Source organism: Pezoporus wallicus, unplaced genomic scaffold (assembly GCF_028554395.1).
Source record: "Pezoporus wallicus isolate ANWC-B61680 ecotype Strahan unplaced genomic scaffold, APGP_CSIRO_Pwel_v1 contig_6566, whole genome shotgun sequence".
NCBI lineage: Eukaryota > Metazoa > Chordata > Aves > Psittaciformes > Psittacidae > Pezoporus > Pezoporus wallicus.
Window position 1 is genome coordinate 416,332 of NW_026638763.1, and position 288,358 is coordinate 704,689.

General features: G+C 45.1%; 5 protein-coding genes and 2 long non-coding RNA genes across 15 annotated transcripts; 3 read left to right on the plus strand and 4 right to left on the minus strand.

The window, feature by feature from the left end:
- The first annotated feature begins 8,989 nt into the window (after positions 1 to 8,989).
- On the plus strand, positions 8,990 to 12,945 carry LOC130600698 (uncharacterized). The gene is made up of 3 exons (XR_008972516.1): positions 8,990 to 9,197; positions 12,562 to 12,703; positions 12,825 to 12,945. It is a non-coding gene; the product is annotated as an uncharacterized LOC130600698 (long non-coding RNA).
- Positions 12,946 to 15,654: 2,709 nt separating this feature from the next.
- RAMP1 (receptor activity modifying protein 1) lies at positions 15,655 to 39,653 on the plus strand. The gene is made up of 3 exons (XM_057412227.1): positions 15,655 to 15,830; positions 29,070 to 29,208; positions 38,976 to 39,653. Exons 1-3 carry the CDS (start codon positions 15,671 to 15,673, stop codon positions 39,229 to 39,231), a joined length of 555 nt encoding a protein of 184 aa, XP_057268210.1. The 5' UTR covers positions 15,655 to 15,670; the 3' UTR covers positions 39,232 to 39,653.
- Positions 39,654 to 42,252: 2,599 nt separating this feature from the next.
- On the minus strand, positions 42,253 to 121,892 carry UBE2F (ubiquitin conjugating enzyme E2 F (putative)). 9 transcript variants are annotated; one of them, XM_057412220.1, is made up of 10 exons: positions 121,742 to 121,892; positions 119,054 to 119,187; positions 109,519 to 109,548; positions 106,315 to 106,380; positions 99,173 to 99,240; positions 90,935 to 91,005; positions 84,844 to 84,901; positions 71,755 to 71,787; positions 69,367 to 69,429; positions 42,253 to 42,732 (listed from the first exon to the last, which is right to left on the minus strand). In XM_057412220.1, exons 2-10 carry the CDS (start codon positions 119,169 to 119,171, stop codon positions 42,682 to 42,684), a joined length of 558 nt encoding a protein of 185 aa, XP_057268203.1. In that variant the 5' UTR covers positions 119,172 to 119,187; positions 121,742 to 121,892; the 3' UTR covers positions 42,253 to 42,681. The 9 variants fall into 9 exon arrangements, with proteins under 9 accessions (XP_057268203.1, XP_057268205.1, XP_057268204.1 ...); XM_057412221.1 differs by lacking the exon at positions 42,253 to 42,732 and adding an exon at positions 44,841 to 45,266; XM_057412216.1 differs by lacking the exon at positions 42,253 to 42,732 and adding an exon at positions 63,301 to 63,555.
- A 14,629-nt stretch (positions 121,893 to 136,521) lies between these two features.
- Positions 136,522 to 137,882, minus strand: LOC130600767 (interferon lambda-3-like). Its single transcript, XM_057412388.1, has 5 exons — positions 137,721 to 137,882; positions 137,375 to 137,452; positions 137,064 to 137,207; positions 136,900 to 136,980; positions 136,522 to 136,798 (listed from the first exon to the last, which is right to left on the minus strand). The coding sequence occupies exons 1-5, from the start codon at positions 137,880 to 137,882 to the stop codon at positions 136,703 to 136,705; spliced, it is 561 nt and encodes a 186-aa protein (XP_057268371.1). The 3' UTR covers positions 136,522 to 136,702.
- A 5,582-nt stretch (positions 137,883 to 143,464) lies between these two features.
- LOC130600739 (putative methyltransferase DDB_G0268948) lies at positions 143,465 to 147,474 on the minus strand. Its single transcript, XM_057412337.1, has 6 exons — positions 147,335 to 147,474; positions 146,905 to 147,065; positions 146,432 to 146,645; positions 145,791 to 145,891; positions 144,933 to 145,070; positions 143,465 to 143,796 (listed from the first exon to the last, which is right to left on the minus strand). Exons 1-6 carry the CDS (start codon positions 147,461 to 147,463, stop codon positions 143,706 to 143,708), a joined length of 834 nt encoding a protein of 277 aa, XP_057268320.1. The 5' UTR covers positions 147,464 to 147,474; the 3' UTR covers positions 143,465 to 143,705.
- Positions 147,475 to 151,128: 3,654 nt separating this feature from the next.
- On the plus strand, positions 151,129 to 164,827 carry MREG (melanoregulin). The gene is made up of 5 exons (XM_057412336.1): positions 151,129 to 151,239; positions 155,073 to 155,232; positions 162,234 to 162,324; positions 163,894 to 164,057; positions 164,177 to 164,827. Exons 1-5 carry the CDS (start codon positions 151,148 to 151,150, stop codon positions 164,309 to 164,311), a joined length of 642 nt encoding a protein of 213 aa, XP_057268319.1. The 5' UTR covers positions 151,129 to 151,147; the 3' UTR covers positions 164,312 to 164,827.
- Positions 164,828 to 213,249: 48,422 nt separating this feature from the next.
- Positions 213,250 to 219,926, minus strand: LOC130600758 (uncharacterized). The gene is made up of 3 exons (XR_008972524.1): positions 219,838 to 219,926; positions 214,763 to 214,882; positions 213,250 to 213,485 (listed from the first exon to the last, which is right to left on the minus strand). It is a non-coding gene; the product is annotated as an uncharacterized LOC130600758 (long non-coding RNA).
- Between the last annotated feature and the right edge of the window lie 68,432 nt (positions 219,927 to 288,358).

Consider the following 288,358-nt stretch of genomic DNA (forward strand, 5'->3'; position numbering starts at 1 on the left):
CAGCACCAGGCTGTCACCATTTCCAGCCAGCAGCACGGGTGGCTCTAAGAAGCCAGGAGGTCTCTGTGGATTATGTACAGGGACAGGAGCATCGATCCCATGCTTGGATCAGGCATTTACATGCCTCAGGGGCTCTGACAGTCCCATCTGGCCTGACGAATAGAAAGAATCATCTGGAAAGCGAAACACCTCCTTCCAAAGCTGCCTGTTCTCCTGGGACAGAATAGGACTGCCCCTGTGGAGCTGAAAGTGCTGCTCATGTGTGATGCGCTGCTGCTGTGGGGACAGAGCCTGCAGAAAGTAGAGCAGGACACACATTTGTGTCCTGGGTGAATTGCTTGTGGATGTATTTGCTTTTTCCCCTCAGAACGGCTCACAAGATGTTGATGCATTGCAGAGCTGTCTTGTGCTCTGATTTCTCCTCCTGATTTGAAAGTCTTATAGCAGTTAGAGGGGAAGTTGCTGTGCAGGACATGAGTTATAGACTTGGTTTTGTTCTTGCAGGGTCTGTGACACTGCTGTTGTGTGGGACGTTACCGTAGATGCTTGTGATCCCTCAGAGGACACCAATCCCCTCTGCTTTGTATCCTGGTGCAATCCATAACTAAATAGTTACTTAATAGAGCCACCTCAAGGTGAGTGCTTTTGGGTTTCTGTGCAATAGCGTGTGTGTGTATGTTGCGGCTTGACTGCTCTCTGACTGCTCCAGCACAGTGTCACTGGCACATGTGCCATAGTGACACATGATGGCTGAGAGGGCAATGAAAACATGGGCAGGCCAGAGAGTAAAATCAGTATCAAAATCTATCCTGAGCATCAGGCCAGGATTTATGTCGCAGCAAGGATTTCTGGCTCTGAATTCTGGGAGCTCATTCATCAGGAATACCAGGGAAGAAGGAAGATGAGGTTTATTCCCCCAAGGGAAGTAGGAGTGAGTGAGTACCTCAGTGGAAAGTTAGGACAGCACAAGGTGAAGTGCTTCTGATGGAGGTGGTGGGTTTCTGAAATGCCCCGAGCACTAGGGAGCCCTCACCTGGAACAGTCTATGTCAGTCACAGCCACACGTTCAGGAAAGGCCAATTTAAACTGAATTCACAGAAGTGCTGCTGAGGGATTGGCAGAATGTGCCTTTGAAGGAGAGGAACTGCAAAGAGCTCCCAGCTGTATAGCCCTTGGGGCACGTGCTGAGGCAGGATCTTGTTTTGCAATCCCATTTGTCACTGTTCTTGGATCTCAGGAGTAAATACCAGCACAGAGAACCAGCGTATTTAGCTCCAGGTGAGTACTGAAAGGACACCCAGTGGGTATAAGGGAGCACTTTGTGCTCTTCTTTCTCCTGTGTGGCTTAACTGCCATTCTCTATCATTTATTAGACTAGTAGGTGTTGGCCACGGTCATTTTCTGCAGCCAGTGACAAAGCTGTAACTGGAGAATGAGTTGGAGTCAGGCAGTCACTTGGGGCTGGGAGGAAAATGGGCCTGGGGTGACTTTGCTGCTGTCTGTGGGGCAGGGATCATTCTCCCAGCGGAGACACAGGGGCAGTGTTACTTTTACAACCTGAGTACAGGAGCTCAGGTGGGCTGGGCAGCACAGGCTGGGATATATGATGCAATGTGAGTGCAGAATGGCAGAGAAGTTGGATCTGAGACACCCAACACCTTTGGCATTTCACTTCAGCACACCCAGATGTGGTGTTACACCATGGTGCAGCCATGGGGCTGCAGCCAGGCTGCAGCAGAGGTGGGAGGTAAGTACTGGACACCTCTCAGCTCAGCGCTAAAGATCCTGCCTTACGAAAGCAGCCAGGATCCAGGCTGGGCAGGCAGGGCAGGGGCCCAAATCCCACTGCAGACGGATTTCCAGCAGCAACATCTCTTGTGGCTCTGAAGGGTTCAGGTTAGGTCTGGCTGGCGTGAGGGCTGGTTTCCAGCACCAGCAGCCGGAAATCTGTCTGGAGCAGGTTTGGGGATGTGTTCATTCCTGCCTTAATTCTTCACTCTGTTTCTCAAGATGCTTTACTGACTGACCGTGGCTGGGCAGGGAATGACCACGTACAACATTGCTGAGGCAATGGAAGTGGAAGTGACAGCTTTGTAGAACTGGAGTTTAGAATTCCATGAAGCAAGGAATTTCTTCAAGCTCCCAGGACTCGAGGAGAGGTGGAAGACTGATCAGTGAAATCCCTGGATAAGAGGAAGGGTACCAACTGGAATGCTCTGACGCTCCCGCAGCACCTCCCTGCTCCCACAGCTCTGGTTTCCTCTACCCTTCCCTTCCATTCCCTCAAGAAAGCTGCAGGCGCCGCTTTGCTCTCTTCCTCCGCTAGAGGGCGGCACCGCAGGGCAGCCCCCGGCACCCCCCGGCAGCCGCTGATTGGTCTGTCCAGGCAGTGCCGAGCGCCCCCAAGGGTACAACTGGCCCCGGGGCGCGGTACCGCTCGCAGCCGTCAGGGGGCGCGCTGGTAGCAGCAGATACCGTATGGTCCCGGGCGGAAAGGGGGAGGCCCCGTCGCGACCTGGGTGCTTTGTGGTGCAATTAATGCTTTTAAGGTCCCATGTGAGGCGAGTTCTGGTGGATTTGCCACATCCCGCAAGGAGACACGTTCTCTGACTGCACACAGAGCGTTTCCAGCCCCGCACAGGCCAGCACGGTTTGGGCTGTGCAGGCTGGACATCCCTGGACACCCGGGCATGACCTTGGCATCAGAACCCCCAGCCTGGATGAGTGAGCAACTGCCTGAGGTTCCTGGGGGTCTCCAAAGAGCAGGAGCAGAGACCAGGGGAGCTGCAGCTCGTTAGGGCCCGATGCTGGTGGGTGGCCAAAGGCACTCAGAACTGCCTCCCCCTGCCTTCTGCTGCTCGGTTTCTCCCCAGCTCCCTCTGGTCCCCCGCCCTGGCTGTGGCTGTGGGCTCACAGCTCCTGGTACAGGCCCTGGCTGCTTTCTGCTCCCCAGCTCTTTGTTGCAGCAGCTACCCCAAGGACGGAACCCTGCATCCTGGCCCTGGCTTTGGTGGAGCCCTAAAACTGGCTGAGTGACCCCAAGTTCACACTCCAAAACCATAGCACTTAATCTCTTTATGAGCCCTAAATCCGGTTTTTTGACCCCCCAAATCTCAGTATTTTAGTGGGTTTTTTTTGTTTGTTTGTTTTTCTGTTAGTGCTAAAGCTTACCAAGGAGTCTGGTGTCAAGCACCCGAAACTCAGTACTTGGTCCCTGTGAGCTCCAAAGCTGGCCAAGGGAGCATGGTTTTGAGCCCCCAAAGTGCAGGACTTGGTCTGTGTTTCTGAGCCGAGCCATCAGCCCAGTGAGTCACCTCATGTGAAGACTTCCATACATGGGACTTCGTTTCTAAGCTCTGAACCTGCTTTTGAGCAGCAAAACACAGGACCTGGGCTCTCTTTGAGCCCCACAACAGATCACATGAGCAAGGCTCCAGACTCCAACACGTGGGGCTTGGTCTCCATTTCTGAGCCCCAAATCTGGTTTCCTTGACCCCAGTTTTGAGCCTGCAAACCGCAGAACTCGGTCTCTGTGTCTGAACACAAAGTGGCCCCAGCAGCCGGTTGGTTTCCAGACTCCAACGCTCAGGACTTTATTGCTCAGCTCCGAGCCCAGTTCCAGGCCAGGCTCAGCACTCAGTCTCCCCTCTCAGTAATACAGGGTTAGCCAATGTACGAGGGGGTTGTACAAGGGGGTTAGAGGAATTCAATTGCTTAAACAAAAGTATTGTCTGTACCTATCATGCCTACTAAGCAGAACAAAGGCACTAATGATTGATAAGGAAAAGCAGACACCTGGTTCTATTGACAAGGAAAAGCAGAGGCCTAATTCTACTGATAAGCAGTTATTGATAAGGAAAAGCAGACACCTGAAGGGGGAGAAGCAGATGGTTTATGGCTGGGACACCGACCAAACCCTAAGGCCATATGTGAAAACTAAAAGGTGGAAAGTTCAAGAAAAGGAAGACTCATTTACTTCATCTTGACCAGATGAAGCCCATGACCAAAGGGGGTACTGCGCAGGCGCAAAGGACCTTCTAACTCATTATAATACGAAGCAGGGATAGGACATGAATATGTATAGGCGTATTGTGCAACCTTATGAATATATATAACTTTAGAGAATAAATGTAGAGGGAAACAACACTGAGGCACCCATGACTTTGAGGAATTATCCCCGTGCGTCTCAGCGCTGAATAAAAAGCATACCTACTTTACAACTTTTAATGAGTTGTGGAGTCAATCCGCGTATCACCAGGACCAGGCCACGTGTGCCGGAGCCCAGGTGCCCTCCCCGCAAGCAAGCCCCATGCTCTCAGTGTGAAATACGAACTCACTCCTCTAAACGAGATAACAAGGTTTTATTGAGGGACAAAGTCAATAAAACAAAAGCAACAACGCTGGGCGCATGACCGTAGCCAGAGGCGCAAGTGATTAGTATTTGTTACAGGTTTATATACTTTCACTGTTACATTAGTTACATACATATTCATAATTCCCACATATAGGCAGGGGATATTGTAACTAGCTTCAAGAATTTATTATCATAAGTCTCCTCCTTTTGGCATCTGCGCACTGCTCTGCAGTGATTGTGGGCAGGGGTCTTGAGGATGAAGTAAACAGTCTTCCTCTTGTGAGTAGGGTTCTTCAAGATGAAGTAAGCAGTCTTCCTCACAGTGTACTTTTCACCTTTGGCCCAGTTGGACCCCCCAGTAATCACACAACCAGCTATATCTGTCATTATTCTGATAACTAGCAAAGATTTAGAACTGTGTGCTCTTCCTGCAAAATTTATTGCAGGATGGGCAGACAAGGAGTCTCCCAAGCTAGCAGATGTTTGGGAGGCTCTGCCTCTAACTGATAAGTAGAAGGATGGTATGAAATAACTCATTCATGTTTAGTGGGGCCACTAAATCCTGTTATCTCACCACAGATTTACAACACAAACATTGTTCTTTAAAACTAAAGATACTTTAGAAGACTAGCGTGAAACAATTAATTCATGTTTAGTGGGGCCACTACATTCCACAGACTTAACAACATAAACATTGTTCTCTTTCTACAACCTAAGTTTAGCTAAAAAAGTACTTTATGTTTTCCCAGGCACTAGCTTACCTTATATCAAGCTTCACCCCCCCCTTTCTGTTACCTTTACAAATTCTTTTGCTATGTGACTCTGTTTTGATCAAGAGATCTGAACCTTTTTAACTTATTGTCTAGTCTTGTGTCTTTATCGAGTTTTGTTTCTGTTATTGTAAACTCGTACAGTTATACCCACGTAAACACACCTGTGATTTGTGAAAGCCAATACATTTATGTTTTTAGCACATCGGGAAGCCCCGGGCAGGCCCGGAGCCAGTTCCAGCCCTGCAGGGCTCGGCTCTCCCGGGGAGCGGGGCTCGGAGCCCCCGCCAGCCACGTCCTGGGAGCACGGGGCTCCCCGAACTCGGGCCCGGCTCTACTGAGCTGCAGCCCCCGCTGGAGCCCTAAAGGCCCCACTCACCGAGCCCGGCCGGGGACCGGGAAAGAACCGGTGACCTGTAGACGGCGAGGGTAAGAGCGCCAGATTCCGTCAGTCCGGGCTTTATTCCCCGGGACCCGGAGGCCCCAGCGCCCCTGACTGTACCAGAACCAGCTGCCCCCGCACCAGCACCCCGCCCTCCCCTTTTATAGATGAAACCCCGCCCTCCCCCCCCCCCCCCCCCCCCCCCCCCCGCCCCGTAATTTCACAAGTCGTGCTCCTGCGCCGGGGTTTTTTCGGGTCCGACTGCCAGGCTGCTCGCCCATCCCGCCCGCCCCAGGCCTCCCCGCAGCCACGTCACCTGCAGCCGCGGTCCCCGTTCCCGGCTCACTGCTTTTCCTTCCTCCATTCCCGGGCAGTACACGCGGAGCTGGACTGAAAGCTCTAGCCAAAGCCCCGGCAACGCCAGCTCCACACCGGTTTCCACCACGACCGCTCCTCTCTAACCCCGGCTGTGGCTCTCGGCAGCAGCTTCTCCCCGCGCCGCACGGCCACGCCACCTTCCACAGGCACCCATCCCCGCCCCTGGCGTCAGCCGGAGCCCCACGGGGCCGGTTCTGGGCAATGACCCTCTTACGGAGCTCCCCGAGCAGCAAAGCCGGGGGCAGTCCGGCACCGATGGACGCCCCTATGCTCCCGGCTCCCGGGTGGGCTTTGTGTGCCGGGAGCTGATGCCGCTGCAGGACGGCCCCGGCTGTGCGTGGACAGCCAGGAAACGCGTTCCGTGCTCCCAGGAAGAACCGGGCGGGGCTCCATCCCCTGGGGAGGACTCAGCGCGCTCCCGCCTCGCTTCTCTATCACATCACCCGTGTGTCCCCGGGCGCAGGTCACAGAAACCCCAGTGAACCTCAGAACCGCTCTGCAGCACCAGCTCCGCGGCCCCGCGTGTCCCGAGTCCCTCAGCCCCTCGGCGCGGTGCCCGGGGTCCCGCAGCAGGGTCCCGGAGAGCCGTGTGACGAACCAGCGTCCCTGGGCCGGGGCACAACCCATGGCGGCTCCTCAGGGATGGTGGGCACAAGGCGACGCTTTCCATGGCCAAACACAGCAGCGAGGAGCCTGTTCGGCTCAGGCTGATCCCGCAGTCCCGGCACCAGTACTTTACCTTGCTACCTAAACCTCCATCTCTGGTTTAGCTCACTGGACAGCACTCTCAGGTAGCTGACAAACCAGCTCCCTAAGTCCCAGTGTCCAGCCCCTGCTCCTAAGCCTAGTGTGTTAGGATGAAACCAGGAGCTGGGCATGTCCTACACATGGTGCCCTCCGGAACAGTGCCACCAACACGGACATCCTCACTTACCACCTAAAACTCCATCTGTGTGAAACCTCACTGGACAGCACGCTCTGGTGACTGAGAAACCAGCTTCCAAAGCATGAACGTCCAGACCCTGATCCTAAGTGTAAGGTGCCAGGACAGAAAGCTGATGCTGGGCATGTCCTACACATGGTACTCTCTGGAACAATCCCACCAACATGTCAATCCACCCTTGCTTGGATACCTAAAACTATATCTGCTTACCCCCCCTCTGTAGAGTGCTATCAGGTGTCCTGGAGAACAGCTCCCAAAGTGCAAATGTCTCCAGTCCCTGCTCCTACACCTAAGGTGTCAGAAGAATATCTTGGTGCTGGACATCACCTACATGGTGAGATTAGGAAGAGTGCTACCAACATGGGAATCCACCTTAGCTGGACTGGGATGGGCTGGGCTGGGCACTTTCTCCACTATCGGTTAAGATGAAGTTCTTCCAAATGTACTCTTCTTATGTCTCCTGCGAGATACTTTCTTAATTGCTTTTTGTTTTCAATATAAATTCTTTTCCTCAGAAAATTAAGACAAATCTTTTCTTTGCCACCTGTTCAGAGAAGATCCAGATTTGTTATTCATTCACATGACATACCATGGTCTGAATTTTAACACACTGAAAATTATTTCAACCATCAAGGCTGTGTGAAAAATGAAGAAGAGAATGAAGATTGGTTTGATGCTAAACAGAACTTGACAGTAGCAAATTCTTCAGTAATAGCCAAAGACACAAAAAAGCAACAAGAAGAACAAGACACAGTTGATTTAAGAGGTGAGGTTGTGAGCTTTAAGCTGCTGTACCTAATAATGGTGTGTGTTGGTTATTTGAGTATTCTGATCCTTCCACAAGCATAAGTAAACTTGGAAAAAAATGCTAGCTAGGTTTTCAGATTCTTTTTCATTGACTTGCCATGAATCCTTGTACAGATATTCAGCTCCCTTCATCCACAGTTTTGCTTGAAAACTTCACCTACAGTGGTTAAACTCAATTTAGTAAATTTCCAGCCAGTCACCTAGCTGGAAATCTTTCTTTTTTTTTCCCTATTCCTCCTCTTTCTGCTCCCTTCTCCGCACTGACTTCTGAAGAGGGAATGGTCTGTGTTTGGATGCTTGGGTCCCAGTGATGGGCATAGTTAGAAGTCCCAGTCTGTTGAAAGCAGAGAGCTTGTGGGGACTTGGAGTACACTGCCCATGCTTTAGCACTGGTACCCGTTAGTTTAGACCAGCGTTTTCTCCGGTTATACCTCTTCTGCCTCTTCAAACCTCAGAGAATACTCAGGAAAAGCAGATCTCACAAACGGAACTATTCTGCTTCTCAGGATGCTTGTTTTCTGTAAGAAGATACTCATACAGGTTTTTAACAGGTTTTTCATCTATGCTTTCTGAAATCTACTGAGATGTTAGCTTGAGCTGGAACAAAAATAGTAACACTTTGCTTTCTTACATTCATTGTTAGAAGCAAGGAGTGGAAATGAGTATTCTTTTGTTTGTGTTGATGACCTAAATTCCTCAGTGTCAGAGGTATGTCTGTTCTTATTTACACAGTGCAGTAATGTCTTGCCTCTTTCTGAATTCTTTCATATTATACACTTGCCACAGAATATTCTTCTGTTTTGTAGGCTGATCTAAGATCACATTTCCAGAAGTATCATATATGTGACATTCTTGTCTCTGCGGAATCTAATAACTGCAGGTATATTAATGGAAGTTTTACTTGTTTCAGATTATTTTTTTTTTCTGTCAAAGTAAGCAAATCATGGGAGAGAGGACGTAGTTGTTCATTCATTTCAGTAATTAACAGAGATATAGATAGGTCGACAAAAGCTTGTCATTCCAGACAGATTTTCACCTTATGAGAAGTTGAGCCTGAAATTTTCCGTTGAGTTTAATGGAGATACAGTTAATGCTCAAAAGCTGAGAACTGTCATGTGTTATTACTGAGAGTAGTTTAATGTGCTTTACTTAGTTTCTTTTTTCTTTTTTTTTTCTTGAATTTTATGCCTTAGATGCGCGCTTATTTCCTTTAAAGACATTAGTAAAGCCAAGTTAGAGGAAATGAACCAGAAAAAGATAAAAGGAAAAGAAATAACTGTTAGAATTGTAAATACTGTATCAGAGAGTAAATATATGGTTTCCCAAGCGCTTAAAAATAAGCTTTTGCTTGAAACCCAACCGGCTGAGAAAGGTCAGAGAAATGATCAAAGTAACACACTCACTTCAGCCTCCAATGCTGTGGAAGCCCCTGTCACTGCTTCTGTTTCTGAGAAAATAGCTTCTTCAAAAACCTCTTGCTCTACACATGTACCTTCAGAAACAAAGTGCCCTGATGGGAAACCATCTACTGAAGATCCTTATTTGCTTGAAGTTAAACAAAAAGTAAATAATTATTACTAAGGATCCTTCATATGGCAAATCAAGAACTTTAAAACTTCTTATCTTGTAACATGTTGCATTTAATGTATAGAGAATGATGTTAGGATAGGAAAACACATAATGAATTCCTGGCATGCTGCTGCAGAAGAGTGAGAGCACCAGTCATGTGCTTCTGCATCAAACTCTGATACTCCATGTAGTTTTTCTTAATCCTAACCCAGCTGGGAACCTAGTAATCTGCACTGAGTTTTCATCTTGCTTTTCTCCTCTTTTGAGTTTCCACTGGTAACTCTTTTTTTTGAAAGTGAACGTCCTGTAATGTGTCCTGGGTTCAGCAGTAGCAGTCATGTTTCTCTTTCTTGGTAGCTGGTGCAGTGCAGTGTTTTGACTTTCGGCCTGGGAACAGAACTGATAGCAATGTTTTGGTTTGGCCAAGGACTTTGTGAGCCTCATGCTCTGCCAGGGAGGAGGGGAAGCCAGGAGGAAGCAGAGACAGGACACCTGACCCAAACTGATCAAAGAGGTATTCCATACCACAGCACGTCATGCCCAGGAGGTAACTGGGAGTTAGCCGGAAGGGCTGGGAGACTGCAGGGTTGGAGGAGGTATCGGTCGGTGCTTGGTCGGGCTGAGGGGGGGCAAGTTATCAGTTGGCTGGTGCTGAGGTGTTGTATTCTCTTCCCTTGTTATTTCCTTTATCATTATTATTATTGGTGGTAGCAGTAGTGATTTATGTTATACCTTAGTTACTAAACTGTTTTTATCTCAACCCGTGGGAGTTGCATTCTTTTGATTCTCCTCTCCATCCCTCCGGGAGCAGGGGGAGGGCAAGAAAGGGGGGGGAGGTGAGCGAACGAATTACCTGACTGGGTTTAAACCATGACAGTTCTTTTTGGCGCCCAACGTGGGGCACGAAGGGTTGACATAACAACAGATTTGACTGGATTAATAGTCACTCGTCGCAATGCTGATTTATTGGCTCTCAGAGTTGTTCTTGTTGATCTCACAGCTTCAGAATGTTGTAACTTACTTAGAGCCGGTATTCGCTGTGTTAGTGTTTATCAAGTGTGGGGCTTGGGCTAAGGTTCTTGTCTCACTGTGCTTTATGGCAATGGCTTGTAATACGGGCGGGCTCCAGCAGCAGGGTGGGACGGACGTGGCCGTGGACTTGTACCTGGCCGTCCGGCTGCTCTTCACCGTCCTGGCCCTCGCCCTACTCTCCATCTTCGTGAGGCTGCGGGGAGCCGAGGGGGAGCGGTCCCGGGAGCCGGCGGCAGCCGAACCGGCCCGGGAGAGCGGCCCCCGGGACCAAGCGGCGGCGGGAGCGGGGCCGGAGGCCGCGAGGGGACGGCTGCCGGTGGAGGAGGCCGGGGCGGTCGAAGAGAGGAAGGAAGCGGCTGCCGAGCAGCGGGAGAAGGCGGCGGAGGAGCCGAGCCCCGCGGCCGAGCCGAGCCCCGCGACGGCCGAGAGCATCCCCCGGCAGCCGCCCGCCGAGCCCCAGGAGGATGCAGGAGACCACGCAGCATTTCCCAGCAAGGCAGAGGAGGAAGAGCTGGACTCAGAGAAGCTGGTGGTGGGAGAGCCGGCAAGCACAGCAGCTACACCAGCCCCAGTGACAAGTACAGCAGCATCGTGTGAGAGTTCTGAAGGTTTTGAATGGCCTTTGGGTATCCTTGGGACCTGCCTGCTGATTGTGATGGGGATCAGCATGTTGGCACACACACAGACTGTGTGCTACCCACCACCATTTTGTCTGATCTCAAAAGTTAAGCAGAGTCAGGTTTGGGTCTTGTCTGGGGTTAGACGACGATTCAGGGGGACCAAGAGGTTTTCCCCAAGGCTGGACAGTCATGAGTGGCAGGGCGTGTGTGACAGTATGGGCAAGTATCTAGTCCACTGGGCCCCTCCAGTGCTTTGGAAGCATCGGAGATGGAAGGCAGCTGTATGGAGTCCCCAGCAAGAAGCTGCAGAAACTGCTGAAGGGGACAGTGAATTATTTTGAGCCTGGTGGGCCCATGGCACTTCAGGCCATCAGAGCAGAGATGCAAAAGAGATGGACTCATGATCGAGGGGTGGACTTAGCAATGGACACTATTGCCCAGGTTATTCACAAGTGTGAACACTGCACACAGTCTCTCCTGCTCTGGAAGACTGTTACAAGAGATGGAGCCTGACATGGACCAGATGGACACAGCAGCTTTATAGGGACTGGTCCATGCACTAAGATAAGAGTGCACCGAGATAAGAGTGATGGTATATTGAAAATGTGGGATCTGAGCATGACGTGAATGGTATAGAATAAGGGGTGGATAATGTCCTGGGTTCAGCAGTAGCAGTCATGTTTCTCCTTCTTGGTAGCTGGTGCAGTGCTGTGTTTTGACTTTCGGCCTGGGAACAGAACTGATAGCGATGTTTTGGTTTGGCCAAGGACTTTGTGAGCCTCATGCTCTGCCAGGGAGGAGGGGAAGCCAGGAGGAAGCAGAGACAGGACACCTGACCCAAACTGATCAAAGAGGTATTCCATACCACAGCACGTCATGCCCAGGAGGTAACTGGGAGTTAGCCGGAAGGGCTGGGAGACTGCAGGGTTGGAGGAGGTATCGGTCGGTGCTTGGTCGGGCTGAGGGGGGGCAAGTTATCGGTTGGCTGGTGCTGAGGTGTTGTATTCTCTTCCCTTGTTATTTCCTTTATCATTATTATTATTGGTGGTAGCAGTAGTGATCTGTGTTATACCTTAGTTACTAAACTGTTCTTATCTCAACCCGTGGGAGTTGCATTCTTTTCGATTCTCCTCTCTGTCCCTCCGGGAGCAGGGGGAGGGCAAGAAAGGGGGGGGGAGGTGAGCGAACGAATTACCTGACTGGGTTTAAACCACGACATAATGTTATACAAGAAAGATTTTGGGATACTGGAGGGGCAACTATTGGGGGTTTTAATATAAATCTAAGAAACATCTCTGTTTTAGTATTTTATATTTGCCCAGCTTGGTCCTTGGAGGATAAGGCAGTTAGTAATTGGTGGTGCTGCTTTCATAAACTATACAGATATGCTACCTTTGGGGATTTAGCTTTTAAACTTGCTAGTCCCCTGGGAAATGTATATCTGATCTAATTCAAAGTAATGGAAACGTCAGTTACACATAAATGCATGTAGTAGTTTTATTTCTAATACATCATCTATCCAACCCAACCCATTCTATGATTTACAGATTGGATAATGTGACTGGTTGTATTAGAATAATTTATTGAGCTGAATCTATATCTGTAATTTTTTTTCTTTCTCCATAACAGGAATATTTATTAGTAGTAAAGAGATGTATTACTTGCAAAAATGAGTTAAATATTGTACTTAGTTAAGGCAATTCCAGGATACTGGAGAAAACTTCCTGTTTAAACCATTTCCTTATTCCAGTAAGTCATATGATGTCTTTGTTTTACCTGTTAATTTGAACTTGAGCAGTTTTACCAAATAATTAACAAACTTAGAGGACTTCATCCACAGGCTAGCAGGTGAGAGGATTTGGATTTCCTTTCCGCCCTGATTTCTGATGGATCAAATATCCATGGTAACTAAGTCCTAAACATATTGCCCAATGTGTTACGTGAACAGTTCTTTCTTTTATTCATCTAGAGGCACAATTTTGGCTGCTTTGCTGGAGGTGAGGAAAAACAACAATGGTATCCTAAGTGGCTTGTCCATTGTGGTATTCCATTGTGGCAAGGACCTCTGCCATTCTAAGGAAATCCAGTAAATAAGTGGGTATTCTAGCCTACAGAAATACATTGAAATACCTCCCCTCTCCCCCTGAATTTATGTACAATTCACTACACAAATTTAGTACAGCCTGAGTAGATTAGTAAGTAACTTACTATAAAGCTCTGAAAGAAGGATGTGAATGAATCCACGGAAGCAATAGCTTCTCAATATTGCTAACTCTTTAGCAGAACATCTGTAAACAATCTGGCTTGCTAGCTCTGTGCACTCTTTAAGTATATCGCTGGGTTTATTATGTCAACTATGGTATTGATTAACTTGGCGGAGACTAACATATTCTGTACAAAGCTGACATCTAATGGCCAGTCCTTGTGTAGCAGTTCATAAAGAGCACAGCACAAGCTCAATTTTGGTTTAAAACTTGAGGATTTCTCTGATGGATGAGTTCTGGAGTAGAAATCTTAACAGAATAAGTTTGTATTTCTTTTAGTTTTTTTTTTTTTTTTTTTATGCTAAAGGACACCTTATAGGATGACACAGCACAGGATGCTGCAGGAAGCTGCAGCAAGCTGAACATGCTAAAAACACAGCCCAGAATTCCAGGGGTATACTCCTGCAGAAGACATCCTGGAGTTGATGCTTGTTTCAGTCTCCTAATAAGCCTGGTATTCTGCTTACTTTAGGGCTGCTAGCAGTGCCACTATCAGGTTTCGTGCACTGTCCCAGATGTTCTTAACAATGCTCCAGCTTCACTTCTGCCTACAAACACAATCTGTACAATATTTATTCTTCCATGTTGTTTCCTCCCCAGACTGCACCAAATTCTTGATGCTTTGATTTTGGTCTCAAACCCGCTGTTTCAAGGATGTCAAGGAGTCAGTCTGGCTTTAATCAAAACTACCTCTTCCAAGATGAGTAGTATTAATGCTGATAGTTTTACATATCTAAGTATCTTTGCCACCCATTCAATGTAGCTTTTCAGACTGAATTCTCTAGTCAGATGCTTGCAGACATGTTACTGTAGTGCACAAGCAAACCACAACACAGACTTAACTTGAACAGAACTGCTGTACTTTGGATAGTAGAACTGTACTAAGAGTAGAGCGGTTCTGTCCAGCGAGACAAAACAGGAGCTTGGGCTAGAAAAGCTTCCATAGATGCATTAAATATACAAATAGATGCTTATAAGTCATTAACCTCAGTCCTTGTCAGAAAGACTGACTGTAGATTGTGTTAAATACACAGAGGCATAGGATAGGATTTTACATACATAGTGATGAAAAACATGAAGGAATCTCAGCCAAGATGCACATTTGTCTGAATTCCTTTTGAAAGGATTAGTGTGACACAAATTTATTACTTTGCCCTTTGATTGCCCTGTGAGCTTTTACAGATGCCTCTCTGAATCAACATAAATTTGACAAAAGAGAACTCTGTATTAATCCACTGACTTGTCCAGGGCTGCAGATATGGATGTACACTCATAAAATCTTACACTTGGAAATAGTTTTAGTTACTAAGGTTTTAATGGCCTCAAATGTGTTGTGCTTTCCCTGTCAAATGATTTGTTTCTTTTAAATGGTGTGTGGGCTTTATAGTCATAATTATTCCTATGATAGCATTTCATTCTCTATTGCTTTGCTAAAGAGATGCTGACCTATAACAACTTTTACTTTCCTCAAGAGGAAGCTGTGAGATAGCCAAGTCGTTAGTAAGTAATGGGGAAAAGAATTCTCAACTTTCCATAGTAAGAAGCATGTAATATGTTTAAGAAAAGATTCTTGAAAAAATTGTGCAGGTGTTCTGCTGTTTCCAGCTCTCACCCTTTCCCTCTCAGCAGCGCTGCTGTAGGCAATGCTTCCAGAGCCCCAGCCTTGTCTTCAGCCTCCAGTACTGTAAACTTGGTCCTGAAGCTGCAGGAGAGGCCTCAACTTCAGTTTCTTTCCTGTTCATATCAATCTGAAAGCAGCCATAAGCTTTGCTCTACATTAACACATGCTGCTGGTTGGGCTCTCCAGACACGATTCTGTTACTAGGCAGGTGTTATTAACAGTTTAGGGCAGAACTGGCTTTCCTGGCATGCAAGCTGTTTTGTTTCTGCTGGGAAGGCAGAAACATGGATGATGTGAAATACTCAAGTTAGCACCTTGTGCTGGTCATTCCTGTTTCCTTGTTCGTTTGAAAGGGAGAACTAACTTCAAATGTGAGAGAACAGATACAGGGAGCAACGACCTCCGTGCAGCTGGAGCCCTCACCCTCTGTCTGAATCATATCCTAAGTGAACACTCCATGTTATCAGCTGCAGGTGGAGCTGTATGAGCTCAGCCAGGATTTTCCGCTCAGTTAAAGCAAGCAAAAAACCTCCCAACAAACCACTAAACATTTCCTCCTAAGATTGCATTGCATCCTCTATGTTCATATTCAACACTGTGAAAAGAAGGAAGGGAGTATTTTTAGCGTGACGCTAGACAGAAATTCCTACGGTGGAAGTGCAAGGAGGGCTAAGAAAAAAGGGATTTCTGGGTGCTTTGTTTTGTTCCCTGTCCCGTGGCTCTGGACACTCACCTGCCCTTTCCACCGGGAGGAGATGGAGCTAACGCTGCCTTCCGCGGGCATGACGGTCTCAGGTGAAGCCTGCTGAAGCCACCTGCCTTCGGTCGTGGCTTCGACTAAACGAGAGAGCCGGGGGCTGTGCGCAAGGACCCCCGGCGGAGCACCTCACCGCACCGCGGAAGGCCCCGGCCGGAGACTGGGCCCGCCCCATGTCCCCACCACCACCGGGAGCGGAGAGAAGGGGAGCCACGACCGGCGCTGGGGGAGGATCCTGCCCGCCACCCTGCTCCCTGCCGGGGGCCGGGTGTGCGGGACAGAGCGCAGCGGCGATGGCCCTGCTGCCGCGGCGGTTTCTCTGCTTCGTGCTGGGTAAGTAGCTGCGCACCCCCGGGCTCCAAACTTACCGATGCCGGGCGGGACGCGGAAAGAGCGGCGGTACCGTGGGGTGGGGGCAGCGGGAGAAGCTCCCCTGGAAGCCGCGGTGCCTCTGCCCTGCGAGCGGAGACGGTGCGCAACACTGGCCGCCTCCTCGGAGGCTTTACCCCGACCCGATCCTGAAATGTGCCAAGTCGCCAGCGGGGAAAGCAGGTGGAAATGGAAAGGAGAAATCATCTGAGAGCTCCAGGGCATAACAAAACATCTCGCTTGGCCTCTAAATATGTCAGATGAAGATGCTGTCAAATACAGCCTGTTTTGTGTAGGATTTCCCGTTTGGTGGGTGAGATTTTACTGAGGCGTGCTTGCGCGGGGAGACATCCTCTGGCATTTGTTTCAAAAGTGGAAATTAATTACCAGGAGACTGCTTTAGGAGTCTCTGTCTACCTATTTCTGAGCCGCAGGGAGAGGGCACAGCTACGAGTGCTTGTTCAAGCAAGCTGAGGTCGGGCATTCTGGGTTTTGCAGGTCATTGACTTTAAACCGGGTTGGAAATCCTGGCATTGCCTGGTTATTTTCTCAGGGTGCAGAGTGCCTGGGTTTCAGTGATGCTCCCAGCATTTCATATGCAACAGGTTGTGCAGTGTTTGTAACTGATGTATCCGCAGCAGAAAGCTTGGAAGGATCACATATTGGTGCTCTATGGAAGAAGTGTGTTTGTTTAAGGTTACGTAAAGGGGAACTGAGACCCTCGTCCTAACGCTGATCTTCCATGAAATCAAAGTGCTCTGTGAGGAAGCCTGGATTTCTCCTTCTTTCACTTCCTTCTTCGGTTTTCTCCTCCAAAGCCTGGTGAATAATGCATTGAGCTATGCTGCATGTAAAGGTCTTATCTGTATCACAGTTATCTATTTACTACTCTCTAGTTTGTGGTTATTCCCAGGAATGAGAAGTCTGTGCCGTCCATGCTTGGTTGCAGGGAAAGGCTTCGGGCTTCCTGGCTGAGGAGGGAGCATTCCCACACACAAACCTGTGGCTGATTTTGCTGACAGCGAGGACTATTAGTCTCCTAGTTAGTTAGTTAGTTAGTTAGTTAGTTAGTTTCCTGCTTAGTTAGGATTTCTGTCAGCTCTGTATTGCTAATTCCTTCCCCCTTTTGCTGCCCCTTCCTTCCCTTGGTTTGGGCACTGTAACTTTGGGAAGTGAAGAGAGCAGGAGCTGGTGATAACTCCAGGCTGCTCTATTCCATCCCCATTAGCAGGATGTCTGCCTCTGTGTGAGCCACTGAAGTGGTGTTGGGTGGTGGATGGATTGCTAAAGAAAAAAACAGAACAACAGAAATCCCCCGTTTGAGCCTTTCTGCTTTACACACAGAGAGGGCTGTGGAAAGGCAGTGAGCAGGGAGGGAGGATGAGGTTTACAGCCCTGTGCTGGTGTTTTTACTGCCAGCTCGTGCTTGCCACTGCCTTGGGACATGCTCTTGGACGGCTTCCCTGGTCACTGAAGAACCTTCCCAGGTGGCTGAGAACTTTATGAACGGCTGTCCACCTGCCACCATAACCTCCTGGCTGTACCAAAGCTGGGGTCCAGATGCTGGCAGGATCAGCTGAGGTTTCCTCCCATGCAAGAAAAGCCTTTCTTGTAAAGCTCAAGCTTAAAGTAACTTTGCAACTGGCTGCGGTGTCCCTAAAAAGCAGGGATGGTCAGGGTATCCACTGCCCTGGTCTTATTCAGCAGGCTGGAGATCCAGCTGTATTCCAAGGTAACCACTTCCATTAGAGGTAAAAGAAAGCTTTTTCTGGGTTTTGGCTGCTCAGAAAGAGGGAATGAGCCATGCTCTTGCTCATTGTTACTGGGAACAGTGATGATCAGCACTACACTGCTCTGAAGCCTTGTTTTGGTGTGTAAGGGGTTACCCGAGGGCTGGGTTTCACAAGGAGACTCATTATTGCTGGTGATGATGGATGGGGTGGGATTATGGTTCAGGAGCCAGGTCAGAGTTGTGCAGGGGGTACTTAACAGGCAAACTGTTATTTCTGCTGAAAGCCACATAGGTATATAGAGAGGTAAGCCCCTTCAGTGGCACTTCTGCTGTACTGCTGGCTGGAGGTGGTGCAGGGAAATGCCAGTGGCATCACCCAGTGTCCCTTTGTGCATCCCCAGGGATACTGGCTGGTGTGACAAGGGCTGGGCAACACTTCCTGCTTTCAGGGCTGTGGTGCAACTCACAACTATGCTAGCAGGTGGCTGGATATCCCACGGGGACAGACGTTCCCCATTTGCTGTTGCTTCCTGTGCCCGTTTCTGGTTGCACACAGTGCTGTGCTTTGCTGCTGTGGTGGCTTGTGGGTTCCAGATAGGTGTGCTGCTGAAAGAGCTAAGAGAGAATTGCAAATAAGGCCAGTAAAACATTAATAAATCAATTCATATCACATTGAGTTGCAGCTGGCTACAGTCAACACAAGAGGGACATGGAGCTGTTGGAGCAAGTCCGGAGGAGGCCATGGAGATGCTGTGAGGTCTGGAGCAGCTCTGCTCTGGAGACAACCTGAGAGAGAGAGGGGTCACAGCCCTCACTGGCACAGACCCTGCACTGAGTAAGGATGGATAACACCATGGGGCAGCACCGGGTTTGAGGGAGAGGAGTTTATGGGGGAGATGTGGCATGTTTCAACGTGGTCAGGTAGCTAAATACCTTTTTCCCTTCTAAAATGCAACCATGACTAGGGTTTGCTGGGCAAATTCGTGCTGTGGATAGGTGAGTACCAGGGAAGTCCAAGTCCAGGGCGCCGTTATGGTGCTATGGATGCTGCTTCTGAAGCCATACTGTTTATGTCCAAATCCACTAATGAACCTGCTTAATGGTTTCGTACCTTTTCTGTGAGCTCTACAGCTTGAGCTTTTGAGGATGCAAAACCATAGCCTGACCCCTTGGGAAAGCATCCCAGTGGCACGTGAAACAGACAGCAGCCTGGGTTGAAACCTCTTGGCTGCGCTGGGTTTCAGGTAGAGGCAGGATGTGATCCCTCCAGGCTTCCCCATATACTTCAGGTATCTTCTGTTAGGAAAACAGCAGTGGTCTGTGTGTGTGACTTGCAGACAAGTGCCATCTCTGCACCTTATTCAGCTGGAAGGAGAGAAAACTGCATTGAGAAACCTCAGTTAAAAGGGAAATGAATTATCCCCAGGTTGCTCACATGGTTCAGCAGCAGATTTTAGCGTGGAAAGCGTATATGGACAGTATTCTGTTAAGCTGTTGCTATTTGCAGCCTATGAGAACTACACCAACAAGACAGTTTGGTTTTCTCCACAGTTAATTTTTATATATATTTATTTATTAAGTTCCTCTTTATAGGCAATCTGTTGGAATGAATAACGTTTGCCTGGGAACTGCTTTTTCTTTTTATTTCTAAGGTAGTTCAGTAAAATGGTTCATAGTGCCATGGACCAGAATAATTCATGTTTAACAGACACAAACCCGCTGAAACCTGAACCAACAGGATCGAAAGCGCGTTGTCTCCAAACCAATGCCAGGCGCTTTTAACTTTGGTGTTAGTTTCCCTGTTCTTATTATAGCCTCAATCAACTGAAATAGCTGAGGGAAGAAAATAGTTGTGGGGGTGGGAAAAGAGAGTGTTTGCCTTCAGAACATTCTTGAGTCTTGAGTGTGGTGCTTGTTTCTCCCTGGCTTTATCCAGTGAGACCAGCCCCGCTTTGAGACTGAGCTGACATCTGGCCCCTCTTGGCATGCTGTGCTTTGTGATGCTTTAAAAATAATCCTAAAGCATAAGTCCAGTGCTGGGTTAAGGTGTTGGGATGATGATGCTGGAAACCTCTGTCTCCCTGGGTTGGCATCCACTCAGCCCCTGATGTTTGCAAAAGATGGATGCCCAGAATTAAATAGGGATCCCCGGTTCAGCTCTTGGGGGTCAGCAAGTGGGTATTTGATGGTGCTAACGGTCAGACCTGGTTTGAGTTAGGAGTGGGTTAATGAAGGCATATAGTTTTTAAAATGAGCCCGCTGTTCATTAAGGATATAATTACCTTTATAACTAATTGCTCATGACAGATTTTTTCCCTCTCCTGATTTGCAGTCAGATGGCAGTTGGTTTTCAGCATGCCTGGGTTTTGATTTCCTTCCTCCTTCCTCCCTTTTCAGCTGGTTTTGAATTTATTTTACTTAACACATGATTTTTCTTTTTTTTTTTTTTTTGGGGGGGGGAAGAAGAGTATTTGTCATTTTGCCTCACACAAAATCAAATCTAGGAACACATTAAGATTGAGTTCTATTCCTGGAAGTATCCTTGGCTGATGGGTAACAAGGACATACTGTAACGTCTGCTAACACATGTGGGGAGACTGAGGTGGAGAGGGAAACTGAAGCAGCGTCCTCACTCTTTGAACAGCCTATTTCAGTGTATTTAGTAGTTACAATTATTTAACAGCAATACTATAGGGCAAAAAGTGAACTCTTTGTGACTCAGCTAAGCAGGACTATCCTGCACTGGGCTATGAGATGCAAAGTAGCAGCGTCTATTTTGCGTATTCTGCATCTTACAGGAGCTGTTATGTGAAAACCTCTATCAGAATGATCTTAAATTACCCTTTGTTTGGGCTGTTGCATTGTAGGTGCTCCATAAACTGAACTTGGGAAGAGGACTAACATAGTGCAGCAGTATCTCTGCTGCCCAAGTATCTCCTAAGAGTGGCAGGGATACAGCCTGGGGAAATAGTTTTCTGTGGGGCTTGTTGAGGGAGTTGCTGTATCTTGCAGTAATTTAGTGCTTTGGAAGCCTTACACCATCCCAAAACATTTTCATGTTTCTTAAGACTTCAGGAAACTAATCACCCTGATGTTCAGGAGAACTAGAGTTGTCTTTTCCCTAAAGAACCTAAATACTTTTAATCTGATTTATTATCTTCTTGTAGAAAAGGGGGACTTCATCCCTGTTCCTGGAAAGGTTATTCCCCTTCATTTTATTAGACAAGGCAAAATAGAGATAGATTTTTATTTTTTTTTCTCCAGCCAGGACTAATGAGATATTTTGCATACAACTGAACATTATATACCCAAAAGGATATTTGAGGTTTCAGTTTTGGCATCCTGTTGTTCCTGTGAAGGAATCGATATATCCATCGAGCTGATACTTTGCTGTCATTCTGTTTTTTGTTAGGATGGGGGTGTTTGAGTTTTCACTATCATTTTATAGTTACCTCAAGCATTACAAGAGGGCACAAAATAAGCTGCATAAAAATAAATGCCAGTGAATTTTTTGTTGAAGCTGAGGTAGGAGCCAGCTGCCCAAATGCAATGCCTGTTTGGGGCTTTTTTCTGTCTCTTAAGCAAACGCCTCATTAACCTGATAAGGCAGGACACTTCCAACGAGTGGATTTGATGGTACATTTGTTGACTGGTGGTAGGGATTTCTGCTCAGGCTGTGGTGGGAGCAGGGGCCACCCATGGGACAGCAGGGCAGGAGCTGGGCAGCACACTACCAGAGGAAAGCAGGTGACATCCCATGCGGGCAGGCTACCACTCTGGATGCAGGGACCCTATCACTGGCAGCAGGACCCCTCAATGCCCATGAAGAAGCCCTCTCCAAAAGGCTCTTGTCTCCAAAAACCTCTCTCCAAAAGGCTCTTTCTCCAAAAGGCTCTCTCCAAAGGTCCCTTGTCCCACGGAAAAGCAGATGCCTTGGTGTGATGGGCAGGGAAATCTCTGTTATTCTGTGGTCCCTTTGGCAGGCAGTGGGAGCTAGGATGTGGTGAGGAGGTGCTGGGAAGAGAGATGAGGGCACAGGACTCCAGAGCTGTGGGCTGACTGGCTTCATTAGCCCACTGCTCACAAAGCGGCCCTAATTAGGGACCAAGCCATGGAGCTGACTGCTGGGTGCAGTGGAGTGTGCAGCAGCCCTGCTCCTTGTGGGGCTGCAGAGCTGAGACTGAGGGGCAGGGTCCAGGGAGTGGGGACTGGAGCTTGCCTCTCACCACGGAATCACAGACTGGACTGGGCTGGAAGGGACCTTAAAGCTCATCCAGTTCCAACCCCTTGCCATGGGCGGGGACACCTTTCACTAGGGCAGGTTGCTCCAACCCCCATAGGTAGGGATGTAGACAACAGTAGTGCTTTGGTGCTGTGTACCCTGTTTGCAGGTACATTGAAGAGACTGGGAAGTTCAGGGTGCTGGTGTAAGATGCTGCAATTGCTGGGAAGGTGTTTGTGTCCTGCTGCTGGTGTGCAGCTGAGCTGGTGCTGATGCTTATTTGTGATCCACTTGTTTCCGTTTGACCTTCTCCTCTTACTGCCTTTTATCGTAAGCGAGTCTTCATGACCAGTAGTGTTTATCCCCAGAAGTGTTTCTGGAGCATCATCACGCTGCCTCCGTATGGTCCATGTCCTTCCAGAAATAGGATTTCTGGGGATGCTCCTCCGGAAGCAGCAGTGAGACAGTGCTGGCAGGTCCGCAGTGTATCCGTCAGACCCACGTTGTGCTTCATTCCCAAAGATCATAGGATCACAGAACTGTTTGTGTTGGAAGGAGCCTTAAAGCTCATCCAGTTCCAACCCCTTGCCATGGGCAGGGACACCTTCCACTAGAGCAGGTTGTTCAAGCCCCTGTGTCTAACCTGGCCTTGAACACTGCCAGGGATGAGGCAGCCACAGCTTCTCTGGCCATTTTGGGGAACATCTGCTGCCTGAACGTTTCACATGGCCAGGTCCCTAATGGGGCCATCCCAAGCCTGGCCAATTCTCTCTCTACCAATTCTACATTCACGTATCTGGCGTCTCCCAAACCAGCAAGGTTTTACACTGACCCTCACTATTGCTTATGCTGTGGCATGGCATTTACACTGTGACACCGCCCTCCATGGTGCTTATATGGCACAGAGGTCTCATTTTGCTGGGGTTTAATGGAATTGGCCAGCAAATATTTATGTGGGGTCTGGGGAGGCTGTTTCTTGAGTTAGCTTGGATGGAGGAGATGCAACACACAGACCTGGGGGGAGCCATGGTGATGCTCTGCCCTGGACAGCAGCTCCTGCAGCTCGCTCCCCAAAGCAGCATGGGCAGACACAACCACTTACGTGTTTCTTAGGGGAATGTGTGGTTTCCTGTGGTTGAGCTTTTCTAGCCCTGTCTCTTGTCATTTAGCAGTCCTTAAATCCTTTGAAAGCTTTTGTGGCTTCACAGCACTGAAGCTGTCTGACAGGTAAATCACGGGGTGAGCCCTCCATCTGCAGACCTTGCTGGGGCTGCGTTTGCAACTGTGTCTGTGCCATGGGATGGGTTGGGATGGGATGATCCTGCGCTGGTGGGGGGGCTCACACAGGCTGCTTGAGCAGGGGGTGGGTCTTTGTCTCCCCCACAATTGCCTGCAGGGTTTGGACACCTCCATCCCTCTCATCATTCCCCAAGCTGCTGGATCTGAGCAGCCTGGAATGGGTGCCAGTGTCTCCAGCCTGACCCAGCAAGGCAGGGAGGATAGGCTTTAAAAATACATTCCCCATGCAAAACCAGGACAGAAATAGCCCTGCCAGGGCTCGGAGGTTTCATTTGACTGCACGGGTGTATCCCAGGCTGTCAGCAAGAAGAGGGGTTCACAGGCAGCTCCCTCCTTTCCCATAGAGAAATAAACAGTGTCGAGCCAGCCACCGTGGTTCCCCAAACCCGACATCTGCATTTTGCTGTCCCTCATCTCCAGCTGGAGGGGGTCACATATTTGCTAAGCTCCAGCTTCATTTTTGACTGGTGAACCAAGCTGTGAAGCCAAAAGCAGCCCCATTGGAGGTATATATTTAAGCAGAGGGTGTTGGACCCTTCCTGGGGGCTTATGGGGCTGCAGATGCTGGAAGGGGCAGTTGTGCCTTTCTTCCTGCTTCTCCCCAACTGGTGTGAGTGACTTCCCGTCCCTCTCCGGTTTCTCTGCATGAGGTTTCTTGTACAAGACCTGTTTCCTGCTGGTTTGATTTGTAAGCACTCTGTCTGGAGCTGTACCCCACGGGCTTCTTCAGGCTGATGGAGAAGGTGCTCCTCAGATGGGTGTGCTGTAGAGGAGGTTGGTGCCCAGTGCCAGGCTCATACCTCTTTTGGGGCTCTAATTACCACCATGCCAGCTAGACGCTACGTACAGAGTGGCTGCCCAAACCTGCTCTGTCTGGGAAGCACAAAGTCAGGCTTAGGAGAAGGTGTGGACAGGTAGGGGCAGTGCTCAGGGAGGTCCCTGGGTCAGTGATGCTCTCGTGTCAGTGGTCTGCAGGCACCAGCCAGAACCCAGCTCAAGCCATTCACGTGTGAGCATTGCTTGGAGCAGTGGGTTTATTTTTAGACCTTCAAGCACTTGCTCCATCCCCCACAAAACCATCTGCTGGTCAACCCCCCCCCCAACCCCCCCCCCCCCCCCCCCCCCGAGTTTTCCATTTTCTGACCACAAACTGGGATGTTTTTCATACTCATCTTCTGCCTTCATGCCCTTTCCCCATTCTCCCACAAGCGTTTTGGGCTGGGTCTGATCCTTCCCTTGGCTTCGTGCTTCAGTCCGGGCAGAGCACTGGGGTGCTGGGAGGGGACTTGTTCTGACACAACCCACGGATGCTCCCAAGGGTGCTCAAGCCCCTTTGTGGGGTATCAGATGCTCACCTGTCTTAAGATGAAAACTGGAGCTTAATTACTTTGTGTTACTAATTAGCAGTGGACATGATGGCTCTCCTGGTTGAAACTCCGCTTGAGAAACGTGCTTGATGAGGACCGTCTCAGCTGATCTCTTTGTAAATGTGGGTCCTAACAGGAAGAGAAGGGTTGAAAAGCAAATTTAGGTGTCCTGAGACTAAAGAACACGTGCTTCGCATGTACAGAGCGGCTTTCCAAGGGCCGTGCCTACAAAATCTCCCCCACCTCAAACCTGCTCTCCCAGAGTTTGGGGTTAGCCACAGGCTACTGTCTCCTTCCCAGCATTGTTCCCTGTTGAGTACCTGGTTTGCCAGCACACAGCACATCTGTCTGTCTGGGCTTTACCTGGTTTAATCTCACAGGTTTAATCCAGTGCAGGATTTCATCCCAGTGGATGGGGATGTAGCAAAGGCAGGGCTTGAAGCACACACAGCAGATGAGCACCAGATTTCCAGCTCTTGTTGGATTTTATTTTGCAACTGGGTCCAAACCACGAAACAACTGCATGGAAAAGTTCATCTCAGGTTTGCTGAGAGAGCTAATAATTTCACAGGGGGACACAGCATTTGGGAGAGGCCCAGGAGAAGATATTGAGATGTTCGTTCTTTGAGCCCAGGGCTTTGCTGGTACTTGGGTTTAGCTACGTGTGGCTTGTTCATTGCCAGCCCTGCTGTGACTGACACTTTGCAATTATCTCTGATCTTTTGAGATTTAATGAGACCTCTGAGGTTTTACATTAATATACCTGAAGAGGTCCAACAAGAGAGGTTCTGCAACGGTGGAGGGAAGAGAAGGAAGAGGTGGTGTCCCCCAGGTTGTTTTCTGGAGCTGTGAGCCCAGAGCTCTTGGCCCAAACTCCAGCTATAACATGTGGAATGGAAAAAAGTCCAGTTATTTTCCTTAGGTTTTTGTAACAACTCAGGACCAACACTGGTGTTTTGCTGAAATACATGAGCGATGTGGGGGTTTTTCAGCTACCTAAACTCTGGTAGGTGTTTGCTGGGACATTCCAGGACATCAGTCCCAGGGCAGTCAAGAGAATCTGGGATGCCTGGAAAAGCCTTCTCTCCAATCACTTCCTCACCACTGCTCTCCAGATGTTCCCTGTGAGGAGGCAACTTAAGGTTCCTTGAGGTTATGTCTTTTGGCAGGCAATCAGTGCTCCTCTTGGCAGTGAAGGGCATCCATCACTGTAGGTTGTTGAGCAAGATGAACGCCATGTCAGATGGTTCCTCCTTGCAGCGGAAGACATCTTTGCACGTAGAAGGCAGTGCGCACACATGTTGCAAGGATGGATTGTGGTGGTGTCACTTGTATGATGCACACGCTGAGAAGACATGGGAAGATGGACAGGACCCCCTGCTCTGTATCTAGGTGGCACCTAAACGCCAAACAGGGCTTTGGGGATACTGCATGGCTCCACTGGAATGTTCCCAGAGAACCACTGCATTCCTGCAGCTCCCGATGCCATTTTTCCAAAGGAAGTGCTGAGGGCACATGAAAAGGTTGCTCTGGGAGGCAGCTCAGCCCTGGTATAGTCAGGTTTTGGAGCTCAGTTATTCAGCAGCTCCTTACGGCCTTCACAAATGAATGCTGCTAAGTACAGGGACGTGACTGCTCCAGACCTCAGTTATTTACAGCTCACTGCAGCTGACTTACACCATCTCCGTCAGCAGGGCTGAGGGGGGAAGGAAAACCTTCTGGAATGAGACCCAGGAGATAGATACAAAGATCTCCCCCTGCTTTCCCCCACCCCTGTTACTACAAACCCGGAGCCCATCCCAGCCTGCTGTGTTGATGAATGTGGGTTTGGGGAAAGTCCAGGAGCCAGCATGGAATATCTGTGTGTTTAGTGGGGACTGTGTGAAGATGTGGCAGGAGTTTCTCCTCTCTTTGACCTTAAAATGTGCATTTAAATCTAAAACCAGTTCTCCCTGGCCAGCTGAAAACAAGAACTGTACTCACTGTGCCCACCTTGGTCCTCGCAGTGTTTAAAGCTCTGTGGAGCCTTGCTCTTGGATGCTCTTTCCTTCTAATGTATAAAACAAAAGAGTCCTTCACAGTATTAAAAGTCTAATGTCCTTGTGAAATGTCTTGGTCACTGGCTGATGGATCTGGTTTCTTCAGAGAAGAGGGTTTGCAGACAGACCCCATGTGTAGGTATGGGAAAGACATCTTCCAGGAGCACGCTCTCTCCACTGCTCCATGGGGTTACCAAGCCAAGCCTTGGCTGTCACCATCTGAAGAAGGCAAGTCCTCATATGGGGAAACCAGAGCTCCTGGAGAACATTTCCCATGGGGGAAAGAGACAGTGATGGGCCTTGGAAGGACCTTCAGAGCTGAGACAAGAGTCAGGAACAAGTTGCATGCTTGGGGATGACAAAGCTCATGTGCTGGTTCTCTCCTGGCTGCTTACACCTGCACATCCAACCCAGCAGGGTCTTTTGAGTTTGCTGGAATGACAAGTGCTTAATGCTCGTTGGGGTTTTCTTTTCACTTGGGTTGGGTTGGGTTTTGGGTTGTTTTTTTTTCCTGTTCTTGTTATGCTGGCTACCAGATACATGTGGCTTTACAGGCATCACAGCCAGTTTGTGGTTCTCAGTTACTTCATCCCCATGATTTATTTAGTGTTTCTCCTCTCTCCAACCAAGATGGAGCTGCCTGTTAAGGTGTTTTCCTCCGGGTCTGTTCTGCAGGAGCAGCTGTGTGGTCATCAGGAAATGTTTGGCATCTCCAAGGATAGTTGTTTTTGTGGTATACAAGTGATGACTTGTCTCTAGGCCCACCTGTGCTAATTGGGAGTGGAAGGAGAGAAACCAGGTGAAGGGGCTCATCTAGCTGGTTTGTGATCTGTTTTCCTTCACACACACACCCCCCCCCCCCCTTCCCTCATGCAGCTTTCTCCTGCTCCCCACTGAAAACATTTGCTGGAGGCAGTTTCTCTGCAAGCTGTTTAGCTGTGTGATGGGCATAATGTTTGAAGGGCACTTATCCTTCCAGTGCATGGTCTTCACTAAGGGGTGACCCCTTGGTGTGGCACCTGAACCTCCCTTAGATGCTGGTGTTCCCTCAGCCGTGTCACTTGATTCATCCAGATTTGAAGGGATGGGAAGAGGAGAAGAGCTTCCCAGCCATCAATTGTCCTTGAGCCTGCCTGGACTGAGGTTTGCAGCCCATCTCTCAAGTAAAATGATTGCATATTGTACCTTCCTCTTCCTCCTGCTCCTCTTCCTCCCTTAGTGCTTTGCTTCAGCATCCCAAACCTTCCCATTTCAGAGCAGGGCTTGTCTGTGGTTGGACTTGATAATCTTAAAGGTGTTTTCCAGTCTAGCTGATTCTCTGATTCTCTGGCTGAGGTCGTATTATGCAGGTGCTGTAGGGTGAGCCCCTGGATGGCATCAGTTGGGGAGAGCTTTCAATTACAATAATTTCATGTTTATTATTGCAACATTGAGGGTTTAATGCTCCTCACCTACATTTCCTTGGCTTGGTAACTCACGTTGTCTTATTTTGAGCTGGGCTGAAGTGGCTGCCATGGTGGGAGGCAGCATGGGAGTCCTGTAGCCATCCAGAAACCTCACCCAAGGGTCTGGGGACCCCTTGGCATCCAAATCCTGGAGGGGGTACGGAGTTCCTGCCCATTCCCATGGGATGCTGGTCCCTAAGCACTCCTAGAATATATATGTGGGCTGCAGAGGGCCTGCTCAAGGAGGTCATCCCTGGGGCAGGATGATGTCCTATGGCTTTCATATGCAGACTTCTAAATAAATAGCTAAATTCTGTTTTGGTGAAAAATAAGATAAAAATAAAGCCCCATTATTTTGCACAAAGTTATTTATGTGTAGCAAAATATAGAGCTGGTATGCAATGCCTGCCTACAATGTACTCCAGGAGCTGCAAAGGCACTAGCTGGCACTTTGGGACCAGGATATTATCTATAGCCAGGCTCAGTAAATCATTTCTCCTAAGGTTTATTTTCTTCAAGCCTGCGCCTGCTTCCCTTTGTAGCATTACTGCCCTTCTCCCTTTCTACTCACTAGCAGCATTGCACTAGTTGTGCACAAACTTGTAAAGAAGTACATCCACCAGAGATGGATGTTTGTTTCCAAGTGTGGCATCATGCAGCTCATTTTTCAGGGGTCCTTTGCTCAGCAGCAGCAGCAGGGATCTGACTGGGAGCTGTGGGGTTATTCCCTAACATCCTCTTACTCTTTTTGTAAGCGAAAACCCTGGAAATTTAAAGTCTCAATATGTATGTCATGGGATCAGCAGAGAATAAATCTGCATCCTTACTTATTTATGACTTACATGACATATTTTCAATAACTGATTTATGTAGTGTCAAGCAATTGGGAGGGTAACGGCAGATGATATTGCATGGTCATAGTGATGTGGAAAGGGAAATAACCCCCCCCAGAAGGAGGTTTTGAGGGAGCTGTTTGATGAGGGGTGTGAGGTGATGTTCAGCTTTGCTTTGGCAGACGCCCTCAGTGTGCAAAGCTGTGTGGGGACTGCACGGTGGGAGGCAGGGGCTAACCCATCTTGCTCCTCGTCTTGTCTTCCAGCCCATCACTTCATCGCAGTGACAGCGTGCCAGGAGGCAGACTACAGCTGGATGATCCAGCACTACTGCCTGAAGCAGTTCCAGCTCAGCATGGAGGGCATTGGGCAACGGCTCTGGTGTGACTGGGATGAGACCATGGGGTAAGTAATGTCCCTCCTGTCCTGCCTACACCCGTCTTTGATTTTGGGGTGTAAGGTGGTCAGCGGTGGGTTTTAATTTTCAAATCCCTGCTCACTGCAGGGGGATTACAACTGGATGAGCTTTGAAGGTCCCTTCCAACCCAAACCAGTCTGTGATTCTCTGATTCCATCCTGTTTGCTTGTGGAGGGACCACAAGGTGGGCTTGGAGGGGAGAGCAGTGGACGTTCTACTTGGACTTCAGTGGGGCTTTTGGCACCGTCTGCCCTAAGATTCCCATGGACAAGCTGATGAAGTGTGGGCTGGATGAGCAGACAGCGAGGTGGGTTGGAAAATGGCTGAACAGAGCAGGCCCAGAGGGAGGTGGTTGTTGGACAAAGTAATTGAAGGCCAGCAACCAGTGGTGTGTGTACCCAGGGGTCAATGCTACTCTGGGGAGTGGGTAACGCACCATTGAGTCATGCTGCTAGCCAGAGGGGTCTCAACAGGCTGGAGAAATGGGAACCTCACAAAGTTTAACACGGGGAAGTGCAAAGTCCTGCACCTGGGGAGGATCAGCCTCAGGCACCAGGACATGCTGGGGGGCTGTCCAGCTGGGAAGCAGTTCAGCAGAAAAGGCCTTGGAGGTCCTGGTGGGTGCCAGGTTGAACATGAGCCAAATGCGTGTCCTCGTAGCACAGAAGGTGGACGGTGTCCGGGGCTGCTTGAGGAGTGTTCCAAGCAGACCAAGGGAAGCGATCTTTCCCCTTGGCTCAGCCCTGGTGAGGCCACCCCTGTAGTGCTGGGTCCAGTCCTAGGCTCACCAGTGCAAGAGAGATGCGGACAGACTGGATAGAGTCCAGTAATGGACCACGAGGATGATGAAGGGTCTGGAGCATCTCTCCTGTGAGGAAAGGCTGAGGAAGCTGGGACTGTTCAGCTCCAGGGGATCTTATTAAGGTGCAAACTGAAGCACAGGAGATGCCCTCTGAACATCAGGAAATGTTTTTTCACTGTGAGGGTGACTGAGCACTGGCACATGTTGCCCAGTGAGGTTGAGGAGTCTCCGTCCTTGGAGATGTTTAAAAACCATCTGGACATGGTCATGAGCAACCAACTGTACGTGGCCTTGCTTGATCAGGGGCATTTGGAGAAGACAAGGAGGATCTCCAGATGTCCTGTCCAACCTCAGCCATTCTGTGATTAAATGGGCTTTCAAGGAGCCCACCCTAGCAGTGTCTGGAAATCAGGATGGTGGTCTCGCTCAGTACAGTTATATACATGTGAAGAAACTGCACACCCCAGTGATGGAGCTTCAACAGAAGACTGAAGATGCCTGCTCTATTCTGGGTATCAATGTGTTAATAAGGCAGTAGATTAGGATCCCTGTCATGGCTCCATTACATCTCCTGGTGACTCACTGCTCGATGGACATATTTTCTATGAGGTTTTCCTTTCTTTTTATTCAGTACTCAGGTTCCCCAGACAATCCCTAACGGCTTAACTCAGCTTGAAAACCCCACAACCCACTGAAATGCCTTCAGACCTCTCAGTGAGAAAATCCCAGCCCATCCCACTGGATCTGCTGGTTTGCCTGCTGCTTCCAGAAGTTGTGTGTTGATTTTTCTTAGGAACTACAAGGAGTAGCTGGCACAGCGTGTGGCCTGGCAGCCTTCTGCTGAGCCTCCTGTTTATGATCAGTGTCAGAGAATTAGCAGTGATTTATGATGTAGGAGAAGCAGAGGTGCGGTCTGCTTTTCTGGTGGAGCACTTGGTGGCAACCTTGGGGAGATAAGAGGGTGATAATGAAACCCTGCTTAGTGTAGCAGCATCAGGGAGAGCAAGGATGTTGCATATGTGGAACATGGTGCTCTGGGATGGCTTTTTTTGGTATGTCTCTGGTTTGGTTCTGGCTCTTTCCTATTTCTAATCAGCAGAGCAGAGTTTTTCAGTACCGCCATGGCAAAAATCATTCTCCTGGTGAGATGGTTTTGATTGCAGTTGCAGAGACCAGCCAGGGGTGTCCATGTGTTGGGGTGAGGGCCTGAGAAGCCTGCTCTCCACTCTCAGCTTGCTTTCCATGTCGTGCAGCACAGTTGTGCTGCAGCCTTTCTCTGAGAAGGCAAAGCGGCTTGAGACACAAGTGGGGATCAAGGTCAGTTTGAAGCGGCGAGTGGATGTTGCTGCATGCCATGACTGTTTTGCACAAAAATCAGAGTTTTTGTAAGGTTTTGGTTGATTTCTTGCTTCATGGCCCTTTTTTCTATGCCAAATTAAAATATATATATGTGTGTATATGAAAACATACACCTATAGATAGCTAGGTTTTAAAAAAGGACAGTTTGGGTTTTCCTTCCCCTTCATTGGTGACAAAATGGAGGGGAAGAAAAGAGATTGGAAAGACTGTAGGAGGTTTCCTGGTTCTGAGAAATCTCATTTGGTCCTCAGAAATGTCCCGGGCCCTGGGGGCTCCATGGGATCTGTCCCATGTCTCTCTTGACATCTTTGCAGGCAGCATCCAGATGTGGTCCAGATGCAGTGAATGGCAGGAGAAGGGGATAACCACCTCACTGGGGATGAACTCCCACCCATGGAGACATCCCATCAGAGCTGTCCCTGTGCAGGGGCTGAGTGTGTCCCACGGATAGGACTTTGCTTTTGATTCTGGTTTGGTCCTATCTGCAAGACTGGTGAGATGCAATCCATCTCCTCCTTCAGCAAAGCCATTTCACAGGAAGCAGAGGTGTATTAAAGAGCTTGTTCTTCATCTCCCATGTCCTGGTTTGTTGGTTGTTTTTTTTTCCTAAATAATTTCCACTAAACTTGTTATCCTTGAGACACTTGGAGGAAATGCTGATAAACTTGCAGTGTGTAATTTGATTGTGTGAGTCCATTTGCTCACAGCAAAGCAAGGCTCAGGGTTAGTTAAGCAATGACATTTCTCTGATCTTCCTGTGCCCTCAGGTCACTGGGAAAATCAGGTAGAAATAGCTTAGCTACTGCTGCAAATAAGCTGCTCTGGAAGGACAGCAATTTTAGGTGGCCACCATGCTCAAGATCCTTCCTGAGTGTGCTTGGGACTCACCATCCCCTTTTAATCCTTCTGCAGAGGAACTTTGGACAAAGGTCTGTAGGGACAGGACAAGGGGAATGGCTCTAACCTGACAGAGGGGAGATTGAGATGAGCTCTTAGGCAGAAGTTCTTCCTTGTGAGGGTGCTGAGGCACTGGCACAGGGTGCCCAGAGAAGCTGTGGCTGCCCCATACCTGGCAGTGTTCAAGGCCAGGTTGGACACAGGGGCTTGGAGCAACCTGCTCTAGTGGAAGGTGTCCCTGCCCGTGGCAGGGGGTGGAACTGGATGAGCTTTAAGGTCCCTTCCAACCCAAACCATTCTGGGATTCTGTGATTTTAGGAGAAAAAGCACTGTTAGGAAATGTCCCAGCAGGAGTGGGTAGGGGGTGGCATAGGCTGGCTTGTCAACCCTCCAGCTTTAGGGGGAAAGATTGGGCTTCTTCTAGGCACAAAACAAAGAAATGGTACAGTCCTAGAGCCTGTTTCCTCTCCATATCTTCCCCTGACAAAGGAATTTTGATGCTTGAAACCTGTCTGAAACAAGAAAGAGATATGTTTGAAGGTTTTGCCTCTGCTAGGCCCCATACCATCAGCAGTATCTGGTTTTGGGCTGTGATTTCTCGTACACAGCATTTAGCAGGGAAATGCCTGTTAGTCCCATCATTTACTGCTCAATTGAGAATAACACGATGGGAACATCTGAATAAATGAGTTGTCTCAGCAGAGTTTGTAATTGTGGTTTATTGGTCCTATTTATAGGCTGCAGATTATCCTTCTCTCATCTTGCCCTCAGAGGTATTAACTGAGCTCTTTCATTGCTGGAACTGCTGCTTTCAGGTGTAACAGAGGGGCCTGTCTGGACCAGGAGTGTTTGATGAGGTTGGGCTTGGACCATGTAGACAAGCACCAACTCCAAGGTTGGTCCATCATCAATGAGCTCTGCTGGCTTTCTTAGCTGTGCTTATTTGGGGAAAGTTGATGTTTTTTCATGTGCAAGTCTTACCATATAGCAGGGAAACTTGTGTGAGCTGTTGCACACTTCAGGAATGAGATGCTGTGAACACTGTCTCCTGGGAAGAGGGAAGGATTGCTGAGAGGTGTTTTCCCTTGGGTTCTCCAGTTTCTTTCCTTCTCTTCCTCCCCAAAGGACGAGTGATCTTCAGATGCTCCTGTGTGCTGGTGTCTGCTGGGTTGCTCACTGATCGAGTTGAGCTGGTCTCTCCAGCCCCTTTGTGGTGTTGTCCCATGGATCCCTGGCCCAAGGATGATTTAGACTGAGCATCCTGGAGTTTTGTTTTCCAGGGCTACCCTTTTATTCAAAAGCTAGGTGACTGTTTAGCTGGAGGTGTGCTGTGGGCTCCTCTGTTTTGTGGTGTTGGCCGAGTTGCTTTGATGAGGAGCTCAGCTGTGCATGACTGATTATCCTGAAGATCAACTTGCCTATTTTGATTGCAGATCCAGATTCATCAGTATGGCAGTTGAGCTTTGAGGTTAGCTGTGGTCTCTCTCAGAACAGCTACTTTGGGGCTATTCAGCCTGGAGAAGAGAAGGCTGCATGGAGACCTCATAGCAGCCTTCAAGAATCTTAAGGGAGCCTACAAGGATGCTGGAGAGGGACTCTTCATCAGGGACTGTAGTGATAGGACAAAGGGTGATGGGTTAAAACTTAAACAGGGGAAGTCCAGCTTAGATGTAAGGAAATTCTGTACTATGAGGGTGGTGAGGCACTGGAATGGGTTGCCCAAGGAAGTGGTAAATCTTCCATCCCTGGCAGTGTTCAAGGCCTCGGGTGACATGGTCTAGTGTGAGGCGTCCCTGCCTGTGGCAGGGGATTGGAACTGAATGATTTTAAGTACCTTTCCAACACTAACCAGTCTATGGTTCTATGATTCTATGTGGCATTGAGACTGCAGGAGGGACTGGGCTGCCGGCTACTCACCCATGACCAGCAGGAGCTGATGACTTCTCAGTAGCTTTCCTGCAGTTTTTGTCCTGCTGCAAAAAAGGTTTTGTTTTCCTGAAAAATAGTTTTTGCCTTGCTGGCAGGCTGTGGCCAGAGGTTTTGCATGAAAGTAAGTGGGATGGGAAGATGCTCATTGCGCTGAGTGGTGCCGCAGCTGCAGGAGTCACTCCAGCCGAGCCAGGCGCCTTCATTCCAAATATATCCGCCCTGTGGCATGCCGAAAGATTTCAGGGGAATGCCTTCCCCTCATCCTGTGGGGAAGGAGCTGCCCAGTGTGAGCGTGCAGGCTGACAGCTGCAGCCAGCACCAGAAATGAGGGATGATGCTGCCAGGTCCTGGTACCCTGTCCCACTCCTACCCCTGGCTAGGGGCTGCTCTTACAGCTGTCACTACACTCGTTGTTCTTTACCCATTATCTATAGAAAACAGATTGACCCATTTTCTTATTATCTCATTATCTACTTATTTATCTTCAGGTTGCTATGTCCCTGATGGATATCCCTTTAGCATGTCTGCAAGCTTGCCCTGAAGCCTTGCAGAGGAAGAAATCAATTTCTTAATTTACAACACAAAAGGAAAGACTCGTGTTGTTTTGGGGTTTGTAAGGCTGCTTTTTTTCCTTCTGAAGCAAAGGGGTTTGGGGAGGATAGGAAAAATCTTGATACCTGTGGCAAAAGGGGAGAGCTGGTGATCCTGTGAACACCAACCAGTCTCTCCAGTGTAACACTGTTCACACCTAGGCACTGGCAAGGAATAAATGGCAGATCAAATTCCAGTCTGGGTTGCAGTGGTACAAAACCAGAGGCACTGCTTAGGATTTACAGCAGGGTAAGCATTCGGACCCCATCAAACTGTAAATCAGGCCTCGATTGCTTCCCACCAGCAGCCCAGACCAGTCTGCCTGTGGGCGTTCATCCCCACGTGGTCCCCGCACTGCCTGGCCTCCTGCTGCAGCATCCTTTCAATCCAAACCGTTTCCATGGCAACAAGGAAAACAGTTTTAATTGCAGTTCATGTTGGGTAGGAGAAACAATATTTAGAGCTAAGCAAAGCTGTGCCCCTCAGGGAGGGCTGCCTGTCTCCCTGCCCACTGACTGTGGATGGGTTGGGATAAGCTGCCCTGTTCCCAGTGCTTCCTACATCAGCAAACTAATCCCAATTTTTATTTTTGTTTCATTAATTAAAGCTGGTCTTTTCAGGCATTTTAATTTCAGATGTTGCTATTTAAGGCAAAGCCAGGGAGAGGAGAGGTGGAAGGTGATGTGGATGCAGACTGCTGCTCCTTTCCCTCTCTCCCCGTCTGGTGGTCTCTGGGGACATGCTGACCATCACTGAGGACACCCTGTACACTCAGCACTCCTCCAGCCATGGGTATCCTTCCATCTCAAAGCTCAGGCGAGACCCCGAGAGCTGCTGCTCCTTTGGGAGCTGTCGCTGGGCTGCAGGCAGTTTTTGGCACTGGGAAAGATCCTGAAGCAGCCCCAGCCTGGTTGGGAAAAGGGAGCATGACTTAGGGATGCTTCTCGAAGTTATCCTCCAGGTTGGGGGAAGCTGGATCAACCCAAGCGCTCTGCCCAGGATTTTTTCTGTACATTCCTTGCAAGTGGCAAGGGTTTCAAATACCTTCTCGTGGAGGCAGAGGCGCCCAATGGAAAGACATCCTGTAGTTCCAAATACCATCTTAACTAATTCCTCTGATGCCAGCCAAGTTTTGCAGCTTGGTTTTGGCTGTTATGAATAGCACATGGCACGTAAGCTTTGGCCTTCACCTCTTATACACAGACCCTGGCAAGCGGCATTAAAATCACATGCTTCCTTTTGCTCCCAGGCAGGTTGGGAATCTGGGGGCAATCATCCTTAGATGTTGCATTCTTAGATCCTCTGGCTGCTCCGCAGAGCTGTGGGGACATGCCATGGTGCAGGTCCATGGCCCGGTGGCTTCTCTATGGACTCTTTTATCCTGACTGAACTAGGCCATGGACATGCCATGGTGCAGGCTCCATCATGGAGCTTCTTGGAAGCCGAGCCAGGGATCTGCTCTGGGGTTAACCCCCAGCTTTCAGCCATAAGGCTGGTTTTGGAGGACAGCCAGCCCCTGGTCTGTGGGGCGAGGGAGGAAAGGATACAGGATGCACGTGTTTCTCTGCCCACCACTTCTGATTTGGGGTTGGTGGAATTCAGATCTCTTAGGTCCTCCCCCAAAAACGATCTAAGTGTTTTGCCAGGCATTGCAATGCCCAGATGACACTGACTTGGCTTTCTGTCCTCACCATCCTCTCCAGGGTGGTCCCAGCTGCACCCTGCTGGCAGTGCTTTTCTCCTCCTTGCAAGGGTATAATCTCTGGAGGGTTTGTTTTGGAAGGTCTGTGCCTTTTCTCAGCTGAAGATGGTGTTTTGGGAGATGGAGGCTTGCAAATGAGCTGTAGGGTTGTCTGAAAGCTAAAAGCTTGACTCTACCCTCCCTCCAAAGAGAGTTTTAAGTCTCTGCCTGAGGATTACATCTCTTTCTGGACCCCAGAAATAGAGTGATCATCCTTGCAGCTCCCAGAGTTTGGCTCAGCTTTGGTTGGCTGAGTGTGGTGATGGGACCTCACTCTCCTGGTCTGGGCTAGGGATGGCAAGGGGAAGCCATTCTGAGTAGGGAAACAACCCCTTGAAATGTTCCACCATTGGAACAGGCTGAATTTCCAGTGGGACCACGCTAGTGTGGTGCTAACATCATAATGTGGCTCTGCTTATGGGGAGAGGGAGAGAACCAGATGCCGCTTTGGAGACACACCGGGAGGAATGTTCCCTGTGGCTGTGGCAGGGAAGAGCATGCTCAGCCCCCGGCATCAACACTGCTGCTCTCCAGTGGGATCTTGATCCCTTCTGACAAGGCATTGCAAGCAGCAGCCTGGGCCTGACCAGTCTGGTATATCCATATCTCAGCAAATGGGATATATCTCCATATCCGTTTGGTACCCCTCTGAGGTAGCTGGTAATGTACCTGTAGGGAGAAGGTTCTCCATGCTATGTGTCTGGGTGCTCTGCATGCGAGGACAGAAGGTGGTCCAAGTCTTGCAGGACCATTTCCTGAACACCACGAGATGCAGCTGGCAAGGGATGGCCTGAGTGGTGGATGGCAGCCCATGTTGATGGATGGGAAAGGGTCTATGAGATAAAGTGGAAGAAATCAAAACACCCAGCTACGTTGCAGAGTTTGGCTTTGCTTTTAGTTGGCTGTTCATAAAACTACTATGGTCTTTGTGTGAGCAAAGGGCAGAAAATCTAAGAGTCACATACTGGTTTGGGTTGGAAGGGACCTTAAAGCTCATCCAGTTCCATCTCCCTGCCTATGAATGGTGGAAGCAGGTATTTATCTACACAGAAGCATGGGTTGAGCTGGGGAAGGGCTAAGCCAGCTGCTGTACAGCCCTTCAGTTTTAAAAATAGCTTCTCTGTTATCGCTCCCCCTCTGGTTCCTGACGATGCTTCGGCTCTCGAGATCTCCTAAGGATGCTGATGGATGGGAAATGGTAATCTGGCATATTGGGATGCTGAGCAGAAGCTGCTTTTAGTAGCTCCAGGTGCCCTATTAATTAAATGAGGGGGCTTCCTCCAGCACTGCAGTGTGCCAATGAGTACAGCAAAGACAACTGCTGCCAGCCCAAAAACCCTGCTGACGAGATGCAGAATCCGCAGCAAGTAGCTGGGAAGCTGCTTAGAAAGTATTTGTTCCCCCAGGTGGGTTTTTAATTGGCTGGCTGGGGTTTGGTTTGCTCTGCTTCTGCAGCATCAGGCCTAATTCGCATGGGGAAAGAAACAGTTCTATATACATTTTTATCCATAGCCTCAAAAAAAATGAATGTGCTGCCCGGTGAGAGGTGGGATGGGTTGTGGTCCTGTGGACCTGCAGAATAAGGCAGGGCAAAGAGATGAGCTTCAGAAGTGTATGCTCTTGGTTCAGATGCAACCCCCCTGTTTTTAGGCAATTCAGAGAGAATTTTAAGTAGATTTGATGTACTCCCTGTTGTCCCCTTTTGGCTGAACCGTCGCCCTGAAAGCAGAGCAGCTTGCCTGGCTGCTGGCAGCTCAGGATGGGTTTTCTGAAGGGCTTCCCCTAAAGGTGCCAGATGGTTATGTGGGTACAAGTGGTATTTTCTGATAGCACTAGTCTGGCCATGAAATTCTGCAAAAACGCACAAAACCAAACCAAACCAAGCAAAAAAAAAAAAATAAAAAAATCCAAACCCTTTCTTCTAGTTATTTCTGTAAATATTAATTCTGTTTTCATTTACTTATAGAATCATAGAATGGTTTGGGTTGGAAGAGTCCTTAAAGCTTGTCTAGTTCCAGCCCCCTGCCATGGGCAGGGACACCTAGACCATGTTGCCCAAGGCTCTGCCCAATCTGGCCTTGAATGCTGCCAGGGATGGAGCATTTACTGCTTCTCTGGACATCCTGTGCCAGCACCTCACCACCCTCACAGTATAGAACTTCTTCCTTATGTCTAACCTGAACTTCCCCTGTTTAAGTTTAAACCCATCACCCCTTCTCCTATCGCTACAGTCCCTAATGAAGTGCCCCTCTCCAGCATCCCTGTAGCCCCCTTTCAGATACTGGAAGGCTGCTGGGAGGTCTCCAGGCAGCCTTCTCCTCAAGTAACAAAAACATCCATAACAGAAACTATTTAACATTTTATACGCTATGGGGGAGTGCTGTTGTCAGGGTGCTAGTCCCTGGTGCACCGCAGTGCCCTTGTCTGTGTTGCAGCACCTATGGGGAGCTGACGAACTGCACGGCGCTCATCGCAGAGAGGCTCGACTGCTACTGGCCCAACCGGCTGGTGGACGAGTTCTTCGTCGCCGTGCACAAACAGTACTTCAGGAACTGCTCCCCCTCCGGCCGGGCGCTGCACGACCCCCCCAACAGCATCCTCTGCCCCTTCATCCTGCTGCCCATCCTCATCACCTTGCTGATGACCGCACTGGTGGTATGGAGGAGCAAACGCAGTGAGGGCATTGTGTAGGGACACCCTGCCACTGGGACAGGGGAGGGACCACCTCTGGACTGTCTGGTTTTTGGAAGACCTTGGCAGAGGAGCATCAGTGGGGGGTACAAAGCCCTGGAGGCAGATTCAGCAGTGCCACAGCTCCTCCTTTGCACCACAAGTGTGCCACCTGCCTGGCATGAGGAGGTAATGACAAGGCCAATGGGTCTGGGTGCAATGAGACCACCACGGATTCCTCTTTGTCCTCGTTTTCTGTACCAGGAAAGGCATCTTTTCCCCCAGCATGAGGCCGGTGTCTGCACAGGCTGGGTTTTGCCTTGGAGATGGGGAGCTATGGTTGAAGGGTGGCAGTGGGAGGTGGTGGAGGTGGCCTTGGCAGCGCTAATGAGCAACGGGAATAAGGTGCTTTTCCTACCCAAATAAACACATGAATAAACCAGGTGCCTACCTGTGGTGTGAAGGCTCAGCGCTCACTCCCTCTGAGAGGACCTCCCCTCACTGCCCTAAAGCAGCCTCGGTGATCCTGGAGGCTCCCCCCTCACCTTCCCCTTCAGTAATATTGACCTCCACCTCATAGGCAGTCTTTGGGGTGGCTTTCCAGATTTCTTGTCACCCTTTTAGGTACTGGAAGCTACTCTAAGGTCGCTCCGGAGCCTTCTCCAGGAAGAGGCTTTCTGGAAGATAACCTGCCTACAATAAAAATAAATGAGAAAAAAAAGCCCCACCAAGCCCAAAACTAAAAACCAAAACCCAAATAAGAAAATAAAAAGCAGTAAATTGTTTCAAAGACTGCCTTGAAGTTACAGCAGCTGATTCCTGCACAAGCACTGTTGGCTCAGGAGCCTCCATCCACCAACTGGCCATGAGCAAAGGTGACACTTTGGGGACATACAGGATAGTTTTGCCTTCTACCATTGCAGGAGATCCGTAGGGGGCACAGGATGGAGACTAGATGGAAACATACCCCTGGCAGTGCTCAGCTTAGTGCTTTGGTGAGAGGCAGAAATCAAGGGTGGCTGGAAAGAGTATAAATTAGTTGCATCTATACAGATGTAATATATATATATATATATATATAAATACATACAAAAACAGAAACCCCCCAAACAGCTTCTTGTGTTCAGAAAAGAATAATTCAGTTTATTTTCCCAGGCCATGAGCTGATGGGCTCTTCTAGGATGAGGGTGAGGTGTAACATTTTTGCCCATGTATTCTGGATGGGAAGAAAACGCTGCTCAGCCACCTTCTACAGTAGGTAGTAATATGCAAACTTCAATATTCTGCTCACCTGCTCCCAGTAAGCAAGAAAATGGTGCTGGGATTATACAGCAGGGCTGTACTGGGAGGGGGGGTACTGGCTTTGGTAGCAGCACCTCTGGCTCTGTGCTCACACAAGCTACTGTAACCCAAACCTGCTGCATTCCCTGACACAGCTCCTCCTGGCTCGAAGTAGCAGCACCCTGTGTTTGCTCTGCCATGGCTTCAAGGCATGAGTGACATGGATGACAGCCAAGAAACAGGGACTTTCACCATTTTGTTGAAGGATGGGAGGTGACAACAGTACCAGGGTGCCACTACAGCAAGGAACACTCACCTTTGCTACAGCAAACTGGTTCAGCGTTTTCAGCTTGAAAAGAATAAAAAACACCTGACTTGGCAAGCAAAATCCATACCTATTTTCCAATCTTTCTATTTTTGTGAGTGTTTTATCCCTTGCCTTCCCTGACATTACTATTCTGGCAGCAAAGATCTCTCACACAGTTGCCTGCTTAAAATAATATCCTGATCCATGTTTCATTTTAGCCACAGTGGCAACATAACCCAAAGATGAAGCTCACGATAAGGCTCTCCTCCTGCATGCCAATCCCTGCATTTAATTTATCTGCTTTCCTAGACCTCCAGTAACAGCTACAGGAGCCTGTGAAGCTGTAAGAGAAAAGGCACAGGGAGAACTTAAACCTTTAAGCAAGGCGGCACCGTGCTTAAAATCTGCAGCCCAGCTCTGCCATGTTAATGATGGATATAAATTTTGATTTCCTTCAGTGTCTGCAGAGGGACAGTAGGAAGGAATAAAGTGTAATAATGGGATAACAAACCATCAACACCCGAGCACTACACACATACACTTGCTCTGTATGAAACTGCACCAACATTTATTTCTATGGTTTTTCTATTTATAAAAGCTTGACTTGGTTCCATTGCACCTCCTCTGTGTAACCCCACAAGTGGATCCCCAGGGGAGCAGTGTGGAGCTCTGGCCCACACCAGGCAGCAACTCTTCACAGCGTTTACTCTGAAGTGATTCCTGAGGTACATGCTACTCTCTTGTGGAGGATCTCTGCTCGCACACATACTGTGTTTGATATACAGCTACTTACAGAGAAGGCGATTATAGCATCATATCCCTTCTAATCACCAAGAAAGCCAGGTGTGCAGGAATGTTTCAGAGGTGCAGTGCGTTCTTGTTCTCAGCTGCATTATTAGTCATTCCCTTTCAGTGCAGAATGTTGAAGAACACAATTTGGTATTCTCTAGATCATGGTGCTTGAATTTACCTTCATCAGATCAGTGTCTGATGCTCCCTCACCACATCCAGATTGGAAAGTCAAAGGCAGATTTCTTACCAAAAAAAAATAAAAATCCCCCTTTTGTTATATTTTCACAGAAATATATAATATATATTTTATATATGTACATAGTTTTACTAATACTACACATTTACTTAAGTTAGGGATTAGCCTGTATTTCTTGTAACTACTTCACACAATGAACAGGAACAAAAGAAAAATACTGTAGCCCATGCAGGAGCTGAAAATAACAGTGTGAGAATTTCAAAAGTGTAACAAAAACATCCTTAACATTAAATATCATCAAGAATTTCAATACCAGAAGTAGAATTTCATTTAGCACTAGCATTCTAGCAAGCTCTAAGCTTTAGTGAATGACTGGTAGAGAAAGCTTTTTTGTTTCTTTTTTGTTTCTTTGTTTCTTTTTTGTTTCTTTGTTGTTTCTGCTCATCAAAGGCAAACAGGATTGTGATTTGGTTCACAAGAGACCATTTTATTGCCAACCTGAAGTGTTCTAAAAGCACGCCACCTCATCTGTTTGGTTGGGTTTTTATCTTCCCCCCTCCAAACTAGGCAAGAGTTAAAAAAAAGTGTAATTACAATTTCAATAGTGATTTCTTTTAACTTCTCAAGCATATCTCATCAACAGGATATACAGTACAGTTCAGAAGAGTAAACATTTTTAAAAGTAACCAAACAACTTTTTCACCCAACATACACAATTTCTTGCTGTATTTATGTTGAACTCTCCTTTTAACATGGGTAAGTTATTAAGTTAGTTTTCTTCTTCAGTACAACATGAACACAGGACTAGTACAATCCAGGCTGATTTTGTTGTCATTGTTGAAGGTAAGGATAACTCCAGTGTGGAAGCCATGGTCCTGCCATTCATCTCCCTTCATCATCTCGCATAGCGCTTAATGTAATCTTCAACTTTATTCCGAAAGTCCTCCTAGAGGGAAGCAGAGTCAGAATTACCCCAAGCACATTGGAGAGGGACTCACATAGGGCTGCAGTAGTGGTGGATGCCCACATCAGCAAGCAATAGGGTCAAGTGTCCATCAATGTTTCCAATGTTGTGTATAAGAACTCGGGCAATTGCTCGAGTCCTTGGCAAGCAGATGTCTGGGGATTCCTTTGGGGATTGAACTGCACAAAGTTTGCCATCACCAGCTGTGTCTGGCAGGTCATCTGTGCTGGGAGGCCAGGTCCCAGCTAGTGGCACAGCAAAGATCTGGCTGTGATTTTAGAGAAGGAAGGGAAGCTTTCCTTACCAGATGAAAGAGACAGCTCTGTCGCAAGCAGTTATTCTGGCCTCCCTAGGTAACTACACAGCATCACAGCCAGCACATAACCAGCACAAAATTGATCACTGTCATTTATTACAGCCTGTACAGCATTAAAAACTCACCAAATCACTTGTTTTTGAAAGTGGTTCAGAGGGAACACTCTTACACCTGCAGCCCTCCACACAAAACCTATAAGAGTATCATAAAACCTCTGTATCCATAGAAAAGCACACATTTCTGGCAGTTTATTCAGCATGGAGATACCGAGCAGAGAAATTCTGACATACTTTCCTCATTTGATCCTTGTCCAAGTCAGGATGTCAGAGAGATGCTACATTCCTATAATGTTTGCCTCATGTGCTTACAGCCTGTTACTAAATGTGTCCAACACAAACACACTGAGTGGTCTGTGCTCCAGATACATGTTGGGGGTACACAGCAAAGTGCCTTTTGCTTGATATCCAGCTCCCAGTTTTGTGTGCTGCTAGAATATAAAGCAAGAAAACCTGGGAAATTTATGTACTTACGTTTGTTCAAAAATAAAACCCCCAAACCACAAAAACCCCAAGACGCACAAAGGATGAAGAGGTTCTGAATACAGTGTCCTGGTGTACTGGAGCTGCCTGGAGAGCAGGGGCCACAGAAGCACTGAAACTCTATGCCCACCAAGCCAAGGCTCTGCTTTTACCTTGTTGCCATGACCTGAGGGATCAGCAACGGACAATCCTGCTTTAAATGACATAACTTGACATCTTCAGGCTTGCCAATACATAAAATGATGCCCTTGGAACACACATGGACTGTTCTGGTACAGCCCACTCAGCAAAGAGCTAAATAGCATGAAATTTACAGAAAGAACAGCAGTTTGTGAGTTTAATGCCCTGTAAATTATGACTGTTGGCTGTCCAAGGAGTTGGAGGTCTTGTTTACTTCTTTGTTAACAGTAGATAAAGGTGAGCACTGCAATATTCACCGTGACTTAGTACTAATGCTAAGAAGTCCTGAAAAGCATGAAGTTTATTTTAGAGCTGTAGGAAAAGCTGTCTTCCCTTACAGGGGCATGCACCAAGAGCTGGGGTTGTTCAGCCTGGAGAAGAGAAGGCTCCAGTGAGACCTTGGAGCAGCTTCCAGTGCCTAAAGGGCCTGACAAGAAACCTGGAGAGGGGCTTCGACAAGGGCATGTAGGGACAGGACAAGGGGGGAATGGCTTTAAACTGACAGAGGGGGGATTGAGATTAGACATTAGGAAGAAACTCTTCACTATGAGGGTGGTGAGGTGCTGGCAGAGGGTGCCCAGAGAAGTTGTGGATGCCCAGAGTTCCAACCCCCTGCCACAGGCAGGGACACCTTCCACTAGAGCAGGTTGCTCCAAGCTGCGTCCAACCTGGCCTTGAACACTGCCAGGAATGGAGCATCACTACTCTCACAATGAAGTTTTCAGCTCTGGTACATTTTGGACTATCTTGATACAAACTCATATTAATTACTCAGAATAATTACTCATAATGGCAAACAATGCTGGAAAGCTCTATTTTACTGCATATGGTGGATGTGCTCAGTATTATAGACTGATGGCTCGTAGCAGCAACATGCACACAACATCAGAGCATGTCATTCACAACACTGTAACTGATAAGTGAAGCCTTTTGAACTCATCCTGTTACTGGGATATAAAACTAAATAAAAGGTTACTAGCTACAAGAACACAAAAACCACATTAGCAATACCATCGATCTTTTCGGCTAAGAAAAACCACTGGATATGCAACAGGGCCAACTACATCTTTGCTGTATTAACATCCAAGAGCAGCGCAGTACAGACAGCTCAGGGCACACTCCTCTTTTTCACATGTATCTTTACGAGATTTTCAAATGGAAGATGTGCTCTCAGCAGTGTTTTAACAGAAGCAGGACCTCAGCAAAGCAGGAAGGCTCCAGAAATCCATGCTGTCACTTGGGCTGACTCGCCAGATGAAGGGGCTGACAGCATTGGCAAGAATGTATTAACATGATACTCGCTGTATGTGAACCTAGTGCTGAACAGGAGGTTTTCATCCCATAGCTGTAATACTCCATCTTCACATGACATATGGCTTAACAGTTCCTCATTACCAGGGGGCACTTTTCTATGTGCACATCTGTTTATGTGCAGTACTGAATAATCAGAAGCATAAAAATTAATCAGAGCAGCACATATCCTGCATTATGAAGAGGCACATACAAAATTCTGCTAGGAATGCTAAGGCAAAGAACAAAGCATTGCATTTTACCCTCTCTTAACTTCCTTTCAAGGACACCTCCTAAGTGTAGGACTACTAGAAAGATGGGCTAGAGGCCGGTTGTGCAAAACACCCACTTTTGTTAAAAATAACGAGTCTACCCACTTGAATGGAGCTTCTTGATCCTTTCTGCTGGAGACTCCAAAGAACTGTACCCAACCCCAGATCTGCATTAGTGCCCTGTGCCTCAACCACCCTTTGATGCCAAAACAGACACTGATGAGAGGGGGAAGAGTCGCAAGGTTTGCTGCTGGAAATATGCCCCAGTAAAGCAGTTCATCTTAATGACCATGTATGCTCTTGCCAGAATGCTTGTCTAGCTGCTGGTGGTGGTTGCTTTGCCACATCTCTCTGGACCTGGATCACGTCTCACTGCTAGTTTGGCCAGAGGCACAGCTGCTGCCTCTATGCTGAAGTTGTTTCCCATATCAAGGTCACCAGGTCATGATGAAGAGGGAGAGGGTTGGCTGTAACATTCTACTACACAAGTACTGATGCTGTAAGACATGAAACGTCATCAGAAACAGTCATTAAGCTCTGCTAGGCCATCTGGAGGAGCATTTCTAAAGGGAAATCTGATTTCTAACTCCTATCATTTGCCCTTCATCAATACTATATTCTTCACAAGTTTCAAGATATGAAATATGGAGTCAGAGGAGGACAAAACTGCTCTTGTGCTCTTGGGAAATGTGCTGAGTGGTGAGGAGGAATGAGGCTTGGGTTTCCGTGTAGGAGCAGTACCTGCAGCCTTGCCTGGTTTAGGGTGGAGAGGTCTGGGGCTAAGCCAGGAAACAGAGCTCCTCTGTGCAAGAGAGACTCAGGGACTCTCTTGAAATCAGGCACTGGCTTCATGGTCAGCATGAAGCTGAAGCTCAGGCAGTGCCAATATTCCCTTAGCACAATGGCCATCCCATCATACAGCACAGTGACAAGAGTGGACAGTGCAAGTATCAGATTGTACACTTCAACAGATGCCTTCCCCATACGTTCTAAAGGAAAAAAAGATGATCAGCTGAGAATAAGAAACTAATAAAAATGTGAATAAACCAAACACTGTAACTCTAAGCACACTCCAAAAAAAGCAGAGCAGGTACTCCCCAAGCACCAGCTGGATGCAAGAGGTACAGATCAGCCCAGACACAGCTCCATGGAACCAAGGGCATCACTGCTGCATCCCACAGGTATTCTATAGGTCCCAGGTACTGGGCTGCAGCGTGTTTCCCCTGCAGATCCCTGTCCTATCCCAGATAAGCAAGACCCCGGTGGGAGCCCAGCTCTGAATATGCTCAGCTCTCAAACTCATGTATGAGAAGAAACCATCTAAAATGGGAGAGTTTACACAATTCTGGAGCAGAGCCAAAGCTGCTTTGCTCTGAGCTGTGGGGAGGTGAGGGAAAAATGAGGGGTACATGAGTAGCCCTGTGGGAAGTACTTGCTGCATGAGTACTGCTGGCCAAATCGCTGCTTCATTCCATGAAAAACAGATGGCCACAAACAACTGAAGGGAAATTCAAAGTTTATCAGTGGGTGAAGAGTACGGAATAGAAGCTATGACACATTTCACAAATCATTAGCTGAAAAATGGGTTACAGCACAGATTGCAAAGCTAAAGCAGTATATCCATGGAATTCCTCCTTTGTATTTAAACAAGGAAGTTCTGTTTATACAAAAATGTTTAACAAGTAACCTTTAAGCAGATAAACCTATACATGTCTATTTTGGCAAGAACTCCGGTCAAAGACATCAATTCCAAACAGCTTACTGGTTTCATGATTTTCATTTTTACTGCATGTTCTTACCAGATAGCACACGTGCAATGATTTGCATTAAGAAAATATTAAAAAGCAAATCCTTATTTAATTAGCTTTAGATAAAAAAACAAAACAAAACAAACAAAAACCAAACCTGACTGTTGTAATATTAAAACAATTCACTGAAGTCCCAACTGGCTGTCTTAAAAACACGCAACACTGCAATGAGATTAAAAAAATGCAGGAAAGTTGTTACTACAAGATATTTTAAAACAAGCTCAGTATCTGGCCAGAGTAGAAATTTATCACAAGTTATTTATCTCTGAGGAGCACTTGGGAAAGGATTTATAGACAATTATGGAAACAACAGGAAAACTGCCACCCCAAAAGCACAGAAGAGAATTAGGGCCTACAGTTTCTAAAAGCATATTGAAGCATGCGCTCAAGAACTAGGCACCTTTTAAAACACTGGGGTTTGACCTGATTTGGCACCTCTCAGAGGAGACTGTGAGAAACAATTCCTGGTCCACCTTCACACCATTTAGATTTACAATGCTGTAAAATTAAAATAGAGACAAAAAAAAAAAAAATCACAAAACCACTTAACTGCACCTTCCCTTCCTTCTTTAGTGTTATAACAATAAAAAAGCACTATTTTCAGTGAACACTACTTTAATCCAAGTTATCAGCAAAGTTAAATTCCAAACAATTTCTACCAGGCCCTTTTCTTTAAAGTGTTTAATAAAGGGGTCTTCTGAGCACCAGGAACATGACAGGAACAACGCCAGGTTGGACAGGGCTTGGAGCAACCTGTTCTAGTGGAAGGTGTCCCTGCCCACGGCAGGGGGTAGGAACTGGATGAGCAGTAAGGCGCCTTCCACCCCAAACCAGTTTGTGATTCTATGCCATTACTCAGCTCCAGCCAGACCTTTGGGAGGATATAATTACCAGGTAGATTTACCCATTAGCCCTATGAGTTATATTTAAAGCGACCTTTTATTTCTTTTCCATCTTGTGGAAAATAATAAGCATTCATGCCCATCAATCCCCCCCACATCCACTCCCATTTAAAAAGGAGCTGAATGAAACCTTTGAGTAACATGAAAATCTCAAGTGCGAGGTGTTTTTCATGTTATCATTTCCCTGCCATTGATTAATTTAGCTCAGCCTCTACACCACCTGAACCCTTTTCCAAGCTCTGTAATTACAGTTTAAATTCTAAGAAGAGCGAGCGGGGGTGAAGAACCTATACACAGGTATCTCCCACAGACTCCTGTGCTTGGCATCAATTTTCACAGCCTCTCTTCCCTACTTCACCTTTTAAACACCACTTCCAGACATCAAGCGACTCTGATTTTGCAAAATGATGACTAAATGCTTTAGGTAGCTAAGTCCTAACACCAAACCCCCAAAATGCCACTGCTGTTTTTACTGTGACTATCTGTGGGGAAGAAGAGAAAAATTAAGTTTTTCACATCTTTAAACTAGATGTGTTGGGGGAGGAGGGGCATCATTCCATCCCAACACACTCAGTCAGTTGCCAGCACCTATAATAAATGCTTGGAGCAATGTAGAGATATCCCAGGCACTCCAGCCAATGAGCCGGCTTCATTTGGAGCTCAGCTCAGATGCCTCTATACAAATGCCTGTAGCATAGGGAACAAATGAGAGATGTGTGCACGTCTACGGGGGTATGATATAATAAGCATCACAGAAACATGGTGGGATGGCTCCTATGACTGGAGTGTTGGAATGGAAGGTTACAGGCTATTTAGAAAAGACAGGCCTGGCAGGCGGGGAAGGGAAGTTGCCCTTTATGTTAGGGATAGGCTGGAGAGTATGGAACTCTGTCTGGGGACAGGTGAGCAGTCAACAGAGAGTTTGTGGGTCAGGGTTAAAGGGAGAACAGTGATGGGAGACATTACTGTGGGGATCTGTTACAGACCGCCTGATCAAGGAGAACCTGCAGATGAAGTGCTCTATAGACAGACAGGAAAAGCCTCACGCTCACAGGCCCTTGTCCTCACAGGAAACTTCAACCACCCAGACATTTGTTGGAAGGACGGTACAGCCCGGCACAAGCAATCCAGGAGGTTCCTCCATTGTGTGGAAGACAACTTCCTTCTGCAAGTAATAGAGGAGCCGACAAGGAGAGGTGCCGTGCTTGAGCTCGTGCTCACCAACAGGGAAGGGCTCGTTGGACATGTGACGCTCCAGGGCAGCCTTGGATGCAGCGATCATGAGATGGTCAAATTTGAGATCCTCAGGACAGTGAGAAGAGCGTGCAGCAAGCTCACTGCCCTGGACTTCAGGAGAGCAGACTTTGGTCTCTTCAGGAGCCTGCTTAGTAAGGTCCCATGGGATATAGCCCTAGAGGGCAGGGGGGCCCAAGACTTCCGACTGATGTTCAAGGATCACCTGCTACAAGCTCAGGAGTGTTGCATCCCAACTAGAAGGAGGTGCAGCAGGAGGGCCAGGAGACCTCCTTGGATGGATAAGGAGCTTCTGAGGAAAATTCAAATGAAAAAAGAGGCTTATAATAAGTGGAAGCAAGGACAGGTGGCCTGGGAAGAGTACAGGGATGTTGTACGGAAAGCTAGGGACCAGGTTAGGAAAGCTAAGGCCCGGTTAGAATTAAACTTGGCTAAGGGTATTAAGGATAACAGGAAGGGATTCTACAGGTACATAGCAAATAAAAGACAAGGGACAATGTGGGCCGCCTCAGGAAGCTCTCGGGAGAACTGGCTACACAGGATTTGGAGAAGGCTGAGGTTCTGAATGACTTCTTTGCCTCCGTCTTCACTGGCAAAGGCTCTGACCAAACCACCCAGGTCTTGGAAGGCAGATACAGGGACTGTGAGAATGAAGACCTTGAGCCCACTGTAGGAGAGGATCTGGTTCGAGACCATCTTAAAAACCTGAACATGCACAAGTCCATGGGACCTGATGAAATCCATCTGTGGTCCTGAAGGAGCTGGCAAAGAAAGTTGCTAAGCCACTGGCCATCATATCTAAAAAATCATGGCAGTCAGGTGAAGTTCCCGACGACTGGAAAAAAGGAAATATAACCCTCATTTTCAAGAAGGGGAAAATGGATGACCCAGGGAACTACAGACCAGTCAGTCTCACCTCTGTGCCTGGCAAAACCTTGGAGCAGATTCTCCTGGAAGGCATGCTAAGGCACATGAAGAACAACAAGGTGCTTGGTGACAGCCAGCATGGCTTTACTAAGGGGAAATCCTGCCTGACCAATTTGGTGGCCTTCTCAGATGGGGCTACAGAACTGATGGACAGGGGTAGAGCAGTTGACGTCATCTACCTGGACTTGTGCAAAGCGTTAAGACACTGTCCCACACGACATCCTCGTCTCTAAATTGGAGAGACATCAATTTGATGGATGGACCACTCGGTGGATAAAGAACTGGCTGGATGGCCGCACACACAGAGTTGTGGTCAACGGCTCAATGTCCAGCTGGAGACCAGTAACGAGTGCTGTCCCTCAGGGATCGGTGTTGGGACCGGTCTTGTTTAACATCTTCGTCACTGACATGGACAGTGGGATTGAGCGCGCCCTCAGCAAGTTTGTTGATGACACCAAGCTGTGTGGTTTGGTTGATACACTGGAGGGAAGGAATGCCATCCAGAGGGACCTTGACACACTTGTGAGGTGGGCTGATGCCAGCCTCAGGAAGTTTAACCATGCCAAGTGCAAGGTCCTACACCTGGGTCGGAGCAATCCCAGGCACAGCTACAGGTTGGGCAGAGAAGAGATTCAGAGCAGCCCTGCGGAGAAGGACCTGGGGGTTTTGGTTGATGAGAAAATGAACATGAGCCAGCAGTGTGCGCTTGCAGGCCAGAAAGTCAACTGTATCCTGGGCTGCATCAAAAGGAGCATGACCAGCAGGTCAAAGGAGGTGATCCTGCCCCTTTGCTCTCGTGAGACCTCACCTGGAGTACTGTGTACAGTTCTGGTGTCCTCAGCATAAAAAGAACATGGAACTGTGGCAACAAGTCCAGAGAAGGGCCACGAGGATGATCAGGGGACTGGAGCACCTCCTGTATGAAGACAGGCTGAGAAAAGTTGGGGCTGTTCAGCCTGGAGAAGAGAAGGCTGTGTGGAGACCTCCTAGCAGCCTTCCATTATCTGAAGGGGGCCTACAGGGATGCTGGGGAGGGACTCTTCATTAGGGACTGTAGTGATAGGACAAGGGGTAACGTGTTAAAACTTAAACAGGGGAAGTTTAGATTGGATATAAGGAGGAAATTCTTCCCTGTTAGGGTGGTGAGGCACTGGAATAGGTTGCCCAGGAAGGTTGTGAATGCTCCATCCCTGGCAGTGCTCAAGACCAGGCTGGACGAGGCCTTGGGTGATATGGTTTAGTGTGAGGTGTCTCTGCCCATGGCAGTAGGGTTGTAACTAGATTATCTTAAGGTCCTTTCCAACCCTAACTATTCTATGATTCTAAGTTTTGGGACTTTTTTTGATAAGTATCTGTCCATATAGGTAAGTTACAGAATAGACCTGCCTGCCAGGACACTGCCCTGGGGAGAAGTCGAAGATGTGTTGCCGAGAAAGATCAGCATGCTGAACACGATCCATCTGAGATTCTCAGACCCTAAGTAGGAACCATTTCCCTCATGCTTCTTTAAACCCTCTGTTGTTTGCCAGTGAAGCAAAGATAAAGGAAAAAAGCACCCTCTGAAGTTACCGGAAGAGGAAAGGGCTGTGGATTAGCATGTGAAAGCTGCTGGGGCAGCCAGGGCTAACTACATCTAAATCCTGTTTGTGCAAAGGTGAGGGAACTGAGCCAGCTGAACAGGGCAAAGCAGCTTCCCCAAGAAAATCCTTCCTTGGATCAAACGTGATGCGGGTCCTGGCCCTCTTGCCATATCTGCCCTTTGGCTTATGGAGCAGCTTGGCTGGAGTCAGTTGGTGGAGACTTTCACAAGCCCTCTGGTCATATGGCCACAGTGCTTATGGACTTGGGATTTGCCCTGTGACCCATTTGCTTATTACCATTAATGATTTCACCGAGGCTGCTGAAAACAAAGAAGACTTCCTGGGAGTTGAACTTGGCAGCATGGAGCCTGCTTGCTTATTCAGTGCCTGATGTTGGGTACTTGTTTCCCCCCAGTGCTACTGGGGTCAGCCCAAGGCTGATGCCAGGCACACTGGCCATCCTGTCAATACAGTTGTTGGAAAGGGTTATAGAGAGAACCCTTCAAGAAAATTACCTGAATTATCCCAATTACACTGATGTTAACCTCCTCTGTGCTGCAAACTCACTTCCACCCACGAGGATGTCACTCATTTCCAAGAGAGGATATTGTCCTTGGGATCTGAGCTCTTAATGGATAAATTATAAGCACAGTGGAAATGGGAGCTGCCTGGGTCTGGTGAGAGGGTTTTTGCAAGTCATACTCTACTCCAGTCAAATGATATCCAAACAAACCAGGCTGGGCAGGTGAGGCACATGGGGAACTTCACTTAGAGATCAGACTTTTTGTTTGCATTCAGTAACCCTCCTGTACGGTTCTGTTTTAAAGCCATGCATTTATTTAAAGAATGCAAAACAAAAGCTTTCATTTTAAGCCACTTAACTGCCTAAAGCATGTAGAACAAAAGCTTTAAAACATCTGCATTTCTTCCACATTTCTGTCATTACCTCAGCAAGTCAAACCACTTCAAAAGCTTAATCAACTTTGCTGAACCCAAAAGAGGTTCCATCCATAATCCAAGTGTTATGAAAGATAGTTAATGGCATCAAAAAGTAATGTTTTTCCTATTTACCTCTGTTACCACAATTAGCAGCTGTACTGTTGGCTCTTTTGCACATGCCATTTAGTGTACTTTATGCCCCCTGGGAAAAGGCTTCAAAGGCTGTAACGCTGACGCAGAACATAAAACAGGGAGGCAATGCAAGAAAAACCTTAGTGACATTGTCTAAATGCAGTAATGTTGCAGAAAAACAAGTACGCATTATAGTGTGGCTGCAAGAACTTCAGTGACAGCAACAAACACCAATCAGGGTGGTTGGGTGTGCCGAGGAAGTGAAGGATTTACTGCAACAAATACAGAGATAAATAAATGCAATGACTCCCAGGGAAAATTGTTTTGAAAAGCTGGTTTTGGAGTGGGATGGTACCGCTGTTCTTAACTAGACACTTAAGCGGTAATCAAAGAGTAATAAAAACCCCACAGCAAAAATTACACAGCTTCAAAAACAAAAACCATGTCAAGTTTGAAAGCCTTTTGGGGTTAAATACTTTTCCAGTGTTGTAAAAGCTTGAAAAGCTAATGTTAGCCTTGAACACAGCAGATCAAGTTCTGCCCTTGAGAAACTTCTTCTGCCGCTTATCGACTCCTACACCACAAATGTGGTGTCCACAGGCACTTGTACTGGCTGGAACTGTATGGTGTGTGCATTTAACTATCACAGAACCACAGACTGATTTGGGTTGGAAGTGACCTTAAAGCTCATCCAGTCCTAAAACCCTGCCACAGGCAGGGACACCTTCCACTGGACCAGGCTGTTCAAATTAGAAGAATTCTTCAATGTTACGTAACCCCCTGCAGATGACATCAGGAAATGATCCTCAAGTCAGTATCCAGGAATCTACATGAGTTTCCTCTTTCACTTGAATAAAGTTAAAAAAACCCTTGAATTTTCATCACGTCACAGTTTTGTACTGCTAGAAATAAACAGCAGTGTTCTTGAAAATGTTCAGAACCAGCTACTTCCTATTAGGAAGAGTGTTCTTAGGATTGTCAAGGCTGGTGCAAAGCTATCAACTGAAACAAGGGAATGAGGTTAAGTGAAAAACCTTATGTTAGACAATAGGCAAAGCAGATCCCAGTCCAAGAGAAGCTCAAACATGAATAAATAAAATGGCACAGCAAGGATAAGACTATGCTTATTTAAGCAAAACATTGACTCAAACAATTGCAAATAATGTAAAGAATGAGGGCCTAACAAAACCAGCTTGAAGCCAACATAATGAGAGCAAGATCTGGGCATGCCTCTCCCTGTCCTGACAAGTACTAAACAGCCTTTCTGTTGCCTACCCTTCCTTGAGCTAAGAGCCAACTGCATGAACCAAGTTGTTGACCAAATCAAATGAACAATTTGAAAATGAAAATATATTAATTTGCACGCTAAATTCTTGGACCTAGATCACAAGTCAAAAGCCCAAGATGTTCCTGGAGGCCCAGATCCATCCTGGTAACTCTGCGACTCTGTAAGAACAGTGGGAGAAAGCACACACACACAGAATCAGTCAAAGAAATGGAAATAAGCTGTCCCGGATGGAGATCTCTGCTGTGTGTTTGCAGTACAAAAAGTAGCAGTGAAAAGAAAGGTGAGGCTGGCACTCTGGTCTGGAATGCTGCAAGTCCTAGAGAGACCATTGTAATGATCCTGCAAAGCAACTACTCATACTTTTAGTAAGATGTATCAGTGACACAAGAACTGGAACAACCAGCTGAGATCTGTGCTAAAACAGACACCAAGAAGAACGGCTTTAAGTTGAAAGAAGGGAAATTTAGATTAGATATAAGGAAGAAGTTCTTCCCTGTGAGGGTGCTGAGGTGCTGGCACAGGGTGCCCAGAGAAGCTGTGGCTGCCCCATCCCTGGCAGTGTTCAAGGCCAGGCTGGACACAGAGGCTTGGAGCAACCTGGTCTAGTGGAAGGTGTTCCTGCCCATGGCAGGGGGTTGGAGCTTTAAGGTCCCTTCAAAACAAAACCATTCTGTGATTCTATGAAGAAACACAAATAGTTAAGGAGAGAGAAAGGTAGTAAAACAGTCAAATTACAGCTTACCAATGTCTTTATGCATTTCTTTTGCAAACGGTAATTAGATCATTCTGTATAAAGAACTGTCTAGAGAGCTGTCCTTGAAATCTGACATACCTCAACTGGAGATGACGCATCAGAAAACCCAGCAAAGACCAAGGGACTCCTGAAGTACTGTAGCAATCATCACATTTGACAAAACACGTCTTGTGCTAATGAGTTTTAAAAACAACATCCTGGATCCCATGGCAAACTCCTGGGAATGACCTCACAAACTTCATATCACAGTAATTCTGAGATCAGGTGGAAGAGTGGAAGTAGAGAAAGAGAAATGCAGTTTAAAGACAAACTGAACACAACTACAATGTTAAGAAGTAATCCAATAAGGTGTTCAGACATGAAAAGGAGAGCAGAATGTATACTAGCAGAGTAGCTAGGAAGACACACTATATGACTTTACAAAGGGTTTTACAAAGCTACTCTTCCTGTAAACCTTAAGATTTAAGAATTGAAGATGAACGAGCAGTAACTTCAAAGGCTTGACCTCAATTACTTTATAAATAGTCTTAATGGCACAGTATCTTTCTGTTGTTTGCATAAGAGCAGCGGTACTGAAAAAAATAAAAATAAGTTGCGCAACCCCCCTCTAAAAACTGAAGTATACAGCAGTATCGTAGAATCACAGACTGGTTTGGGTTGGGAGGGTCCTTACAGTTCATCCAGTCCAAACTCCCTGCCACAGACAGGGACACCTTCCACTAGACCAGGCTGCTCCAAGCCCCGTCCAACCTGGCCTTCTCTCTCCCAGAAAGAACTACCTATTCAGCCTGGAGAAGAGAAGGCTCTAGGGAGACCTTAGAGCAGCTTCCAGTGCCTAAAGGGGCTACAAGAAACCTGGAGAATGGCTTTGGACAAAAGTATGTAGGGACAGGACAAGGCTTTAACCTGCCAGAGGGGAGACTGAGATGAGCTCTTAGGCAGAAGTTCTTCCCAGTGAGGGTGCTGAGGCGCTGGCACAGGGTGCCCAGAGAAGCTGTGGCTGCCCCATCCCTGGTAGTGTTCAAGGCCAGGTTGGACAGAGGGGCTTGGAGCAACCTGCTCTAGTGGAAGGTGTCCCTGCCTGTGGCAGGGCGCTGGAACTCGATGAGCTTTAAGGTCATTTCCAACCCAAACCAGTCTGGGATTCTATCATTCCCTCACCCTCCTGCAGCCCTCTTGGGTTGCCCAGATCACCTTGCTACCAGCTGAAGGAAATGCAAAGCTCATGGTCTACTCTGAGTGGTCAGTGCCCACACAGTCCCAACAGCATCCCTTCAGAGTGAGCCCTGGCTGAGCTTGCATGGCAGACTTTCTGGGGGGCTCACTCACAGACTACCCTTTCCTTGTTGCTGCTCACAGTTCTGGTGACAGTTATAGGAACTGGATGCAAAGGAACTTTGCTGCTTTGTCGAATTTGACAGAAATTGATGTGGATGTCAAAAGTTACGGGGATTAAGAAGGAAGCTGGGATGTGGGAAGGGATCAGTGATCAGTGGCACGAAGTCCTAGTGGAGTACTCAAGGAGTTGATATTGGGGCTAATACTGTTTAACTTTTCCATTAATGACCTGAATGCAGGGCAGGGCAGAGTTTGCTGATGATGTAAAACTGGGGTTTTAGTCCCAGTGGCTACACACCACATAGGTGTGCTGCCATTCAGAAGGACCTTGACAAGCTGGCGAACCAGACAGAGAACCTCACAAAGTTCAACAAAGGCAAATGCAAAGTCTTGCCCATTAATAACTCCATAAACCAGCACATGCTGGGGAATGGCAAGCAGCTTTGCAGAGAAGGACCCTGTGGCTTGGCTGGTCACCAAGCTGACCAAGAAGACCACTAGCATCCTTGGGCTGTACTATGAAGAGAACTAGCAGCAGATCAAGCGAGGTGATCCTTTCACCCCACTCAGGTCTGATGATTTACATCTGGAGTGCTGTGCCCAGTGCCAGGCTTCCCAGGTTTAGACAGACAGGGACTTTCTGAGTGAGCCTGGCAAAGGGCCACGAAGATGGTTAATGAATGAGAGGATCCGTCGTAGGGAAGACTAAAGATTGACTGGGACTGTTCAGTCTGGAGAAGAGAAGGCTTAGGGGGACCATAATGTGTACAAATAACTGATGGGAGGCTGCGAAGAGGACAGAGCAAGACTCTTCTCAGTGGTGAAAGGCAATGGGAACAAACTGAAATAATGTCTTTTAAAGAGTTTTTTTACTGTTAAGGGTAGTGGGACATGGGAACAGGTTGCCCAGTGAGGTTGTGAAGTCTCTGTCCTTGGAGATGCTCAAAAGCTGACGGCACACAGTGCTGGGCAACCTGCTCCATATGACTCCACCCTGAGCACAGAGGCTGGAGTAGACAATTTCCAGAGTTCCCTGCCAGCCTCAGAGACTCTGTGATTCTGTGAAATACCTTCTGAAAATGCCTTGAGGATGAAGTGCTGGAAAACCTGTGGTTATGGAACGAACAGCCCTCCTCATGTGATTCAGAACACCTTACTTGGTTACACTGGGCATAAACAAGAAGGAACAAATAAATGTTTCTATCAAGATCCTTCATTTGCAGTTACATTAAAAACACAAGCTTATTTTCACGTAACCTGCTGGCTGTCTAGCAAAGCTTTCCAGTGTCTCCTTACTCAATTTAATCAGTATTCATAATTCTGTATTTCTTCAAATTACTCTGCTGCTGGTACAAGATTATTAGACTGGCAGACCAAAACCAATATCCAACTTTTATCAGAGTAATAAAAGGGACAGAAAGCAGAAATCCTTCAAAAATGAGTGGCAGAGGTTGACACATCTGTTCACACCACAGTGACACACCAAACATAGGAACATTTTGTTAAAAGTATAATTTTTAGTCTTGAAAAAGCCTGAAAGTGTCAGGCTTGTCAATGCAGTTAATTCCTTTACTCTCAGCTGCACAGATACTCTTTTGTTCTACACCTAATTATTATTCTCTCATATTTCAGTATGTTCAAGACCAGACTGTTTAGCTTATAATATATGGATGGATTACTCTCCTTTCCCTACTCAATTACAGTTCTACAGTCCAGGAAACTTTAATCAAAAAATTACTTTAAATCTCAAGTGCCCTGCAACTCTGCATCTCTCCCCACCTATAATAATTTACATTATGTTCCACTGATTGCTTGTAATGATCAAGGCAAAAACTTTCCCTTCCTTTTCACCTATTTCAGTAGCTATCTGTACTGTCTTGTGTAGGAAATAATCCTCCTGATTGCAGCCTTCATTTTTATTTTTAAGAAGATGGTCACAGACTTCAGTCACACACCTGAATTTCCTTTCAGCCAAGGAATTATAGCTGGGACTGCCTGTAGAATGCAGTAATTATATCATGGATGATATAATCATATCACCCTCACTCATTGTAAGGGTGAGTGAATGGTGTGAAGGCCAAGCCATTAAGATCAACTCTCCTCTCAGCAGAACAAGAAGAATGGTTTCAAAACCCAGGTAAGGCTGCTTTGTGTCTTCTAAGCAGTGCCCAAGAGGGGCTCCTCAAGGATGAATGGCTATCTGAACCAAGTCAGACACGAGAGCTACTGTTAGGAGCTCAGTCTTAAGACTCACTGATTTCCTTGCCAAACATTCTCTATTCTTTTTATCACAAACATGGTCTTGATTCTAAGGTTGAAGTTTCTCATGCATCTAATGAAGATATAAGAGAGAAACCCCCTAAGACAAGAGTCTCAGCTGTCACTCCAGTCAGTGCAGTGCAGTGCTGTGCTGACTGAAACCACAGTTCAATCTCAGTTCTGAGAAGCAGAAAAAAAGGATTTATTTTGCAGGCAGATAAAAAAAGTGGAATGTCAGGCTTAGATCATAAAACTGGTTGCTTCTTTCTTTGTGCATTTTAGGTTTTGTGCATAACTGGAACCTTTGGCACCTACAAGTAAGAAGGGCAGCACAGTACAGAAAGGAGTCTGTCTTTACTCCTTCAAAACTGAACTTGTCAGAGCAGAGATAAAATAGGTGAGAAAGGTTGTCTGTGTAGCAACATAACAGCCAGACTGAGAAACATTCAAGTAAAAATTAAGGAAAGGATAAGAAACAGAATGCAATTTAAATACCAGAGAATTAATCCAGGAGTAAGAGGATCCAGAGGAATGGCCACACCCCCACTGCTTTATGGTCCTGCCCGGGGTGAATTGTTTCCCTCTCTTATCACTACATTTCCACCAGCAAAGTAGCAAAACTCCTGATAAGCTCTCCATCAGTGTGCTTTGTTTTCTCTCATGAAATGACTTCAGTAAGACCTAGGCATTAGATATCAAATTTAACTGAGTTAATTGACTCAAACTGACTTAGAGTAAGCTGGGAATACCTGAGTATTTATCGCCTTTGCTACCTCGGCAGAGAGAGGAGGTAACTGTGTCTTCTTACCATAACTTCTTCTCTTCTGCTTCAGGGCTCTTGTAATTTGTGTAACTTTAAGTCCTACCTACAAGAAACTACGCTCAAAATTGCACTGCTGGAAGATCAAACTAAGTTTGCAGACATCAGACCCTATTCTATACACACAAAAATAAGTATAAAACATATCTACAAATTCTACTGTAAACCAGTGTTAACCAGCTTCATGATTATGAAAGTAGAAAACCCCATTTTTCTTTAAATTCGCTTCTTCAGTTTATTATTAAAGATATCAAAATGAAATCTCTTACAATTATTACTAATTATTATGAGGTAAATCAAGACAAGGTCAAAAGCTTGGCTTGAATGTAGCCAATGGAGAAAAAAACAGACTGGTAGTGTTGAAACATTAATTTTCATTCCTGATGAAGCAAATAAGAGTCTTAAGCCAGAGGATCATATTTGTCTGTTACTCTTTCAGGGTTATCTACCTACTTAAGCTTTGCAGACAGACATCTGTGGATTTTCAGATGATATGAAATAAACTGAATATTTAAAAGATGCCCAAACCTGGTTTACTGCTTCTTCCTCCTATTAAATATAATTCCTATTTACTTTTCAAGAGGGATTCCAGCTCATGGGTTCATGTGTTCAATGCTACTAAAGAATCAAAAGCAGCTGTTGTTTTCTACAACAAGCACTGTAAGTACTTTGGAAACTATAAAGGACTTATTTTTAGATGAGTGATATGCTAATACCCCAGCAGTGTCAGACTGCAGTAATGCAAGGAACCCAGCTACCCACAGTGGCAGCAATTGTGAGGTATCTTGTCCTTACAGATTTCACTGCACCCCATCAGGTCCTTTTGACCAGCAGCACCATCACAAGTTGCTTCTGTTGTTGCAATTGCCCAATCTATTGGGTTTAAGTATCTGTAAGCACAAAATTAGAGTAGAAAACTACTCTGTCACAATAAATTAAAAAGCAAAAGGGATGAAGGCAGAACTTCAAGCAAGCAGCAGAGCTGTCAGTCATGAATTTGATGGTATTGACAAGAATGCAGCAGAAAACAGGCTGCTAATGTGACATGCTGCAACTCCTAACTCTCTGCACAATTAGCAAAACACCAGGCTACCCCCATCACAATAGAGTTGGATATTCTATTACATCCTTCCACCAACAGCAAAGCTACATTTTGGTTTTGTCTCCATTCATTTATGCAAGATTATATTAGGGGATGTTAACCCAGCATGTCCCCAACAGCTTGCGATCCCTCTCCATACTGTGATCAGCCTTTGTTCTTGTGTACAGGAGAAAGGAACGAATGGCAGCTAATCTGTATTCATTACGCCCCTGGGTCTTGCAGGAGTAGTTAATACATTTTCATGGCCCATGCTGACACGGAAGGACAGTTAGCTAATGCTGGTTTGTGGAACAGCTGCTATGCAAAACTAAAGACACAGCCCGAAAAACTGTTTGGTCTCAATCCTTATTTAATTGAAGGAGAAACTTGCACATTTAGATGCGCAGTATGGCTTACTTGTGTTTTCCAAGCTACCATGAAGTGTTAAATGCCAATTTGAGTCTTCTGCTCTGCCAATAATTGATAAAGATGCTTCCCCAATAGCTGTCAAATAATCCTACGATCATCTACATTCTCCACTTGGTTGGCTTGACAGATGAAAGCAGGGGCTTATTATTAAAACATTTTCAGCTTTCAGTTTGTTATGCCATTATGTTATTGGCCAGGACTTAGGGAACAAACTCTGAAAATGACAATGTGCCCATTTTTTTAACCCTTGATAATAATTTAGTAAAACTTCAAAGCACCTAACAGTTGAATGTTTCCAGCGTGGGAGTACAGGACAGAGGCTGGCATCCAACTAAGTGAAAGACAAGACAGTCACATCTTCAAAGATGGACTCTAATGTATTCTGACCTGCATTAGGTAAGTTTGTAAAGCTAGGAGGAGGGAAGGATCACAAAACCACAATGACCTTTTAAATACCCCACAAGTAGGGAAAAGCCTGTGCAGCACTAAAAGAGGCAATAGTTGTGGACTCTGAACTCACAGAGCCCTCCTCTTGCACACATGCATGCTGTAGTGATTATTTCCAGGTTGGACACAGGGTCATGGCAAATGCTTTCCTCTAAACATCCAGCCAGATGTTTTCACAACACCTAGTCGGCTTCATCTGGACCATGTGTGCATGAAACACTTAGTGAAAAAGCAGTGACTGCAACACAGAACAGAAGAGCTGAGAAACACAACCACCTCTTTAGCCAAGCTGCAAACTCAAAAATTTCCACCATCAAAAGCATTTCTATGAACAGAACTGACAAGGTTATCACAACAACGTATAAGAGACAATTTAGTCAGAAGGCTCTTCAGTAAAATCCGGTGAAAGGAACTGAAGAGCCACCCACGCCAAACAGAAAGGAGAGCCGTGATGTCTAGCTACATCTACTGCTTCCCCATGACAACTCTCCCTGTTGCTGTGGTAGGGGAAGAGTACTGCCAGCTCTGGGGAAGCTGACTCAAAGGAGCATCTCTTCTCCTCCCTCAGACATGAAGCCTCAGGGCCACCTTCCAAAACTGGCAAAGCAAAGGTTCTCCCCCTGTACTGTGCAATGTGACAATGAAAGGCACTTTTAGGTGCTCCTCACTTCTCTCCACCATGTGCCCTGAAGTTAAACAGGCACGGTGCAGCTGAGAAACTGATCCTAAACACTTAGGAGCATCTAGCACAAGTGATCCCTGCATGGTTGCTCCTCTAGCACCAGCTTAAACACCTTAACATTAATATTTTTTAAACACCACCTGAAATAAGCTTCAAGTAAACGTCTTCATATTTCTGTTCTAAGGTAACTTTTCCAGCTGCTTTGAGCTATCACTCAACTTGAGGAATCTTGAGTGTAAAAAATGAAAACAGTGATGATCAGAATTCTTCAAATATCATTAGCACTGTTGACACACGAAATTTCACAGGGATACATTTGGGAAGCCGGAAGAGTCTAACAAAGTTTATGGCTCTAATGGGGAACTGCTGGCAAGGGTAGAAAGTCTGACAAAGAGAACTGGGCTAAACATAATGCATTAATGAACTAAATGAGCATTATTTTAATTAAAAAATTCCTTGAGGAAGGCATTAGAAAAAACATTCTGTCATTTTGCAAATGCACTTTTGGAGTGCATTGTCCAGATCCAATCCAATAAAGAAACAAGCATTTGGATAGAATTTTATATACCCATATAAACTTGGGTAATACAGTGCTGGTATCTGAGTTTTGATCAACCAGTATGCTTTTGATTATTTTGCAAAATCAAGCCATTTCAGCTGTTTTCAGTTTCTTCAAGGAACACTACCCATCAAAGGAATACAGTTATTTAACATAATTCAAAATTATCTGAAAATAAAATGCTTCTTTAGAGCTATTTCTAGTGCTTTTTATCACAAATAATATTTCCTCTGAAATGCAGAGCGAGAAGATGCATGTGAACCATGGAATTTAATTTCTTATATTTTATATACTACAAATGTTTTATACTAAAATGTACTACCCAAACAAACTGTTTTGTACCCAAATTCATCAACAGTCACTATAGACCAGTGGATAATCTTTGTAATTCTCAGACAAACTTACTTCAAGATATTTAACTGCTAACAATTAAATCTAACAAGAAGAAAACCCAGTGAAGAACATCCACAGGAAAGCTTTTGCTTCCAGCCACACAAACCCAATTAATTCAAAGCTGGAAGAAATGTTCTTGCAGGTTATTCATTCTCCATTTATGAAGAGGTGAACCAACCCAAATGCTTTGATCAAGACAAGTTAATGCAATAAACGATGTACTCCCCACAACAGTCACGATACCTCTGCTCTTGGGCTCCGCAGCCTAAATCTCAAAGGATTAAGCCACTCTGCCCTTGAGTTTTACATAAAGCCAAAGAATTAAAAAAAAAAAAAAAAAGAGTCTAAGCAGTTTGGAGGTGAAGAAAAAGATGCTTCATTCCTTTCCAGCACAGATGTTGGCTGGTGTCTTATGTGAAGGCCAGTAGTTCGTATTAATCAGTTGGTTCAATAAGCAAAGGTGTTGATCTGCATTGAAGATGCCACTGCCAGCTGCTCTTTCTGTTTCTGTGAAATTTGGGATGGTTCTGGAGAAATGGCAAGGTGAAAGACCTGATCTCTTCTGAACAGGAAGAATCACTGCAGAACCTAAGTCCTCAAATGTATAATCAAATGCCTTTGATATAAAAATGGCAACCAAAAAAAAAGAGCAGGTATGACAGAGGAACAAAGAAGTTACTGTAAGATCAGTTAAACAAATTACTTTAAACCAGAAGAGCTGAGGAAGAAATACAGATAATGAATACTTTTTCCAAAACTTTTAAATTTTAATTTCATTTTGTGTTACTGCTTACCTGTAACATGCTAGCATTGGTATCATGCTTTTTATTCAGATGCCTCAAATAACAATTGAGACTAGTCTTCTGATATATGGAATTACATTAATAGAAGAAAACTAGCTTCAAAGGGATCACTGACAATAGACCAAGAAGAACCCAAATCTGAACACACTATTTAGTTTCAAATGCATTTCTTCAGCTACACAGAAAAATGGATTTTCAAGGCACTTAAATCTTAATGTGATTACGCCCTTACTATGTATGAGCACAGAAGTAAAAACCCAGGAGGATAAAAGCACAGCTGGCCATGACATTATTTTGGAACAGTCTTTTAGAAGGATTGAATTTGAAATGATACACAGGCAGTGAGCTCTGGGACTTTGTAACTCTCTGAAGGCATTATCAGTTAGACTCTAAACTTCAGCAGAGATGAAAGGTCCCAAATCTGCAAGCTTCTGAATTTAGCACCCCACAGGGTAGCCTGGAAAGAAAGCACACATTCCCAGTCTGTGTGGCAGATTGATTTAAAGCATCTGATAAAACCTGAGGTGAGACACAAGAACAGTAACCCCTTTCCACTTTGAGAATGTGCTTCGGAAGTCAGACTTTGTAGTTCCTGTTTCTTAAAAAACCCAAACAATCAGAAGCGAAAACCCCAGTGAGGATGAAATCACTCTTGGTGAAAAAGAAGTTTTACACTTCCAAGTTTTTGGTGATTCTTGGTGGCTCCAGAACTAAGGAAGCTATACTGGGCAAGGACAGCTGTTGATGCAGAGAGACAATCTCATGGGGGGGAGAATTCAACTTTCTGTATTTCCATACAGATGTCTAAAGATCTTCTATAGACATGCCTGTATTTGTTTCTTACTTATGATGGTTACTTACAGGCTATTACTGACAACTTTCCTCCAATGATTTACCTGTTTTCAGAAGATACCTTAATGTCCCCTTCAGAATCTGGCCCACGCACTGGCATTTTATCAGTTGCTGCTGGCTTGACCAGTTGCCCAAGAAAGGGTTTGAGAAATTAAGATTATTCTATAAAAATTCTGAATAGTTTGTTATTTCAGGATTGAAAAAAACCTACATACACTTATGAAAGGTTATAAAAGCTCTTCTGTGAAATACGTAGTCAGCAACTGTTCTCAATTATCAATGGATTTCTAAAGGAATTAAATTAGTGCTTTCACTTGTAAAGGCAGCAGTCCTAAAGTAATTCAAGGAAAATGTTCATCCTAGAAGACTCATTAGAACAACCTCCAAAGACTGCAAGCAATTGAGAAGAGAGACTTTTCTTTAAGCTTAGTTTCCTAAGGAACTAAGGCTATATAGCGCACTTAAAATCCCAAGGGGAAGATGCGGCTTCAGACCCCGTAACACCATGAACATTATAAATCCACCTCCACAGAAACAAACCTGAATTAAAAATTTTATCACCAAGAGAAGCCTTTAATAAATTAAAATAGCAAAAGCCAACCAATGATGTATTTTCTCAAGTAAAAAGAGGGCAAAAAAGGAAAAGAGATTCATCAGCTGTCACAACAGCATGGAAGTGACACAAGCAGAAGTTTGTCCAAACAACCTCTCTTTCCCAACAGCTTCTGGCTTTGTATATTGCCGGTGTTGGCACTGTGTGATTTATCGGAGGGTGCAGTTCATGAAAATATAGCATTATCCCAGGTGAAATGAGGCTGGCAATGCTGTTCTCAGTGTCTTTTGGAGGAATTTTGCTCATGTGCTAGCATTACTCTGGTAAGGAATCAGAATGACATGATTTGAGCAGGACTAGAAACCACAACTATAACGATGATCTATTAAAAACTAGAGACCATAAAAATAACAGCCATAAGCACATAATGAATTGTCTAGAATAATGTTTAACTGCAGTATGTCATACATAAATTCCAACTCTCCTGAATTTTCCCCTTAAAATTCTTACAAATGTATGATCCCCCCTTCCTCAGAATAAAACCACAATGTCTACAAACATCATAACAGTGTATAAAGCTACATGAAGTCAATGGACTAGAAATATCATCAGTGACAACCAGAGATGCTAAAATTCAGCTAGAGTTAAAACCCATGCTGCTTCCTAAAACCTGGACCAGAACCAAACCGACACACAAACCTATGGAAAATAATTCATCATTAAGGTATCAAAATAACAGCTACAAGCTTTACTACTGATCTAGCCATGGAAAAGCTAGGGAAACAATTATAAGTCCCTTCGCTGATGGCAGCAGACAATAGCTAGGGGACAAAAGGCAAAACCAAGACTCCGTTTTACACAGGGCTGTGATGCTGCACGTTCTTTAAAACCAAACAGACAATTGGGAAATATAACAATGCAGGCATAAATCAGGAGTATGGGCACCTGGAGTGCCTGTTGGAAGCAACATGCTGGATCCTTGGTAAACACACAGTTATTCCGATGAGATTTCTCAGTTTTGGCACTTCAGAGCCACGAAAGAAGACATGCCATATTTTCACAAGGGGAAAAACATTCCTCTCAGCATGCCATCAATCCTCCTCTTTTACAGTGACACAAAGGAAGTGTTTCCATGCACTGAATACTGACAGACAAGTTTCCCTGAGAAGATGAAAAGACTGTGCAAGAGAATACACACCAGGTGAATACTGAGGTAGTCTCTTTGCCTAGCACTTGTGAAAATGGATGTCGATGACTCTGCCCAAATCTGTTGTACAAATGGTCAGCAACAAAAAGATACTGATACCTTGCAACGTGAAAGAGCTGTATAGCTACAAACGCTGCCTTAACAACATGTATTTTAAAGCTGCCTTAACATATGTATTAAAAAATAATTCATGTAGAAGGGAGTTGATTGTCACTGGCTGAAGGAAGCTGAAAGGGAAGAAGTTCACTAACTGACAGAAGCAGGCCCCAAGGGTTGGAAGCTGAAGCTGCACTAACTTAGATCTCAGATAAGAAATGAGAAACAGTTTTTTTAAAGCAATTAACTGAACAACTTGAGCTCTTAATTGTGTCTTACTTTAACATCTTAGAACAGGGCTGCTTTCCCAAAAGCTACAACTATGTGCTCAGGGATAAACCATAGATTTAATGCAAAAACAAAGAAGTGCGTTATGCAGGAAAAGATCATAAATGTCCCTTCTAGCCTGATCCATAACACATTCATAGCACATACGTTTTTCAAGAGCCAGTGAGGGGGATTTGATACCTGTGTGACTTCTCCCAGCATGTGCAAGGCAGCAGTCATTTCTGATGACTTAACACCAGCCTGTGGGACTGCACAAACTCCTGCTTTGCATTTTCAATAATCAGAGGCAGACTTCAGATGAGCTGTTTAACCTCTCAGGCTGCCACACTTAAGCCTGGAATGTCAGCAAAGGGATCCCAGGATTTCAAATCTGAACTAACATCAGTGAAATCCTGAGTCATCTTCTCCAGACCCATAGAAGACAGCTCAAGGTACATCTATTTCAGCTGTTACAAGCCATATACTCCCATGCTGTCAAATGACCAAAGGCGTTCTCTTACAGTATCTGTCAGTTTGTGTACAAAACTATCTATATATAGACACATTTACACATCTGTTTGTATAAAGGTTGTGCATACAGGCATATATATTACATATACACTATTTGTATTATGCATGTAAAAATGTCTCAGGGAAAAATCAGCATTCCCATATTCACTGTATTTCAAGTATTTTCCTAAGACAGGACCAAAGCAGTTTGGCTTCACGACAATATGCCTATACACTACAGGATATCTATGCCCGAGAGAGACAAAAACAAACTGCAACTGTGCCCTTTGAAGGCGACTGTAAAAGCAGCCAGTTCTCTCCCTTGCATCATTTATTCTCTCCAGACAGACATCATTAGTTTTGTCTTGATGTCGCTGTAAGATAGGCTATGGAAATCCGGCACTACCTGGTCTGTCACTATCCACTGAATACCTAAATTCAGATACAGTCTAAAAACAGATAACATAGCTGAATATGAATTTTACAGGTGCCTGTGAGATTACTTAAGAGTTTACTAAATAAAAAATGTATGTTCCAAAGCTATTTTTAATCTAGAAGACTGTCAAAAAACCTACTCAATTTCACTTCTTCACTAATCCCAAAGTCCCATGCTATTAGTATAGCAGTAGGTATTTTGAGTGCTCACTTCTCCATTTTTGAGAGAGGTGTGTTTATAAAAAGCAGGTAACATCCTTCCAGCAGATTTCCACAACTTCCCATTTCTGAATGAGGCTGACACATGCCAGATAGCGAGTTCTCAGCATTTCATCACTCCCTGAGAAGAGAACATCACTGTCTGGCTGCTCTGAGGTCTATCGATTTCCTCAATGCACTGGTAAGGCTTGTCTGTCACATCAACACATTTGACACAGAACTGTACTAGTACATGGGAGCATCTCTCCTTACCAAAATCTTCCCCAGACACTAGACAAAGTGCTTTCCTTCCAGCAGTTAGAAGAAATCAAGTGCCAAATTTGACACTCAGCAATAGGGGTGTAGGTGTGTCACTCCCCAATTCCCCTGGCAGGGTATTAGGGAATAAATCAGTTTAACAATGCCAACAAAGTTATTCAGCCTGATACCTTCACTACACTGGTTTTATTTCTTGGGCTGTATTCCCTTTGTGACTATTTTCAGTGTTTCATGCCTAGTCAGGCCTCCTGACACTCTTTGCCAAAATGATGTAATAAAACCATAAAACCCCTCCTCTTCCAGAGGAAGAGTTTTCCCAACTTGGGCCTATGGTCTCATCCCAGCTCTGCAAAACACAGATAAGTACCAGAATAGCTACAAGAACTCATTAAACAAAGCACAGTTGAAAAGATGAACTTTCAATCCCAATAATTCCTCTTGAAAAAAATGAGACAAATTAGGTGCACTGCCTGACTCACAATGAACTCTTCAAATCAACAGTTACCTGAAAGCTTTCTTCAATCTTTAAGGCTAACTTCAACAAATGTATCAAAAGGGTTTAATTAAACAAAACATCTTGAATATACCAAGTGTAATTTTTATGTGCTTGGGGTATGTATGTATATAACGTGACATGACATAGCTTCAGAGATCCATAGAGGGGAGATGTCAGTACATCTCACAGATGTTTATCAGACCACTAACCATGTTTTGTTTTTCCATAACACACACAGAACAAAGAAGATCAGTGAAAAGAAAATAAAGTTCTCATCTGTTGAAAGAGCCCAGACTTCTCCTAGGTTAATAAAAACATGCAAAAGCTGTGAAGAAAAAAAAATATATTTGAAAGAGACAGAGAAGGATGAGATCCTTTTACAGACCTTAAAAGGTAAAGGCTACTCACTAACTGCACCAAACCAATTCACTATCATTTGCTGTACAGAACACGTACAACTTTGTGGAAAATCTCAGAAACAAGGTGGAAAAGATCATGTTTTGGGGATATGACTACATTATGGTCAACTAGTCCAGCATATGGTGACTAACACTACTGCACTGAATTTACTTTCCCAGAGAAAGCACATTTTGTTTGACTAACTGGTGGCTGATACAGTGAGTCACTCGACTGCCTGAAGTACCAGCTCCTATACTTTAAAAGGACTGACTGGGAACCATGTATGTGTATTGGATTAGGAACAACATGCTTTAAATAAACCACTGACTCACCTTGTCACGCAAGTGATGCTCTGCAGCCTCAATATTCAAAGGATCGTCAAAATTCAGAAGATCCTGGCAAAGGAACAGAGAACATTATAGGGTTCCCACTCGCTGCATCATACAAGGAATCCAAAGCCCTAATGAACAAGATAATGAATGAAAGTAAGACCAGTGAGTAGAGCACCATATTTTCTCACTACCTTGATTGGTAGCGCTATTAAAGGTAAATGCAAATAAGTGATGATTGCAAACCAAAGTTAATGAAAGGACAACAGTAGCAGGGCATTTGACCCCATCTGGTGGCACACAGTCCTGTGACACTTCTTTGGCAGTGATGCACGTCTGCTTGAAAACTGAGACAGTTTTAAACTGAATTTTGAAGGAACATTCAAAGTTTCAGGAGGCAGAATTCCTGTTGACTTTAGTTCAAGGTAAAGTAAACCATTAAAAAAATCCCTGCAAACAGCGTGGTGATAAAGCAGGAAGAGTTTCATAGAATCATGGAACACTTTGAGTTCAAAGGCACCTTAAAGCTCACCCAGTTCCAACCCCCTGCCAAAGTCAGGGACACCTTCCACTAGAGCAGGGTGCTCCAAGCTCCGTCCAACCTGGCCTTGAACACAACCTGTGCCAGTGTCTCATCACCCTCATAAGTGAACACCTTTTTTCTTAATGCCATTTGCATAGCAAAGCAATTTCATCCACACTGAGAAGAAGCTACATAACCTGGAGTCTGACCAACAGGAAAGATTTTACGCCATGGGAAAAACAGGGCCCAGGGGAAATGGACTGCAAACAGCCAAAGAGCTAAGGACATGTCGGGGCAGGGAGCAGAAACAGTCAAGATAAATCTCAGGTCTACCCATTTAATCTCTGTATTTTTGGAATGAGTATAGGGTTAGTAATAGTGGAGACCAAGATGCTGATAGCAATCATAGAATGGTTTGGGTTGGAAGGGACCTTAAAGATCATCTAGTATGTTACAAATAACACCGAATCACAACCCTCTATTCTGCCTGCAGCCCAGATAATTTTCCCCAGTTGAAGGTTAGTGACAACAGTGAAATGCCGTTGTTTCACACATGTGAAAAGTGCGTGCCATTCTCTGACTTATTTTCAAGTAGCAAATTTCCCATTTCACTCAAAGCTGGACACCAATCCACTTCATTTTCACTGGCTTTCTTCAGGAAAAACCCAAAAGAATCTGCAAGGCCAGTACGATCCAGTGCCAGCTTTTCAAAGCCTACTATTTTAGCAGAAGCTGGGTGTGAAGGAAATCCAAGAGGCAAGCTCGGTAGCACAGCTCTCACCTGTCATGAAAAATCCCCATGGCCTGGGATGCGTGACTATCAAACCCTGTAACTATTTGCCCAATGGATTATTCTTACATGCAGTTTTGCCTCCGCAGACATATCACTGTACCTCCAGTGAATTTTGCTTTCTTCCAGCTAATCAGCATGCAGTGAGAGACTAACTGTGAAATGCAATTACTCTTTGTTGAAAACGCAAAAGCTCTCCAAACCTCTAAATGAATTTCCTAAAGAAGTTGCTGAAACAAATCAAGCCTTTGGATTCCACGAAAGCTGAGCAGACTGTAGCCAGCCACTGGCTTGGGCTGTGCTAGAGGCCTTAGAAACGCATCATGATCCTGAGAGCATGCTGGAAGCACAGCCACTTCTCTGCACCCCTCCTCCTGCAGGGAGTAGTGGAAGGAATTCCCTTCTATGAAACCAGGCTGTGGTTAGTGAAGCCCGCAGTGATGCTCCTCATCCAAAGCTTTTCACAGCTTCCTCTGTATGGCGTGGAGCAGCAACCAAGTTAGTGCTCTTCTTTGCTTCTTCCTGACCTTCCTACCCAACTGCAATGGCTGTGGAAGGTGACCGTAATCCTGAACTCCCTAAAATGCAGCTTCTGTACAGTAAAGACTTAGCAAATTCTGCAAGTGGGTCCTGAGGCCTTTAACAAAGAATATAAGTGTTCAGAATAGGAATGAGACTGCAGGGCAGTCATTAATTCCTAAATATAATTAAAAAAAAAACCCATAACACCAACACAGTTCCTTCTCAGAGCAATATGATTTTCTATTTCCTGAAAAGCAGTGGAGGAATTTCAAACCATAGAAGATCCCATGATACCAAAATATCCCATAATAGATTTGTAACCAAAAGTAAAAATGATGTACCAAAAAACCTAGCATTTCAACTGATCTGTAGGAGTCCTGCAGTTACACAAACAAAAGCACAAACTGATTTCATACTTGCACAACACCCACTGAAGCCAAAGGAAATAACAACCTTCAGTTTCAGAAGGAACAGACAGGGTTCATATTGGGTGATGCTGAAACCAAACCAGACAGGGAAAAGGAAAGTGGATATGAAAAAATAGTCATTTACTTACAGTAAATAACGAGTTTAACCCCCAGACAACATCCTGCAAAGGAAAAGCACAGTCAGTTAGGCATGCATGTCAGGTATTTTGATCACATACACATACTTTATTTTTCTAATAACCCATGAAATTACTGGAAATCAAATGTAGATTAAGGGTAATGCTTTACTAATTTAAGTCAAAATACTGGAAAAGCTTTCACATTTCATGGATGCTCCATATTTAGAAGCGCCCATAAAACATACTCACATAAAAGTTCAGTTCTTTCTGTATGTATTGGAGCCTTATACTTGTTGCTTCTCTGCTCAAGGAGAAGAATAATACCTTAGTATATGGCACCAACTGAAAACAGCAAAGGGTGGGCATAAAACTTAATTCAGCAATCCATTCTTAAAATTCAGAAATTGAGATGGTGTTAGACAAGTATTTGAAACTGCGTCAAAATATCAGAGAAAAGAGATTCAGGCATAGTGTGAGTATGGAGAAATGTTGTTCTTACATAAGCATATGTCTCAAATCATTTTACTGCCTTCAAGCATTTATTTAAACACAGCTGAATAAAGAGGGTTTGCAATTCCCCAAAAAAAGGAAGCTTCAGGGTAATCTGCCTCCAAATTGTGTCAAACACAGCTTATTTAGAGGTTCTACTACCACTGGCCTCATGGTCCACATCCTCCATTTACAACCTTCAAAGGCTAAGAAAATGCACAAGATCCAAATATTACAGAAAGAGATCTAAAAGGATCATTCTGAGGATAAGTTTTTCTACCTGGAGAAAAGATTATTTTCTTTAATAGCAACATAACCAAGCTAATCTACTCCAACATCCCACTGAAGTCTGGGTTTTGTCTGGAGCTCCCACCTACCAGACAAATAAGATCAGCACCTCACCTCCTGCCCGTAAGGTCTGCTGGCACTCGATTGCCTGATCATGAAATTTACACTGACCAATTTCCACTAGTGGGACAAACACTGCATGCAATTGATTCATGGCTAAAATGTACCTTTTACAATGAAAATAAAGACTCAAAGTAAAAACCTTCCTCGCCACAGCAAAGGATTTCAATAAACAAGCATATTTCAGCTCATTTCCCATTCAGGGCTCCCTACTTAAGAGTGGTGGACCACAGAAATCCGTATGATTTAAGGCCACTATCCAATTACATCCTAATGAAAAAGACATGATATAGAATCATAGAATGGTTTGGGTTGGAAGGGACCTTAAAGCTCTTCCAGTTCCAACCCCCTGCCATGGGCAGGGACATCTTCCACTAGACCAAGTAGCTCAAAGCCCCATCTGACCTGGCATGGTTGGGATATTTCAAGTAGGAGATGAAAGCAAAAGTTTAAGTTCTGTGCTTGTTCAACTAAAACTACGGTCACAGAAACTGACAGAGGTCAGCAAAACTTGGCATTAAGGAAACCTGTATTAAGCAATTCTGGGGATAAATTATTTGTACAGTAGAGCTGTGCCAGGGGAAAAAAAAAGCCACAATCAGTGATTAAAGGAGAATTTCAGTGGCGTGGAAAGCCTAAAGAGTAGGAACAGGCATGAAGGTCTCAGCTTTCACTTCACTCTCCGGTATTCAGGTTTGTGAGGATGCATAACACAGCACAGGCTGCTATGGAGTCACTGCTCCCAGGGTCTGCTCCGGTTCCCCATGGATACTGCCCCTGGCATGGATGCAGCCTGAGGACTGACTGATGCAGGGTGTGTAACCAGGGATGGCTGAGATTACCTCTGTCTCCAGCCAGCCACTCTGCTCCAGTGGATGCTCTGCCCCTTCCACTGCTGCTTTCAAAGGCTGTATTGTCCTCCAGGGAAGCAGAGGGAATGTCTTGGGGGTGTTAAGAATTTCTTGTGCCTAATTTTAACCCACTGAGTATTTCTCACAACCTTTGATAACGGGGCACTAAAGCATGATAATTTGCTTTCTTCCACTTGAATAAACTCTTCAGGAATCAATTAACTTTTTAAGGATCACCTTTCATTTACACCACATGACAGCACACTCTAACTGGAGAGTATGATACAGAATTACAATACTGAGCATTAAAAAACATCCTGAAGAGATACAAGGAGCTCACGCTTGCACGCTAGGGTCTGTCCATTTGTAAGTCCTGCCTGAATACCAAAACAGGGCTGCAAACTGTTCACAACTCTTCAACCACTTATCAGCAGAGCTAAAAAGAAACAAACAGAAAAGCAACCCAGCCACACTGATTCTGAAGCCCTGAAGAGCTCAGCTTTTCTTTACACTGAACAGTCCTGAAGCTCCAGTCTTCCAGAGTCACAATAGTTGGGGATTGTCAATCCAGACAAAACAGCTTCTGCTCCAATACAGGCAGTGCTGAGCCATACACAAGTGTTACAACACAAACTAAAAATGTAGGTTATTTTCCCATTCCTTAAATACCCGCTTTTGAAGTTTACCTAAATCCTTTCAAAACTGGTATTTGCTGAACCCTGGTTTTACAACTTTGGGACACTTGATTCACTGAGGCTGGCTTTGGGTGCACCACGACATCCCCAAAAACCACCCAAAACCAACACCACAAAAAAACTCCAACGGAAACCTCTGTAAAGCTGTGAGTTTTCAGCGCTGTACATTTCCAGTCATTCAAGACACTAAAAAGCATAAAAGAACTATCATTATTGAATAACGTATGCGTGAGATTCTTAATACTGTTTCTGATGTTTCCACCTATTCAGGTTTTATGATTTGTTGGATTCATTTTATACTCTTGCATGGCTCTATAAAAAATTATGCTAAATTACTACCAGAGGGCAATACTTTTTGCAATGAGTTTGAGGCTAGCCTGGACTTAAATCTAGGATATTAAGAAAGGGAAGTGGGATGGAACAGATGAACAAGAGTGAAGCAAGTATTTCATATCTGAAAAACTTGACACCGGTGCATTGCAAAAACAATCACTTTGAGTTACTGACTTCAGCAGAGCTGCTTGCTGTATGCAGATAAGCCTTGCGTCAATGCTTGCTTTGCATTTCCTTGGCAAACTAAAAGGATTTGCAGGCCACCAAAGACCCTTGTTAGATATAACAGTTCAAAAACTTCTGTGTTCTTTTAATGGAATAAAGCATCATCCTTAGCAACATTTACTGAACTTCTGGCTTAAACACTCTGAAAACAGGAAGTTAACCCTAAGTAGAAGTTTAAAGGTTATCTGCACACACAGGAGCAGGGCATATGTTGCCTTCAAATGTTACTGATACACACCTTTATGCTGCTCCACTTCAATGAGAGAATGTACTTCAAAAGGAGAACCAGACATAGTGATCTGTCTGTTCCTAGGCCAAATACTTGATGAGGCTGCTTCCTTTACTATGCTTTGTTTTGCCTACTTTCTTCTACATGCTTAACATCAAACTTCTAGAGCACAAGTACTGAGGAGTAACCTCGGAGCAAAACTGAGGAACTCCTGTGTGGTTTATAACAAAGCAGCACAGCATGGTCTGCTCAGGATGGACCCTGCAGAAAAGGCTGTGGAATTCCCCAAACTGCCACATCTGGTTTCTGCTCCAGTTGTGCCCAGGCAGGTCTTGGTCTCCTGGAGGCTTCGCATCAGCACAGACATCACCCACAGGATTGGATACCTTTGTGAGTGAACTGCGGGTCTTGGGTATGCAAGTGTGTTTCATTCACATCTACTATGTTAATTCAGAGGATTCAACTACGATAACTGAGCTAATGAGACAATGTTCCCAAGCAGAACAGTACCTGGTTAAAACCATAGTGGGCAAGTGGAAGAGGGTATAAAGAAGGAAACACACCCTGGTCCATGGCACAGCCACCATTTGGAGCTCAAGCACGGGGAATTCAACACAAGCAAGTCAGATCACCAACAGGCTGTTATAAATAACCCTTTATAATCGCCTTGTTTCATTCTTGAGTAGTTATGTGTTGCACTGGAGTGAAAAGCTGCATTAAACCCCTGCCCACAGATTTATTTATGGCCAAATGAGGAAAAAAAAAACCCCACCCAAAACTGCCACCGAGGCAATATTTACAGTTCAGTCAAAATCCCAATTACAGCTTCTGAAGTGGCCTCTCCTGAGGTTGGGGTATCTCGAAGCACTGCAGTTGTCAGAGTCCCTAATTCAGACAGTCACCAAATCTCTGCAAGTGGCAGTTCTCACAACCACTTCTCAAAAGCCATGCCATTGAAACCATGACGCAGACAAGTGGTGAGCTGTGCTTGGCAATGTTTGTAAATTAAAATTTCTCTTTAGCAGGCAAAGTATATTTAATACATTAATTTAGACACCGAACAAGTCAGACAAAAAGCAACTAATGAAACTCCAATCAAAGAAACTTCTTTATAGACCCAAGGAGAATTTCTGATCTAATAGACTGATTAAAGCTCACTGCTAAACCATTTTCATATATAATTTAACGCATTCAGATCAATGAAAAGAGCAGCAGTCACTTATACAAGCAGATGGTTGAAGCAAGTGGTGATTTTTGTTGGTTTTAATTTGGGGGCTTGTGGTTGATTTTTTTTTGGGGGGGTGGGGGGGTGGTTTGTTTGTTTGTTTTTTTTACACACTGAAGCAGTAGCTGCAATGAAACAAGTGCCAAACTTTTCCAAACTGTGATGTACAAAGGGCTTGAAATTACACACAAAAACTCAGCATGCTGAAAGTGCATGGCTGTCTCCCTGGGCAGCTCTCTGCTGCCCCAGCTCAAGATGGTTTTCCATTTCCATTCACCTTCTTCTGCTGTCTTCTACAAACAAGCCCAGCTTCTTTCTGTATTCACTGCAGCCCAGAAAATTAAGCACCCTTCATCCCACCCAGCCCCACCTTCCCCTGGCTCTGCTGGGCTTCTCTTTCTGTCTCCTCCACAGCCCTCCATCACCATCTCAAACTTCCCTCTTTGACTATGTATGCTTGCAGCCCACAAGGCTAATCCTGCCTTGGGCTGCATGCAAAGGAGCATGGCCAGCAGGTCAATGGAGGCGATTCTGCCTCTCTGCTCTGGTGAGACCTCCCCTGCCATCCTGCATCCAGCTCTGGAGTCCTCAGTACAGGAAAAACATGGACCTGTTGGAGAGGGTCCCGAGAAGGGCCACAGAAATGTTCAGAGGGCTGGAGCATCTCTGCTATGGAGACAGGCTTAAGAGTTGGGGTTGGTCAGCCTGGAGAAGAGAATACTCCAGGGAGACCTTGTTGCAGCCTTTCAGTTCTTAAAAGGGCCTATAAGAAAGATGGGGAGAGACTTTTCATCAGGGCCTGATGCAACAGGATGAGGGATGATGGTTTTAAACTAAAAGAGGGGAGATTCAGACTGGATGCGAGATAAAAATTCTTTACAATGAGGATGGTAAAACACTGGCACAGGTTGCCAAGAGAGGTGGTGGATTCCCCATCCCTGGAGACATTCAAGGCCAGGCTGGATGTGGTTCTGGGCAACCTGACCTAGTTGAAGATGTCCCTGCTCATTGTAGGGGGTTGCACTAGATGAGCTGTGGAAGACACTTTGAATCCAAATCATTCTATGACTAACTGCCTGCCTGTAACCACTACAGTGTAACTGACCACACAAAACTTATCGCTGGCCCAAGGGGTTAAAAACCCCACTATGTTTACATGCCTGAAACAGTAGGCAGTTTTGAGCTTACAAAAAACCTGCTTCCCTCCTAAACAGGCTTCTACCAGTTAAAATGCTCTTTCACATTTCCTCTCCCGTTCCTCTCCAATCTTGCATGTAACACTGCTCCAGTATCCTGCAAAATTCCTGTAGCAGGTAAAACACCATTTCCATCTGGAGTAAGATGATGAAGAGATCAGCTTTTTTGAATCAACTACAAAGGCCATCTCAATTCTCATGTGCCTGCAATTCCTGCTCATGCTTTCCACCCAAACACAACAGTAGCTTACTTAAAGGCATTTGGGCAATTTAAACGGCATGAACTGCTCCAGTTAGCAAACACAAAAAAGGAGGAAGGCTGGAAAACGTTTTCTTCCATGCTCAAATATACTAGCGGGAAGAAACCAGGAACAATTCCAGTCTGTTCCTCTCCCAGAGATCAAGACAGTTGTGAATTGCCAAGTATGCAGGAGCAGTTGTCTAAAATCCGTTACTTTTGTCACTGACTCCTTGACATTTGTCCCCAAGGTTACTTCAGAGCAAGGAGATAATCGTTTACAAATTGTTCCCTGGGCAATTCTGTGACAGCTTCTTAATGAACTATACTCCAGCACTGGTAACACTAAAGCATCGCCCCCTGGAGACCAGTCTACTGAACTGATTAAAACTGGCACAAACTGCGCATTCAAGAAATCAACAATTTGGGGAAAAGAAGCAGGGTTTAATTAGCCACCACACTGTTCTGCTGAGTCACTCTTTAAAATCATGTTAGTAATAACAGCTACTGTATTTAAAACAAAGATTTGTTAGAAGCTATTCAAAAGAAAAAAAAAAGGTGTTTGTAAACCTTTTATGAAGCAGAGGTCATGACAATACATTGGTTTAAGTACCTTCATCAGCCTGGGCATTTATCAGTTTTGTAAGAAGAGATTTATTCCCTACTCCATAAAGCTAATTTATAAAATCAAAATACAACACAATATATCCTTGCAGAAAATTTTCCTGAAGCTTATTTTAACAAAACCAGAATACTGTCACATCCACATGGAAGACTGCATTCGGTGGCTTACATACTGCATCTGAAGGTGGTTTTGTCTGCTGCTTATTCAATTTATAGAGGTGGAGAAGAACAGCAAAGGAATTAAGGCAGTGACAGTGGCCATTTTTAAGCACTTTAGAGAGCAAAGGCATCAAAGAAATATATGTCTTTTGCACTGCACTTTTTAGATGACTTCCTTTACAGAAGGAGGCTTGAACCATCAAAATGTACCTTGTAGTAAAGCTGTGCCTCTTGCAACACCTAAAATACCTATTTAAATTGTGATTGAGGACATTCAGAAACCCAGCTGACTGCAACAACTACATCTCCCTCACCACTTGTTTGGGGCTCAACTCACCTAGTGCCTGGTGCTGATCAGAGCCACAATGGGTGGCCCAGCCCTCATGGGTGAGAACTTCCCCAAGGCCAGGCTCTGGTTGGGTTCAGAGTGTCAATGCTATTTTGAAGCAGGATCTCTGCCTATCCCCACAGTCCATGGGATCAGAACAGTTGTGCTGTGTGAGAACTAAACTGCTGGATAATATCAGGCCAGCTGTCCTGCTGCAAATGCATATCATGTGGGGTCCAGCACCAGACAGGGACATAGAGATGTGGACCAACAAAGAGAACACCACCCTCCAAACCGTACCAAAAAGAAGGCTTTGAACCCCTGGGAACTCCTAATACACCCTTAAGTACTACTTACATTCTGGCAAAAGACATAGAGTCCATCTCCCCCTTGAGATCACACACACCATTTCTCAGGGGCTCAGTTTCACACTTAGTGATCATGACAAAGAAGATCCCAGGATATGGCTGTAAAATTCATGTAAGATCAAGAAACTCCCTGCTAGCTATGCTTTGCTTCCCAGTAACATCTCCTGTGTTGTATTAACTGGCATTTGTGCTCTTTGCCACGGCCATGAAGCCTTCAGCTTTGCACTTTCAATGACTTTCTCATTCTCATTTTACTAGTATGGGAGACAAACATAATCCATTCAGCAAGGCAGCTTTTACAAGCTCATGCTTTGACATTTCTACATACAATAAAAGACCCATTCCAAAATGGAATTTAAATAAATCAATAGCAGAACAATGTTACCATAATGCTGGATGAGGAAAAAAAGTATCAGCAGTAGAATTAATGAGAATGACTCAGAATATACAGATTTACTTTTCCCCTTCATCCTCAAGACAGTGACAGTTATTGTTTGAAATACTCCTCTGCACTAATTACATATAGTTTTGACAACAGACATCAAGCATTCATTAAGATGATGGATGAAAATTTTGTGCTTATACTGAAGCTTTTAAAGCTACTCAGGTTTATGCTTAAACACTGAGATAAAGGTAACTGCAAAAATTAAGTCTGGACCCTCTGATTTATTTCTCCAAGAGACTACAGTTTGACACTTGCATGATTACAAAGAAAGTAATTTAACTCCCTGAAGACAACAGCAAACAGGGCATATTTTCTCAAATAGTATTAAATACTAACTAAATATAAGCCTCTTATGGGTAAAATCCAAATAGCAATAGTTTATTGTAAATGAGAATTATTTTTAGATTAGATAATCTAATAGCACAGGTATTTCTTAACCTAGTATCTGAAGCTATGGGAAAGGAATTCCTAACAAAAAATTGTTTTCCTATAGGTGGATATAAATAGCTTTCTGCATAGCCGTAAGTTTAAGACTATCTTGATTTTTGCCATTCCTGCCCCTGCCTCTCCTGACAGCAGTAACACAAAAATGATAAAAGCCAGCCCTTTAAAATAGCTCAGTGAAGAACTGAAATACATATACACCTTAGCAGTAAACACGAAAATCCTACAGAAAATAGATCTCTAAGCAACCGAGACCAACTGCAGCTCTATCAGAACAGGGTTACAAAAAAAAAAAAAGACCAAATACTCCTTGTGAACATTTATCATACCTTTTTATATTACTGGTTTTAACATTGCTATGCTCAGCCCTCCAGAGCCAGCCAGCAGGGCTGCACAAATGTGCTTTTTTTTTTGATTGTTTTTATGGTTCAGAAATCAGTCACTGACTGATTTCCAGTTGTAGTTTGTTAGACGCAATTGCAGAAGAGACAGTTTGACTTTTAGAACCAATTAGGCAATCACAATACACAGACTCTCTTCTGCCTTTATTTTTTAAGATCAATCGCCGAAGAGAATTTTATAGCAAAGTGCAAACAAGCATTTGAGAGGAAGCTGATGAATACTAAGGAGGCCTCTCTTACCCAGTCAGATGATACTCATGCCAAATAAGGTACAAGGACATGCATGCTGAGGACTAACAGGAGCTACTGAAGTACTTTTGAGTTTGCAATTGGAATTATTGAGGGGGAAGAAGCAGAGAATCAGAGCAACAGCAACAGAGCTATTTCACACTAGGTACTTAAAAGCTGGTATCTCCAGTGATAAAAATCTGATAACAGAATGGAATTAAATCCATCTGTTTGCTTTCTGCCTGGAGAACTTCAATTTTGACCATCAAAGCTAAAAGTAGTAGAAAAGCAAGTTCAGACAGCCTAAGCAGTGGCCACAGATAACTTCAACAGTCTTCAGCTTTATGCATACTGTTTTAGAAGGGAAAGAAATATGCAATAAAATGATGCAGAACGTTAAGACGGAGATCGAAAGGTAAATAAGCTCCTGTTGCTAACTCATAGCTAACTATGAGTAAAAGATTACACAAAGTTCAGTTAGAAAGCATTGCACCGGTTTTTACATAACCTGTGGAACAAAGTGCTACCAGAAAATACCTAAGCATTTAGGATCCTGGAGTATTTCTACAGAGAAAATGTTCACAATCACATAAATTAAAGAATTCTATATAGATTGTTTAAAAACATTAACCTACCAATAATCTGTTTCAGGATTAAAGCCCAACTTTCTTCATAACCTGATGAAATTCTATCTAACAGGAATTCAGAGAGAACACATTCTTTACTGCCTTCTCTAGTACACAGGCTGCTTTTCACAGTGGCCCATAGAAATGTGTTCAGCAGCAGGAAGAAGTGGAAAAAAAAGGTAACATCCAACACTTAGTAACTTAAAGAGAATGCAATCATGGATGAGATGACACTGAGTCCAACAAAATGCTAGAAAGCAAAACTGAATTAGCTTTTTTTCCCTACCCCTTAAGAATTCTCTATACTGTTAAAAAAAAATTTAACAGATAATTTTTACAGAGTATTTACAAGATTTTAATTTTTATTTCAGAAAGTTAAAAGGCATAATTTAAAAGCCTCTTCAATTTTCTACCCATTTGATATTAAATAAAGTGGCAAAAAGGTCACAGCAGTTTATTTTCCAGGTAAGATCTCTGCTGCGTAGAATATGGATACAGAAGATGAGACAATACAGAACTTCTCAAACATTAGCTTTTTAAAAGGTGAAACACCTAGCATGAATGCATGCAATAGCATAGAGCAGAGCTGGTTTGTGCACAATGGCTTTAAGCTTTTGTGTTATCTATTTGAATGATTTTATTAAAGCACTCAGAATAGCTGCCATAAGTAATGCCTGCCAATTTGTCACAGACTACAAGGACACCCCCAATTTCAAATTAAGCATTTCAGCAGTGGTTTAGAGTGTTTTACTGGGCAATTTTGGGTACTATTCCTTCAGAAAACCAGGTTGCCTTCATATTATTTATGAGTTGAATATGAAATACTGACTTTCAAGTCCATCACTGGCTAAGACCGGATACTATCCATAGTGCTTCGGTGCAAATTCACACTGTAATCCACTTGTGGAGATAAGCAGGTTCTCCAAAGCATGGTGTTCAATAAGTGATGGAAACAAAGGTTTCAGGGAGGCTGGAGTACTGGGTGCAAGCAGCGTGTTAAGAGAGAAAAGTAACCTGAATCACATCTCAAGGCTTTTGTTTGCCACCTACTACAGTTATTAATGCACACTGACAAGAAACTTGACTGCATGACCATACTGTTGATAAGCCAGCACAATTCCATATTTTCCATCTCAGCAGCACACGTAGCCTGGAATCTTGGAGACTAATCAAGCTTCAAAACAACAGGAATGTATGCATGAAGCTGGTGGCAACCAGCCAAAGATCTGGAACAGCACCTGATGGACTGGCCATCAGGAGCCCTGTCTCTGACTGAGACTCACCTTTCCCATATTTAAAAGTCCTTTCAAAGAGCACACCTGGAATGGATGAAGAACGTCTTCAACAAAAAACAGACCACCTCAGATGCCAGTTACCATCTAATTACAATTTGTATCCCCAGAAAAAACACTATTTGCAGAATAGTGCTTGCAGCTCACCAACATCCCCAATGGCTATTTGTGCTCTTTTGGGTTTAAGCTTCTTTTGTACTAGAGACACAGTGTTAATTACGGCTTTCCTACACAGGCACAATTTGGAAGTTAGGAGCAACGTGTTGTACTTACTTTTTTTGATGACGCTTCAAGTCACATGAAGTGACAACTTGACAAGCGGGAGAACACTTACTGAAACAGTACATTTCTTTAAAATGGAGACTCTCAAGACAAAAAAGAAATTAAAACTTTGCAATTTGGGGTGTTTTTTCTTAAAGCTATAAAATCTGAGCTTGCAGTTGTGGTGCTTCAATGCCCATGGGTAAAGAAAAAATCCAAGGGGGATGTTGGATTCCATTTGTTTTCTTTATAAAGGTATTATCTCCTCTTCTCTTTTGAATGTTTTATTTCAATACCCACAGACTAAGTTCCCAGGTTCTTTTGTTTGGGGTTGTGGAAGTTTTCCCCTCTGATTTTTTGAAGGTCAAAGTGGTAGCTCAGATTCCAGGATGTTTCATGTACAAAATTAATCATGCGCAATTAGCAAACTGATGAAAGAATAAAATGGAAGTGAAGATTAATCACATCTTCCATCATCAGTGAGGACAGGAAGTTAAGTACACGTAACATCAACAGCTATTCCCACCCACAGTCTAAAGGTGCAGCAGTACTTTAATCTCTATCAGAAAGATACAGTGAACAAAGCTAGGAAGGCAGAAAAAAATACATGTACACTCTTGTCCAGCTGCAGTATTGGTGCACTGAATTTCTAATACCAAAGCTTAAAACCTGTAGTGCAAAAAACTTTCTCTGGGAATGAAATACAAGGACAGGAACAGAACTAGTCAACTGAACCACCCAGTCAGCGTCTCGATTAAACCTAATATGAAAGCAGAAACATAAGGGGCAAAACAAAACCATATTAGGTAATAAAATAAAAACAGGTTTAAGAAAATCCACAAACCAACACACACACACAGAGCCCACATCACCTTCCAGAAAGTCTTATGCTCATGAAGAGGTTTTACACATGAAGAAAGTCACAGACCTCATTCATAGTGCCGAAAAGGAAATCAAGTATTAGATAAAACTAATTTTCAATTTGCCTTTTGAAAAGAAACAAACACCTGATGTGTACCCTTCAACCACCTAATGCAGTTAATGTTCTTTAAGAGCTAATTCTGGCAAGCTTCCTGGCAAAAGCAAAGGGGAGATTATTGCTGCTCAGTGCTCTGCAACACTCTTCTGGCAGGAAGGTCATGTAACAGTAAATGGACAACTGACTGCATCCTGTAGCAAGACAAGAGCAGTCACTGCACTGAAGCACATGTCCTTTGTGACCATCTCCTGAAGCATATTTCATATAAGAACCATGACTGAATTTGTTGACTCTGCCCAGCTGTGGTGGGACCAATCTCTGAAGTCATTCTGCAGCCATACTGGCACAACTACCAGCAGGCCACATTTCACTTGTATTTTAGTGACTTGGGTAAAATGACATTGCAGGCAAGGTCAAAGGGTAGTTAGTTCCCTACTGGAGTGACTAAACTAGCCAAGAGTGTCCTGCTTTATGCAATACCTAAGTGCAGATGTGCTGTTCCCCGCTTTGAACACTAAGGATGAAACAGAATTCCAGACAGTGCAGTAACTACGCTCCTGATTCTGTTCCACATGGCATTTCTCCCAAATGCAATTTTCACTTTTCCAACTCCCAGAACCTAAGGGGAGAGGGGAAAGGGAGGAATCATCAAATCATTTAGGTTGGAAAAGACCTATAAGAGATTTTTCAGGAATATCTATACAGTGGGAATTACAAAGCTTATGGATTACTGTTAGCCCTGCTCATGTCATGCTCTCGCATCTGTCACCTGGGTAAAAAAAAGCAGACCATCCTTACTGAGCATGGTTTCTCAGAGTCACCTGCAAACCCTGTTATCAGCCAAAGCAGTATGTGTGCAGCTATGCTAAAACTAGCAAACATTTCTGTAATCAGTTATCACTGTACTTGTTTCAGTATTGCCACCAACACTTGCTGAAAGACAAACCCCTCAGTTGTTTCTAGAGTAAAGCGCATTATCTGTCTCTTTCCAAGTCCATGAAGTATTTTATAAGATATATCTAGTTTGATGTATGCATCTAAAAGGAAACGGTACCTTTAATGTTCTAGTTGGAGCCCAGCCAGTGCCATCAATTGAATGTTCTCTCAATAAACTGGAAAAAAAAAAGACACATGTATTATACAGTGCAACTTCTACATAAACAACCATTGTCAGAAATCTTTTCAGAAAGCATTAAAAACTTAAGGAGAAGCTGCAACACAAAAATTACCTCTTCTGCTATATCTAGATACTGGGATTTTAAAGTACAAGAACTGTTACGTCTTAGAATTACATTCCACATAGTGCTACTACAGTGTAGAAATTCTACATGACCTGCATCGTATTCTACATACTTAGTCCAGTGAAGCTGTTGACCTATTTACAAGTTGAAATCATTGAGGTGTATTTAGTAGGTTAGTCATTACTGGACCTTTCAGGTCAAACATCAGCAGTTATGGGAAGTAAGAATATTGGAGATCAGAACACAACTGAGAAACAAACTGAAGTCTTGCTCACGTTTATGAAAGCAAAAGTAATAATCTGAATGTCTGAATGAGAAAGTCTGGAAAACTCTTGGAAGCATCTTTTCCTAAGCATGTCTTCCTCTGTTCCTAAGTTATCTAAGCCAGAAAACTCATACAGCAAAGTAGGAAAGCACAAAAAAATCGTCACCAGCAGCAGCTTCTACTATTGAAGTAATAGGTTTAAAGTGCAATAGTCTTAAACTATTAGGCTTTACCAACTTGCAGGATAACATGTATTAAGTCATTTTTAAATTACAGTAAATGACGGGACCATACAGCCTCTGTCTAGTTATTTATTGGATATGCCTAGTTTTTAATCCAAGGAAATAAGCATTAATCCTTTTACAATGTAGAGAGGCTAGGAACAGGAAGATCATATTGAACAAGACCATTCCACCTTAACTGTGCTGCTCATCTTATTTCTGTGCCTTGGAATAGATGAAATATGCCACTACCACTAGTGAAGCTCATAGCTAATTTCAAGAACGTGAAAAATAACATCTTGCGGCTGCGGTATTTCTACATATTACAAAAGTAAAAGCAAAAATGCTGCTGAACCCTGACCTGGCAAGAGATAGGATTTTCAGGTTTTGAGCAAGCAGAGACTTCTTAGCTTGCTTTCTGTCTGCTCCTCATCAAATTGTGCTCCAGTACTCCCCTTTGCCTCGTCATATACCTCACTGTGAACTTAAAAGTGAGGAGCAAGTTAACACACACAATAAAAAGACGAAAATCTCCACTGATGGAGCTCAAAGTGCCTGAGCACAATAGCTAAGCCTCATTAACACCCCCACCCCCCAAAGCCTCAGAGCTCTCTTGGCACATCTCCAGCAGCCAGGACTTGAGACACTCACACTTCTCAGAGCTCTGGCAGAAAAGCAACAAAGATATGCAAACCTAATACTTCTCATGTGCCGATGCATTTTTAGAGCAGCATCCTCCTTCTCCCTAAAGATTGAGAATGATCATTAAGCCTCTATTTAAAACCTTTCCCCAGCACAGGGTGTCTAGAGAAATTGCATCTTGTGCTCTCCATGGGGATCACCTAGATATAACTGCCAAACAGTTCTGAGGTCTGTCTGAACGGTGACCTGCTCTCAAGAGCATCATACACACAGCAGAATGAAGGCTAGATGAACAGAAACATACAAACCACATTACGTACTAGTTTGGTAGATGAACAAGCATCTGCACATAGCTTCTGCTGAAAGATCTATGATCGGTGAGTCCTACTGCCAGAGAGGACCTGGGCTACTTGGAAGTTCTCAAATGGCACAACCAGCAGAGTTTCTCACCCACTCAGTGCTTCAAAAGGCTGCCTTTGACAGCCTGCATTATACAGCACAAAAGTCACTTGTTCCACCAAAGTTTCAAGACATCTGATGGACAGAAAAGCCTTTTTACTTGACCATTCTAAAATAGCCAGGGCTTTGCTGTCTCCTACAACAGGAGCGCTCTAAAGCTCACCTAGTACTATTTAGCTTGAATAAACATTCCAAAGCTTCCCTTGTGATGCTTGAGAATTAATTTGCAAAAGTAAAGACAGGGATAAACCAACTGTGCAACTTCTGCAGCATTTCAAACTACTAAAGCTGGTGAGCAAGTGTATGCAATGGAGCTGGTAAAAGGTCCGGAGCACAGGTGTGATGACAAACAGCTGAGGGAACTGGGGGTGCTTAGTCTGGAGAAGAGAAGGCTCAGGAGGACCTTACTGCTCTCTACAGCTACCTGAAAGGAGGCTGTAGTGAGGTGGGGGTTGGTCTCTTCTCCCAGGTAACAAGCAATAAGACAAGATGTAATGGCCTCAAGCTGCACCAGGGGAGGTTCAAACTAGATATTAGGAACAATTCCTTCACCAAGAGGGTGTTCAGACATTCGAACAGGCTGCCCAGGGCAGTGCTGGTGTCACTGTCCCTGGAAGTGTTCACAAACCGTGTAGAGGTGGCTCTCGGTGTCATGGGTTAGTGGTGGCCATAGCAGTGCTGGGGTAAAGGTTGTACTTGACTACCTTAAAGGTCTTTTCCAACCTGGTTGATTCTACAATTCTATGACTTGAAGCAGAAGTAGCAGGGCTGGGGGTGAGCACTGTGGCATGAGCAGGAGATTGTCAAGGTGGGGACCTTCACCAGGAACAGGGAAGAGCAGTACAACCCTATTTCCATTCGCTTTGTCTTCAGCAGCAGAACTTGAGAAAAGTTGAGTGTGTCCTCAGCCACTGGGGACCTAGAACTCATAACTGCCCTGTAACATCAGCTGTTTGTATCTAAGGAGATCTCCCAGACAGATTTCAAATCTTTATATCTGAGTTCCAATGGGAAGACTGCAAAAATCACTACGTTTGAGGCTATAGTAACCAAACCAGCCGCTGATGTGACCAGCCAGCTGCTCAGCTTGAATTTCCACAAATAACTTCTCATTTTGTGAACAATTCCTATGTTGAGAGGTGGGCTGATGCCAACCTCATTAAGTTCAACCAAGCCAAGTGCAAGGGTCAGGGCAAGCCTGGGCACAGATATAGGTTGGGCAGAGATTGAGAGCAGTCCTGCAGAAGAGGACTTGGGGTGTCGGTCGATGAGCCGGCTTCAGTGTGTGCTTGCAGCCCAGAAACCAACTGTGTCCTAGGCTGCATCAAAACAAGCATGACCAGTAGGCCAAAGGAGGTGATCCTTCCCCTCTACTCTGCTCTTGTGAGATCTCACTTGGAGTACTGTGTGCAGTTCAGCTGTTCTCAATGTAAAAAGGACATGGAGCTGTTGGAGCAAGTCCAGAGGAGGCCATGATGATGATAAGGGGATGTAGCACCACCTGTATGAAGACAGGCCAAGAAAGCTGGGGCTGTTCAGCCTGGAGAAGCTGCGCAGAGATCTCATAGCAGCCTTCCAGTATCTAAAGGGGGGGACTCTTCATTAGGGAGAGGGACACTTTATTAGGGACTGTAGTGATAGAACAAGGGGTAACGGGGTTCAAACTTAAACAGGGGAAGTTTAGATTAGATATAAGGAAGAAGTTCTTTACTGTGAGGGTGGTGAGGCACTGGAACAGGCTGCCCAAGGAAGTTGTGAATGCTCCATCCCTGGCAGTGTTCAGGTCCAGGCTGGATACAGTCTTGGGTGACATGGTTTAGTGTGTAGTGTCCCTGCCCGTGGCTGGGGAGTTGGAACTAGATGATGTTAAGGTCCTATCCAACCCTAACTATTCTATGATTCTATGAAACTAGATGACTCTAGTTTCTAGATGAAACTAGATGAATCAGTCTTCAAACATTTCTCCAATCAGCAGCCTTTAATATTACCTCATGAAGCAACCAAACTTTAGCTAGCAATATTTACTGCTGAAAAAGACACATCTGACAACACTGACCACCTCATCATGGCGCAGAAAAGCAGTGAGATTTGAGTGATTAAACTGTTTCTAAAAGCTTATGCAGTCAATGAGAAAAAAAAAAAAACAAAACACACCATCTCAGGCAGAAATCACATCAACAGAAGTTAAAAAATAAAACATTGACATGCACTACACACTGTCAAAAGAGCAGTCAACTGGCCTAATTTTTCTAGGTATCCCAATGTTTTTCATTCACATGTGGGTATTGCCTCCACTGCATAAGTATGGTCCAGTGTGACCACAATGCGTAAAGCACAGAGAAACAACACTTTTTCTTCCCCAAACTATTACACTGGATCACAAGCGTAATAATTCGGTATGTTTTAATTCAGGGATGACTACTGAATCACATACCATGGTGTGAGGTAAGTTCAGTAAAGAGACAGCTAGGAAAAATACCAATGAGGATTTTTTTTCTGCTTTTAAAAATAACTGAAGCTATTTTAACGTAAAGACTTGTGTATAAGTTGATTGCAGGTACTATATATAGAGAGCATGCTCCATTACAACAGGCATAAAGCAATCAAAGTTATTTTAGTTTTCCCAACTAAATGGTAAGACATTTCAGAGGTTTGAGATGCTAAAGTATTTGACAATCAAATAAAGCTGACATTTCAGTGCAAATGCTGAAGAATTACTTCAGCAAAACTATGATGTTCCAACACTACATTTCATCTTTACTAATTAAAACTGTTTAAAGACAAGAAACAGTGACATATGCTCAAGAATGTGAGGCTTTATTTAATCCCAGAAGACGCTACCCTGTAGTCAGAGGTTAAACTGTTAGCTGTCATTTGGTGTACAGTATTTCTTGTTCTGATTCCAAACAGCTCACTTACTCATTCTTTTACTTGTGCTATTAGACTCAGATCACCTAAGCTTTCTCCACTGACTAAGCCACAAGGACTTAGGTGGAATTTAAACTGTAAATCAGTCTCCCTACTGTCAAATGACAAGGCACTGAAACACACTACAGAATTGCTAAAAGTAGCAATACATATTTGCCAAAACAGCTTCTGTATCATCAGCTTCAAATAATTGTGTACAAGCAGATTTTTATGTAGTTTCAGAGGATTTAGTATGTTTTTCCACTGCTTTTAAATCCTTCAGTCTGCAGGAAAGACACCAGCCCTCACTGCCTGTAATCCTGCCACAGTCCGGCACTAGTGAGCACCATAAACATACTACAGCCTCCTCAGGCTGGTTTCTATCACTCTGTTGAGAGGAGCTTCTTAGAAGCATGGAGCAGACCACTATGGCTAAAAGCACTAGTATCAGCCTTCTACCTCTTATCAGCTGATGAGCCCGACCTGTCTATGAAGTGTAACAGATTGCCCAGTGATAATTCCATATTCACCAGGACCTTCAGGACTTTGAACGCAGCACTAAAATAATTTTTAATTCTAGGGGAAAAATTTAGCTTTTTATTAGGCACTAATTTACTACATATGATGGCAACTGTTTTGGATTTTCAGAACAGCTTTCAGTCTCACTTATATCCATTGCTTCCGTTTCATCTATTTTCATGTCCCATTAACTTGAGAGATGACAGTCATGCTTCTCACTCCTGTTTCTGCTTGGTTTCTGGCCAATTTCACCTGCAAGTACTCAGGATGAAACACTGAAATTACAACATTTCAGAAACTGATTTTAAAGAGGAAACATTTATGATTTATGAGACATTTACTGAAACATTACAATTTATGTTGCTGGGATAAGCAGCCAGCAACATAAGCCTCTCCCTTCAGTGAAGCATTTGGGCTTCCTACCTTGACATACACTGTCCCAACTCTGTGTGGTTCTAACTGATGCATGTGTCTTACAGTGTTAAATGGTAAGTATAGAATAATTACTGTCAAAGTTTAAGGGACCTTCTTCCTTCCTTTTTGAAATATAAATTGTTTTCAAGCACGTAACACATTCAGGCATTAAACAAGTAAAGCCTTAAGCCCTCTCAGGGCATAAGAACTATTCATTTACTGAGGAAGGAAACACATTTCAGTTTTATTTAGATTGGAGTTTACATTTTCACCCCAAGTAGAACAGAATAGTAAGTCTGAACCTGAAAAGCCAGGTTCTTCATGGTCTCTCATGACAGTACTTTCAGTAGATATCAAAGTTCTTAAGGGTCAGATTTGCAGGATCTGTTGAAAAACATACCGGCATGAAAATTACAAACACACACTTTCTCACACAGACAAACCTCCAAGGTTAAAAATACAGAATGCTTTTACTACCTTAAGCAGATTTCTCCTGTCTCTGTAATGTTCGGATGCCAGATTCTTGTCAAGCATTTTACCTTCGGAGGCTGACAGGAAAGAACACAAATTACAATGTTATCCCTCCAAATACAACTGCATCGCTGTCACAAATCATAGAACTGAAGGAGGCAAACATTTGATATTCACAGCCTAGGTCTGCATGTTAGAAGACACTGATAACAACCTATGAGAGTTGCACCAGCTTTCTCCGCCCTTTCAGCCACTCTTCACAAAAGCTGGGCTGGTATTAGGCTTTTTCCTCAGAGAAACATAACTTTAAAGAAAGGCAAGAAAATTCACTCTCTTCACCTGGGTCCTTCAGGGGAAGGAAAACATTCCAGGTCATTCAGTTTCTTAACACTGAATGTTAAGTGTTAAGAACTTAACATCCTAAGGCTTATCCAAATTAGGGGTCTATTAACCAGCAGAGGATGCAATGGTAGTAACAGCTGCTTTTAAATGCAGACCTTCCTGTTGGCAACTGAATATAAAGTATTACAAGAAGCATCAAGAAGGTGCATCATATCTGAACTTAAGACACTAACAGAAAAAGCCATCAAAATTCTTTTCAGACAAGATCACCAGATTTCTGAATTCCATATGATATCTGAAATACAGATTCTTAAAACACAGTCTCATTTGCTCTAGTTTTGTGAAGTAAATAGCAGGTCATAAAAACTCCAGGAGCTTAGCAACAGCATGTTGTTCCATCCCTGCTCTCCAAAGTACAATTTGCAGCTTTCGATCAAGCAGGTGATTTCTTATAGTGAATGTACTGGAATACATCAGCACAGGCCAATATCTTTCAGCACTTCAATTAAATTGCATATTACAGATGGAGCTATTTTCCTCCACTGATTCCCAGGAAATCTTCAGTTGAGACAAAATAGCTTCCCAAGCTGTATTTGCATGCCAGAATGATGCGTTTTGTCGTATCACTTTGTTCTCAACTTCCCCCAATCACTTTTTTAGTAAGGTGTTGTGTTTTTTTTAACTAAGACCCCTTGGCAAAAAAAAAAAAAAAGTAATATGCATGGCACTGAGCTACCAACAGCATCTCTTTTAGTCTGGCACTAAAAGAAGAAACACACATCACCACAACAAATTTACAACATACAATGCAGACGTCAATTTTCTCCACTCTTATTTCATGTTTGTGCAGCAACTCAAGGGACACTTGGGACTACCCCAATATTGGATTATGGCACTACTGAAAATGCAGAAAATAGTCTCAAACATTTTACAAATGATTTTTTGTAAATCAAATCAAGATGACTTCAAAACACATGTTCTTAGAAGTTTTCTAACAGCACAGCTTTTCATTAGCTACACCTTCACACTGTTTTGAAGGATAATGTCTGGTTCTCAAGGAAGGGGAAGAAGCAGTATTTATTCCATGCCAGCAGATCAAGATAAAGTGCAAATTTCTGCTGCATGCACCTTCAAACAGTGAACATATCACTGAGCAGGGAAAAAGTAAGCTTTATACAAACTAAGGACATGGATCCCTTGGAGCAAGACCAGAAGAGGCCACAGAGATGTTGAAAGGGCTGGAGCAGCTCTGCTCTGGAGACAGAACTGAAAGAGCTGGAATTGATCAGCCTGGAGAAGAGAAGGCTCCAGGGAGACCTTAAAGCAGCTCCTAGTGCCTAAAGGGGCTACATGAAAGCTGGAGAGGGGACCTGGACAAGGGCCTTTAGGGACAAGACAAAGGGGAATGGCTTTAACCTGCCAGAAGGGAGATTGAGATGAGCTCTTAGGCAGAAGCTCTTCCCTGTGAGGGTGCTGAGGTGCTGGCACAGGGTGCCCAGAGAAGCTGTGGCTGCCCCATCCCTGGCTGTGTTCAAGACCAGGTTGGACAGGGCTTGGAGCAACCTGCTCTAGTGGAAGGTGTCCCTGCCTGTGGCAGGGATGTTGGAACTGGATGAGCTTTAAGGTCCCTGCAAACCATTTTATGAGTCTATGTTTCTACAACTCTATGATAAATCTCAAAATCCCCAAATTCTAAGTGAATTAACTGGTCTCATTTTTCGTATCATGGAAACAAAAGAATTTCCTTATCCTTTCAAAGTGTTTTCATTCTAAAAATCAGGAAAAAAACCTAGCTCTGACAGTAAAGCAGTTTTCTCTTTCTCTCTCCTTTTCCTGTTACTCAAACAGGACAACTGCAGCACTATCATGAAATTTCTCTTCAGACAAAACTTCCTCTTCAAGTTTGTTTCAAGTTATCTTTGAGTCTTCTTTAGACCAAATTCACACAGGATTTCCTTGAGCTGATGTTTCACTTGAATATGTCCAGCCTGCTCCAGGTCATACACATAACGCTTTGCACAACAAAGCTTACAAAACCCATTTCGCCTCTCAAACTCTTTCTTTACCTCAGATACTGAAAGCTGCACAGGTATACCCAGGCTTCACTGCGGGTCACAACACAAGAATGGATTCATTTTTTCTCCCTTTCTAAGCAGCCACTTACCTTTTAGTATCTCTCATTAGTTTTGAGAAGTGAAAATCTTTCACATCCATTCCCAGTCCACTTCAACATATTAGTGAATATAAATGGTACAAGAAAGCATTACAAGCATTTGAGAACTAGACATATACCAACTTGAGTTTTGGTGGAAGTTTTGCAGAACAAGCTTCAGAAGCATCCTACAACTATGACTCCATTTTTTTTTTTACTGTTTCTAAAAAATGTAACAGCCCAAAAGAGGCATTAACAGGAATGCACATTTCAGGGAGCAAGCTACAAGCTAACCAAAGCATTTTTTGCCACTCTCCCCTACCAGTTCCGTGAAGAGCTGCTCAAGATCAGCTGAAACTGAATGCCAAACACAGCTAAGCGTGTAGGAGAGAGACCATGTAGTAGAGAGACACAAGTCAAGGGAAATGAGGCCATATTCCTGGATTAGCCAGCTGAAATAGAGGAAGAAGAGCTGGCTTACAGTAGCAGTGGGTCTTGACACAAGAACTGCCCCTGTCGTGCACTCCAGGTCCCTTAGCTTCCTTGCACTGCCTCAAAAGTTCCAGGCAGAGCCATGATGGAGTTCAAGCCCAATTCCCTTTCCATCAGTTCCAAAGAAAAGACTTAAAGGTATGGTCACCAAAGAGCTTGATGGAGGCCCCTTAATTGTAACATCTGATCGTTCAGGAATCAAATCCCTTTGGATTGCTTGTTGTTTCCACAACTATCATGCCAGGAAAAGGGTCAAGACAGCAGCTCTGCTGTCAAAACTCCTGGCTATTGACCACTGCCTAAAGCACCTCAGGCATAAAAATATTAGTAAACTGGAGAGTCTCTGTCTACTCTTACAAAATGGTATGTCAAAGCCATAGAAGCTGCAAACAAGGCCTGACTTGCTGTGGCAGGCAGTTTAGTTTTATGTGAACATTAAACCAGATTTGTACCATTCATCAGGTTCCTTAAAGCACCAAGTCCCTAGTCTTGTAGCATCCGTTATTTCATCAGCTGTAACTCAAGGCAGAAAAGGAGTTTGTTTCTGAAAAATCAATCCCTTGGTCACTGGATTTATTTCATTATTATTATTTAACATTTGCTCCCATCTCCCACTGACCTCTATTTCCAGGCAGCTGCTCAACCAAAAAAGCAGTGCTTTGGAACAGATGCTGTGGATGCAGAGGTCACACAACAATACTCAGTGCTAAAGGCATTTGCTGCGTACAACATTAAATGTTTTGCTTGCTGTTTCACAGCTTCCTATCTTTATGGACAGCAACATTCCCAGCAGGCTTTGTAAGCACAAACACTTACAAACTTCTGTTTGATTTACAGAAAAGCTCACGGATGTGCAGCCTAACAAGTATAATACTTTAAATGCCAACTGACAGGTTTACCAACAGATTTTAACACTTCCAATGGCATGGTGGGTTTGAGAACACACTACAGAATTAGCTAACCCTGCTCTAGTTTTCTTCTCATGATCCCTCTGCAACATCTGTATCAATACCAGCTGCTTTCTGTTCTGACACAATATCCTACCACCAAAGAAAACAGTCCAGAGGCTATCTGGTAAATAATATATTACATTGTTAAAGAAGTCCTTCCTTCACTGTTACACCTGTTAATGATACAAAGAACAGCACATTTAGAAAGTATGCAATGTATTAAGGGCCATTTCATGCATGTATGGATATGCAAGCAGAGACCAGTCGGGAATCAATGATGAATCAGTGGGGTGATGAATTACTGCTAGCATTGTAGCACAAATCTACCTGAACCATCTTTGTGCCTCCAACACCTGATTAAAAGCAGGATCTCTTTCCAGTTCTCAAGCTCAGATGCTTCTAAAACAATCCACCTCTCCAACAGTCTAAATAGGCTCACTTAATTATGGATATAGTGGAAGAACCCTTATTACATCTTATTGCTTTATAGATAATCATAAACATTTCTAATTTTCAGTATAGCAGCTCAATGTACAGAAGTCTGATTAAGCCCTAACCAGCTGAACACACTCTGTTCACAGGCAAGAAGCAGCACTTCACAGCAGTGCTTGCTCCAAAGCATCTCTCCTACATTTTATGCTCTTGAATCTTTGCTCTAAGAAAGTTTATTGCCCAGGTACCAAACACTGGTGTACATCCTAGTCAGTCATACCTAAAGCCCAAGGATACATTACTTCTCTGTATTCACAGACCCACTACTTTCCAAACAAGCCTCCCATATTTTTATTCCCTGGACAGAATAATGCATCACGGCTGCAGTCCACAATACGAAGTCTTCCTCTTTTGTTATATATTCTTATACTTTTCCACTACGTCACCGTTCTATTAACATCCACTTCTTTCCCAAGTACAGAAGCAGAATGCTTGCTTACGAGGAAAGAAGGGCAAAGAGAATCCTCCTCCAGAGGAGCACCAAGCATGAGATTTTGGTAGCAGAATGCTACAGGAATTAAAGGATGCTTTATATAAACTATACTTTAAATTATGCAGATGTTTTTTACTGCAGGCTAAAAAGACTACCTAGAAAACAGATGCAGGCTCTGAAGCAGGGCTATGACAACTTGCTAGTCTTGTCTGGTCTTTTTTACTCCCAATATAAACACACTCAGCACTACTGCAAAGAGCTGGATGCAGATGTGCAATATCCCAGCCTTGCTTATGGGCTGGTCTGAAGAGCTCTATTAAGAACACTGCCATCACTTTTCTTCTGCCTGGTAGAAAACAAACTACAGCCTCAGCACAATTATCTCAATATTTGTTAACATACACATTTTCGTTTATAACCTAACCATAATCCAATTTTCAACCTAAATTACACACAGGCAAGCTTTTTATTTTTGCATTAAAAAATATAATTACCATTTGCTGCAGAACTTCTGAGCAGAGAACTGTAACAGCCAGAAGGTTTTTTAATTATAGTAATTGAGAATCAAAAAAATCCAGATCCAAATTAACATTCAGCTCTGCTGTTAACACATCACACTTTCCTGCAGCAGGGTTGTTTAGGTAAACATCTTCAACATAAAAGTTTAGGAAATTATAACGAGTCTATATTGTGTATATTCCCCTGTGCCCAACATTGCCACAGTGATTAAACTGCTATTACTGAGGATGACAGCAAAGAACATGAAAGGGTTTCTCCCTTTATACTGATGGCCATGTTTCTCAGGTATGTGATGGAACAATTTAGTCAAGTTAGAACAAGGATGTAGTTAATCAGCCTTAAACAACCACCTTTGTATTTATAGTGTGACAAGTGTGGGTGGCCTGTATTGTAGTGTGAAATACTTTGGTGATGTTAAGGGGAACTTAAAAAACGCACAACCCAAACCATACAATGTAAACACTAACACAGCTACCTGTACTGAGAGAAGTATATAAATAATGACAGCCAGTATCCTAAACACTTTAAAACCAAAACAAAGCCAAAACAGCTTGAGCAGATAATCCTTGACCAATATTACTATGAAAGGAGAGTAAAATTCAAAGCTGTTTCAGAAATGCTGCTGCTCTTTGCATACATGAGCTTTTTATAAGCTATAGTGCACGCTCCATAGAATTTCAGACTGGCTTGGGTTGGAAGTGACCTTAAAGCTCATCCAGTTTCAACCCCCTGCCGTGCAGGGACGCCCTCCCCTAGACCAGGTTGCTCCAAGCCCTGGCCAACCTGGCCATGAACACTGCCAGGGATGGGGCAGCCACAGCTTCTCTGGGCACCCTGTGCCAGTGCCTCACCACCCTCACAGGGAAGAACTTCTGCCTAAGAGCTCATCTCAGTCTCCTGTCAGGTTAAAGTCATTCCCCCTTGTCCCATCCCTAAACGTCCTTGTCAAAAGTATGTATTCATAGACTATAAAGGAACATTAGGAAACTTATGAAGTCATCTTCTGTAACAAAAATCTAAGTCCTCTGCTTCTAGAAACATAACCTTTCTACTCTGCTAGCAGTCTTAATGAGCCATTCTCCAAGTTCAGTCTGGGAATACAAGCAACTAAATTCCAGATCACTGCACCTCCTTCTCATTTGTATATAAACAATGCTAAAACTGCCACTACTACTTATACATAATGCTGAATTTCAGTGTGGTACATGTGAAAACAAGCCAAAGGTCTCCATTGTCCTCCCCTATACATTCTTCAGCCTCTTTGAAAGAAGAGCTCAGAACTATCAACAGCAAAAGAAAGCAAAAGCATGGGAAAAAGTTATAAAAAAAAAACACCACCACAACAATAACAACAACAACAAAAAAAAAAAAAATCAAGAAAAATTATCAAAATTTCTCAAATTGAAGAAAATGAGGCTTCCTTCTTCCTGCAATTCATATACCTAACTGCAAATACTGAAACCAATGAATCAAGTTTCTTTCAGTATCAAACTATCAGGACAACCAAATGTGGGCCTCAATTGCTTTCCATTTTTGGAGTCAACCTTGTTCTTTTTACAGCAAAACTGGGAAAATAACATCTGAAGTTATTTTTACCATAATTGCATCTTCCCCCCCTTGCAAGGTAAAGTACAATAGTGAAATGCCAACACTTCTCATGCCTGAAAAGGCCAAGCTGTCTGGAGCTTTCTATTTACCTACAAAAGACACCACAATCATATGTAGGTCTTCTGAAAAGCTGTTCATTTAATAACCATTGACACTGTTACTTTGCAAAGATATTTAACTAGACAGCCTGGGAGACAACCAGTAGAACTGGCAGAGCTTTAGGAGGCCACTTCTCACCACATCTGTGCTTTCCAAGGCCTCCGCTGCATGCTCTCAGGAGCGATTAAGCACCCAAATCCAGTACCAGAATATAAACCACCATTCTGAAGGCCACAAAGAGGTCTCTGTTCACTTATTGCATCCTTTTCTCTTAGATATGCCAATTTTTGTGAGAAGAATCATTAAGATCTCAAGAACAATTAACAAGAGAGAACACATGAAAGTGGCACCTCAGCCACAAGGGAGACTCTCAGGTCCTGTTTCATCTGTGCTCCCAAGCAGTTTCTGCCAAGAGTTACCAGTAATTATTCTTTAAGGCATATAATATCGAGGCAATAAAAGCCTCAAGGCTGCTTGGCTGCAAACACTGGACTGCAAAAGAATAGCCAGAAAAAACACTACCCCCACTCCCTGGACTCACAACACTGCATCTGGAATCACTGTGTCCTATTTTGAACTCCCCAGCAGCAGATATATGGACAAACTGGAGTGAGCCCAGCAAACAGCTGCCAAGATCAGATAAGATCAGAGCACACATAGCACAAGGAGTTGAGGGTCCTGGATTTGTTCAGCCTGGAGAAGAGAAGGCTGAAGGTGGGGACCCTACTGCTGTCTACAGCTCTACTAGGAGATGGAACTGGGCTCTTCTTAGAGATACACAGTAATTGGTTAAGAGGCCACAGACAAGCTGAGAAAACATAAATTATTACACAAAAAAAAAAATCACAACAAAAGTAGTTCAACATTGAAACAGAGGCTCAGAGAGGCAGTGAAGCCTCCATCCTAAGAGATTTTGAAATGCCAACTTTCCCATGCCTTAAGCGACCAAATCCAACTTTTAGACTACCCCAGCTTTAAGCAGGAATTCAGATGACCCCCAGAAAACTCTAGCCAACCAAGATTTTTCTACAGCCCATGATATTTTAGTAGCAGATAGAAGATGCTTGCTTAGTGGCAACACCAAGTTCCCTCTGAAGTCCTATTATCTGGAAAGGAAATCTAAACTGACAACTATTAGCTTAATGACAAATACTTACCACCATATTGTAGGCATCAGGAACTTCAGTTTCAAACTGAAACTTTCCACCTTGGTAATAGCCCTCATCTAAAGGGGAAAAAAACCAAGGATAATAGTTAAGCAAGAGAAAATAACAGACACCATATAACACAAAAGATCTGTCATTACAAAGATTAAAATCAAACACTTAACCTAGTTATACCTAACACTAGCTGCCACCCAGCCCCAAAAGAGTGTGAACATGGTCTCTTCCTCCACTCTCAACACCTGTACAGCAGGAACTTTAAGTCAGAAGAGTTAAGAGTCTCAGAATGACACTGGAAAGTCCACCTTCCTCATCAGAATACCAGGCAATAGTGAGACAGAGGAACCTTTGATGGAGGTTCTTGCGTCTGCATGAACATAATTCGGCCACACATCAGCCACGTAGCACGCAGTACCACACCACCGACCCTTGAAATAGGCTGGATACATATTCCACTTGCTAATGCTAAATCCTCCTAGTACGTCTTGTGCAGATAGGTACCCAGCCCACAGTGGGGGTATGGGACATCTAAGGAATGCTTAGGCTCAAACCACCTTGCGTACTCTAGCTCTCTGTATCACACAGTGTAGCCACGGTGAAGGCCTGAAGGTAAGGAAGGCTGTTTATCACTGTATGACAGTATACTTTTTAACTTTCCTTTGTAAAGTTGCTTTATGTGAAGTGGTCCATAGTTTACAGAAAGTTTTATTATCTTGCTTGTTCCAAACCACTAAAAGAAAATAGCTCCTCTAATACAGGTCATCAGAATCCTCATTCAGGATGTTTGTTGTCTTCTGGACTTGCTGCATTACCAATCCCTACACAGATCTAGCATGACCTTCTATTTCCTATTACCAACTACTGCCCCATATCACTTGCTCAAGTTTCAGTCAATGCTACAATCTCACCACTGTCAGCATAAGCCTGTAGCTTCCACACTGCAACTGCCATAATCACAAGAGAGCAGCCAGCTCCTGTCCTCCTCCTCTTTACAACCTCTTACCAGCTTGCTTACTGAAAACAAGAGGGAATCACCCTGTCAAATAACACAAACCCTCAGTTATAGGGGGAAGTGAGCCTGTAAAAGCTGATGTTGCCAAAAGATGAGGCTCAAATGCACACTACACCACTCCAAAGGATCTGTGCCTGCAGAACAGCAAAAAAGCTGCTGGGACAATATCGCAATCCAGCTTCTCCCAGGAGCCTGTATAGACTGCGAGAGGTTCAGCACATGAACAGCATCAGAAAGTTTGGGCTTCAACACTAGCACAGGCACAGTGTGGAAACAGCGTGGCTGGTATTTCCCACCCCACCTAGTGATGTTTCCAGTTGCCTCCACACTCAGCTATGCAAGATTTAGCCACTGCAAATCTCAGTTTAATAACCTGGCCAGAACACAGGCTTTTCAAACACGTTCTCTGTTGCCACTCCAATCCAGCTTTGAAGTGCGTTTCATTTATTAAGCAGACTTTTCATGCCCCCTTTGCTTAACCAGAAAGTAAATGCACATGCACTGATTTTTACGGAAAGGAAAAAAAAAAAAAGGCATTTATCTTTTGTCTTATCTTTGTAAAGAAGCCATTTCTAATGAATGAGATGTAAAAGGTGAGTTATACAAATACCCCTTTGATGAAACTGCTCCCTGTCAAATGGGCACAATACTTGAAGCAGGACACTCACTGTTCCAGAAAGGAATGATAAGAAAAATGGTCCATTATTTCCCAGGAGTTCAAACAGCTGAGACACTACCACATTACCTCCTGGGTCACAGCTAACTGCACTTTATGCACCATCTAGCACACTGGAATAGCTTTCCAACAAAGTGTCAGGAATCCTCACTATTTCCAAGTATGATGTCATCCTGTGTAAAAAACACAGTTGGAATCATCTCCAGTCAGGACTCTGTGACAGGACTAAAACAAGCCACACCATAGAGGAATTAAGTGCTTATTACAGTGCAAGCCATGTACCCCAAAGCCTTCCATGGGCTCACAAGCCCTTCTCCAGCAATCACATGAAATACCCACGTATGTTTGCATAGGGAGAAGCCTGCTGCAGGTATAGAAAGGTAAAGGAGAAATGCCAGCACTTAAGGTTGCTCAGGAAATCAGGCAGCGAGAAATCACTTTCTTTGGCTTATTTTCACTGCTTCCTTTTTGTGGACTTAAAGTGTGCAGACTTTGTGGATTTTGTGGACTTAAAAGCGTGTGGCAACAACTCATATTCTACCCCTGCTCACGTGAAATAGGTGCCTGTTGATGGATGCGCCCTATGTAAAAGAAAGGCCTCAGATTTAACGAATCCTCACTGTAATACAATTGTCCTAAAGAAACATTTGAGAATGGTTCCCAGGGAGAAGAGAATGCCAAAAGACCGTAACATTCCTGCCAGTCAAGCAGCAAGACTAGAGCCACGTTCCACCTCTCTGCACGCCAAAAGCATGACGCCCACAGCCTTGGCAGCATGCAGGAACATTAAGGTAGGTCCTTGACTTCAAGCACAGACAAATATCACTCTGGCATTGCTCAAGAGATGCATGGGTTGAGGAAAAAAGCTGAATAATTGGTCTTCATTTTCTCTGCTCTTCCCCATCATGCAGACCTAGCTCAGGATAGCTCCACTTCTACCCAGCTATGGAAGAAATTCCCAGTGTCCATGTGCAGGATGATATCAGAAAAGGCAAGTTCAGCTGGAGGGTACAAGACCAGCTGAGCCTCTCTCAATGTGTAAAACCATAACCACAAAAAGAGTGCAGTTTCCTGCAGGATTATGGAGATGAAATGGCATGCAGAGGGTTAAATTATCAGCAGAAAAGCAGCAGCAGGACCAGGTGGTGAAACAACACCCCTTTTCCTTAACAAAACCATGTTTTATATTAGCTCAAGCACTTTGTAACCACATATTAACACCTCCATAGGCTGTAAGAGATACCTCATGTATTAACTCAGTTTCGTCTTGTTCATCTTCCTGTGTTATATGTAAGGCTGAGAAATCTCTGGAAGACTTGGAGCACTTCATACATTGTGCCTCGCACTGCAGGTCATTTCCACATATTTTCGGGATGAAGTCTCCCTCAAAGTCAACTCAATACTAAATGCTGTCTTGCATTACAACTCATTTTATATTTCAGGTTTCCCTTGGCATCAGTCTATACTAGCACTAACAAAGAAATACACTGAGTATGCTACTGGTTCTGTTACAAAATAAGCAAGGATGTATTTGCCAAAGTAGAAGCGTAAAGCATCTCTCCTCCCTCCTTTACAATTCTGCCTGTATGTTTGTAAGGTTTTCACTAAAGCAACAATAAAGCATGCTACTCATTACCCATCTCCCAAAGGTATATTAAACATTCATATCTCTGGAGAACCTCAGTACCCAGCCAGAAATCTTGCAATGCATTAACAAGATAAGCCTTCAGAATCAAGTCATCTTACAGCATCTCAAGGAAGTCAACAGGCTCTTCCACGTGGTAGTTTCCTTCCCTGTGTCCCACAGCATCCATACAGACTAGGATAAAGACCCTCAAGTTTTTAGGCATGGAACAGGGGTGGGAAGAACTCAAATTCTGGCAGAGTTAATGATGAGGAAAGTACTACAATTCAAACATAAAACTGTCAAATAAAATAGCTTTAGCACATAACTTAAGAAGTCGGCCAGTGATGAGACTTTTGCAAAAATGTGAGCTCCAGTTTTCCTCCTACCACTTAAATTTATGTCTTCAAGCTGCATTAACAGCCAGCATCTCTCCCACTTCAGTTTGAAGTTTCATTATCAACAACTTGACTATAATCTGTTTGTATTCATAAGGTGTTTTGATGGCTAAAACTGCTGTGAAAATACTAAATCAAATTATTTTATCACTTTAAAAGAAAATGCAAGATAATTAGGACAGGCCGCAAAGGATATGCTTTTGATAGTAACTCCTTGAATTTGCAGTGTTGAAATGCTCAGCCATGCTCACTGAGATTTGTCATTTCACAGCACACAAAACAGAGAACAGGCTCTTCATTAATTCCCTGAAGAACTGGGCTCTAAAATAACCACACTAAAACCAGACTATTCCAACTGTCTGGAAACTGCAGTAATACTGTATTAGTTACACATATTCCTATAGTTTTCTTCATGTGTAAGCTACCTAAAACTCACCTTCTTCATTTTTTTTTTTCCAGGTCATTACCATGTTTTAGTCTCAGATTCCAATTTTGTGCTCCAAATATCAGTGCAGCAGGCAGGACTCTGCCTGCATTATAAGCACCTCCTTATTTTCCTAGGTTTTGATCCAAGTGGTACTGGTGCAAAAACAAGAACAGAGGCAAGTGCCTGTCTAAAGCATTTTTTTAAAAGAGCAATTGTTTCAGATGACAAAAGAAGCAGCTTCAGACAGCAGAGAAAGGCAGCAGTATCTGCCTCACTAACACAGTTTGTCTACTGTAGCAGTAAAATCTAAGTCTTACCCATTTTCTAAGATAAATCCACTCAGGGTGCACTGCAGAAAGCTATAACATAAAGGAATTCCAATTTCTTTAATTACACAAAATCAGCAGTCGCCCTTGGCAAGATTTTCTGCAAACACAGTTAATTTAAAAACTCACTGTCACCAGGATAATTTTGTGACATTAAATACTTACTAAGAAAGGTTATTATGAGAAGTGCAGACCAAGGGAGCTGAAGTAATTTTGCTTTGGTGATAAAGTTTATTTTCTTACTCAAATTAGTCTTTTTGTGAGAATTTAAAGAAGCTGCTTTCTCTGTCCTTTCAAGCCCAGACTGCATTAAACAAAGCATCGAGCATAGGCTTTGTCAATAACATAAGGTTAGAACACTGACCACAAATGGCATTTCTAGTGTTAAAAAACATGTTCAGTCAGTACCTTCATGGAACCCTGACAGCCAGCTTCTTCCAGAACTGGCTTGGTGTAAGATTCCTTATAAAAATGTGGTTACAGAATTCAAGCTCTCATATTAATCAGAATATATGAGAATTTAAACATTAGATATGAAAAGAATTAACACTGTTCTACCAAATTTATCATATAAGGATGCAACTTCTGTAACTACAGATAAGCAAACTGAGAACCTTAAGGGAGCCAGCAAGAGCCTCCTTCCTGAGCAGACTACCAGCCCTGGCTTATACACATGTACTGCATAGGTCCTAAACGGGAACTGCAAGGCAGCATTAGGTATTCCCTGGCACCCGCAGCTGTGCTGAGCACAGCTCTTGATCCGTGAGCTGCAGAGGTATTTGCAAAGTGCTCCATGAAGAGGCAGATGTATGAGCAGGATTTCTAGAAGGAACTCAGTTTCTCAATGCAAGACAGATTTATAAGCAAGAGGAAAGCAGAATCTTCCTCTGGGCTGTCAAGATTCATGCAAAATTGTTTAGACGCTACAAAAATAGTTGGCTCAAGCAAAGATTTTTGGGCCATTTGAGACAGAAAAAAATCTGTGATGACCACCCACCTGCCTCTGCTATCCCAAAGAAAACTAAGATTTAGCATACTCTACAGAAAAACGTCAATAAGGAAGGCAATCAGAAAGCTGCAAAGATTTTCTTGGTATGTGTTCCATTTTGCCTTTGGAGAGCTGTGCTAAGCTGTATCTGATCCCCAGATTCTGTACCTGAATTATGCACAGCTGAAAATAGATGTTTACTTGGGTCAGACTGCAACTGCAGAGACTTCAGCTGTGCAGCTATATTTAGAGCAACAAAATGTTAATTAAGATCATATCATTCCCAAGATCATTTCAGCAAGGAAGCTAGCACAAAACCCATGCTCTGCATTCAACTACTGTCTTCTGACTGCAACATCTTCCTGCACAGCAGTTAACAGAACATAAATACCTATGTATTTAGATATTATAGAATTAGTATGAAGAAGCTATCATTGCTTCACATCCCTAACTCACACAGTGATGATCTTGTAAAGTCGACTCCTCTGCAAAACATAATAAAGCAGCATCACATAAACTGGGACAAGACTAACACCAAGCAAGCATGAACACATCTCCTACACAGAATGAGATGTTAAAAGTCGTGTAACAACACCTGCATTTATTCTTTATTTACAGTGACTAGGGCAGTCTTACTCATTTTCCCATCACAAAAAGGAGTCGCATGAATGGACATGATAACAAAGACCACCCACGATCTCCACTGCTGAGGAAGTCCTAGTGGATTTTGGATAACAAGCAGCAATAGTGACATCTAGTGCTCATTTGACTTCAAGATACTGGATTATGAGAAACATATTACCCTTTGAAGGGTAAATCTTGTTTCTATAGGTAAAACACCAGGATGACTGCCATACTGTATTGGAATTCTGTTGAAAATGTGCCTCTACAAGAATCAGTTGGCAGAGACATATTGATCCCGACACATCTAACTCAATTCAGTGTACTGTACGTGTCCATGTTCTTATTTAAGTATTTGCAGAGTCCCAAAGGCAAAACACAGTAAAAATAAGTGAAAACGAAGTTTAAATGATCTTCCATGAAATTCATCCATAAAACACAAGCACAACTTTCTATCCTAAAATGGACAGCTATGTGAGCCATTTCAGAAGCTTATGTGGAAATAGTAAATTCTGAAAACATTTTTACTGAACAGCATGCCTGAAGCTTCACAGTGTGCTTAAGTTGCATTAATAATAAAAGATATTTCCACATATTTCAGTATTCAAAGACTAAGAGGCTCCTACTTGTTAAGCATCATCAGACATGCATAGATGTGAAGTTTTCCAGCAGCGCTATATCTGTCATCTATCTCTTTACCTCTTCAGAGTCAAGCAACCAGTAAGAAAAGAATAAATTTGTAACAGGGTTGTAGTACGGCAATTTATCTAGATGTGGTGCAAATAAAGCAAGGTGGTCTGAAATCAACCAAGAGGAAAAAAAAAAACAATTCAAAGTGAACAAACAAGACCTGATTATTTCCTAAACCTGCTCAGTTTTGATGGCCTTTTTATTGGCATCTACTACCCAAAATCCAGCCCAGTTTCTCCACTGCCTCTATATAACCACTGTATTACAGCCAGTCTTTGACTAGAAAGTTTACTGGATTCTTGAGCAAACTCTTGGAATAATGTTTCCTTAACACGAGCACACTCAAAACCAAAAGTAACGTTTAAAAAAATTACCTGGGGTTACAGTTAGCTGAAAGTAATGAAGCTTGTTTGGGTCAGGAAAATTCACTTTACATGTACCTGTGAAGCAAAAGTATAATTTACATCAGAAAATTGGTTTTCCACTGTTGGGAAAGCAAGTATATCATCTTTCATATTCTCCAAATTCACTCCCTGATTAATCCCTACCTTCCAGTCAAGTGATTTCCTCTTACACTTTGTCTCTAAGCACCTCCTCCCTATACTGTTACAGGTCACCTGCAGTAATGGAACTTCACTTTGAGCTGAGGAAGAAACTTGTTTCTTTTCAGTAATCCATGGTGTCTCAAATAGCTTAAAATGCCAAAAGTTTTGGTTTTCTGCATAGATCATAGCTGCATGTTAAGATGACAATATACAGAATACGAGCACCTCTTTCTTACAAGTTCTTTAATGTTAATGTGTGTATCTTAACATTTGATCACACGCTGCAGCCTGCAAGAGGTCATGCCTCCACAGCCTGATTCTCACAAAGGATTATTTATACCTGTAGGGTATGAGATACAACCTTTACTGAAAGCCTCATCCAAAAGCCAGCTCAGCTGTCAAACTGAACAAGTTTCTTCTGTATAACCAATTACATTCATTAACATATAGAGCACCATTACAAACCAAACACATTTTATTCTCAGACTAGATGTATTTAAAGAGAACAGTGACAATGAATAACAAGTGTGGAAAAAAAAAACCAGCAACCTGATAAAACTAGTCAGTGTTTTCAGTTCAACAGATGCAAGTTCACAGCATAAAAGCTCTTTGTTAGCATTTCACGACAGAAACCAAGTTGCCTTCCCATGCACAAAACTGGCTTTTCTTCACCATGGCAGAGGCAAGCTGTCAATCTGGCACTAGGTGTAAATATCCATGGATACACTATTATTCATATTATGCAGCCGTTAGCTTCTTAACATATCAGGCTGGCTGTTCTTTTTCTGTAATCAAGGAGCCAAATAGTATCAGAGATAAAGACCCTATCTGCCTGAAAAAATAACCAGAACTATACACAAACCGTAGTAATGCATTCACATTGTAGTAACTACAAACCCTGATATGTGTTTCTCAGGTGTTTGTTATCCTAAAGAGAGTCTACAGAAAAAAAAAAGTTTATTATTCTGTGAAATCTCTGTAATTGCCTTCAAGAAAGAAGAACATAGAGTTAAAATAACGCCTCTTCCTGACATCCCTTCTTACCGCTTCTATTGTGTATTTTTTGCCTTTGTAACTCCTCCCATCAGGCAGTCTGTACACTGAAAAGCCTGATTTTTAAGATCTGAATATTGACCTGGATTTGGAATCATTAGCAAGTAGAAGATGCTCATCAGAAACAGTATTGAGAATTTTTCTCTCAACACCCAGAGAGAAAAACACATGGTCAAAGCTCCCCCTAACTGGGGAAAGACTCTAAACATTACAAGCTACCTGCAAGCATAATTGCAGAGAATGTTCACTGGTTTTCTTGCAAGATAAACACATGGACAAGATGGTGTGAATGCACAGCACAGTAATAGCCTGCACATACATTCTCAGTCTGTTGCAAGCAGTTCCTGCCTCTTTCCCTGCAGCTAAAACCGTCTTAGTTACTCTGAAACAGGAACGTGCACCACAGGAAGTTCTGTAAAGCAAGCAATGAGCTCTGAATGTAACTGAACCTGCTTAAGCAAAAATTTGTTGTGCTCGCCTGTATTCTAAGAACTCACGGCAGAATGATGCTGTTCTGGTCAACACTTGAAAAGAAAGAGCTCAGCAGCAACTCAGCTTCACTGTCAACACCCAGCCTTAGAAACAAACACAGAGCAGTAGGAACTTTACTCCTCTTTATAAAAGGGCTTTGTGTTTTGCTCCCATTACAGAACTAGGCTTTCTAAAGCAAAGGAACAGAAAGCACTTGATTTTTAATTACCCGTCCTCAGCTCTAGAAGCAACAAGCCATTTACCTTGTGCTCTTAAATGACTACTTTAAACTGGCTACTAATATTTTCATCTTTTAGCAGCATAACATCCATTACAAGTAACATGCAGGGCTAAAATCACATAATTTTGCCTTTTATTTTTTCTAAAGGAATAAGGATCACTTTTTAAAAAAAACAAAACAAAACTACTTTTCATGAGTATTTTCACTACTAACCCACACATGAGGTTACAGATCGCATGGGAAAAAGCACTAGGTTGATTTCATGTGTTTCCTGAGAAACTGGTTATTTTCTGAACCAGATCTCCTGTTTTGAAAAAGACAGAATGGAGGAAGAACAGGAGTGAGGTTATAAATGCACTCTTCAGTTCCAGGTACCTTTTGGGTGGTTTACAAGAGGGAAGCTCCCACTCCACCAGCAATCAAATTCTGGAGCCAAATACTCAATACTGCTTCCAAAGTACACTAATTTTACTCACTACAATCCCTTAAAAGGGAGCAACACAGAAAATGAGTGGCAGTTTTGCATAGCTTTCCTTCCATTTGATACAAGGTTAACCAATGTACAGGGGGGTTGTACAAGGGGGTTTGAGGAATTCGCTTGCTTAAACAAAAGTATTTTCTGTACCTATCATGCCTACTAAGCAGAACAAAGACACTAACTATTGATAAGGAAAAGCAGACACCTGGTTCTATTGACAAGGAAAAGCAGAGGCCTGATTCTATTGATAAGCAGCTATTGATAAGGAAAAGCAGACACCTGAAGGGGGAGAAGCAGATGGTTTATGGCTGGGACACCGACCAAACCCTAAGGCCATATGTGAAAACTAAAAGGTGGAAAATTCAAGAAAAGGAAGACTCATTTACTTCATCTTGAAGACTCCTACCCACAGGAGGAAGACTCATTTACTTCATCTTGACCAGATGAAGCCCATGACCAGAGGGGGTACTGCGCAGGCACAAAGGACCTTCTAAGTCATTATAATACGAAGCGGGGATAGGACATGAATATGTATAGGCGTATTGTGCAACCTTATGAATATATATAACTTTAGAGAATAAATGTAGAGGGAAACAACACTGAGGCATGCATGACTTTGAGGAATTATCCCCATGCGTCTCAGCGCTGAATAAAAAGCATACCCACTTTACAACTTTAACGAGTTGTGGAGTCAATCCGCGCATCCCATTAGCATTCATACTTCAGTCAAAACATTCAGCTCTATAGTCCTTTTCCCCTTAAAAAGCATGCCATTAAATGTTATACTTACAAGGTAGATTAGCTTCAAGTTCTGCAACCTCTGTTGAAAGAGGAAAAAATCAACTGTTATTTATGCAAGCAAAACTCCATTCCTGAAGTCCAAATAGTCAAATCTCATTTAAACCACTCTGTAAATCAAATTTTACTTAAAAATATAATTAAGCTGGAATGGAAGTTTGCCTTGAAATTTCTCTTTTAAGCACCACAATTCATTACTAAAAACTCTCATCTGCCCTACAGTCAAATGTATCCTACTGTGATTAGGAGTTTCAGCTCTGCCAAGACTGAAGTGCCAGGCCTTCTAATACCCAGAGCACTGGCATTTCAAAAGGTGGCATTATCCAAACCCCCAAAATTGTATATATATGGCACTAAAATCTGGAAGGCCAGAATTCCACAGCCTGCAAAACACAAAAGCAGAAAAACCTCAAGAATCAAGGTGCCAGTCCAATGACGAAAACAAGCACAGGAGGTTCACAGCCTGCGAGCATCAGCACCATCTGCAGTATCCAACTGTTAAAGCTCTTCCATCATCAGCTAGATTGCCTCAGGTCATGCACTGCTTTTGTAGGGAAGCCTCCAAGCATGATAGCACATACTGCACACCTGAAAACAGCTACTGAAACCCTAATTCAAGGGCACTGTCAGATGTGGTCCTGTGTGCAGAAATCAGCATCAAGAGCACCAAAAACAGAGCAAGACAAACCTTCACTTCAAGCACCTGGAAGGGTAAAATGCACTGGTCAGTGCATCCACTGTACTCCCCTCAAACGTCTGCACTGTCAAACTCAGGAGTGTTATGATTTTTCTTTTTTGCTCCAGTGTCTGTTGGATATTTCATCTGGGAGCACAGTTTGTTATAGATACGCAGTCCAATTAAATTTTATTATATTTCCCATGCATAAAACTTAGAAGGTATTCATAAAAGAAAAAGTAACCAGAGTCAGCTGCACAGCTCCTAGGAAGGGAGGCACATTCACTTTCTCTACCATGCTATCTTCTCTGGAAGACTCACTGCTTTCTCCCTGTATGTGTATTTTACTGAAGTCTTACTTTAAATTACTTTTATTTCACAGAAATATAAATGAGATGCATCAAGACAGCCCTTCTGCCTTTACTTCTGAAGTTCCAGGAAACTTAAATTTAAATAATATATATTTTTTGCATTTCCTGTAGGGTTTTTTCCACCATCACCACTTGATTCCTAACTTTGCTTTCTGGTCTGCATAGACACAGCCCATTTATTTGGGCTACCAACAATGTTTAAGAGTTCAACGCCAACTCTGAAAAACACAAATCTAAAGAAAACTGTAATTCAGTTTAAGATATAGGGAGCTATTTCTTGGCGCAGAACCCAAACTCATCACAACTAAGAACTCCCTAATTCCCCAGAACCTTCCTTGCATCCATGCTTATCAAACCTGGCTGGGCTCTGCAATGAGCATGATGCGTATTTGACTCCCACCTCCCACTTGCTTGGGACAGCCCTGTAGTCCTACATCTGCAGCCTACTATACTGAGAGAAAACCCCACCAAACTGGAAGCACTGTTTCACACACACCTAAGAAGTTCACAATTGCACTCTAAAATCCCCCCCAACACTGGTGACATGCTTCTGCTGAGTTTTGAAAGAGAACTGCCTTTTAAAGATACCAAAAATTTAATTTCAGCTATAATCAAGGGGGGTGGGATTCATAACCAAAAAGTAAAACTAAAGACATGGCATTAACCAACTACTGGAGGCTGCAGCTATACAAATGCACTGTAGGAGTATTCCCCCACTCCTTTCCCTTTAAACTCATCAGCCTTTCATAGTGGGAGCCACTATTAATCCTCAGTAGATGGCAGAGTTTAGGAGCTGGCTCTTATTTAAGGAGTTGGCCATTTTCCTTACTGGTTTCTGTTCTTCTGTTGTTTGGCTTTAATAAATCCTGCCCACCCTTTGTTTCAATCCTGGGAAAAGGGCAGCAGGGCAAAGAGGGACACCAATGGACAGCACATGGTCAAACCCAGCAATGAAAGGGCTGAGCTGGGGCCTCACTTCTGCCTCCTGCAAGGGTCAGAGAGTTAACTGATCCCCATAGATCATTTGAAGTGTGAAGATTTCCTGCAGTGCATTCACATGTCTGTGTTTCCCTTTGTTTCATCATGAGTGGGTTTTCCTGCAAAAACATGAAAATGATGGTGCTCACCCACACCCATGAGGATGGAACAGTGTGCTTGCTCTTTGACGGTGTGCAGACACGGGGAGGGTGGGAGGCTATCATAACTAATACACACCAAAGCTTTGTGAACAAAGGCAAGTTCCCCAAAATTAAGGTTTCTAATCAACTCCACAACAAAACACAAATTAAAAACAAAACAACCTGATAAAAATCTAACAAAAAAAAAAAGCCAGCAGTCAAAGACCTTCAATAATCTAAACTTTTAAAATAACATCAAGTAAGGAAACATGTTACTACTAAGTGTGCCACATAAACATTGATTAACAATGACTAGACACATTTAATGGACCAAAGCTATAATGTTCAAGTTTTCCAAATTCTGTGACTCTTTGGTAGTGACAGTCTTGATACTGAAATTATTTTTGTAATTTGCTTTGCCACTGGCATAGGGTAATAGGGTGCCCAGAGAAACTGTGGCTGCCCCATCCCTTGCAGTGTTCAAGGCCAGGCTGGACAGGGCTTGGAGCAACCTGTTGGCTCCAGTTGGAACTGAGGGAGCCTTTAGATCCCTTCTAACCCAAACCATTCTATCATTCTACGATTTTTGACTAGATCATTCAAGCTCCATTAAGATTCTGATGTTTTAAGTTATGTATTTTCTACATAAAGCAATACCACTAACAAGAATATTCTCTGTAAAAAATTGCCCCTTGTGCTGTCTGCCAATTTACTGGCAGGGTTTAACAGGTTTTTAAATAAGCAAAATGTAGAAACAGCAACCAGAGCTCCAACACACTGAACTTCTGACAGCCCCAAAAGCCTCAGTAAATTAAAGAACAAACTTCACCTCAATTTGACATCCTCTTTCAAAAAACTAACTACAGCTGAACAGTAAAGAAAATCCAATCTGTGTTTCATGTTTTATGGCTAATCAGTACCTGTGCCTCAATTCACAGCCAGGCACCACACCGTTCCTTAAGATGACAAGACAAACCAGTAGATTTAACCCACGTCTCAGGAAATATTGCGCAAGAGCACTCCAGAACTTCCATGGGAAAATGGCACTCATCACCACCCACTTAGTGGGCATCTCACTTCCTCTCACAATCAAGAGGGCTATCGCCAGGAAGCAGAAAACCCAGCAGTACTGCACAGCCCTGCACCTCCTCTGATGAGCCATCCTGGGTAGGTCTGAAAGCCCTGAAGTGTAGACACATGTCAGAGCTTTTGCAGGATAAAAACTAAGATAGGTACAGGCATCTCAAAACCAGACCAGCCCCTGACCAGCCAGTCTGGTGTTCCTCAGACCTTGTGTGATCTGGTGGAGGAGCACACTCAAGTGGCATGTGTATCTGTAGTCCTGCTCTTGACCCAGTATGCACTTGCTTGAACAGCTCCAAATTCTATTTTAAACCATTAAAAAAGGGTTTAATTTAAACAGACTTTTGGAAGAGCTGAATGCAAACTGATTATGTCTCAGAAGCAGTTCAGGAACTTTATAAACCAGGGGAGAGCTAAACTTAATACAAGCAATCAAGGCTATTTATAAATGATTTCACAATAACTACTCATGACAATTCTCAGGATAGAAACAGGAACACACGCTCCTGACATGGGTACAGGCATATGGTTTATGAGACCCACATGGATGTTATATTCAGTACCATGCAGACTGTATTCATGTTATTCTGCTCCTTCCTCTTCCCCACCCCATCTCAACAAGTCATTGCCACATTGTTTACTAGCACTGCCACAAAGAGTCAGGCTGTATGCTTCCCACTGGGTTTTGTTTTGAAGTACACAAAGTGAAAGCATTATTTCCTCAACTGGAATGAACGTTCTTATCCACAGCAAATACTTACTTCTCTCTGGTTTTGTCCAAAAAGCCCCTTCTTCTGTTTAGTCCTTCTTTAATGCACATTGTTAATACTGCTTAGAGATGAAGAGAAATACCTTAACACTCTGACAAAAGTATTAATTCCAGCAGTATAATGCTGTCTGCCTCCTAATCTTATCCATCCACCTATATAACTTTCACTATTTAGCTCCTCAACTGTACAGAACAGTATTAGAAGCCAACTAAGCCAAACAATGCTGCCAGTTTAGAGTAAGAGATGTGTATTTTCCTTCCACTTCCAAATGTTTGCTTGAAACAAGACACTATCAAATCCCATGCTTCAGTTTCTATACAAAATGCATTATCCTGACATCAAAAAAAAAACAGAAAAAGCCACTGTGGTTGGAAATCTCTTAACTCTGCAATACTTCATGTATGCTGAAAATCAGAGGCATCAGAAGTGAAGCAATGCACTGAATCTGGCCTCCCTTTGTCAGTCATGTTCTAGGAAAAGTCTCCAGTAGTAAATTTTCAAATGAGCTTCAACTCAAAGCTGTTTCAGAAATGCTGCTGCTGTCTGCATGCATGAACTTTTTATAAGATACAGAGCATGACCCATAGAATCACAGACTGGTGCGGGTTAGAAAGGACCTTAAGATCACTTAGTTCCAACCCCCAGCCATGGGCAGTGAGACCTTCCACTAGACCAGGTTGCTCCAAGCCCCACCCAACCTGGCCCTGAACACTGCCAGGGATGGAGCAGCCACAGCTTCTCCGAGCACCCTGTGCCAGCGCCTCACCACAGGGAAGAGCTTCTTCCTTATATCTAACCTGCACTTCCCATTTTAGTATTAACCCATTACCCCTTGTCTTGTTGCTGCAGTCCCTGATGAAGGTTTCTTTTTTAACTTTCAAAAGTATTTTCTCCCCTCTCAGTTTTCCTCACCTGTTATTGTGAGGAGGGATATTCCGGTACTTGAAGGACTGAAGAAAGCAAATATATGGATTCTTCTGATTTTTACTTACAGTGCACGTACACCTCACTTTTATAATCCGTTTCCCACTTCTGTTCTTTCAGGCTTATAAAAATGCACACTTGAAACATTTACAGTTACCTGGATCTAGTTGTGAAAGCCACAAATGTTGAAGACAACTGAGGAATAAACCATGCTAATTCATTTTTATTTCAAGCTGTTCACAATCAAACCAGTAATATAAAAGTGATTAGGTGCACTTAAAAAAATAGGAACACACACTCCTGTAAATAAATTCAAAGGACAACTTTTGTGATCAATAATCATATACATTGCTGCTACTAGCATCCTGGAATATTCTCTACCTTTAATTCAATTTAGCAGTCAAATTCATTATACAGTATTAGTCTTTAATATGATTTGGACTTGTCCTCAGCCCTTTTCAAACATTCAGAAAGGATGTGCCTGTCAAGTTCAGCACTGCATGGCTTACAGCATCTTGCAGCCCCTCTTTCTAATGTAATGAATTTCCCTCTTAGAGATGAATTTAACATCAAAAATAAACTCTGTACCACAGAACAAATTGAAAGCTGCTAAAACAAGTGTACCGTTTTCTCTATTTTAACTTGTATACTGGGCCTACAGAATTAGGATCTTACTCTCCAATTGAGCTTATACTGAAAATCTAGTGAAAATACAGATGCAAGAGTATGTCACAACTTTTAACAAACTTACGCTTTATTAGAGCCTCTTTCATGGCCAGAGAGGCAGCAGACGCCCTTCAAGAACCATTTCCCCTCCTCCTCACATCAGTAATTACTTTCTGCCTTCTCCAGTTGTTTGCATTTTCTCCATGTGATTTATGGTGAAACACGTTAGTCACTGCTTGGCGTCTCTCTCCTGGCCAGAAAGCCTCTCTCTAAGGGCTGCCAGCTGGAATTACTAATCCTCACCCCCCACACACCTTCAGACACTCATGCTCTCAGTGACTTCAAAGCAGTGATGTTTTCCTGCAACTTCTCAGGGTTTCAGGTCAGAACCACCGCCATGCTCCTCACTCTAGATACACCTTCTAACCTCCCACATGTGCTCCATCAGCTGCTGAGCTATTCAGCAGGGGACAGGCTGCTACAAAATCCTGCTTAGCAGCCATGACTTTGATGCTCCAGAGGAAGAACAGCTGGAAAAGAATATCCGGCTGTCTCAGAATTACTTCCCTACATAAAATTTTAGTGGCAGAGATTCCTCCTTTGATAATACATCCATGAAATAACCCAGCAAAACAATGCCCTGAGCCATGACTGATATTTAAATATGTAACAATACTGGATATTTAAGTAAACAAAGAAACAGCTTAGAAAAAACAACAAAGGGCACCAGTGTTTTTAAAGTAGCTCTTTTACAAAGTTGGGTAAAAAAAAAAAAGGTCTAACTTGCACCCATCACTAAACCCAAGGACAGGGCATGACAACACGCTGCTAATAGCTCATGTCCTCCCAGTTTTACTAAAAGCATTTAAAATATTTTTGTGAATTTTCTTCTCACCCATATAGTGCAAATAGCTGACATCATTCCTGAATTATCACTTATATTTCCTACTTTAAGGCAATATCAGTTAACATACATATGTAGTTGGTCTGTGACAAATTTTTACAAGCCTGTAAGCACTGTCTACACTTATCAGTGGCTGGGGTCATGGTCGCCTATCCCGTAATCCAAATAGCATTGATCTCTTTTACTGGTCACTGTACACAATACATTTGAGGACTGCAGGGTTATCAGTGTAATAACACATCCTTCAGAAAGATCCTTCCTGAACTGGACTCTCTTATCAACACAAACAAGGCCGTCTTTAATTTACCTCCAGATAAAAACCAGACACTGTCTGTATCTGGACGATACCTCTATTAAAACTAGATGTCTGCCTGCAGAATTTATTAGACTATCACCAATTTACCATGGATCAGTAACAGGAGAGCATCTCTCCAGCACATCACCACCACTGGGGCAGGCAAGCAGCTACCTCACCTTGGTTCATACACTATAGCCATCTCTCAGGGCTAGGTCAGATTTACAGGATTGCTTAGCACAGTTGATAGGGCAAACAAGTAAAGAACATGCTGGGCCTTTTCTCATCTCCTCCTCCTCTTGTAGATCAGATTGATGTTTTAATTCACAGCTGCCAGCAGACTGATGTGATTGAGCCTTTCACCCACTCTGCAACTCTCACCTGTTTGATATCTCCCACCTAAACAAGCATCAGTGACAACTTCTCTTACAGGCTCCCACCAGCTTTGTTTCAAATCTAATACAACAACCTGAAGTTGAGTGTACACCAGTGTATTACAGTTCTATATAATCAAGCAGTAAAAGACCCTGGAGTTGGTGCAGATGCCATAGTGTCATTTCTATATGCAGGCAGCTCTTCACCCCCTATCAAACTCATTCCTGCAGATCCATATGCGACTTAAAAACACTATCAACATCAGAATTCCCACCTTCACTCAGGCTCTTAATCTTGTAGATGCTGCTGCAGCTGAGCTATCTTAAAGAGAAGAAGCAAGTTCTAGAAACTTTTGTAACTGAATGGTCTACATTTAGTTTGAAGAGTAGCTTAAAAGAGAATATCCCCAACAAATCTTCCACACTAGCTGCTAGATTTTCCTCCCACTTTCAGTGTAGTTATACAGAAGTGACCTACTGCTACTGTCAGTTCACATTTCAGTCCAGAAACCATTCTAACCAGACTGACAGCTCCTCCTACAACTTTCTTCGGAGAGCCACATGATACAACTTTCACACACAAGCACATCATGATCTAGTACTCACACTTGTCAGAAGGATGCCAGCAGTGACCTGCTTTTAACACTTGTCAGTCTGGGACTCAACTCATTCAATACTCAGTCTGCATTGGTTTGCTAATGGCAGCCATAGCAAATACAATGTCAATACTAATTTTCTATAGCTACATTCCTTTCCCTGCAGACTTAGGTAAAGTTTTAGTCATATAACTGAAAAATGATTGCTGTAAGGGTACAGTAAAGTTTCTTATGACAACTCGCCCTGTTAAAGGCATTGTAGTATAAGTGTATTTATATTATACTGCTACTTTCCTCTCAAGACTACATATGCAGGTTACTGAAAATATCAGACATATATATTTAGTAATCTGGCTTTGTAGCTTAGCCTGGTTAAAAAGCTTATTCCTCCCACCTGATACCTTTTCCCTCACAACTGGAGTTAAAGAAGGATTTCCAAACTGCAAGCCTAAAGCAAACTCATCATGAGAATTATAACATCAGGGTTTAAAGTGTTTTAAAACTCTGTCCTTAAACAGTGCAAAGGAACAAAATTATGAATATCATTTTCCTGCAGTCTACTTGAGACTTCCCAGGGCACTAAGGCAGCAGCAGTTGCACTGAAACCTTGTTCCAGCATACAGTTACATAGCAGAATCGACCCTAATTCAAACAGCCATATGCAATATTAGAATTAGGCAATATTATTCATGCAAATATACCAGTGTCCATCTCAAGCCATTCTGAAATAAAATCAGGAAATATGAGCTCCCTTTGACTGGCATGAATCCTCATAGTAACAGCTTACACATAAACACTAGCATATTTGCTATTGATCATTTTCAGCAGAAACATCAACCTAAACAACATATTGACACTAGATCAGGCTTCATAGCTCAAGCTTTAAAACTCAGCTATTACCAAAGGGAGTATATACGAGTGTAAGCCCATAGTAACTGCAAAGCGTCAGCACCTATGGATTTGTAAACACAAGCTTATCTATGCTACAGAAAAAATGAAGAGAGCTGTCCACAATTTTACTGTAAAATAGTTTAATAACCGTCTCACAAACTACCTCATTCACCCAGAACTGCCACAAAGTAAAAGCCTGTGGTTTTCCCCCCACCAGTAGCAAGCCAGCAACAGCCTACAGAAGCCTTCTTAAAACAGACCATATGACACTACAAAAATGAGTGTATTACACTACTTCATAAGCAACCTCCAGTGACCCCAGGCCCATGAAAAATCTTCTTGCATTCATTTTTTAAGTTTTTTGAAGTTTACTGCCTCTGATCTGTATCATTAAAGACCACAGGAATGTTGATGTTACTTTTAGGAGTTTCTTTTCTGTCACACACAGCTATGGTTTGCTCAAAAAAATAACTTTCTAGCAAGTAAAATCTGATATTCTCCTATATACTCAGTGACACTTTCGTGACAATTTTTTATTGTAATGTTTTAATTGATGACACAGTTCCCAATGAGTGCAGTAAGGAGGAAGCTTTATATGTTTTACAACAGTCAAAGAAAATAAGTGTCCTAGAGGAAAAGAGCTGTTGGAGATGTGATTTATGACAATATAATAACCTACAGTATAAATCCTGAGGTAACTCACACGCAATTTTAAAAATACTTCTGGAAATCACAGAATCAACTAGGTTGGAAAAGACCTTTAAGATCAAGTCCAGCCATTAATGTAATTTAGTATTGCTCGCTGGTGCACACCTGCAAACTGTAAATCCCCCAGTATTTAAATACGAGTTCCTTTCACCTTTAACAAGTAATTTATCCCGAACAGACACCCTCCGAGTTGAATCAGAAGCTGGATTGGATGCACGGGGTCCTCTGACACCATCATCCCGCTTCAACTTGCTTGCCAGAGTTAGCATTACTGCTGTCTTCAATCTAGAACACAAACACCAGAACAAAGTCAATGACAAAACTAAAGCATGAGGAAGAAAAGGGGAGAATACAAAACCAGGTTACAGTTTGCTCCTTATTCAACAGCTATTGTCATATGCTTCACAAACAAAGAATATGATATATACAGTTAACATGACTGCAATTAATGACAAAGCCTAAAGTACTTGAAGAATGAAAGCTTGTTTCAGATGTGAACACAGAGGGTTATAGTACACTAGGCCAAAAGGAAGTTCAGCTTTGCTGGAGAAAGGTCAGACTTTCATCATCGTTTACAATCTAGTTTCACTGCACCATCTCCCAAATTACACCACTGCTTGACACTGGTCCTTCGAAAACTGCTGTGAAAATGCCTCTGCCACACAACCTGCTGCAACCATTCTCAGCCACACTTCACAGGACAATATTCAGAGCTATTTTTTGGCAGACATTCGAGAAAGGGGAGGGGAGGGTTTAATGGAACAACTCTTTAACCCTAGGAAGTGAGCTTTGAGTTAGCTACCAGGACACAAGAAAGGAAATTTTTATACTTCAAAGAGTGCAATTAGCTATGCAGCTGCACAACAGTAACTCTTCACAGGGCAAAGGAACAGTAGAGAAAGTTACATACAGAGATCTAGTAACTGAAATGAAGATATTTTTGCTGTGCCAGTCCTCCACTGGAGAAGATAACTGCACTAATAAATTACAATAAAAGGCAGACTGCATGCCAAAACCATAAAACCAAAACATTCAGTCTGTCATGGCTTAAAACACGTTGACACTACTCCTAGTTGAGGGCAACTCATTCTTAACAGTTCAGCCAAAACCAACATAATGCTGACCAGGTCCCTAGTCTTTAGGCACCACCACCACGAAAATGGTAGGAGAAATACTTATCCTTTAGTCACATGAATTAATTCAACAAAATAAAGGAAGAAAAAAACCATGTAGAAAGCCAGCATATAGTCTTTATGTGAACTGGTCTGCACAGAGGACGAGACAGGTATGTAGCAGTTACCAAGAAACGGATGCTCAGGTAACATCAGCTCTCACAGTATAAAATGGAGAATCAGCCAAGATAATTGTAAGGCAAATAATGAAGTCCAGTAAACCACTGAGATGAAGACAAGCACACTGTGAAATGGCAAGACATGACACAAATTTATCTTTGCCAGCTTCAGTTCTGTATGTCTTGATATGTCTTTCATTCTCGCAAGCAAGAATGAAAGCAAGCCCTGAAGTGAAGTTTAACAGGTCCATTGCAACAGCATTTACTTCACTTGTCGATTTGTTTTCTCTTGCCCTAGAAAAAACAGGAGATAAATCCTCTAGGCTGCCAATCTACTCGCTGCATCTGTACAGGACAGCCCTACTGCTTTCCCAAGGTTGTGAGAGAGCTACCAGGTTTATACCAAACATCAAGCCAACACCAAAACACTCATGAAGGGGTACAAACAAGAAATGAAACAACCACCATGACACTTGGATGTTGAGAAGAATGTAGTAAGTGATACAAGGTTTATACAAAGGAAAACATATTTCACAATAGTACCCAAGTATGAACTTCTAGTAAGATTTGCAACAAGGACAAGTTCTCTTAAGTTGAGAGGTATGTGCGGTTAGCTTCAAGAAAAGAAATACCTAGTAGGTTTTTTCCTCCCACTACACTAGAGAAAAAAAGAATAAGCAGACAAAAGTTTTTTTGCTTTTTTTTCTCTTCTTTCTTTCTCTTTTCTAAGAGAAAGACAATAGCAAGTTAAAAAAAATATATCTATATATAAAAAAGGAGGGAAAAGTATGAGAGTCTGCAAATAGTGACATAGGGTCGTAAAAGACAAAAAAAAAAAACCTCAAATAAAACCAAAACCACCACAAAACAGAAAAAAAAAAACCCTGTAAAATGAAGGTAAGATCGGCCACCACCACCCCGAAAAAAAATCCCACCTTTTTAAGTGCCAAATCCAAATGAAATCAAATTCAATGGTAACTAAGTTCCTAAAAACATTTACAGATGTGTTTTCTCACTGCTTATCCTAGAAACTAGGAAACCAGCGAGAAGTGTGACCAGTGTGGGAAAGAGATAATTCGCCCCAGCTATACCCCAAATTTTATCGATAGAGCACAGCAAGGAAGCGCTCAAAACCTGCCAACCGCAAAGGGAGAATAAGGCTTTACACCAGTGCACGACACCGGGGAGACCGGTGATAAAGGGGTACTGTGCTTATTTAAATAAGGAAGGGCAAGAGAGCCCCGGGATTTCTCTAGCTCCCTCGGGAGCGAAGAAAGCGGCGGCCTGCCCTGTCCCGCACCGCCAGTGCCCGTTCCCTGCGCCGCCACGGGGGACAGGGGGACTGCTGCAGTGAAGACACGCCCCAGCTGGGCCAGGGAACAGGTCCCGGGGCTCCGCGGCCTGGCAGGTCGGGGCCACCCCGAGAGATGTGGAGGCACTGGGTGGGGAAGGGAAGTAGCCAGGCCTGAGGCGAGGGCAAACAGACCGGGCCTGAGCTAAGGGAGACAGCCCCTGACCCAGGCAGAAAGGAGGGCGGCGCGCTCTTACCTGAGCGCGGCGTCAGGGCCCGGCTCCCGCGGTCAACACCATCCCCGGGGCTGGCCCGGGGCAGCGGGCGACGGCGGCGCAGCTCCTCCCTCCGCTCCTCCCTCAGCGGCGGCACCGGAAGTGGGCAGCGCCGCAGACGCGACCGCCGCGAGGCGCGCACCCTTCAACTGTCTCTTCATCGCGAGACTTGAGATGGCGTCGGGGGCGCGCCTGCCGGGATCTCGCGAGAGTTGGTGGAGGAGGGATGTGGGGGGTGTTCGCGGCAGGTGAGGCGGCGCCGTTTTGGGTCAGCGGGGCGTGAGGGAAACCAGCCGCTGACATCGGCCCCAGCGACAGCCCGGCATTCCCCCAGCACCAGTGTCACCTCCTACCGTCCCGTTGTGGGTCTGTGGAAACGTGATTTGGTTCAAGTAGAACATAAATCACACCGAGCCACCAGGGGGAAGTGATAGGGAAAAAAAGACCAGCCGCTGTCAGGGTGATTTCCTCAGGGGAGAATACACACTACGCTGGCTGTAGCCTTTGCATTACTGCTTGCTTAAATTAGTTCAGTTACTCTACATCCCAGCAGCAGCTTAGTGGAAGCAATAGTCAGATTAAATCAGTGTAAAAAAACCTGATCATAAGAGTGCATTCAACGATCAAGAGTAAATTATTTGACATCATAACTAATGTGACCAGTTGAAAATTCAAAAACACCCACAATTAAGTTAGATCAGCCCTTTGATCTGTAAAACTTAAATATGTGCATAAACTTCCCAAATTCTTTGTTTGGTAGCTTTCCATAAATAAGGGGACCAAAATAAAAGCTATTAGAGCAGCATTAGACGGTTTGATGAAGCAAAGCTAGAGACCAGACACAAGGAAAGTTTGGCAAACAGCTATTGAAATACTCTCTGTGTCCTAAACATTCACTGGAATGATACACTTCACAATCACCAAAAATAAAATTGGAATCTAGCTTAGTCCAATCTAGTTAAACCAGTGCAGAACCATCACTCAGAGGCCTTAAATTGTTCTAACCCTTTCACAAGCTTAATGGGAAAGAGGAGCACCCAGCTGAATTGGCCGTAAAGTATTTCCCTGTTCCACAGTTCAGCAACAGCCTCTCCACTGCATATTGCTCATGCTTTGGTTTTCAGCTGGGAAAAAAATGTAACTGGGAGATGAAGAAATAAAGTAAGTGTTTAGAAAAACCTGCTCTCAGGAGTGCCGATGATGGCTGGAAAGAGTGAACGTGGCATCCCTCCTTTTACTGTCTTCTGTGGCTATGCCACACGGACACACCAGCTGGGTGTCTAAAAATCACCAACTTCAAGGGGGAAATCTCAAAAATTATCCAAAACACTGAACCCAAGGGAGGGAGGTATGATTACAGGCTAATCCAAGTGCATGTTGATTCAAAATGAGTCCATCGGCTGGCTGTAGAGATGCAGGAGACAGACAGGACCCTGACAGGGCACCTCACACAGAGGCCGCACCTGTTCAGACCTCACTGCCTGCCTCCTCCCCAGCTGTGCCATGGCAGAGGGTCCCTTCTCCTTTGCCGGGCTGTTGGAGACTGTGTTTGTGAGGAACTCAAGATGCTAAGTGTCTTAGAAAAGCCTCTGTGTGATTCTGTTTCCAGATTCCCATACAGCTCAGAGCCAAGAAGATGTCCTGAAGATAAGCTGTACCTTGGAGAGCAATAAGCCAAAGCCATTTCACACTCTGCAGCGGACTATGAACCCTACGACACAATTTCGTGAGCCCATCGTAAAGCCTGCTGGGACATTCTGAAGCAGACAAAGGTTTCAAAGTCAGCCTCAGCACTCGGATTTCCCAGCTTGTTTGCTGGCATCATTCTGGGAATACAAGCTTGAATATTCAAGATACTGATGAACATTCCACTTTTGCTGATACTTTTTCTCTCCCAAAGGTCACTTGCCCATTAGGAATGTCAAGAATTCAATAAGCAAGGCAGACTCACTACAGCATTATTATTAGTTAGGCTCAAAATGCCCTATCTTAACAGCTAAGCTGCTCTTCAGAAAACTCAAGAAATCTGCTTCTATTTTGTCTTCAAGTATCACCAGCTGGCCTTCCTTTTTCTGCAGCACAGCAGCTCAGTTAATATCTGGCCACTGTGACCTGTGCTGGGATTAGTAAAACATTTTTATGAGACAATTTATAAAGGTGCTGTCAACAAACTGCTGCCTCTTCTAAAGACTAATTAAAGCCGAGCCAATACAGTCCAGTACAGGCTGTAACAGTGTTCAGTCTCCTTGCACCCTCAGCCAGTTCCTCTTATTAGTGATGGGAAAAATTCAGCACCCGATGTTTGGTGACCTGCGACTACTTGACAATTTCAGTTTATGACAGCATGAAGAAAAGTCTTTGCAAATCAGATTCATCTGAACCCATGCCCCAGTTACTCTTTTTCCTCAGACAGCGTTGTTGCAAGTCTAGACAGAGAGACAGTGCTGTTTACTGGAAGCAACAGTCTCCTATTTTTACTGTGTTCCCTTTCTACCCACATAACATCTAGTCTGGGAAAAACTAAGTGAATGTGTTGTATATACACAAAATATGTATCATAAGGGATACATGGGGAGTGCACACGCTTCCCACTCCCACAGTTTCTCAACTCATATTTATTCATTCTTTCATGTTGTGTTTGACAAGAGGTTTTTCTCATTCTCTCACCTCCTTTTCTCACTTAGGCTCAAAGAGCATAGTATAAGCTACTCCTGAAGCTGAACTCTGAGTCACCCCAGGGAGTGAAGAGACCAGAATCTTGAGCAATACTGTTTGCTTACAGAGAACCTTGGTTTTCAGAAGTACCAGCTGATCTGGGGATAATTCAGACTTTTCCAGTGAAAACTTTCCTGGTGGATACCCGAGTCAGGCATGTTTAAGGCCTCAAACCAAGATATTTCCAAAGGTGCTGCTGAAGAGGCAAGAGTCTCAAAGATTCAGCACTTGAGGAAGTAACCACTGGCAAGAGTAGTTCCTAACGTAATTTTGTAATCTCATCTCAATTGATGCACATGTGATAGAATATTTCATTTTTTGATCATTGTGTCTGTGACCTGGAAAGTCTTTCATGTTTCCCACAGCAAGAATGCAAGCAGTTACAGACATCACCTCCTCCTGCAAACAAATGCAAGGTTTCTTCTGTGTTGGATTTCAGGCAATTACCGAACCATTTCTCATTACCCCACTGTCACTGTTGCTAAAGCTAGAGAGAAGATGAAACAAACATCTTTCATTTATACTGTACCACCATTTAAAGAATATGCATGTCTTCTTCTGTCCTTATTGGTCTTTCTCTCAAGCTTTTATTTAACATGTCTGCTGGGGAATTAAGCAAAGGAAGTCTGCTTTTTTGTTAAAGTATGAGCTCCTGCTTTTATAAGCAATTGTGAAAGTTCTCATATTGTCAGGAGCAAAGAGAAACAGCCATTATCCAAACTCCCTCATGGGTTCTCTAAACACAACTTTTCTATGCCCTTACTTTAAAAATGCTAACTCTATATTCAGACACATCCCATCCATTGAAAAATAAAGTAGAAGTCTCTGCTGCTCGTGTTTTGGTCCCTGAGTCTGCAATCTCAGAAGAGATGCTAGTTCTCAAGTGCTCAGCAAGACAGGACAACTGGGATCACACATTTTGCCTAGAGAAAATAGAAAAATACAGACTTTAATGGAGAAAGCCACATGGCTTCAGGCCTTAAGACAGGGTCAGATTTAGGCTAGTTTTCTTACAAGCTGCCCAAGGAAGCTGTGAATGGTCCATCTCTGGCAGTGTTCAGGGCCAGGTTGGACAGTGCTTGGCAGCAGCCTACTCTAGGGGAAGGTGTCACTGCCTGTGGCAGGGAGCTGGAACTGAATGAACTTTAAGGTCCCTTCCAACCCAAACCAGTCTGGGATTTTATGATATATCTGGTTTGAAGGACTCTATAGATGAGGGGTCTGGTTTTGACTACAAAGATAAAAGTAACACAGTATTGCACAACTTGTGTTCTAACAGTGAAAGAAGCCAGTGAACAAGGAGGACGCATCTCTCATGTGGCAGATAATCTGCTTACTAATAGTCTTTGCTTTCCACCACCTTGCTCGCTTGTTCGGGTTTAACCTGTGTTGGCTTTCCCCCCTCCCTCTCTTAAACAAAAGCATTCTGCTTTTAGACTGAAATCATTAGAGTTGTGACTGACCTGCCACAGCAGACCTGAAAATGGCTTTGGAGTATCAGAAGGAAGAGGATGCTGTGTGACAGTAATTATGACAATGGCATGTGCAGTATTAGAGCTGTTAGTTCATATGCATGTAGCCAAGAAAAAGTGAGTATCACTGATGTGAGGCACATGAGATTGTTGCAACATGTAACACTTTTCCTCCTGAACACTTCAACTCACATCTGCTGCAAGCCATTTGGAAGAAGAGCAGGTCACTGTAATTTCATTGTGGTTGTGATGGCAACATCAGAGCGTTTTTCTACACACTGCTTTATTAAAGTCATATTGAAAAGGGATCTCAAGAGTTCCTGCAGTAACAGCTGGCTTTCTGTTAGTCGATAACTTCATCACTGTGGACAGTTTGTAAGCAGAGCACTGAAGGAGAAACATTCCAAGAGGAGGGCAAACAGCCTCATGGGCTGCAGCTCATGATTACTACCAAGCGGCTTAGATTTGATATATGCTTTATAACAAGCAGTCACACAACCCTCCGATTAAAATCAGTGTACGTGTTCAACTGCTGACACCGCTCAGGGACTGCATTGACCTAAAATTTAGCTGCTGCTTCCCTGGGCAGTGCTAAAACCAGAGAACAAAACACCAGAGCAGGGTTCAAAATCAGATTAGAAAGCCATTTTTTTTTTTCCCTGCAGGTCTAGATAAAAAAATAAAGCAAGAGCCCCACAATGATTTTGGTCTTCTTAAGGTTTGGGTTTCTTGCTTAGACCAGTCCTAATCTTAAGTTCTTTTTCTTGGACAGAGTAATCTTCTCCTTCCATCTCCTGAAGCATGGTCTGCCTGTGTGACTTCATGTCCATGGTGGTCACAGTCCCCAGTGACAACCTGGAGTTTGGAGTTGGGGTTAAACTATGGAGGAGCCAGGACAGGACCATGAGAGGGTGTTGATTTTTGCAAGGCATCCCTGCTCCTAACAGTGCCAGAGCCTGGGCGCCTGCTCCTCTGTGAAGCAGACCTTACAGTTTTTAGTCCATCCCTTAATATGTTCTCTGATAAACATTCTACTGGCTCATATCCATGTGCCGACATGGCATGACACATAGCCTACAGCTATCATTCAGTTAGGATGGTCCAAACAGGTGACTGATGCTGCAGTGTTGAGATGACAGTAACCAAGGCCAGACTCTTTTCAGTGGTGCCCAGTGATAGGATGAGGAGCAATGGCCATAAACTAAAACACAAGAAGTTTCACCTCAACACAAATAAGAACTTCTTGACATCAAGGGTGGCAGAGCACTGGAACAGGCTGCCCAGGGGTGTTGTGGAGTCTCCACTCTGGACACATTCAAACCCCAACACAGTACAACAGACAGGGATCTGGGAAGCCCCCAGCTCATCAGCTTTTAGGGAGAGAAGCAGCCTTTAGAAATGTAAGGAGCAGCGGACAGAACAGGGGCTGAGAGCTCCTCTGGTCTGATGCAAAGAAATATGACCAGCAGGTTGAAGGAGGTGATCCTGGCTCTCTGCTCTGCTCTCATGACACCCCACTTGGGGTATTGTATGCAGTTCTGGTGTCCTCAGTTTAAGAAGGACATGGAGCTGTTGGACCAAGTCCAGAGGAGGCCACGATGATGATCAGGGGCTGGAGCACCTCCTGTATGAAGACAGGCTGAGAGAGTTGGGGCTCTCCAGCCCGGATAAGAGAAGGCTGCGTAGAGACCTCAGAGCAGCTGCCAGTATCTGAAGGGGGCCTCTTAGGGAGAGGGACTCTTCATTAGGGACTGTAGTGAGAGGACAAGGGGTAATGGGCCAAACTTTATCAGGGGAAGTTCAGTCTAGATGTAAGGAAGTTCTTTGCTGTGAGGGTGGTGAGGCACTGGCAGAGGGTGCCCAAAGAAGTAGTAAATGCTCCATCCCTGGCAGGGTTCAAGGCCAGGTTGGACAGAGTCTTGGGTGGCATGGTCTAGGATGAAGTGTCCCTTCCTATGGCAGGGGGGTTGGAACTGGGTGATCTTAAGGTTCTTTCTAAGCAAAACCATTACTGCAAACCATTCTATGACTGGGGAGCTGTTTTGCTAAGTAAAATGATTCTTTGTGGAAATAGCACTTGAAGCAGCCTCAATAAAGCACAGTTATGGTACCCAACCCAGACACATCCTACCAGGCAAGAGACCATGGGAGTGACTTGGAGAAATACTTATGAAGCATACCTGAACTTTTCTCCTTCACCCTTTTTCATTCCAGCATTTAGGGATGAGACTTTTACCGTGGGCCTGTGAAGGCCAGTGCCTTCCCTCAGGGCTTTCCCACAAACCAGCTGGAATTCCTTACTACTTTGACAAATTGGTCATACTTTAGCAGATGCAAGGGGCTGTTTGATAAAACCTGATCCTTTAGATGCCTGCACCAAAGTTATTTCAGTTACTGCATTTCTCCCAGTATACCTTCTCCCATTTCTGCCAGGTTTGGCACAAATTGCAGCCTTCTGTTTTGTAAATCTCCATTTTTTCCCCCTCTCAAAGGCTATTACATTGATCTATCAAGTCTATCAGTATGGGGCCAAAACTTATCTGAAGCAGTTGGAGACAGTTGTTTGTGCACACAGAATTGTTGTCTTGGGGCAGTAAGTCTTCCTTTCTGAGGAGAACATAGAAATAAGATTTCTTTAATCAAAAAGAAAATTAAGAATACCCTGGGACAGAAAAGCCACCCCAGCCTCAACTGCAAGCACATCTGTGGGAGCATCAGTGCAGAGGGAGAGACAGGGGACGTGGGTTGCAGGGCAAAGTTCTCCAGAAGGAATGGTTCAACTGCAGCTACAGAGGTGACAGCTAAACTGAGACATCTGATGTGCAGGGGAAGCACATCATTGCTGACTGAGGCAGCAGTACGGACTCCAGGGAGCCTTCAGCAGTATCTTTTGGCTTGTCCCTGTAGTCCAGAGTGCTGTTTTTTTGCATGAAAATGAGTAACCCATCAGCTACTCCTACACATGCAGCTCAAATCACCTGTGGTTCAAAATGAAGTTTATTCCTCAAATAAACTTTTTTGTCAAAGCAAACTAAAAGCAGTCAGATCTCACTGAACACTCCCCAGGTGGTAACATGGGAACATAACAAAATTTTTCCCTGTATGATTACTGATAGACAGGAATTATTATTTTGAATCACGGACAGTACCAGATGGGAGCAGAAATTACAACATCAAAAGTATCTGGTGCATTAGAAAACAGTACATTCCCATAACACCAGCAGCAACTTGTTTTCCTGTTCTTCAGAGTGCCAGGCATCCCCAAAACACGTTCCCACTGAGAGGTGAGAGCACACTGATTCCTTACACATGATCAACCCGGATTCTGGTCAGAGGGTTTGAAGCAGGAATGTATAACATGATCCATCAATAAAGCTCAGCTGTTGGCTTACTTGATTTGTCTGCAGAAACATCACCTCCAACATGTAAGACAGCACTCCCTGCATAGCTGCAGAGGCTCTGCCACTCAGGACCAGCCTTAAGAACGTTCAGCTGAAAAACTTCCAAACTCCACTGCTTTCTCTGTAATTCGGTAGATGATTTTCCCTGCTTATTTGATAGCATGAAAGTGTGTATATATGGGAAATAAGAACAAGTCTTCCAAAAGAAAGCTCCATTGCATAAACAGCTCTTGGAAAAAGAAACCAAAACAGATCTCAGCAGCACAGCTTAGCCACATCCCTCACCACAGCACCAGCATAATTTAGGTGATGTTGAAAGTGGCACAAAAGCCTCAACAGAAAAAACTAGCTTGTTATTGCCTTACCTTAGGCAGACATGTGCCAAATCCCAAGGGACCTTACCCTGTTTGCATCCTGCAGGATTCCAGGATTTTAAATCCCAAAGGGTTTTCCCTTTGGAAAAAAACACAACTCTTCCCTATTCAAAACCAAGTTGGGCTAGTATTAATTTGCATATACAAGCAAACATCCTAGTAAGTGCAAGGCTGCTACAAGCCAGGGCTGCCTAGCAGAAAGCTTCCCTCATCTACCCAGGGGGAAGCTGAAGCACTGCTGGCTCAGACAGCACCCTCCAGGAGAAGCTGATGGGATCATCCTGAGCTACAAAAAGCTGGCAGGGGTGTTAGGCTAATGCTGGCCAGTTGTGGCACTTGCAGCTCCATCACCCATGGCTGGCAAAGGAACACAGTCACCCCACCCTTAACTTGCAGTGAACTTCCTTTGCATGGGACATACCCAGAGCTACTCTGCCCCAGTGTGGCCATCACGCTTACATCACACAACGCCCACGGCAGGGAGTGAGAACTGGATGAGCTTTGAGGTCTCTTCCACCCCAAACCATTCGGGTTCATCTCTGGTTGTGGGTGTCACACCATGTCAGGTGGGAGCTGGCTGAGCAGAGTGAGACCCTTCTTCTGCTTCATTTCAGGATGCTGGAGATGATGGGAGTTTCTTCTCGGGAGATCCCAGTGGAGTTCTGGGTGAGGCACGTCTGTGTGCTGGGGTGCAAGGCACAATGAGAGGAAACCCTTCTGAGCTGTGCTGGAAGGAAGGAAGGAAGGCAGGCAAAAGTGGGTTGTCTCCTAATAGCCCACTTGGTGCCACTCTTATTCCTTGGGAAGATTAATTCTGGGGGCTTAAGATTTGGAGGTGTGGAAAGCAGATAAGGGCTTATGCCAGCTCTTGGGTTCCTGTCCAGCTTGGTCCTCCAGTCTCCCCAGGGCTGCACGGGAAGGGTCCTGTTTCAGACTGGTGGTTGGGCTGCACCCCATCTCTGCAGACGAGAATCACAGTAACAGCTGAGAAACTTTCTGCATTTCTTACACACTTGGGAATAAAACCAGCTGAGAACAAGTTGCTGCGGCTCCTCTTTTGTAAGAGAGGCTGCAGAGCACCTGCTGGCATGGGTTACATTGGTTACATTGCTTTCCTAGGCCTTGCGTGGCCTCTTGTTCCATGGGACAGATGGGCTTTAGGTAGAAAAGGCTGTTTGCGCTTCCCCTGCCTGGGCTAAGCTGGGAGCTGTGTGCTGCCCCTTAAGGCCGAGCTGGAAAGGGGCTGTTCTCACCCACTGTGTGACCATCGCTGGTGCTTTGCTGGCTGGTGTGGATGTAGCAGCAGCTTCTCTGCCCCAGGATTGCCCAGCACTGCTGCTTCAGCCCTCAGGAGGTTTCTTCCCCACAGCACACTCAGGAACCTTTTTGGGCTTGTTGCCACAGGGCCAACAGCCCACTGTTGTTCAAAGGGAAGATCAGAGGCTGTGTTTTGTGGTGGGGCAGATAGAGGCAACAGGGTTCTACGCTGGGCACAGCATGGCACAGGTTTCCTCCTGTTTGCCTTTTGGGTATTTTCAGTCCAGTCACAGCCTCTGCTGGGATCTTCCCTTTCCTGTAATTCCTGCACTTGGCAGGAATGCTGCCCTGATGCCATGGGGAGGGTTGTGGCCTCTCTTGGTTACACCTTGGTGCGTGGGTAAGAAAGGCAGAACCGATACCTCTGCTCCCTGCCTCAGAGAGCGCTCCCGGAGGAGGCTTGTGGGGCTGGAGGTTTTTCAGTGGGGTTCTGGGGCTCTCAGGTATGCTCCTGCCATGGCTGCAGAGTCTGAGCCTCCTTGCCCTGGCTAAGGGTGCCTGACCCTCGGTATATCACCACTGGGGTCACTGGATGCTGGCTCAGCTTGCCCAGGGTGGGGAGCAAAGGCTTTGACCCTGCTTGGTGCCTCCCCGGAGGGATAGTGGGTCCCAGGAGGACAGCCGGGGGAAGAAAGCCCATCACTGGTGCGAGGCTGGTCCCTGTGTGCTTGGGCGAGCAGCAGAATGAAACCTCCCTTGCTGGGTGAGGATGGGGCTGGTGGCTTGTCTTCTCCTCAGGATGCACTAGAGGTCTCTTCCTGCCCAGGACACGGCTGTGGGGATGCGTGTAGGGAGCCCCAGCTCTGTCCTGGTGGGGTGAATTCCCACAGCCCAGGGACACCCCATGTGCCTCCAGTGCCAGCACAAAGGCTCTGGGGACAAAGTGTTGTTTGGGGTTTTTATCTTTAAATTGAACAGTTTTTTCTCTCTATCCAATGTCCTCACTGAGTAACTCTGGAGCTACCAGCCCTTCCCTCCCCAGCACTGCGCGTTGCTCAGCACAGCCCCAGGGTGATGCAGGAGGTGACTGGCAGTGATGTAACACCAGGGATTGCATCACCAGCGTGGGACACACAGCGTGGCACAAGCCAGCCCCACGGCACCAAGAGGCGGTGAAGGGTTCTGGGGTGCACAGTAGGGCCAGCAGCACTTTGGTGGCACTGACCCACTGGGCTGGTGGGTACAGTTCTGGAGATGGTGCCAAGTGGAGGCCACCCGATGTCCCTCCCCTGCCTCAGCACGTGGCCATGGGCTCCTGCACGTCTCCCAGGGGGGTTGTTTTTTAAGCTGGCTTTTGGGGACAGCGTTTTTGGTTCTTTCCCTCATCTTTCCCAAGCCTGGCGACTTTGGCAGGAGCCAGTTCATCCCAGACAAGCTCCAAAAGGGCTCAGGAAGGAGCCATCTGGGTTCCCCCTGCACCTGCTCCCGCAGCGTGACTTGTGGCCAAGGCTTTTCCATGCTGGCAACACGCAGCAGCCGATGAGTCACGGGCAGTTGCCTCCCCTGCCTGCGGCCGTGCCCGTTTTCACTTTCCTTCTTGCACCCAGAACTTCCCATGTACCGGAATTTCTTGTCTGAGGCATTCCAGTGGCTCTGCCGGGCTGTGTGCATTGAGGAGGGAGCTCCATCGATACCACTTTCCCAGCACAGCACTGCCTGCAGGTGCGGCTGGGAACCACCAGGGCTGGAGCGATGTCTGCGGCGGGTCCCCAGCACCCTGCAGACCCCACAGCGCACAGCCCGTGCTGGCTTTGGGGTCCCTGTGCAGTCATGGCAGGAGCTGACACAAGCACCTCTGCGGGAGCCGTGCCCAATACAGCCAGGCTTTGCTGGCGGGGCTGGGACTGGGATGTGCTGAAGCGTGGCACTGCTGTGTGAGGTGTTTGCCGGGGTGCCAATGCCCAGCATAGTGAGACCGCATCCCACCAGTGACAATCCCTCGCTGCTGCTCAGCTACAGCTCGGGGCAAGTGGAACACGGGCATCCAAGCAAGGTGCCCAGGAGACCTCGATGAGGCACTGGCACAGGGTGCCCAGAGAAGCTGTGCCTGCCCATCCCTAGCAGTGTTCAAGGCCAGGTTGGATGGGGATTAGCTGTAAGGTCCCTTCCAACCCAAACTGGTCTGTGATGATACGATTCTATGATCTTCAGCCTTTCATTGCAGCCAGCCTGAGTGCTGGTGCTGCGCTTGTGGCCGCAGTTTCACTGCTCAGCTTTCGCTTTTCCTTCGTTCCTCTGGATCTCCTTGTGCCTGCATGTAGACATGAGGTTTTGTTTACTTCTCCAACCAGAAATGTGCCCGAGAACTAAAAGCCACAGTGGTGGGAAAGAGAAGCCAAACTCGGTCCCACAGGGATGTGATGCTGCTCTGGGACTTGACGGGTGACCCGAGCGTCCCCAGCCCTGGCCTTGGCAGGGGCCTGTGGCAGTGGTTCGTGGTGAGTCTGTGTGCATGCCAGGGCCATCTTCTAGCCCTGCTCTGGGTCCTGAGGGTGCAGATGAGGCCATCCCAGCACAGCAGGCACTGAACATCATCTTGGTGCTGGACATCACTCTCTGGGTGCTGTGGACCTTGCTCCAGCCCCACTGGTGGCTGCTGGAGATGCCAGAACACCCCGGCCTGGCCCATACCTTGATCTGGAGGAAGAAACGCCCCACAGGAACTGCCCTATGACCTGGCTGGCCTCCACCGTATGAGACCCTGAGCCACCATCACTCTCCTGCTGCTCCACTGAGACTGAAGAGTTCCAGGCAGGGCCTGGACCTGCTTCCTCCCCTTTCTGCCTGGGGCCATGTTTATTTTTATATCCATTGGGATTTTCTACTGAGGTGCCACCTATTAACAGCCCATAGAAGCTGTGGCTGCACCATCCCTGGCAGTGTTCAAGGCCAGGTTGGACACAGGGGCTTGGGGCAACCTGGTCTTGTGGAATGTGTCCCTGCCCCTGCAAAGGTTGAAACTGGGTGAGCTTTAAGGTTCCTTCCAGCCCAAACCAGTCTGGGATTCCATCCCAGCTGAGCTGTACCTCACCTCGGTGACGGAGGTGATGATAATTTTGCTGTTTGGGCTTTTATTTCATAGTTGTATTGATTGTGAACTCATTGCAGTGAATAAAGCTTATTCCTATAAACCTGTGCATTTCTGGTGGGAGGCAGAGGTTGAAGACAGTGCCATGGTCTTGCACACTGGAGGGCACTGAACCCTGGCTGGGGCTCAGGCTTTTAATTACTGCTATACCAGAAGAGGCTGGTGTGGGAGCCTGGTCCAGCAGCAATGTGTCTGTGACATGCTGTGGAAGGAAACCCTGATGGGAACGTCATGAAGCTCAGCAAGGAGAATTCAAAGTCCAGGCTGTGCTGGCGACTGCCCACATTGAAAGCAGCTCGACAGGAAACGCCCTGGAGGTCCTGGTGGGTGCCAGGTTGAACATGAGCCAAATGCGTGTCCTCGTAGCACAGAAGGTGGACGGTGTCCGGGGTTGCTTGAGGAGTGTTCCAAGCAGACCAAGGGAAGCGATCTTTCCCCTCGGCTTAGCCCTGGTGAGGCCACCCCTGGAGTGCTGGGTCCAGTCCTAGGCTCACCAGTGCAAGAGAGACGCGGACAGACTGGATAGAGTCCAGTAATGGACCACGAGGATGATGAAGGGTCTGGAGCATCTCTCCTGTGAAGAAAGGCTGAGGGAGCTGGGACTGTTCAGCCTGGGAAGAAAAGGTTCCGGGGCTCTTGGTGTTGCCTACTGACGGGAGAGCAGACAGTGGGCACAACCTGAGACACGTGGAAGTCCATGTGGACATGAGAAAACACTGTTTCTGTGAGGGTGGTGAGACACTGGCACAGGTTACCCAGAGAAGCTGTGGAGTCTCCAACAAAACCAGACACAGCCCTGGGCAGCCTGTGCTGGCTGACCCTGCTTGAGGAACGGTTGAACTGGACAATGTCCAGAAGTCCCAGCCCACCTCCATGCCTCAGTACAGCACCTCTGTGCTGGTGTGCCCACCATAGCTGTACCTTCCCGTGGCCTTGTGTAAGGACTTTGCGCATTTGCTTGGACTCCTTGAGGTTGGCAGTTTGTTTCCAAATAGGAGCGTTAAAAATTGGGTCCTTCTGGAGCAGTGACCTCTACGGCCACCACGTGAAGCCCTGCAAAGTGTGCTTGTGCCTCTTGCTGCCTCACTGCAGGTTTGCTTTTTGGATACGGGCGTTGCGCTAATTTTGAATCTTTAACGCTTGATGAATGCATGAAATGAAAGCCCAGCAGTGACGGCTTCACATCGCAGGACGGTACCTCGAGGAAGGATGGACTTTGCTGAGTGGAGGCATCATTCCAGATCTCAGCAGAGAGATGTCCACACGTGAAAGCTGCATTTCCAGACTAAGCAGGGAGGAAGCCCCATCCAGCTCCAGCGCTGGCGGCGCTGGCAGCACCACTCATTTCCAGCAGCCTCCCTGCAGAGCTCTACATCCCACCTGGAAAACACTGTGGAAGTACTTCTGCTTTCACCTGTTTTCCTGCATTTTGTCATGAACCTGGTCTGTCTGCATAACCCAGAGGTGCCCGCAGGCTGCATTGTGCAGTGCCCGCTCTGGCTGTTGCTTCCATCCCCTCCCTGCCACAGCTGTTGTGCTGTGCTTCCCACGGGGAAACTGAGGCACGAAGTGCTGCTGCTGCTCAGGAGGCAGTGGGACCCTCCGAGCCCGCTGTGCCCATTGGGCTGTGAGCCTGGGGACTCCCATAGCTCCCAGCGCGTGCCAGGCTGGGTCACGGCCGCCTGCGCCTCTGCACCACTCGACGTGGCAGCAGCGTCCCCCCGTTCAGCTCCATGGAGGGTGCGCTGGAGGCAGCCGTTAGAAAGCCGTTTTTCCAAATGGATGAAGTTACAGTGAAGAATATTCAAAAGATACAATGGCTGAGTGGCCCTGGGGTGGTCAAACCAGGAGCTTGCCCAGCCCATGCTAGGACGTGAGCATTGCATTAGGCTGCATGTTCCTCCAGGCCTCATGTGCTCTTTCGCACCACCCAACACGGGTGGCCAGAGGGCTCCTGTCCCCGGGGCCACCCACAGCATTCATCTGTCCCCAGAGGCAACCCCAAGGGGCATTTGGGGTGTCCCCAGGCAGCTGGAGGTGAACATGAGTGCCAAAGGTTTGTGATTTACTTGCAAATGCTCAAAGTTCACCCAATATCCTTCCTCCTCCCCCATACCTCACTTTTCCAAAGGAATGAAGTTACTGTGAAGCGTATTCAAAAGATATGATGGCAGCTCATCTGTTTATAAAATTTGTTTTATTCTGCATATTAAATAGTATGTAAGAAATAACTTATGCAGGCAAATATATATAATGTACTCTGTAATAAATAGCAGATAAAAATAGATTTCTTTAAAAAACAGTGTTTTGAAAACCAGCAAAACAAAGATATCCAATAAATACATTTACCTCCTCCCAAGTCATTTATAATAAACCCCAATAATTTAACAGACTATGAAAAAGAATTGCTCCCTGAGCTCATCACATAAATAAGAAAAATGCTTAAATAGGAAATTACAGTCCAGTGATGCAGTAAAGATCGTTCTTCCCAGTCCTCCAGACATCCTTTGGGGCTGGTGAGCACCATTCCATGCCACGCCGTGCTGTACCATGCTGTGCCATGCCACCGGCAGGGACTAAGTGCATTGCTCCCGGAGGGCTGCACACCGCAGGTCGTTCAGCACTTGGAAGAGGTGAAGGATGGCTGAGGCCTCCAGGCAGCCGGGAGTCTCCTGTGGTGGTGAGAAGGGTCAGGTTTGCACCATAGAGAGGTGCAGCAGCCCCATGCAGCGTGCAGCTGGTTAACACCCCGGAGCCCCCTGCCCTGACTTACCGTTTCCTTGGCCATCTCCAGCCTCTGCAGCCAGTGCCGCAGTTTCCCAGAGGGATGATAAGAAGGAGCCTCCATGGCCACCTACGATAGAGCAGCTGAGTAAGGACCAGAGGTGACCTGGGTGCATGGGGTGCACGGGCTTGGGGACTTGGAGGGACACTCACACAGCCTCGCAGGTCCTCCCGAGCCTGGGTGAGGAAGGCCAGGGGCTGCTGGCGCAGCTCCGTGAGCCTGGGCACAGCAGGGAGCCCCAGCACGGCGATGGCCAGGTCCAGCTCAGCTTCAACCAGCATCACTCGGTCGGGCACCTGTGGGCAGCAGTGTCCTGGTTAGGCACCCGCACTGCCAGGGATGGCAATGTGCTGGAGGATTGGGTCTCAAAGACTGCCCATGGTGCAGATGGATGGAGGTGGGATGGGGAGGTCCTGGCTGGAGGGGGCTGTACCCCCTTCTTACAGCATTGCCACGCTCTTACCGACAACTCCAGCGTGCTCCACTTGCGATGGAAGAGCCTGGTGTTGCATTTGTGGCCCGACAGCAGCATGATGTCCTCCTGCAGGCACAAACCAAGGGGGACATTGAAAAAATGTCATCTGCACCGCTGGCGACGTTGTGCAAATCTGGTCAGCCTTGAGGGGGTTGAAACCAGGTTGAAGTTTGAGTCAGCAAGCTTCTTGTCCCCAGGACTCCCTTGGGAAACATCCTCCTTGTGCCCAGACTGCTGCAGAAAGCATCCACCTTGTCACTGAGGGTCTCGAATTTGGCATCCCCTCTGCCTTGCCCTCTCCAGCTCACAGCCCCCTGTTGCTAGCCCTACTCACAAAGTGCTCCTTCATCTTCTGCACAGCCTTCAGCTCATGGGGCACGAGGAACTGGTACTTGGAGAGGCTGCAGCTCCTCTTGAGGGCATCCTGGGGGATGGCAGCCCCGAGGCTGGTCCCTACCACCAGCGCCAGCAGGAGGATGAAGCTGAGGCACAGCATCGTGCTGACGAGAGCCTGACAGTGAGCAGGTGATGATGGATGGGGCGAGGAGCTTGTGGAGCCAGAAGGCACAGAGGACACAGCGCAGCGCTCCGGGCTGGATCCCTGTTGGTACTGCTGCAGGCAGTGAACTCAGATGCTGGCAGTCGGGCTGGGGGCTGGTGCTGGGGAGCTGCTTCACCTCCCTTCTCTGCTTCATCTCCACGGCTTTTTATGCTGCCCCGACGGCGCATTCAGGTGGCAGGAAAATCCACAGCCTGTCGGCGCTGGAAACTGGAAAGTGAAAGCGGCGGCCGAGGGAATCCCGCCTCCCACTGCCGCCTCGACAGGGCAGCGCGGCAGCGCCCGGAGGGCAGGGGGATGCTAGGGCTGCCTCCAGCGCACCCTCCATGGAGCTGAACGGGGGGACGCTGCTGCCACGTCGAGTGGTGCAGAGGCGCAGGCGGCCGTGACCCAGCCTGGCACGCGCTGGGAGCTATGGGAGTCCCCAGGCTCACAGCCCAATGGGCACAGCGGGCTCGGAGGGTCCCACTGCCTCCTGAGCAGCAGCAGCACTTCGTGCCTCAGTTTCCCCGTGGGAAGCACAGCACAACAGCTGTGGCAGGGAGGGGATGGAAGCAACAGCCAGAGCGGGCACTGCACAATGCAGCCTGCGGGCACCTCTGGGTTATGCAGACAGACCAGGTTCATGACAAAATGCAGGAAAACAGGTGAAAGCAGAAGTACTTCCACAGTGTTTTCCAGGTGGGATGTAGAGCTCTGCAGGGAGGCTGCTGGAAATGAGTGGTGCTGCCAGCGCCGCCAGCGCTGGAGCTGGATGGGGCTTCCTCCCTGCTTAGTCTGGAAATGCAGCTTTCACGTGTGGACATCTCTCTGCTGAGATCTGGAATGATGCCTCCACTCAGCAAAGTCCATCCTTCCTCGAGGTACCGTCCTGCGATGTGAAGCCGTCACTGCTGGGCTTTCATTTCATGCATTCATCAAGCGTTAAAGATTCAAAATTAGCGCAACGCCCGTATCCAAACAGCAAACCTGCAGTGAGGCAGCAAGAGGCACAAGCACACTTTGCAGGGCTTCACGTGGTGGCCGTAGAGGTCACTGCTCCAGAAGGACCCAATTTTTAACGCTCCTATTTGGAAACAAACTGCCAACCTCAAGGAGTCCAAGCAAATGCGCAAAGTCCTTACACAAGGCCACGGGAAGGTACAGCTATGGTGGGCACACCAGCACAGAGGTGCTGTACTGAGGCATGGAGGTGGGCTGGGACTTCTGGACATTGTCCAGTTCAACCGTTCCTCAAGTAGGGTCAGCCAGCACAGGCTGCCCAGGGCTGTGTCTGGTTTTGTTGGAGACTCCACAGCTTCTCTGGGTAACCTGTGCCAGTGTCTCACCACCCTCACAGAAACAGTGTTTTCTCATGTCCACATGGACTTCCACGTGTCTCAGGTTGTGCCCACTGTCTGCTCTCCCGTCAGTAGGCAACACCAAGAGCCCCGGAACCTTTTCTTCCCAGGCTGAACAGTCCCAGCTCCCTCAGCCTTTCTTCACAGGAGAGATGCTCCAGACCCTTCATCATCCTCGTGGTCCATTACTGGACTCTATCCAGTCTGTCCGCGTCTCTCTTGCACTGGTGAGCCTAGGACTGGACCCAGCACTCCAGGGGTGGCCTCACCAGGGCTAAGCCGAGGGGAAAGATCGCTTCCCTTGGTCTGCTTGGAACACTCCTCAAGCAACCCCGGACACCGTCCACCTTCTGTGCTACGAGGACACGCATTTGGCTCATGTTCAACCTGGCACCCACCAGGACCTCCAGGGCGTTTCCTGTCGAGCTGCTTTCAATGTGGGCAGTCGCCAGCACAGCCTGGACTTTGAATTCTCCTTGCTGAGCTTCATGACGTTCCCATCAGGGTTTCCTTCCACAGCATGTCACAGACACATTGCTGCTGGACCAGGCTCCCACACCAGCCTCTTCTGGTATAGCAGTAATTAAAAGCCTGAGCCCCAGCCAGGGTTCAGTGCCCTCCAGTGTGCAAGACCATGGCACTGTCTTCAACCTCTGCCTCCCACCAGAAATGCACAGGTTTATAGGAATAAGCTTTATTCACTGCAATGAGTTCACAATCAATACAACTATGAAATAAAAGCCCAAACAGCAAAATTATCATCACCTCCGTCACCGAGGTGAGGTACAGCTCAGCTGGGATGGAATCCCAGACTGGTCTGGGCTGGAAGGAACCTTAAAGCTCACCCAGTTTCAACCTTTGCAGGGGCAGGGACACATTCCACAAGACCAGGTTGCCCCAAGCCCCTGTGTCCAACCTGGCCTTGAACACTGCCAGGGATGGTGCAGCCACAGCTTCTATGGGCTGTTAATAGGTGGCACCTCAGTAGAAAATCCCAATGGATATAAAAATAAACATGGCCCCAGGCAGAAAGGGGAGGAAGCAGGTCCAGGCCCTGCCTGGAACTCTTCAGTCTCAGTGGAGCAGCAGGAGAGTGATGGTGGCTCAGGGTCTCATACGGTGGAGGCCAGCCAGGTCATAGGGCAGTTCCTGTGGGGCGTTTCTTCCTCCAGATCAAGGTATGGGCCAGGCCGGGGTGTTCTGGCATCTCCAGCAGCCACCAGTGGGGCTGGAGCAAGGTCCACAGCACCCAGAGAGTGATGTCCAGCACCAAGATGATGTTCAGTGCCTGCTGTGCTGGGATGGCCTCATCTGCACCCTCAGGACCCAGAGCAGGGCTAGAAGATGGCCCTGGCATGCACAAGACTCACCACGAACCACTGCCACAGGCCCCTGCCAAGGCCAGGGCTGGGGACGCTCGGGTCACCCGTCAAGTCCCAGAGCAGCATCACATCCCTGTGGGACCGAGTTTGGCTTCTCTTTCCCACCACTGTGGCTTTTAGTTCTCGGGCACATTTCTGGTTGGAGAAGTAAACAAAACCTCATGTCTACATGCAGGCACAAGGAGATCCAGAGGAACGAAGGAAAAGCGAAAGCTGAGCAGTGAAACTGCGGCCACAAGCGCAGCACCAGCACTCAGGCTGGCTGCAATGAAAGGCTGAAGATCATAGAATCGTATCATCACAGACCAGTTTGGGTTGGAAGGGACCTTACAGCTAATCCCCATCCAACCTGGCCTTGAACACTGCTAGGGATGGGCAGGCACAGCTTCTCTGGGCACCCTGTGCCAGTGCCTCATCGAGGTCTCCTGGGCACCTTGCTTGGATGCCCGTGTTCCACTTGCCCCGAGCTGTAGCTGAGCAGCAGCGAGGGATTGTCACTGGTGGGATGCGGTCTCACTATGCTGGGCATTGGCACCCCGGCAAACACCTCACACAGCAGTGCCACGCTTCAGCACATCCCAGTCCCAGCCCCGCCAGCAAAGCCTGGCTGTATTGGGCACGGCTCCCGCAGAGGTGCTTGTGTCAGCTCCTGCCATGACTGCACAGGGACCCCAAAGCCAGCACGGGCTGTGCGCTGTGGGGTCTGCAGGGTGCTGGGGACCCGCCGCAGACATCGCTCCAGCCCTGGTGGTTCCCAGCCGCACCTGCAGGCAGTGCTGTGCTGGGAAAGTGGTATCGATGGAGCTCCCTCCTCAATGCACACAGCCCGGCAGAGCCACTGGAATGCCTCAGACAAGAAATTCCGGTACATGGGAAGTTCTGGGTGCAAGAAGGAAAGTGAAAACGGGCACGGCCGCAGGCAGGGGAGGCAACTGCCCGTGACTCATCGGCTGCTGCGTGTTGCCAGCATGGAAAAGCCTTGGCCACAAGTCACGCTGCGGGAGCAGGTGCAGGGGGAACCCAGATGGCTCCTTCCTGAGCCCTTTTGGAGCTTGTCTGGGATGAACTGGCTCCTGCCAAAGTCGCCAGGCTTGGGAAAGATGAGGGAAAGAACCAAAAACGCTGTCCCCAAAAGCCAGCTTAAAAAACAACCCCCCTGGGAGACGTGCAGGAGCCCATGGCCACGTGCTGAGGCAGGGGAGGGACATCGGGTGGCCTCCACTTGGCACCATCTCCAGAACTGTACCCACCAGCCCAGTGGGTCAGTGCCACCAAAGTGCTGCTGGCCCTACTGTGCACCCCAGAACCCTTCACCGCCTCTTGGTGCCGTGGGGCTGGCTTGTGCCACGCTGTGTGTCCCACGCTGGTGATGCAATCCCTGGTGTTACATCACTGCCAGTCACCTCCTGCATCACCCTGGGGCTGTGCTGAGCAACGCGCAGTGCTGGGGAGGGAAGGGCTGGTAGCTCCAGAGTTACTCAGTGAGGACATTGGATAGAGAGAAAAAACTGTTCAATTTAAAGATAAAAACCCCAAACAACACTTTGTCCCCAGAGCCTTTGTGCTGGCACTGGAGGCACATGGGGTGTCCCTGGGCTGTGGGAATTCACCCCACCAGGACAGAGCTGGGGCTCCCTACACGCATCCCCACAGCCGTGTCCTGGGCAGGAAGAGACCTCTAGTGCATCCTGAGGAGAAGACAAGCCACCAGCCCCATCCTCACCCAGCAAGGGAGGTTTCATTCTGCTGCTCGCCCAAGCACACAGGGACCAGCCTCGCACCAGTGATGGGCTTTCTTCCCCCGGCTGTCCTCCTGGGACCCACTATCCCTCCGGGGAGGCACCAAGCAGGGTCAAAGCCTTTGCTCCCCACCCTGGGCAAGCTGAGCCAGCATCCAGTGACCCCAGTGGTGATATACCGAGGGTCAGGCACCCTTAGCCAGGGCAAGGAGGCTCAGACTCTGCAGCCATGGCAGGAGCATACCTGAGAGCCCCAGAACCCCACTGAAAAACCTCCAGCCCCACAAGCCTCCTCCGGGAGCGCTCTCTGAGGCAGGGAGCAGAGGTATCGGTTCTGCCTTTCTTACCCACGCACCAAGGTGTAACCAAGAGAGGCCACAACCCTCCCCATGGCATCAGGGCAGCATTCCTGCCAAGTGCAGGAATTACAGGAAAGGGAAGATCCCAGCAGAGGCTGTGACTGGACTGAAAATACCCAAAAGGCAAACAGGAGGAAACCTGTGCCATGCTGTGCCCAGCGTAGAACCCTGTTGCCTCTATCTGCCCCACCACAAAACACAGCCTCTGATCTTCCCTTTGAACAACAGTGGGCTGTTGGCCCTGTGGCAACAAGCCCAAAAAGGTTCCTGAGTGTGCTGTGGGGAAGAAACCTCCTGAGGGCTGAAGCAGCAGTGCTGGGCAATCCTGGGGCAGAGAAGCTGCTGCTACATCCACACCAGCCAGCAAAGCACCAGCGATGGTCACACAGTGGGTGAGAACAGCCCCTTTCCAGCTCGGCCTTAAGGGGCAGCACACAGCTCCCAGCTTAGCCCAGGCAGGGGAAGCGCAAACAGCCTTTTCTACCTAAAGCCCATCTGTCCCATGGAACAAGAGGCCACGCAAGGCCTAGGAAAGCAATGTAACCAATGTAACCCATGCCAGCAGGTGCTCTGCAGCCTCTCTTACAAAAGAGGAGCCGCAGCAACTTGTTCTCAGCTGGTTTTATTCCCAAGTGTGTAAGAAATGCAGAAAGTTTCTCAGCTGTTACTGTGATTCTCGTCTGCAGAGATGGGGTGCAGCCCAACCACCAGTCTGAAACAGGACCCTTCCCGTGCAGCCCTGGGGAGACTGGAGGACCAAGCTGGACAGGAACCCAAGAGCTGGCATAAGCCCTTATCTGCTTTCCACACCTCCAAATCTTAAGCCCCCAGAATTAATCTTCCCAAGGAATAAGAGTGGCACCAAGTGGGCTATTAGGAGACAACCCACTTTTGCCTGCCTTCCTTCCTTCCTTCCAGCACAGCTCAGAAGGGTTTCCTCTCATTGTGCCTTGCACCCCAGCACACAGACGTGCCTCACCCAGAACTCCACTGGGATCTCCCGAGAAGAAACTCCCATCATCTCCAGCATCCTGAAATGAAGCAGAAGAAGGGTCTCACTCTGCTCAGCCAGCTCCCACCTGACATGGTGTGACACCCACAACCAGAGATGAACCCGAATGGTTTGGGGTGGAAGAGACCTCAAAGCTCATCCAGTTCCAAGCCCCTGCCATGAGCGGCAACACCTTCCACTAGAGCAGGTTGCTCCATGCCCTGTCCAACCTGGCCTTGAACACTGCTAGGGATGGGGCAGCCACAGCTCCTCTGCGCACCCTGTGCCAGCACCTCAGCACCCTCACAGGGAAGAGCTTCTGCCTAAGAGCTCATCTCAGTCTCCCCTTTGCCAGGTTAAAGCCATTCCTGTTGTCATGTCCCTACAGACCCTTGTCCAAAGCCCCTCTCCAGGTTTCTTGCAGCCCCTTTGGGCACTGGAGCTGCTCTGAGGTCTCCCCTTAAGGAGCCTTCTCTTGTCCAGGCTGAACCAGCCCAGCTCTCTCAGCCTGGCTCCAGAGCAGAGCTGCTCGCCCTTGCAGCATCTCTGTGGCCTCCTCTGGACTTGCTCCAACAGCTCCATGTCCCTTTTGTTTTGACCAGGACTCTTTGACTATGACCATCCTTATTCACCAAATTGTCCATCCATCACATACATGGCTCCCCAGTTTAGAGGCAAGGTTTTCATGTGGGACAGTGTCAAATGCCTTGCATGGCGGTCTTAACGGCAGATGCTTCCAACACATACACAGAATTTGTCTTGGTCAATGAGTAAGTCAGCAGGCACACTTGCCCCTTCCCAGCTTTGCAGCAGGCCCTTGTTGTGGGCCAAAATAGGCTGGTCAAGATGCAAGTGTCAGTGTTTTCTCCTGTCCTCTGCTAGTCAAGAGGATAGCAAAGAAACCCAAGACATCTCTGAGATGAGACTTAACATGGATACATCAGTGCAAGCCCACTGTACAGCTACATGGACTTCAAAAGCTTTAAGTCAACTGACTCAAACTGATGTCAGTAGTTCTGTGGTGAGCTGAGGATCTGCTGTTTAACCTCTGACGTGTATCCCTCCACAAGGGGGGAAGGAGGGAGCACATCACTGCCCAGCTCACTTCCAGCTTTGAAGGGGTCTCCACAACCTCACCCTCCATGCCCTGCTTGTTTTCCTAAGCAGATTTCTCACCTCTTTTCTGTCTCTTGGAGGAGGGATTTTGCAGCTTCAGGGTCATTCTTCATAAAGGCTTGATATGGAGAAGATGACTCTAAGTAACCCACCGCACCAGCGACAGTCATGGGAATTTTATCAAAGATATCGGTAATTCTAGGAGACATGAGGAAGAAAGCAGCATTGGCAAGTTAAATTTTAAAGGCAGTGAAACAAGGACAACAGATTGACAAGGTGGTGAATACCTGATACCATGAAATACCAACAGATGGAAACAACATCCAATTGTGGCATTTGGTAGGTAAGAAGCTCCAACTGATGCACTACTAGGGAAGCAGAGATGGTTCTAAGGACCATCTAACATAGTCTGTGACTTGATCAGCCCTTTCAATACAGGCCTATTCCCCTCCAGGAGCCAGGACACCAACACGCCTGCACCACCACTGCCAATATGTCCTTTATGCCTGCAGAGTCAGCCCCTGCCCCAGGCCTTGGTGGGGAGGCAGGCACTGGCTCCCTGCAGTTCTTGGCAAGTTCTTTCACTCACTCCACTGTTTCCCCTTCATCATTAAGTGATCAGCCCAGACCCTCAAATTATCATAACTTACCACAAAAAAAATCCCTAACCCAGTTCTGCCTTGAGCAGGAAGGGCTTTTGCACCCCTCAGACCTCACATGCTGGCCCAGCATAGACCCACATCCAATTCAGCAGAAGTGGAAGTGCAGCCCATGCTGGCCACAGTACAAAGACATGTGCTGGAAGCTGGCAGCTGCCTGCTCTGGCAAACCCAACTCTGTCTGGACTGGTGGCAGAGAGAGGAGCGGAGATGACACCTCTGTCCACTGCTGGTGCTGCACCGAGGGGGTTCTGCTCACCTCTTCTTGTCTGGGAACGGCAAGGCCTCGAAGATCTCTTTGTAGTCTTCCAAGACAAGTTTTATTCTGTGATGCGAGTATTTCAGAAGCAGGTCCCAGCACTGTAAAGGCAGTGTATTAAAAAGCAAACAGAGCCCTCCTGAAAGCTCTGTTTCATTTGGCCCTAGATCTGATGCATTCATAAATGTACTTTTTTATTAAACACTCTTGGCGTTGAAACACACCAAAATCTTTCTTAGCATCAAGAACTTCAGAATACTCTTTTATTATAGAGATAAGGGTCCTGTCCTGCTCCCTGCACTGCTGTTACTCATAGTGGAAAGTCTCCTTTTATCAAGTTATTAAAACACTCTCTGTCAAGAAACATCACTAAAAAAAACCTCTTTCTTTACTTCCCATTCTTTTCACTGTAAACAGAGCAAAAGAAGTCTCTTTGACAATACCAGCCCCCCCACATCTGCTCTGCAGCCCTTCTCTCCACATCAGTCTGCCTTATTAATCCTAATGCCCTCTTTTTCTCATCCATCCATCTTGCCATATCCCCCAAGCCCACTACTTTCCTCTCTGCCTCTAAGTACTACACACTTTCCCCTGCTCAGACCAGGAGGGGAAGCCCTGAGGTTTAGGTTTCATCACCTCACCTCCCTAAAGACCTGGGTCAGTTTTTCAGAGCACTTTCCATAGCGCAGACTCATGTCCATGGTGTAGGTGCTGATGGCCACGCAACCCCCCGGCCTGACCACACGCTCTGCTTCCCTCATAAACTTCTCAGTATCAAACCAATGTGCAGCAGTGAATGAAGTCAGGAGGTCCACTGAGGCATCCTTGAATGGCAGCTCCTCTGCAGGGCACACACTGGAAGGGGAATGGAAAAGGGCAGTGTGTAATATGGGAATTAGAGAGTAGCATATTAAGTCAGTACGTATTTCTTGGAGTTGATGATGACCACTTGGGATGTAAGACCATGGCTACTCAAAGTCTAGGATAATGCCCGCTCACACCAAGAATTCCATCAAATAGGATTTTCTTTGGTGCCAGCTGGCTGTTATAACAGTGACACTCAGAAAACTCCACCTCCACATGAGGACCTGAATTTTGCTGCCCCGACACTCACAGGTAGGAGACATTGGGCATGGAGGGGCCCTCCCTGGCCTCCTGGATCTGTGCTTCGCTGATGTCCATTCCCACCACTTTCTTGAAGTGCTCTGCAAGGAAGCGGGTGCCTTGTCCAGACCCACAGCCAACATCCACCACCAGTTCAGCAGGGTTTATCCTCTGCAGAGAGGAGCGGATGCATCTCAGCAAGCTATCACCCTATTTTGTATTTTCACTCCATTTCTTCCCCCAGCATCCACACAGGAAGAGCCTTGGAACGGTACAACCCGTGGAAAAAGCTCTTCTATGCCCACATCTTGCATTAAGCCCTACTGATCTATCCTTCCCAGTGTCACCAACCAAGGTGACACTCTCATCAAGGCAAATGCCACCACCCCACCAAATGCCACCACCCTGTTTTCCCTTCAGCCTGGCCATACCCCACGCACCTTCTCCCGCAGGTAGCTGAGAATGGTTCGCTGCAGCTCTTTGCCTGGTGCAAACCTGTATTTCTGGTAGATGGCTGCGTGCCCCCTGGTCTCGAACATCTGGGTGGCCATGCTGGGGTGACCTGGCATGTGGGAGGAGGCAGCCAGTCGGGTTTGTCACCACAGAATCCAACTCCTCAGCATGTGACCCTGAGGGCTGGACTCTCCATTTGCTGGCAGGGGCCCAGGGAGGATTTTGCCCATGAGGCTCCAGGCAGAGTGTGAGCATGCTCTCCAGGCATCCCTCCCACAAGTATGAGCTAATCTCAAAGCAAACTAGTGGCGTCTGACAAGGAAAAGCCTTCTAGGTTTTTAAACCCTTCCTCTCCTTACTCCTTTGCTTTCCCCATCCGCTTGGGTGCCTTCTGAAATAAATCACCACTCCAGCTGGACTGTCTGTGAAATTTGGGGGGACTGAGCAGAGCATCAGAAAAAAACTGACTGCAGAAAAGTTTGTTTCTAAAGGAAATCCGTGTTTTAGCGTTAGCAACACGATCACAGCAACTCCACCCTGCGTCTCCTGAACCATCCAGCGTTCCTTTTGTCCCTTGCTGCCCCAGAAGTGTCCAAAGTCACTTTTAAATACAGACTCACCCCCACAGGCAGGTGAGCCTGGCCTCACTGCAGGACCCCTCAGGCCTCCCATCACATCAGCCCCACATACACAGCACCATCTGCCCAGCATTCAGATCTGCTTTCACAGGTACAGCACACAGATCCCTTGCTCACCCATCAATTTACCCTCCTCCAAGTCCTATAAACCATACTGGGCAGGCTCCCACAAGTCCCTGATGGGCTTGATGATCTTAAAGGTCTTTCCCAACCTAGCTGATTCTATAGCACGCTGCTCTTCACACATCACACTGTACCAGAAGGCTCTTGGCCATATGACTACACCTCGGTAGCGTGAGGACAGAGCACAGGAGCCTGTCCAAAGGCCTCCCTGCAGCTTGACCAGCAACTGCTCCTCTCACATGCTTGCAACAAGCAAGGCAGAAGGATGCAACGACAGCGAGTGACACAACTATCAAACATCAGGCAGTAAAGGGTTAGGGCATGTCGTGGTGCAAGAAGGGACCCTGAACTGCCCCTGGCAGGCTACAGCAGCCCTGCCAAAACCCTTTTCGGAGGGGAGCCCTCGAGGTGCCTTCCGTGTGCTCACTGCAGCCTTGTCCCACCAGCAACCCCCTTTCTCCCAACTCCCACGCAGCTTCAACCCTCCTCTTACCGCTCCCAGCCTCGGCAGCTCCCAGCGCGCCCCGCTGCCGTGCTCCGCTCTGGGCAAGGCGGAGGCCCGGCACCACCCGCCCGCTGGAGCAAGGACCGGAAGACAAGGCTCGGCGCCTCCGCCCTGCCGGGATCCGGCCCCGCTGCAGCGTTTGCGCGGTTCTTGAGCCTGTGATGAGCTACGGACCGCGAGTGGGGGTGCGGGGCGGCGCTGCGCACCCCGGGGAGCGGTGCGAGGGGCAGCAGGTGATGCAAGGCAGCAGGAGAACAGGATTGACGTGCTGCGGGCACCCCAGAGCTGTACTCACAGGGGTGCTGGTGTCCACCAGAGAGCAAAGGCGCAAGCAGAGCCTTATATGACACCTGCACTGACTATAGAACACACAGCGTTGGAATTTCAGGACTAGGCAAAGCCCCTCCCCTGGTTTGGGGCAGGATTTTACCCGCTTGCCTGCTATAGTAATGCTCATTCCATACAGCATGAAGCCAGCATGGCCCTGGCTCGCTTGAAGCACGTTCCCTTCAGTGTGTATTCTGCACAGGACTGTGAATCTGTGCTCAGTAACACAAACTTTAAGCCCTTCCTAATGTAAAGAGAAATCAATGAAACTCCCCCGGGGACTGCAGATGGAGGCTGCCTTGAAGCAGTTTGCAGCATGGGTTGTGTCCTGAGTGTTTCATCTGGGTCATCTGCTTTTAATTGTACCTGGGGTGTCTGTATGTATGTGTGTGTGTATCTGCACCAAGGGAAAACACAACACAAGCACCACAAGCCTCCCCCCCCCGCCATGTTTTCATTATCTGCAATGTCCTACAGCATCTGGCAAGAGTTCAGCTTCTCTGGGGTATAGATATTCCCACTTTTGCCTGTGCTTTGCAGAGGGCAGGGCTGCACACAGGAAGGGATGATGTCCTGGGCTTCAGTCACCTGCCCTCTTTCTAACTCCGAGGTCTCCATAGCACAGGCTGCTCTCATGAGCAATGTACAGATGAGTCTCAACCTATGATCCTGCCAGGGGTGGGGCAGCTGCAGCTTCTCTGGGCAGCCTTGTCAAAACCTCCTACCTTGTTTTGGGAAGAGCTGCTCTGTTGTATCCAGAACAGAGCTGTGGCTCTCGGAGCAAGCCTGGCTCTGTAATTGTGTTTATGCCATCGCCAGCAGTTAATTTTCTGGCAGAAAAACCTTCCCTCATTTCACCTGCAGAACGCTTAACCAGCTTCTTTTCCTGCAGCTACAAAACACGTGTTGCAAAACTCACGAACTCCTGTAATTAATTACCCCCATTTCTCAAATGGAAAACAAATCCTAATTTCTGTATTTTAAACCCAGACACCACAACCCTGGGCCCTTCTGTTTTCTACCTGGGAAGCTTTAAAACTGAGTTTTCTCTTTTCCCTAAAGATGTGCCATTCATCCTCCTTCCCTGCAATGAAGTCAATGTCCCACTCACCTCCAGGTTTCACAGCTCCTACATCTCTTCCCATAGGATCCGGTGTCCCAGCTGACTGCTACACCCTTTTCAAGGCAGTTGGCACGTTGGCTGGTTGGTCTCATGCCTGAGCACACAAAATGTTGGAGAACAAATAAATTCTGCCTCCTCCCTTAGCTCACCCTTCTGTAAATCCTTCCCCAGAGCATGTGGGGGAGTTGGAAGCCCTGGCTGAGAGCAAAGCCCCAGCATTGGGATCTTCAAGAAACAATAAGAAACAAGTCCTTCTCCCATAATTTCACCTTTTAATTAAGAAAGATGGGAAGACTGACTGTGTGGTGATGAATGAAATGGAAGTTAGAATTCACCTGAGAATTCCTGGCAGAGCATGTGAGATCTTCCATGCTCCTGTATGCTTCTGGCCTTGAACACTGCCAGGGATGGGGCAGCCACAGCTCCTCTGGGCACCCTGTGCCAGCACCTCAGCACCCTCACAGGGAAGAGCTTCTGCCTAAGAGCTCATCTCAGTCTCCCCTGTTCTGGCAGGTTAAAGCCATTCCCCTTTTCCTGTCCCTACAGGCCCTTGTCCAAAGCCCCTCTCCAGGTTTCCTGCAGCCGCTTTAGGCACTGGAGCTGCTCTGAGGTCTCCCCTTAAGGAGCCTTCTCTTGTTCAGGCTGAACCAGCCCAGCTCTCTCAGCCTGGCTCCAGAGCAGAGCTGCTCCAGCCCTCGCAGCATCTCCGTGGCCTCCTCTGGACTCGCTCGAGCCACACAGTGGTGGCCAGTGATGGCCCGTTACAGCCACAAGGGACATAAGGGCCAAGAGGCCATGAACGCAATGCAGCGCCGCACCGAGAGTCCGGCAGGATGCGGGATGGTGCAGAGAATGTCTGGCCCTAAGTCGACCCTCTCCGAGCAGCCGGGGGAACGGGGAAGGGCACGGGGGCGGAGCGGCGGCCGGGGGCGGGACCGGGATGGGGGACGGAGGGACCGTAGGAGGGAGGGACCGTGGGAGGGACCGGCCCGGGGAGGGCCTGGCCTGGCCCGGCCCGGCCCGGCCCGGCCCGGCCCGGCCCGGCCCGGTCCGGCCCTGCCCGCCGCGCTCTTCGGCGACGCCGATGGGGCTGCGGGCCTGGCTGTACTCGTTGTGCGGCTGCTGCGGCTGCTGCGGCGGGGAGGCGGCGGCGGCAGAGAAAGAGCCCTTGCTGAGGTGAGACCCCGTCGGTCCCCTGCCCCTGCGAGAGATGGGGCTGAGCCCCCTCTTCCTCTCCCGCCGATGCTCCCACCGGGGATGGGTCCGGTCCCCTGGTCCGCAACCGTGCGTGAGCCCCTCTGCTCCCCCACTCTCAGCAGCTCTTTCCCGCAGGCTGGCTGCCCCGGCGCGCCACGCCGAGCCCCGTCTTCCCCCTAAGACCGTCTCAGTGATTTTACAGCCGCTGCTTTCCCTGGGGGGTTGGCCATCCCCTGTCAGAGCCGGTCAAGGTTCCCAAGGGATTTTCTGCCGTTGGTACCAAACTGCTTTCAGTTCTCTTTCCACCCGGGTTGGCTTCCCGTAGGGGCCGGGTTCTTTCTGACACCTCATGGGACAATGCATGCCAGGCTGTTGGACAGGGCTTGGAGCAGCCTGCTCTAGTGGACGGTGTCCCTGCCTGTGGCAGGGGGTTGGAACTGAATGAGCTTTAAGGTCCCTTCCAACCCAAACCGTTCCACGATTCTGTGCTAAATTTTAGCAAGTGAACCAAGGGCAGCATCTCTGATGTTTCCTGTGTGCTCCTCGCCATAGGAACTGTTCAGCTTTTGTCTTTCTATGGTGGGGTTTCAATAGAGGAGGCTGAGGCACTGAACAAAAAAGGGGTCCCCATCATTACGCTGTGGGTCAGGTCCCACTGTTGGGCAGAACTCTATTCCCAGGCAGGGGATGCTGAAAAGCAGATAACATACTGCTGGAGCCAGCTTTATATGAAAGCAACATGCATGTTGCTTCCTGGAGAACAGCTTTTTCCCTCCTGCTGTCGGTCACATCTGTCTTGTGCACAGAGCTGTGAGGTTGCTGGGGAAGGGGGTTTTGTTTAAAGATGAAGCCCCAAGTCATGGAAAAGAGCTGTGAGCTGTGCAAGCGCATAAAGGAGGGTTTGCATGTTGCAAAACATCTGTGTGTGGGGATTGCGGCACCTCTCCTTCCTTTCCAGCTGCCAGCTGGGGTCCTGGCTGCTGCTGAAGCCCATAGTGGGATCCCCAGCCCTGGGATGGGGCAGGGACTGTGCCCTCCCTGTGTCATCAGTGGGACAGGGGCATTTCAGGAAGGAAGGTGGGATGCTTCTGCTGTGGCCTACATAGGTGTCAGGTAATAGCAGAGCTGGCACCAGTGTTTGAAATGTCCTGATTTTGTGCTGTTAGAGCAGTTCCCTAAATAATAACCAGATAATCCCGAGCATGGGGCTTTCAGTGCAGGAAATTGGCAATTAACCTAAGGGGAGCAGAGCAGGCATGCAGGGAGGCTCCATCCTGTGCATCACTGGCCAGGGTGCCTGTCCCTCCCCAGGCACCTTTCTTTAGTAACATGCCTTCTGCTGGGGATCCACTTAATGCTGCTGGCTCTACGCAGGAAAGCCTGTATAAATGCTGGGCGTTCCAAAGGCACCTGCTCTTGCACACTGTGCTGGCATAATTAATCTAACAGCCTAATCACTGGCTTGTCCTTCTTCAGGAGGCTTTGGGCTTTTATTTCAAGGCAGGGATCTTGCCAAAGCACAGCTGCTGTATTGTCGGTTTTATTGCAGCATTGTTTAAAAGGAAGGACTTGCTTGAGATTTCAGATATTTTAGCTGAGTTTCAGATTTTGGGGAGGTGGTGTTGCTACCAAAAAGTTGACTTTATGACTTTTCACCTTATTTTCCCCAAGTGGACTGGTTGCTGCCTTATAAGTCCAATGTGTCAAAGAATAAAGCAGTGAGGAGGAGGTAATCTGTGTATAATGATGTGCATATTTACCTGGGCATATACAACCCATGAGGCCAGTGAAAGCAGCCAGCACTCTGTGTGGAGATGGGGATGGACCATAGCGTGGGGCTGGGAAAGGAAACCCTGGACAAAGCCAGTGAGCTGGGCTGTTGCAGGGAAGCATCTAGGCTGCCTGTCTGCCTCTTGATACACAAAAGTGGAATCTGGCTCAGGTGGTGTCCTTGGGATGCAAATAAAATGAGAATTTGGACTCCAAAATGAGTTTAATCTGGACTGAATGTCCCTTGGAGCAGAAATGCGTTGATGAAGCATTAGTGCTCTCCATTTTCTGGAGAAAACCCAGAGTGTGAAATGGGCTGGGTCCCCTCTGGTCCCACAGTAACCGCCAAGCAGGCTGCTGTTTGTGTGCTCCTATTTTTGCTCCTATTTCTTCATTTTAAATGTTTCCTGGGAGTCCAGCACACTCAGGGTGTTCCCTGTTGGCAGGGCTCCTTGTGCTTGTGTGGATTTGCTGACTCCTGGGCACTGCTTGCCTTCCTTACAGGCTGCTGGATGCTTTGGAAATAGAGGCACATTGGGAAGTCCTTACAAACTGTGAGGGAGTGGCTCATAAAAGCTAAGGCTTGTTGGTGTTACTGTTTGAAGTAATGGGATGCTGTGGGTACCAATAAGTCACTGAGTGGGAAAAAGCCTGTTGAAGGCAGGATGGGACTGGACACATGCTGAGAGCACATCTGGCTCCTGAGAGATGCCTTCCACGCTGGGATCCTGTCTGCTCCACCTTTGGAAAATGGTTTGAGAAAACCCATGCTGGCTCCAGCGTAGGAAGGGTTGAGTTATGCCATCCACACCTTCTAAGTTACGTTTGTTTGCTTGTCTTTAACGAGAGATTATAAGAGATTATCTTTTCCCTTATTACCTGTTGCTCAGGTTTTTGGTTTGTTAAAAGTCTAATTAAGCTTCCTGCAGGAATGCTGATGTGAAGGGCTTTTTCTATTTTATCTACGTGCTGAAGCTCATCTTAGCATCTTTTTTTTTGGCTTGGCATCATGGTTAAGCACCCGCAGTGTTATCTGATGTTTTGCTGGATAGCTTCCTTGTGAAAAGAATGAGATTTGGATAGCAAATGGAATAAACAGTGGAAATAAACAGAAGTGAGCAGGGATTGCCACAGGATGGCTGGTGAGACTATTGGGTAAGGCTGAAAATACTTTTCCATTTGTGGTGTTCTGCTCAAGTGTTTGGACATCTTGATTAGAAAAATTATGGAAATCCTCTGCTAAAAGATGTCCCAGCAGAATTCATAGAACTACAGAATGGTTTGGGTTGGAAGGGATCTTAAAGATCATCCAGTTCCAACTGCCAAATTAAATAATCCTGTAAAGAAAAATGCATACCCCAGTAGCAACATAAATCCATAAAATCAACAGAACTGCCACCAGTGCAGAGAAGACTTCACTTGGTGGGGACAGCCTTCCCAGAAGATGATGGTCTGCTTTGCTGACCACATAAGGCTAGAATTCACATGCAGGCTGTGGACATTTCCATCCCCAGATAGAGACGGGGCTACATGTCCTTTCTGCATGTTGGCACAGGTCCCCGCACAGCTCAGTGCATCTCTGTACCTCTCAGGTAGGAGCTGCTGGTGTGGTGAGCACCTGTAGGGATTGCCTGCTTGATTTGGTAGGGTTTGGGCTGCTGGGGAGAAAACAGACCTCTAGGGTCACACAGAAACATGGTGGTGGATGTGGGATCTCTGGAGAGCATCCACTCCAATCCCTGCTCGAGCAGGGTCAGCTGGAGCAGGTTGCCCAGGACCGTGTCGGGTTTAAGTGTCTCCAAGGACTCCACAACCTCTCTGGGCAACCTCAGTGTTCACCCACCATTCTTATGAGTAAACAGAATTTCCTGTATTTCAATATGTGTCCTATCATGGGGCAGCACTAAGAAGGGTCTATCTCTGTCTCCTTCGCTCTCTCCCATCAGGTACTTGCACACAGGCAAGTACGCGATGGTACTTGGGGAGGTAAAAGGATGATGATGAAGTACCTAACGCTGCCTCGTCTCTCCCCTTCTCTGCAGTAACAACAACCCCTACGCCTCCTTTGGAGCCACACTGGCACGGGATGAGGAACAGAACCTGTGGAGCACCCCACATGACGTGACCCACACAGAGGCAGATGATGACCGGGTTCTGTACAACATGATTGTGGTCAGGAACCAGCTGGACAAGGACTCGGAGGTGAGGTGGTGCCATTCCTGCACTAAGTTTCACCAAGCACCCGTTAAGCTGCTATAAACACCCCAAAGTCCCCCACTCTGGCTCACATAGACGTCAGGTCCTCCCATCTGCTCCATCACCCTCCAGATTTTACCCTATATCTGGTGTGGATGCATCTGTGGATGTCATCCCTGGGATGCTCCCTGAGCTGGGATGCACGGTGCCCTGCAAGCACCTCTACGCCACCACCACCAAATGTGTACTGGTAGCAGTGGGATCCCCAGCTCAATTGCCTAGCTTCACAGGCTGCTTGTTTGTGTCCAGTATTCCCCTGGTTTGGCCTTTCCCTGGTCAGACTGGTGTTAGCCCCGCCCGCAGTGGCGTTCACCCGGCAATGGCAGCGCCTGGAGCTGAGCTGCCGCTCCACTGACATGTCAAGTTAAATACTTTCCTGATGGGTTGTACAGCAATTATTGAGAAGCAGAGAACTGGCACAGCTCTTGGTGCAGAAGGGAAAAATTATCACTGTTACATAAAGGCTGCTTTGCAGCCCTGATTTCCTTCACTAAAGCACTTGGGTGCAAAGCAGATTTCAGTGGCCTGATTAGGAGCAGGCTGTAGCAAATAGTGACACATTCTCCCCTCTCTGATTGCTTCTAAGACCTCAAAATGCTTGCAGCAAAGCCTGGAGGCTTCCCATTTAATTTCAACATGATTCCATTTCATCCAAGAGACTGCAAGACTGTAACTCTTCCTCCTGTTATAGTCCCCTCAAAACCAAAAGCTAGCTCAGCTTTCACAAGAAGCCTTAAACTCCAGAGGTAAAGCTGAGATCAAAATTACAGTATTTATAACTGAAAATGAGATAATGCAATCCTTGTATACAGCTGACCAGAATCCCCATTTAATGTGTTTGTTTCAGGGGCTTTTGGTGGGGTTTGAATAAATATTAATATTAGAATAGATGATTTTGTTATGTTTTAATGGCTTCATGTAACCTTTACAGTTATAACTGAAGATATGCTCTTCCCTCCCCACTGCTGTTTTCTCTACCTTGTGATTGCTTGTCTTCAAGAAGACAGGGAGTGTCATCCACCCCAAATTAGCTGAAGGAAACAAGGACATCTCTGTTTTAGGGGGCTATGCCAATCCTTGGTTGTTGCAGAGCTGGGTGTACTTAGGCAGTACTGAAGCTCCTGATTCCAGCCCTTTCAAGCGCCTTTTAGCTTGGTTTAGGGCTCATGATGGGGCAGGCCTCCTACAAGCTATTATTACTTATAAAACAGTATCACAAATGGATGGGCTGCTAAAAGGATGGCTCCCTGGGCAGATGAAAGCTGTGTGTCAGCCCTGCAGAGGACAGCATCAGTTGTGGGTGAGCAGGAGGGCTCTCCTGCTCCTGCCTATCCTTACACCAGTGCGCCTGCTTGTCCTAACCCCTTGTCCTAGCCTGCCTGTCCTAACACCAAGGCTTTCTCCTGCATTCAGTGTATCAGTAAGGTTCTTAGTGGGTCTGAGCAGTCACCATTCCTGCCAGTGAAAAAGGGAAGTACAAAGAGCATGCGGCTTCCTCTCCACAAGAGATATAAGATCACATACCCTGGGGTCTTTATGCAATGCAGTTAATAAAAAAGCCTGAGGAGTACAACATCAGGCTGACTTTGAAGAAAGCCAGTGCTTGATGTGCTTTATTTAAATGATGGCATGGTGCCCTTTACAGCTAGTCATTGCCTCTCTCTTTTACAGCTAAGGAAACTGAGGCATAATGTATAAGCCCAGCAAGCTGTTGCAGTTTCCAGCTGCAACTGCTTCTGTGTGGCAGGACAGGGAGGGACTTGGCCAGCAAAGCGAACATTCCTGTGTTCGGCCTCAAGTGCCAAAATCTCTCCTTACTACTGGCAAGCATTTTAAAAGTAGGCCAGATTGCATTGCCCTCCCCTCCTAATGAGACTTCAGCCCTGAGAGAGAGGAAAAAAAGTCTAATTGCAAAGGAGCACTGGGCTGCAAAAGCCATAATCTGCTTTGGGAGCTGCTCTGCTCCCAAAGTCCCTAGGGAGAGCGTGTGGGTGCTGCTGGACAGGAGATGGAGGAGCGAGTTTTGTGTGTGCAGTGCACCAACATTACAAAACCATAGGTCCTCTTTTGGTTAAAAGGGGACTTAAAGGAGAACTATTGCCTCTATTGCTGCTCCTTCACTTAAAGAACTTCTGGTGTGCTGTGCACTTAGTCTATGCTTTGCCATTCCCCACCTTTTTCTTAGCTATTTTCTAGCACAGGACTTGGGAAGGGTCCCAGGATGGATCTCTTCTGGCCTGGTCATCATTGTGCTGTGGACTGCGGTAAATGAATAAACCAAACTGCATTCAAAGGGCCAGGTGCTCCAACACCGAATGCACCGTGTTATCATTTGTGGTGGGGCTGTCAGCAGCTTGCAGTGTTGGTGTCCTCCTTCGGGATCATTTCCTTGCTCCCACCGTGGGGCTGGACGCACATGTGATCCATGCGGAACTGTTTCTTCTCCCTGGCTCTTCCTGATGGCCCCACTGTGAGAAATCTGGCAGCTCCAGCCCAAACTCAGTGTACCCTTAGCTTGTATAAGGATGGCAGGGCTGCTTCTCACTGAACTAGGGCAGGAAGCTCTGCAAAGCAAGCACCGTGACGTCCCGGGTGCATCCTGTTTCACACACGCAATTGGTCTTCCTGCTCAGTGTTGTGTGCTGGGAGTGTAGGCTCATGGGGCCACTGACCATGGTGGAGCTTGCTGGAGCGGTTGCCAAACCCATTGTGCAGTAGGTAGATGAGGCAAGATTCACTGGAGCCTCCTAAAGTCAGAAAGACTGAGCGACTTGCAGCTTCACATTTCTCTCTGCTTGAGGCTGATGAGTGTCACATCCTTGGATGCACTTTTGGAAGCAAAGTGTGGGCAAGGAAGAGTATGTGCAGAGAAAACCAGAAAAGCCATAGCTGAAGGGCAGGCTGAAGGGGGCTGATAAAGCTGATGCAGCCTTTGGAGATCAAAGCTGTTGTCAAAGCTTTTGAAGGCTGGGGTCAATGTTTCAGATACGGAAATACGCTCCTGTTCTGCAGCATTGTTGAACCTGGTGTGATGTAAAGCAAAACCCCATACCTGGAGGTGAACTGGGGACTTTCTAGGAAAACCGGATGTTCCTTAAGATACTGCATATATATAGGTGAAGTCACTGTTCTAACATGTGCCCTGCTAGTGTGGAGGAAAGCATTTTGTGGGGAACTGGACTACTGTGGCTCTGACAGTTCTCCAGTTTTAACAGCAAGAGCTGCCCTGGGCTCATTGCTTGGCTTATGTATGTGATGTGGACCTCCCAGAAGTCCAGTTTGTGGTGGTTTTGTTGCTTCAGTGTCTTCTGATGGGTTGCATGGCATCACCCAGCTGTGGGCAGAGCGCCTGAGCTGTTGCACTAGCACTGGTTTCAGAGAAGGAGCCAGGTTTTGGGCAGCTGCACCACAGGGCTGTGAACAGAAACTAAAGGTAGGGTTTTGCATTATGACTAGGGAAACATTGTTCTTATGGCTTGTAAATGCAGTGTTTATTTCTTCTTTCGGCTTATTCCTTTGGGGCAGGTGGCATCATAAACCCCGGTAGCAAATTCCTCTGCCTGCATTTCTGTGAGGGACCTGGCTAGCAGAGTTATGCATGATCCTCCTGGGAACCCATTAATGAGCTGACACAGACCCTTTTTCTGCTTTCTCCTGCTCTCCTACTGGCTTCTTTGTTTTTAAACAGATTGCAGAGAAGGTCAGTATTGCAACGTGCTGTTGCTGGGGCATGCTGGGTTTGAGTGCTGATGGGTTTGTAGAGGGTTGGGGATGCCAGCTGGGGAGCCCAGAACTGACCCTCTTAACCTGTATGCCTTTCTTAAACTGAACCCAGTTTAAGCTTTTTCAAAGCTGCAAAGTCAGTTGATGGTTCAGTGTATGAGCGTGGATCTAGAGTTTGTATTTGCTCAACTACTTCCGGCGCAGCCACACAGGAGCATCCCTGGATGCCATGTGGTACCTTCCTGCACTGATATTTCAGTTCTTCCCTGACAACTCTGTTTTGACCTCATTTCCAAAGTAACTCTTGAACAGAATGGTGACACCAATTACTTTCAAAGAAATAAAGGAAATGTTTCTGACAGAAGGTTGCTTTGGCAACATGAAGAAAGCTCCATACTAACTAGAAACTTTCATATGATCAGGGATGAAAAGTTGGACAGTGCTTGCCTGTTTCCTTGGCACACTTTTTTCCAGAGCTCTGAGTTGTGCACCAACCTGGCTTGTATTTCGTGCCCAGCATTTTCTCACCTCCGTTTGGCATTTGCAGTTTTAGTGTATCACACTACAGTCAGTTTTCCAGGTAAATATCTGGAGGGCTGAGCACTCAGAGAAGACAGCTGGTGGAGTTCCCCTGCTGCTCCTGGGATGTTCTTGACCCATGCACAAAGGATTTTCTCACCCAGGGCCAGTAACTGCAACCTGCTCTGGTTTCCTGCGGTTAATCCATATTTTGGGCAAAAGGGCATTTATTTCTTCAAGGATTGATTTTGAATGCAATGCTGGGATGTCCCAGACCCATAGAAACACCAAGGATGTGGGCGCACAGAATGCGGTGCACAGATGCAGCCGAAGTCTCTGATGTTGCCCATTCCTACACCCAGGCAGGACGAGCATTGCTCTTCCTCTGCTTTGTTGTTAAAGGGAGATGCTTGGTAGAATAATTTTGGGTGTGGAAAGATTTCCTCATTAAAGTAACACAGCAAACAGCCTCCTGCCCACAGTGTTTAGGATGCCTCTGCCACAAGAAATTGCCTGGGAAAACTCAGGATTGCTGAGGCTGATGGAGAACAGGGCATGAGTCCCTCTGAGAGCTCAGCCCATTGCTGCTCAGCCTCATCCTCATGATCTCTGCTGTTAATCCAGAGAAAATCAGGAGCAGCTTCCCTGCATGCTAAGCACTGCTTGCCGTGGAGCTTAACCCTGAAAGCTGCTGCCAAGTGCCAGCAAACTACGTTTCAGGGAGAGGAGCATCTTCCTCCCCCCGTCCCCCCACCCTGCCCCGGCTCGCTAAATCATCTGCATGAAGCACACTTGGAACCACAATGGCCATCTGGATTGACTATCTGTGTTAAAGCTTGTTTATCTCTGCAGGAAGGCAGAGACATGCCGCTTATATCCCCACAGCATGCCCAGATTGGTTTGCTCTCCTTTCTGCTTATACCATGGGATCACAAGCAGGCTGAGATGTTTCCAAGTGATCCCTGCCAGCAAGGACCATCGTGCAGCCCTTTTAATCTCTTTTTAAACCTTTCAAGTCTGCAATAAACTTCCCACAAAGCTTGAATGCAATTCAGCCCCCCTTCTCCTTTTCACTGAGGGGATCTGGGTTCCTGGGTGCCACAAGAGAGGAGGGTCTGGTCCCTGCCTGCTTTCTCTTGCAAAACTAGCTGCAAAAAACTCCAGGGCTAGGAACTGCAACCTACTGTGGCTTCCTGTGGTTAATTCAGATTTGTGCAAATGGGTAATTTTAATTCAAGGATTGATTTTGAGTGCAGTGCTGGGATGTCCCTGCCTGCTTTCTCTCTGCTCTATGGGAAGATGAGCAGCGCAGAGTGAGCAGAGCTGTTTCCCCTGCTCTCCTGACCTGAATTCACCAGTGACTTAACCCCAACGGCTGCTTCTTCCAAAGTCTGATCTCCAGCTCAATATCAGATCAGTTCTTTAGGGCACCAGGTATCGGAAAACCGGTGGGATTTCTAGAATACATCCAGCCTTTCTGCGTGTTGTTTAACCCCTTTGAAACCAGCATGACACGTAGGAAAATCCCAGGCAGACAGCACAGATTAATGCCTGTTTATTCTACAAGAGTCCATCTCTGTAATCTGTTGCTGAGAAATGAGATTAATTAAGGTTATTAGTGCAAGGGAATTAGCTGAGCGAGGTTATGACCTGCTGTTGGGATGCTTCTGTGAATGCATCCTTTGCAGTGTGGGCATTGATTAAACTCAGCTAGTAAAGTACTCCTGGTTTTCCTGCAGAATATATGGATTTTCACAGGAATGCATACTTATAGAATGGAATCATAGAATCATAGAATAGTTTGGGTTGGAAGGGACCTTCAGATGTGTTTAATTGTGCTGGTATAGCTTCAGTAAATAACCTTAAACTCTTCCCTTTTAGACAGTGACCCATTATGCAGATATATCATAGAATCATAGAACGGTTTGGGTTGGAAGGGACCTTAAAGATCACCCAGTTCCAACTCCTGCCACAGGCAGGAGCACCTCACACTAGACCAGGTTGGTCCAAGCCCAGTCCAGCCTGGCCTTGAACACTGCCAGGGAATTTAAAGCTTGAGGTCAAGTGCAAGGATTTAAGCTGTAGAGCTAGATGAGGCATTAGCTGTAGCAACTGGCAGCTACTAATAGTTATTATGTCAAATGACTCCAGCTCAGTCCTCAACCATCCACATGCATCCCACTTCTCTGGTATTTAAAAAAGGATACCCCAGCCTTTAAAAAAAAAAAAAGTCTATTTTTTTCTTGTTTTCTCATACTTTTGAAACCCTGCCTACTCCAGTTAAATGCCAAACAGAGGGCTGAGCAGTTTGGAAAAGCCAATGTTTGACCATGCTGAGAGCAGTAACTTTTAGTTTCCCATGGGCTATCATCAGCCATGGGAACTGCATGGCTATCATCATGCCAACTGAACTGCAAGGCTATGGAAATAAGGTGTTGCAATATATTAATGTGTGGTTGTGGTTTCTCAAGCTGTAAGGGCTGAATAAGGTACTTTCACAAGCTCAGGTTTTGATACTAGCTGGAGTGTCAAGGTTTGGGGTAAAGGGCTTTGGCCCACAGACCTTTGTCAACCTTCATACCAATCCCTCTGTGCCAACATCGACAGTTCTGCTCTGGATCTGTTTCTAAAAGCTGGAATTCCTAGAAAATCAGCAGAAACCTCCCCACATGCAAATGATGATCTCTTATCCCTTTGCTTTGCAGGAATGGCAAAAGCTCAACTATGATATTTATACCTTACGGCAGACCCGAAAAGAAGTGAGAAGCAGGTGGAAACACATTTTGGAGGATTTGGGTAAGCTAGGGGACAAAATGATGTGATTTCTGTGGTACCAGTGATGGTTCAGAATGGGAATAGCTCTACAGAATTAGGCTGGTAGAGGAGAACCATAGGCAAACAGAATGAGGTTGCTGAGCAATGCCATCAGGTAGCCCACATAGCAGCTGAGAGCCTGTGGAGATTCTCCAGAGCTCAGGCATGGCTGGGAGGAGATGGGGCTACCGTGGCACATCAAAACGCCTGTAAATCATGATCAGTGGTGGAGCCTTTCAAGCCTGTAATAGCATGCAGAGTCATCTGTTTCAAGCTTCCTTGTGGAAACTTAGCAGGGACACCTGCGAGTTCACATGGGTTTTTCTAAACAAGATCAACAGGGAGAAATGAATATTGCTTTCAGATTTGAACACAGATAAGTCTTATTTTTCTTCCTTAGCCCATGCCTTTAGCTGATGAGAGCTAAACCACCCACTTTGTTTACTCCTATTTGAAATATTCTTTCACCAAATGAAATGACTCAACAGTGGCCTTCCTACTTTTGGAATGTTTCCTAGCCTGCAAATAGTGAACTGCACCCACCAGTCCTGTGTTCTGAGCTGCTGCTCCTCTGGAGAATTCAGTGTGTGACCTGGTTTCTCACATACATACATAGCATGTGACACTCAGGCCGAGGAGATGTCCCATACTGACACATCAGTGTGGGGACTTGCATCATGCTCTGAGGGAGGTTGGCAGCTAATGAGAGAAGGATGTGGGAATTGAGCACACTTGTTGGGCTGTTCAAGGGCATTATCACTGGGAGACAGAGATGGGTATCTCAGCTGCTCCTGCCCTACCTGCTGTTCTGGGTGGGAGGAACACGATGAATTCACGTAGCCGGTACAGAGCAAACACGGGAAGGATCAGTTGACACCCTTGCATTTGTTACTGCATGTTGATGTGGCTCTCCGACATCTCCCTCACGTCTGCAATGGCTCAGGAGCTGTTTTGCAAAGGGTGGGGAAGCTCAAGGCTGGGGATCATTTGGCCTGAGCATAGCTAAGTGCAACCAGATGTGAAATCTGCTGTCTTTTGTTATCTAGAGCTGTGCTTTAATCCAAAGACCACCACTCTTTCCTCATAGGTATTTTCAGGTGAGACACACCACCACCAGCTCCCTGGAGCTGAACAAAGAGTTAATGGTAGCCATTACACTGAAAGATCCCTGCATTTATTTTCCTCCTTTCCTTCCTTGGATACCCTTCCTATAAGGGATGCTGACTGCTAAAGGAAAAATTACCCAGTCATTCTTTACTGCCAAAGGTTTTTTATCACTGTTACCTTCCAACAACACCAGCCCTGAAAGCTCTGGCAGCATCAGAAATCAACACCCTGGCTGTGGAAAGCTAGCAACAAACTTGCTCTGAACGCTTATACCTGCCTCAAATGCAGACACAGCCTGCCTGAGGGAAATGCTAGTTTGTTTTAGCAAACAGGGAATGCAGCAGCCCAAGGTGGAGGGCAGGAATGAACCTCGCAAGAGCCTGGAGGGCTCAGGGATGACCCTGCTTGCCTGTTTGACTCATTTCTGTAACATCCCTTTCCCAGGTTTCCAGAAGGAAGCAGACTCCCTCTTGTCAGTGACCAAGCTCAGCATCATCAGTGACTCTCAGAACATGGGCAAAGCCCGGGACATCTTGTTAAAGCTCTCTGAAGAGACAAACATCTTTCCAACTAGCTGGGAGCTTTCTGAACGCTACCTCTTTGTGGTGGTGAGTAGCTCCTAGCATGCCTTCCTCCCCACTGCCCCATTCCTGCAGGTGAGCTCAAATGAAGGGAAGCAGGTAGGTGAACTGTGTGTAGTGACTGTGAACCTCTGTTGCTTTGTTAGGACCGGCTCATAGCCCTGGATGCTGCAGATGAGTTCTTCAAGATGGCCAGCATGGTGTACCCGAAGAGACACAGTGGGGAAAGAGTGGATGATAACCAGAAGGCCCCGCAGTGCACCTCTGTTGTGATGCCCTGAGGAACCTGCCATGCTGGCACAAGATGGGTAGTAGGTTTCTTCCCTTCTGGGACCAGGCTCCTCTGATGAGGGGTTAGCACAAGTAGTGCTGCTCCTTGTTTTCCTGCAGAGAAGCAAGTGGGCCGGCCAGAGCAGAGCGAGGAGGTCAGTGAGCTGTGCCCCACCAGGAGGGTACAGGAAGGTGGATGCTGGTCCCAAGGTCCTCCTAAGCAGAAGGGAGCAAGAACTGCTGTAGTGTAGCCCTGACAGAAGACCGCTAGCCAAGTAGCATATGCAATAGGCACAGGGAGAACCTGCTGTGCCAGGTGTTGCTACCAGTAGCTGCAGAAGTTGAGATGCCTGTAGTTGCAAACCCTGCAAGGAGATCCGCGTTTTCACCATCCATTGGTACCTGCCACTGTCCCCTCCTTTGACCCTGCTAGCCAGGATGATGAGAGAGGGAGGAAAAATACTGCAGTCTGCAGCTCCATGATGTTTCTCTGTGCACTGCTCCTCTTCCTCATACCCAGTCCATGGCAGCCACACCAAGGGATTCAGCAAAGAGGAGCAACACTCTCCGGGAGAAGAGTTAATGCCCTGGCAATGCCTCGGAGCAGTGTTACAGTTGGGTACTCTACCCCAAGCCATTAGTGGTTTGGAGGTGTTTGTGTTGGGGCTGCTCAGCCTGACAGCTTAAAAGAAGGTAGATTTTAGGAAGGTGCCAAGGTCAGAGCTGCTGAGAATTTGGCTCCTGTGTTGTCCTCAGATTGGCTGCCCAACATCTTAATTCACTTCTGAAAGTTTTGGTCTTAATTACATTAAAAAAAACCACTATAAAGCTGCATGTCCTTTCAGAATATATGGTCCCTGCTGTTAATGAGGATTTTTAATGAATATCGTTTATATCTTGGGTTTTGTCTGATAATGAGCAATAATTTTAAAACACTGGATTTGATCCTTTAAAAAAAAGTGGAAGTTCTACACTGATTAACACACGTGCTGCTAATTGGCCAGTTGGAAATGCTGGTTACACAGGACCTCCCAAAATAGCAAACCAGAGCTTTTATTTGTTTATACCTACAGTGTTTGGAATATATATAAATATATTTATGAATTGCTTCTGTTCGTCTGTCTTGATGGGAAACATTTTTGTCAACTCAGGACATCAGTGAAAACGGAGCTTAATAAACAAGACACATTACAAAACTAATGTTTCTTACTCTCTGCAACCCTATTCAGGCAGCAACATTTGTATTGACTGAGGACAGCAGTTGGGGTATTTGTAGAGCATACGCCTCAGCGACATGTTCTCTGCACACTTTCAATTGCCTGTTGGCTTGCAAGAGTAGGGTTGTTTGCCAGCCTAAGACCAAAAGTCTCTGTAGGAGATGAGGGGGATTGAATTTAATTTCAGTGGGATTTAGGTGCTCTGCTCCCGGTGATTTTCTTCTTTTTCTCAGTAGTTCATCTGCACTTTGGAAAACCTCCCGTGTTTTTACAGAGAATAAACTTCATTGCATGACAGCTCAACTGCTGGAGAACAGACCCAGCAGTCTGAGGAGCACAGTGCCATAGTACGTGACACCACCCAAAAGTCAGCCCTTGGGATGCTATCGCTTTATAGTACCGCTATTACATGTTTTATGTAAGCACGTGGTGCGTAAAAAGACCTGATGGTCTCATGGGTGAGGACATTGTTAGATATGGTGCTGCTTTATTTGGTGGTGGTCAATGTTAAACAGCGCCTTTGCAGAACCATCCCTTGGTGTCACTTGTGGCTGTGAAACCAGTTCTGATATCAACAAAATGCATTTTGTTGTGGTAACTTAATAGGACAGCAACTGCCTAAAAAGGGCAATAATTAGGAGCTCTGGATGAGTTTAGGTACTGAAGAAAGGCCCTGTGCAGGGGGATAATGGAGTTTCAGAGCACAGCCGCAGGGAGGAGAAGGAATCCACAGCAGCATGGAATCAGAGCAGAGCTGCTCACTTCTGTGCAGCAGGGAGGAGTCACCAGGCTCAGGAGCTTGTGCATCGCATTGTGCATTGATCCCATCATGAGCAGAAAAAAGTGTCAGTCCCAGCACTCAGATAAAACCGATCATGGGGTAAGCAGCAAATATTGCAAAACAGCCTTTGGTGAAGTATAAGGATGCAAAAATGCTAAAAAATATCTGCAATTTGAAAATTTACAGAAGCCATCAGAAATGGTTTTCATAGGGGTCCAAGCTCAAGTTTGTCATTCTGTCATCTCAGTAGGAAACCCCCTGTCTTTCATGCACTTGAGGTAGAAGTCCAATAAGCTGTATTTCAGTCAGCAAAATGCAGAGTAATTTGCCTTTTATAATGTGCATAGAACTTACCAGGGAGGCACACATCTTAAACTTAGCTCAGATTTGGGCCTCCTCATGCACCAGGAGAAGGAAATGCAGCTCAGTTTGTCTCCAAGTGAGCCTTTGGCTGTGTGTCAGGGACCAGCAGTAGAGGGCCCTTCACCCGGAGCCCAGAGATGGAACACACTCACATAAGGTTCAGATGCTGCCCAGTTGCCTATTGGTACTGATCTGCCAGAGATGTTTAAATGCCGTGTTTAGGCTCTCCAGAGGAAAAGTTACCTGTGTCTGTACAGCAGATATAGTGGGACTCTCCTGTTTAATGGCAAGAATAGAGATGGGGACATCTTCCAATCAAACTCATACCAAATTCTGGTAAGTTAAAATCACTGGCACTGGCAAGCACTTGTATTTGGGGTTTTAAACTGAGAACATGATATTAAACTGAGACATTCAGATGGTAAGACCACAGTTAAGCATGATACCCTGGAGCTGCTGTGACACAGACTGTCAGAGGCATCTGGGTAGACAGAGGCTTCCTAGTGATGCTGCCTCACTGCTGTGGTCCTGGATGGGGAGAATTCATCCTCCAACAAGAGCAATTACCTTCTTCACTAGAAGCAAACTTTGGTTTTGCTCATTTGATGCACCATCCAGCCCTCCAGCTGCTGCTTAGATGGGCTTGAGTCTCCCCTGTGACCTGTATCATGCTTGGACATTTGTACTGATGTCTTTGACATCCTACATGTCTCAGGTGCCGCTAGATATCTGCATGCCACAAAGATGATCAGAGGACTGAAGCATCTCTACTATGAAGACAGGCTGAGACAGTTGGGGTTGTTCACCTGGAGAAGAGAAAGCGCAGGGAAATCCTAGAGCAGCTCCCAGTGCCTAAAGGGACTACAAGGAACCTGGAGAGGGGCTTTGGACAAGGGCCTGTAGGGACAGGACAAGGGGGATGGCTTTAACCTGCCAGAACAGGGGAGGTTGAGATGAGCTCTTAGGCAGAAGCTCTTCCCTGTGAGGGTGCTGAGGCGCTGGCACAGGGTGCCCAGAGAAGCTGTGGCTGCCCCATCCCTGGCAGTGTTCAAGGCCAGGTTGGACACAGGGGCTTGGAGCAACCTGCTCTAGTGGAAGGTGTCCCTGCCCGTGGCAGGGGCTTGGAACTGGATGAGCTTTGAGATCCTTTACAACCCAAACCAGTCTGTGGTTCTATGATTCTATGTGGGGAGCCAAATCCTGCCTGCGCCCAGCGAAGCCAGCCAGGGAAGCGGTGGCTGCAGGAGAGCCCCGCGGACACTAGATGTCACTGTTCCATCAGCCATGCTGCAACATGCTGGGGGAAACCATCCTGTTTACAGTGCAGGGGAAACTTCTCAACTCTTTCTTGCATGCACCCCGTCTCTGAAGCCTGCAAGCCCTGTCTGCCTGGTAAAGCTGGCGGGTAGATGGTTGTAATTGCCCGGTGCTTTCCGTGGCAAGACCATCTCTCCTCTGCGAAGGTTCTAGGGCTGGGGCCAGGGCCTCTGCTCCTGCTTGGAAGTGCCTCTCTCCATGGGGCTGGCTGTTGCAGGAATTAGCATGTTTGCTAAGGACGTCAATTTTTCTAACTAGAGGGTAACTTTGGTACCCCTTCCTTTGCCAGGAAAGGTAAAATCCCAACAATTCTTGACCATGAGCAATGTGAGAAGGGTTAAAGTGCAGCTGGCTTTAGCTGGCTTTCAGGTGATTTTTTTTATTCTCAACTTTGTATTTAACTAATATTTCAACTGGAAAGCAAGAACAAGGAAAAAAAAAAAGAACATTTTTCTTTCATCCATAAGACATAGACATGTGCCACTTGGGTTTCCTTGTTCTAAGCCACAGTAGAAGCAGACACAGCTAGCACAGTTCGTACTGATAACCACGGACAGCAGGGTAGCTTCTCCAAAATGAGAAATGTGAACTTATGCCAACTGATGGTCTAAGCCTTGTCTTCCGTCAGCACCCATTTGGATGTTCCAGACATTGCCTGTATCGATCAGGCTGTTGAGCAAACGTGGAAAAACACTTGTGCCTCATTGTTGGCTTGACAGTGGCCGAGCGAGGAATTTTAGTGTTTTGGGTCATGGGGAGAAACGCTATCAAGTTCCCTTCTTCTAAATTGAAGCTGGGAATTAGGTATAGTTCCAACATGTCATCTGTAATAGAGACCTGCCAGAAACAAAGGTCAGTTTACAGACCATCTTGATTGTGCATGTGCACACGTGGTTTCTTCTTTGTATTCCAACTTTTCTTTGACATACATCATGAATTTGGCAGGATAAGAAATGTAAGAATCGTGGTGGAAATTCAGCTGTGAGCTGTCAGGCAGAAGGTGGCAGTGTAGGTGTTTGGGAAAAGCAAAGAAGATGGGAGGCAGTGCCTGAAAGGAGTCGAGCTTTCCATTTTACTTGCTATGGATGTAAATCACAGCGTAAGGTGTGATAAATAATGAGAATGGACATGGGAAAGAAAACTGTCATCTTTTAAATTTCAGATACAGGAAAAATTACCATTTCAAACCACTCAGTTTCAATCATTTCTAATGTTAGAAATTCCAGCACTTACATCCTGGAGGGAAAGCTTGTACTTTTCTAATCTAATGAGGATCAGTAATGTTGAGTGACTTACTACAAAATAGCTTTCTAAAAGTATTTGTTTGAAGAAAAACAACATTTTTTTAATTATTATTTTTATTTGCATGGGGAGTCCTTGTTAGGTAAGTTATGGATTATCAGAAACATTTATTTGTCTTACAAATTGCAGACGTCGCAGACACATCCACTGGGGAGCTGCCCTTGCACACGGGAGGCCATGGAGAAATCTGCCCACTGACCGCTCCTAAAATGCCCTAAGGAAAGACTTGTACAGCCAAAATCTTGTCTGTTTTTAATATCAGTTGGTTTAATGAAACATACCACCTCTCCCTATAAGCCTTATGCTTACCCTTTAAGGAGAACAGTAATTTTTCCAAGTAATAAATTCTAATAAATTCAGGTAATAAATTCAGGTGACTGTTTTGTCTTAACTTGGATTAGGAAATGAAGACACCATGCAGGCTGTGGAACATGATAGGACCCAGCACCATTAAAATAAACAGCTTTAGTCAGTCAAGCTAGTCAACAGCTGAAGAGGTAGAGCCATATCAAAGCAAAGACAAGAGGGCAGCAATGGAGGCCAATAGGCCCAGCCACTGGCCACAAAGTGGAAAGAGGGTTTGGCAGGTGGGGAGGGTTGTGTGCAACGGGTACAGTGCTGGTGCCAAAAGATGTTGTGATGGTGTGGCAGAGTGCGTCATCTGGGTAGCACCAGCAGGATGAAATGTGTTTGTGTATGCCTGAATAACCATCATTAAAACCCCAGTCTGATGATAGCTCACCAGCAGATCAGAAAGAAGAGAGATTTATGAAACCACGTGTTACCGAAAGTTTATCCTTCCAAGAGTGGCAACTTTATATCTGTTAAGCTGCTGGGTTCTTTCCGTTGGCTTGAACTGGGTTTGAGTCAGACTTTGGAGACACAAACACTAGGGCAAGTCCAGACACCAGTGAAGTCAAAAACAAAACTTGTGCCAGCTGCCCATCTATTCCTCTTCTGCATCAAAGTCTCAGAAATAGCAAGTATGGTTTCTGAAAAGATTTCCATAAGTGATGAGAGAATCTACCTAAACTTGCCTGAAGGAAGAAAACAAAGTGTAAACCATTTCTCATGGCCAAGGGTATATTCAGGTCAAACCTCAGGAGGTCTCAGCCAACCCCCATTATTTCTTGCTCGAAATAATCTCTTCCATTTTGAAAATTTTGTGAGCAATTTGCTTTGAAAACATTATTTGCATACAAAATATTTCACCCATCGAAAGAAGTGATGGTTGGTACAACGGAAATACATTAAACTTTTTTCTTTTTTTAATTAAAAAGAAGTGAAATAGAAGATTTGTGACACTCATCTGGAGAGCAGGTTTGGAGTGAATTAATCCCTCTATGAAATACTCCTTCAATACCTCTAATCATTCTTGGGGATAGGAAATTGGCCTAGAATTTGGAACCTCCATTTCTATTCCTACACCTGCCCCATCTGTGTCTGCCCTTCAGGTCACCCAAGTGCAGGATGGGCAGGTTACACCTACTAGTGCTGGCGGCAAAATGGCCTTCCTGTGCTGGAGGTGCTGTCAAGGTCTTGATATTTCTGCATCTGTCTTCAAGCAAAACTTTGTATCTCTAAAACATTCACCAGGCTATTATCCAAAAGACTCTGCTATAATAATTTCAAGATGTTTTGCTTCAATTTTTACTTTTTTTTTTTTTTTTTTTAAATGCTCTCCAACTTTTTAGTAGATAAAGCATTGTTCCTCTCCAGAAAATAAAAGTTTAAATTCATATCACAGCAGTGCCTTTTAAATCAGTGCTAAAACAGTTTTGGTTTATTTCTTAATCCAGGGGAATACCTATTCCCACAAATAGTTTCAATTCTGATAAATCAGCGTTTCCAGACAGAAAATCAGTTAATTCAGTTTTGTTTTAAATCCTAACCCTGCCTAATACTTAACTCTTTGTTGTGAACTGTTTTGGGATCTACTAACAGTTTGTGTTACGTGGCAGTCAGTAGCATTAAGATCTTTTTTTAAGAGAAAATCACATTTCAAAACAAAAGAGAAAAGAATCTTTTAATCATTTTGGCTATGTTTAAGTGAGATCACCAAGAGAGACTATAGCTCTGCAAAGGACATGTGCAGGCATGCACAGGAATTTGGCTTGCCTGAGGTTTATCTGTCCCAATTAAAGGCAGACGCAGCCTTTTTGCTTCCATGAATGTTTATGAACTGGCAGATCTGCTGAACAGGGAGACAGTTAACATACAGCAACTGGTCCTGAACTAATCAGACACACATTTTTACAGTGTTGTTTGGCTTCAATTTGCTCAATTGCATGAAGATTTTCAGTTTTCCTGCCTACCTCCTTGGACAAGATGCAGCACAGAAATTCCCCAAGTTTGAGTAATCACGTACTTTGTGTCACTTCTCCAATGTCTGTGACAAAAGAGGAGAATTACAGGATGCACAAACTATCCAAGTGCTTCTACTCTAATTCTGCTTTGCAGAAGAGAAAGAGCTTCCCAGAAGCACATGCAAACATACTGGGAATGGTGAATGGTTTGGAAAACCCAACAGGTACTTAAATCTGCTTAAGTATCCAAGGAGGCACCCTAGACCTGAACACCACCATTCCCATGCTGAGGTGCTTAGTGGTGTCCTGCTGATGAGCACATCAGATGCCTGGTGAAGCTGTAGTCAGCTGTCCATCAGGGCCAAGTCCCCTGCAGCCCTGATGTCTCCCACAGGATCAGTTGAGCCTGGAGATACTTCAGAGGCCAAACATGGTCACAAATGCAGCATCCTCTCACTATTACTTGCTCCTTGTCCAGCAGGAAACCTCAGTGTCAAAAGACTCTCTGGGCAGTTGGAAGCCAACACAAACCCTGCTAGATGATGGACAAACAGGATGTTTAAAGGTAAGCTCAGTGCAGTTTTTGCTCCTATACTCGTAAATACCACTTACAAATGCTAATTTCTCTTTCAATTATGTATATGTGTTATCAAGCTCTCAAGAAGTTAACAGCACCGCACATGCTTCACACATCTGCAGAGCATCTGCAGGATCAGAGCAGAAGTTTCTTTCCTCTCCAGCCTTTATTTTTCTTTAAACAGTGACAATTTACACTCCTACTTCCAAACGCTGGGGCTTGTTTTTCAATCCATCACCCCTTCTTCAGAGTCTTTCCTTAGGTTTTATTATTTTTATTTCATGTCAGGTTTGCTGGTACTTGTTTTCTCCCTTTGAGCCTTACCTTTCACACCTCTCTATTTCCTAGTTTTTATTAATGTAAACCTGCATGTTTCAGAGTTAATGAGGTGGTAGGGGGCTGGCTGGGATCAGGACAGCCTGACGTCAGTGGTTACCAGGCTTTTCCTATATTTAGAGCAAGATGTAGCCATGAAAATATGTGAACTGACAGTTGGCAAACCTACAGCTATACTGTGAAATATGTGGTAGAGACGTAACCATCAGCCTGGGACTGAGCCTCCCACCCACCACACTAAGCAGAAAGGTTTGTTAGGCGTAACAAAACTCTTTCTGTCTTGTAATGATTCATGCCAAAACGGCTGTTGACTTCAGTGGAGAGAGCTAGAGGCTTAAATCTGGGAGGGTGGGTAGTCACCATTCAGCTTCTAGGTAAAAACAAATACCCTTTTCAATGCTGAAGAAAGATCATCTGGAAGAGGAGAGTGGTCCACACCACCCAGCTTTTCATTCCTATGTTTGGAGCAACTTTTGGAGGTGCTATTTGATATTATTTCTATTTCTTTTAGATTAAAGACTAGTTGCACGTGGTGTTGAGTGTTTTACCGCCCTCATTGTAACAAATTTCTTCCTCGCATCCAGCCTGAATCTCCCCTCTTTTAGTTTAAACCCATCACCCCTTGTCCTATTGCAACAGACCTGCTAAAAAGTCTCTCCCCATTTAATCTTACAGTCTTGCATGTAAAGGGCGTTTTACATGCAGGGAACAGCAAATTGTGGGTAATAAAGAAGTCAGCATGGATGTCTGTGACAAAGTTGTAAACACACCTGATTGGAGCAGGTTCTCTTCTTGGTTTAAGTGCACCAAATACTACTTTTCACTTGAATTCCTTTCTCAAGTCCCTCTCTGGTTCAGCAGGATGTCAGCCTGCATCCCCCAGGCCAGTAGAGCATCATCACTCACAGCAGGCAGCACCCTTGAGATGTTTCTGTATCTTCAAAGGTCAACAACAGCAACAAGATGTGAGGATACCCAATCCTTTGTGTCACAGAGTTCCCAAGATGCCATTCCCAAGACTCTTTCCTATCCTGCAGTGAAGATGGTTGTGGCTCAGGACACAGCCCTCTCTCGATGGCTTTGGCAAGCTTTCCTGGTTGAGGTCAGCTCTCCAAGCAGTGCACACGTGGATGGTCCATGCCTTGGAGTACACTCACATAAATCACCGCAGCTCTGCCCACTCCAGGTGTCTCCGGACCTGGCCCCAGACACTCTGTTTGTACAATTTCTTCTTCCCTTTGAATGATTTGTGTCTTTTGAAGATGCAGAACTGATTTCATCCTGAGCCAGGGCAGTGGCTCCCCCTGAGAGCTGGCAACCTGTTGCCTGGGTTCATACATGATAAATGACAGTGAGGAGGAGTGAAGGGCATTTGCTCTGACTCTCAGATATAAGTCTTCAGTAAACAAGGGGATGGAAGCAAACACACGCTTTCCTAGCTATTAACTTTTCAGTTTGAATTTACAGCCTTTGTTACAGTGATTTTCCACCCCAGGAAAAGACAGATGCGATGTTTTCACGGACTTTTTGCTTGCTTTGCACTGTACAGCTCAGTACCTTGCTTGGTCAGAGCACTACAGTGAGTACAACCAGTTTCTGACATTTCAGTGGAGGTTTTTATTAGTTTTAGTCTTCTCTAGGTCCACATGCCTATCCACATATCCTGCTCTAGGAGGATTCTTTGCCAGACAGAGGTGAGGAATGAATTTAGGCTACGCGGTTTGATGGGAGAGATGAAAAAATTCCCAAGGACCCCACATTTGCCCACCCTGGAGCGCAGCAGTCTCTCCATAAAAGACTTTGGGAAGAGGAGTAGAGGGAAAGTAAAGACTTTGGGAAGAGGCAGCTGTCTCCTTCTACCCTTACAGGCGCTAGCCCCTCCTGAGCTGATAATCATTGTCTATGAAAGACCCTACAAGTGATTAAATTCAGGGTACCTGTTCCTCTTTGTATTTCTCCTGTGTACTCCTTTGACGCATATTTTAATTCTCCCTCTTCCCCAGCCTCATTTCAACTGATGGTGCTGGAAGGTATTTAAAGTTACAGCCATACTCCCATGGGTCACCATGAAAGAAATTAAAGGGGAAAAAAAAGGAAAAGAAGCCCAGAAAGAAAGCCTGAATCTGTCTGCTGCACAGCAATGCTTATATTTCAATTACAGAGATCGAGGGGCCAGACTCAACAGAGTCTGAGACAGGGAAAGGAAGAATTATGTTGGAAACCCAGACACTGAAGCCATAAAAGAGTGACTGCCTGTAAATGGCTAATCCAGTTAACAAAGCAGGCAGGTGGCAAACATGCTTTTGATCCGAATTGAGCAGATTTACACTCCCTGAGGGGCTGACCTGCAGCTGGGTTGTTCCTGCAGGGCAGGAATGACCCACAGGCCCATGTGTGATGGCATTAAAAAAGCAACACAACCCCAAAAATAACTTCTCAGCCCTCCTTCTTCCATCTCACACAGCGCTGGTTCAGAGCAGGCAGCTCCCCAGCTCCACAACACCATTTCCTTGCTCCTTCCATCCTAGAGATGCTGGCAGCAGGGGATTTCTGTCCTACCTGATGATAGCTGGTGCTCTCCTCCTGCAAATGGCATTTATGGCAGGCCTGATTCTGCTGCTGCTAGACTTTGCACACACACACTGCCAGGGAAGACAAAGGCACCCCTTGGCTGAGCTGGCACAAATCCAGGCATGGGGGGATAAAGGAGCATTATCCCATTTGTAGGATGTTATGAGCAGGGATTTGCACGACGGAGGTGACATGGTGCAGCTGCCTTCCCAGGGGAGTCTGAGATAAACAGACTCACCGGCTCCTTGAGGCCACTTCTCCAATTACCCAATCTTTTCCTCTGGGCTGCATGTCTCATAAATCCCTTGGCTGGTTGGGCCCTGAGCAGCGATGGGGGCTGTGAACGTGCAGCCAAGCGATGCGCCCTGTTCCCGGGCTAACAAGGGACTGTTTGAAAGGAACTCCGGGAGGAATGAAGGCCAGCCAGGAACCTCTGGGAGGATGCTGCAAGCCAGACTTTGAAGGCATAGTTTGTTTAGGGACATCAGGTTTCAGCTGGATCCACTGATACTGGATATGCCAATAAGAAATTCCAATTACCAGGCAAAATTGAGTAAGAGGCTTTGAGGCTGCAGGTACCTTTAGCTGAGCAGTACATAAACATCCTGCTCTCCTTGGCAGGAAGGGATGGAGAAATCACTCTGCCTTGTGTGCTCTGTCTGAACTAAATTGGAGCTCTCAGACTTGAGTACCTCTTCCTTCAACATGCACCCAGCAATAACCAGGGGGAGCAGAAAACTCACAAGAGGTAGTGTGTTGAAAAGGGCTTTGCTGTGTCCCCCATCAGCCCCTGAATGCACAGATCCTCCTCAGAAACAGCACAAGCCTCATCCACATGCAGAAGCTTGGCTTGAAAAGGAATAACCAAGATCTGATGCATCTTTCTTTAGAAATACCATGCAAATAGATAGGCTGAGTTTTGAGAAAGGGTTAGTAGCTTTTGTTGCGTTTCCAAAGGGCTACAAGGAGATACCAGGGGAAGGACAGCTTCCTAATCCTTGGGCACTGCTGAGGTTTCTGGAGTTTGGGACCCAGCATACCTCTGTAGAACATGTGAGACCAGAACAGAGATGTGCTAGATTGCCCTGTGACCCTAGAGAGATGTCAGTCAAGGCTTACTGAAGTCACCAGGAGAGCTGTAAACATACAATGTTTATAAATAAATGAACTAGGAAGAAATCGTGCTTGACATCACTGACAACCAGGGAATGGGATATGGCCTTCTGAATTCCCAAACTGTGGCTTGCATCCAATCCTATTAAAAACAAGGTTTCCCTAGGAGTTGAATTCTTTCTGCTCCTGCCTGCCTTCGGCCAAGATTTTCCAATAGGACATGGGACCACTTTGGACTTTGTCCAGAAACCACCCCAAGTGGGGGATGCTTTATTTCCTCTGCTTTGCTGCTCTCAAGGTGGGCTGCATCAGAAGTCCCAATCCTGGAAGCTGTATCAAACAGCTTAGTGCTTTTAGGAGATGCAACAGATGCAGTCAGACTTTTATCTTCCAGGGCCTCCAAGTTGCTGGATCTGTATTTTATTTCAGTGATCTGTCAATTGCTAGCAGTTACATAGAGCAAGAAAACGGAACCATTTGGATATCTTTTTGCTTGGTCAAAGCCTATATTTAACTACAGTTCCTGGCTCTCTTTCCAACAGTCCATGAGAGTGCTTATTTTCCAGCCTGCACCTGAACAACCCAAAGCCCTCAAGAGATCAATACAGCTGGAAATGATCCATGATCCACTACCTGCCAAGAGCTGAGACCAGTGCTTTTGATTGCTGTGAGCTTCCTTTACCTGTCAGTGAATCCCCAACCTGTCAAAGTGCCACCAGAGAGCTCCTGCACCCAGCCCTCTGTGTTAACGCTGTCAGCTGCTGGTGGCCTCTCCAAACAGCTTCATTTCATGCCACAGCTATCCATCTGCAGCTGTATTCCACCAAGTCACTCTTTGGGAGCTTGCTGACCTTATAAAGCATGATTTGGGTTTGTTTAAAGAAACAGAACTGCCTGCCTGCAGGATGCTTTGATCCTAAATAGCGTTTTTAAGTGATGGGGCTGGGTGAGGCAATGAAATGATATGCTGGTGAGTCAGGACATCCGCTTTGTCAAACAGCATACCTGATTTTCTTGCTCAGTGTCAAATATTTGCTGTCTGTCTGAGTATAAAGGATATTTCACAGCAAAAACAAACGCCTGTTTTTACAGTGGTGCATCCTTTCACTGCTGGATGTTCTCTCTCACACACGTGTACACACACTCAGTTGTGCAGAGGAGTCTGATATAAAGCCAAGGTAAAAAAACAGTAATCAAAGTTACCCACAGAGCAAAACGAGACACCCCAAAATTGCCATTAGCTATCAGGAAACAGCTTTCAGAGTTCAAATCACCCTTGGTGAAAGCAAGCCCGGCTCCATTAAATTCAACAGACACTGTTCCACTTCACTGGAGTAGTGTTTTTAGGGTTTATTTGAGGTTAACTGCCCAAATCCCCAGACCTCTTTATGTCCAAGATAACAAATGCAAAGGCAAATAGGAGCAGAGAAAGAAGCCGTACTAGCCTCTGGTTCCCTGCTCCCTGGCTTGCTGTGTTTGCTGACAGCGCAACTATGCAGAGCATTTGACTCCACACACATTGTGGCTGTCCTGCTTTTATTTCAGCCATTCCCAGTACAGCCCTGTTCTCTTGGTTTGCTCTTCTGGCAGGAGCCAGGTTGGGATACTCACATCAAGTAAACATGTCCTATCTGCACTTTTCCTTGGTAATGAGAGTGCATTATAAACAGGGACTGGCCATCCCCAGGCACAAAAGCTGGGCTTTGTCCACACCTGGAGGATGCTGGAGTGAGAAAAGCCCAGTACTGGTCAAACTGGGACAAAATCCTGTGTATCCCATGGGCAGAGGGTGCTGTCTGCTGGTGCTCTGCAGAATAGATGCTGTCTGTAGCTGATGGAGGTAGGGGGTAGGACTATGGCACCCACACTGAGTGCTCCCCAGTATTTCTGTATCTTTCTGTTTCCCTGTGCACAGGCATGTCTGTCTATATGCAAGTCCAGCAATTAATCTCACATTCAAGTGTCTGTGTTATCCAGACTTAAATTCCACCAAGGATGATTTTGGTTACATATTAAGCAATACTTTCATACATCCCTATGCTTGCTCTCCAAGATTGCCTGTGGAGTCTCCCTCTCTGGATGTTTAAGAAGATTAATTTCATACTTACTATATATAAATAGATATATAATATAGTAATTATATATAATTTCATATTTAATGGTTGTTGATGTTGTTGATTTGCACTTAGGAGGGGTGAGGGGCCTTAGCTTGTCTTTTTTCTTTATCTATATATTTTTTAATAGAACCAGTTCAACCCTCCCTTACCAATCTGCTTGTTGTTATGGGAAGAGTCCCTGTGTGGAAAGGGGTTTGGGGATCAGAGCCCATTGTTATCTTGGAGTCCATTATTATCTTTTAGTCCATTATTATCAGAGTGCATTATCTAGGGTCCTTCATGAGATAAGAAACAGCTCCAAACTACCAGACATCTGAGGGGAGATGCTGTGGTATCTCTCCCAAAGACACAGCACAAAGTCACAGCACTGATAAAGGCTCAAACACCTTTTCTTGCACTACAGGAACATAAGCATCTCCCTGGGCTCCTGCAGACCTTCAGGAAGGAGCCAAGCAGTGGTGCTTGTACCTGGGTATTCCCAGCATTCTTCTATTTTCTTTCTCTTTGGGATCATCTGCCTTCATGGTCCTGTTCCTCTCCTTGACCTTGGAGCCTCCTGCAGCTGTTTACACCTTCAAGAGAAGCATAACTACCACGAGTTGCTGGCAGTAGCTCAGTCTTTTCAGGATGAGGCAAAGAGCACCATTGGATTTACCACTGCAAATAAACGCTCCTTTCCTGTAACTCCCAGAACAGAGCAGGGGTGCAGAGCCAGACTGGCTGGTCTTCCTCACTGTGCCTGGGGACACCTGGGAGGTGGGAGCTGTGGGGGAAACTCGTGGTTCCTTACAGCCACTCTGCCTGCAGCCTTGCTGTGGTGTTTTGGCAATTAAAGACAACCACCTATTTCCTAATGGCTGTTTCCTCTCCCACAGTCTCTGTGGCCACAACCCACAGGCTGGGATATGCTCCACTGACTGTTTTGTTCAGGATAGAAGGGTCTCAGTGAAGATGCCCCATCTCCACCTCTCACACACCTCGTAGAATGAAGCTTGTTACAAATTGTAATTAGACTTGGCACTGGCAAATGCTTGCAGCACATTGTTCCAGTTGCTATTTTGTGTCCTTGCTTTGCCGACATGGTTAATGAACCACCAGTCCCTGATGGATGTCCTTGGTTCCCAGCAATAACCAATGGATCTGAGCTGCACTACAGCTAATGTAAATTAGCAAAGCTTCTCTCTCAGATCTCCACCAAGAAACAAACCCAAAATTGCCTTATTATAGTCAGCTAAGTGCCCTACTGGATTCTTTTTTTAATTGCAACATTTAGTTAAAAACCGTCACCAGCTTTCATATCAACTTATCATCATAGAGACACAGACTGGTGTGGCTGGAAGGGACCTTAAAGCTCATCCAGCGCCAACCCCTGCCATGGGCAGGAACACCTTCCACTAGAGCAGGTTGCTCCAAGCCCCCGTGTCCAACCTGGCCTTGAACACTGCCAGGGATGGGGCAGCCACAGCTTCTCGGGGCACCCTGTGCCAGCACCTCAGCACCCTCACAGGGAAGAGCTTCTGCCTAAGACCTCATTTCAATCTCCCCTGTTCTGTCAGGTTAAAGCCATTCCCCTTTGTTTGTCCCTACAGGCCCTTGTAAAAAGCCCCTCTAAACCCAGCTCCTTTTAAAGCTAAATATTGAAGTACTAGGACTGCAGTAGAGACTAAATCTAGGCTAAGTCCCTCCTAGCAATGCCTAATGCATACCAAGCATTCTCAAGACTCAATGTAGGAAAGTCTCCCAAGAACTAGTGATGATCCCTGTAACCTCTATCAGCAATAACTTGCTTAAATACAATTAATTCCTGTAAATCTCCTGATGATACTAGTTATCTCCTACAGATACTGTTGTAATCTTCAAGTGCAGAAAGAATTCTTTCTTTATAACTTTCATTTTCTCTATGGAGACCATTATAATTTCTGCCTTCCTACTTTTCAGTGTCATCAAGTTGCTCAGAATCTTCTCCCAAGTCTCCTTCCCTTCAGCTTCTTCCCAATGTCTAATCTCAATCTCCCCTGTTCTGGCAGGTTAAAGCCATTCCCCTTGTCCTGTCCCTACAGGCACTTGTCCAAAGCCCCTCTCTGGATTTCTTCTTGGCCCTCTACAAGGTCACATCTACATCCCCATATGCCATACTAGGATTGCCTGAGATTCAGAAGACCCTGATATCTTTCTTCCTCTCATAGCAGGCAAGGTTCATTGGTTTGGGATGGTTTTGCTTCTGGTCTCAGCAGGAGGAGATGGTGGGATATGTTATCTCAGGACTGCCATCACATCTGAGACAGAGGAGTTCCCAAGGGATGCTCTGGTCAAGGGAAGGCAGCTGGGGAGATGGTGGGAAGGGAAGAAGGCAGGGGGAAAGGCAGAACAATAGTTATTTATTTTGATTTTAAAACCCAAAATTTCTAGTTTGTTTATTCTGCGCTCTGAGGAGAGAACAGAGATTCCCAGAAAAAGTATCTGGGAAAAAGAGGCTCTCATGTCCTTCAACCCATCAAAGAATAGCACCACAATGTTTGTTTGAAATAAAGATAAAAATAGCACAAAGCCAGTCAAGAGCCCCACAACAGCCTTTGTCCTCAACCACACATGTGCACAGGCACATACGGATGCTGGTACATGCTTGCCCAGAATACCACCTTGGTCTTCTCTAAGCCTCCTGTGGTCTCAGAGTAGGTCTGATCAAGTGTATTTTATGATCTGGACAGGCATCTCCATCCCTCAGAGCACTGGTCCCTTCAGCTTATATTCAGCACTGTAAGACCTTGAAGCAAGGATGCATGAGAGAGCAGAGAAACAAATGAATAAGTATCTTAACTGACAACCTCAGTTCACATAAACCGACTGTATCCTTCTTCTGTCTGTGTGCTGCCAGTCCCTGAAGCACTTGTTATACCCAGAGGTACTGCATGTCAGGCAAATCCGTTCAGTGCAAACAGGAAAAAGCCCTTGTTCCTTCCTTCCTTCCCTGTTCTAGCGTGTCTACCCTTTATAACAAGAGATCTTGATGCTTTGCTAGGTGTGGTGCATGCCGTACTTTGGCAGACAGCATACATACTATATCTGAACCAAGCAGTTGCTTGCACAGACGTCCACTCAGACTTCTTTGTTGTAGAGTTTTTGGGTTAGTGGGTTTTTTGGGTGGTTCAGTTCACAAAAATCCACACCTGAGGAGTTAAAGAGGACATCTCTCCTCAGCTGCTCAATCCCTTCTGTTGCTTCTATGGAATCTTTCAGTTTTCAGGCAAGCTCACTCTCACCCCAAGGCTGACAGCCTGTCTCAGGATATGATTACACACCTGAAGCACAACTGCTATTATACTACCTGCCCTTTAGCCAACTGCAAAGCAGTACAAGTTATCCTGAAACAAACCTTGAGAAACGAGGCAAGTGGCTTACCGAGTAGTAATACTTGGGTTCTTTTGATCTCGGTTTGTCAGACAGTAGAGTTGTATTTTCAGGCTTTGAATCTACAATTATGATAGCTACAGTTTTATTCCTTTTTTTTTTCACCTCTTGAGTTTATCTCAAGGTCCTCAAGCACAAAATAACACAAGAGTTGCAAGAGCTGGCGACACTGCCAGAGAGCAAATTTTGCATCCTGCTGGCCTCTGCTCTCAGAATTGCAAAGAGAAATGCATCCAAAGAACCCTGCTCCTTTTGCAAGAAAACTCTTGCCTCTGGCTGCTGCAGGGTGCAAGATGAAGCTGCTCTGCAAGAGTGGATCTGGTGGGCTGCAGTGGGCCTTGATAAAGCAGGGCTTTGCAGTCCCCAGAAAGAGAAGAGCACCAGGTAACCAGGATGGCAGAGAGAAAAAGAAAAGGGGGAAGTCTATTAAAGAAATCATACAAACATTAGAATAAGGTGTAAGAAAATGCAGTGCACATGTTTGTACTTACTGCACATAATTTAAAACGCAAGGTAGACACCAGTGTGGATGACCACTGAAAGGCTGCACGGCACAATACCTCATGCCATCAGACCTCTCGGAGTCCAGATATAGCAGAATTAAATTTATTCTATTTCTTTTGGATAGATTTTATCCAAAGCAACAGCTTAACTCTTTGGGGTCCTGTAGCAGGCACTGTGAAATATTACATGTCAGTCTGATGTGTGAGCCGAAAGAGCCTTCTGTTTTTGCTTAGACCTCAGGCTGGAGAAGTCTGATCTGACACTGCTTTAGTTGGAGAAGAGAGCTCATGTTCAGCAGAAAAAAAACCTTGAAAGCAGGCCTATCACAAATGTTGGAGAAGGAACCTTGCCTGCAGTTATTTATTCATGAGTAGATATCTGCTGCATCAAGTTCATGGGAACAGAAAGCATACCTATAAACTCACCTGAGGACATCAGTTCACATGCTGCTGGAGTCAAGGTTGAAATGCCAATCTGCTGCCCAGCAGAGGTGTGTTTCCACAGGGCATGATAAAAGGGAGCCAAAGTCAGCCACAGCACATGGCCCAGCTCCTCACTGAATTTGGGATAAGCCAAGTCAGCTAGCTTGGGTGAGATCAGAAAGTGCATAGCATTGCACAGGGAAAAGGAGAGACACAGGAGATGCTGTCCCGGCTCAAGGAGATGCATGCAAGAGAAAGTCTGCCACTGAAGAGACCTGGCATGGAAAACATTTGAGGTGGAAAACAAATGCATATAGATGTCTTGGGGACCAGATAGGTTAAGTCCTGAAGCAGCAACAAGGACCAAAGCACATCTATTTGCCTGGCTGGAATCAGCTCAGGAACCATTTCCACTAAATTGCAAGAATTAGAGATGGTGAGGTCTGAGTTTCCCTCACCCATCAGAAGTACTACAGGCACATACCCCAGACGTGTTTTGCAATATTCACATGCTGCAATATTCCCTGGATGTGGTTTATCTCCACACTTCAGAGAGACTTCCTGGACTCTCATTTCAGCTACTTAGGAGGGAGATGACTGCAATTCCCTCTCACTTTCTCTACTCTTCTGCACAATATACTTTGTATTTAACACTCGTGTTAGAAACTGTAGATCTTTGTGATACTGTCTCAAGCCCAGCCACTAACCAGTCCTATCCTAGCTTTGCTCTTCCCACTGCTTCTCTGACATATTTGGAGGTTTCAGAGTTACTGGGGCTCAGGAAGTGGCTGTTGACATTAAAGCTCTGTTCCCAGTCTCCATTTCTGGTAGGCAAGACAGTATTTGGTCAGATTTTGGTTCTTACCAGGGACTGAAGGCAAGGAATTGCACACCAAGATGTGCAAAAGGCTATTTTTATTCTGTCTGGGTTTACACCCACATGTGTGGGTTTGTTGCATGAGCCAATTCTCAGCTGGTTTGTTGATAAAAGCAAGGAACAACTCATCATTCCGAATGGAAACAGGACCCTGATTTAAAACAATGAGTGATCTGGCTTCTAAAATTTACTGTAATAATGAAAGCGTGCATTTTTTGCTAGTAAGTTGTGGAGAAAGTAAATTGACAGTGAACTCATTTAAGTGTTATTAATGTCAAAATATATTTAACCTCTCAAAAATGGGGCTACTGAAAGAATTTCTGGTATGTAAAATGCTGTTAAGTAGAAAAGGAACATACTAAATTTTGGTATTTGGTAGTCAACTCAGAATACACAAGAGAGTAAACCAGACCAAAGATGTAGACACAGCCTGTGGGCTTCAGAGGTTCCCAGCCTGTACTGGTGGATGTTGGGTGGGTAAGTCCATAGACGCTTCATTCTGTCTTGCTCTATCCTTGAATTCTTCCCCTCTGCACACAACACCAGTTACTTGTGGAAGAAGGATGCTCATAAAATTGAACCTTTGTTGTGAGCCACTGTGGAGACATCCCTGCATTTGGTGAACAATGATAATTAGGCTGAGCTTTTATTCCCTTCCTGTAAGTTTCCATGTTCCCTTTTTAATAAGGTAGCCATTACAGAAATGACTTTAGGAAAAAATGTGCAAAGAGCAGCCTTTTCTTGTTTTCTGGCAGCAAAAACATGGAATAAAGCACAAGAAAATTCTCTTGCTTTGCAATTCCATGTATCTGTCAAAATACTTCTCCCACTGAAAGCAATCTTTGACATGACCAGGAGTGCTTCCCAGCCCATGGGAACATTGCAGCAAGCAGAATTTACCCTGTGAACTTCCTTTTCTTTCTATTTCCTCTCTGCAGTCCACTTACACATCGATGTCTACCTACATCCAGAAGATGCCTGTGGAAGCAGAGGCTAGAGGCTTCCCCTTTGGGGAATGTGGAGGTTGTTTTTTAATGGTGAACTTCTTACCCTTTCTTTGTCAGAGGCCTTTCACATTCTGCTAACTAGACCCTTCATACACCATTTCAAGCCAAAGAGACATCCCATACCACATCTGAACAATAACAGCACGAATTCAAGATTATGTACGTACCCCCCCCAAGTTTCCACACAGTTTGATTGATCAAATATTTGCTTTTCACAAAGCAGATAACATTTGTGAACTTACAAACTTCAGCCACAAACCCTTATCCCCTTGTGCTCCTTATCTCAAGAATACAAAGGCCAATTCATTTCTTCCAAAACAGCCAGACCCAGGCTCTCAGCTTTCATGCCTATTGCAGTTCCTGGTTTTACTCTTTGGGTTGTACTTATCTGATTTAGAGAACAAGGGAGAATAACTGGAAGAAGAGGGTCAGTAAGGAAAAAAATTATACCTAAAAGTTCCAGTTAACCAGTCATCTGGGCATAAAAAACCATTCAGCTGCTCTCTACAACCAAGGGCTAATTTAGCCCACAGTCCTTTAAGGAAGTCACACCAGTTTCTGGTGCTCTGAATGGAGGCTGGCATTTGCAAAAGGCTCTTCCAGCCGAGAGAAACCACACACCCAGCTTCCAGTGGCTAAAGTTACCCAAGAAGTACCCTTAGTACCTCAGGGGGTGAATGCCCGGAGCTCTACAGACCCTGAGATATCCAATACGGTTACAGGATTAACTTCTGAACCTTGAAACACGAGGTCACATCTCCATCTTCAATTGAGAATCAGAAGCAACATGCTAGTGTGCGAGCCCCAAAGGAAAGGGGATAGCTGGAGACACAAGGAAAGCGCAGCTTGGTGCAGGGACAAGCTGTTGCTGCTTCTCAGTTTCCCTAAGAATCCTGAGATCTCCATCAGGCCAGGGAGGCTGCTGGAAGAGTGATGCCATGAGGATCTGCAGCCTTAGGATGACCTTGAGAAACAGAATCACTTCAGGAAACAGAGCTATGAGAAAAAGATCCATTAAAAAAAATAAAAATACCGTGGAAAAAAACACATAATTTGGCTTAGTTTTAGTTTTGAAAGTAAGGAAAAAGCCTTACATTTCTCACTCCTGCATTTTGTTTTTCTTAAACCTTTGCTACAGAGGAAAGATCAGTTCTGCCTGTGACTTGTGGCTGTTGCCTGAATGTGTGGGGAGCTGTATCCACCAGTAGCGGGAGTCTCCCTTATTACTCCAAAGGGCTTGAGAGCCAGCGCTTTAACAATATATTATGTCTGGCTTTAAAGTGTCAGGGAACTACACAGGCTTCTTTGCTGCCCTTGCAACAACCCTTTTCACTCTTTGGCTGAAATACCTACCAGGACAGTTGGACATCTCAATCATCCAGTTCAATGAAGGCTTAATGGCAAGATCTTCTACCCTTTAACCTACTTGAAATTGTCCTTTCTTGGGCACTGACACTGTGAATGGAAAGAAGACAATCAGAATTAATCCTTTCCAGGAGCATCATGAGCAGGGGGAGTCAGAGCCAGGGCTGGACAGACTAGAGAGCGTGCAGAGGGCTGATTAATCATCACTTGAATTAGTCATCACTGGAATAACGGTAAGAGTGGGTATTGCTGGAATCCAGTTTCAGCCTTGAGGACCATGAAATCACTGGATCCAAAAGCTCACTTATCCCTGCCTGGCATTTAGGGGAAGTACACATGATTTCCTACTCAGCTGACTGAAGTTTTCATTGTATTCTCATGTAAGCACAAATAAGGTCACCTGCATTGCATAAATACTGGAGAAAAAAACCCACAAAGCTGCATGCTGCAAACAGAATGTGAGGATCAGCCAAGAGAAATGATTTATGACAAACTTCCCACTTCAGACATTTTACCTAGGTGTTTGAAGAGTATGGCAGAAAAGTAGCTGGACAATCTTATATAGTTTCCCTCTTATAAAACACTTTAGTTTCGCAAAAAGCACTGAGATGTGTCCTGAGAAATCTCCCAGTATCCTCAATATGAAAACCTACTCTTTGCAGTTCAGCTTTCTGTCTTCTTAAAGACTGAAATAGAGCAAATATTGCCAGCCTAGGCTATCCTAAGGAGTACCTAGGTGTGCTGGCAAGGCATGAGTTACTACACCACTTCTTCCAGAAGCATAGCTATTCTTCCAGCTTCCCTTACTTGAACACCTCATAGGGCTGAATGAGATCATTAGACACAGAGAACATAATTCAGAGCCTGTCCTCCAGCTACTTTGCTTTTTATTCTGTATTCCACCCCACATCTGAATGTTAAAGGATGCCATAACATGCTATCTCTCCGCAAACCATTGTTCTCCTCTAGATATAAAGGAGATTTACTTTCTTTAAGGAATCTGAAAGAAAAAGAGGAGACAACAAGATACTCTAGAAACAGACACAGCTCTGCCAAGGTTATATCAACTTACAGAAAGCCAGAGTTAGGAGCAATCCCATTAATTGCAGTTTACATAAATTCAGAACATGCCTCTCAAAGTTTTAGGGTCGCTTAACCTGGCTCTGTATTATGGGATCCTATTCGCTTTATCACCATGAAATAACATATCTGGAATTTGGATTATTTGTACATGAACTCAATAGCAAAGATAAATGAAGTAGGAACTGCCCACATATCTTGCATATGGAAATCTGTGTTTAAAAACAAGAACACCCACACAGCTAATTATCATGAGATGAGTTTCTTGTTTTGTAGTTGTGCTTACAACAGAAACACTGTTCTGTGATACAGTATTTTCAAGCTCAGGTTTTGTGGTTCTCATGGCACTTTCATTTACATGTCCACTCTCATCCACTTCTCCCTTATATCTAACCTGATATACCTAATGGTTATTTACAGTTTATTGATTCCCATTAGAGTTCTTGAGGACTCCATCAGAACTGAGAATCAAAGGTGTGGAAGAAGAAAGTACCTAGGCTTTGGAGGTCTTAAGGAGAGCCCTGTGTGAGATTCAGTGGCAGAGCTAAGTGGTTGTTTTCAATCTAACCTCCCTCCCAGCAAGCTGCCAAGCCCATTCCTTGTGGGAATTTCGTCAGATGCACCTTGCACTGAGTCCAAAGGTCCCTCAAACGTGGCAGCCAGCCATGCCCTGCTTCCCAAATCAGTGCCATTTGTTCCACTCGGGTCAGGCTGGAACAAGCTTATTTGATTAGAGACCTGTTACCACATGCAGCAGCTGATTGTCACAGCTCCTTATTACCAATAGTATCTACTGGCATGGACCCTTGTAGTCTCTGCAGGAGTACAAAGCTTTTATAATGGAATCATAGAATGGTACAATGGTTTGGGTTGTAAGGGACCTTAAAGCTCATCCAGGTCCATCCCCCTTCCACAGGCAGGGATACCTTCCAGTAGACCAGGTTGCTCCAAGCCCTGTCCGACCTGGCCTGGTTGGACTATTTCAAATAACAGATGAAAGCAAAAGTTTCTTTAAGTTTTGTGCTTGTTTAACTAAAACTATGGTCACAGAAACTGAGTGCTGGAGAGGGACTCTTTATCAGGGACTGTAGCAATATGGCAAGGGGTCATGGATTCAAACTGAAACAGGGGAAGTTCAGGTTAGATATAAGGAAGAAATTCTTTAATGTGAGGGTGGTGAGACACTGGTGCAGGTTGGTAAGAGAAATGGTAAATGCTCCATCCCTGGCAGTGTTCAAGGCCAGCCTGGACAGAGCCTTGGGTGACATGGATTTGTGTGAGGTGTCCCTGCCCATGGAAGGGGGTTGGAACTATATGATATTAAGGTCCTTTCCAACCCAAACCAGACTGGGGTTCTATGATCCTATGATTATTAGAAACAGATGCAGCATCAGCCCAGCAGTTGCTCATGTGCTCGCAGCTGTGCTCTGCTAAGACCAGAGAGGTCCATGGAGCTCCAAGGAAGAAAGGCATTGCTCTTGAAGGTGGGCAGAGGCAGTCACATTCGACAACTGGGCTGGATAAAGAGGGAGCAGCCACACCCTCTCCCCAGCCGCACAGTGGGCCAGTTCAGCTGAATGTGAAAATAAGGCCCATCCTCACTTCTTTGTCCAGGCTCTCTGCCCACAGTCACGTTCCTCCAAGGGAGGAAGAGGGTGGGAATATCAGCACTTGCACTTGTTGACAGCCCTTCACACGCAGCCTTCCCAGGAGAGCAGCAAAATACATCTTTCAGGAAGCAAAACACGTTTTTTCCGCAGTGATGAATGGGAAGGGTTCTTCCCAGCCAGCCATGAGCATGACCCCCACACATCCCAAAGCATGCACATACCTTACACGCAGCTCCAGGGGACTGCAGCAGGTTGCAGCTGTCTGGATTAGTGTTGCCCATGAGGGACAGCAGCACTGGGGCAGCATGAAGCATTGAGCATAGAATCATAGAATCACAGAATTGTTTGGGCTGGAAAGGACCTTAAGATCATATGGTTACAACCACTGTGCCATGGGCAGGGATGCTCTGTGCAAACTGGCCTTTAACACTGCCTGTTCCAGTGCCTCACCACTCTCACCTTAAAGAACTTCTTCCTTATATCTAACCTGAATTTCCCGGTTTCAGTTTGAACCCATTCTCCCTTGTGCTATCACTACAGTCCCTGATGAAGAGTCCCTCTACACCATCCTTCTAGGCCCCATTCAGATACTGGAAGGCTGCTATGAGGTCTCACTTCTCTGAGCATTCACTTCTCCAGGCTGAACAGCCCCAACTTTCTCAGCCTGTCTTCATACCCTGGGACTCCGTATAAAACTCCTTGTGTCCTGCATAAGCTACTGGGAAGCTTGCTTGTGCATGAAGGGATAGGCAAGGATTTGTTTTTCATGCCACCTCGATTGAGGAATAGGGAATCTGCTCTCACCAGTAGCAAGCATTGGCCCCAAAGCCCACTGTTTGAGCAAAGTATCATGCAGAGGCCACTGAAGTGCCTGTGGCTGGGACAAAAAGACTCCTATCATCAGGGCCTCCAGCACAGTGGGGAGCACACATCGCTACTGAGCTGCTTTTGTTAATATTCACTGCTGGTTGATGGCCTCGGGCTAGTTTCTCCAGAGTAAAGAGAGGGTGTGAGGGGGAGGAGGAAGAAGCTGCAGCTAAAGAGAGGGTATTTGGTGTCTGCTGTGCAGCTCCCAGGACTTCTGCATTCCAGGGCTCATAATCAGAGGTCAAGTCCACGGTGACTCCTAGCTACATGCACACCTCCTACAGACAGCAGATAGGTCACAACCTCTGCTCGAGTGGCCCAATGCATCTTCCAAGAGACCTGTGAGACAGCAGCAGAAAAAACACCCCAAACACACAGCTCTTCAATTCCCTCATTACACTTCCATTCCACACACAGAGGGGAGTCAGTGGCCTTTGGACTTCTAGGGCTGTAGAAAATCTCCACAATGCTTTCAGTGCCTTGACACCTTTGTCTAGTGTAATCCCACACTCAGGTAGCTGAAGCCAGCATTAACATTTCACAGGGTGGGTTTAAAGCCAGGATGACGATACAGAGATACTGACATGGCTTGCTAAGCCTGATTCAAATGAACTAGAGCTCAAAGGCAGCCTGGGAAGAATACAGGGATGTTGTCTGGGAAGCTAGGGACCAGGTTAGGAAAGCTAAGGCCCAGTTAGAATTACACTTGGCTAGGGATGTTAAGGACAACAGGAAGGGATTCTAGAGCTATGTAGCAAATAAAAGACAGACAAGGGACAACTTAGGCCCTCTCCCGAAGCTCTCAGGAGAACTGGCTACACAGGATTTGGAGAAGGCTGAGGTTCTGAATGACTTCTTTGCCTCGGTCTTCACTGGCAAAGGCTCTGACCGCACCACCCAAGTCTTGGAAGGCAGATGCAGGGACTGTGAGAATGAAGATTTTAGGCCCACTGTAGGAGAGGATCTGGTTCGAGACCATCTTAAGAACCTGAAGGTACACAAGTCCATGGGACCTGATGAAATCCATCCACAGGTCCTGAAGGAGCTGGGGAATGAAGTTGCTAAGCCACTGGCCATCATATTTGAAAAATCATGGCAGTCACGTGGAAAAAGGGAAATATAACCCCCATTTTCAAGAAGGGGAAAATGGATGACCCGGGGAATTACAGACCCAGTCAGTCTCACCTCTGTGCCTGGCAAAATCTTGGAGCAGATTCTCCTGGAAGGCATGCTAAGGCACATGAAAATCAACAAGGTGCTTGGTGACAGCCAGCATGGCTTCACTAAGGGGAAATCCTGCCTGACCAATTTGGTGGCCTTCTATGGTGGGGCTACAGAACTGATGGACAGGGGTAGAGCAGTTGATATCATCTACCTGGACTTGTGCAAAGCGTTTGACACTGTCCCACACGACATCCTTGTCTCTAAACTGGAGAGACATCAATTTGATGGATGGACCACTCAGTGAAGAAAGAACTGCCTGGATGGCCGCACGCAAAGAGTTGTGGTCAATGGCTCAATGTCCAGCTGGAGACCAGTAACGAGTGGTGTCCCTCAGGGATTGGTGTTGGGACCAGTCTTGTTCAACATCTTTGTCAGTGACATGGACAGTGGGATTGAGTGCACCCTCAGCAAGTTTGCCGATGACACCAAGCTGTGTGGTTTGGTTGATACCCTGGAGGGAAGGAATGCCATCCAGAGGGACCTGGACACGCTTGAGAGGTTGGCTGATGCCAGCCTCAGGAAGTTTAACCGTGACAAGTGCAAGGTCCTACACGTGGGTCGGAGCAATCCCAGGCACAGCTACAGGTTGGGCAGAGAAGAGATTCAGAGAAGCCCTGAGGAGAAGGACTTGGGGGTGTTGGTCGATGAGAAACTTAACATGAGCTGGATTCAGTGTGCACTTGGAGCCCAGAAAGCCAACCGTATCCTGGGATGCATTAAAAGGAACATGACCAGCAGGTCAAAGGAAGTGATCCTGCCCCTCTACTCTGCTCTTGTGAGACCTCACCTGGAGTATTGTGTGCAGTTCACTGGTGTCCTCAACATAAAAAGGACATGGAACTGTTGGAATAAGTCCAGAGGAGGCCACAAGGATGATCAGGGGACTGGAGCACCTCCCGTATGAAGATAGGCTGAGAAAGTCGGGGCTGTTCAGCCTGGAGAAGAGAAGGCTGCGTGGAGACCTCCTAGCAGCCTTCCAGTATCTGAAGGGGGCCTACATGGATGCTGGGGGGAAGCTCTTCATTAGGGACTGTAGTGATAGGACAAGGGGTAACAGGTTCAAACTTAAACAGGGGAAGTTTAGATTGGAGATAAGGAAGAAGTTCTTTACTGTAAGGTTGGTGAGGCAGTGGAATACGTTGTCCAGGGAGGTTGTGAATGCTCCATTCCTGGTGGTGTTCAAGGCCAGGTTGGACAGAGCCTTAGGTGACATGGTTTAGTGTGAGGTGTCCCTGCCCATGGCAGGGGGGTTGGAACTAGATGATCTTAAGATCCTTTCCAACCCTAACTATTCTAGGATTCTATAAAGGAGCTAGGAGGAGCTAAACAGAGCAGAGGAGTCTTTGTTTTGCCAGCTATTCCTTACCTGCTAAACAAACCTTAAGCATGGGGGAAAGCATTTGGGAATGAGATCATGACATCAGCTGATGCTGATGTAATCTTCTTGCCTAAAGGGACAAGCTGCAACCCACTCTCCTGGGAGAAGAGGGTGCTTGGGGCCATGAGCAGGAAAGAGGACTCACACCTGCAGGGAAGCTGACCCCAGCCAGGATGGGGTAATGGCCACTTATCAGGAACACTTCCATTGCTGGAAGAGTCTCAGTTCTGCTTGGAATGCTGCCCCACTCCCTCCTCACCACCACAGACTTCCTCAGGTCCCTCTCTCTTGCCACAGCCCTTACAAGCACTGTCCCAGGCACAGGCCCCTCACCAATCCCTCACAAGCACCTCCGGAGGGCTGTACTGCCCTGGTGCAATGGCTGGATCTTTCAGTGGGAGGGGTAGGGAGGGACAACTTCACTCCTAGAGCTTCCTGCAGTTCCCCCAAGGACCGTACAAATCATACATGGTGACAGCCAGCCATATCTCATTTCTTTCAGCCTGTCAAGTCTTGGAGCACATATAAAGCCACTAACCTGAAAACTCTACAACAAAGAAGTCTGAGTGGACATCTGTGCAAGCAACTGCTTGGTTCAGATATACGTATGTATGTATGCTGGCTGTTGATGTAGGACATGCACCACACCTAGCAAAGCATCAAGATCTCTTGTTATAAAGGGTAGACACGCTAGAACAGGGAAGGAAGGAAGGAGGGAGGGCTTTTTCCTGTTTGCACTGAACGGATTTGCCTGACATGCAGTACCTCTGGGTATAACAAGTCCTTCAGGGACTGGCAGCACACAGATAGAGGAAGGATACAGTGAAAGAATAAGAAGGATCTGATGAATCTGGTAAAGTCACAGTTTTTTAATATAGATGCCTGAGCTTTCCTGGGCTGCCCACTAATAGCCCAGTCTGACTAAGAATTTCTCAAGAATGACAAGTATTTGTCTCCCAGATACACAGAGCAATTTGGAATCACCAAGGCAGTTTTACTACTTCAATAAAGGAAGCCATCGGATTATTTTTTCCCTTTGAATATGTCAGGTTTCTATTTGGCTTGAGGTGCTGGGGGAATGCATTTTTGGTGTATTTAAAGTGTAATGGTGAGTTATTAAGAGATGTTGTGAAGCATGGATCAGGTTTTCAGATTCACTCTGCTTCAGTACTAGCCTTCTCCATTACAAGTTTGGCGAAGGGATCTGGCAGAGGGATATGTTCCTGGAACTTACTACACTTGCTGTCTGTGCAGCATGTCTCATTCATTTCTACTAACAGGTTATGGAAACTCAGTTCAAAGGCCAAACCATTGCACCTAATTCAGGGCATGTGTCATAGAATCCCAGAATCCCAGGCTGGTTTGGGTTGGAAAAGACCTTAAAGCTCATCCAGTTCCAACCCCCTGCCACAAGCAGGGACACCTTCCACTGGAGCAGGTTGCTCCAAGCCCCTGTGTCCAACCTGGCCTTGAACACTGTCAGGGATGGGGCAGCCACAGCTTCTCTGAGCACCCTGTGCCAGCGCCTCAGAGAAGTTCCTCACAGGGAAGAGCTTCTTCCCAATGTCTAATCTCAATCTCCCCTGTTCTGGCAGGTTAAAGCCATTCCCCTTGTCCTGTCCCTAAAAACCCTTGTCAAAAGCACCTCTCTGGATTTCTTGTCAGTACCCATTAGGTATTGGAAGACTGTTATAAGGTCAACAGGACACAGGCCATTGAGGGAAGGGCAAGAGGCAAGCACAAATTGGCTTCCCAGAAAAAGGGCAGGCACTCCCAGGCTTGGCTTTTGTTTCTTCCCTGCTGGTCTACCAGAAATATCTGCATCAAAGAGTAAGTTCTATTTTATTTGAGGACATACGAAGTGTTCTCTTTTTGAAGCTTGAAATATATACATATAAACTGTCCACAGCCCCATCAGCAAGACATTCTCAGGAATGAATTGGACAAACCATTTATTTAGCCACCAAATACGATGACAAAGCAATTGTCAATAGTTTCAGGCCATAAACTCAACAGACATTCCCATTCCAAGGTAACAGCGTGGCTCTGGTTAGCAGTGCAGGCATGGGTCAAACCTTAAGGAAAAAAACAAGGGATTCTTTTGTGAACCCAGCCTGTGGGGCTTCTCTTTGTCATACAAGACTAATTATTTTGCATATCTCATCTCTGCTTAAGCCAGCTATCCATAGGGATAGCTGTTGTACCAGGCTTTAAGGAGAGCTGATCCTGAAGGGAGCAGAGAGAACTGGATACTGAGAGACTATTAGTACAAATGCACTATTAGAAAGAACATAGCAGATAAAACAAATATGGCCCCTTTAATTATGGCCAGGCAGTAATTAATTCATGTTGTTAACTAATTAATGACTTGCTTTGAGGACAAGGAAAAAAGGTCTGTTTATAACTTACAATGATGTTATTGCTGCTCAGAAAACAAAAACAAAACACCAGCTGAAGATCAAACAGCTCTGTCAAGGCCTGAATTTGTTTCCAGGAAATCCTGTGTGCTTCTCACCACAGAGCAGTGATTCATAGTTGTGTCTTGCTAAACAGACTAAAGCTGGGTGCTCTCATTTGCTCCACATTGACAAGTTTTCACATTTTTTGTCCAAATTTGCAGAGCCAAAATAAGCTGCAGAGTGTCAGACAATGATAAAAATTGGAGATTTATTACAGGGCTAGTATTATTTTAGCACTTTGGAGACTTGGTAGAGAGCCAGGACACCCTTCTCTTTCCTCTTTGCCAAGTATTGTATGAAACAGAACAAAACAATATGGTGCCTGCCCTCAAACACTCATGTTCCAGCAAGCAGGCACAGGGAAAATGTTCCAGGTCCTGCAAAAACAGTGACTTTCCTGGGAGGCTGTGATAGCAGTTGCGTCACACAGTCCCTCCCATGGGCCTGGGGCACCCATGATTTGGAGAAAGGTATGGTGATCTTGTGCCCCTATTGCTCTTCTGTCTCCAGTAAAGATGAACCTAAAAAGGCACAGTCTCAAAAGGCAGGACAGAGATTTAGATATCTTTCTACTCTCTCAGTCCCTTTCAGTGTCCCATAAAGCTGGCTCCCTTAAAATGGTTATTTGCTTTATACAGAGAGAGCTCAAGCTCATATGGCTGCTCCTTGCCTGAAAGAGCAGCAAGATCTTAAACCAAACCAGTGTGTCATTTCCCGTGCAAGAAGAATGCTGGAGGAGCTTGTTTGTTTCTTGCTCTCCAGAAATGAGAGATCTGTGACCAGAATCTCAACTACTGAAGCCTGTATGTACTGGAACAGCTCTGCTGATTAGTTTATGGATGATCAGGTCATCAACTGCAGTTCTGGCCTGTTTTGTTTTTCTTCCAAATTTTTCACAAGAAGCTTTTCTGAGACAGGGCAGTAAATTGCTTCTTGCTGATTCTCCTTCTTTCTACTTGGATGTGCATTTCGTCACCAAACTAAGCAGAAGCAGACGGGGAAAAAAAAGCCAAGTAGGCCAAGAGCATCACAAATATCAACCACAAAGAAAAGCTTTCAAAAACCCCCAACAACCCTCCCAAAGCCCCCTAACTCACCTAACACTCATTACTTCAGTTGCACTAAGAGACAAATTGGTCCCCACTGAGCATCCTACGAGAAATACAACCACTCCATATCTTAGTGAATGAACCATGAATAGGGGCAAAACACTGAACCAAAGAGCACGTGTTAGCATATGCAATGGGCTTGTTAGTAGATGTGCTAATACTTGGCTCCCCAAAATGCTATGGAGAGCATTACTTCCCTTTTTTCAGTTGAACTGACACAGCGAAGCTGTGGCTATCCCCCCCCGGCAGTGTTAAAGGCCAGGTTGGACACAGGGGCTTGGAGCAACCTGCTCTAGTGGAAGGTGTCCCTGCCTCTGGCAGGGGGTTGGAACTGGATGAGCTTTAAGGTCCCTCCCAACCCAAACCAGTCTCTGATACTACAGTTCTAACAGCAGAAACCCACAATAGTCAAGTGAGCAAGCAGAAGTGTGAGCTGAACAGACTGTTTTACTATATTAACACAGTCTGTAGCCATTATTAGGAGAAAATATGTGAAAGATTATTATTGGCAACACCAGGCTTTAAGGACATTGATCATTCAGCCTAATCACACAACTGAGCATATCTGATTTCCTTTTGCACTTGTCACAATTTTCTCTGCAACACTTTTGCTAAAAGAAAAGAAAACCCCTTTAGAATCTCAAGTAGTTACACAACTCTGAGCTAGGAAAGAGAAGGGGAAGCTTGAAATTCCAGCAGCAGATACAGAAAATCTTAGTAACAGCATGAGAGTGGCCAATACTTACTCACTTTTGACCTGCCATTCCTGGGAAAAGCAGGATTATATCCTCCTCCTCCAAAACCCAATACATGTTATGCTTTCAGCTCAGCTCTTGGATCTAATTTCCTACAATTGCAAAAGCCAAAATGACCCAGCTGGTCTGTCATTGTAATTAGCAATATAATAATTGCTTTTATTATGACAATAAACACACTGACAACAACAATGAACTGAAAAAGGGATTTAAAGGCTGGGGGATCATCTTGAAACTGTTATTCAGTATCAGATGCTAAGTAGCAACTAGGTGATGAGTAAGAAAAAACTCAAAAAGGGCAAGGTTAGCATAGTAATAGAATCATAGACTGGTTTGGGTTGGAAGGGACCTTAAAGCTCATCCAGTTCCAACCCCCTGCCATGGTTTCCACTACAGCAGGTTGCTCAAAGGCTTTTTTAGTGTTTTCTTTTTAATATTGCCCAAGCATTAATAATGTTAATAATGTTGCATGTGATGTGTCCCCCCCACACATCTACCCTGCTGCTTCTCAGCAGAGATGCTTGAGGCCAGCAAGTCAGACTGGGAATTTCAGAACACTGAGGGTTTGCTGTTTTGGAAAAAGCAGTCAGTGACTAGAACAGACATTGAACACCAGGCTGAAAAGAGATGAGGGCCATGAGAACTCTGGAAACACAACTTGGTTCTGAAACTCTTTTTTGCCCTAAGCAAACCACCTTCCAAGGATGCTCAAAGTGTGTTCCATGTTAGCTCACACCGAGAAGAACACAGAAAGAAAAAATATGACCTTTCAAAGGGGACAGATATCAGAGGTGTGTATCTGGCAACAGTTAGAACAGATTAACCTTCGTCTTACAAAAACATCCCAAGTAAAATCATTGGTTTGATAGGAAAAAAAAAACCACTTTAAAATAGTATTGTTTAGGAAAAACTTCAACTGAATGTTTTAAACTGTATTGTTTTCCAGAAAGCTTTGAAATTAAAGTAGTTTTGAAACGTTTACAATTCTCACCCTGAATCTTTTCAAGTGATTTGGGAAGAAACATCCAGGTCTGCCTTGCATTTGGCTAGGTGTGTGCAAGACAACAGTACACTGGCAGCTATAGATACTGCAGCTTTTTCTCCAGCCACCATTGCATGTTTTTCTGTAATCTTCCATCTGTTCCCAATAGGATTAGAGAAGGCAAAACACTGCCTTCAACAAGCTGTACTCTTCTGGATGGAGTCCGAGTTAAAAGAAAAAAGAAAAAGAAATTGGAAAACTGTTGTCAAGGAAAAAGATGCCAGGGTGGAGGGTGGAAAGGAAGGGAATTGCCAAGAGGGCTCCAGTTTCCAGAGCAGAGCGTGAGTCAGCAGAGTGATCTTTAATACTACAGAGTGCAGTGATGCCCTGAAGACCACAACAGATAAAACCTCTTTACTTCAAGTTTGAGTGTGTTTTATCAATCAGGCAGCAAGACCTCATTGCTTCCTGACAGAGAAACTCCGTGAAAAACCAGCTGTGATGGCTTTTTATTTGTTAAAGAAAAAGAAAAGCTTGTTTATTTTGTTAAAGAGAGCTTGGGCAATCTGTGTGCCCTTGAAGGGCCTGCCAGGATGAGCAACTTCTTCCATCTCCTTGTATCTGATTCGTCACCACAATATATGTGAGTTCACGGATCTTACAGCTTTGTAGGATTTAGGAATTCTCAAGGGCTCCTTTGATTTGCCCTTATATCCTGCTGAGAACTTTTCCTTTCAGAAAATATTCACATCTCTTGGTGGCTGCTGTCTTTAATATCTACTGCAGCAGCCAGCCCCTTGGCTAGTGTTTACTCTACTTCACTGGCACTTACATGCCACTTTTGTGCACCTCTGGAGAAGAGAAGGCTCAGGGGAGATCAGTCTTCACATACCTAAAGGGGCCAACAAGAAATCTGAAGAGGAGCCTGTAGGAACAGGACAAGAGGGAATGGCTTTAACCTGCCAGAGTTTAAACATCTGGCAGTGTTCAAGGCCAGGTTGGATGGGCTTGGAGCAACCTGTTCTAGTGGAAGGTGTCCCTGGCAGTGGTTGGAACTGGATGAGCTTTAAGGTCCTTTCCAACCCAAACTGATCTAGGGTTCTATGATTTTATGTTGGGTAGAGCTGAACCTAACACTGCTGAACCTAACACTGCTGAATCAACTACCCATTTAGCAGCCAGGGCAGGTGTCTTCAGACAGATTCCTGCTCTTCATGGTTCTGGCCCAAAGTGCAAAAGCACTTTTCCCAAGCTACCTTGGAAAGCATCTAAGGAGTGTTGTGTTTGTGCCATCTGCCTCTCTGGGACTGTCCCAGGGCCTACTTGCATTCAGGGAAATCACAAACACGTTGCCTGTGAAGACAGACACTTTTTGGGCAGTCTGACTCAGAGCTTGGGTCAGGGTGACCCTGAACTTTCTACATGTTGCAGACGATTTCTGGTCTTTCACAATGCCAGGAGGGATAATTATTGCTCTTCAAAAGCAACCAGACTTTCATCAAAATGACCCCAAATTGTGATACCCTAGAAAACGCAGAAATGACCTTGTCTCATCAGTGATTTTGCTAGACCACCAAAGCACTACCCATGCTGAGAGCGCCTCTGAGCTGGTTTTTCCTAGGTGTCAGGAAGCTTGTCACTTCTCAGCATTGCAGATCCCAGCTTCACAGGCCAAGGAAAAGCGTTACCAAGCTCAAGACCTGATAACACAGGCAGGCTTTGCAAGCAGTGACTCGTTTTCCTGTCCCTTCTGCATGGGCTTTTATTCTGAAGCGAGAGTTGTAGCAGCTCCTCCAGCCTGGTCTCCAGAAGCATTCCTCCCCATGTCTGCAAAGCATCAGAGGCGTTCTTTTCAAGCACATGTGGGCTCTTGCCCAGCTCATCCTCTCCTCTTCCATGTCTCTGAATAGAGCCAAATACTTTTCTGCTCTATTTCCCCTTACTGAAACAGATTTTGACCTCAGTACTTGCAGACCTGAGGGCCTGAATGTGTGACCTCACCACTCATTTGTATGAAAGCAGGCTGTGATATCACGTGCGGAGGAGATCCAGCATTGACCCAAAATCTATGGGGGTCAGTGGGAAGGCACTCAGGGATATCAACAGGCTTTGCATATTGCTGTGGATGCCAAGTTCAGGGGCTAAAGCACTGAGCTCAAAAGAAGGCAGAAGAGGGGTTCTGCTCCTGGCACTTGTCTGTTGGGTCCCTCTGTATTTCACCATACTGCTTCCATAAAACATCTCCATCATGAGAGTCCCCCTGTACATCTCCAAGGGGAGATGTCAAGGTCAGTTTGCAAACAGACTGTGCGGGAGGAAATCTGATGCATAAATAATCTGTCATGAACTATTCACCCCTTGCTATTCCTATGACATCCTCAATAAGCTAATAAGCAGTCCTGTTGCTCAGTGGAAGATTGACAGTATATTTGCCTTCTGTGGTGTGATGTGATCTCTCCTAATTGATTTTGGCCACTGACTCACAGTGCGTGGTGTGTATCTGGTAAGAGCAATAACTTTCTCATGCAATCATCCTGGTCAGCGACCAAGAAAAGCTATTTTCCAGCAATCACTGGATACCTTCCTACGTGCAGCTTCAGTACTCCAGTGTAGCTCGTAAGTTTGCAGCCCTCCAGAATTCTGCTCCTGGCCATTTAACCTTTTGTTTCAGGGCTTTGATCATTGATGGTGAAATTTTGTAGGTTTTTTTTTGGAAAAGCTAAACCCTTCTGTTAAAAGGACTAAAAAAAAATCTCCAAAATATTAACAACGTGACGGATTTGGAGGTATGTAGGTACACAGCTGAGCTGCTATGAACATTGCTGTGGGTGACACAGTACAAAATAGCTTGAATCCTAGCAGAAAGATTGTCCTTTCCTCTGGTACTGTGTTTCATTAGTATTTCCACTCCCATTACAGCCCCAAACCTCTCCCCTTCATAATCAAATACTCTTATCTGGCCAGCTCTCCTTTCAAGATCTACTCTTGCCTTGTTGGACTTTCACAGTGAGGTTGGTCACAAGAGATATTTCACTTATTGGACGAAAAACAACCATCCTCAGGTCATGGCATAGGTTCATCCATCACCAGATTTTAGGACTTCTCAGGAAAGGTTTCTCACTAGGATCTTGGCTGTGAGTTTAATCTGTTGCACTGAGAACAAGGGAAAATAACTTTACCTAGCTTTTGTTTGGTAAACCTAAAGTAAGTACTGACTGAGCACGAATTTAAATAAACCCAAAACTTCTTTACCAGAATGGGAGTTTCCATCCAAAAGGTGGATTGAATTATAAACCAGTCCAGGTTCATATACCTGATCCTGAAAAGTCTCTTCCATCCTGTAGCTGCGCATGAAAAGGAATAAGTGCCCTTAGCTTCCCACCACCTTCCTTTTAGGAGAGACTGCTTGCTGATTCCTAAAAGCATTTCAATGCAAATCAGCCCTTTAGCTTAAGCATTTCAGATAAAGAGACCTCACTAACACACATGGCTTTGACTGAGAAGAACCAAGGGCAATTTGCACTGGAAAAAGGGAGGATTATCTTCAGGAGATGGTCATGGCAAGCTGCTGGAGCAGCACGGGACAGTAAAGTCTTGAGCTAGAAAAGAGCATATGAATGGACCCTAATGGCAGCTAGGGTAGAAACTATCGTAGGAACAGATCTTTCTGAGGTCAAATCAAAGGCCCATCAAACCCAGCACATAACCATATGTAGAGAGTGAGAGCAAAAGGAGGGAAGCCTGCAGAGATCCTTCCCTTGGCATGACCTCCTCCTTGCAACCACCAATAGGTCAGGGACTGCCAGATATCTTCTCCCTGAGCCTGACCTGCACTGTGGTGAATCCTGTTACATTTTCAGTCCCTGTTGAGGAGTTTCAATGTTGTATTCTCTGTGCCACGTGTGATCGAAGCCCTCTCTCATATCCCTTGAAAGCACTCATCCTTTCACTTGTTTTCCTCCTCTTTCCACTATGCCCTTCATGAGACAAGATGAATAGGACTGCACACAGAATCCCTGCTCCAGGGATTTATTTAATCATAAAGAGTGTTTTCTGTGCTATTTGCTATTTGTCTGTGTTAAGGCCTACCTTTTGGTCTCTAGTGAAAACTGAGCTGATGTTTGCACAGGCCAATTCATAGTACACTTTCCAAAGCAGTGATAACCAGGTGTGCTTGTGGTTGGGGTGCCTCTCTCCTGTGTGCTCTACCTTGCCTTTGGCAAAATCAAATCTCATTTGCCAGTTTTAATGAATATCTCTGCCCCATTTTACTGCCCCATTCCTGGCAGTGTTCAAGCCCAGGTTGGATGGGGCTTGGAGCAACCTGCTCTAGTGGAAGGTGTCGCTGCCCATGGCAGGAGATTGGAACTGGATGAGGTTTAAGGTCCCTTCCAACCCAAACCAGTCTGCGGTTCCATGAACCCTTCAGTACCAGGAGATCCTTCTGCATCTCTCTGCAGTCAGCTGTAGTTGTAAATAACTGTGCATTATTAGCAAACACAGTCACTTTTTTGCCACACTCCAGAGTGTTTGTAAAACACTTCAGTGAAAAATCTGAGGATTTTTATCCTTTGTTTGCTAGTGTTATAAGTTTGTAGTTGATGAAAAGTCTTTCCCTGTGAGGGGGTTGTTAAAAGCCGCCTGGCTCCATCAGCCACCTCAGCCTTAGCTAAGGGTTGTTTGACACTTCAAATAGTTGTAATAGATTTGTGAAGTGTGATTTCTCCCCACAGATGCCACACTAACTCCTCCCCAGTCTATCAGTTTTGTCCAAGTGCCTGCTAATTCTACATTTTCTGTCAGCTTGTCTGACATAGAAGTCAGTCTTCCTGGTATATGGGTCCCAGGAGATGCTTTAGGAACTGGTGACATATTTACCATGCTCCAAACTTTAGGCACGGAGACTGATTTAAGCAAGAGGCTTCACACTACACCAAGTGATGCCTTAGTTTCCTATCTAAGCAACACCAGAGCTTCTGGGAGAAGAGCATCTCATTCCAGCAATTTATTGCTGTTTATTCTCTCAGCTTGGTCTGATCAAGTTATGCTGGGTTAATAAGCCATCACCTATCAGGCAAGCTGACTGCATTCATGTCCCATTACAAAGATGGGGGATTTTAAGCTATTGCATTTTACTTCACAACAGAATTAGATGCAGAAGATGCATTTATTCCAGCTTTGCTGACAGGCAGTAACTGATTGGATAGGATGATTCTGCTGCTTGAAGTTGTAAATCACGTTCCCTGGTGAACACAATGTTCATATTCAAGCTAGCTGGAAATTGCCTCAAAAATACCTACCAGTTCCATTAGCCTCCAAAGGGCTTTCAGCCTAAAGAAAGGAGGGGCAGAGGGTGCAGGTATTTTCTGGGGATGAAGCTCTGTGCAAACCCTTGTCCTTGCTACAGAGCCTGCATTTCAGGCTTGCAACCACAGCTACTGTAAGAAAATTGTGTTGTGGTGGGATAAGCTGGGACTGAGGCTGCAGGACTGAGAGGTTAAACAATTCTTCAGCTGAAAATACCTGAAGAGAACTGTTGCCAGGTTGACTCCCAGAACAATCAGCCTCAGCCTGAAGGGCAGGTAGTAATGGGAGTATAAACTAAATAAAGTGCTGACGCAGCCTTTGGTGGAGCAGCTCTCTCAGCGCCTCTGTAACACGGGGCCAGGATGAAATCCCGCTGTGATTGACACTCTGCCATCACATCATTTGTTACCAATCCCAGTTTTCCTCCCTTACTCTGCTTTTCACTTCAAGGGACAGGACCTGCAGCAGCACAGCCTGCAGAACCCTCCTTCGATCTGTTTTCCATTTGAGCATCCTCCCCTGGGGATTGACTCATGCTTCTTGACATAAAGCACTGCCTCTTTGGGCTTTTATAAGGAAATAGCATGAGAGAATTGTCTAATTCAGACTTTTCGGCAGATTTCACATACTATGCACTACAGTGTACATTTCTAGCCTATGTCTTTGCCCTTTTGTGATCATTTCAGAACAAACTAAGCTTTCTGCCTCTACATTTGGGTACTTTTGCAACCTTGCAATGGTTGAGACCAAACAGAGGGTTGAAGTAAATCAAACTTTGGTGGAATTATTTTAACATATGAACAACTCCTATTTTTGCTTTGCGACTAATTCACATCACAGTAACTGCAAGATTCGCTATAGGGAAATACATTTCAGCATCAGATATGACAAATGAGATGTACAACTATTATCATAGCTATTGCCTGTGTTTATGTGAGCCGTGTCTCTGTCCCACACTCAGGTCTTTAAATCTTGAGCTGTAAAATGAATCTGTAGTGAAACATGAAACCAAATGAGACTGACCTAGACTGGGATTTGGTTTTACGTAGGAAAGTCAGGCCAAGTTCACCTAGAGAGTTGTGAAGGTTCATGAACCTTGGAAATGAGCAAAGACCCCGTTCTGAACAAGCCTAGCCAAATGTTTTCCAGCAATTTTAAACAACTACATATTTGGGAACAGAGATCCTGTAAAACTAATAGTTTTGATAGGAAGTCCATTGGAGAGAGACCTGGTGGTTTCAACAATGTTTAGCATTAATATGTTGAATGAATTGAAAGTTCAAGCTCACAGAGAGGCTGAGCCGTGTTAACCAAGTAGGGCTGAACCACAACCCCCTTGTTCCTGGGGCTCCAATTAGAAATGTGACATTTGTAGCTCTGCAGTTAAGGAAAGTTCGATTTTGTTTTATGGGACAACTGCACTATGTCTGAACTATGGATGTCTCTAACTGGCCGAGACCGCCCTATATTGAAAGCATCTCCTCATTTTCTCCTGAAAAGCCTCTGAAGAGAAACTTTTTACTGTGAACTACCAATCTGCCATTTATACACCTCCTTTTGGCCATGCTCAGCAAAATACTTCACCAACACAAATGCAAGCTAGCTGAAGGTTCAGTAAGCACTGCTGTTAATAGAGAGGGTGTTTTTCTGAACATCACAATATTTCTGCAGAACAGATCCTTAGAGACAGGTCCCTGATTATCAGTATTATTATACTCTAAAATAAAACCTGGGATTCATCAATGTAACAGAGTTTCTCAGAGGCAAAGAGACATGCCAGCAACTGGACAGCAGCTGGGGACTTCGCTTTGGGTCAGGACTCTAGCTTGCTTTTACAGCTTTGGCCAGAGGAAATGGAAAAAATTACCATACAACTAGAGACCAGCCACCAAATCTCTTGCCTTATATAGTCTTGTATCTAATCTTTAAATTGGAAAAGAACCAAAGACACAGCTTCAGACTTTCATTACCACTACCACTTTCCTACAGCTGAGGGGTAAATGCTTTTAAATGCCACATTGCTAATCCACAGTGTCGTTGACACGCTACCATGTGGCAGACATGCTGGTGTCAAAGTGACTCTTTTGTCCCTTATTCTGTGGGTTTGGGCAGCAGTGGTGATGCACAAAACCATTTATATTCTGCCCTGAGCTCCAAGCAGGAAGCACATTGGTGGTCTTGGCCTCGTGACAAGCTGATAGTGACAGCACAAGAGGGAAGTGGGTGTCAGGAGATTGACCTATTTGGGTGACAAAGCCCCCCTTGATGTCTCTGGCTCATGCCCCTCCTGGTATGCTCACTGCAGAAGTGAACAGAGAGAGGCAGGGCAGAGCAGTCAGCTCAGCTGACAAGTTAACAAAGGAGGAAAGGAGCAAAACTTCACAGCCATCTTTATTTATTTCTCAAGAGTAAGCCTAGAAATTAGCCTTGCTTTCCCCTCAGAAAACTCCCCAACCATAGTGTGGTGGGCAAAGGATTAAGAGTTAAGAGAAAGAGCAGTGGCGTGCGTGCTATAAACATTACTTCCGTGTGCGCTCCATTGCAGAGAACACATAATAAAGCTTAATTTCCTGGTGCTGTGCCCTGACAGTGATACACTGCCCAGATCTTCCTCCTGCTCTCAGCTGACAGCCAAGTCATTCTATAGAATTATTTTGTTAACAGCAAAACTATTTGATCCAAAGGTTTAGCACCAGATTATTGCCACAGCTTTTTTTGCATCAGCAGCTGTAAAAGAAGAGTGCAGGAGTTATCTGGTGATTTGAGTTGGAGCCAGGAGCCTGGGAGACCCAGATTCAGTCTTTACAGCAGGTTCCTCATACCTCCAGAGATAAGATACCTTCTACTCCTCTTTCCAGGTTTTGAGGAAGGTGACTATGTTAGAGAAGTGAGAATGGGTTAGATAGGGCTTGGAGCAACCTGGTCTAGTGGAAGGTGTCCCTGCCCTTGGTAGGGGGTTGGGACTGGATGAGCTTTAAGGTCCCTTCCAATCCAAGCCATCATTCTATGATTCTATGCTCATCTGTTATGACAGGGATGGACTACAGTTTTGATACCAGCACATGCAAAACCATCTGGAAGCCAGAAGCCACATGCCTTTACAGCACTCTTGAACTCTTCCCTCAGCCTGATGCCACATCTCATAGCCCAGCATCTCCACCTGAAAACAGCTTTAGTGCTGTACGGGCTAGCAGGGACGACCAGCCCCAGGCCAGGCCTTCAAACCAAGTGTGGTTGGAGGAACACATGCGCTGATATGGCCTCACCTCACACCTCTGCCATGAGGTTAGCACTTTCCTTGCCCTGGTGCAACAGAAAAAGCAGGTTTTAATAGAACTGATGATTTAGGGAGAATTCCTGTTTTTCATTGCTGTCCTTTGTTTCATGAATTGTTTAATGAAAACAAACTTTCCCCTGGACTCCTTAAATTGCAAGTACATCTTTTATTTGCATGTAAGTATTCACTTCACACACAAACAACTGTAACTTGTAAAGGCTGTGAGAATAGCCTTACAAATTTTATAGTGCCAGCTTTCCGTGTAAGCCAGCTCCAGCTCGGGTTGTTTATTAAAACTTCCTTTGGACTCTCACCCTGTTGGTAAGAGTTACCTGCATATTTCTAGTGAAACACAGGTATGTACACCTCCTTAAAGGTGTACAAAAGTAGATTGTATAGATGGGTGCCATAACTTCCTGGAGATATGCATAGGCAGACTCTGCTTCTAAAAGCACTCTGTGACAACAAGATTATAAGAAATGACTATTGTTAACCATATCCTCCCCCAGAAATGCTCTTCTGCCACACCTGCAGCTCTAGAGGGAAGGATGTCTGTCTCCGTGCTTTCAGTTGGGTTGCAACCACCATAACCATCACTGGCACTACCATGAATAGGTCTTTCTGTAGTAAGTACAAGTTATTTTACAGCAGGAAAATCTTTCCAGAATTCCAGATTAGCTCCACAGTGGGGGAAATGAAATGGATAATACATCCCTTCCAGCCCACAGGCTGAAACTGCACCTGCAGTTGGCATCCTATCCCATCTCCCCAGCCTGTCTCTATTTCATACACCAAACCCATTACTTTTTGAATTTGCATCTGGAGCAAGCTGTGACTCAAAGAACAGTGATAGAAACCATAATTGTAACTCCCAAAGCAGCCATCATGGAATGCTCTGAAACTCTTCCAACTTCATAAAACAATGGCAAACTCTCCTTTGATTGCTATGGGAGCAGCTTTTTGATCTTTCTGAACCAATTAAACCCTTCCTTCTCCAGGGCCATGCTTTAGGGTTAATTCTTCGTAAAATACTGAAAAAAAAAATCCCTTTGAGAACAAGAATGTAGTAGGTAAGAGGTTCCAAATCTGTTTCAATTTTAATGGGTGTGGAACTACTAAGCTGCAAAAGGAACCATCGCATACCAGGGTACCCATCTAACATGTCAAGCCCTTTGGCAGTGGGACATAAAGCTTCATATCAGCTAGCAGGGGTCTCTTTTTGAGTTTGCAAGCAAGTGCAATCCATGGACCAGCTCTGGGACAGTCAACTCGCAGGGTTTTGCAAGCCTTACTTTAGAAACCACAGGACTACATCATAAAAATAACACAGTAATGTTACTTAGACTGGAAAAGAAAAAAGTTTGTTTAAATAAAACATAATGGAATGTAACTATAATTATAATATTACCACTTACACAGCCCTACCAGTTACTGGAAATACTAATCAACTTAGAAATACAAAACAACTACTCTTAGAATTTGATATGCTGGTGAATCTTCTTTCTCAGCTCCATGCTGAATTGCTGGATGGCTAAACAAGAAATGAGGACTGAACACTGTACTTGTGGTATAAATAGAATCACTAACGGTCAGAAACAAAATGAGAAGTGACAGAGGTGGTTTTAAGCCTTGGTTAAGGCACTCTATTAATTCAGTGGACTTGCTAATAGTTTGTGCTAAGTGATTGAATTTGTACTGTTATTTATGGATTAGCTCTTTATATTTCACTTACAGATTAACTTCACTGACGTAATGATGACCCCAGGTCTTCAGCTTCCCTACTGTAAGAGCAAAACTGAAGGCCTGGCCAGTGAAATGGTTGGCAGGGTCTGATAATTTGAGAAACATGGAATAGACAAACACAGTCTCCTGAGACAAGTAAGAAGGAATAGACTGGTGGTCTGAGCCTCCACAGGCCCTTGGGAAAGCTGGCACTGAAAAGGTGGTGCACAGGAGCCCTTCTTGTTTGTTCAGCTTTAGAAGCCATGCATGACCTCTTTAGACTATAAGCAATGCCACAGGGATTGTAGGCATCATGTTGCTTAAAAGTTTGATGTGGAAGACTCTAGCTGAGACAATTTATTACCTTTCACAGAGGAAATGAGTACAAATTTGGCTAGGGACATAAACAAATATGAGATCATTTTCTCAGTCTGACTGTTGATTCTCTTTTAACTGTTTCCCTCACGTTGTTCAAATCCTGGAGGTAGTGTCCTCCTCCTGAAATCAACAGGAGCTGCAGATGCTCTTCACTTCAAACAGCAGGTTTCTTAGAGCCAAAGCAAGCACCAGGAACTTTTCAAATCTCTCTTCCAGGATTTTACATTTGCAGCATTTGTTACAAAACAAACTCCAAGTAATTGTGTTAGTCATGAGACAAATCATGAGTTCTCGTTATCAAATTTTCATCTAGGCTATTTTTTGCCCTTACTTACACTAAATGCTTACCAAGTCTAAGTGTTTTGAACCAGATTTTTCTTCATGATTATATATATTGAAAGAAAACTTTAAAAGTAGCACTTTTTGTAGAAGAAACCTCAGTGTAATTTCCAACTGTTTGACATTCTGATCAGTGAAAATCTTATCACAATGCCAGTCCCCAATGCTCAGCCCTATGTGGAGTTCTGACTGAGAGGACCTGATTTTAGTGGCATGATTATGCACACAGCATTAATAAAGAGTATGGCAATAAATCAGGGCTTGTACTAGTACCAAACTAAGCACTCCAAGTACAAAGTTTGGTTTCTACCATTAAAGGACTCTGTGAACAATAGGAGTCTGCACTGAAATAACTGCATGTTTGTATCATCAGATGGAGGGAAGATGTGGATTGACTGGGGGGAGGCTGAAAGGAGGAAAGCTCTGAGCTCCCAAAGATTTGCTTTTGCCCTTGTCAGAGGAAGCACACAGTTTAGCCTAAATCACTGCAGCCTTCTTCATGCAACTGAAGACACATTACCAACCGCCTGAGCTAGAGACAATGTCACAAGCCATGAAAGGAAAATGTCCAGGTCAAAAAAACTATAGGTTTTGACAGCCCTGGGAATAGCTGCATGTTATAAACTGGAGGAAATGTGCTGTTTCAAAAGCTGTAGGCTTCTGTGTTCTTCAGGTGAGATATACAAAGTAACCAACTCCTGCAATAGCATCTTGGGCTACTGAGTGTTTTACTTGAAGCTCCATTTCATCAAGTCACATACCAAAGATCTATGGAAGGCACACTGGAGCTCAGTGGAGCATTTTAAAGCTCCTTCATACTGCCAGACAGTTCCTGTAGCCCTGGCCTGGGATGCTGTCAGGGGTACGCTACCTGCCCTGGGTCCTGTGCAGCAGAAAGTTAAAAGACAACAGCTTCTGCTCTTAATCCGGGTCCTGCTGAAACCTGCTTCCCATTGTAGTCCTGAATTTCTGGGAATAATCTACACGTACTCTGACAGCAGCTAAGGGAATCACAGGCTATTCCTACAGTTTGTTCCTTTGAAAATTGTTATCCCCAGAGAAAACTCAGGTGAAACAGGCCAAGAGGAACTTCGTACCTTGTTATCCCAAGGGATACTTCTTAGAGGATCCTGTTCTGCTTCATGTTTCTTTAGCCCTGACTGCAGCCAACTTGACTAAACCATGAAGAGCTATGAGCCACCCCTGCTAGTGGCATAGGGCTATTAGACTTTGGAGCAAAACGTGTTTCTTGCAAGTGGCTCTTCATGCAGACAGTCCTGGGAAGAAAACCAGACCTAAGCAAAGGCCACCCCCCATGCTCCTTAATGTCCGTCTATACTCAGGTCTTTAAAAAGCTAATGTTGCTGCTCCAAGCACCTTACTGACAATAAATCCTTCCTCATATATCCTTTTAGTGATAGTGCCTTCAGGCAATGCCAAATGGAAAGAGTAAGATTTCAGGCTCTGTACCAAGGAATTCCTGTTTTCAAAAGGCCAGACACAACAGCTGGGACATTTTTTGTTATTGCTGCTTTGTGTCAGCTCTTACCCATTCCTGGGGAGGGGTGTAATTTCTGAAGCCTAATAGCATTAGAATCAGGCTGAGCAATGTTTGAACTACATTTTGGCTGACATTTCATAGAGGCGGGAATGTGTGTCCTAACACATAGCTAGATGTGTATTTTCTTTCTGTATATAGCCACACACGTCTTGGGGGAAGGAAGCAAGGCGGGTAACTCAGCATGTCTAGCTTTCAAAATGCTGATTCAGGAGACTGGAAGCTGCCCCCACATTGCTGTTCTACCAGACCTTGCCTAGATTTCAGCCAAGAGGAGTCCAGGGGTGCCCAAGGAATCTGTTGAGGGTGAGGGTCCAGCCTGAAAAGCAGCACTGCTAGCAGCACTGCTGGGCTGTAATTATTAGCAGATTTAGGTTTGTGGTATTTGCATTCCCAATGCTTCCCCTGCCTTACTAGCTCTCAGGAAGCTGTCTCCTCCCCCTCACATATATGCCAAGCCCCTGTGGGGACACACATTTCCATGGGCAGGAGCAGTGGAGAAGTCCTTGTGCTAGCCCAGTCATCTTCTGGAAGCTGTGCCTTGCTTTCTCCAACACTACATTTCCATTACAGCACGAGGGGACCTCTCTGTACTCTCACAGGTGCTTTTGCCCTTGGATCCTGCCAGGAGCAACAAAAAGGTGTTATTTTGCTGTCATCTATAGTGATAGTGTGGCTGCTCACATACATACACACATGCCTACAAGCATTTCTTTCCCCAGACTCTTTTTCAAGACACACATGTGCACAGCAGAGGAAGGAATCTCCTCATTTCCAGGAAAAGCAAACAAAGCTGTCTGAGCATTTAGCCCCTGGATAGGAGGTGAGACCTTCCACAGGTAGGATAGAGTACTGGAGACTTGACACTAATCAAAGTGTATTATCCATTCTTCACTGCCCTCCTGGGCATGCTGTTAGAGGCTTTGGCCTGGGTTTGCCACCCTGAGTATGCTCTGCCATGGGCAGGGAGTATCCAGCTGCATGAGCAGTATCAAGACATGGAGTAAAGGAACAGAACCTCTAACCCTTAAGACTCATGCCCTGATGACAAGTTTGAGGCACTTTGGAGCCATGATCATCTTTTCTAGACTTTGCACCCTGATCATTGTGCTTTCACAAGTTCTTTGGGTCTAAGCCTGAGGAAGAAGATCTTCTCCTCTTCCTCTGACCCTCCTGAACCAACAAATGCAGGTGGTGGGGCCATTTCTCAGCACTTTCCTGTAGGATCTTGAAGGGGCTCTGCAGCAAGTCCCTGCGGCTGGCTCTGCCCGTCTGCCTTCCTGTCTGTCTGCCTCTCTCATGTGGGGATCAGGACTCTGCTGAGAAAAAGCAGATAGGGTTTCACACAATCCAAAGCACATGTACAGTAACTAAAGCTGCGTAAGCACTTTTCTTTCCTAGGGAAATTTTCCAATCTATGTTTCAAAAGAATGTGAAAATATTCCCTCTCCTTTCTTGCCTGCCTCCTATAAATCCAGCCTGATGTGGATGATCCCCTTGGATGCTTTTCTCCAAGTGGGATGGAAGGCTCAAAAAAAGACAACACTGGGAATTTATGCCTTGAGCAGCCAGTGCAGAGCAAGCCCTTAGAAAAGGCTTATCAGTTGCAGAAACCACTTAAGGATAATCACACGTTATTTCTGTAAGAAAACATGCTCAAGCACTTCAGTCCAGTGAAAATGAATGTGTTTGGGGTTATTTTCCTCTGTCTAAGCATCATCAGATGTTTACATCCTCCATAAGCAATTCAGTGTTTTGGACAATCCCCCCTCCTCCAGGAATGTCCATGCAAAAGGGAATTTCTCCATGGGAAGTAGTTTGTCTAAAAGCCATTTTTATGGGGGAGGAGAAAAGGAAAGCCTTGACCAAACACTTCTGACCAGTTGCTTTGTGTGCTATAGGCTGAAATGACCTGCAGAGAGCTGCCAAAAGCAGAGCTTGGTGGGAGGGTGGGGGGAGAAGGCAAAGATAAGGTGTGATAAGCAACACCCACTGCCTACAGATAGGCTTGTTGCTGGCAACTCCAGTTGGAGAATGAGCCTTCAGGATGGTGCCACATGAACATGGGCCCGTGTGCCCCGCTGATGCTGTGATGGCTGACCCCAGACTATGTGTCCTTCACTTTTCAGATCTGCCTGTGCTGAAGTGGGTACATCCATGCACACTAACATGTGAGCACATGCTCCTACAGAATCCTGCTTCTTCCACCCATCCCTGAGGGCTGAATGTAGCCCTCATGCAGGGTGGAGGGATGCTGGCTGTGAGCAAGGACCCATGGGGCCATGTGGGAAGCAGCTATCCCTGGAGAAATGGCTGAGGAACACATTCATATCCCCAGTTTTGCACTGTAGATCCCCAACACAGAGCTGAGTCACTGCAGACAGACTTACAGGAGATGGTTTCCCCTTTAACTCTAAAAGGATTTGCTGGGTTAGAATTATTCTTCTTAAAAAAAAACCCAAGCCCCAGAAAAAGCCTCCTCCTCCAAACACTGTATACATAAAGTCATGGAGAAGGAATGCTAAACTTGCAGTGTTTCTGGTGGGTCGCCACATTCATTTGCAGACTCTGTGTTCTTGAAAAATGCCGTCAAAAGTCTGCACACAGTTCTTGTTATGGCCATTTTTTTTTCATATCCAAACTTAAACTACAGATCCATTTACACAGGAGAAGGAAAGCTGTAGGATTTTCAAGAGGTTAGTTCCAAAACCCCTTCCAGTGTCTTGGTCTGTACAAGGATGCATGCTGGTATGTGTGTGTGTCTGCATTCAGAAGACAGACAGCAGAGGTGAAGAGAAGGAATACACGTTTGGGCTTTCTTCCCAGTTAATGTCAGTCAGCATCACTGCATTGTGTATTTGTGTCTATTTATACCCACTGAGGAGCTACAGTTACGGCTTTATGCAGGAAACTAAACCTAAGAGCTATTAACAAGCCTAAGCAGTTGAATTCAATGCTCAGGGGCAGGGGGGGACAGTTCTGGTACTAACTGGAGGAGGACTAGACTTGAGAAATAGTAACAGGAGACAATTTTCACCTTATTATTCATGTTATGGAAACCAAGCCTTTTTAAATATGCCTCATGATAGAAGCCACAAAATGTTATTAATGTAGGAAGAGCCTTTCTGGGACTTACAGCAGCTTTCAGTCCTGGAAAGGCAAAAATACACACAGACCTCTCTATTTTTCTTGCAGACAGCTCCAGATCAGAAACTCCTGACACCAAACTTGCCAAAATTGTTCAGACATGCTCAAAATCACAAATAGAAATGAATTGTAGCCCCAGAAATGAGAGGGGTCAGAAGCTACTAACTAGGAATCTAATTTTGTAACCGGAACCTTTATCTCTTTTACAGGTAATTTAGTTCCTGTATAAACCTCATGCTCAGCATCCCCTAGAGAGGGGCGAGAGACAGGAATCCTGCATGGTGAAACTAAGGCAGGCAGCTGTGAAATGACTTCTTGCAGTCACACTGTGGGTCAGGAGCAGGACTGCAAAGGGAATCTGCATCTCCTGGATCCCAAGGGCACAGAAATGCTGAAACGGAGATTAAGCACTGCCTGCAGGAAGGAGCTGGAGTGAGGTAAAAGGCCTGACCTGTCATCAGTTTGCTCTCCCATGCCTCACTCCAGAGCAGCAAAAAAGCAGATTACAAGAGGGTAGAATCCTTCCCATCCCTCCCAGCTGGGGCTGAGGCTGATGTTTCTTCTCATCATCTGGCAAAGCCCATTGCCCGGCTGTGGTGGCCTCTGCTCTGGAGCTCAGATGCAGGGTGGAGAAGGTGAAGACAGGATTCCTGCATCTCCAAGCAAGGAGACAGCTTCCAATTTAAAGGGAAAAAAAGCACAGAGGGAGCTCTGCGGTCCCATCCCCAGGAGCAACTGCTCCAGCCAGAGCTGCTTCCCACCATAGTGTTGTTTTATAATCACACCTAAGCTGCAAACAGTGATCCCTGTGCTACATCTCTGTCCCTCTAAGCCTGTTGCAGGGGAGCCTGGTAAGGGTTTGTCTGAATCTGGACTCAGCATGAAACCCTCTGCAAGGCACAGAGGGACAAAAGCTTTCTTCAGGAGCTCACTTCCAGATCTCAGTCTCAGTCTAGTTATTATTCACAACAGCTTTGCCTGGAAATGACTACACACATGAGCAAAAGGTACCAGACTCTGAGGATGAGCATGCAAGCAAACTTCCAGGACAAAAACTCTGTCTGTCCTGCTCTTTTTGGGAGAGGCTGGAAAGGCACAGGAGCCCTTTTCTCACTGTTGTCCAATAAGTATGGAACTAAACCACGCAGGACCTAATGCAACTCCCAGGCATGAAATTTCCTTTAATATATGGCCTCTTATATTCACCTTTTCAGCAGTCTGATTTCTAAGTGGTGCACAGAGTTTGTAAATGGTCAGTGGGTCTCTATGAGCACTTTACAGATGGGAAAATTACACCCAACCAACAGCAAGCTGCTGGATGCTACCCATTGATTACTCATTTGTTACAACACAGGCCCCTTTCTACCACTTATAAATAAAAAACATGCTATAAAATGTAACTCTCTTGGAAAGCATGGAAGTGCATGGAGATGAAATTCTTTCCCAGACGTGGAGGTGATCTGTATTTACTGTAAACATTATCCCACATGTATATTTGGAAATGAAACAAGGGTTCCAGGCAGAGCTTCTCTGCAGTTGGAGGTTAACTCCTGTGCCAAGGCTTGCTCTAGCCCCACTTTCACAGAAAACCCCAACTTTCTTTGGATCACTCTGTACGTGTTACAGACAGGGTGGGGGAAAGGTTCATTTGCACAGACATCTGATGAGGCTTACTCACAAGTGTTACTCACCAGCCACTTGCTTTTGGGAAAGGAGAAGTTCAAGCCCCCTTCTTTGCTCAGACCCAAGGAACAGCCGCAAATTACCTTCAAGTGAAAGGGCTGGGTTTGATTCAAGCCCATGTACCCTGCGGTTTGTATAAAGAAGCAACATCAGTTGGAAGGAATTTCTCTCAGCTGAAAGTCAGGAAACACATTTATGACTCTCAAATGGTCTAGGTATTTCTCAGTAAGCACAAAGATAGTTCTCCAGAGTGAGGAGCAGGGGGAATCCTTCCTTGCTGTCAGGTGTTGGCTATATGACTAGCAAACACTGTTCAGCAAACCACCCTGACCGTGTGCACAACCTCAAACAGCATAACCCATCTGTAGCAGAAGGCTAAACCATGCCTCAGTGAATTAAGATCCGAGGGAGTAAATTCTCTGTGAAGGAGTTACTAAGGAGTTGCTAACTATAGTTTGCTATATATGTTGTACTGACTGTGTTTTTTTCATTCGTGTAAATGAGAAAAGGAGGCATTTGGCATTTTTAGGGAGGGTATGGAAACCCCTTTTTCAGGAATGGCCCTACCTGCCTTTCTTTTCTGCCTGCCTTTTCTGATGCTCAGCATAAGCGAGGGGTCAGAAGTCTGACTTGTAGATTTCACCAGCATCCCATTCCCTTTATGTGGGCTTGCTATTCCCAGTCAGGCTTTTGTATTCGAAACTCATATTCCAGGCAAACAAAACCAGACACTGCCAATTTGAAGTTTGAAGCTTGCCCCATTCTAAGAGAGGCTCAACAGGAAACTCATCTTGCTTCAAGCTGAAGTTTAGGAGGTCCTGCTGACATTAAAGAATGCCTGGATCTAGATTCAGCTCAGTCCTATCTGTGCAAGAACATCTGCAAACACAAAGCTGAAGCCTGAGGGCACTTGTATGACAGCCTCTTCTCCTGGGCTTCCCAACCCAATCCCATAGCTTTGAGAGAATGAGGATCCAGTTAGCCTCTAGAGTATAACAGGTTGTCCTAGTGGCTGTCAGTATAGAGCAGCATAGAGAGTTCTGTAAATGAAAAATTATTTAAACCACATTTTAACTAAAAAATACAAAAGAAAGGGAAAGACCATTTAAAATATTCCTCCCTTGCTATATAGACTCTGTTTCCTATTAAAGGCAACTGTATGCGGCATTTCTGCTTCCTGTTGTGTAATATGGAATGTTAAAATCCCAATAGCACTTAAGAAGTTATTAGAAACTCCAGAGAGTTTTCTATTCCCAAGAAATCTCTCCCAGTGAGAAGCAGGAAAAGTTCCTGTTGAATTTACAGCAAATACCTCAGACCCTATGTAATATTTATGGTCTTCCTCTCATCTTATCCAGGCTGGTTTGCTGTTTTGCTGCTGTGAAAGAAAAGCCTGTTTCAATGGTTAAAGGCTGTGACGTTCACTTTGAAGCATACTGAAGAGGATATGATAGCCACAGGAAATGTTCCAGTCTCACTGGAGTACCTCAGAGAGGTATTTGGCCAAATGAGAATTCTCTAATCTGATTCCCAGGAAAAAAAAAATCACAGTAAGTTAATGAAGAAAGAGAAAGAAATGCGACGTATCTGCATTCATGGCTTGCCAGATCAGGATTCCAGGAAAGCCAGAGGAAAAATTCCCATTTGCTTTCATGGGAATAGGATTTTGACCCCAAAGAACTCCATTCAGACATAGTTATGCTATATTCTTAAACACTGTGAAAATTAGGTGGTGTCCATTTGCATTAAAAAGAAGTCACTGCACGATATGATGTGGATGTGTATTTGTATGGTCACAGGCTACAGATACTATAGCTTTTCTTGTTAGCAGATCTATGAAATGTCTCATAGGGGCAGTGAAACAATCTAGTAGTGTTGTCCACCACTTCATTCCTGAGTCAAAAAGCCAAGATGCCACCTCCAAATTGCTGGTTCAGTATTGCTCCACATATAAAAGTGCCTGAGCTGTAACAACTGCAGAATAAATTTCTTCTCAAAAGTTATTCTAACTTTGCTGCCAGCTGAAGAAATGAACTTACAGTGGAAACAGTTGAGTATTCAAACCTGTTGGAGAGAGAGGAGATAAAGGAAGGATGCTTCCTTTGGGTTGAGCTTGGTACAATATAGAAATGATAAATAGATGATGTATGTGTACTGACAGCTCCTTTAGTGAACATTTCTGCAGTCCTATTTACAGCCTAAACTTTCAGAATAGAGGTTAGGGCTAAAAGTCTATGTTTACCATGATTCATATGTGCTAAGCACTCAAAAACTTTCACTGGTCCTTAGGGAAGATGCTGGGTGCACAATGCTTTTTAAAATGTAGGCATTTTCTGAGGAGTTGTGAAGCTTGTAACCAGAAACAGCATGTCCCAGTGGTGCTGAAGGCATCAGTCATGTTGAAAGGTGAGAAAATGGGACATGGCACCTGGATGAAAGGGATGAAGTGAGCAAAGAAGCAGCCAAGGGGCTAAAGATGAATCCTGGCTGTGAAGTCTGCTAGATGGTAGCATCAACTCTGAAAGGGAACAGCCTGAGCTTGAGTCATAGCAAGGTGGTCCGAGCAAAGTCCTGGAAAACACTGCCAAGATTAACCTGCTCTGTTCTCTGTGGATGAGCGACACAACCCAACAGGTCACAACCCTGTCTCCTGCTGTCTCCACAAACAGAGAGAAGATTATGTGGGAAAGAGAAACCCGCATTAGCTGTATCCTTAAGGGCAAATCATAGTTCAGTATACAAAAAGTCCTAGGAACAAGAAACAGCAGGGGTGCTAAGCCTACATGTTCATTTTTAGTCTCCTTTGCGTATTTACACGTACACAGGAAGAGAGCTTATTGCACCAAATAAACCACAACTCTACTTTAGACATGGACAAGTAGTCCCAAACGAGTTGAAGGTGATGTTGCAGGGAAAGAAAGAAAAATTTAGTATGATGTCTCAAGAGACATATAGAGTGGAGAAGATGCGAAGCCCTTCATCCAGAAAGCAAACTGATGGAATAACCATAGAACAAGAAGAAATAGTAGCTGTTCCACACTGAAAAGCAGAGATACTGAGGGAACAGGTAAAAAGATTAAAGTTGGTGTCTGGTTTTATTTAACAACCTCATTAATTCCTTGAGAATAAAAAGGAATGAGTACATTCACATCTGAAATGACTTTGAAACATGCAGCCAACATCCGTGTTGCACTGAACACTTCGAAATATGAGGAGGAAACAGTGAAACAAGACTCAGTTTAGGGTAGTGATGGGAGGGAGGAAAGGTGAAAAGCCAGGGGGGGAGAGTGATCCAAAATGCAGATATTCAGTGGAAGAAATACAATCTGAAAGTGGGGATTGGAGTGGAGGTTATCATCTGAGACACAGATTTGTAAAACAGTAAGTGAAGATGGTTATAATTCATTTGTATGTAACTGCTGTGTGCGTTAGAAATGGAACATCTCTGGCAAAGGGATCACCAGTGAGACTAGGTGGAAATTACTGGTGATTCCAACCCTGAAGGGAAAAAAGAACTCCAGCAGGTATAATAGGAATAATTAAGGGATAAATGCATATGATTATATGACACATTGAAATAGTTACATTTAGAAAATCCTTAAGAAAAGGTAAAGTTACCCTTTGAGAGCTGTGATATCACTGCTCTAAGAACATTCACAAGCCCCCACTAGACACTGGGTATTTGTTCAGGAAAATATCCCAAATCTCAGCCTTTCATAATCCTAGTAAGAGACCTAGGTTGTGGGACAATGCAATCACAGTGCAGAGATACAGTCATCAAGGTACTGAATCAGCTCTCTGGTATGCAGGCCTCATCTTTAGCCAGGCTATATGCCTGCTTACCTATTAACTAGGTTTTAAGATTGCATCTGTGAGTTTACTCCTTTGGTGACATGGGGTGAAGCCGAGTTTAAGGAGAAATTGTCCGTCTCTGCATATGAGATCTTCTGACTTGTTTATGTTTTTCTTTCCTGGGGTGGTTTTGCTGCTCATGGCTGTCAGTTACAGTCAGAGCATGCAGTGAGATGGAACTGATGAAAATGATGTTTGGGATATTCACTGGAATATCAGAGCACTTCAGTCTAGCAGCCCAATTGATGTATGCAAAGATGAAGCACTTGAAGAACAAGAGCTTAATGCAGGAAGTGAGTTTGCATGGAAGAAAGCAAAGACTGGCCTGGTTCACATCACCAGCGAATCCTGCACCCCTGGGAATCTTGGATTTATCCAACACTCTCCATGGAAGCAGGATCTGAGCTGGGGTCTGGGCTCTGTCGGCAGCAGACATCACATGGTTCAGGCCATTTAGCCAACATGGTGTAAGAGAGCTATCTTTCAAGCAAGATGCTTGGAAATTTCTTCTGGGACTAATGGATTGAGAGTTAGTCAGAGAAGTGCTGAATTCAACATAAATTCCTCTCACCACCTCATTACCTCCCAGCCATTCTGCCTCTTGTTTGTTTAAATGGAGCTCCTGAAGACAGAGGATGTTCATTAGGAGCCTGGTATGATAAACATAACACTTGTATATTTGCCTAATTTGATACATCTGATGAGCCAGAACTTCATAAATGCAAACTGCTACCAAAATTACTTAGACTTGTTGTTTTCTGTCTTCCTCAGTATATTCTATGGGCTGGTCTCATGACATTCTCCTTTGTGCAAGGTTTTTTGTCTATCTGAACTTTCTTATCCAGTAGAAGCCTCCAAGCTGGGCTCCTCTCAGGCACTTTACACATATTATTTCACTGCTTCAGGGGAATGGTTCAAATTATTATTTTCCAGCTGAGATGAAAAGACTAATTCATTCAAGACCACTTTTTCACATGTGACAATGTAGATTCCTTTGTGGCGCTCAAGGAGATAAAATGTATGCAAAGTGCCATGGGAAAACCAGGGAGCTAAAAGCAAGCATTTGGACACAGGAAACATTTGGTGCTCTGCAAGTAGTGTGAAGTTGTGTGCTTTCAAATGTATCCTGTGTACTCTTCGGGGATAACCTGATTGTCAACTTGGGATGATGGGAGAGAATACAATATACTAGACACTGAGTAGGAATAATGATTGACAGATACAAACCTGAGCTGAAATCCTTTGCTGATACTAACCAAATGAAGCCAACAGCACTAGTCAATGCCAAGAAATTGGCTGCTAATCCTGTGGCCAAGCAGCATGACCACCCTCAAAGCTGCTCCAGCAGGGAGGATCAGTGCTATGTCACGAAGGTCAGGAAGTGATGTTAATCCTTTGCCTTGAAAATCAGCCACCTGTGTCTCTTGCCAGTCATTGTTGAGCCAAGCAACTTAGGCCCTGGGGTGATGTGAACCTCCTGTCTTCAGCTGTCTGCCCTGGAGGGAATATGGAGAGGTGACCTCCTACCTTCAGCCTTCCACTCAGGATGGGATACATTCAGGAGAGGGAAGATTGAAACAGCATCTTTTAATGGGCCAGAGCAGGGCTGGGAGGCCATGGCTTTGAGAAAGGCAGATCTCTGCTCTGGTGTTTGTGCCAGGGATGATCTCACCTCTAGCTCATTGGAAACCAGGCTTAGGTGCTTCTGATCTTTCCTGGAACAGACAAACTGGACAGTGAGGCCTGGAGCTGGTCACATGCCAGGAGGCTCTGGATGTCATCATCCATGCGTCATCATGCAGGGCTTACAGCTGCAGAACCTGCTTCATGGCTGTAATCCCAGAGAAGAGGTTCAGGGCAGCTGAGAGAGATGCCAGGTAGGTGCCTACAGTTAAATGCAGTGAGTGTAGGTCTTAATGACAGCCCAGCAGATCAAAAGCAAGCAGCTGGGGCTCTGAGCAATACATGACCCTTTCTTCTCCTGCTGGCAAAGTGTGGCCGATGCTTAGGGCTGCCCTGCCAGCACTGACCTCCATGTCCTGGACACTGATGCAAGCATACCTCATTGCCATGGCCCCAAATAGCAGTGAGGAAAGCAAGCTGCCCTGGAGGGCACAAGAGAGATCATCCACAAAAGCATGTTTGGCAAACAGCAAATCAGTGTAGGCAGTGGGATGTCATGGCACAAGGGGAAACATATTTGGAAGGGTGAATCTAGGTTTATTTCCATCCACCACTCACGAAAGAAAAAAAGGCGGACCATTTCATGGCTGTAATCATGATATCTGACAAGTAGCTAAGATTCACGTACAAAGTAATCTTATGAATTAAATAGCTTTGTTCTGGTGCACTTAATTTAAAGCACTTGATGTGTTTTAACACATTCTAACAGATTGCACTTAATAATGTCTAAAGAATAAGGGTTTCCAATCCCCACAGAGAAGAAAAGTCATACCAGCTATAAGCTGTGAAAACTCATCTCCTTCAGCCAGTTCTTATGGAGAAGAAACAATTCCTGTGCCTTAGGAACCAATGCAGCCAAAGGAACTTGAATTGCAATGCACCAAATACCTGGATGAATGTTTTGTAAATCAACTCACGGGTGATTTGAGGAGTCACAGTAACAGCAAGGAAGAGTTAAATGCAATAAAAATCGCGTTCTGCCCACACAGCTTATTAAGGGCCTCAGGAAAGGAGAGAAAAATAGAGGGAAGAAAAAAGACAAGAAGGAATCAGTTTGCAAAATATGATTGTTTTTGAAACCTTTGCCTAGCAACAGCCCAACAAATGCTGTAAGGATGGCTTTATTTCATATTCCCATTGCAATACCACAGAGTGTTTCGACACTAGCCAGCTCTCACTCTGAAACCCACCCTGGTGACCTCAGCTGCCCTGCTCTGATACTTGGGCATCCCACAGCTTCTATCACATCCCCTTCTCAAGCTGACTGCAGCGCTGCCTGGCCATGGGGGAGCAGAGTTCCATCTGTTTCCGCTTGCCTACGTTGCAACAACCTATTCTCCCCAGTTGCTCTTGCTTGGCACAATGGAAGAAAACAACTTGATGTGCCAATTTCCTTCCCTCTGCTCCTGGTGTCACGCTGATGCTGCCCACCTCTGCACACTTGCCTCTGCTTGACCTTTCTTTCCCAACAGGCTGTCTGAGCTTGCCGGTGAAGAAGCCAAAGTTAGGTCAAGTTTTTACGCCCTTTCTTGTTGGACGCAGGAAAGAAATCAAAGCCCAGGTAAAATCTCTTCCCCATGGAGTGCTGTTTACTTTTCCCATCGTCAGGCTTTGGGAACATGGCTTTGCTTTTCATTTGGGAACATGGCTTTGCTTTTCAGAGCAGACTCATAAATTTGAGTCCAACAGCAGAAACATATCAGGAAATTTAAACGAAGTCCACTGGAGCTGCTCGGAAAAGAAAGGCATCAATCTCTCAGAAATTTAGCCTGAAATGAGTTTCAGTTCCATTTGTATCCCTGCTTTCCTATGGAGCTCAGATGCTGAGAGCATAACCGGTGGCCACGCTGTGAGAAGCAGACAGTTGTGTGCATGGTAGAGAGATATAGGATAGCATACCACTTCCCCAACTGCTTATGTTGCTACTGAGATAGGTATACCAGCATGTTCAAAAATGGGGTGGATTTAGGTGCCCCTGCCTCTTGCAGCTGCAAGGCACAACTCAACAATGGAATCTGAAGAAAACCTCAGACTCTTGGATCGCCTGCTAAGCTCTGTGCTCAGCAGGAGTTGTGAGAGGCAGTGTCTTGGGAGAACAGCCAGCTCTCAGAGCTCCTGCTGAGCTCTGAACTCCAAGGAAACTGCAGTCCGGCAGTCTACATCCAAACATATCTCTCCTGTCTGCTTTCTTCTTTCCTTTGCCAATAGAACAGTGAGTCTCATCATAGGCACCAAGGGTAGAATCATAGAATCCCAGACTGATTTGTGTTAGAAGGGACCTGAAAGCTCATCCAGTTCCAACCCCCTGCCATAGGCAGGGACACCTTCCAATAAACCAGGTTGCTCCAAGCCCACTCCAACCTGGCCTTTGGTAGGAACAATTCAGCCCTTAAGCATCAGTGCTTCCTGCTTTGGTGCCTCACTGCCCCATTGGTTAACAGGGACAGTAGCTCACCACTATCTTGCAGGGGTACTGTACAGCCAGCAGTTTAAACACTGGGTATTCTGGTGATAGACACATCAATGAATGTTAGATAAAGACGCCACTGGAGACAAACTCCTAGCAGGAAGCATTTTGTGGGTCATCTCCTAATGTGCCCCATCAGCCAAGAAACAGCACGTGCCCAAGCAATGGCTGATGTGTCCGGAACAAAAGCTCAGCAAGGCAGACATGAACATGAACTTGCTCATTAGCTTACACACATTTGAAGCAAAAGCAGCTCAGCAGCTGTCATCGGGTGGCCAAAACTTCCTTTTATGAGCCCAGTTGCATGGAGTTGGGACTGCAAATTGCCACCTCTGTTCTCCAGGTCCAGGTCCTGGAGACTTGGTTCCACAGTAACTGGAAGCAGATCTATGTACTTGCATCATGGATGCAACCTTCATCACAGCAGCTCACACAATCACATTTCCATCAACTGGATGTATATGAGTATACATATACTGAGTATATGAGATGGAATTTCACCTGGCTTCATGCTTTGTCCTAGCTGTCAGAAATCAGACACTTCCTAACTTAGCATAACATTTGCTAATGCAGAGTTCACCCAGTTGCACTTTTTAGAACATTTTTGAGGTAGAAAAGTGACTTTACATGGGATTGTCTTGTTTTGCATCATGCTGCCACCATGGTTTGATCTAATGCTAGGAACCCAAGAGCTGGACTTACCATACCACTGAATCATGGTCTTCATGTCCCTATCACAAATCAGAGGCAGAGGGGACAATAGCTAATTAGTTACTATCTGCAAAGCACCCTGAAGCCCACAGAGAAGCATGGCAGTAAGTGACACGTGTTACTTCTTATTCTCGGAGTTAACAGTCCTTTACTTTGCAGTGTATCTTTGACTGAAGCTATCATACTCTTCCTACCTCCCCAACTCCCAACCACAGAGAGTTACAATACAGAGTACATCTGTTTCCTGTTTCATAAACTGCAATTGCACATTTCCAACAGGCACTCTCATCTGAGATTCACAGGCAAGCAGTTTTATTTACAAGAAGTATGTGTTCCTGAACCTGTCTCCTTCGCATTGTACAGCCTGCTGAAAATGAATAGCAGAATACAGCAGAAATGACTTTCTGGTTTTTGGAGAAGTTTGCATCATCCCCTTTTTCTCTCACTGCTATTAAAAGTAAATAGGTATCTGAGACATCCAGGTATATTTAACAGAAATAAATAATTTACACAATATAGACAGAAAAGACATGCAGCAGCTATTTAAACCTGCCATAAATATTCCTTAATAAGCTATTACTAATATTGTTCTTTGTCGTGAGAACCTGTGGGCTGAGTAACAGTATCATTGCTCCACTGAAGCGAGGCCAGTGAGTAAAATCTTGGCCAAAAGAAAGTAGTGGTCAGAAGGTCCCAGTAACTTGGCTACAGGCTACATCACACACTTCAGCAGAAATCTCTCATGAGCATCATCTTTCACCAATCTGGAAGTGAAAGGAAATGTAAAAACCAAACACCCTTTATGTATACTATTGTAAATGATGACTTTGGGATGAGACTTGGGGTTTTGTATACCAGTGTAACAAGTCACCACTCTTGCCTACTGAGCCCCAGCAGTTTACTGTCAAGTAGAGAAGCAGCATGGTCCCATTCCTGAAGATTTTGGCCCAGTTCCTCTCCATCCCAGGTGGGGAGGCTGTGAGCACACCCTGACAGTGTCTGCACCTCACCTGATGAGTGGTAATTTATTAAGCTGCTGAAAAACAGTTCTGCATCTGGGCCCATCAGCTGTCATGCGCTTGATGAAGTTACCCTTATCTGAGAGAATCAGCCAACACGGTGGGATCCAGGCAGCACCTTCAGGAACGGACACACTTTTTAACACACTGCACACAGAGGCAGGGCAGGTTTTGCAAAATACACCTATTCAGGTCTGTCCAAGATGCTCTAGGACAAAGCCTGAGCACCCCACAGTTTAGGCTGTATATCACCTTCTGACAGAGGGGAGATACAGATGAGCTCTTAGGCAGAAGTTCTTCCCTGTGAGGGTGCTGAGGCGCTGGCACAGGGTGCCCTGGGAAGCTGTGGCTGCTCCATCCCTGGCAGTGTTCAAGGCCAGGTTGGACTCAGGGGCTTGGAGCAACGTGGTCTAGTGGAAGGTGTCCCTGCCCATGGCAGGGGTTGGAACTGGATGAGCTTTAAGGTCACTTCCAACATAAACCAGTCTATGGCTCTATGATTCTGCTAACACTTTGGATGCAGACTAGAAGCTCTCTCTCCTGCCATGATAGTTAGCCAGTGAGACAGAGAAATGTATTCATCCGACCACTCCTCTCCCTCTGCCTTTTGTATGCTCTGGTGCTGTTTAAAGGAGGACTACCACCAAACCCAACACAGCTCCCTGCTGTTCCAAGTTAAGCAGCTTGCAACTGATGGGCCCAGCCATGTGCTTAGGGATAAACATTTGTGCAAATATTTGCAGATGTGGGACCCTAATCTAGAGAACAATGTCAATCCCAGATACCATTTTGTTTATGAGTGTCAATCCTGGGGCATTACTGAAAGCCCAAGGAGAAAGTCTGTGTTTCAAGATGCTTACAGTACCAAGGTCTTATCCCACAGCCTGTCACAAGCAAGCAGCCTTTTACTCACCAGAGCAGTCAGAGTCTACTATGCAACTAAAATGGCCAGCTGCCATAGGATGGATGTGTTTTGCAAACAGAATTGGAAGTTGAAAACATGCAGGCATGCAGAAGTCCTGGTACTTTGCAGGACAAGAATTTGCAAATGCTTTGGCCAGCTCTAAGTCCATCCACGATAAAAGCTCATGTGGACTGGCTGTGTATGGAAAGAGAAGAGAGAAAACAAACTGCTGCACAGGCCTGCTTTGCTTGAGAAAGTGAATTACCCATCTCATTAGCTTCATGCTTTTTACTTAGCATGTTCCTTTCTACTTGCTGAGGCACCAAATGCAAACAGCTCCATCACTAATAGTCTCCATGCGTGTTGGTCTGCAAGGCATCAGCTCTCTGCTACAAGCTTTTGTCTCTCCAATTCTTTCTCCCAGTTTTTGAGCTACAACATAGTCTTCCAAAAGATTTGCTGCTGCTTAAATGTGGAATAGGAACTAAACCTCTGAACCTCAGGTGCACGCTGTTTATAAACCCTGCTTTTATCCCTCCAGCAAGCACACACAGCAGCTCTTCCTTGTGCCAAAAGAAAAGCTACAGCACCTTAGCTTTTAGCTTAGAAAACAGCATCCTGGGCTCTCAGTTTTGCTTAAGCCTCAGCATGCACAGCTCCATGCCAGAGCCTAATATTTTTGAGAGAGTTTTAGCACACACAGAGTCACAGTGTTGCAATAGCGGTGAATCCATCAAGAGAAGGGAGAACTGGAGGGATTCCTGAATTACAGGTGACTGCCTGTGTTTTCCCAGGGCAGAAACCAGTGTTTGGGAGCTACAAAGTTGGCTTCATGTGTTTACAAGAAGATCTGCTGTGCACACGATTTGCTGATGTTTCCCAGGCAGCTTTGCAGACGTGACAGGAATAAATATAGGCCTCTCAAGACCACACTCACTTATAAACAACTCTCTTATTTGCAGTGGATAAACAACACTTCTATCTGCAGTAGCTCTGTTCCTGTTAGATGACTGCTAATGGCTTGAATGGGTGTACTGGTCACTGGGTAAAAAGGTGGCTGGATTTGTAAGCCCAAAAGATGGTAGTGAATGGAGTTAAATCTAGTTGGTCACAACCATACTGTTTAATATCTCTACCAGTTATCTGGACAAGGGAACTGAGTGCACCCTCAGCAAGTTTGAAGATGACACCAAGTTGAGTGGGAATGTTGATCTGCTGGAGGGTAGGAAGGCTCTGCAGAGGGAGCTGGCGAGGCTCTACCTAAACCCAGCTTGACTAAAGTGTTTTCTGCAGAGAGTAATTCAATTAATGCCCTTAAAGTACTGACAATAATTTATGATGCATCACGTTTCTGCAGTGAGAAGGTACGCCATGCCCACACTGTGATGCCCTCTTACGGCAATGTGCCAGCTTCTGGGGAAACTTTTGGTCAAGATCTCTGCTGGATATGTAGCTTTGAATATGATTTTATGGCAGGCAATGAGCTCTTTTTCTTGGACCATCACTTGTGGTAGTAATGATTTTGCAACAGAATAATATTTTTATTTACCTCCTTTTTTTCCTAAATATAACAAAATTTTTGTGGTTATTTCTTTCTTTGCTTTAGCTCAAATTTCCTCTCAGAGGAAGCTTTGATTCCCTGTGATTACACACACAGTTGCTGGTAGATTATAGAGGCTGGAGAGCTATAAAGACCCTACTTTTGTAGACTACCCAGACTTTAAGTTATATTTCAAGAGACCATATCAGATTTTGGGGGAAGGAAAGAGAAGGTATTGTGTCAGATCAGCATTAATTTTAAGAGAAGAAAGGGGGGAATCTTTATGTGTGTTTTGTCTACAACAATCAGGAAATGCAGCAGACACATCTCTTCAGCATCATCTGCTGTCCTTATTCATTCTCTTAGGCTGAGGCATGCTGGAGAGAAAAGATTTTGCAGCCCCAGCAGAAATGTTTGTGCAATGTTTATCTGATCAGCTAAAGACTTGCTTTGGGAAGGAGTTCTAACACTTCATAACTCAGATGTAACTGAAATTCTCAGTGTCCCCTTACTATTTGCAAGAGAGACCTTTATTTAGAGCAGCAAACTTTGTACCAAGAGCAAGAATTAGGATGAAGTCGGTGCTCACTGAAGTTTTATGATTTTCTTTTCCTGACCAAAGCTAGTGATGGGATTACATGCATTTCACATTATCAGACACACTGTACTGTTCACCACCTAAGCCATACCTGAAAGGGTAGAAACCCCTATTTTTTTACTAACTGCAGAAACCATCTACAGATGCACAGGCAGGTGTATGCTCTTCCTCTGCACAGAAAGAAAACCTGATATTAGCCCTTATTATTCCCTTCAATGTCAAGAAGGAGACTGCACAGTAGGGAAAAAGCACTACATGAATCTCTGTGCTAACAGGAAAGGTATCAGCTTTTCAACATGGAAAACATGATGTGACTGTCAGAGACACGTAAGCAGCTTGGGAAGAAGCAGCTTACTGACCTGCTCCATAGCTTACCAAGCTGTTTGACAACCAGGCTCTGCTTCCTGCTCTATTACATGTGATAAGGATGAAGCTTAGAAAAAGCAACCCCTGTTATCAACTTTTTACACTACTCAGCATATCCTAACTTCAAGGTCAGACTACCAGAAAAAGGTATGTGGAAAGATTATAGCTTTCGAAGATACTAAGTATGCCTAGTGTCCTTACCTCAAGCAGAACTGTGTAGGTCTGTACAGTCATATTCTGTGCTTACATGTGCAATGTGCATTGCCCAGTGATCTACTTTGATTTTAGGTGTTTCTAGCAGCCCAGCTACTTGATGCATTTTAATGGATGAATCATAGAATCACAGACCAGTTTTGGTTGGAAGGGACCTTAAAGCTCATCCAGTTCCAACACCCTGCCACGGGCAGGGACACCTTCCACTAGACCAGGTTGCTCGAAGCCCCTGTGTCCAACCTGGCCTTGAACACTGCCAGGGATGGGGCAGCCACAGCTTCTCGGGGCACCCTGTGCCAGCGCCTCAGCACCCTCACAGGGAAGAGCTTCTGCCTAAGAGCTCATCTCAATCTCCCCTGTTCTGGCAGGTTAAAGCCATTCCCCTTTGTTTGTCACTACAGGCCCTTGTAAAAAGCCCCTCTAAACCCAGCTCCTTTTAAAGCTAAATATTGAAGTACTAGGACTGCAGTAGAGACTAAATCTAGGCTAAGTCCCTCCTAGCAATGCCTAATGCATACCAAGCATTCTCAAGACTCAATGTAGGAAAGTCTCCCAAGAACTAGTGATGATCCCTGTAACCTCTATCAGCAATAACTTGCTTAAATACAATTAATTCCTGTAAATCTCCTGATGATACCAGTTATCTCCTACAGATACTGTTGTAATCTTCAAGTGCAGAAAGAATTCTTTCTTTATAACTTTCATTTTCTCTATGGAGACCATTATAATTTCTGCCTTCCTACTTTTCACTGTCATCAAGTTGCTCAGAATCTTCTCCCAAGTCTCCTTCCCTTCAGCTTGCTTTTATTATTTTTTTTCCCCCCAGAAATGGCTGTAATTTGATTGTATTGCTCCTGGTATTGCTTCATCCATACAACCTTCATTGCTGAACAAAATGGGACTGGAGCCTGAGCAATATGACTTCAGAGCAATGAAGCAGATAACTGAGGCAGGAGTGAGACAATATGATGCCTTCCTCTTGCGTTAGAGAAATCAAATTGCTGAGGCTGTAAAAAAGTGCTTCCTGGTGGATCAAACTCACACAACATTACAGGCACCAGCAAAGAACGGTTTCAACATACTCAGGGCTGTGGTGTTTAGCATTAATTTGGCATATTTTGCTTTTGCTGTGATTTTCAATCTTGCATATTACCATAAGTCTATGAGCAACAAGCAGTGCGTATTTTAATCTTGGAAGTTCCTCAAAGTTACTGAACTATTTGAAGCTGGTTGTACTCCATGGGCTGCTTGAAAATATTCCTCCAAAAGGAAACTGGAATTGAGATATAATTTTATATCATTTTATTGATGTTTTCTTCCATGATTCCTTGACTGTACTGAGCACTATAAATATTTCTAGCAAAAATGAGTGTTTATTTCCAAGTTTTATTAGCACTGTTGCAAATGACTAGTTTTTAATGAGGAGGTTGGTGCAAATATTGAATGTGACCATCACCTTCACACCAAAAGGTGAAAAAAAATATATAAAGAGGCAAAACCATCCTGCTTTGAGGTGAATAAAATATAAATGGAGAAATAAAGAAAACCATAACTTAGGCAGTAAGCTGAAGTGCAGAGAAATAGAGGGACCTGCCCAAGGTCACCTAAGAAAGTCAGTCAGACCCAGGTAGAATCATATAGTGTTTTGGGTTGGAAAGAACCATAAAGCTCATTCAGTTCCACCCCCCTGCCATGGGCACGGGCACTTTCCACTAGACCACGTTGCTCCAAGCCCCTGAGTCCAACCTGGCCTTGAACACTGCCAGGGATGGAGCAGCCACAGTTTCTCTGGGCACCCTGTGCCAGCGCCTCAGCACCCTCACAGGGAGAACGTCTTCCTTATATCTAACCTGAACTTCCCCTGTTTCAGTTTGAACCCATACCCTCTTGTCTTATCACTACAGTCCCTGATGAAGTTGATCCTACATTTACTCGTTCTAACTTTATGTCCAGGGTAAGAAGCAGAGATATTTCACGGACAAAACTTCAATCCCTATTAGCTGTTGTATCATTATTTTTGTGAGCCCTAGTGCCAGCTAGGATTAATTTAGGACGGGTTGCCACTGGGCACTGCAATGCCAGATGTACAGTGAGCTGAGAAATCTCATCCTAAATTTGACTCACTTCAAATCAGGAAAATATATTGTCAGGTGTCAGACACATCTGCATTGATTTTCTTTAGCAATGCTTCAGGCTTCCTCATCTATCCATCTACTCCCAGTTTGAGTTCAGGGAGATCTGGCTTGCCGCAGAGGCAGAGGAATTTGCTTGATTCTGCATAGTAGCAAGAGGTATTAAACAAATAGCTTCCTGGGGCAATGTCAGCAGAAGACTGACAAAGGGTTTGCAGCTTAATATCAGAGAGTTTAGAAAATCTCAGGCTATACTAATTATTTGTATCCACGGTATTACATCTGATACATGGTATACTGATAGGCTGTTGTTTTCTGATGAAAAGCCATTAAAATAAACACACTCTGAATTTCTGTTCTTTGGTTTCCATCAGAAATGTTACAGAAGATGAGCACCTTCCAATTTTGAATTTCATGTTGGGTTGCATCTGTCTCTGCTCCAAGATGTAACAAGAGAATGAAAACTATGTTGGCATTGCATTTGCCCAACATTGCTTTTCCTTGTGAGCACACTCCAGGATTTAGTATACAACTGTGAACCTTCCAAATTTACTTGCAATCTGGATCTCTGCTAAGCAGATCCCTACAGATAACCATGGTGCTTCAAGAACTAAGTTCCAAGTTTCCTAACAAAAAAAGTATCCGGGAAATCAAAAAGAAAAATATATTTCTAATTTCTATCAAATTTTATTCTGAATTTATACATTGAGTTTTGGACACCAGTAAATGTCATCAGCACAATGACATCCGCCAGTACAATTCATCTATCAGAACAACTTACCTTTTGATTTACAGTAAAAAACCCTTCTGCCCTGCACCCTTTATTCTTGTGTTCAGATTTTATTCACTGCAAAGGAAAATAAAGATAAATATAAATATTTCTACTACTTTTGCACTGGTACGTGCAGCACAGCTATGGAGAACATGTTTATCCTGTAAGGAGCAGTGTGGGAAGGAAATGGAGAACAAGCAGCCCTTGTGAGTGGGTGATTTCAACTCAAGTGAAATACAGAAGCATTTTCTTATCTATCCCCTCTGCTGAATTCACATTGGCTTAAACCACCCCAGGGAGGCTTCTCTGTGTGGAGAGGCTGAAGTCAGGGTTCAAACTCAGGCTAAAAGTGCAGTGGAAACTCACCCTGTGTCAAGGAACAGTACAAAAACTTTATGGTTTTGGTGTCCACATCTCTAAGATGTCATAAGATATCCTAGTATTGCTAGGGAAAAAAATATTTTGCCAGTACTGGAGACCAAGCAGAATATATTATTTTCTAATGGAAGAAAAACACGTGGATGCATTGTTTTCAGAGAAGCTATTATTTTCCATTGGGAGGGAAAGGGAGTATTTTTGGTCCAACACAGTGTTAGTCTGCTTCCTCTGGCCTCAAAAAAAGGCTTTACATAAAGTATCCTGATAGAGCTAGAGGTAGAACGATAAGCCTCATCCCCCTCTGCAGGCATCTTTGCATTGAGAATATCTCATACACAGTGAACTGCTCCTAGCCAGCCCACAAATGGAAAAGATACTCAAGGTGTTCATTTCAAGCAGCTAATTACCTGATCTAATTAAACCTTGGAACAAGCTGGTCTAGTGGGAAGTGTCCTTTCCCGTGGCAGGGTTTAGAACTGGATGAGCTTTAAGGTCTTTTCCTACCCAAACCAGTCTGTGATTAAACAGCCCTTGTCTCATTTTTGCCACATGGTGCATGGCTTATCCCCCTGCCACTGAAGAGCAAGAGCTTAACATCTTAGCATGGACATAAAGAAATTATGGATGACAGCTATATCCAGACTTATCTAAATCAATCAGAGGTACTTGCAAAAGTTATGGTATATATTTCAGGTTGAAGCTCACTTTTAATGACTGCAGGCTGAAAGAGCTTCCTGAAGCAGAGTATCTTGAGGACTGATTCATAAAGAGCTTTCTACACATTCCTCTACAGCACTGAGCAACGACCACTCTTGTAAACAAGAAACCAGGGGCGTGAACTGTTGGTCTAATCTGGGCTCGCAACCCCTAGTTCTTCAAGGTTTCAGGTGTGTATAAATACATTCATATACAGGTGTGTGAGTGTGAGTAGTTTAGCAGAGAAAATTACGGGAAGATGCTTCTAAAAACTTATAGGCAATCAGGATATCATTGCCAGAGTTGTACTTAAGTAAAGCTGTTACAATTCTCAGTTTTATTTTGATTTTACTTTAATCCTGAAGAATCCTATAAAATGTACCTTCCTGGAAAACATAACATGAAAGGATCTTATTGAAGCACCTGCTGTCCTTGCCAATGAGCTGTAAAAGAGGGAAGGACATTTGGAAACTAATGTTCAGAGGCTGGGCAGGAGGACTGGAAACTTTGCAGAGATGCTGTTCTGTTGTCCAGTCCTGTTTATCCTCTTTTCCTCTTTTGCTCAGCTGGCCAGTGGTTAAGAAGAAGTATGTTGACTCTTGTGAGTCACAGTTACCAGAAACATTTTGCTTTGGGCATTTCCTTGTTGCCATGATCCTGGTCCCCATTCTTTCTGTCTTTCCCATTTAAATGGAAAGACACCAACTACTATGTGGAAATATTACCTGTTCTTGTATGAAGAGCACTGCATTGGTCATATCCAGATCTTTCCGTTACTGCAATCCAGTAACAACTGCAAATAACATTTGTAATTTGAGTAGGACCCATAAGATGAGCCACTGATATGTGAGAGGTTCCTGGCTATGGCATAAGCAGCTCCCAATTTGTGGGAAGGAGGTGGTTAAAAAGTAGGAGAAAACAAAGTTTGGTTCTGGTCCAGACTTATATCTATACTGGAAGTGTGGAAGGAAAAGTGAAAACTTTCCTAAAACACCAATGGAAAAACACCCATTGTTCCCTCCAATCTTTTTTGTTATCCCATGGGGTAGTGCAGCTCCCTCATGAGAGGAACTCTCAGCACATACAAGCAGCTGCTCCAGAGGTTTCTAAGAGGGTGTACAGGTTATGCTCCCAGTGCAGACGGAAATGAATGGCCATGCTGCCCTGCCTTGGCACTGGGAGCCTCCTGAAGAAGGGTATGCCTTGCCTCTTGCTCTGGGTGCTGAGAGCAGCAGAAAGTCCCTCAGGACTTCAAGCTCCAGACCTCCTGATTCAGTTTTGAATCACAAAAAAAAACACCCAAACAACCTCAGTATGAAGGAGTTACCCACAGGCCCGCTCTGTGCAGGAGGTTGAGAGCCCTGATCCCATCTGTTGAAAGCCATGGGCCCTCACCAAAAGAAGAGGCACCAACTTACAGCTGGTAACAGCCATGGGCAAAATAGCTGGGGAAGATTTCATGCCTACCTCTACCCTCTCCTGGATGCAGAACAAAAAGTGGAGCATCCATCCAGACAGGCAAGACTCTCAGGCTCAGATTTTGGTTTTAAACCAGGTTTTCTCACTTCTGTTATTCAATACCAAGGACTGCATTCTAGTCAATGGAGATCCACAAAATAGCCATGGTGAGAGTTGCCCCCAGATACTTCTGATCCACCATCCTATATCTTATATATATATATATATATATATATATATCTCAGATATATCCTATCTGAGTTCATAGAATGAACAACAGAATGGTTAGGGGCAGAAGGGATCTTAAAGATCATCTAGTTCTGAAATTCAGAGTGATTGCCCAGCTCAGAGATAGGTCAACCCTCAGCAGACATACCCTGAGTTTCTACAACATTCCTCATCGTCTTTCTCAGTACAGTATCCTTAACTGAGGGCAAGCACATCCTTCTTGGTGTCTACTGCTTGCCAATGCTACAGCTGAGTGGATCCCAACCATTTCTGAGGAAGGAGCCCCTCCCTGTCCTCAACATTGCTCATTTCTTAACAGATGTGTAAGTGATGGATGGTGTCTTGAAGGTCACTCTAAAGGGCCTAGCAAACAGCCAGCAATCTTCAAAGAATATCTGGAACCACTGTGCAAGTGGAAAGTATTAATAAATACATTGCAAATCCACATGACCCCACCCAAAACCTCATTGGGGTTGTCCTTCTTTTCTCCAACAGCCTATCTTAGCCTCTGGACTATGGCAACAACTAGAAAAAGCTGGAGGTCTGGATCATTGCTGCTGCTTTTTACAGGGCATGTTGTAAGTTATAATGTGGTACAAACCCCACCCTTTCCATGGCTTTTGATTCCTGTAGCCTCACCTCTCACCCTGACATGCAGTCATGTTTTGCCTGTTGCACTGCCAGTGCTGAGGTTGCCTCGCTGCTCCAGTAAGATCCTAAAGCCTTTTGTCCCTCAGAGGCTTACCTTGGTCTACAAATGTTCCTAGTTTTGCTCATCTCCATTTTGCTGAATATCCATTCTCCTACCTCCTTAAATTAGTAAAGAAGGCATTCCTGTGTTATTCTTTTCCTAAGCCATGCAAATTTGTTCTCATCCTCATTTTTCTGGACTGGGACATGAAGTTCAGACTTCTCTACAGACTCAGCTGTGCTATATTTAACTTCACATCCGATTTAACCCTCAGATTTTCCAGAAGGAGCCCAGATGAGATTTTTTGACTATGCACCATTCTCAAGTGAGGCGAGTAGACCAACTCACACCAAGATACACAGCAACATTTCCAAGACAAACTTGGCATTCCTGTCCTTTGACACCCAGCTGAAGCCAGACTTGGTTTAAGGGACAATAATTCTCACTCAGGAGGGCTGGGTGTGCTGCCATGTTAGACCAGGGAAAAGGTTTCTCAGTGGCCTCACATCTGGCTTCAGTGAGTGAGTCTGGTTTAAGTCCTGGAGTCAGTCATTGGCCATCTTTGGTACAAATGGAAACCAAACCTGCTCTAACTAATGCCAAGAGTCAGGGCAGCTCACAATGAAGACTCAGAAAGAGACTGAGAATCAGATTCTCTCCTTTATTCTTGTAATAATGCATCCATGGCTGCAGATTGGAGTTTTGGATGGAATACTTCAGGAAGCCAGCAGAACATGAAATTATCTTGTGACATGTCTTAATGTCACAAACCTGTGGTTTCAACAACATGTCTAGTGACAATTTCAACTTTGGGGCAGAAATCTGTACACTTGACTACTACAGCTAAAACTAAAATTGTGGCATTCAAGGAAACCTCTGGGTTTGGCTGGTGATCTTCCTCTCCCTTTATCTTCTGTAAGCCAAGAGGTGCATCAGTGCCCTACCACAAGAAAAGATATGATGGGAAGGCATCCTGGGAACTGCTGCACAGCTGAGGAAGCTCAGTGCTGTAAGGTATCTGTGCTAGAGTTCCCATGAATTAGCACAATACGGTTCGGGGTGCAAACCAAAGCATTTCTGGATTTCTTGAGTGCTCAGCTTAAAGGTAAAAGTTTTCCATGGATTTTTTTTTTTTTTTCCACAATTCACAAACTTCTTGTTTAAAAAGCAACATTTACTTTTTTAAAAGTCTGATTCCTTGGCAAAAAAAAGAGCTAAATGGCCAGAGCATTAGGAAAGAATTCTTCCATATGAAAGCGGCACAGGCTGCCCAGAGAAGCTGTGGCTGCTCCATCCCTGGCAGTGTTCAAGGCCAGGTTGGACAGAGGGGCTTGGAGTAACCTGCTCTAGTGGAAGGTGTCCCTGCCTGTGGCAGGGGGTTGGAACAGGATGAGCTTTAAGATCCCTTCCAACCCAGACCAGTCTGTGATTCTATGATTTCTGATCAGCTACACATGCTACAGAGTTATCTGAGTTATCACTGAAGGATCCTTAGCAGTGATGAAAACTGATGTTCCACCTCAACTAAGTACATGATGTACAAGGCATAAAGTAAAGTCAAAAGAAAAGTGGAGGGAATTAATCTCTGGTCTGTGGGCTGTTTATCAGCTCTAGCCTCACTTGTCTCATGCAGCTCTGGGGGTGGCATTTCTGTGGGACATGATAATAAAAGCGGGGATGTTTTTCCACCCAAACTTTTTCATGCTTTGCTTTTGCTGTAGATCCCAGAGACCAGATGTCTCATATCAGAGAAAGTGTAACTTACTCAGCTTCACTTTGGGGACACATTTTGGGGAGGAAGGGAGAAAGAATTTGTTCTTGATTTGGAGTTAAATTGACACATGATAGATAAATGGCAGGCAGAGACCAGGTATCCTATTGATAGAAGAGAGGATAACCCTGATCACCACAGGAGCTGAAGAAGGTATTTTTTGGAAGTAGCTTTCATCAGGACAAGGTTCTCTGTAATACCTACAACAAAGCACCTGCACTTAGAAATTGCTCTCAAACAGTTCTCAGCTGACACCCTCTCAGCTTACCTAGCCAATTCATAAGATTTTTATGTATGCAGACCCTGCTCCAGCCCAGCCTTGCATTAAGGTTGTGAGGGACAGCATAACTTCACCCCTGCAGCTGCTTCAGCTGTGACAGCAATGAGCGATGGCAGTGTGCTGCAGTGTCTGCTGCTTACAGACTCGTTACTCATCCTCCCACTGTTTGGGCTTCTGTGTCTGGGTGGGTTCATATGCTAGGCCTTGTAACAAACACACTGACAACATAAGCCATCTCCTTGCACAGTGAATCCCTGTGCTTAGCAAACTGGGACCCCAGTCTCCCATTCGAGCTTCTTGCTGATAGTCTGTGCAAATGCATCATTCATGAAAGAAGCTACACTCAATAAATCATTCCCTTGACAGTGCTTTGAGAATGGGATATGAATGTCACTTATCTCCACCAGACTGGAGACCAGCTGGGACACTGAAATCACTCCCCACAAGTCCCAGAGAAATACAGCAGAGCTGTTTAGTCCAGTTAAAATCCACAGCACATTTATCCCACACTCACTGCAACCATAAAACAGACCTAACAAAATAAGGCTGTTAGCAGAAAAAAGACCAAAACCCTCAGAAACTATAATATGCTACCGAAAGGGAGTGAGAACCTCAGGTGGTTTGGTGTCCTGAGGTCTTACAACACTAGAGAACAGACTTCAGCTCATTTATGCCAACACAAACACGAGGGCATTTCAGTGTCAGATGGCATCAACACATGGTAAAGCAAACAGGCTGCTTCACTGTCTTCAGCTCCAGATGTGAAGAACAGCTGAAGGACCATCACTTGTTCCTCAACTTCTTCTGAGCCTCCTTCAGTCTTCAGACTTCTGTGTCCCGCATCCAAGAGTCTTAATGGAGCTAATTTCCTCCATCTTTCCCAGAGCTATAAAGTGGCAGCTCTCCGTTAGGATTTATTAGCTCCCACTGAGAGAGAAGAAGTGAGATTCATGTGAGTCATTAAGTCCTGCCGGCAGGATGACCATGAAAAATGGCATTTTAGAAGGGTTTTCACTGGCACTGCTTACCCTGCTACATGCTATAAGATAATTATTGAGGGAAGAAGGATGTTTTGAGAAAAAAAAAAATACAACCCAAACACAGAAATACTCCACAGAACCCAAACAAGCTACAGACATTGCTGCAAGTTATTTATGGTGGAATGGGCTGTTCTGCTCAAACACGTTACATGGATCAGGCCTTCTCTGTCCCCGAATCAAGATTCTGCCCTGAAGATTCATTTTGCTTGAAGGGTGAGCAACAGGAAGAGCTACTGTCTGCTGCAGAGGTCATTAGGGTTAAAAAAATCCTGGTCAGAAATTATTCTCAGAATCATTTGTGAGGCATAAAAGGACAAACTCAAATGGATGCTTGAGCTCAAGCTTGTTTTTTACATCCAGTCAATGACAGGAAAGCCAAAACTTTTAGCCAAAAAGCATTCATGCACGTGTCTGAAAGATACTTTTTATTTTCCTTCTGGTAGTTTGACTAGATTTAATAAAAACATATAAAAGCTGCAGGTAGCTATTAGCAAAAAATCACCACCAGCAAGCTCTTTAAATCTTTCATTCTCTCCCCTCCACAGTTTCGGTATCACCACCATTATTAGCCCAGCTTCCCAAAATAGTGTAACTTGGATTATCCAGCTGCCTCTGAACTGACAGGAAGCTGTGGACAGCAGTGGAGACAATACTTTCTGTCTCTCCATAACATCACTGTCACTGAATATGACACACCACTGGAGCAGCCCAATGACATGACATGCTACACCTGCAAGGTGAGCTGGTCAGATCAATGTGCGGCTGCCTTGTCACACTGCTCTCCTGGTCTTGGAGAGGGCATTTATTTCTCTGCCTAGTCTAGCACGGCTCTTTCTCCCTCTCTTGCACTATTCAGTCCCTTCTTACCAGCTTAGCAAAGGTTACTGACAGTGATGGGGTCTAATGAGTTTCAGCACCTATGCATGTAGCTAGAAACCATCTTGCCACACAAACACTGCTTTGTAACATATGGGGAAATGCAGGTTCCTTGGAATCTGGATCAGCAAGAACCATCGGCTCCCAGTGAGCATCTAAGTGATCCCACCAGGGCAACAGGAGGAATTGACTGTATTGAGAAACATGCTATAATTAGAAATGGGTTAAAATCAGATGGACAGACCTCATCACTTGTTTTTTGTTTGCTTTTTGCAAAACCAATACCAAGAATGGTTTGGCTGCGGGCCTCATTTCTGAGCTTATAATATTCATGGGTGGATTTAGGGATCAGAGAAATGGTTTCTGTCAAAAGCTGATGGCAGAAAGAGCAAATTATTATCCATTTCAGCATGCTCCCACCTTTGTACAGCTGAACCCTTTCTGACTGTAGTGGTTTAAGCCCAGCCCGTAACTCAGAACCACGCAGCCGCTCTTTCACTTCCGCCTCTTCCTCCCCACAGCTCCTGAAAGGATGGGGAGAAGAACTGAAAGAATGTAACTCCCACGGGTTGAGATAAGAGCAGTGCAGTAACTAAGGTATAACACAAACCACTGCTGCTACCACCAATAATAATAATGATAAGGGAAATAACAATGGAAGTGAATACAACTGCTCACCACCCGCCAACCGATAGCCAGCCCAACCCCAGCAGCAACCTAGCCCTTCCAAGTAACTGCCCCCAGTTTATATACCAGGCATGACATGCTGTGGTATGGAATACCGCTTTGGCTAGTTTGGGTCAGGTGTCCTGTCTCTGCTTTCTCCCAGCTTCCCCTCCTCCCTGGCAGAGGGTGAGACTGAGAAAGTCCTTGGTCAGAGTAAACATTACTGAGCAGCAGCTAAAACCATCAGTGTTGTCAGCGTTGTTCTCAGGCTGAGAGTCAAAACACAACGCTGCACCAGCTACTGAGAAGGAGAAAAAAAAATGACTGCTACTGCTGAAGCCAGGACCCTGACCAACATCACATCTATCACTATGGGTCTAGAGATCAAACGGCTGAATGAGCCTGTGAAGCTGCTTCGCTGCACTTCAGTGATGGAGTTTATTCAGCTTGGGACTCGGCAGAATATATATGCACCCACTCCTCAGCCAGGAGCCATCAGGTCTGTGAGATGCTCATAGAGTGGCCCTATTAGTGCAAATCAATACTGTGGGCTCTAGACTTTGCTTGGGTGTGAACGAGGGGCTTTGGTCATGCAGAAGGGAGTCCACTTCCTATTCAGATAGCTCTGCTGAGTCCCAGAGCATGGAGCTTATAAATATTCTAACATCTCTGGAGAGGGATTCTGCCAGAAACACCTGATTTCCCACACATCGAGGGGCAGTGGTCAGTACCCTCTCTCCTTCCCACTCACATCTATGCAAGGCTACATGTACTTGAGTATCTGATCAAAGTCAAATGATGTGATACCTGAAGGTAATACTACTAACTTCTGCAGATATGTGACCTGCCAATTGCATAAGCCCCTGTATTTGAGGAGCCTAATAAGTTTCTGGGTAACATGAACTAACACAGGCTTAAGTGCTCTTACAGCTCCACAATTTCCTATGGGTCCTACAATCCTAACCTAATTCAGGAAAACACTTAAACAAAATTTATCTTCCACACCACTGACATGCATTGGACTATATCTGCATCGACACACTGCTTTATAAAGCATTGCTCAGTAGAAAGCCCCATTATTTTCAGTGTATTCACTTTTATGGAAAATAACTTCCCAGCTGTTTGCCATTTTACCATTCCAGTATTAAGGGATGGAATATGTGTTTCCTTAGGCCTTATCACTTCTCATGCTCCCACATCAGCTGCCTTTTTTAATAGGTTCTTTTTTTGTAAGGTAACAACAAAGTCATAGTTCTTAGTCATTTGTTGTTCTTCCCAAGCATTAAAGTCCTCCAGCTAAAGGATCTTCTGCTCCCTATGACACAGTGCATGAACTGATCTATAGACAGAAATACTCTATTAGAGCAGCTACTGCTGCAGAGGAGTAGCAGCACAAAAATCTCTACGTATTTCAGGCAGGATAGAATCTAGATCTATGGCAACCACGCCTGAATATGAGAAGGTATTCAAGCCTCTGAGCCAGTCATTCCTGTGCCAGGGTGTGAATTTGTGCCAAATGAAGTGATTTGCCATCCTATGTCCTGTCCACAGCATTACATCCAACCAACTTATTTAGTACAGGTGTCTGAACAGTGCCTTCAGTAAAGACAGGAAATCCACTGCCAGTTCACTTCCCTTTGCATGGAGCAGTGTTTCAACCTTGGCAGGACACAGAGAGCTGGAAATCATTCAAGCAGTGACCGTTATCAGTGTCCTGCTTGCTTTTGCCTCACTGGTCAAAATGCACCTGTTTCTAGAAGCAGAATCATAACATGGTTTGGGGTGGAAGCTCATCCAGTTCCAACCCCCTGCCATGGGCAGGGACACCTTCCGCTAGAGCAGGTTGCTCCAAGCCCCATCCAATCCAGCCTAGTAATAGTGATCTTTTTGTAACTATATCAAATAAGCAGGTCTCCAGCTCTTCTCCTCCCCCCCCCCCCCCCATTTAATCAGCAGAGTTGTGCTGTTAATGGCATTGGACCATTTGTTTGCAGTTGCAATTCAGCCAGACTTATACTGACTTTTATTAACTGAGGATCTGATCTAATACCTCTGCATTCCTCTGCTTGGTCAAGCAGAGCTACAAAGCCCTTGCTGTGATTCTGCCAGCTTTCATTGGTTACATTGGTCAAGCCTGAACTCTTCCTGGACAGGAGTTTTCCAAGAAAAATCCAGTGAGCAGCCAACCCTCCAGCACAGTGCTCATGGGCACAGTGCTGTCAGAGGAGCTGTATATCAGATGTGGTCATACCCAGGCCTGGATTCAGGACTGACTCAAAGGAAAGAATACCACTCCCTGAATCACCAGCACAGCTTCCTGCAAACCTTGAGGTTTCCTGGCTGTACATCAGAAGAGGTTTCTGTTCCTTTGGACACTTTTGTTTACCCTCAGTAATTTTCCACTATGTTAGACTTCCATGGATTTTTCTCATTGGAGCAGGACAGACTGTGACCCAATGCGTTTACGTGGTGTATGACATGCCAAATGCCTAACATGCCACCACCACACCCTCATGGGAGGAGCAGCAGCTCTGCCGAGGTGGGCACTCTCACCAAGAGTCTCACATGGGCGCTTGGTCCCCTTGGCTGATCCCTAGAGCTTCTCCAAGGTTACCAAGAGGAAAAGAAGGAAAAAAGGGAAAACACAAAGGAAAAAGAAAGAAACCCATCATTCGTAATTACTTCTTATTTCCTCCAGAGCCTGGGCCTGGCCCAGCAGCATTCACCAGCAGGTGCTTGTGCAGCAAAAGCTCTGGATCCAGCCTACCGCTTTGCCAGGAACACTGCACAAGGAAGCCAAAAGCCAGGGTTCCTCCACCCAGAGCCTCACAGGAGCTCAGGTACACAACTGTGCTTCCTCCAGGACCTCTCTCCAGCTCAGTGCTGGGCTTTGCAGTTCTATGCTTCAATGTGGCCTGAAATGTCATCAATTGCTCTTTTACTTCTCCCTGTGGTATGGATACAACTTTCTCACAAATTGCTGAGACTGAGGGTTTGAAATCATAGAGTCTTGAAAAGACTTGGAAAAGCCCTTTAAGCTCATCCAGTCCAACCCTTACCCCAGCACTGCCAAGGCCACCACTAACCCATGGCACTGAGGCCTTGTCTCCATGGTGTGTGATCACTTCCAGGGATGGTGACTCCAGCACTGCCCTGGGCAGCCTGTTCCAATGCCTGAGCACCCTTTGGGGAAGGAATTGTTCCTCAGCTCCATCTAAACCTTCCCCAGTGCAGCTTGAGGCTGTTTCCTTTTGTCCTATCACTTGTTATGTGGGAGAAGAGACCAACCCCCACCTCACTACAACCTCCTTTCGGGTAGCTGTAGAGAGCAATAAGATCCTCCCTGAGCCTTCTGTTTTCCAGACTGAACCCCCCAGGTCACTCAGCTGTTCCCCATCACACTTGTACCCCAGGCCCTGCACCAGCTCTATTGCCCTTCTCTGGCCTGCTTCAGCACCTCAATATCCCTCTTGTAGTGAGGGGCCCAGAGCTGAACACAGGATTCAAGGTGCAGCCTCAGCAGTGCCCAGTACAGGCGGAAAATTACTGCCCTGGCCCTGCTGCCACACTGGTGCTGATACAGGCCAGAATGCTGTTGGCCTTCTTGGCTGCCTGGGCACAAGCTGGCTCATGTTCAGCTCCATCAACCAGTACACCCAGCTCCCTTTCCATGAACAACTTTCCACACTTCCCCAAGCCTGGAGCATTGCATGGGATTGTTGTGACCCAGTACTTTGTTGAACCTTATACCATTGGCCACAGTCCATCTATCCAGCCTGTCCAGATCCCTCTGCAGAACCTTCTTGTCCTTCAGCAGATCAACACTCTCAGCCTGCAAATTTACTGAGGGGTCTGCAAATTTACTGAGGGTGCACTCAATCCCCTCATCCAGACTGTTGATAGATACTGAGCCCTGGGGAACACCGCTAGTGACCAGATGCCCTGATAAGGCCAAGCACAAGGCCAAAGGCAAGCAGCTCTGCTCTCTGCTTCTTCACAAGGGTCTTCTTTTGCAGCTTCTTTCTACTACAGTTTAATAAGGTACCTTCCCGAGATACTAAACTCCTGACTGGACAAGGTCATGGCCGACCCACTATAGCCAACCCTGCTTGAGTAGAGGTTTTTGACTAGATGATCTCCAGAAGATACTTCCAACATCATGGTTCTGAATTTCTTAAGCACACAAACCAATTAACACTTGATGCCAGAGAGAGAAGTACGAGATCTTCCCCTCATTCTATTTCATTCTGGAAATGAACATACATTGGTAAACCTTACTTCTTCCCTGCTGGGAAAACAGTTGATATATCTTTTGAGGTTGTAGGCTTTTTAGTGAGTTTTTTTCAGGGGACTCGGGAGAGGGGGAGATGCTCCAAAGTAAGTGAAAATACATAGGCTTTCATAAATTCAACATGTGAGAGAATCTGCATTCATTCCTTGCACTCTCTGTAATTCTTTTCCATTCAGTGCAAGGCTGCAATGGCCCCAGAGTCCCAGAAACCTACTGCCATTGAGAGAAACTTCTGAAGAGGTATAAATATGCCTCCAGAATCCTGAAAATCAAAAAGCCCACTCATCCTTCTATATATGCCCTGGACTTCATAATTGTGTTAAAGGGAATAAACTCTTTTATTAATCTCCTTTACTCAAAATAGCAGTGTGTTGCTTCCCCTAACCATACAGTTGGAATAGAGAGTCCAAACCTTATTCCAGGACATGGCTTTGAGCTCAGGTTTGGTGGGCTTCTAGGACTCTGGTTATTTACTCAAGGTTGTGCAATTTCCTCCCACATAGAGGCCAGTAATCAAGGCCTCTTTAGCCAGATGCTAGTGCTGGATGGTTATGACTCAAGGCTGACTCAACAAGCCTCTTGCTCTGCTGATGCTGCAAGACCATTTACATGTGATCTGATGATGCTGTTTGTCCTCTTCTTACTGCAAGAATGGGGATGCAGGGAGACACCTCATCTGCGTACAGCTAGGGAAGGCCTGGCTTTCAGAGAAGCACAAAAGCAGCCATTTCCAACCCTAACGATTCTACGATTCCATGATTTCTAGATGTCCTGACTTCAGGGAGGAAGTGCAGAAGGATCAAAATCAGAAACTGTGTCTGATCTGCACAGTGCCTGAGAGAACACAGAAGCCTGATAGTTAGCCCCATGAAATGGGCAGTGTGAAATACAGTACAGGCAATAAAGCATTTGATAGGAGGAAAGGGGAAATTAGATGGGAAGGCACCTTAATAGAAAAGTTCCCAGCCTCTTTAAGGACTGAAAAGAAAAGCAAACATCATGTTTTTGAAGCAACAGCTATGCTGGGTGCTTACTGTTGTAAACCACTATAACAAGAAAGGGAAAAGTGACAGTGCCAACAGAGGCAGAGCATTGTCCTAAAGCTAGAAAAGGGAGGAGAGGCTTGGTGTGGAAATCTAGACTTCCCAAGAGCATTCCTGTGCTGATCTTAGAAATAGAACCCTTCACTAAATATTTTATTAAGGAAGGCATGCCTTCACATATGCCTTTAGTTATCTTAAAAGAACACATGCTAGCAAACCTATTGTGTTTCTCAAGCTGCCTATAAATGCTTTTTGGAAGGGAGAAGCAGCACACTGACATGGGTTTCATTAGAGATCACCTGATAAGACAGCCAGCAAAGGTGGTCTGCTGGCCAGCTGCACTGTTCCCATGTTGGAGAGCTCTATAAGCCTAGGTCATATTTAATCAGGAAACCATTTTCTTTCATGCTATTTCTTACTGCATCTACTTACTGCAAAAGATACTGCAGCCAACTGTTGTGTGCTTCAGCTCTTACTCAGTTCAGTGAGAGCTTTGCTCAAGTCAGAGGAAATTTGTGGATTCATACATTTTGCTAAGGCCAGAAAGGACCAATTTGTTCACACATCTTCACCTCTTCTGTCACCCAGGCCAGTGAGCCTCTGTCATTACTTTCCTGCGGGTGAGAAATACCTATCTTTTCTATCTATGCCATCCCTAACAGGCCCAATAGCTTTGACTGACTTTTTCAGAGCACATTCTTGAAATAAGGCAGGAACATGAACTGTGATGTAAATGGTTGGACTTGAGCGCACCTTTCTTCTGCAGCCTTTCTGCTTCATCTCCTTGTATTAAAACAAAGTAATGTGATGCTGCCATGATTTCCAACAAAATGGTATTTGATGTCATGAGTGCAGAATGTGATAACATGATTCCACTTCCCTGCTGTCACTGTGCAAAGTTCACAGATCATTCAGATAAAGAGGCACGCTCAGATTCCTGCTACATCAGTAAGAAACTCCACTGATTTCACCTGGATTTTATGAGGTGGAAGACTCCTGTACAGAGGTATCAGTATGGCTGGTTTATGATTTTTATCTTAGACACAATGTCTGGTCAGCTAGCATCAACCTAATAACTTTTGACACAAAGGGAAATGACCTCCCTAGTTGCTCCATCCAGTGGGAAGTGACCCAAGACATTTATTTCCTTGGTCATAAACTCCTAAGAATGGTCAGAAGTGTTTCCTATTCATTCACCAAACTCCACACAGGTCTCCACATCCACACAGAAATCCTGGAGGAAGATAAGAGGAGGAAGAGAATCCAGGTTCTACAGCCCTTGGTGAGCGCTGGGGCAGAGCCATGTGAAGATGGGGGGAGGAGCTCTGCATGAGGAAGAAGCCTCAGCAGCTCACACTTCTGGCAGCAACAGAGCACATGGCTCCTGCAGCTCACCAGGGCCTGCCAGCAAACATAAACCTGGGGCTGTTCAGTCTGGAGAAGAGAAGCTGTGTGGAAAACTGACAGCAGCTTCCAGTATCTGAAGGGGCCTACAAGGATGCTGGAGAGAGACTCTTCATCAGGGACTGTAGCAATAGGACAAAGGGTGATGGGTTCAAACTGAAACAGGGGAAGTTCAGGTTAGATATGAGGAAGAAATTCTTTACTGTGAGGGTGGTGAGGCGCTGGCACAGGGTGCCCAGAGAAGCTGTGGCTGCCCCATCCCTGGCAGTGTTCAAGGCCAGGTTGGACACAGGGGCTTGGAGCAACCTGCTCTAGTGGAAGATGTCCCTGCCTATGGCAAGGGGTTGGAACTGGATGAGCTTTAAGGTCCCTTCCAACCCAAACCATTCTATGATTCTCCTTCTAGAAACCAAGATGCATTGTGACCATGATGATTCTATGATTCTTAGTGGCCTGGCAGGGTATGGAGGAACTCAGCCTCTGTAGCAAAGGTGTCCTCCCATCCTTGACCACAAAGACCTCTCCCTATCCTCACACCCACTATGCTTCCAGGCATTCTAATATTCAACAGGAAAATTAATAGATTCTGCTTTTTATTCCTTGCATAAAACACAAATCAGTAGAAGCCAAGCAGGTAGTTACTTATGGAAAACCAGAATCACTCCTAGAACACAGTAACACAGATATGGGGGTACCTCACACCAATGATTTGGTCTCCTCTCAGCTCTGCAAAGTTAGAAAACAGTTGTCTGCACTTTCTGCATAGAAAAATTCAGGCATCAAAAGGTCACCAAGTCACTTCGTAAATCCCAGACAAGCCACTTACGCAGAAGAGGTTTCTTCCTCTTTCAGCAGGGACATGCTGCACTGGTTATAGCTGACCTGTGTGAAAAAGTGACTGCCACAGCTTTTTGCCACTGTCTGACAGCACCCCAGTGTAAGAACTTACTGATTCTTTAGTTTTGCCAGTGACAGTGATGTCTCCTAGAAGTTACATGCAAAAAAATTACCCTCTTAAGCTTTGCTGATCTCTGCCCCAGGTCATCACTCTGAGAGAGGACTACATGAGAAAAAGGAACTGAAATTCTCAAATGTGGATCCAGCTGCTGAGTAGTTTGGGGAATTTTATAAAATACCCAAAGAATTAGGGTCGCACTGAAGCCAAGAGATTTACTCCAGTCATGTTGGGAGGCACCGAGTCAGGCAGCCAAGACCTGCTTCCACACCAGTTGTGCTTATAAACGGTGCCTTGAAAATCACAGAGATAGCACACTGAGGACATAAATGCACTTTTCTCCCTTCCTCACTCCCCTTGCAGGGCCTTCCATTTCTTTTGCAAAGCTTTGGATGGCTGATGGGACTTTGACTGGAGGCTTTGTGGAGCCTGGCGGGTCTGGTGCAGGCATTAGTAATCCTAGAGCCTCCGCATCCTACAGTAGGCAGGAGCTGGCAGGTACTGCAAAGATGTAAGGAGACTTTGCTAAAAGGCAGAGCAGTGGTTTTTGGCAAAGCCCCTGCTCTTCAGACCTCCCCTCCACTTCTCTGAGCTGATATTTGTCTCTGCAGAGTGAGAAGCGTCACTGTTTGAGGGAGCTGAGCAAACAAGGAGGGGGTTTGAGGAAACACAGACACATGTATAGACAGGGAGACACAGCCAACAACTTCTGCAAAGTCACCAAATGAGAGCCAGCCTTAACTGCAAGTGCTTATTTGATGTAACGGTATATACACAGTCAAGCATATGCACACACATTTGTATATATTACATTCTCCAGCATCTATATCCAGCAAAGACATATAAAACTACATTTGCACATACCTCTGCTATATCCTTTCATGTACTCACAGCATTCCAAATTTTATGTGCTAAAGAACAGGGCAAGATTCAATGCTGGAAACTGCTTTAAAGAAACCTATCTCTAGTGCTTTAGAGGTGCCAGAACATGAAAATAAGTTTACAGACTCCTACCCAGCTGAGCATTCAGACATCTCCAGCTGATTCTGGTCATTCTGCACTGCTCCAACATATAATCAGCCTTGCTCATAGGCTATGAAGAAAGGAATTCTGTGTTTTTCCCCAGGAATACACCACCAAAATTCCACTCCCCCCCCCCTTTTATTTTCTTTCAGCAACTGTTAAACAAAACATAAGCATGCACCAACAGAAAGAAATTCACCTCCACTTCAGCATAACCAGATGCTGCTTGAAGAATTATATCATAATATGCAGTAAAAGAAACCCTCACTGAAAATAAAAGGTTTTCATAAAGCCTCTTTACTTTTGTTCAGTGGAAACTCATTTAAACTTGATTTACTGCATCTTGGAATTTAAAGCTTCAGATGAGATTAATGGGCTGTTTTCTGGTTACATCATCTTCATGGATTGTCAAGACAAGCCTACACTGAAATCACAAAGGAAAGTTTGGTTACAGTCCCCTGTTAAAATACTGGAGTGACTGCTGTTTCTAAGTAACCCACTTGGATAACATAACAGATAGGCTTCATGAGAAATAAATATGGAATTTCCACTGTATTAGAGCAGGGAGCTGTAGCCATGTTTTACATTACAGGAACAGGCCATATATTTTTAAATCCATCAGACATGAGTCATTCTTTAATGCATGTTCTGATTAGCTGGGAGAACACTTTTTGCCCTTTTGGACTGCATTATTTTAGTGAGCTTGAGCACTATACTTACAACCAAACCATACTGGAAAGGGTAAGTTGATAGCAATAGTGGATAGGTTGAAGGGGGTGGGATTTTCAAAGGCAAAGATAGCCAAATATCCTGCTGCTGCAGAATCCCAGACTGTTTTGGGTTGGAAGGGACCTTAAACCTCATGCAGTTCCAGCTGCCTGCCATGGGCAGTGATGCCTTCCACTAGAGCAGGTTTCTCCAAGCGCCTGTATCCAACCTGGCCTTGAACACTGCCAGGGATGGGGCAGCCACAGCTTCTCTGGGGTATGAGGCCAGCGCCTCAGCACCCTCACAGGGAAGAGCTTGCTAGAGCAAAGGGTTTATTTATATTAGAGTTGCACTTACAGACACCCTGGAGTTTGGATCTCATAGGTTCAAAGACAGCAGCAAACCTCTTAAACCTGCAAGGGAAACAGCAGCCTTAATTGCTGTTGTGAAAAAAATGAAGGTTTACTCTACAACCAGTTCTCAGAAGAAAGGTTAAAATTGTCCAGCACTACAGCTCTGGCACACGTTGTTGTTGCTCTGACATTTCCCTAGGGATAGTCAATGACTTCCATCAGATATTCATACCAGCATGTACAGAAGAATGAAAACCAAGTCCCACTCTCTGGCAGCAAAAGCCTGAGGATCAGATCCCAAGTGGCACAGGAGGGCCCAAGTGCCGACCCAGAAGGGCTGGGAGGAGGCAGAATAGCAGATGGGATCTCCCCCCACACCAGCCTACAAAGAGAAGCTCTTAAGGGGTTACAAAACAGGTCCTTGTAATAAGCTACATCTGATCCACCCCACTTTAAGGTGGGAGCCTCCCCCAGAGCCCTCCAACAGGCTCCACACATTTTAGCAGCTTGATAGGCTTCCAGGAACACAGCCTAAAGCCAATAAACAAAAACAGCTTGGTAAATGTAAGATGTAAAAGAATGATGCTGTTTGTTAATGTACATCCAACCCATAAGGATAGCCAAGCACTTGGATTTGGCTTTGCTTCCACACAATTTCAATCCCGAGGGGTAGCTAGTTCAGAAAGCAAATTTCTTTACAATGAAATGGATTTGGCAGCCCCACTGCAAATGCAGTTCATCTTCAGGGCAAAGAAGAAAAAACACACCAGCCTCTGAATCCTGCTAAGCAGTTGCTGTGTAATTTATGTCACATTATTTGTTGCTAGGAGGAATCAATCCAGAGTTGCCCACATTTACTACAGAAAAGGAATTATAGATCTTTCATTCAGCCCATCATAAGTATTATCAGAGCTGCAACTTAGCCTGACAAATGTCTGATAAATGATTTGGGGGGGAGTAGAGGGTGGTGGTGTCCTTGGAGGTTTCATTTCTTTAACAGCCTTGTCTAAACCCTGGAGAAGAACATTAGCCGACTGTAAGGTGGAGCCATACGTGGAGCTCTTAGAGGACCAATAAAATCAGAGTATTGGAGCTTATAAACATCTCAGATTTGTAAATCTCCAGAGAGGAAGGTGTGAGAAAGTGCAATAAAACCAGAAAAGTAGATACAAACCAAAAGATACAAACCAAAGAGGGGAAGTGGGGGAAGGGAGAGGGAGAAAAAGAAATTAAACCAGACTAAAATACAAACTTTGCTAACAAAAATATAATATGATGTTTTAGACTGCTTTGGGGGTTTATGGTGAAGCAGCTTTACTTCCTAGCCTGTATAAAGAGCTCACATTCAAGCAGGAGTTAGCATTAGTTAGAAATTAGTACCACTGCAATTTTCTTCATCAATTTCAGTCTACAGATGTGCTCACAATTTGTTTAGTCTCAGGTTTCATCTGAAGGAATTCCAGCATCCTACTGAATAAATGCAATCCAGCTATCAACACACACCTGACTAGTCAGTGCTATTAAATATATGTATATATATTTCCAAAAGGATGAATCTTTAACATGTAAGCAGCTGTTATATCCAGATCCCATCTACTTTCTTTGCAGGAGTTGGAAGTACATAGTAAAGCAGCACGCAGGGCAATTAAGGCCGAGACCGAAAGCCAGCACATTTATGGGCCCCAATACACATTTCTCAGTAGTTCATAGGGCTTACCATAAATTTACATGCTTTTTTAACTGAGACTGTTCACTGGATGGGGATTTTCTTCTGCTTTGACAGATAATTTTTCTAATGTAAGAATATATAATTCATGCAGAACCAACCTGCTGCAGCACAGGGTCCTGCAGCTCTGCTGCACAGCAACAAATTCCATTGAGCTGCCTAGTGCTGCTGACCAAAGATTTCCAGATTCCGGATCACGACTTGCCCCATGGTTTGCAAAGCAGCAGCCTGTGGTCTGGACACAGGTGAGCAGCAACAGGGTCTTTATTCTTCTTTCTGAAAGGGATCTTAAAGCTCATCCAGTTCCAACCCCTGGCTCCGTCAGGGACACCTTCCACTAGAGCAGGTTGCTCCAAGCCCCTGTGTCCAACCTGGCCTTGAACACTGCCAGGGATGGGGCAGCCACAGCTTCTCTGGGCACCCTCAGCACCCTCACAGGGAAGAGCTTCTGCCTAAGAGCTCATCTCAGTCTCCCCCCTGGCAGGTTAGAGCCATTCCCCTTGTCTTGTCCCTACAGGCCCCCGTCCAAAGCCCCTCTCCAGGTTTCTTGTAGCCCCTTTGGGTATCGGAAGACTGCTATAAGGTCTCTCCTGAGACCTGATAGATATTGCTAGTAGCTGTATTTGCAAAGGAATGAGGTGCTTTCATTGTACCTGTTAACCGCACCTGAGTGAAATGCATTTTAAAATTCCCATGGAAAAATCATGTCTTTTCTATTCTATATATTCAGTAACTTTGCTCACAAGGGCTTCTTCTTCAACAAAATCCCATCATGAATCACAGACACCAGCTTCTTTCTGTAACTTGTCGATTTTTATCCTTGTAATTACTGCAAATTCACTAACATGAATGAAACATAGTTAAGAGAACTTCAGACCAGCCCACCACCAACTCCTTGAGAACCATTTCAGTGCACGTACACATGACTGGTTATGTCAGGTACATGCTGTTTGGAAAGTATTCCACAGTACTGAGAGAATCCTGGGGGACGAATCACCTCAATACAAGTTCTGTCACCAATCAGCAAAGGAAGGGGAGCGAAAAGCCAACCTAAACAGCCCAGGTAATTGATCTCAAATTCTTCTGTTTATACACCCAGTGCCCTGAAGACATATTGAGTCCCTCCAGATTGCTGGAAACATCATCTTTTCCCCATGTTTCCTTAGAGACAGGGGTGAATCAGCCTGGAGAAAAGCAGCTGGAGCCGATAAAAATTCCAGAGGGATAACCTGGCCCCTCTGCCTCTTTGCCTAAGACTTCCTGAGTGGGACTTGGCTTCCTCCTGTTACTTCAACCATAGGGACTTCTGTTTTGAGGGAGGAATGCAATACCATCACAGGAGAACTGCCTTGGTCTTCTGGCGGGGGGTGTCCTCATTCTCTCTGACATTCAGCTGTTTCCCTATTTCCCCATGCTTTGTTTATCCACCACTATCTGTTATTAAGCAAGTGGCTCAGGCAGCCCTGTCCATCTGCAGCTTCCTTAATGCACAGGCTGAGCTCCTCAAGTAATCAATTAATTTCCCTGTCCCTCTGACATACAGGTTTATTGGTATCCTCACCAAAGATGACAGGCATCATTTGCAGCCTGCTGGACCAGAGGCAAGCTTTCACTGTAAGGGATCAGGAGCAGGAGCTGAGCATCAGGAATGGAGTTTTATACCCCTACGCAACCTCTTCTCCCTCCTCACATAGAATCATTGAGTGGTTTGGGTTGGAAAGACCTTCAAAAGCTATCTAGTCCATCCCCCCTCTAGCTGGAACCCTGGGCTTCCTTAGGCAATAAAAGATAGTCCTGTTCAGATCCTCTCTCTTCCAAGCTCATCATTTCAGAGGAGATGCTCTGCTTGGTGGTAAATGCCCTGAATCAGCAATGAGGGACATGACATGTGGCCACCCTTGAAAGACATGAAAAAACTTTCATCTGAAAGCAGCACAACTCCTAAGCCTGTGGGCCTTTTTGAAAAGGCCATCCAAATTATTTAAGAGGTTGGGTCTAGTCAGAAAGTAGAAGAATCACAGAATGGTCACAGGCTATGTAAATAAATACAGTTAAAACCAAAAGAAACAGATTCCTTAGAAAGAAAGAAATGGCACATTTTCTACGATTCTATGAAATGGCATATTTGTTATCATTACTTCTTGGGTAGAGGCCAGAGAAATACTTTCAAGTTGTCTCAGCCGATCCTTTTAACTTGATTTCTTTTGTGCTTTAATTTGTATGTTACATCTATATCTCTTAACTGAACCTAAGACAATCTACTGACTTATATTTTTATTCTAAATTCTAAACCTTTAAGATGCTACTATACAGCTCCAGACACCACAGGGATATATTTAACATGTTAATGTTTAACAGGTTTCATTCATAAGTCTCAATCTATTCTGTAGCATAACAGAGCCAGAGTCAGATGTGCTGTAATTAGCTGGGGCTCCACTCAGGCAGAATGAAACTCAGCCTTCTTTGAGTGCCTCTTTCTGAGGAAAGCCTCTGAAATCCACAGCAGACCGGAAAAAGTGAGAAGTTCCTTCCCACTCCTTCCAATTTCAACAAGTTGAAGGTTTTTTCTCATTCCTGAGCCTAGAAGCTACTAATAAAATTACTGAATGAGAATGGTTAACCCCAGAAAGTGACACATACCTTATGCTTTGCGAGCCAACATGACAACAGTCAAAACAGAAATCAGCCTTTCAGTATCTCAGCACGTAAATGCTGTCTGCAGTTTAATACAAACATATCAGACGACATCCTATCAGTTGCAGACAGATGAGTCACTAGAAAGCTTAAGACAAGCAGACCCAGAGTCACCTCCAGCCTGCACAACACTTCCTGTCTTGGATACAGAGTGGTGGTGGGTTTTGTCAGTGAAGCAGAATGCCTGGCAGGCAGATGCAGAGCCCTGCACTTCCCATCCCCTCCTGAGGAAGGGGGAACAGAGGGTGAGGAAAGAGAAGGAGCTGCTCTCCAGCAGGCCTGCAGTTGGTAGGGAAACAGGATTTGCTCCCAAGCAAAGGAATATGAAAACATCCTTTAAAGAAAAAATGTGGAATGAGACATTTGGGGCTGGAGGGTAACAAAAGCTTTGGCTGGTTTGGTTCCTTACTCCTGTTTCATAGAACCACAGACTGGTTTGGGTTGGAAGGGACCTTAAAGCTCAACCAGTTTCAACTCCCCACCATGGGCAGGGACACCTTCCACTAGACCAGATTGCTCTAAGCCCCGTCCAACCTGGCCTTGAACACTGCCAGAGATGGGCCTTTATAAAGCCTGGAAGTATAGATGTTCCATCAAGCAAACCTGACATTTTGCTTTTTCTCTCCTAAAAGCACAACTACATAGCAAGGTTTTGCCCCAGCAAGAGCTAGCGTCTATCAAAGTGACCACGTGTGTTAGAGCAAGCAGTGCTAGAGGGCTCAGAGCAAAATTTGGGCGCCTGTTTAGAGGGGGGTTTCTGCCCCTACCAGGGTCAATCCATGACTGCAAATGCCTTCTCCTCTCACCCCTGTTAATAAATAAACAGAACCATTTACCAGGTTCTGCAGCATCCTTAATTGAGAGCAGTGCAAAGAGGAGGGAATGCTGGTCTCAGCTCAGAGATCCCCTTTCCTGGTGCTGGAGACCTCTGAGGTGTGACTCATATCACAGCCTTCCTAAGGCAGTGGGGGTCTGCCTACAGCATGAATGGGTTAGCACCTTGACTCAGCATATTTATTTACATTGTTGCTCTGTTAACGAAATCTTCAGTCTTCCCCTTCCAAGCTTGCAGCAGAGAAAGGAGAAATAGAGACAGAATTTCTGTAGGGAGGCCTCTCTAACTTAGTTCTCATGAGATAAATCAGAACAATAACTCTCAGCACTACCTCCTCTTGCACTTCTCAGATCCCTCTAATAGGTTACAAAGAAAAAGGGGCTGCACAACCTCAGGCATGTCATTTGCTGTCTACACTGTCAGACGCCATACACCCTCATGTCCTGCCCTTTGCTACCATCTTCCTTGCAGCAGTGAGCCTGCCATGAGATGCTTTCAGGGTGGAGCAGGTAGGGCACAGCTCCCAGCCCCTGGAAAAACATCTCTGAAGGTTTGGCTTGTGAGTTTTCCAATAGATCCACACCCATGGCAACGCAATGCTCAAGGGCAACTGAGTGCCCTGGGGAAGGAGAGCAAAGGGATGGCTGGGCTTAAACCAGGGCAAGAAAAGTCAAGCCCCTGCACTGCAGCCTGTGGAGCCCCTTGGAGAGCCATGTATGCGATTCTCATACACACCATGCAGCTGGGGTATAATCTTGAATTTCTGTTGAGCATTTGATGTGAAAGTTATTTCTTTTGGACAGCTTGCTGTAGTCAGAAATAGCATTTGCTGCCTTCTCTACCAGGGTAGCTGCAGAGGGAAGATGGGCAGTTTAAAAGTGCCTCTGTCTTCAGGCCAGTTGAGGTGCTGGACATGGGCTACAGATTGGCTGGGCAGGGGAAAAACACCCAGGCACACTGAGCTGGAGTGGCCTTACCAGCCACATCAGGGTGGATGAGAGGGAGAGCAGCAGGGAGCAACCAGAGCAAGCAACATTGCAGCCTAGAGAAGAAGTTACGTACCAAAAGAGGAATGTGTGTTACCTTTCATTGAAGGCTAGAAACACAGGGAGACATTTTTCTCAAGCAGATGATTCTGAGTCCAAAAAAGCCAGATGCAAGCACTGGATTTTAAAAAGAAGTATAAAATTTAAGCACAAGCTCAGGTCCTCTTTTGATAAATACTGCGCCAAAGGGGGATTCAGCTCCAGCTCAGGCAGGGTCCTCTATGTGACCCTATGAAAATCTCTAATTGCCTTATGTTTCGCCCATCTGAAAAATCCTAGAATGGTTTGGGTTGGAAGGCACCTTAAGGCTCATCCAGTTCCTACCCCCTGCCATGGGCAGGGACACCTTCCACTAGAGCAGGTTGCTCCAAGCCCCTGTGTCCAACCTGGCCTTGAACACTGCCAGGGATGGGGCAGCCACAGCTTCTCTGAGCATAAAATAAAGAAGAAAGCTCCCTTATCACCCAGAGATTATAAGCCGAATAAGAGGAACAAGATGCAATTGAACGACAGTGAGGGATGGAGAAGAGGGTCAGATACTTGGGAAGAACACTACAGCATCCTTTTGCTTTCCATGGGATGAATGAAACAGCGTGGTTCTAAGCAACTATAATGCTTCAAACTCAAATATTTGAGCAAGAGATAGCTCCTGAATATTGCAGAACTTAAACAAGGGGGGGGGGAACATGAACCAATATGCTACGAAAAAACCTCTAAGTTTTCCAACACTGTGTAACTGGAAAGCATTCATCCAGGAAAATACCTGCCTTGTATACATATGGTATCAATGCATTCTTTTTTTCAAGCCTGATGAACAGGAGTGAATGTATCAACATAGCAAAGGAATTCACATCTGTCTGTTTCTAATTGTAGAAGTTAGTAGAATTAGCAGAAAGTGTTCAAATTCAGGTGGCCAGGAGTGGGAACTTGCATCCTTTCTGATTTTCTGTGTTCTAAAATATCTCTTGAAACATTGCTGCCACTGCCTGCTCTGCATGTTAGCTGGGTAGCCACACAGGCTCCTGTTAGCCAGCATGTCACCCAATCTCTAAGCCAGCCCAGTTCAGGCACTTTCTTTCTATCCAAGGCACACAGGACCCTCTGACCTTCACAGTTTTCACAGATCAGTCTCGCAGCCTGCTGTTGCCCAGCTTTCCCACAGAGGACTTCAACACTCCATGACCTGTCCACGGTTCCCATCTTGGGAGTAAGAAACTTGCCTCAAACCTGCAAAGAGCCTTCAATTTCCCTCATTTTTGAGGAGGGGTAAGCGGCTTTTTGCCCTTGTTTGAGTTGAGCTGGGGAGGTTTCCCATCCCCAACAAGGATTCCCAACCACAGCTAACCATTTCCTTGCTATTTTCCAGCTGCTCAGGCTCTCAGCAGCGTGAGAAACCAAATGTAATGTGCATTTCAAGCATTCTACAGGTAGCAGTTAAACTAAAGTAGTTGTTACTTTTCTGCTCTTGGCTGAAGGGATTTTGCAAAGGACTGAATTGAGACAGGGAATCTTTGCACAGCAAAGGACTAGCCCATCCAAAACATGAGCAGTGGTGGTACACACAACACCTCTACTTTGTACTGACACAAATGCCTTGAGAGCTGTAATGGTCATCTCTATTATTTGAATAGCATCTGAAGGAAAACAATGCATAGAAACAGAGGTGGAGAATGTTAATGGTGTGAAGTTTTAAGTGTGGATGAAAGTGCTTTATTAAATATTGTCTGCCAAAGGCTCTAATGCTGGAGGAACTTTGCCAAGCAGGAATTTGGCTCTGTGCACTTCTTTGTTTATCAGGTTTCTTTACGCCTTATCCTAGCCCTTACCCCAGACCGGGTGCGTAAGTAGGTCTAAGATAATGATGCCTATATTTTTAATATACCATGAATATTTAATATTCATAAAGTAAGGCCTTTAGGGTGTCAAGAAAATCATAGTGTTCCTAATCCAGCAAAAGACTTTGGCAGAATTTAACTTCTCAGCAAACAGGGGGCCTTGCTGCTTCCCTGCTCTGTGTAACATTGTTAAGGATTTGATGGGATCATTTCAAAAATGCTCTGCAAGTCCCAGCTTCATTTTGTGACAACCACAAATATAAAAATCATCCACTGTTATTTACATTAGCTGATGCCTTCCTTTCTGTAACTCCAAACAATAAAATCTCTTTGTTTGACTAGATAATGAGCCACCAGCAAGTGATGTTTATTTAAATCATCTTCAAAGAGCCTCACAGCCAAGAAGACCCAAACAAAGCTACTCTATAAAATCCCCTTGCCTGTTTCTGAAACCCCAAAGCATACCACCATTTTTATGTGCCTATTCAAGATAAAACTCATGTTGAGAAAGACTGGTCTGATAGCTTGGATATTTTGAAGACTATATCTAACAATAATAGTGAGAGGTATCTTGATTAAAAAGAAGACAGTTCAGAGTAGTCCCTGCTGGCACTGCCTGACACAGGCAGGCCACAGGTAGCTATAGCAAATGTGAGACAAAGGGGGGACTAAAAAATGAATGGTTCAGCTATAAAACAGCCTCCTATCTGTTAAAGGCACAATAGCTTTGTTAGATGAAATCCAGCTACTTAGCTAGAAAGTTGGATCCAGCACCACACAATTAGGGTAATTCAGCCCTGAGAACAGCCTTGGACTCACACGCATCCAAGCTCAGTGGTGAGAAGGTACCAAATAGATGTGTCCACAGGCTTCCTGGACGCCCCACTCACAACTTCACTCCCTAGTAAAAGTGTCACATGTGAGTTGGGGTGAGCTTTTAGTCTTTCTACTCATCAGCTGTTCCTATTTGCCACTGGAGGTAAGGACTGATGCTGAATGTATGAAGTCATTAGTATCCTTTATATGCCCTGCATGCCAAAGCCCTTCGATTCCCTCTCATTTTTCCTCCCAGGCAGTAAGTAAGGCCACCACTGCTTGCTACAAGCCAGGTACGATGCTCATAAAATAGTTTTCAACAGCAGATGTCAAGAAGCTGCAGAAATGCTTCAGGGTCAGAAAGACCTTTCTGGAGCTGGAGGATCAAGGAAGCATAGCTGAAGGCTGGCATTTCCTATAACTAATAGTATATAGTTAAGAATATAATCACCCGTCACTAACTCAGAGCTCAGAGTTAAAGTGCGCTTTCAGCTATTGAAACCCAAGCATCCAAGTTAGATGCACTGCAAAGTGTACGGGCAGGTTTACTGCCACAGAACAGGAATTGCTCTGCATTGGAAACAGCACCGGAGTTAGTTCCTAAATGCCATCATCTCATGAATTTGGCACCCAACCTGAAATAGGAAGCAACTCCTTCCACTTATGATTCCCAGTGCAAAAGCTTTCCCAGGAGCTTAACTTTTAAAGGCTGAAGGAGAAGTTTTATGGCCCCCTGTTTCATCTGACTGTTTCACTGGTGGTTATCGCAACGGGGTTCAGCCCATTGCTGGGGGGGTTAAAACTTGCAGATTCTGCTTTGCAGGAGGCTGCCCTAGCACCCAGGTTTTTGTAGAGGTGGTGCTCTCATTCCCTCTATTTCCCAGCATACCACAGCCATTAGAAGTGAGCTGAGAATTAGGACAATTGTTTAGTCTTTTGGGTACTGACAGGAAGAGAGGGTTTGGGTGCAGAATCCTAAGTTTGCAAAGTCTGACACTTGTAAATGGGACTGCTCCATCCCACAATCAACATTTTAAAAGCTAGAAACCATTGGGGAATGACAGGGATGATGTGCTGGGTTTGACTCACCTTGAGGAACCCTGAAGCTCAGCGTAGCTCATCCTTCCATGTGCCACAACCATCATTTCTTGGAAAGGGGCAAATGCTACTGTGCCCTGACCTGACCAGTCTGACCCTGCACAGGCTGAGGACATGTACTGGTTTGAACCCTGTGCATAAAGCAAACTGAAGGATAACTAATATATGGGGCAAGGATTAAGTACTGAAATGTCTGGCTCTGTCTAGACCACAAGCATACCTAACTACGAGCAGGATTTTAGGTGGTTGGTGAAGTCAGCCTGTGTTAGACTCAGCAGCTACGCCAGCTTAAACAGCTCCCACCTTTGCCTGTTTCCCATCAATCATCCCCTCTGCTTTGACAGCCCAGTTGATCTCAGGGCTGCTCAGGACACAGCATTAGTGAACAGATCAAGTTAGACTTTTCCTCTAGGATTATTTTATAGCCCAGATCTGCTCAGATCCAGATTTACCATGCAGACAGGCATAGCCAGGCACTGGGTCAGAAACAAGCAGGTAAAGGGAGGGGACATAGGGACCACTTTAGGATGCTCTTGCTACTGAGAAAAGACCAGTGAACCTCCTGGGATTGGGAAGCAGCTGACTGAGGATGTGGGGACCCCTTTCTGGATTCAGGTGCTTTCAGTCTTTTCTGGGGCAATACCATAATTCTGAACTAGAGAATCTCTGGCAGACAGATGCTCTTCAGTATTGCTCTGTTAAATTACTCCTACTTAATATTTAAACCTTTCCTGCAACAATGCCTCTGTACCAGCCTTCAAAATTGCACTTCTTCTTAATATCCCACTAATTTGCCAGTATCATGCTGTTGACGAGTTGCTGAAAACTGAATACATGTTGCTAAGGGCCATATATTCAGATCCTGTTACCCCCTCATCTCAGAAACCAGTGCTTCAGGGCACTGAGCCTACCATTGAACTAACAGTTATCAGTGGTGGGAATTGAATACATTGCAGAAGCAGTCAGTATAGAAACAGCGTCTGGGCAGACGTGTCAGAAGAGGGGATGTCTTATCCCTGCAGCCTGTGTGGCACAGGGGTCTCTGGGTTAGAGCTCTATTGCTGTTTTAACCAGTACAGTTGTAAATGAACAGCTTATTCCAGGACACAAAATAGTTGTGGTTTAAGGCTACGATGCAGCTCTAGGTAAGCCACAAATGTTTGCATCCCAGAGTAAGAATTTCCAGGTTGTCCAGACAATCCAGGAGAATGAATTCAATTGAGCTGTCAGGCAGATGCAGACTTCTGTCTAGACATACAAAGCATACGTCAGGACAGGTAGACAGGACACATGTATGAGAACATGGGTGGCAGCAGGAGATAGTGAAGGAAGCAGTGTTCAACAGCACAGCAGATGTTTCAGTGTGTCTAACCAACACCAGACAGCCTTACAGGGATTTTATTTGGCAGAAATCTTCCTTTGTCTTCCTTGAGGCCACGTCCTGTTGTAAGTCCGTGTGTGTATTTGCTGTCATGCTTAAGAAGGCAGCAACACAAATATGGGCACATAAAAACAAATGGATTCTAACAGGGAAGATAATCTGCGGATAAATGCAGCTTTAAAACATTTGCCCCCAAATTATAACTTGTTTCCTTGAAGGAAAACCTATGGACATGCTCAACTCTTATAAAAACTGGAGCCTCAGCCCCTTGTTGGGGATTCATCTCTGTCTCTTTAGGAACTATGGTGAAAGGATGACAGGACATAGGAGGTCAAGGATTTCAGATCCATAGGAGGTCAGTTCGACTACCTCTAACTTCCATGGGGCACAGCAACCTTGCATTTCTCAAAGGAATTCACACCAGATCAAGTTATTTGAGGGTCTTTGATCATAGGGAAAGAAAGAAAACAGCAATTAAGCTGCAATGCCAGAGCACTCTTCACTCCTGCCCCATATTTAAGTGAGACAGATGGCCCCAAGCAATGCTAAAAGGGCACATTGGGCAGATCTCAGACCATTACTGAGCATGGATTTGCCAGTCAAGATACAACTTAGCAATAATATTTTCCTGGATCCTTCCAGCAAAGTATCAATACATCCAGGGGGATGTCTGCTTGGACCACAGAGTTGTTCAAAGAGTCTTGCTGGAGAAGTAAGCACCCCAGAAGCCTCCAGTCTGCTTTAACCAACTTGTGCTAAAGCTCCCAAAAGCTTTAATAATAAAGCTATGTGTATATATATATATATATGTACCCAGTCATTAAAGAGAGGCAACACTGTCAGTGACCAAAGGAAAGAACAGGTCCCTTGCCAGTTTCAGAAGTAATTACATACCTTGTCTGGACAAATGTTCCCCTGCCAATGGAAAAAAACTTCTAATAATTTTTTAAGAGGCTGTTTTTTAATAACCACTCTCTAAAGCGAGCTGGGAATAAATACCCATTAAAATCAGCTACAGAACTCAATAGGAAAGAAGGAAAACAAACACAGTGGGTTTAATTTGGTGAACTTTCTCCTCTGTGTTCCCAAACCTTGCCTTGCTGCACTCTGCAGTCCTTTCAGTAATTCCCCCATCTCCACTAAAACTCAGTTGCAGACAGAAACTGGACAGGCCAGACTCCTAAAGGATATTGAACCACATGGCTTTGTGCTAAATAATGTGGACCTGCAGCCTCCTCTTTTTTCACAGCCCCCTTCTCTCTTTTTTTCACCTGAAAGGAAATGCCACAGAACAACCCTTAGCCACAAACTCTGGAGCAAACAGGTACCAGCCATCACAGCACTTAGGGCAGAATAGACTATGACAGAAAGAAGAAAAATGTCTCAAAAATGCGTATTTTTGCCCTCACATATTAAGCTAATCTTTAAGCATGAGCACTAAAATACAGCCTCCATTTAAGAATTCTCTTTTTACGTAAGAATTATAGAACAGTTTGGGTTGGAAGGGACATTCAAAGCTCATCTAGTTCCACCTGCAATGACCAGAGACAGATGAGCAGGTCCAGACAGAAGAAACTTTCACCTTGCCACATTAGCAATGGTCTTCCAAGGCTGCTCACATCCCCTGGTACACGGGCTCAAGCTGGAGGTGCAAGGAAGCTAAAGAGACAAGCCGGTGAAATGATATAAACCTATTTGCTGATATAAAAATAGAATTACTATTTTTCTTTGGAAAGCACTTAAAGAAGACACTATTTTCTACAACCTTCTCAAAGTTTTTACAGCGGCTCCCCAGGTTTTTAATGCAAATATCAGGAGTACATTCTGACCACTGGAAGATGACAAAAATGTTTTGATAAACAATTTTGCTGGAAGTTTTAGAACTTGGGGGAGGGGGGAGGGGGGGGGGGAAGGCTATGAAAAAATACTTTCACAAAGGTACCTTTCTGTGGAAAATTTTGGTTTAAAAAGCCCATTGATTTTCAGACAGTTTTTGGAGTGCTGCTAAGGGGATGAAAGCTGCTCCTATTTACTTATAAACATGATTACATTCATGGAGTTGTAAGGACAAAGCACCACATTAACGTAGCTCAGTGACCCAGAACAAAAGAGGAGCTGCATTTGCTCATGAAATAGTGTAGATATACCTTGAGTTTCCTACTGTAAAACACAACCTGTTAGTTGGGATGCTGCAGTGGTCAACAAAGGAGTAGGGCGGTGGTCATCCTGCATTTCAATGGGTACAGACGGGAGGGATGCAGAGCTCATGGCAGGGGCTGGAGTGGCCTCTCCATGCACCTGGGGCTCCAGGAGGAGTCATGTCTCCTTTGAAGTATGATTACAGCTGTGCAAATAATTGTATTTTGGTTTCCTGGCTGAACTTAAAAACACAGTATTTTTTTTCAGATCCATCCAAAAATGATTTAAAATTTTTGAGTGCACCAAAAAGTAGGACTCATCTGCTCCCCCCCTGAGGTCAAACAAAACCTTGCATTTAGCCCAGAAGGAAAAAGACAAAAATATTATTTTAAATGAGCGTTTTTCAGCCACTGACAATGCCCTCAGCACAGTACCAAACTCACAGAATCCCAGACTGGTTTGGGTTGGAAGGGACCTTAAAGCTCATCCAATTCCAACCCCCTGCCACCGTCAGGGACACCTTCCACTAGAGCAGGTTGCTCCAAGCCCCTGTGTCCAACCTGGCCTTAGACACTGCCAGGGATGGGGCAGCCACAGCTCCTCTGGGCACCCTGTGCCAGCGCCTCAGCACCCTCACAGGAAAGAGCTTCTGCCTAAGAGCTCATCTCAATCTCCCCTGTTCTGTCAGGTTAAAGCCATTCCCCTTGTCCTGTCCCTACAGGCCCTTGTCCAAAGCCCCTCTCCAGGTTTCCTGCAGCCCCTTTAGGCACTGGAGCTGCTCTGAGGTCTCCCCTTAAGGAGCCTTCTCTTGTCCAGGCTGAACCAGCCCAGCTCTGTCAGCCTGGCTCCAGCGCAGAGCTGCTCCAGCCCTTGCAGCGTCTCTATGGCCTCCTCTGGACTCGCTCCAACAGCTCCATGTCCCTCTTGTGTTGTTGCCCCAGAGCTGGATCAGACCTGCAGGGGGAGATCTCCCCAGAGTGCAGCAGAGGTGAAGAATCCCCTCCCTTGACCTGCTGCTCACACGCCAGGGATGCAGCCCAGGACACGGGTGACAAATAATATGCAACAGAAGAGAAATACCTTAATTTCAAGGGCTTGCAAATCAACATTGCAAATACATAGCACCTTTCAGAATGCCTGAAGGATTGACACAGGACCAGGTCAGCACAGGCAAGACAGGCAGTAGGTACAACAGAATGGCTGTAGGTCTCCTGCCTGCTTTATCCAGGTGCCACACTGATGCTTTATGGCACCTTCCTTTTCCTCTCTATGCTCCTATAGCAGCCCCAGCCACTGACAATTAGAGCACAAGACTATTTAAAGTGCCCATCTGAGAAGCCCTGAGCCAGCTTGCAATAGAGACATTTCTTAACCCAAACATATCCAGACCCAAACGCTTGAGTTCACGTTTCGCTCCTGTGCTTGGTAGCTCCACAGCTCGATAGTCTCAGGGTGGACCCAATTCCAGCCTAATTCAGCCATGACCTGCATTCTGTAAATAGATTCCACATTTACACAGAGGGTAAGACCTGAAAAACACATGGTGCTTGGAGAAGTCAGTCCTGCTGGAACTGGAGTACATATCCCCTTTGGAGAAGGGCATGGGCAAATACAGAGCTAGTGATCACCTTCCAGAAAGTCAATGCATTTATGTATTAATGAAGGTGTGAAAACCTCTCAAACACACTTTATTCCCGCCTGTAAGATCCAGAGCTACCTCCATATGCCCACTATAGGAGGAGAGCCAAACACATGCCAATTCCCCCATCCCAGACAAAGGCACAGGAGAACTGGAGCTTGTTCAACCACTGCAAGGTTTCAGCAAGTGTAGAAGCTGATCCAGGGCCAAGGAGGATGCATGTAAGCTTGCTTTTTCTTGGGAGGCCAAGAACTGCCAATTTCAGTGGCTCCTGCCCTTTTTTCCTGGGGTAAGAGGTGCAGAGGAACTTGCCTATCAGCCCTTCCTTTGTTTGTGACTGCTCTCATGCTACTAAACCTGCTTCATCCACACACTGACTTCCTCATTGCAGGCAATAGCTGTGATGGTTCTTGCCAAGGTTCTTGCATTTGGTTCTTCCTCTCCTTCACACAAGGGATTTGCAAAGGAGACTATACCAAGTCCCTGAAGCCTGTGGAGAGGGAAAGGCACACAAGCTATGTGAATGCTGAACAGCAAAGTATTAGACCCCAGAAAGTCAAATTGAGCAAGTCTGACAATACTATGAAAATGAGATTACTGAACCTAACCATTCAGTATTTCCAAACATGTTTGTAAAACAAAGTTTGCTACTTATGTCTTTACTACCAGTATTATCTTAAACTAACCTGTAAAGTGATTTTGGCTTATTAAAATTAGCTTTCTGAGAGGATGGCATTTATCCCCTCCCATAAAAGTAGGAGAAGATATAAACAGCGTCGCCATCACTTGCTCTACAACCACATATGAAATGCCAGCTAGAACTCACACAGAACAGAACAGCCACTGCCTTGAAAGGCCTCAGCACTTTGAGCTCAGTTTAGAGAAGCCACTTCTCCACCACAAGGGCCCCACAAAGGTAAGTAAGTGGGAGTCCATATGACTGAGATTTTGTGGCCACATAGATGAGGTGGATAAAAGATGAAAGAAATAACAGAAGCCCTTACATTGCCTGACACAGCAAATGCCAGTTCCCATTCCCTCAGGGAATCCTGGCCTGACTGTGGCAGTGCAGCTCCAGCTATTATCATGAATAAAAGCCTGCACATAAGTTTCCTTAAAACAGTTTGCATATAAAGTGAAACTGGCATACTTTGGCATATAAAACTGTACTTAACGAAGGACTGGTTTAAAAATGCTTGGCAGTTGCCAAGAATATTTCACCAAATCAAAACAGGCTGTTAGCCAGGCTCTGGCTGTTCCAGATGCATTCACGTCAGGTTCCTATTCTGAAAGGCTGGATGTCTCAATGGCAGATATACTCCAGCCCCAGGCTCAGTGTGGAGGGTGGAGGGAGCAAGCTGGTCCAACATGAAGACACAGACAGACTCAGTGGGAGCCTGTACATTGCCTTTAGTGGTCTTGGATCTGGACCTAGATGTGTTCGTATTCCCAGCACACATTTCTTTTCTTTACCAATATCCCAAAACTGCATAAGCATCCTGGGACACCTTCCCCACATCATCTTATGCCATGTCCTCAGATTTTAGTTTGGTGATCAGAAATCAAACCTCTCCTATATTTTTTCAATTTTCTGTTTCGTAGCACAGAACAACCCTATCCAATGCTCTTCATTTCCTGAAGACTGAAGTCCGACAGTGAGAATTAGTTTAATTAGTTGTCTTTTACTTAAGTCTAACATGCAGTATTATGTTGGGAAGCACTTTTCCTCTATTAAGACAGATATATAACAGGCTCCAGTTAAATGATATTTACCTACCTTGCAAATACAACAACAAGAAGAGTGACACCATGAACACACCATATATTTTCTTGGGCCCTGTGAGCACATCCATAGTAAGTCTGGGGAGCAAAATTGTTTAGAAATCTGTGATTTAAGGTCTAGGTCTGCCATCCAACTCCTGACTGCAGTTGAAGATTGAACAGAAATGGTCAACAGCTTTAATAAGATATGAGAAAAGGGACTGAGGAGAAGATGATGGATTGTAGAAGTAGAAGGAACAAGATAAAAAGATCAGTCACAGCAGAAAGGGGACCTTTCTTGCTTGCACCCAACCTAATTCCAACTGGAATAGATTCCCTGTCCTCAGCTAGCAGTTTAGGATAAAGAACAATGAAGACACAATATGAGTTGAATGGGTCAAGTGTACAGTTAACACATGCAAGTCCATTCCTGCTTTGACACCATTCTGTAGCAGTATGCTGTGTTAGACAGTTCAGTCATCCTTCAGGCAGAAGTTATCCTCCTTTACAATGCCAGCAGACCCCTGGCCAGCAACCACCCTAAGCTAAAAAGATGCAAGGTTCTGTTGCATTCAGTAGGTTTCCAGCCTGACAGCCCATGTATTACAGACTGATCATGCTATAACCATGATATGCTACTGGAGTATACTTCAGTCCTTGTGCTGATACTCCAGTCAAAGTTTCACTGCAATGCGCAGAGCCCAAAAAAGTGTGCCTGTGGTTCTTGGAAGCCTCAAGCTAAACTTAATAGCATAACAAAAACAACTGAGAGCTTATTCAGTGCATCATCCATGGCATTTATGAATATTAGATCACCCACGTTCATTGGCTGCTTTCCTCTTGTGAGTAGATATCAGTAGAGATTTGTTCCCTTCCAAATCATTTCTCCTTCCCGAGTCAGAAGGGACCTATGTGAGAAAGTCATCTTTTGGAAAAACAGAGTAAAACTTTAAAAATCTATCCCTAAATTGCTCCTTTTCATCACAGTCCAAATTCCAGTAGCTTTTAACAGAGCAGCAGAATAGCTCAACACACAAGGCTTCCTTTCTGTGGCAGATGAGGCTGACACAAAGTTAAAACTTGATGTTTACATCCTCCTCTAGTCAGAATTTTTTTATCTTGTGTAACCAAATATGTGTATCTGGCCTGTCTCCAGCGCACTGGTGGTGCTGTCATACTTCACCCCTGCCTCCTGAACAGCAGCCCCCCCCGCCCCCCCCCCCCCAAGCCTTGCTTCTCCTCACATACCCAGCTAGACACTGTTTTCTAAGCCCATCACTTGAGCAGCAGTCACTGCTTACCTTTCCAAAACCATGGAAATGCATCTCAGCACTCATTACTAGCACTGATGTGTCTTCTCATGGTTCAAATGCCTTCAGCAATGAAAGTGCTGCGGATTAATCTTCAGCAGCTCTTTCTACTGAACGGGGTGAAAGGTGTAAACTGCCCATTTACAGCTTTCTCCATAAATCTTGTTTCTCTCCAGCTTCACAGCCTTGCTCATGAACTTGAGCAAAGGGATTTCCATTGACATCAGGCCTTAAGCAGCTATAAGTGTAATCTTGCTTTGCCTCTAACAAAACCTGTGAGCTTCTTTGCCTCTTAAAAACACTTGAGAACTTCTGTGCTTGGAATTTTGCACTTTACAATCCAAGCTCGTCAAACTCTCACTATTTCTGGAAGCTTTCAAAAGCAGTCCAGGGAGTGCCTTTCTTGGCCTGGCAATCATGTAACTTACCTTTACCCAGTTACTAAAAAAGTGAAGGCAATAAGTAAGTAAATATGCAAATTCTACCTTTCTTCATCGTGGCGTTCATTTTTCAGTGGCTCAGACAGCAGAAGGCTGTCATCACAATTGTGCTGGACTTGCCTGAACTGAGAGATCACAGCTCTGATTTTTATTAGGTGGACTCAGCCATTTGCAAGGGATTTTGCTTTAAATTAGAGAATATGCCAGCACATCTGACTTCAAATTCAGTGAACACACTGTGCATTTTCTTGGGCCCTGTGAGCATGTCCTAAGCCTGAAGTACAAAAAGAAGCCTTTCAAAAGACTTCATGGATTTTGAGATAGGAAAGAGAATTACTACCATTAACATTGCTCTTGGAACATCTCTTTTCCTTCATATCAGTCACAAAAAAAGCAGTTTTTTGGCCTATTGATACCTGCAGTTTTCTAGTTGAGGTTCTTCACTGCCTTCCTGCCTTCTAAACCAGCCGTGATTGCTGTAACATAATTAAGACATCATAATCGTCTAAAGTTTAATTAATACCTCTCAAAGTACCAGTTCCACCACAGACCCCAAATCAAGGGGAAGTGCATTTCAAGCACTCAAGCTTGGGTTGGTCTCCAAAGAGCTAATCCATGCACAGTATTACCTATTTCCATAGAAAAATATGAATAAACTGAAGATATGACAAATACAACATTTTCCTAGGAAATCCATTGTGTCCTTACCCCACTATCACAAAGGATGAATCCTTTGTAAGATGAAACAATATAGTACAGACACAAGAAGTTTTTTTTTGAAGATGAATGGGAGGGTCTTATATTCACTGCACAGATAATATTAGTGTGTATTAATCAGAAAGATATTTACTTTTCACTGTCAGCCAATTTCACCTTACTGCAATATAAAGGCCTGGCAAACTTCATGTGGAGAATGGGCTTGATTATTATGGTAAATATTGGTAGACCGTGATCCTAAATGTAGTAGTTACATTACATGGAGCTATTTGTGCATCATATTTGAAAAATCATGCAGTCAGGTGAAGTTCCCAATGACAGGAAAAAAGGAAATATACCCCTCATTTTCAAGAAGGAGAAAATGGATGACCAGGGGAATTACAGACCCAGTCAGTCTCACCTCTGTGCCTGGCAAAATCTTGGAGCAGATTCTCCTGGAAGGCATGCTAAGGCACATGAAAATCAACAAGGTGCTTGGTGACAGCCAGCATGGCTTCACTAAGGGGAAATCCTGCCTGACCAATTTGGTGGCCTTCTACGATGGGGCTACAGAACTGATGGACAGGGGTAGAGCAGTTGATGTCATCTATCTGGACTTGTGCAAAGCGTTCGACACTGTCCCGCACTACATCCTTGTCTCTAAACTGGAGAGACATCAATTTGATGGATGGACCACTCGGTGGATAAAGAACTGGCTGGATGGCAGCACACACAGAGCTGTGGTCAAAGGCTCAATGTCCGGCTGGAGACCAGTAACGAGTGGTGTCCCTCAGGGATCGGTGTTGGGACCGGTCTTGTTCAACATCTTCATCTCTGACATGGACAGTGGGATTGAGTGCGCCCTCAGCAAGTTTGCCGATGACACCAAGCTGTGTGGTTTGGTTGATACCCTGGAGGGAAGGAATGCCATCCAGAGGGACCTTGACACGCTTGAGAGGTGGGCTGATGCCAACCTCATGAAGTTTAACCATGCCAAGTGCAAGGTCCTGCACCTGGGTCGGAGCAATCCCAGGCACAGCTACAGGTTGGGCAGAGAAGAGATTCAGAGCAGCCCTGCGGAGAAGGACTTGGGGGTGCTGGTGGATGAGAAAATGAACATGAGCCTGATTCAGTGTGCGCTTGGAGCCCAGAAAGCCAACCGTATCCTGGGATGCATCAAAAGGAGCGTGACCAGCAGGTCGAAGGAGGTGATCCTGCCCCTCTGCTCTGCTCTCATGAGACCTCACCTGGAGTATTGTGTGCAGTTCTGGTGTCCTCAGCATAAAAAGGACATGGAACTGTTGGAACAAGTCCAGAGGAGGCCACAAGGATGATCAGGGGACTGGAGCACCTCCTGTATGAAGATAGGCTGAGAAAGTTGGGGCTGTTCAGCCTGGAGAAGAGAAGGCTGTGTGGAGACCTCATAGCAGCCTTCCAGTATCTGAAGGGGGCCTACATGGATGCTGGGAGGGGGACTCTTCATTAGGGACTGTAGTGATAGGACAAGGGGTAACAGGTTCAAACTTAAACAGGGGAAGTTTAGATTGGATATAAGGAGAAAGTTCTTTACTGTAAGGTTGGTGAGGCACTGGAATGGGTTGCCCAGGAAAATTGTGAATGCTCCATCCCTGGTGGTGTTCAAGGCCAGGTTGGACAGAGCCTTGGGTGACATGGTCTAGTGTGAGGTGTCCCTGCCCATGGCAGGGGGGTTGGAACTAGATGATCTTAAGATCCTTTCCAACCCTAACTATTCTAGGATTCTGTCATTCTATTTCAAAGAGTGATTTTTCTCCATTTGAAATTATTAATAAATCCCAACACAAGTTCAAACATCAGAGCTCCCAATATGCTGAAATTGCGACTCTCACCTTCATTGAAATGGGCATCATGCAAGTGTAAGCAGAAGGATAAAAGGGGAGCTATGCCACTGCATCCATTGGCTGGATATGAGAAGAAAATGGTACACCATTTCAGACTAAGACCAATACCAAAACATTCTCTGCTTCCCACTGACAAAAGCACTAAAAGAAAACCTAAAACCTTTATAACTTCCTTTACATCTCTCTCCCATTTTCTTCATAGCCCACGAAAGTTTAAGAAAAGCAGCAGAACAGGGAAGCCACATGCAGAGATTAAATTCAGCCACCTCTGGATTTAAACACACAGCTCTTCTGCTGTATTTTCAGCTTTTGCTGGTGATAGGGACATAAATGTAGAGGGCAACAAGAGGCCACAGGGTCACAGCTGGCTGTATAGGCAAGTTGTTTACAGGTTTTTATACCACCCCCACCATGGGCTTCTACAAAGGAAGAAAAACATTTCAGATGCTTCCATTCAGTCTTAAAGAATGGTAGCTCTGAAGAATGAGGGGATAATACCCTTTATGCTCTCCCATGGGAAGAAAGCAGCATGGGGTAATGCAGTTGTGTTATTATGTGGTGCTTCTGCAATGGGAACGTAGAGACAGTCCTTCAGTTTCTTACTGTACAACAGCAGAATGCCAGCTCATTTTCAAGCATTTATCCCCATGTTGCTTGGTAGTTTCATGAAGTTACTGTTAAACTGTTAAAGAGCAGAAGCTCCCAGTCCTTTTGGATTGGTGAGCCATGATTTCATGCTGTGTCCCAGGAACCTCTTTACACCTTTACCATTAAGCTATAAATGCAAAATGCCAGAAAGTTGATGTAGTTCCATAGAGGTGAAGCTAAGCTTTTCCCACTGACTTGTAGTTTTCCCCCTTATCAAGAACTCTAGGGCCAAGGCCAACCCTTCCTCAGTTTTCACAACAGCAGAGGGCTGGATTCACAGTTAATTCCCACTGATCCCTGAAGCAGATTACAAAATTTGTGACATAAAGGATCTTAGTGCACACATTTAAAGTTAAAAGACTGTTAATGTACAAGCAGCAGCTGAGTCAACTTTAGGCAGCTACAAAATAGGGACAAAGCGTACATTAATACATGCTCTTGTAAATCAAGACATTACAAATGATACGTGGCCTTGATGACAGATTAAGAGGAACTCAAGACCCGTTTTTAATCTATTGATTCACAGGCCTACTGAAACATTGTGTCCCCACTTCCATAAGAGACATATGTTGAAAGTGTTCCTATATTTGATAGGCAGGAGGGAATATTTTTGGGCAGAAATTATAATTCTTTCTTGACTGCTAACATCTGTTTGCTAAAGCCTACAGAACTTCCCTGGAGTTTTGAGGTTTAAAAACATTGCTTGAAGATGACATACTAAATATTACAAAAATATGCCTCACGATCCACACCCAAAACCCCCCAAAGAACATTTCATATTTTCAGACTTCGGTCAACAAAACTTTTTTGGACTGTTTTTATTTCCTTAAATGATGGGCATTTAATTAAAAATGAGACCATGTAACAGAATGGAGGGGGAACTAGCCAGCCATAAACCCACAAGACTAACTTTGAACTAGACTACGATGGAGAAAATAGTGGTTATACACAACATCATCTTACTGGGAACCGGGATCATTTGCAGACACACTCATTGATAGGTAAACATATAGTAGATGGGTATTTCCTGTCTCAGACATCCTTGGAAGGCCTGCAATGGTGCAGTATACTCTGGTAAACTGTCCCCATTCAGAAGGGAGCCTAATTCATCTTTCAGTATAGCTATGATTTGATAGTACATTGCTGACCACTTCCTAGGGTGATATTTGTTGACACTGTTCTCCCACAGTTTTTCCCACGCTGAATTTGCTAAGCTTTTCCTCATTCTTCCCTTTCCCCTAAAATCAAGCCTGTCCACTACTGTGATTCATGGAACTTCTCCCCTGCCATCTCTCATCTGATTTCTGTCACTGGGTGACTTGCTCAGATGGATGAGACTTCTTTAAGTTCCCAAGCAGAAATTTTCATGTCTACAAATGCAGGAATGGGCACAGCCTGGGAAAGAACAGGGCCTTTACCAGACAAGCAGGTAAATATCCTTTCTGCTGCTAAAACAGAGCATGTAAGAACTAGTTATATAGGTCTATTTAAATATAGATGACCTCTTTTTTGAAAGAGCCATAAGGATACAGATTTCTCCTTAAAATATATGGCACTTAAATCTCCAAGCATCTTTAAAGATCCAGCCCTGCCTTTTGAAAAGAATCAAGTCCAGAATACTAACTCCTCAAAGGAAAGAGGGTAGAAATTCAAATGGTTGCTCAGGGGATATGTTTGTTAATCAAGTTCTGCAGCACTGCAGCCAGCCTTTCAACTGCAGCCTATTGACTCAGGAAGTTTTGCCTCTCTTGGGGGACCTGCATACAGTGGATTAGACTATGGGGCCACCCAAGCACAGTAACCTCCCTCGAACTGCTGCAGCCAACTATAAGGAAGCATGTGAGGACAGACATTCATGAGGGCACACATTCAGCAACACCTCCCATTGCTCTCTCAGGGTTTGGTCATGTGCAGCTCAGACTTCTTGAGCTTAAGCAGACCTTTGAGTTTAACAATCCCCAATAAATCTTTACAGTAGTTTCTCTAAAGTTTTTTTTTTTTGTTGGGGTTTGGTTTTTGGGTTTGTTTTTTTTTTTTTGGTTTTGGATGCATTTTGGATTTTTTTGATGAGAAAATGCTTGGCAACTTTTGTCAATGACTTCTGCACCCAATTCATATGTGGTGTGACAAAGTACCTCTTCTCATTTGTTTTGAAGAATCTAGCTAGCAATTTAACTTGCTGTCTCTGAGTTTTAAACCATGAGGTGACTAAGCCTTCCCCATTGACCTTCTCCCCGCAGGTCATGGAGTTGAAGACAGCTCTTTCTTATTCATCTTTTCCATGCTGAAACAACAATTTCAGTCACCTCTTGCACAAAAGCCATTCCACACCCTTCATCTATTTCTGTCCTTCTCTGTATACTTTTGAGTATCAAAATCCCCATGCAGATCTTAAAGGAAGGATGTGCTAATGACCCATACCTTGTCACAGGTTTAGCTCATTCTTTTTCCTGTCCTGGTAGTTTTTAACATCATTTCATCTTTTTCTTACCCCAGCTGAATTGCTGTTTTCATACAATCACGTATTCTAGCTTTTACTGAAGAAGGTGGGTTTCAAAACATTCCCACTCACAAGAAGTTAGATTTCCATATGCATGAGGAAATGCCAGCCTGGTCACAGAGGGGTTACAGCCATGTTAACCAAGGTGATACAGTACCCTAAAGTGACAGTCCCTCTTTGAGCTAGGGAGCTAGCAGAATATCTCAGAGTATCCCTTGCTATGAGGCAAACCTAACTTGTCACCTCAAGACCTGGATGTGAACATAGTTCTTGCAACTTGACAGTGCCCACCAGCAAAGGACAGAGCAGGACTTCATCCTTTAAGCAGGCAATGGGCAAACACCAGCTTGGCCATAATGTGTGTTTATACATGTATAAATATATATGTTTATATAGGTATACATATAAAGATTTTTAATAAAGTCAGTTTGAAGTTTATTTTTAGGCCGGCAGAAAGCCACAGATGAAGAGGTTTGTTGTTTGGCAGTGATCCAGCTATGCACGTTTCCAGCATCTGGAATGCTAATGAGTCTATTAAAATGACTCTATTAAAATGAGCTCCTTGGCACTTCACTTTGTGCCAGCTCCCTGAAACACCAGCCAAGGAGCACTTAGCATGACAATCTTCATAAAAGAAGAGAGGCCAGCTCAAATACCTGCTAAAGCTTCTCTCCAAGGTCACTTTCAGGATCCGATTTGCTTTCAGGATCAGACACTCTTGGAGCTAGGGTATCCAACAACATCTATATAGAGTGTGAAGAGATCAGGAGGAGACCATTAATGAAGTCGGCTCACACTCTGATATGGCACAGCATCATCTCTAGTACTCTGTTGGGTTCCTTGTGTAATGATGTTTCAATGATCTTCATAGTAGACTCAGGTAGTACAGACTACCTAGAAAGAGCATCCAGTGAAGTACTAGACTGAGATTCTCGTTTAGCTCTCAACTCTGCTGTAGGCATGCCCTTTCAGCATTCATTTCTGCAGGTATTTTGAACCTGTAGTTCTCTTCCAGTTTAAGAGTTGGAGACTCTAGAAATGCAGATCTTAGATTTGCCCAGGGTTTACCTTCTGCTAAAATGACTTAATTTCTCCTATTCTCAACCATTTAAAGCAACTGCATTTGAAGTGGGAAGCTATCCCTAACTCTGAATCCAATATTGGCTGGGTTGCAAAAGGTAAATCACTGTCTAATATGTTCAGAAGTTAATTGTAGAGCAATAGGCAGCACTAAGTTAATACTATGTTTTAGATCTATTGTCTGTGCTACTTTATGAGTAAACAGCCATGACCATTCTCTAACTTCTTTGAAGGGCTCTGAAATTCACCATAAGTGCAACATTAGGAGATATTTTTCTTCTTGACGTATAATTTTTCCAAAGAATATGTTTGGTAAATACCATCATAAGCCATCATGCTTCTTTATTCACCTGTAAAGTCTTAGCACAAAGCCTGAGTATTTTAAATCTCTCTGGATTCTTCATGCTTTGCCCAGATAAACTCAAGAGCAAGAAGGAAAGCAAGGGTGAGCCCATTTTCTCCAACAAAACTGAGTTTTGATAGTGTCTGATCTATTTCTCACAACCATTTCCCTTGAATCTGTTAGAGTCTATCAAAATAAATAAGACTGGTTCAAATCAGGGTCTTCAGCTCTCAGGCCCCTGATGTATAAGTTAGAGGGCTGACAACAAATGGCCCCCTTTAAAGACTGCATGGCACACTGTCACCTCCGTGGTTTCTCATCCCCTTCTCTGCCTGTCAATAATGAGAAATCACTTTGCAACAAGAGCAACAAGTAGAAGGGGGAAAACAAAGCCTTTCCCTGCCTGGGCATGCTCTAAGTAAGGGGACAACTTTACCACCATCATACAATGTAAAGCCTGGGGCACAGTTTACACAAGTCACCTTATGCTTTCATGATTTTAAACAAGCTACACTATCCCCAAGATATAAAAGTTTTCCAGGTACAGATTAATCTACTTTCCTTTCTCCATACACCTGATACATTTGACTACCTTGCTTTTGTTCAGTTTTATACCCGGTAGGATTCAGCATTTCTTGTTTATCTCCAAAAGGGCCAAGATTTTCTCAAATATTCCATCTTAGAATATGCCAAGGACATTCACTGTGGTCAAACTCTGCAAAGGGGGCAGGGGAGAGTTCCTTCTCTTTTATATCCACCCTGACGAAGAGCATGTTTTTTTCCACTAAACTACAGCAAAAGGTAAGACTACTGTAGTAATATTTTCCCAAACTCCAATCTTCAATCATATTGACAGTAATTCCCAAAACCTCACCCCAGCACCAAGACAGTCATCAAACATGATAAGTATTCACTTTTTAAATAAAATCTAAAAGCTAGGTCTGTCTAGACAGGAAAGGATGAGTAATCAAGCTTCTCAATCAATCCAGCTGCACAGGTTTGTGAGGCTATTTGTTTCAGACAGCATTTCACTTCTTATTGGCAAATTCCACCTTATGCTGATACTGCTGTTACGCTTCAGATTAATTTTCTAACTCCAGGCTTAGGAGACCTCTAATGATTGGGGTTCCTTTGCTTTCAACTGGCAATGCCTTCCAGCTTTGCATGGCTCCTGTTTCCCCTAGACTAGAGAACAGAGAGAATTGCTTTATACATAGTTAAAATCCATCTGGTGAGTTACCCAAACATATGCCTAAAATACAAGTAATCTCAGGGAAGGGCTTTCAGTGTAGCTACTATAACCATGAAAACACAACAAACAGGCTGAGCAAATCTAGGGAGCCAAGTGAACATAAAGGTGAAATGGCCCTTACTTTGTAATGAAAACAAGAATTTTAGATGCTTACCAAATGCCTCAGATTATGTTGACTGCTGCAATCAGGAACCCTCTCCAGTAGGAATCCCATGGGAGCAGAGTCTGCACATACGACTTCACATCTGAGATCAGCCAGTTCACGCAGCATCATTACCTGCTCTTCTTTTTGCATGTGGTGTGGTCTGATTTTTCAGAACTCAGCACAAAGTAATAACAATTCTCTAGAGGACAAAGGAACCTCAGCATTCCACATGCTTAAACTCAGGATATTCTCATAGTCATGAGATTCTGATCCTTCCTTTGCTTTCCAGTGTAACAGAACATCAGTCAGCAAAGGCTTTCAGAGACTGTTCAAGCCTTTGAATAATTGGTGGCTTCAGGATTTTCAAGACAGCTTAGCACTAACCACTGCTCTCAAAGCATATAAGACACAAGAGGTTTCAATCCGCTGGGCAATGTTTCATCTTCAAACACTTAATTCACCCACCTCTGTCATCTCCATTCACAACCTGGAATTTCAGAGGTGACCCCATTTGTGGCCATCTTTGTTGGCTCCCTCCAAATACAGGCAGAAAACATTGGTCTGAAAGAAAGAGGCCATGTTTCCAAGGCTGCTGACAGAGATTCCCAGATCAGAAGACACAGCTTTCAGGAGCTTTGCTTTCCAGAAAAGGACCAGCTCAAAGTGGGTGGCCGCTTGATAGAACTGCTCAGAAAGTAAAACCATTGTGATTTTTTTTCCCATATAAGTATGTGTATATATGCACATTCTAGAAGAGTACCTATATTACAGAAGAGGGGGTTTTGGTATTATCTCTGGAATAGAAGAGTGTTATTTTTTATTACTTGTGAACCAGAGAATTCCAGTATCTTCAGATACTGAACAACAGCCCAATTCCTCAAAGTTTCACTACAACAGACCCGTTGTCTGGGAGCTCATTGCAAACTTCATTATTACTCAGTGCTCTTATTCAGAGGTGTCAGTCACTCAGCCGAGGTGCAGACACAACTCCCAGTGGCCGAAGTAATTCATTACAGCTCAGTCCTCACCTCCAAACTGCCTGAATTGAAGCAAGAACAGCTCAGAGGCAAGCTCACATTTACCCACCTATCTGCCTGGGTGGGTGGGCTTCAGCATACTATGTGATATTATATTGCCCATGCCAATGGTGAAAACCTACATGTTTTTGCAGAAAGCAACCAGCCAATAATCCATATTCACCCCTTTTAGTACTTTTGGATGAGTTCAACTTGTTAGAAAAGGACTTCTAGCTGTGATAATCAGAGGAAAAGGAAAAGCCGAGCTCTGCCTTTATCTGAGACTCGCTTGTCTCAGTCTGTGGTAGGTTTGAGATCAGCGAGTTGTTTTGGATAGCAGCTTGGTTGACATTTTCAACTATGGCTGGTTTAGACTCAACTTGAGTGGGATTCAAAATGAGAACAGCTCATAGAAATGAATGGTCAGATAAAAAGCTTTCTCTGGAGAGTCTCCAATACTGCCACCTATGCAAACCGAGCTCTGGCACTAAATCTGGAAAAAGAGTTGGCTTGGATTTGTCATGTTTCCTCAGTACTGTGGGAAGCCTATAACCATAGCAAGTGCTATTATCATCTCTGCTTTAAATAGAGCATCTAGCCAAGCCTAGCTTTGTCTACAGTGGTAAATGGCAGCTCAAAAGGTACATTCATACACCAACTTTGGCAAGGACATTGGTGTTAGAGGTAGAGGATCCTATGTCATACCATACATACGCAATGCCAGCATCAACACTCAGCTGCTTTCAAAGCTAATGAAGCTATGACATTAGCCTATAGGCTTCTCCTCAGATCTTCCCAGATAAAGTCTTTTTGCACATTGAGGCTGATGCTCAAATTGTTTCGTTTTCTTAAGATCCATTGACACATCTAATACTGTTTCTGCTCATTTCCCCCTCATACATACACCCTCACACAGCCTCCTTTCAGATCCCCTTCAGAAAACAGTTCACAACATGGGAAGTGGCTTATTCCTTATCCAGTCAGAATAGGGGCTTTACTTGGTAAACCACATAGCAACTACTCTCTGGTTTGATCTTTTTGGCAATTTCAATGATTTTTCAAAGAGGGGCTGCCTCCTTCAATGTATTCATGTAATGCTGACATTAAGGGATGATTGATACACTGCCTATTATAAGAAATAGATGTTGTTGTCCCCTTTGCTCCTTTGAACATCTTATGTATGCTCTCCTGCAACCATTAGCTTTGTTATTTTAAGACAAGAGCTATAGTAATACAGGAGATAAATTTCCAAGGTAACTTAGAAGAGCTAAAATGGCCCATTCCATTGGGATTGGAACATGTGGCTCTTCTGGCCTGTTGAGCACACCAAGCTTTTTTTAAGTAGCAGAAACAACATGGAAACAGCAGCCAAATAGGTAGTTAGATGAATAAGTAAATGCATTAAGTGCTGTCTGCATGACAGCACAGACGAGTGTGAAATGATATTTTCAAAAGGGCCCTGAAGTGTTCATACACAGCAATAGAGAACAATATTCCTGTGCTGCCACTGCTAGACCATCACTGCGGCCTGAAGATGAGCTGGAGAGAGGAGAATCCTCCCCTTAACACTGAATATTAGCACAATCAATATTATTTTATTAAGAGACCAGCCTGGAAACTATGGAAAACAAAAAATACCTAGAACAGAGGCACAATTTCCAGCCCTTAAACCACACATTTCAAAATACATGTTTAAAATATGCAGTTCCTACCCACACAAATCTAGCTCCATGGGTTCAGGACACAAGGAAGTTGGCTGTTTTCAGTTCAGTCTACTGTAACTCAGGGTATGTATCTAAATGGATTTTGAGACTATTTATATAGAGGTTTGGGTCAATCACTCTCTCCCCAAGTTTAAATGTGAAGAACTGAATGCCAGCTTAGACTAATGGCTCTTTGCATGGCACTAGTAGCATAAAAAGGGATCTCCTCAATAATCTTTCCCAGAATCATGCAGAAAGACTTAATCTGTCATTAAACCTCAAAAGGTTCTTGGTTTCAATGTGTACATGGTAGCAATGCATTAATAAAATCAGACTTTTACCAAGGGTTTCAATTCCCCCAAAAATACACCAGGAAAGTGATTTCAGATTGCAAAACGTTCCCATCACCTTTGCAACAGCACAGTCATAGCCAACATTTTTATCCATGCTATGCCTGAATACACAGAGCAAGGCTCAAGAGTAAGTTCTGGGGACTCTCTGCTGTTCTGGCACTGCAGAGCTGTAAATACAGCACCATTAGAGCATCTCTGCATTAATGGAGAAGACAGGCAAAATACACTAGTAAACATCGTATTTAAAATATCAAACCTTTCTGAATAATACAAATATTCATAGTATAAAAAGTAGTCAAGAACAAATGATAAGACAGGCAATCAAAGCAACTATAGAACTGACCTGGTTCTAGATAAATCACTGCTTATCCATGAGAGAAAAAACAATAGAATCAACTTCTGAATGTTAGCAGCTGAACAACTATAATTTCTACTACAGCATCTGGCTGGAATGTTGTATTTTAGTAAGCACCCTCTGATTCAGGACCCAAAGTCTCATTTTACTAGACTGAATTAGGCCCCAGCAGTAGGGGCAGATACCTAAACACCTTGAAGATTCTGGGGCATGGGACCAAGTTAAGAGCTACTTTAGGATCTTAAAGATGCTGACACTGATAAAAGCAACTTTCTCTTTTTTCAAGAACTATGTTACTGAATATACGGGACTTGGAGGACTAAGTGATTCTTAGTACAATCAATGTATTTTTTTTGTGTGTGTGTTATGTGCATAAAGAAAAAGAGCACTTAGTTTATTCAGCTCACCAGCATTTTGTCTTTTCCTCCAAAGACAAGGATCATGGTTGAATTGTGCTTGATCTAGCTTAAGCTTCAGGGAATGTTAAACATAACTGTAGCAAAAAGCTTACTCTAAGTATGGTGCACATCTCATAAAACTTAATAACTCCACTTACAAACTCAATTCCTATCAGAATTTAGTGCACCAATATTCCCAAAAACTCCAGAAAACACAAGAGAATGAGCCCCACAGAAGTGGGAGCTGGAGGGCCTGCAGCTTATCTTCTTTCCCACCAACACTATATATAGCCGTATACTTCCACATACCCAGGTGCAACCTTCCCTAAGTAAGGACAAAACACAAGATAACAAAAGTTGGTCAATTCTTCCCTAATGGGACCTTTCAGTTGCTCACAAGCAATATTTTGCAGCACCCCAAGTGCATTATAGCAGATGAAAACCACAAGTGAAATTAACATCTAACACCTATAGCAAAAGAAACCAAAACCTTTTCCATTTACTGGCTCTTGCTACACTCTCCAGTATGAGCTGGCTATTCATTTCATATGTTGCTGGTCATCAGGGTTCACAGATATTTTACAGCTCCTTAGTTCATAAAAAGCTCAGTGAGATGTGAAATGGGTCAAGATTTATCAACTGCTTACCCAGTAACCCTTCATCAGTCTCTCAACTATTTTTCTATATGTACGTGTATTCGGCTTGCAGCAAAATAGGTCATGTTTAATAGAAGGCATGTTTGAAAATAGTTTGTGTCAAGTCAGATGTTCCAGAGATTTCCACCCAATATGGAGTTCTCATACCACTGTCCACTTTGAATAGGAACTCAACGAGGAGGCAGACATGTTGATTGTAGATAGGGGCTTTCAGAAAGCGTGCTGGTTAGATGGGAGAGCAGCACTACCACACTACCAGCCTTCCCCTCCACACAAGAGGGGTACAAAAACCATATCGAAACTCCTTAAATTCTACTAAAATAATTGAGGCTGGTCTTTTTGTTAGGCAGTATTGAGGGACAAGACTGACCCCAGCCCTGCCAGAAACATAAGGTGTTGAAAACTCAATGCCCCTTGACATCTGCAGGTTTCACAGTGTCTTTCAAGCCCCATTCTCCATTTGAGCACAGCCTGGAACATGATGCACAGGAAAGTAAGTCAGAGACACTGACTATGTCCTGCACCGGTGGGTCATACAGGGAGTGAGGGCAGAAGTTCTCCCCTTGGGCATCCACACAAATGCCACCACATCACTGTCTGCAGCACAGAGAGGAAATTACTGGAGCCTCCAAACTGAGAAATGGGGCATTTTTGCATGGTCTACAGTGGCAGAGCTTTCACAAGAGTCAATTATTCAGCCTGTGTATTTAAAGACCTGGTAAATAACTAGTCAGGGGATGGGTTTTTCAAATGAACTAATGATACTTTCATCAAAAGACCCTTTTCACAGAAATAGACGAAGGAGAAAATATTTATTCAGAGTGTGTTTCATGGAAGCTCCAGTGGCTAGTGTTTTATGGTAAATGATTACAGTGTTCTGGGGACAAACATACCTGTCAGGCCAGATTTAGTCCTGTTCTTGAACAAGCACAGGTGGAACAGAAATAAGTTGTACCTTGTCTAGTCCACTAAAGGGATTTTTCCCCTCCAGGCTGCTTGAGAATAGCCCTTTAGTACACAGATAATCCACGGACGTGTAACATTTTCCCCATCATCATGCCTCTTCCTTCTCTAGCTCTTATTGAAGCTTATCAAAGGGACAGATTGAGGTCACCCAGCTCCTTCCAGGCTTTCTGGGATGCTCAGTCACAAACATTCAGCTCCCCTTTTGGAGGAACAACTTGCAGAAAAACCTACAGACACATCCATCTGCCCCTCGTATATGGTTACATATTCTAGTCCCCAAGAGAAGTACCTCTTACCAAGATAACCAAGGAAGGTTTCCAAAAAAAAGGAGAATAAGGTTGTTTTAAGTAGCAGTAGGCCGTAACTTTTCTTCTCTACAGAAGGGTTCATTCCCAGTTACCATTTCTACCTTAGGTCAGGAATTTTGGGTGGTCTTTTTTAGGAGCACTTTGGAAATTTCCCCCTAGCTGCGCAGTTAGCTGCTCTTAAGTTTGTCTGCAACAGGAGACAATGGGAAACAACATGAAAGGATGGACCCAGTTGGGCTAGAGCTCAGAAGACTCCTCATACCAGGATCTTTCTCATAGCTGCTCAGACCGCTTGGAATATTATTACTCTGAAGTGACTCATATGATGGCGTCTTGTCAGTAAGGCTGTGGCCTTTTGTACAGAGCCACAAGTCCATGCCATGCCTCTGTCCAAAGCAGGGAGAGATGCCACAACTGTTCCACATCTAAAAAAGCAGAGACATGCTGCCAGTTGTGCAAAAAGGGACATTAGAACTGGCCAGTGACTCAGCCTGTTCTGAGGAAGATATGCAGTCAAACAGCCCAGTGTCTGCAACAAGGCCTGAAAGCTGCTGAAATGGAAAGAATTCCTCCCTCCATGCCAGCGCAACATATTTTTGGTGCTTCAGGATTAGAGACAAAGCTCCTCTACTGTAATCCCCTATAAAAGAGGGGCTTCAAGGAAGTCAGATACCTATAGAAGGTTGTATGCAATGGAGCTCACATGCTGCCTGTGACATTCATTTTGGAGTGGGGATGCAGATTTAACCTTCTGCTATTCCCTCTAACTCCAAGGACAGAAGTGCTCTCCCTCACTGACTCAGTTCAAGGGAGTCATCTTATTCAGTAACAAGTACTCCATCCTGCAGTAAGCCACAGAATTCCCCTCAAGGAGGAATACTGGCTCAAGGAAAATATCATTACGTAGGCCATCACAGTCTGGCTGTTCACGCAGAGCTGAGTGCTTAGAACTGAAGTTAGATGACTTTACAACAAAGGACCATAAATGTTTATATCACACAGATATCCCTGCACTCATGGATGAAAGCTGCAAGCATGGCAAGGCTTCCACCTTTGCAAGTGTCCAACAACAGCAATATATCATGCAAGCTCCTCCCAGCTGACCTTTCTGGCACATTTAGACAAAGATGTGTGCCCATAACAAATAGATACTTTTCCAGCAAGATGCATCAGTGTCCTAACATCACTTATACCAGTAACAAATACCAGCCACAAAACCCAGAAACCAGTGGGCCTCAGAGTTCACCCTACTCAGTACATGATATGATCATTATGATATATTTACAGAAATAGCTAAGCTGAAGTAAGCTGCTACAGGATGAGCACCTACCTGCTTTTTTTTCAGCTTATTTGTTATGGGTCAGATTTAACCTCACTATACCCAAGTGGGAGACCCTCTGAGTACTTAATTTTATCCTGTGATATGTAAGACATTTGTTTAGTACTCAAAAATTGCTAGAAGGAGAAGAGATACACATTCAGGTGCCAGATAAATTATAGATCCTTATATCTAGATGAAGATGTATTATTGACTGCTTCATGCACTATATAACCTGTTAAGGAAATTGGACATGAGGTAGCCTTCACTCCCATGTGTATTTTTTGCCATATGATTCTTCCACTTGTGGACTTGTCTGGATTAATACATTAAGTGGAGTTTGCCTTCCTCTGGGAAACAATGCAAATCTATTCAGAAAAGCATTTCTGAGAAACAGACAAACAGTGGGCCAGAGCCTCTGCTGGCCCTACTCCACTGGAATCAGAGCAGCAGTAGATAGTTCAGCCATACATTCTTAGAGCCTTACTGCTAAAGAATCTCTCCCAGAGGGAAACAAAGAAAAAAAAACCAAAACCAAGAGAAATAGTCTCATTAACAAGAAATTAGATAAATTTATTTCAGAGATAGAAACATTCAATTCCTACCTCTCCATATCAAGAGTTTCCCAAATGACCATCACTTCAGACTGTGAAACCTCTGAACTTCAGAGGAACTAGGAAAGAGGAACAAACAGAAAAGAAAGGGAGGTGCTGCTAAGGAGAAAAAACTTACTGTTTTCCTCAAAGCTTGTGTTTCTTTTCAAGAGACCCAAGTGATCATTACTTCATTCAGCTGAAGCAAACAAAACACCACATCTAAAGAAAGCATTTGAACAGTAAGTAAAGTTCCATAGAGCAGAGAATGTATCTGAGTCTTTAGGTGTCCTGGAGTGTCTCAGCTTCCAGGCTGCACAATGGTTTCTGGCTATAGCCATCTACAATACTGTAGCCTCAAGGTTTTGCTGGAAGATCTGTGGATTATGACACCTCATTCTTCAAATCAGTGCTATCTTTCAAAGGCTCCAGGCAGATGCAACTGGAAACAGCACATCATCACAGGGAAGAAACATAGACTGAGAATATCCAAGCCAAAAGGTCTGAGGCAATTTCTATCTAAATTACGTCTGAATCCTTTGGTGCCTTTCAAAGATTTCCCAATACTGACTTAAGTTTTTGGTACTGATGTTTTGTTTTGGAGGGTTATTACCAGTTTCAGTGCCCAAATTCAGTTCCAGTTAGAATTACACCCCTGAAAATCCCCCCTCCTTCAAGAGGCTGCAAATTCGCTACCCAGAAAAACTACAGACAGATAAAAAAAAAGTCTAGGTTTCAACAGCTTTAGTGGTAGCTCAGCACTGCAAGGGATAGTAGCAGTTAACTTCCTGTGGCTTCAAACAAGCACCTGACACCCACACTGCAGAGCACCTTTGGCTTTCCTCTCCCTATTTGATAGGATGGATTTTCCTTTTCTCCGTATTCTTCCTCTCCCCCCTGGAATCCCTGCCCTAGAAAACACTCAGGACAGTCTCACAGTGGTTACCAGGTTTATATGTAGAGACATGACAGAACTCAAACACTTCTCATTGTGTTATCCTCCATCTTCTGCTGCAATGAGAATTTTTAACAACTCAAATCAGTTTGTACTGAGATACACGAAATGTTTCTCACTTTATTCCACAGCTCTTGTGAGGCAGTAAAGAAGTTGGGCAGAGAAAAACATCCACTTGTCAGTCCTTGAATTTGTCAAGTGTTATGTGGGGTCTCATTACACACCTTGGAGGGAATTAGAACAGTTCCTAAGCTTGTGTTCTTCCATAAAGAGATACTTGTGAAGGGCAAGTAGAGCAATTTATCCTGCTGGAATGGTTTTATTTGTAACTAAGCTGAGGGAGGTATGCAGTATTAAAAGAAACCAAATGTTCATATGGGTAAAGATTTTTATTGCTATGTTCACATCTCAGTTGTGGGGAACAATGATTTGCCTCATCTAGTAACCAGTGAATTTCCAGCAAGTGGAACCAAAATTGGATGAATTCAAGCTAAGCCATTGCTCCCCGAAACTGTTTCTACTCCAGACTTCTAGAGGAATTCTCTCACCCCCACAATACCCATCTCTGCAATGTATCCAATACAATCCAATAGCTTTTTTTCATTTCAAAATTGGGCACACTTGCATTTAGACAGAGGCTGAGCAGGACGAGATTAATTCCTTGATTCAGAGTTAAGCTCTTCTTATTCAGTCATCATGTATTTGTGAGTATTCAAAGTGCTCTCTATATCCTCTAACAGATGGGCAAATCACTTTCATCTGCTACAGCATCTTTTACTCCTGGGGATCAGCCTGCTATGTAAACCAAAGGCAGAACAGAGCACTAAACAATGGATTCACTCACTGTTCTCCTGGTCACGTAGGATTGATTTCTGTATTGTTTCATAAATTTGGTTTTATTTTTATACAAATTAAAGCTTCCCTGGGAAGGCATTTCGTGAAGTTTCATCCTGCCTGAAGTCTTCTGGTCTGGCATGTGAACTGGAGACACCAAGCTCTCCCAAACGATTTTATTCCAAGACCATCTTGTCCAGCAACACAAGATTATAGGTTTTAGCTGTTTTTTCTCCAAATAAGTGGATTTCAGCTGAAAAATTGAGAAAATAAGAGAAGTTAAAATCCCAAGCCTTATCTTTACTCTGATACTGCAGGCAGTGGGTATGGAGTTTGATATTGCTACCAACTGTCAAGCTAAACCCTGACCTCTTGGCCACATCTTATTACAACTGAAATCAAAGCTGTTGAGAGCTGATGCCAGTCTGGAAATTCCTCCTAATAACGTTGATGTGGTTTCAGAGGCTCCAGGACTGGCTTTTCAAGTTATTATTCCCTATTGATTGCTTTGTTTCTCACATATGAATCCAGATGATATCCTGGGGCACCCTGCAGTTTCGTATTTTGTAATAATTTTAACCCAAGGGTTTTGCAAGCAGATGGGCTCAAAACAGGTTCCTGACAGCCAGATGAGCTCATCCTATATCATGTATGAGCTCTCACCCTCCTAGATTCAGACCAGTTAGAATGCAGCTACCAGTTAATACCACCCTGTAGATTTTGTACCTGTGTACAAGTGCGCTGTATGGCAATGCTTGTTCTGACAAATGAGGGGAACTGGAACATGGGCTCTTTTCTTGCACTGTCTGTTACTATCTTGTTGAAAAAGGACATGGTGAGGGTTACACATGCTGCTCTGCAAGAGGAAGGGGTGTAACAGCTGGATAGTATCCCTGCAAAACCAAATATTTGGGAACAGCTTAATCCAAAGCCAGAAAAGAGTAATGATTTCCAGTGCATCTAGAAACCCCCAAGGCAGAACTGTCAAGATGGGACAAGAGCCTCTGCCATCCCCACCCTTGTTTCATCAAGATCTAATGCAGCTTGCTTTCAAATGTTAAGCTTCTTGTGTCATGATGGTACCCACAGGGGTACACTGGTCCTTTTCAGTGTCCCAGGCAACAAAGCAATGTGGAGGTTAGAAGAGAGCTATTTAGCTTTCATTGCATGAAGTAGAGCTGGGCAGCCACGCTGGCAGCATTCACTGAAAAAGAATGTTCTTTTCCTTACGAGTTAAGCATCAAATGGGGATTTATTGATATTGTAAGTAAAGGCTACAGGCTTCAGATAATCTACCACCAGTGCTAAAAAAGGAGGCCTGCCTGTAATATATTAGATAAATATAACACAAACATTAATACAAGAAGTGTAGTGCAGAAGAAGTGGACTCAAGGAGCCAGCACACTACCAGCAGTGGTGAGAGCATAGAAGCACAGACTTCTAGCACAGTGAAATAACCACTAGGTGCCCCAGGGGTTTAGTATTATCCTTCTTGATGTTTTGTCTATAGCCCTTCCCCGATTACTTATGTATTAGCTAAGTAGATGCTAGCTTGGACATATCCATATTAGTGACCACATTATGGAATTGACCTTAATAGATAAAAAAAACAAACCAAATGTTTCTAAGAGCATTCCAAAAAGAGTGAAGCCAGACTGGCACATAGCATGAACAACTTGTTCATGCTATGTGCCAGTTCATTCAACTGTCACCAGGTGCATTCAGGTGCATCCCCACACTTTCTAGCTTTGAAATCTAAGAATCAAAAGGGCAAACTTCAGCATCAACTGCAGCTTTTCCTCAGCTTGGCTCATTTGCAGCAAGCTCTCTCTGGTGGGGACTCCTAAATATCCTCTGAGTATGAGGTTACAGTTCATAGCTCAGTTGCTCCATGTATGTTGAGTAATACTCGGAACTCAGATTTAAAGTAGCAATGGTCAGATATCAGCAACTTATTTGATAATTCTACAGAGTTTTAGAACTGAGATATCTTAATGATTTAAGTACATGACAAAAAGTGTACTTAATATCTAGGTTAAAGGAAAAAACCTTTGGAGATTGGGGAAGAAAACCGAGAAGCTTAGAAATAGGACAAGGAGGGCTTTCTACAGAAATTCCGGATCCACAGAAATGCTTGTGTCGTGGTTTAAACCCAGTCAGGTAATTCGTTCGCTCACTTCCCCCCCTTTCTTGCCCTCCCCCTGCTCTCGGAGGGACGGAGAGGAGAATCGAAAAGAATGCAACTCCCACGGGTTGAGATAAGAACAGTTTAGTAACTAAGGTATAACACAGATCACTACTGCTACCACCAATGATAATAATGATAAAGGAAATAACAAGGGAAGAGAATACAACACCTCAGCACCAGCTGACCGATAACTCAGCCCCCAAGCCCGACCAAGCTCCGACCGATACCTCCTCCAACCCTGCAGTCTCCCAGCCCTTCTGGCTAACTCCCAGTTACATCCTGGGCATGACGTGCTGTGGTATGGAATACCTCTTTGGTCAGTTTGGGTCAGGTGTCCTGTCTCTGCTTCCTCCCAGCTTCCCCTCCTCCCTGGCAGAGCATGAGGCTCACAAAGTCCTTGGCCAAACCAAAACATCTCTATCAGCTCTGTTCCCGAGCCGAAAGTCAAAACACTGCACTGCACCAGCTACCAAGGAGGAGAAACATGACTGCTACTGCTGAACCCAGGACAGCTTGAAAGAGCTGGAATCATATTTAATGACAAACTAGGGAATGAGAACCCTGATCTATGAAAC

Bases quoted from the DNA above. Each gene is read 5' to 3' on its own strand.
- RAMP1 (XM_057412227.1), top strand. From the start codon at position 15,671: ATGTCCCCACCACCACCGGGAGCGGAGAGAAGGGGAGCCACGACCGGC. The intron at 15,831-29,069 runs GTAAGTAGCTGC...CTTGTCTTCCAG, and splicing joins GTTTCTCTGCTTCGTGCTGG to CCCATCACTTCATCGCAGTG. The intron at 29,209-38,975 runs GTAAGTAATGTC...TCTGTGTTGCAG, and splicing joins GACTGGGATGAGACCATGGG to CACCTATGGGGAGCTGACGA.
- UBE2F (XM_057412216.1), bottom strand. From the start codon at position 119,171: ATGCTAACTCTGGCAAGCAAGTTGAAGCGGGATGATGGTGTCAGAGGA. The intron at 84,902-90,934 runs GTAGTAAAAGCA...TTTTTTTTCCAG, and splicing joins ACAGGAGAAATCTGCTTAAG to TTTATTGAGAGAACATTCAA. The intron at 71,788-84,843 runs GTACCGTTTCCT...TTTCCTTTGCAG, and splicing joins CTCCAACTAGAACATTAAAG to GATGTTGTCTGGGGGTTAAA.
- LOC130600767 (XM_057412388.1), bottom strand. From the start codon at position 137,882: ATGCTGTGCCTCAGCTTCATCCTCCTGCTGGCGCTGGTGGTAGGGACC. The intron at 137,453-137,720 runs GTGAGTAGGGCT...TTGTGCCTGCAG, and splicing joins AGAAGATGAAGGAGCACTTT to GAGGACATCATGCTGCTGTC. The intron at 136,799-136,899 runs GTAAGTCAGGGC...TCACCACCACAG, and splicing joins TGGAGATGGCCAAGGAAACG to GAGACTCCCGGCTGCCTGGA.
- LOC130600739 (XM_057412337.1), bottom strand. From the start codon at position 147,463: ATGCCAGGTCACCCCAGCATGGCCACCCAGATGTTCGAGACCAGGGGG. The intron at 147,066-147,334 runs GTGCGTGGGGTA...TCCTCTCTGCAG, and splicing joins TCAGCTACCTGCGGGAGAAG to AGGATAAACCCTGCTGAACT. The intron at 145,071-145,790 runs GTGAGCAGAACC...CATGTCTCCTAG, and splicing joins CCGTTCCCAGACAAGAAGAG to AATTACCGATATCTTTGATA.
- MREG (XM_057412336.1), top strand. From the start codon at position 151,148: ATGGGGCTGCGGGCCTGGCTGTACTCGTTGTGCGGCTGCTGCGGCTGC. The intron at 151,240-155,072 runs GTGAGACCCCGT...CCTTCTCTGCAG, and splicing joins GAGAAAGAGCCCTTGCTGAG to TAACAACAACCCCTACGCCT. The intron at 162,325-163,893 runs GTAAGCTAGGGG...TCCCTTTCCCAG, and splicing joins ACACATTTTGGAGGATTTGG to GTTTCCAGAAGGAAGCAGAC.